General features: G+C 48.5%; 3 protein-coding genes across 13 annotated transcripts; 1 reads left to right on the plus strand and 2 right to left on the minus strand.

Annotated features, from left to right (window-relative positions):
• Positions 1-94,170: 94,170 nt before the first annotated feature.
• Positions 94,171-114,190, minus strand: SPRING1 (SREBF pathway regulator in golgi 1). 7 transcript variants are annotated; one of them, XM_047697353.1, is made up of 6 exons: positions 113,950-114,187; positions 105,576-105,732; positions 101,073-101,224; positions 100,576-100,689; positions 99,740-99,801; positions 98,159-98,721 (listed from the first exon to the last, which is right to left on the minus strand). In XM_047697353.1, the coding sequence occupies exons 1-6, from the start codon at positions 114,067-114,069 to the stop codon at positions 98,685-98,687; spliced, it is 642 nt and encodes a 213-aa protein (XP_047553309.1). In that variant the 5' UTR covers positions 114,070-114,187; the 3' UTR covers positions 98,159-98,684. The 7 variants fall into 7 exon arrangements, with proteins under 7 accessions (XP_047553313.1, XP_047553309.1, XP_047553310.1 ...); XM_047697354.1 differs by having other exon boundaries at positions 113,886-114,155; XM_047697357.1 differs by lacking the exons at positions 98,159-98,721; positions 99,740-99,801 and adding an exon at positions 94,171-98,113 and having other exon boundaries at positions 113,950-114,186.
• A 167-nt stretch (positions 114,191-114,357) lies between these two features.
• RNFT2 (ring finger protein, transmembrane 2) lies at positions 114,358-181,473 on the plus strand. 5 transcript variants are annotated; one of them, XM_047697472.1, is made up of 12 exons: positions 114,358-114,467; positions 116,101-116,270; positions 116,489-116,578; positions 116,776-116,834; positions 121,678-122,156; positions 122,544-122,620; positions 125,653-125,753; positions 129,645-129,798; positions 168,072-168,221; positions 169,394-169,459; positions 169,594-169,695; positions 179,299-181,473. In XM_047697472.1, exons 2-12 carry the CDS (start codon positions 116,247-116,249, stop codon positions 179,500-179,502), a joined length of 1,506 nt encoding a protein of 501 aa, XP_047553428.1. In that variant the 5' UTR covers positions 114,358-114,467; positions 116,101-116,246; the 3' UTR covers positions 179,503-181,473. The 5 variants fall into 5 exon arrangements, with proteins under 5 accessions (XP_047553428.1, XP_047553431.1, XP_047553429.1 ...); XM_047697475.1 differs by having other exon boundaries at positions 180,498-181,473; XM_047697473.1 differs by having other exon boundaries at positions 178,578-179,437.
• Positions 181,474-182,940: 1,467 nt separating this feature from the next.
• HRK (harakiri, BCL2 interacting protein) lies at positions 182,941-205,881 on the minus strand. The gene is made up of 2 exons (XM_047697478.1): positions 205,385-205,881; positions 182,941-187,731 (listed from the first exon to the last, which is right to left on the minus strand). The coding sequence occupies exon 1, from the start codon at positions 205,714-205,716 to the stop codon at positions 205,441-205,443; it is 276 nt and encodes a 91-aa protein (XP_047553434.1). The 5' UTR covers positions 205,717-205,881; the 3' UTR covers positions 182,941-187,731; positions 205,385-205,440.
• Between the last annotated feature and the right edge of the window lie 10,514 nt (positions 205,882-216,395).

Raw genomic sequence — 216,395 nt, forward strand, 5'->3', positions numbered from 1 at the left:
CCCCAGAATTTTTCAATTAAATTAATGTGATGGGCTTTAATGGATAGCTTAAGTAGAGAGCGTGAATAAGAAAAATATTGCATAAATTATACATACATTTATATACATGCTGCCTGTATATATAATCTCGCTGCTCTGGAGGTTTTGACCTTATGCTTAAATCTGGTAACCAGTTATAAATCTGGCAACCAGTTATAACTCTATTTCAATTAAAGTGACCCTTTTATCATCCAAAGAAGGGGAGGGCTCCTCCCTGTTCAGTTTCTGCACACCTCCTCCCTCGACAACATACCAGATGATTCGGGTCTTAAAGTAACAGAGGACTTACTGAACAGTAAGCCAAAATGACATACACGCTCACAAAAAGTCAATGATAAGAGAAGTCTAGCGATGCAAAAATCTCATCCCTTGATCCCTGCCCCCTACAGACATCTAACAGAGCAGTAAGTTACATGGACTGAGTTTCAAACGTCACTTTTTTTTTTTTTCTGAAGCAAGTATCTATCTATTCGCTTATCTCATTCAGCAATCGTTTCCTCAACACCCACTAAATGCTGGGCACTGTCTCAGGTGCTTCCAGGAACGCTGTAGCAAACAATCAGACACGATCCCTGGCTCGTGAAAAACCCAGGCATACATTCAGGTGAGTTCTTCATGCTTCCGTTTTACCACTTGTAAAATAAAGATAATGATCATGGTAGTCCCGAGTCAGTGTCCAAGATGGCCTCTGAGAGTCTCACCATCTGGCATTCACACCTTTGTGGCGGACTCTCTCTCACAGAACGGTGTCACCTGGAGAATGCTGCAGAAATGGAGAAGTATGACCTGTGAGGTCAAGGTCATAAAAGATATCGCAATCCCTCTGTGCACGCTTGCTCCCTCTCTGGGTTCATTAGCTCTAAGGAGAGTTAGCCACTGTGTTGTGAGGATCCTTGAGCAGCCCTGTGGGGAGGTCCATTTGGTGATGGACAGATGCCTCCTGCCAGTGGCCAACATCATCTTGCCAATAGCCATGTGAGTGAGTCACCTCGGAGCCGATCTTCCAGCCCCAGCCAAGCCTTCAGATAAGACTGCAGCCCAGCCAACATCTCAACTGCACCCTCCTGAGAGATCCGGTCAGAACCACCTAGTTCTGCCATGCTCAGATTCCTGACCCACAGGAACTGTGTGAGGGAATAAATGCTTATGGTCGCATTAGGTTTCTAAGTGTCAGAGTAATTTACAATGCACCAATAGATAGCAGACCCGATTTTCTCCCTTTCCAGCTGGCCTTGGGTGGAATTGTGACCGAGGCAAAGTGGGCCCAGACATGCTTCCTGGCCAACTTTGTGCAGCATGTGCCCCTTTCCTCAGTCCTCACTCTCGGCTCCTTTGCTTAAGCTTTTAGCTGATGCACAGGCTCAAAGATTATTATGGCCACTCTCAGAGGTATTGTCATTTTAATTAAAGTCTTCCGAAAATCAAAAAGGATTTCAGACCCAAAGAAATGAAAGTCTCCAGGTGAAATCTTGGGAAACAGAGGAGCTGTTAGGTGATGGGAACATTCAGGGATCCTTAAATCACATCTCCTGGGGGCCTGTGCTTTTTACTCAATTCCAGCAGCCAAAACAGAAAGGGCACACGAGTGCTAACACTGACTCATTTCCAGTTTTTAGCATCAATCTTTGTTTTCATAGGCTATTTTTCCTCCCTCATAGGCTATTACAGTTCACGAATTGCTGATAGAGAAAATAAAACGCTAAGTGAGGTCTTCCAATGATTAAACTCCAGAATGGATCAGCAGCAAACAGCAGTGAAGTCCTGGCCACGCCAGTGCACGGAGGCAGCTGTGAATTTGCAGGGAGCCCCAGGTTTGAATCTTGGCCCAGCCACATACTGGCTGCATGAGCGTGAGTGAGTCCAGCGACCTCGCCATCTGAGCCTCATTTTCTCTCCCGTGAAGTGGGGATATTAATAGCTGTCTCATAAGAGTAGGAGGGAGCCTGGCGTGTAGTGGGAGCTGAATGCACGCTCGTGGCTGTTAGTGTACGGCACCCCACGGAGAGCGTGGCAGAGGCAGTGGGAATGAGCCTTTCTGCTCAGCATCCACCCAACTATTTAAGTGAACCTGGTAAGAGTTGAAGCCTAAGGGAGATGATGAGTCTGCAGGGCATGGCATGAGTGCTCTGTCCAGCACATTGGGCCCCCAGAGGGCTCCCCGGCTATCAGTAAGCACTGTCTGCCAGCCCAGGAGGGCCCTCGGGACTATTTCCCAGGAGCTGATTCCCTCTGACACTGACTGCTGAGTTGGCCCCTTTCCCAGGAGGCATGAGGACACAACAGCAAAGGGAATAAGGAAGCCAGAGCTCCTTAGGGGTGGAACGCAATGCTCTCCCTGGTGGGATCAACTCCCATCTGAATTGGAGGCAAGCTAAGAGCTTGAGTCTCCAAGAGCAGCCCATTTAGGAAAGTCATTACGTGGCTGCCTCCAGAGCATCGTCTCCAGGTCTCTTGGGTTCTACTGGCTTGTGAAAATCAGGGTCAGAGAGCCGCCTCTATCCACAGAGCTGGAAGGATGTGACTTGAGGGTTACCCCAGCCATCTTCACCAACATGTGGATAGAGTCTGTCTGCAGGAAGAGAGAGAGGGGCACACAACTGCTGTTCTTAACCGTTTCCTTCTCTTTCTGAACAGACACCTGCCCCCTTATCCTCCGAAGCATGGTCTGTCACTGTCTCCAATGATAAACAGTAGAATCAGAATGGAAGGCACCAGGCAAGTGAGCATTAACTCCTCTGTATTGCAAAAGCAAGCAAGTAGGCTGTGTGACAGAAATCCGATAGCCAGACAATGAAAGAATCAGTGAGCTATGTTTGCCCTTGATAGAAATGGTTCTTTGCATAGGAGACCGGGACTGAGCGGGGATCAGGACAGCATCTGTCAACTCACCCCGCCATTCGTGCCTCCATCCATCAACTCATCTACCCATCCATCCATCCACCTATGCGTCCACCCATCCATCAACTCATCAATCTACCATTCCATCTGCTCCTCTATCCACCCATTCACGCACCTACCCACCCACCTTCCCACGCATCTATCCATCCATTCATGTACACGTACAAAACGCATGTGTGCGAGCGTGTGTGCACCCATCCATCCAATGACTCACTCATTCATTCAGCAAAGTTTTATGGAGCACCCACCACATCCTGGACCTTAGGAGAGATTCCCAATTCAACAGACATTTACTAAGAGCCTCCTCTTTGCCTGCTGGGCTAGATGCTGGCTTGCAAAGGCGAATAAGCCAGGGTCCCAGAGGGAGTATGCCATCTGGTCGTGGGTGGGGGTGTGAAGGAAGGACTACGGAAACCCAGAAGAAGCCCAACAGTCCATGGTTCAAAATGGCCCCCTGCAATGGGGAGGGGCTGCCCAGAGCCCCTCAGTGTCCTCGCCCCATCACCGCTGTATGTAACCGCAGAGTGGGTGGGCAGTCCGCGAAGGGGGAGCAGAGCTAGCTCACCACAGTGGACTCATGCACTGCACTGGACCAGTACCTTTTGGGGGGAGCAGTGTTCTCCCATTTTCGGATGTCATGGGCTGGTGGAGCAGACCACACCCACTGTTCCAGGCCTGCCCAAGCCCAGACCAAATTCCTCCTGGCTCGAGGCATGGGTTCTGGGATGTGGCCAGCAAGCCATCCTTGGGAGATTGGCCGGAGCCTAGGCAAAAGGGCAGGTTCTCCTTCGAACGCCGATGAGCCTGGAGTGGCCAGGCCTCATGCTTCCCACCTCGACTCGAGTGTGTTTCAGGATGATGCCAATATACAGGGAAGCAGCACAGAGAGCAGGGGGAGAAATGGAGTAGGGCATCATTTGACCTCCTGGTCCAGCTGTGTCTCCCCTGATACGCGAGCGGGCAGATCCCTCTTTTGACTTCAATCGGTCTGCCGTGGTTTCAGTCACATACAGCCTGGAGTCCCCAAGAACACACGTGGGAACATTCAGAAATAAGACCCTAAGGGCCTGTAGGAAAAGGACTGCTCTGCCGGGCAGCTGAGCCTGTGTGCTGGGAGGTAATGGGCGGGAGCAGTGGGTAGATGGATGAGCTGATGGGCGCCCTGTGGACCACTAGCCAGTCAGCCGTGGCCTCGCGTACAGCAGCTCCTATCAAGGACAGACATGACTTAGGGACTCTAAGAGTCAGCTCAGAAAGAGCTGACCTAGAGTTTGTTTTCTGCCTTGCCTCTAATCTGCTATGTGATCTTGGGCTAATGACTGTCCCTCTCTGAGCCTTCCAGATACTTCCACTGTAAAGTGAAGAAATTATATCAGATCCACATTTCTTTCTTTCTTTTTCTTTTTCTTGAAAGTTTTTATTTATTTACTTGACAGAGAGAGATAGAACACGAGTAGGAGGAGCAGCAGGCAGAGGGAGAGGGAGAAGCAGGCTCCTCACTGAGCAGGGATCATGATGTGGGGCTCCATCCCAGCACCCTGGGATCATGGAACTGATCTGAAGGCAGATGCTTAACCAACTGAGCTACCCAGGCACCCTAAGATCCACATTTCTTTCTTTTTTTTCTTTTTTAAAGAATTTATTTATTTATTTGACAGAGAAAGAGAGATCACAAGCAGGCAGAGATTCAGGCAGAGAGAGAGGGGGAAGCAGGCTCCCTGCTGAGCAGAGAGCCCGATGCGGGGCTCGATCCCAGGACCCTGAGACCATGACCTGAGCCGAAGGCAGAGGCTTAACCCACTGAGCCACCCAGGTGCCCCAAGATGCACATTTCTTGAAGCATAATCAGTAAAACAGTCATTTTTGTTTTTTTTTTTTTAACTGAAATTGAAAAAACTATTCACATATGTGTGTGTGCTTAGGAGTTGTTGTGAGTTGTATGGTGTCCTCTCCGAAAAAGATATGCTGAAGTCTTCCCCAAACCTCAGAACGTTTCCTCATTTGGAAATAGAACAATCTCGGTGCGCTCAATTAGGATGAGGTCATGCTGGAGCAGAGCACGGCTGGTGTCCTTGTGAGAAGAACGCGGCACGCAAAGACAGACAGTGACGCGGTCGCGTGGGGCTGCAGGTGGAGATGGAAGGTATGCGGCTGCCAGCCAAGGAATGCCTAAGATGGCTAGAGACTTCCAGAAGCCGGAAGAGGCAAGGAAGGATTCTTCCCTAGAGCCTTCAGAGGGAGCGAGATCCTGCCAACTGGGACGCACTGATTCTGGACCTGTAGCCTCCAGAGCTGGGCGAGAGAACAGATCTCAGTTGCTCGACACAACCTGGTTTGTGGTCCTTCGTTATGGCGGCCCTGGGAAATGAATAAAGGAGTCAAGGACATCTGCTAGCTCTGCTTACCGTATTCCCTGTGATATCTACCCGGCGCACGCTTGCATTAAAGTCTCTAGGTGGTCTTCCCACAAAGACCCGTCCGGATACCTCCCACCCAGCACCTCCAAAGCCTCTCTGACGCCTCCTAAGGCTTGAACGTCTCTAAGAGCTGTCCCAGCTGGGACTCAGGGGATGTGGTTCACCTACTCACTCCAGAGGGAGAAGACCTGGAAGGCAGGGAACGTGGGTGGGTCTGATCCAACTTTCAGACCACGTATATTATATGTATTTCAAAGAATACCCATACGTTGTCTCAAATTATTCAAACAGTACAAAAGCCGTACAGTGAAAATAAATCTGTTCCGCACCTCTCCCCTAGGCCTTCACAAGATACAGTGTCCCCACTCTCTTATTTATTCCCCGAGAGAAAATGCTGTGCACATATAAGCACAGAGACAGATACACTCCTTGCTTTGTACCAATGGCTGTCTGCTGTATTTATTGTCTTCCACAATGCTTTTTTTTTTTTTAACCTTAACGTATCTTAAAGATCTCTGTATCAGCAGATGCAGATAAGGGTTCCTCAATCTTGGCACTATTGACATTTCGGGCTGCATAATTCTTTGTTGGGAGGGGTGCTGTGCTGGGCACCAGAGGGTGCAGCAGCACCCCTGGCCATTAGCCATGAGATGATGTTAGTGCTGAGCCTCCCCACCCCCCATCCCCGCCGTCAACTATGACCCCTGAAAATGTCTCCAGACACTGCCAGATCTCCTCGGGGGCATGGAGTGGCCCTGAGTGAGGACTACGGATAGAGATCTAGTTCATTCTTCTGAAGGGTTGTCTGGTCTTCCATTGCGTAACTCACTGAACCAATCCCTTGTCGGTGGCCACTTAAGTTGTTTCCAGGCTTTGGTCAGTGTAAACAGTGTCGAAATGAAGATTCTTGTACATGTGCCTTTGGCACATAAGTCTGTTTGTAGGATAAATCTGTGGGACACTGTCTTGTTTACCACTCGGTAAACAGTCGCTCAGTAAACATACAAATAGAAGAATGTGAACTGAAAGCTTCCAATTCTTATTCTTCACCACCAAGTGGGGGAAATTCTGGCCCCATTTGGAGGCAATGAGGTCAACACAGAAAGAGAAATAGCACCAGGAGACAGAGTACTTAATTAAGCACCCTGATCCAACTGTGCCTGAAGCCAGTGACTCCTACATTTGTGCATCCCATTAGCCAATGTATTCTCTTTATGGCTTAAGCCTGTTCTAGTTGGGGTTTTGTAAGCCACAATGGAAAGAGTTCTGAGTATCACCAGAAGCAGTACTCCTCCAAGAAGCCTATCCTGACCCAAACCTCTTCTCTGGGCTCCCAAAGACTCTGTGCTCCATGTGCTCAGACAAGTGCTTCCTTCATGAGTCAGTCTCCCCTCCTTGGTCTCCTCATCCTTGTATCCTAGGCGCTTGAACCAGACTGGGTGTTCAAAGGGATCTGATGAATGCACGGGTATGAGCAGCATCCGACTCCCAGCCTCAGCGCCTCTGCTAAGTGGGGACTCAATGAATCCATGCAAGGAGCCTTCTGGCTCCTGGAGGATCCTCTTAACTTGATTCAGGAAGTTCTGCCAAAGGAGCAAAACAATACCCGCTCTGGGGCATCGGGCTGCCAGACGAGGGAGGGGTTTTTAGGAGGGGCCGCCTTCCAGGAATCTTCTGCTGATCTGAGCTGCTGGCCGGACGTCACTGGGCAAGTGGCCCAGTGGCCCCTGAGGTGTCTGTGCTTAAACTTCTCACTCTCTTCCAGACCAGATTTGGCTTCCCTGGGAACCATCTTGCTTCAGAGAATCGTGTCCCACCTGCTGCAAACAAAGTGCCCCATTTACATCACTCACGTTTATCAAATGCTCTGAGTGTCTTGGGTGAGAGCCTCCAAGTGAGTACAAAGCTTTATGGGCCAACACAAGGGATAAGAATCTCACTGAGTGGCTTCCAACCTGTAAAGTGGCCCACATCCACACACCAGCTCATACAAGAGGATCCCAAAAGACGGACGGAGGAAAGCAACAAGAAAACTTGTGCCTATCTAAGTTTGGGGCACTTCCACTTTCATTCCATACCACTCCATGAGCACCTACTACGTGCCAGGCACTGTTCTAGGCATTGGGTGTTCCACAGTGAACAAATGCTTTCGTTCTAGTAGGGGGAGGCAGGCAAAGACAGAAATGAGTCACTTCCCATGCAAATTAAGTGTTATAAAGAAAAGAGAACATGATCGTGACCTAAGGAGGGACTGGGAAGAGGTGCTATTTGAGGCTGGGAAATCACTCTGTCACCTACCCAATCCCTACCATCATGGGCTGTCATTGTCACCTCCATTCTATGGAAAAGGAGGCTGCTGGTAAGCCAGCACAGTGACCTGCTGTAGTTGCTGAGCCCGTCTCGAGGGTACCTAGATTTGTCTTAATCGGGTATGGTAAGACATTCAGATGGGGAAATGACGGTCACACAGGAAGAAGTTTATTATCCCCGTGGGGCTCTAGAAACAGGGGCAATGCCCACCATGCAGGGTCACACAAGGAAGCACTAGGGTCAGTCAGAAGGCGCAGGCAGCTGGGGAGGAAGATGGGTAAGAACCTTTATTGTGGTTTTTAACAGGAAGGGGCGAGGGAGGGTAAGCAGGCTTAGGATGGGATCATTTGAATAATTTCAGTGAGATCTTGGGTATAGGGGCTGTCCCTCCTTGTGTGCCCTGGGGTGGCTGGGACAGGTGGTGAGTGGCCTGGGGTATGAGGGCCCCACAAAGGCGATGGTTGGAGATCCGAGCTTTGGATTGGCTGGTCTGGATTTGAAAGTCACACTTCCCGGGCAAGGTGTTCACTATCTCTAGGACCTGCTAACTCTGGCCAGGGCAGTCCCTACAGAGTGGCCGGGTCTCAAGACGTCAAGGTATCAGAATACAGAAAATAAAGGCACAGTTAATATGCAGACTCAGCATGGGGGCTCAAGCTGCCCGCCTCGTCCCCCCGCTGTCCACAGTCCCCACAGGAACCAAGACCCTGGCTAGGAGGGACTCCCACCTGGGAGGAGAACACAACAGTTTGGCTTCAGCTACACATGTGGAAAGAGCTTCTTTGCTCTGCATCACTGAAAACACTGTCTTGCCACAGGCTCAACAATCCCATCAAGGCCGTGGACAGGAGGGTAAAATGAGGGACTGAAAGGCGCTTCAGTTCTTCAGTTGTAAAGCTTCATTTGTGAGGCTCATGAGAAGGAAAATGAGCATGGGCTGGAATAACCAAGAATTGTTTTATTTTCTTATAAATTCTGCCCCATTTCCACTCAGAGCTTGTCGAGGACAGGGGACAGGGGTGGCATCCTTGATTAAAACAACAAAAATACTGTTTTCAAAAATGTAGCTGGCTGGTGCCCATGTTGTTTTAATTTGCTGGGACCAGATTGTCCAGCCCTCATGGAGTTGATCCCAGACAGGCTCGTTTGACTTATTCAGAGAAAAACTGTTTTCAGCCACAAACTGTACCCCTCACCCTGGCCAAATATGTTGCAATCCTCGTTAAAGGTCCCAACAGCTGTTGTCCAGGAATCCTGAGCCCACCTTCTGGATCCATCTCCAGATGGTACTCACATGCCCTCCACAGGCCACTGGCCCCAGGAGGAGACTACAGAGCTGGTCTAGGCTTAGCCTCAGACTAAAACAAGACAAGGTACAAGCATACTGTAGGTTCTCCATAACTGTCTGCTGAATGAATGAGTGAATAATTGGATAAATGCATGGGTGGATGGATGATGGATGGATGGATGGATGTTGGATGGATGGATGGATGGACAGATGGACAGATGGGCGGATGGATGGATGGACAGATGGATGGACAGATGGAAGGATAGACGGATGGATGGATGGATGGACAGACGGATGGATGGATGGATGGGTGGGTGGATGGACGGATAGATGGATGGGGAATGGATGGACGGATGGATGGATGGATGGATGGACGGATGGATGGATGGACGGATGGATGGATGGGTGGGTGGGTGGGTGAATGGATGGTGGATGGATGGACAGATGGATGGATGGATGGATGGACGGATGGATGGATGGATGGACGGATGGATGGATGGATGGATGGGTGGTGGATGGATGGATGGGTGGGTGGATGGATGGATGGATGGTGGACGGATGGACAGATGGACGGATGGACGGATGGATGGATGGGGGATGGATGGATGGACGGATGGATGGATGGATGGGGGATGGATGGACGGATGGATGGATGCTTTTTTGTAGCCATTTATTCATCAATGCTTTGGGCTTTGTACTTGGTTCAAGTTCTATGGGCTGACAAAAAGAGTTTTGTCTCTTCCAATGACGTTTCCATCCCCATATTAACTAGAACAGTTCTCTTCTTTTTAAAGGGGACACCTCCTTCCTCAGAAAACTTAAAAATACAACCACCATACGATGTAGCAATCCCACTTCTGGGTGTATATCTAAAGGAAGTGAAATCACTATGTCGAAGCGGTACCTGCACCTCCATGATCACTGAAGCAGTATTCACAATAGCCAAGACCTGGAAACAACTTAAGTGTCCACTGACAGATGAATGGACAAAGAAGATGTGATATATACACACAATGGAATGTTATTCAACCATTAAAAAAAGAAGGAAATCCTGCCATTTGCAATAACATGAACCTGGAGACCATTATGCTAACGTGACATAAGCCAGACACAGAAACACAAATACTGCAGAGTATCACTTATATGTGGAATTTTAAAAAGTCAGTCTCGCAGAAGCAGAGGGGAGGACGGTGGTTGCCAGCAGCGGGGAGGGCCAGAGAAATGGGGATGTGTTGGTCAAAGAACACAAACTTCCAGCAAGAAGCTGAGTAAGTTCTGGGCATCTAAGGGGCAGCATGGTGACCGCAGCTAACAATATTGTATTGTATACTTGATACTAAGAGCGTAGATCTTCAGTCTTCTCACCACACACGCAGAAAATCGTAACTATGGAAAATAAAAATGATAGGTCCGCCTCTGTCTCGTTCATTTTAAAATTCTTTTCTCTCACTTCTGACTCAAAACAAGCCCGGTAGCACAGCTAGTACAGGGAGATCGCAAATATAGTCTCTTCTTTGGAAAAGACCACGATCTCGCTCCTCCTCCCACCCGGCGGAAACTGGAGCACAGCTCAAGGAGACCTGCTGTCACAGGATCCTGCTTACGGGCACAAAAGCCGCGAAATTTCAGAGCCAATCTGGGCCAGGGGAGGCCGGAGCTCGTGAGCGGGGCTGAAATGATTCTTCCAGACTGTGGAGAGAACGGCCTGCCTGCCGGCCAGCCTGCCCAGCAGCAAACAGGAAATCCCAGAATTTATAGATGACCCCGTTACAAGGCAAATGTTTTGGAACAAATTGTTCTTCTTTTAAATCCTTGTTTTCCACTAGTTTTTCTTTCTGGGTTCTCCCCTCCTTTCCACCTTCCCGCTGCCCTTGCTAAACCGGGGCCACAGCGCCACCTGCTGCCCATCGTGGGCAGCGGGACTCCGCAGGGGCCAGTCCTGGGTCCTCTCCCCACGTTCCTGAACTTACAATGGGTGGGAGAGTGGCTTTCTGGCTCCTGTCCCAAGAGTCTGTGCTTAAGATCACGTATCAAGCTGCAAGAGAACCGCTCCTGCGGTTTTCGTGTGGCCTGAAGACTCACGGCAAACTCTCTCCCCATCGCCGTCCTCTGGGACAGCCATGGCTGCCTGGCGGAAAAGGCAAGTCGTGCGACATCACCACCCGAGGCTGGGTCTCCACTCCCCAAAAACCAGCTGTGAAGCTCTAGCTGTGCCAGCCCCACAAGCCTCAATTTCTTCTGGCCCAACTACAGCTCCTTCGCCAGGTGGTATGGAAAACAAATGAAGCACCCGGCCCACAGAAGATGCTTGGGCAACATTGTCTTTCTTTCTCTCCTCATTGGAATGTCGCTCATTGGGCAGGAGCAGCGTGGCGAATCTTGGAGGCAAAGGGCGGACCTCAGAAAAATGGACCGTTTCTCTCCTTCCGAAAGTGAGAGCCCCATCAAGGTCACACCAGCACCCAGGAAAAAGCACCCAGGAGAAAACCTCAGCAAAGTCCCTGCTGATGAGCTAAGAGACCTTGAGAGGGCTGCTTCTCCCTCCTCTCTGTTACTCACCTGTCCTTGGAGACAGTAATAGTAACCATGCCCCAATGGGTTGCCCTGAGCACTAAAATGAGGGCACATACAGCATTTAGTAGAGGCATTGCAGCTAGTAAAGTCCCCCACGGTCTAGCCATAATACAATCATTATTAAGAGAGGAACACTCTGCCTAATAAGCATTTAATAAATACCTGAGGAATGAATGAATGAGACCACCAGAGAACATAGGTCAGGACACTTCGATTAGTTACTGTCTAGTCCCCGATGTGCCGTGAGACATTAAACACCACTGCGCCTGCCCTCTCCTTGTCTAGAAACCTTTTCTTTTTGTGTCTGGGGCCCTCTGCCTCAGACCTCAGTTTTTCCACCTGTCAGATGGGCATGACACCTGTCTTACCTATTGATCAGAGAGGAGGGGATCTGCCAAGTAATGTACGTCCAACAGGAAGGAAGGAGTCTTTATTTTCATTTGGGGTGGTTTCCTGTATCCAGTGGCTTTGCCGTTTTCCTCCAAAGGCTCTTGGGGCTCTCTGGGACAAGTGGGGTCCCTCCTGACACAAAGTGGTGGCCTTACGCCAAGCCCCAACTCACTAGGGGAGTCAGGTGAGCTTTATGATAAAAAGGTTGGGCTAACGAGCTCTTCTGCTACTGATACAAGTTGAATGCCCTCCAAGAAATGGGTCTCCCGCTAGGAAAGCTCCTTCTCTAGCCCAGGGAGAGAGAATAACACTCAGTAGGTCTCCAGGAAGGCAATGAGTTAATGGGACACCTGGCAGGACAGTGGAGGATCAGGTGACATCAGGAAGCCAGGTTCAAGCAAGCAAGCTTGAACACCGTAAGGAGACCTTTATTCGGTGGGCCCTGGAGAGCCACAAAGCGCTCATAAGCAAGGGAGGAACATGTCCAGAAAGAGAATTCGAGCAGCCACATGAGGTATAAATGCCATGTGGGGGGCTACACAGTTCCCCCCACGCCATGTGGCCTAGAGTTAAGTGACCAATTGCCCTGGTGTGCCCGGGACACAGGGAGTCCCTGGAACATACGATCTTCATTTTAATGCTAAGAAAGTCCCCAGATGAGGTGGTCACCCTAATTCAGAGTACACAGCACCTCCTGGAGCCGTGCAGGACAGTGGTTTTGAGTCCTGCTCTCTAAGTTGTATTTTCCCGAAGCTCCTCACCCACTCTCAAAAATAACCTCTCTCCTGCCCCATGACCTCTCGGTTCTATTCCGCTGAGCAAGGATGAGTTTGGCAAGTTTACACTCAACATGGATCGCGCGCTTACCCCTTCTCGGCCCTATCTGTGCATTGAGACAAAGCCCTCCTGGAGACAGTATTTTAATCCAATACAGTGGCTGATAGTAAACATTTTTAGCCCGAGAGAAATGGGGGCTATTTTAGGGGGTAAGCGGGGAGTTGCCACATCACCCACATCACATGCTGTCAGCAACGATCTGTTTTGCCTTGCACAGAGCCGGTTCTGTCTTCCTGGCTCTCAGCTCACCAGCCCGCCCTGCCAAGCAAGCCTGCAGGAGCCTGGGCTGCTCAAATATTCTGTAAATAATGCTGACTACAGAAGTTTATAGAGAGACTCACAGAATCATGGCAATTGAATCACAGGATGTCAGAGCAGAAACAGATGCTCGACATCACAGTGTCCAGGGTCAGAAAATACACTGCACTCCCGCTGCCACTTCCCCCTGCCATGCCCACGGCAGACATCACTAATCAATCATGACACTGTCTAGCTGGGCTTGTTTGTAGCCTGAGACTCCTTCGAGGCATGCCAGGAAGCAACTACCAATTATCTTGGATCTACTAATAATAGTAAGGTTTATTGAATACACTTAACTGTACTCCTTTCTCTGCACCCTTTTCCATTATTACCATTTTAATCACCGACTGTTTGCCTGGCCCTTTATATTCATGAGGGTTTCTCAACCTTGGTACCACTGACATTTGGGCCAGACGGTTCTTGCTGATGGAGAGCCGTCCTGAGTAGGGGAGGGTGTCGAGCAGCATCCCTGACCTTGACGCTAGCAGCAAGGAGCAAACCACCCCCTCCCCCGCCCCACCCCCTACCACCCACCCCGTGGTGTGTAGGGGTGGGGGCAGGAGTATTTGTTTACATATTCTCTCTCATCTTCGTCACACTCCACAAAAGCACTCTCTGAATTTTTCTCATGAGGGAGGAGGCTGTGGCTAAGAGAGAACCCAGGACAAGTTGGTGACAGAAGCCAGAAGCAGGATGCGGGGGTGGGGGGTGGGGGGCGCGGAGGGCAAAATCTGCCCCCCCACCCGCTCGCTCTTCCTCCGCCAGCCAGGAAATTCCGTTCGGTTCATTGTCTTGGGCTACAAAGTCCCCAGGGGGCAGGAATGGAACCTGTGAGGCTGAGAAAAACCAGATGCCTAAGGGATGGCCCCGCCGTCATGGCAAGGGTGCTCGAGGTGGAGAGGCCCTGGTGTGGCATGATGAACGTTCCAGGCTCTTTCCCGTCCCAAAAATGGCTCTGGGTGTGGAGCCGGCCCAGGGAAGAGGCTGTGCATGAAGCCTGTTAGAGCAGTGGGAGCAAGGCTGCTAATAAGACCCCCCCTTCTTGACGACATTGACAGGCCTTTCCCCACTCCATGGGAAGCGCGTGAAGTCTGGCCTTGCCCCCAGAGATTTGGGATTGAGAACCTGACAGGTTGGACATACAGCCCGTGGGCAATGTTTCCCTTCTCCGGGGCTTGTGTCTGTGCCAAGAATTCCTAACAAAGGGGGGAAAATTAATTAATTTTAAAAACCCATAAAAAATGCTCCTGAAACCGAGTGGTAAGAAACTGTCCATTTTTCTCCTTGGTAGAGATCAAAATGTCTCGAGTTTCTACACACATATTTTACAGACGTTCCATAAATCTTCTCGTTGTGCTGCCTCCCCATAAGTAGGGTCCCCTGGGAAGTCATTGAGTTTCCTCACTACATGTATTCAAGAGAAAATTGGATGTAACACTTAGAGAAGGCTGTGGCCAGGGAGGGGGGAGGCAGGCAGGAGGGAGGGCGTCCGAGGAGAAGCCAGGCTTAAAGTTCAGTGCCAAGGACAGGGAGGTCCCTTGTCTTGGAAATTCCTGAAATTTCCAAACCGTCTTTTGCTTCTAGTGCACAAATAATCTCTTTGTGCTATGTATTCCCTTTATTTCTTTCTGACCACAAAAGTAATACTTTTTTTTTTTTTTTTTTTGGCATAAAAATCTGAAAGGGTAGAGAAAAATAAGAGAAAGAAACAGGACAAAACACCACACACACACACACACACACACACACACACATAACACCTCAAAGCCCCAGGTTTCTTGTTTTGTTTTGCTTTGAGGATTTTCCTGGGCAGTTTGATGGCATCATTTCAGCAATGGGGGTCCAAATTCTGGGTGCATGACAGTCACCCAGGGAGCTTGTTAAAACTGCGGGAGCTCCGAGCCAGCACCCCTGGCGGTGGGAGTCTGTAGGTCAGGGACGGAGGGGGGGGGGGGGCGGATCTGCATTTTTAATAAAGCCCCTGGGTGACTCTGATGTGGGCGGTCACTGGACCACACTTTGAGAAATAATGAGTTTCAGGTTTTTCAAGACCCTCGGCACATGAAGAGACGTGAAAATCCAGATTTAAAACAAAGATTGGGGGGTAATGATTTGTTTTCTGGAAGGGCTCGGCTTAAATAGGCATTTCCCTTAGTGCTGCTAACATATGATTCCGTTCACACTCGGTGATTCAGGGAGGCAGCCAGGACTTCATCTGTAGTACTCTGGGCCAATACGGCATACCGCCACCTTTTTACAGAGCAGCGTTGACACCCATCTGCTCAAATAAATTAACGTTTCCATCTCAAATAACTCATTTGGCTGGATCATCAAGGTTACACGCCAACTCAAAGAGAGAGGGGAGGAGGCGATGCAGGGGATGGGGAGGGGTAGGGGAGGCGTTCTGCAATGTGTAAGTTGCAAGCCACACCGCTGCATTTTTGTCGCCAAGAGGGAGGGGTGGGGAGACGAACACAGCTCCAGTGCAATTCCCGGGCATGCCGTTCCCGTCTCCTTTCACGATTCCTGCTGACCCTCTGGGGCAGGTCACAGGCAGAGCTGGACAAGCTGATGGGTGCAGCCCTGAGGGGCGATATTCCCTGTGCGAAGGCATCGTGGGGGATTTGTGTGATTGTGCGTGTATGCGTGTGCACGTGCGTGTCTGGGGTGGGGGACACCAGTGAGAAGTGGACAACAAGATCAAAAAGTTCAGGAATAGGTACAGAGCCTAGAGCGGGAAGGGCAGACAGTTTCTTTTTTCAAAATGCTTTTCATCTTGAGATAATTTTCGCTTATGGGAAAGGAGCAAGAACAGTACAGAGATCTCCTGCGCAGCCTTCCCCCAGCTTTCTCGAACTCCAGCAGCTTACGTAACGGTTGTACGGTGATCAAAACCAGGAAGCCAACGTTGGTACGTGACTAGGAACTAAAACACAGGTCCCCTTCCGATTTCCCTAGTTTTTCCCCTGATGTCCTTTTGCTGGAGATCAAGTACTTTCCCCACCACATAGCGCTGGGGAGGGATCCTGGCTCTGCCTTGGCATCGGTCCATCCACACCGCCGTCTCTCGGAACCCTAGCTTCTCCTCTGCAAAATGGGTGGTCAGCGAACCTACCCAGTAGGGCCTTTGGGATAATAATGTGCAAGACCGTGCGCCCAGAGCCGGGTCCAGAAGCAGGTGCTGATGGAGGTTTTTACTTTCCGGCCCTCCTTCCGAGATGCTGCTCTGTCCTCAAGGACGGACCGGTATTTGCTTATGTCCCTGTTGGGCCGGCTTCACTCACTCTCCTCGGCTGGATCCAGTGGCGAGGAGATGAATTAGGAAACTCTTACAACAACCTGTGTAAGCGGAATCTGCACAGTGGCGGCGGAGAGGGAGGGAGAAGAGAGGTTCGACACACATTTCAGACACAGAATAAGAAGGAGCTGATGGATGCGGGCCGTGGAGACGGGAGGAGCCAACAGCTAGCAGATGAGACTTTTGAATGACTGGTAATCCCTGTGACCGAAAGCAGCCAGAGGGAACCAGCTAGCCCCGCGCTTCTGGTTATTAGGGAGAGAAGCCCTAATAACCCTCACAGGGCGTGTGTTGAGTGCCTGCTCCAAGCCGGCCAGGCACCGGGCTGACCGCTTTTCCCAGCACCATGCCCTGGATTCACCTAAAAATCCCAGAAAAGTGATGGAGAAATTAAGTCCCTTGGCCGTGTCCTTTTTGTGGAAGTGCTAAGGTCCAAGGTTCCTGCAGGCAGGACCGGCTACGTGATCTGCAGGGCTCCCTGTGAAATGAAAAGTGAGAGCTCCCTTGGTCAAAATTTATTAAGAATTTCACGATGGAGACAGCCAAACATGAAACTGAGCAGGGGGCCCTACTGAGGGTCCCAGGCCTGTGAAGCTGGCCCTGCTGAGGCCATTCCTATGAAGGCACAAAGGCAGACCCTGAGAAGATGTGAGAAGACCACTAAGCAGAGAGTTGGGGACACCTGCGCTGAGGGCCACAGTCCCCGCAAGCAGCGGAAGAAACTCACAAGGGCAGGGATGGGGGGTGGCCAGCAGGTAGGAGACTAGGAGGAGTCTAGAGCCACGGAGCGGGCGGAAATCACAGGAAGGGAGTGTCAGGAGCGTGGGGTCAGGAACGTGAGGATGAAGGGGTCCCCATATCCGCAGATGAGGACACTGCTGTTGGCCTTGGAGGCCAGTGTCACGGGAGCAGAGGAGGCAGAAGCCGGGCAGGGCCAGGCCGTGGACTTCGTGGAAGCGAGGAAACAGCTGAGCAGCCCGGGGCCTCTCATCTCGAAACCTTCTCCCACTGCCAAGATCAGAAGGCCCGAGCGTGTCAGTATGGAAGTGATTTCTTAAAAAGCCGAGCCGCTTCAAGACTGCTTCTCATCTGGGTCCCCCGGGCACTAAGAAAGGCCTTTCCTCCCCCACTTCACCTCACAGACGGTTGGCCGAGTGTCTCCGTAAACTGTGGCCGGGGACTGGGGCTAAAAACGCCTTTGAGGCTTCTCACACGGCAACCACAAAAACCTCTGCCTGGAGACTCGAATGTTGCCGGGGTTTCGGCATGGTCCGGGGGGTGGGGCGGTTCTGATCCGGAACGGGCCACAGTCCTTTGTTGGGACAACTGCAGCCGGGACGGACAGATCATCATGGGCTGTTTATTTATAGATACTGGCTCCTTCGGAATAAAGATACTAAAAGGAAAAGAGGCAGCTCACAGCTCGTACAGGCCCAGCTTCCCAAAAATAAACTTGCTTTTGATTTCACAGACTTCTGATTTTTGGTGCTATCCTCTGGAGGGTGTTTACTCCCCCTTTCCTTTCAAAAGCCATGGAATTCCAGAGCCCCCAGACTACTGGGAGGCCCCCAACTGGCCTTACACTCAAGTCCGTGGATACTGGCAGTGAACACCCAGACTTTCCACAATTGGTTAATTCCCGAGTATAATAATCTGTGTTGGGGTCGCCTGGGTGGCTCAGTGGGTTAAGCCTCTGTCTTCGGCTCAGGTCATGATCTCAGGGTCCTGGGATCGAGCCCCACATCGGGCTCTCTGCTCCACGGTGAGCCTGCCTCCACCTCTCTCTCTCTGCCTGCCTCTCTGCCTACTTGTGATCTCTGTCTGTCAAATAAATAAATAAAATCTTTTTAAAAATAAAAATAAAAATAAAATAATCTGTGTTTTCAGGGATTTTTATGTTTCTGAAGTCTTAGAAATGCATGGTCCATTCCACAGCAAAGGTTTAATTTAACAAAGAAAATAGACTTCTTTTTTTTTTTTTTAAGAGCAGTTTTAGGTTCACTGCAAAACTGAGTGGAAAGTACAGAGTTCCCATATGCCTCCTGCCTCCTCCCCACACAGAACCTCCTCCATGGTCAACATCACCCACTGGAGTGCAGCATTCGTTACAATCAACGAACCCGCATGTTTGACGAACCTGGCATGTCACTGTCACCCAAAGTCCGTAGCTTACATTCAGGTGAATTCTTTTTTTTTTTTTAATTTTTTAATTTTTTTATAAACATATAATGTATTATTTGCCCCAGGGGTACAGGTCTGTGAATCGCCAGGTTTACACACTTCACAGCACTCACCATAGCACATACCCTCCCCAATGTCCATAACCCAACCATCCTCTCCCTACCTCCCTCCCTGCAGCAACCCTCAGTTTGTTTTGTGAGATTAAGAGTCTCTTATGGGGGGTGCCTGGGTGGCTCAGTGGGTTAAAGCCTCTGCCTTCGGCTCAGGTCGTGATCTCAGGGTCCTAGGATTGAGCCCCGCATCGGGCTCTCTGCTCAGCGAGAAGCCTGCTTCCTCCTGTCTCGCTGCCTGCCTCTCTGCCTACTTGTGATCTCCGTCTGTCAAATAAATAAATAAAAATCTTTAAAAAAAAAAAAAAAAGAGTCTCTTATGGTTTGTCTCCCTCCGTTCAGGTGAATTCTTGATGTTGCACATTCTATGGACTGGGACAAATGTACAATGACGTGTACCTACCACGAACCACCAATATCATACAGAACAGTTCCACTGACCTAAAAATCCTCTGCTTTTCACCTGTTCATCCCTGCCCCCACCCAGCTGCTGGTCACCACTCATCTTTTTACTGCCTCTGCAGTTTTTCCTTTCCCAGGAAGTCCTACAATTGGGGTTAAACAGAATGTAGCCTCTTCAGAGAACAGTTTAATTTGTAGTAAACTTTCTATCTTAAAAAAATAGATAGGGGCACCTGGGTGGCGCAGTCAGCTGAGTGTCCCACTCCTGGTGTCGGCTCAGGTCGTGTCAGGGTCCTGGGATCAAGCCCAGCATTGGGCTCCACACTCAGTGGGACATCTGCTTGAGATTCTCTCTCCCCTCACCCCTTCCCCCGCTCTTGCATTAAAATAAATAAATAAGTAAATAAACAAAAGCACGCTTACTTTGGAGAAATCCAGCTGCTCAGAACCATACGCCGCTTCCAGGGTGAACTAGTCCGAGTAGCTACGCTCCTCTGGGGATAACAAGTAAGACCCAACATTTGAGCCTTGACAAGTTCGCCTCTCACTTACACAAAGTCTCATATAAGACAACGGCGACCCTGCCACCCCAGAGTCACTGTAGCAAGGGGAGGCAGAAGAGAAGACTCCCACCTGCTTTTAAATAACCTCTGCCCAGGGGCACCTGTGTGGCTCAGTGGGTTAAAACCTCTGCCTTCAGCTCAGGTCATGATCTCAGGGTCCTGGGATCGAGCCTCACATCGGGCTCTCTGCTCAGCAGGAAGCCTGCTTCCCTTCCTCTCTCTCTCTGCTTGCCTCTCTATTTGTGATCTCTCTCTTTCAAATAAATAGAGTCTTTTAAAAAAACAAACAAAAAAAAAAAACAAAAAACAAAAAACCTCTGCCCAGAAGGGACACAGGCATGATCATTCCAGTGGCCAGACCAGTCCTCAGCCCCAGTGTAACCCACATGGAGATGAGGAAACAGAAGCAAGCATGACTGTTTCTGCTGCACAACACAAGCTACCTCCATGCCCGATCCCACTCTGCAAAGGCACTGCACTCCTGCTAACTGCTCGGCTGGTACTGTTCCAGACGGTCCTCTAATATATGCATATTTATGTACTTTGCTCCTCACCTACTCTACTACATGCTAATACGTAATACGTAAAACTTCTTCCTTTGCAGAAATGGGGCTATGCTTTGTCTGAACACTTGCAGGGGGCCTTGGCGTTTAACAGTATGTCTTTGACATCCATTCCGGTAGGGATGAGCTAAGATGCAATTTAATAATAACATGGTGACATTAAACAGTGCTCTCTGGTGCCCTCTGCTCTGGTTGTGGGCTCCTGGGCCACAGAACAGCATCTCATCACCGGCACCATTCACCGGGACTTTGCTGGTTAGCAGGCATGGTGCCAAGTGACTTACCCCACTCCCAGCAATGCCGTGAGGTCAATTCCATTATTAGCTCTCTCCAGTATTCAGATGATATACCCGCCATTCAGGGAGGTGAAGAAACGTACGATTCAAGGTCACACAGCTGGTAAGTGTCAGGAGGTGATCTGCAGGACTCCTTGGACTTGGTACATGCTAGGTGCCGCAGTGTTTATTGGATAGAAAGCTAAGAAGTGCTCTTTGACTGAGCGGAGCCCCCAAAACCATACAGAAATGGCCGTAGGCAGCTACAGTATTCACCACCAATACCAGTCATCAAACTCTTACACGTAACTTGCCCTGTGCTCATCTTCTGATGGTACTGCAAATCCCTAAAAACTCAAACCACGTGTTTCCTACTAAGCCCTTCCGACTCCAAGCAACACGCGAGCCATGGCAGAGTTCCAGGTGTGTAGTGGGTACACTCCGTGTAGTGCACTAACTCGGGCTTCCCTTTCTGCATCTGGTCTAGACACGCCCGCAGCCTCCCCGACCCCCAGCGCCCTGCTCCCGTTGTCCCCGCACAGACCGTTCTCCACCCAGTGGCCAGAGGGGGCCATGGGAAGGGTCAGTGAGAGACCTCCCGGTCCCACCGGGAAGCCCTGGCTCCACGGCACTTACGTGGAAATCTTCCTTCTCCCTGGTGCTGTGCCCCATATACATATGCCTCTCCCACCTCTGCACCTGTCCCCTCTGCCCACAGACGTCCTTCACTCCCCGTCTCTGCTCAGATGTCCCTCTCCAGAGGGCTGCCCTGACCCCACCTTGAAGAGCACGCCTCTGCCTTCTCTGGGTCAGGGGTCCTCAGCCTCGGCACTAGTGACATTTGGGGCAGAACGACTCTTTGTGGTGCGGGGCTGTCCTGAACCGTGTAGGATGCGAGCAGCATCCCCGGGCTCTCCCACCAGATCAGAGTGGCACACGCCTTCACCCACCCAACTGTGACGACGAAAAACATCTCCAGACATCGCCAACATTCCCTGGGAGCAAAACCACCCCCACTGAGAACGCCTGCTCTAAGGTTTAGCATGTGCACAGCAAGCTCCTGAAACGGGCTGGAAGGATGAATCTATTCCCAAAGGCCACCAGAGCCTCTAAAGATGCCTTTCTCTATGCCCTTCTGGAAACAGCCCAGACCACAAACCATGGCAGCTCTAGAAGGGACTGGTGTTCTGCTAAACAGAATTACACCTTCAGACTTTCTGGGATGTACTGGGGGGAAAGCTCAGGACTTCTCTTTGCTTCCTTGCCATGGAAGGGGAAACAGTCATTTTTCATTGCGGCATCTGAGAATGCCTACCTGGAGTTCTTACTCTGAAACCAGGGACAGGCTGCTGAGAGGAGCAGCTGGCCAAGAGGCGGGAAGCTACTGGCTAGCCTAAAACTCTTTCCCGGTCTGCTCCTGAGTAAGTGCGGCTGACATGAGGTTATCTCCGTATATACAACCATCCCAAGACTGGGGTTAAGGACACAAGTCCAGAAGGAGCTTACGAATGGGAAATACAGGCTACAAATGGTGATAGTTGAGCCCGAAGCCACAAAATGCATTCATCTAGGACACCTTCCCCTCGGATTTCTGGCTTCGACTGCAGAATCCAAACCCATGCTCCAGAACTTGTCGTTCTTCCACCGCTATGACCCCAAGGCAGGACATGCTATCCTGGAGTTTCCAACCAGGAAACTCCTACATGTGCTCTCAGTTAGGGGCTGGCTGCTCGAAGAGGCACCATTAGCCCCCGACAGGAAAGTGTGGTAACTATTTTATTCTTGGGGAGGATTTTCAGATTCATTCATTCAAACATTCTCCAAAGACCATCAGGGTCCTTTCCATGTTTCTGGTGGTGTAGGGTCTAGTGGCTAAGGGTCCCAATGGCTCTGAAAACAGACAACTCACTTAAATGCCTGCTCTGCCACTCAAGCTGTGTGACCCCGGGAAAGCTGCTTGACTTCTCTGAGCCTAAGTTTACACATTTATAAAACAGGAATAAAAATACCCACCCCAAAGCAGCAATGATTAAATGAGATAATGCATGTAAAGTGCTTAGCAGAGGAGCTTCAAAGCGGGAAGAAGATACTGCTACATTATTATCATTATTACTCTGTATTCAGAAAAACTTAGCTCTGTAATCCTTGGACACAGTGCAAAGGATGATAGTCAACAACAAGCCCGGTTGGTAGGGAGAACAGTATCATTTCTGACTGAGAGACGCATGGAGAAGTGTACATTTTAGGCAGACAGGAGTATTTGTGACTACTCAGCTGCATGCACTCACTTTACAAGTAAGGAAGTAAAGATCAAGTAAACGGATGTGGGGTGAAGTGACTTATCCAAGGTCTCAGAAAAAGTTAAGGGCAGGCCTGGGCCAGAGTTCAGGCTTCCTGCCACCCAGAGGCTGCTTTTCCATGGCCTTATCTATCACTGATGAGTGGACGGAAGGGAAGTGCCTCCTCCCTCACTGTGAACAGAGTCCGTGGTCCCAGACAGATGTTCCCAAAATGTGGCTGGTAGAAAATTCAAGTTGATGTATAGTATTTTTAAGGAATGTTTCCATAGAGATGCTCACATAACTGGGAACAATCATCTCTTGTAGAGACAGAAAAGAACCATTCATCTGAGCAGGATGCGTAGGGGGAGAGGGAGTGACATGCCTGTTCTCCTGGAGTGCTGGACAGAGAGGCCAGGCTGGGATGTCGGAGATCCGGGATCGAAAGCCGGCATTTCCAGAAGTGCGGGGCTGGCGTCTTTGACGGCCCTGTGCATCGATGACACCAAACCTGCCCATCTTCATTGCACAGATGTGTACTGGGCCCTTCTGGGGGGCCAGGCTCTGGCTGGGGTTCTGACCACACGGTGACCACACGGTTTCAGCAAGTTTCTTCTTGCCCACATAACAAAGGACCACAAACCTAGTGACTTCAAACAACACAAATATATTATGTTACTGTTCTGGAGGCCAGAGGTCTACAATCACCAGGTCGGCAGGGCTGGTTCCTTCTGGAGACTTCAAGGGGTGGCACGTATCGATCTCTTTGACTTTTTCCACTTCTAGAGGCTGCCCTCATGCCTTGGCCTGCGGGCCCTCCCAGAATCACTCAGACCTCTTGTTTCTCTCATCATACCTCCTGCCACTGACAACGGCACAGGGACAGGCGCATGTGAGCTGAGGTCCTCCACCTCTCTGAGCCTGCTTCCTCATCAGAAAGACGGGGTGATGGGAGCGTATCCCGTGAGGCCTGTGTCAATGCTGGGCAGTGTGCCTGGCACATGTAAGGACCATCAAAGCAATGCTTCTCGTTCTCACCGTCACTGTCATCTGACACACTTCCATGACCGAGCTCCGGGGACACAGATGGACAGGTGTGACGTCCACATGGGGTGTCAGGAAAGGCTTTCCTGAGGATGTGACTCCTGAGCTGGCGCTGATCGGATGACTCTGAAGGAATGTGACCAAGAGACAAGGGGAGAAGAGGTGATCTGGACAGAGAAGCCCGCACAGGAGAGGGTGTCAGAAATGGGCATGGGGCATTTGTGGAAGTGGTTGGGGTCAGTGCCAGGAGGCAGATGGATGGAGAAGGGCTCAGTTAGCTCTTTGGAATCAGACAGGCCTCGGTTCAAGTCCCACAGGCTCCACTTAAGAGATCTGTGACTTGGGGCACCCTGTTTGGTCCCCTGGGTCCTCCTTCATAAAAGTGGATGGTTAACAGCACCTGCCTCCCAGGGTTCTAGCAATGAAAGGCCAGCACGATGCGGGAGAGGCTGCAGAGGTCCCCAAGAAAGCGCTTTGCAGACCTGGCTCAGGAGTTTGAATTCTGCAGCATTACTTTCTCTCTCTGCCTACCCTGCATGTGCTTAGTCTCTTTCCCTCAGCCAACAGGAAGTCTGAGCCCTGACCTTCCTACTCTGATGTTTCTTCTGTCACCGTTCTTCTAAACTTAAAAATAATAGATTTTTCACAGGTGGAAAAGATGTTACGAGACCTTTGCTTATCTATAAAATGTGGGCAATGATAGACCAACCTTATACGGTTGCTCTGAGATTCAGAGAGAAGGTGCAGACGGTGTTTGCTATTATATTGTGGGATGTTAATAGCTTAGGCTCCAGAGTCAGATGGGTTGGGCCCAAATTCTGACTGTGTCAGTCACTAGCTCTCTAGTAACTGTGGGCAAATGACTTCCCTCTCTCAGTTATGACTCCTCATCTGCAAAAAAAAAAAAAAAAAAGGATAATGCCAACCACTGAGGCCCCTTCGGGAGGTACTAAGAGAATGTCTAAGATATACTCATTAATTATTATGATACTCTTTCCATTTACATTGAGATTAAGGCTCAGAGAGGGGAAGTGCCTTGCCCAAGGTCACACAGCAAGTTGGCAATCCATCACATAGGCAGCTTCCTGTAGGATCAAAGGTAATTTCCTGGCATGAGTTCTAGGAACTGGAACCCGAGACTGCGCAAAGTGCTCCCCCTTTTTGTAGGCTGTTTTCCTGTATGAAGGGCAGCCCCCCCCTGGCAGCCCCCAAATCCGCCTTGGTGGCCGCTGCCTCCCAGGATTGCGCATCTCTGCCTGCTGAGGAATCAGATGGCACCAGCAGACGGTCTCGCCATGCTACTGGAGCCTGCATCACTGCCATCATTTATTTTGGACAGGACACAAGACGGGATATCACAGGAATCAGCTGCTGGTCAGAGGAAACAGCGAAAGGGCCAGAACTCCTCCGGGGGCTTCTAGGAGCAGAGTAAATACCCCATGCGAATCAGAAGTTGGCTCCTCCGTTTTCATCCAACTGTACGAACTGAAATTACATGAATTCAAAGATACAAGAGGCAAACTGTTTTCTTGGTATAAAGCTTTTCATTAAGATAAAGTTAGTTACATAGACATGTGTTTTGTTGGAGGTAAGGTTGACTGGAGAGTCTCTCCAGAAACAGCTAAGGCCAGTGGGTGAGACAGGACTCCTGGCTCCCCACATTCAACGAAGCCAAAGGATGACCTTAAACCCATCTACTCAGGTTCTATTTTTCCATCACACTCTGCTGAATAATTGAGCTCTTCAGACCTCTCTGGACCAGATGCTCGTGTGAATAAAGCCTTCCTTTGCTCATGGCACAACATAAACATCCCCTAAAGTCCAGTCAACGAACCCACAAGATTCCAACTATTATTCAAGCTTACAGGCACTGCCGCGATGAACAGATGATGGCCGCCAACCTGCTTTAACAACAAGAGTGCATGAGGAGGAGTTTCCGAGGAGGGGGCAGCGGGAAGGGCTGCGGACATCAGAGTCGGTGGGCTTCCGCTCTGGGTGTCAGTGACCAGGTCAGGGATGGGTTGATACTGACATTTTCCTTGGCAGATCAGGCACAGCAGAAAGAACAAAGACTTCGTGGTCAGGAGACCTGGGGTCAGATCCCAGCTGCACGTCCAAGTCTGCCCTCAGTTTCCCTGGTAGGCATTTCCAGGAGCCTACCCTCCAAGTTTTTTGTTTCTTGTTTTTAAGATTTGATTTATTTATATGAGAGAGAGAGGGAGGGAGTAAGAGAAGGAGAGGGGCTGGAGGGAGGCAGAGGGAGAGGGAGAAGCAGACTCCGTGCTGAGCAGGGCGCCCGAGGCCGGGCTCAGGACCAGGACCAGAGCCAAAGGCAGATGCCCAACCGACTGAGCCACCCAGGCGCCCCTGGACTTTAATATTTAGAGGAGACTTAGGTTCACAGCAATGTTGAGCAGAAGGTATAAGGAGTTCCCAGGTAATACTCCCTTCTCTCCTACACACACAGCCTCCCTCACCAACACCCCTCACCAGATGGTATCTTTGTTACAATCATGAGCCTCCAATGACACATCGTTATCACCCAGAGGCCATCGTTACCATTTGGGCTCATTCTTGGTTGGCGTACATCCTACGGGTCTGGACAAATCCACAATGACACGCGCCATCATAATGGTATCGTGTGGAATAGGTTCGCTGCCTTTACTCTTGGAATCCTCTGTGCTCTCCTGTTCATCCTACCCCCACCCACCCCCACCCACCCCTGATCTGCTGTTTACTCTCTGCACAGTTTTGTTTTTTCCAGAATGTCCCATAGCTGGAATCCTACAGCACAGAGCCTTTTCAGACTGGTCTCTTTCACTTAGTCATAGGCATTTGGGCTTTTTCCATGTCTGTTTCATGGCTTGATAGCTCATTCCCTTTGAGCGCTGAGTCCTATTCCATCGTATGGATGGACCGTGGTTTCTTTTTTAAGATTTTATTTATTTATTTGACAGACAGAGATCACAAGCAGGCAGAGAGACAAGCAGAGAGAGAGGGTGGGGGGGAAGCAGGCTTCCCACTGAGCAGAGAGCCCGATGCGGGGCTCAATCCCAGAACCCTGGGATCGTGACCTGAGCCGAAGGCAGAGGCTTAACCCACTGAGCCACCCAGGCACCCCTGGACCGTGGTTTCTTTACCCATCCCCCTTCTGAAGGGCATCTCGGTTGCTTCCAAGCTTTGACAGTAATGAATAAAGCTGCTATAAACATCCATGAGCAGGCTCTTGTGTGGACACAAGTTTTTAGCTCTCCAAGTTTCAAACTGAACCTGCTGTGTCTCCGTCCTACAGCATCATTCTGACAGTCCACAGTCTATAGGGAAGGCTGGAGGAATCTACTCCGGTCGTGGAGGTCACATTGGCGGCCGGAATCCCGGAGTGGAAAATACCAGGGAACGGCTGAAGTGGAGGTCAGAGGGAAAGCATTGCCTTCATGCCTAGGGGAAATAGCAACCTTTTGTTCCACGGGTTTTTCATAGCAAAATCCAAAGGTTATCAAGGAACCCCCCACCTCCAATCAATTACTATTGTCAGGTGAATAACAATAGACTTGCCCTCCACTTCAGCCTGTCTGGGATTCAAAAGTGCTTTTTTGAATGCTAATCCATTCCTCTTCCCAGTAACCCTGGAAGCGTTCCATTAGGCAAAATCTGTATTATTTTTACCAAGAGAAAATATGTAGTGCCATACCCTTGATGGAAAAAAGTAATCAAGCTATGATCTGAATAGAATCATGAAGAGAAAATGCTCGAGGTGGTGTGAGCTCACATTGGCAGTCTGACTAACTCCCACCACTAACTCCAAGTGGTGCACCCAGACCTCTCCCGTGGTGGGAAGCGTTGCTTCTGTAGGGTCACAGCCTGGGAAACACCTTCTGATGGCCAGAGTACCATGGGGCCCTGGGAAGCTCTTAGGTTCACTGATTTTGAGTCTCCTGAAATAATATTATTTTATTATTCTTGGCTATGCAGCTGGCTTACTTACTGGGTGACTTTAGGGAATCGTGTAACTTCTCCCCTTTCCTGGCTCATAAATGGGTTCATTGTGTTTGCCCATCTCATGGAGCGCCCGCCTCCTGACCAGCAATCACCCACTGGTGCCTGCCTCTGCGAATAGCAGGCTCGGGGGGACCGGTGGCAATGCAGGTCTGAAGTAAATGCATGAGCTTCTGAGTCAGAAAGACCTGAGCTCAAATCCCAGCTCTGCCACTGGATGGCTGTGTGACCTTGGGTAAGCCAACCAACGTCTCTGAGCCTCCATTTCCTGTTCCACGGATGAGAAAACCTAGTCTCTTGAGGTTGCTATAAGGACTAAATGAAGCATCTGACATTTAACAGGTGCAGCTATCATGAGGGCCCGTCATTTCCCATCAGGTCTTACAAACTTAATGCAATGTATCCAAAATTATGCAGTTACTTATACCACTTAAAGGAGAGAATTTTAGTGCGCACACAGAAAATTTTCAGTGTGTGGAATCAGGAATAAAGACAGGAGGCACATCAGACTTGCGATTTTATGACTGTGGCTGGTTTGTATGGGATGAAGTTCTTAGAGGGAGTCAATTTAAAAATTATAGTAAATAAATAATTGTATAGTGGTACACAGATAGGGTGCAAAAGAATTTAAGGTGGTGTCTGAAAGACTTAACCCACAGACGGCTGACGGCACAGGGATGAAGGTTTGCACTCATCAGTCATGTGACTGCAGCCCAGGCTCTTAAGTCTCTCTGAGCCTCTGTTTCCCCATGTGTAAAATGGGATAAGAGTACCTAGGAAGGTAAAAATGAAATAACAAACACAAAAGTTCCTACGGCGCCTGCGTGGCTCAGTGGGTTAAGCCTCTGCCTTTGGCTTGGGTCATGATCTCAGGGTCCTGGGATGGAGCCCCGCATCGGGCTCTCTGCTCAACAGGAAGCCTGCTTCCCCCGCCTCTCTGCCTGCCTCTCTGCCTACTTGTGATCTCTCTCTCTGTCAAGTAAATAAATAAAATCCTTAAAAAAAAAAAAAAGTTCCTGAAAACTGCTAAAGAACAGCCCAGTGTAAATGGTTTGCTTGTTACCCCTAGTGTGTGGTTTGGCAGAGAGGGATCTACCCCTAGCTGCCTGCTGATAAGACACAGATGAAGTTGAAAATCAGGGATGGTTTCGGTCCTGGCCCCGCTGTCCCCCTGCCCATAGCCATGAGCGAGCTATTTAAGGTCTCTGGGCTTCCGTCTCTTTGTAATTCAACCCAAAGAGCTGAAAAGGCCAACCCCTCCCCATAAAAAACATCTCCTCCCCAAAAGCAGGCAAAGTATATGACAATACAGTACAGCAAAAATGAAATACAGATGGCTCTGGAACATATAAATATATTCTCTACCTCACTCATAAGAAGCACATGAATTCAGGGGCGCCTGGGTGGCTCAGTGGGTGAAGCCCCTGCCTTTGGCTCAGGTCATGATCTCAGGATCCTGGGATCGAGCCCCGCATCGGGCTCTCTGCTCAGCAGGGAGCCTGCTTCCTCCTCTCTCTCTGCCTGCCTCTCCCCCTACTTGTGATCTCTCTCTCTCTCTGTGTCAAATAAATAAATAAAATCTTAAAAAAAAAAAAAAAAGAATCCTGACGTGAGGAAGATCTTCTAGGTTACCCAGGTGGCTCTGAGGTCATCACAGGGGTCCTTACAAGAGGTAGGCGGGAGATCAGACCCGGGGAGATGACGTGCTGACAGAGCAGACACCAGAGCGACAGCCTTTGAAAGTGGAGCAAGGGGCTCCAGGCCAAGGACTATAAGTGGCCACTGGAAGGTGACAAAAAGGCAAGGAAACAGGTTCCTCCAGAGATTGCAGAAGGAACCTGACCTGCCAACGCCTTGATTTTAACCCAGTGAAATGGATCTTGGATTTCTGCCCTCCAGAACGGTGAGAGGACATGGTTGCGTTGCCTTAAGCCTCTTAGCTAGTGGCTAAGCAGCCAGAGGAAACAAACACACCCTCTGGCCAGCAACGGCTTTCCCAGGACTTCAGGATGCAGAAACACTATCCATTGGTATCTGCAGGTGGCCGGGCCTGCCGATGGAGAGGCTCAGGCGGCCTTTCACACTGTCTGCAGGGCCCGAGTCAAACCAAGGCACACCTGTCTTTCCTGCTACACGGAGACTGGCCGGGAGCCGCCTCTCCCATGCACCTGCCCCCGGCCCACCCCACATCCAGCATTTAAATTACAGGCAGATCAGCCCCGCTGCTGCAGACTCCCCGCTGATCTCCCACCCCGGGGGGTCAAGCACAAGGGAACTCCCTAATTACGGGATCCTGGAGGGCCCATAGGGTGAGCCCAAACGGAGCTCTTCTCTCTCAACAAACGCAATACACACAGTTCTTTGTCTTCACCGCAGAGCCGGTCTTTTTCCTGACATGTGAGAAATACTCCTGCGTGATGTATTAAAATCCCTCAAAGAGGGAGTGAGAGGAAGGTAAAATAAATGTATTTCCATGACTTCAAGTACAAATCCCTGTGCAATCCTCAGAGCCGGGCTAGAGCTATTTTAAAACTAATGTTGTGCATGAGACGAACCTACTCAATTGAAAAATTTTCTGCTACCGGGTAGAGATGGGCGAGAAATCAGTGCTGCGGCTCTCAGAGTGCTTGATTGTGGTTATAAACATTACCGGCTGCATCAGCAAAGCTGCTCAGAGGCGACCGTAAACCTTTCGCCGGGGGGACTCAGGAGGCAGGGCTGACAAGGCAAGTTCAAAACCTGAGCCCGTTTTACTCCGAGTCCTTCCGGGCTGCTAAAAATACCTGGGGATCTGCCCGTGCCGAGGGCAAGCAAGGGAAACCTTTCTCCCCTCTGCATCTCTGCCCCCTGAGAGAAAAGGGGCCAGATAAGGAGGTGGGGATGATGGGGCAGGAGGCGAATTCTGCAAATGCAAGAGAGACAGCGACGCCGTGCGACATGGACTCGGAAGTGTCTCTCCTGTGTCGAAGGAGCTTCCATGAGAGGTGAGGACACAGGATGGGCCTTAGAGCCAGAGACGTCTGAGTTCGGATCCTTGCTCTGCCACTGGCACTCATCTGTATGGTTCTATGCCTAGAGCGTGCGTGGCTTTAGAAACCTCAGTTTTCCCATCTGTGAAGTGGGGCTAATGCCAAAGTGTGGAGACAAACCAAAAACCTGACTCTAAACTACAGAGAACAAACAGATGGTTACCAGGGGAGGTGGGTCGGGAGGTGGGTGACATAGGTGATGGGGATTAAAAGACACTTATCTTACTAAAATAATAATAATAATAATAACAATAATACCAACGTGTGGTCTGCAAGCATTAGAGATAATGCCTGGCAAGCCCCTGGCACAGAGCTGCCCCCTGAACATCCAGCAACTGCCATGATCATACAGCAGCAGAGCCGAGAAAGATCCTGAAAGGCAAGGGGAAGTCAAGCCAGGAGGAAAAGCACACACAAGCCCAGGGCTGGCTACGTGGGACAGCGAGCACCAGAAAAACTCTGAGGAAAGAAAGGCTCCCGCTAAGACCTCACCCAATTTCTAGCCCATAGCAGTCTCTCGTGCTTCCAAAGCCAGAGGAATGCTGGATTCCTTCAAGCTGGCCCAGATTTGCCTAGGCTCTGTCCTTGTCCTGCAGCACCACTGCAATATTCATCTGTCCAGCGTTTGTGTGACCGGACGGCGCCCTTCCCTCCGTGACACCCAGGTAACTGGAAAATGGCAGGCGGGTAATAAACGATCGGAGGGCTTGGGTGGAGAGCGAAAAGTGCCCCGGGGAGAGAAGGCGGGGGGGGGGGGGGGGTGCCAGCGGATGTGACATGAGGATCAGTCAGAGTTCCGTCTGAGAGGCTGGGCCACCATCCATCCGCTCCTGCACGGAAATCTGACCTTACTCGATTGTGGGAGCCGGTTAGCAGCCGCCGTCTCTGATGCTGGAGCCTGAAATCCTCAGGGCAGGCGTTCAGAAAGCTAAGAAGGATGTTAATCTGGTATCGACTGCTGTACTGGGACTCAGTTCTGACACCGACCACCTGGAGTTAGTGTCTGACCCCACAGGTTTAAGGGCACAGTCCCCAATAAGATTGCCCCACCCACTTCATACGTCAGCCACAAGTGGGGTCCTCGGGCCACCTGTGTGTCTGACCAAATGGTACATAACTGCTGGGGTTCCCACGACACATTTAGGTTCAGAACTTACTCAAATGACCCAGCTCAGGAAAGTGTTATATATATGATCAGAGTTTACTGCAAAGGACACAGATCGGGAACAAAGGGAAAGACCTGTACAGTCCCGACCATGGAGCTTGATGCTCTCTCCTCGTGGAATCAGGGCATCGTCAATGCGCTCTGCCTTCAGTGTGAATCCCAGCACATCAACGTGTTCTCCAGCTAGGAACGTCCACTGGACTTCGGTGCGCAGAGTTCTTACTCATTTGCAGAGAAAGAGAGAGAGAGAGAGATCACAAGTAGTCAGAGGCAGGCAGAGAGAGAGGTGGAAGCAAGCTCTCCCCTGAGCAGAGAGCCTGATGTTGGGCTCGATCCCAGGACCCTGAGATCATGACCTGAGCTGAAGGCAGAGGCTTAACCCACCGAGCCACCCAGGCACCCCCAGTGCGTGGAGTTCTAATTGGGATTTCATCGCATAAGCGTGATCACCTGAATCATCAGCCATGTAATTCAGCTCAGCCTCAGCCCCATACCCTCCCCAGAGGTCAGGCTGGCTCAGATATCCAACACCCTGTAGTTGGTCTTTCTAGTTGACCTGCCCCCCCCATCCTGGTCAGATGATCCAACCCTGAGTTATCTCATCGCTGATCATAAACTCAGGTGTGATCCAAGCAGCAGCACGTGAAATAACAGACATCTCTGTTACATGGGAAAGTCCAAGCATTTCAATCTCAGCCCTAGGAACCAAAGGTAAACACAGAGGTAGAGTGGGGGAGGTCAGGAACAGGCTGGAACAGCACGAGGATGGTCTGAGACCCAGGACCGCGCTTGTCGCCTCTAGCATTAGCAGTATGAGTATCCTGAGGGAGCAGGGCTCTTCATCACAGAACTGAAGACATACACCAGGCCCAGGAGGTGATGTCACTGGAGGGGGACCAGGAGGGGATAGGGCAGTTGCAAGCCTGGTCTTTGCCTCAAGCCAACAAGGCGAGGCAGCAGACGAGTGTGAGCCGCAAAACAGCTAACTGTACCACTTCCACGCTTCAGGCCTCCCAGGGGCCTCTCTGGTGGCCACTCTCATCAGAAACAAACAGGGGAGGGAACTCTCAGCCAAGGTGACAGGTGATGAAATCACGGTATACATGTGGGAATGGTGAGAAACCAACACCAGAGCAAGGCCAACCCCAATGGCAGTGGTGGAGGGCACTGACCTCCATGGTGTGAATTAAGGAGTTGGTAAGAAAGACGTTTCTGGTTTTGTTTTGTTTTTTTAAGATTTTATTCATTTGAGAGAGAGAGAGAGCGCGCGCGAACAGAGAGAGGGAGAAGCAGACTCTCCGCTGAGCAGGGAGCCCAATGACGGGTTCCATCCCAGGACCCCAGGATCATAACCCGAGCCGAAGACAGAGGCTCAATGGACTGAGCCAACCAGGCGCCCCAAGAAAGACGTTTCTAGAACAAATGTGGGGCCCCACTACTCTGGAAAAACACTGCCTGGTCCTTTGGTCTTTTTAAAGAATGTGGACACCCTGGGAGAAGTCATCCAGATATAAACCACAGAGAATGGGGGTTTCTGGCCCTTTCTCTGCAGCTAACTTGATTTTCCGTCCTTGCCTGACTCCAACTTCCAAGGCAGCAAAGCAGACTTTGATGGCTCATGGTCCATAGAGCCGAGTTATTTTTTGGACTATGTTTCTATATGAGCCAAAGGCAGACCCAGAAGCCCTTGGGTTGATGGTTCTGCATCCCCTTCACTAAATGTACCCACCATGCCCATGAAGAGCTCGGTGTATGGCCAGCCAGGTGCAGCGCGGGAGTCCTGCAGGCGCCCAGAAGGATGGGGCCTCTCCTGCGACCTCCCTCAGCCTCTGCCTCTCAGCCATTTCACAGCCTGTTTAGCACTTCTGTCAGAGAGGAGTGGAAACTCAAAATAGCCTGTTTAGAGGGAAGGATAGAGGGGTGATGGGAGACAGGGAAATGAAATGGCTCCCTTTCATCATGCCCTGCGTACCTGGGAATAATTAATATCTCTATGGAAAGTCGACACAGGAGTTTCTGGATAACTGATAAGCCAGGCAGCGCGTCGGTAGATCCTACATAGCCTCCGTTTCCCAGGAATTGTTTAATTTCAAAATTCCATCCTGCTGCTCGATGAAATATCTTCTTTCTTTTCTTAGGAAAAAACAGGGTCACAACACCTATAGACCAGAAGGCAATGACTCAGGAGCCATCCTGATTCTCTTCTCCTGCTCCCCCCATATCCAAGATGTTGGCAAGTCCTGGCCACAGGGTCTACCTCCAGATCACACCTCAAGCCTACCGGGGCTCCCTCAGTGTTTCCACAGCACCGCTGGTCCTAATTCCATCCGCTTTTGCCCCGGGATCAGAACGGCTTCCCTACTGGTTCCGCGTGTGGTTCCCCCTGCTATCCCAGTTCTGGAACACATTCTTGGCTGCCTTCTTGCAATAAAGAATTTCCAACATCCGAGCCTACCTCCTCAATGTTTTTAGAGGTCTGGATGCAAATTCCCAGGCTCTCTGTGGGCCCAGGACCCCATGTGTCAGCCATTCCCCACATGTGGAGTCTAGGTCTGCTGCTTCCGCTGGGGCAGGTGGCAGCAGAGCCTTCCGACTGCCCGTGGCCGCAAGAGCAGTGGCAGTGGCCCACGGACTGCCAAGCTGGTTTGGGACACGGGCGCTGGGCCAGGAGCAGTGCTGGGCAGCTGTGCTTCCAGCCTCTGTTCAGCAACCCTTGGGGTTGGGGCACCAGGCACCTTTGCAGGCACCGTTTTGGAAGTGAAATTCCAGCTCTGCTTCTCTCTAATAACTTTGCAAGTGACTTTCTATCCCTGAATAAATAAAGCCCTCGTCTGCCTAAACTAGCCAGAGCAGATTCCGTTGTTTACCCCAAGAACTGACGAATACAGCCTCTTCAATCTGTTCTCCCGTCTGCGGCCCAAAGGGTCCCTTAAAAACTGAAGTCACACGGCACCACTTGCCTCCTCTACGAGGCCCTGTGCAGTGCAGACCCTGCTCAGCTCTCCACACTCGGCTATAACACACGTCTTCCCCACCTCTGGAGGGTGTCCCGGCTGCTCCTCCCGCCCGGCACCTTTCCCTTCAGCCCTACACACGCCCGACCCCTAGATCGCAGCTTCGGTGTCACCTCGGTGGGAAGGCTTGCCTGGAGCACGCTGCAGCCCAAAGCATGGCCCCTCGTCATGCTCCATGTCACTACACCGTTCATCTCCCCCAGAGGACGTAGCCCAGCCTGTGCTCATCTCACCTGCTTACTTGGGTTTTCTTCATTGACCATCTCCTTCGCTAGATTCTAGTCTCTCTGAGGGCATAGATCACGATTCCCTGTTTCCCCAGATCTAGCACAATGCCCGACCCACTGTAATGACTCAACAGAGCGTAGCTGAATGAATGGATTATAATGAGAGTCAGTATTTACTGGGTGAGTATGTGCTGGAACTGTTTTAAGTGCTATCTCGCCCTATTCTCCCCATTTTCCAGATGAGAAAGTTGGGCACATAAAAGTGAAGTAATCTGCCCAAGGGCGCACAGCTAATCAATGAGAGAGTGGAGCTGTAGGCGGAGAGTCTAGCTTGAGGATCCATAGTTTCAAGTAGAGTTGCCTCAAAGGAAGGGGAGGGAGGGTGAAAAGAAGTGAAGGGGGTGAGGGAGGGAGGGAGGAGAGAAGGGAGGAAGGAATGGTGGGGAGGGAGGGAAGAAGGAAGGAAGCAAAGGGAGGGAGGCAGGCAGTGAGTGAAAAGTACTATGTAAGTCCAGCATTTTCCAGAAGCAGGGTGATCTCCAGAGATCCCTCTGAGTCCTAGGACTCTATTATTTAGTCAGGCAGAAGCTGGCTGGGGCTGCTGCACATGAGAATTTGCACTCACGGAGCACTTGGGTATTTTACCTATCCCCCTGGCAGGTACTGGTAAATATTAGTACATCCATGTCTTCACCAGGGAATTAGGGTTTCAAACTCTGAGTCACAGATCTTTTACTGTGTGCTGAATCACAGCACCTCCTGTGGAACTCGGAGCTCCCCAGGGGGAAGGAAGCTGGAGCTCACCAATTTAAACCCCGCAGAAGGGACTGGGCTGGTCGATAGGTCTAGACTTTGGCTACGGACAGCCCTTGGAGGCGCCTCGCGTCACACCCTGAACGAGGTCAAACATGGGCATTCGGCTAAGGAGTGTCTTAGTGCCATCTCCCACCCAGCCCCCTCACCCCGCCCAAACACTTTTTGGACTGAATGCTGAACGAGCCCAACTGCATTTTTCATTAGCAATGGTAGCAAATACCAAAACCTCATCAGATTACATTCTGAATAGTAGACTCGCCGAGTCTGGGTCTCTTCCGAGATTCTAGAACCATCATGTGGCGATACGGTGGAGACCCGTTACGCTCTCTCCAGGCCACTGACAAGGGAACGAATGAAATAGGACACAGGCCAGAAGACTTGAGGCTTCACAGTTTTGAAGATTGAGACAGCGTTATGGATGGTGGTTTCCATTAGAGCTGCGACTCAAAGCCATCTCTGCTTTGCTCTTTGTATTTATGGTCTCTCTGGATATTTATATCCCCTTTATATTCTTCTGTATTTTCTGAGTTTGTTGGTATTCTTTGTTGGGGAGCATGTTCTGGTTGCTTTTATAGTCAGAAAAAAATAATAATAAACCTGTTTTTGGGGTGTCCGGGTGGCTCAGTGGGTTAAAGCCTCTGACTTCGGCTCAAGTCATGATCTCAGGGTCCTGGGATCGAGCCCCACATCGGGCTCTCTGCTCAGCGGAGAGCCTGCTTCTCTCTCTCCCTCTGCCTACTGCTCTGCCTACTTGTGCTTTCTCTCTCTGTCAAATAAATAAATAAAATCATTTTAAAAAATAATAATAATAAACCTGTTTTTGAACAAGTAACCAAAGGAAAGGGTTTAATAACTAAACTGGGCATCCATCGATAAGGCAATCTTACCATTCAGTGAGCTCTACAGAGCCTTGAAGCTGAAAGGTGGGATGGGGACACTCAGAGCATTGCTGAACAGAGTTGTATGGCTCAGGCAGACACCTGCAAAACAAAGAACCCAGGGAAAGCTAAGAATGAACCTAGGGGGGTTCAGGGCCCAGGTGAGGCTTGAGGCCCTTCTCTCTGTAACTCTGAAAATCCCATGTCCCAGGAAACCCTTGGTCCAGGGCACGAGGGGACAGCTGGTTACTCCACCGGGGACGTAAAGAGACAGCAAACCTAAGAGACAGCCGTAGTCACCCTAGGACTTTGACCTGTCACCTTCGTGGACCTTCAGAACACTTTAGTAAAATGGCTATCCAAGGGGCCTGGTCTTTCCCAGTGCCCGAGAGGCCCCCTTCACTTCCTGAGAGAGGACTTGATTCTCCATTTGTTTTCACAGTGGGCTCTTTAAAGTCTCAGCTGTTCCAGGGAGAGCAAATAGGTCTTAAAATTATCAATTAAAGGGAGGTTCATTGGCACCAGGCTAGTCATCTATTTTGTCTGCAACTGAGGCAGCCCACCCCGCCCCTTCCCCAAACCCGAAGACCCGTGCCAGGGCCAGCGGACCCCACAGCAGAGACTGAGTGTGACCTGGGGATGAATGAAAATAAGTCTCGGTGTTTACGCAGCACCCTTCCCCTGCTGGAAGGTGAATTTAGCAGTCTCTTTTGATTTTACAGTTCATCAGTGTGTAAGCCAGACTTCTAGGTGGGCTTACCAAATTAAAAAAAAAAAAAAAGTGGCTTGCAAATGTTTTTATTGGCATAAAGATTTTTCATTAGTCCCCCTGCACTTAGGGAAATTACCATGACAGAGTACATGCGAATAGCCAGGCCCTAAAGGAACAGCACATCCCTCACCTGGCAGGTATTTTCCCCCGTAATTAACATCCCGCACACCTTCTCCCATCCTGATTTCACTGAAACTCAGTCTGATTTCTTCTTAAACTCTTGAAAGGTGATCCTGTGCCTTCCTCCCTCCTGTCGGGAGGCCCACGATCCCTTCAGGAGGGGAAAAGGCTGTGGTTTGTGTTAATGATCCTTTGCTGCATTCATCGTCTGACCTCATCATGAATGAATATTTATGGGAGCTGGTTGGGAGCATTTGTGAATTGAGCTCAGACCAGACAGGTGATCACTTGCAAGCAAGACAATGACATCATCCGGTGTTACGATGTCCACACAGAATAGATCAAATTACAAACAGGACCCACGGGGACAGGGACCCGCTCTCCCATGCATTCTGTCACCAACCCAGAATGCCTTAAAATGCAGAAAACAGGATTTGAAAAAGCCATGTGTCGTCTGGGTGTTTTGGGAATATCAACCGATGATCTGAAACACAGTGGCTTTCTCGGGAGTACGTGTTGTGCAAGAGATGCTGGTGCTGGGCAGGAGCGCACCTAGGAACTGCCCTGGAGGCGTGGCCATGCTTCCTACCTGCCCTCTTACCTCCCACCCCTCAGCCAGGCTGGGAAGGGTAGGACCTATGTCCCAGTCCAACTTCTCAAAGCACTCCAGGAAGTCTCTCCGAGCCCGTGTGTCTGGCACAGGAGTCCGGTGCTTGCCGCACTGGGCAGAGGGTGAAAGGGACTATGTGGTTTGGGAAGGGGAGCAGGCTTACTGGAGAGAGGAAATGTCAAGGTCATTGCCTGACTTCGAGGCTGAAGTTCTGCCTTCGGCTGCCTGTGGCATGCGGCTACTGTGGTCTTTTTTTTTTTTTTTTTTTTAAGATTTTATTTATTTATATGACAGGCAGAGATCACAAGTAGGCAGAGAGGCAGGCAGAGACAGAGAGAGGAGGTAGCAGGCTCCCGGCTGAGCAGAGAGCCCGATGTGGGGCTCGATCCCAGGACCCTGCAATCATGACCTGAGCTGAAGGCAGAGGCTTTAACCCACTGAGCCACCCAGGCGACCCTACTGGGGTCTTTTTCTCTCTGCCCTCACTCCTCCCTTCGCCTTTCCTCCCTCTCTTCTTCCTTGCACCCCTTAAACCAGGTTTCTCAATCACAGTACTATTGACGTTTAGGACAGGTAATTCCTTGTCATAGGAGGGCTGCCCTGTGCGGGCAGGACTTTCAGCAGTGTCCCTCACCTCTACCCACTAGATGCAAGGAGCACACCCCCCCGACTGAGCTGTGTCAAACAAACCCATTCCCAGACATTGCCACATGCCCCCTGACGGGCAAAAGCTCCACCAGCTGGGAACCCCTGTCTTAGAAGGACCAGCAACATGGAAAGCTGCTAATTCAGCATACTGGGGACACTCACACCTGACTCTGCTACTCATCCTCTGGTTCTCCTCAGACCACAAAGCTACACATTTGGATCCTAACGTCATCCTCCAAAAGTCTCTCCAGGATGTATCCACTCCTCCAGTTTCATCTTCTCCTCAGACGACACCCATTTAGAACTTTCTCCAGAAACAAGGTGCCCACATAATTTCTTGTACAAACCAAGAGTGAAAGGGTGTGGCATTAATAATTACCCTGGGATGGCAGGTGTAAACCAAGACTGTCCTGGTCAAATAGGGACATATGGTCACCATAACATTAGCCTCTTCTTATAAAGGGAAGGAACCACTTGTTTCGTGTCTACAGTCTAACGAAGACTTTCCAGCAGCACATCCAACCTTCAAGTCTCCAGCTTGGTACACCTGATTTGGGCTCATCAGATCATTCTTTGAGGAAGAGCTCACCAGGGGAGCTAAAGGAAATAGATGAGCACTAGAATTTTAATTAAAAATCCAGACTAACTCATGTTCACAGCAGCATTACTTACAATCACCAAAAGGTAGAGGCAACCCAAGTGTCCATCGACATGTGGATGGATAATAAGAGGAATTCTGACACTTGCTACAACATGGATGAACCTTGAAGACATGTTGAGTGAAACAAACCGAACACAAAAGGGCAAAGACTACAGGATTCCACTCGCAGGCAGTATGCAGAGTGGCCAAAAATCATAGAGACGGAACGTAGAATGGAGGTTAGTGACCAGGAGCAGGTGGGAGGCGTGGGGTGGGGGGGAGTTCGTAGGGGTTTCAGTTTTGCAAGATGGAAAGCATTCTGGTGGTGGTCAGTGGTGATGCTGTCATGACAACATGAACGTACTTAATGCCTCTGAACTGTGTGCTTAAATAGGTTAAAATGGTAAATTTCATGTATGCATGTATACTGTAAGTAAGAATAATATAAGCGATTCCAAAACAGTGAAACAGGAACTAGAACTGTGTTCAACAGGGAAATGCCAGGGACACGGCAGAAGATCTGGGGTTGGGTTTTTGGATTCGTGTCCAGCCTGGAGGGAGGAGGACATATGCCCACAGCTGCACCTGTCCCAGGCTCGAGAGACCCCAGTTACCCACAAAAGCCTTGGATAGCATTCTCTATTTCTCAAATCCTACCACTCTCCCCCCGACGTTCCCCCATTTTTTAAAAAATCGCTCATCGTCCTAACCCAAGCAGCTAACAGAAATAGCAATGTTCTCCTTGCGTGTTTCTGTGTAGGGTCCCTGTCGTCTCTTGTTTGCAACAACTTTCTTAAGACACTATTTTTAGGGGCGCCTGGGTGGCTCAGTCGTTAAGAGTCTGCCTTCGGCTCAGGTCATGATCCCAGGGTCCTGGCATCGAGCCCCGCATCGGGCTCCCTGCTCGGCGGGAAGCCTGCCTCTCCCTCCCCCACTTCCCCCTGTTTGTGTTGCCTCTCTTGCTGTGTCTCTCTCTCTGTCAAATAAATAAACAAAATCTTTAAAAAAAAAAATTTTTTTTTTTTTAGTTTTTTTATTCATTTGACAGAGAGAGATCACAAGTAGGCAGAGAGGCAGGCAGAGAGAGAGAGAGAGGGGACGAAGCAGGCTCCCTGCAGAGCAGAGAGCCCGATGCGGGGCTCGATCCCAGTACCCTGGAATCATGACCTGAGCCGAATGCAGAGGCCTTAACCCACTGAGCCACCCAGGTGCCCCAATAAACAAAATCTTTAAAAAAAAAAAAAAAAGACACTTTTTAAATCCCTGGTTAGCAGAAAGGGAGATTACGTATGGTCAGCAACCTCCCCTCTCCGCCCAGCCCAACCCACTGCCTCCTCCAAACATGAAAACCTGAGAACACTTCGTTCCGATCTGCCACTGTGAGTTATTAGAGGGAGGCCCGCCTGTCACCTTCTCAGTGGGCTTTATGTAAAGTGCTCCCTCTGAGCCTATGCTGTTCGGTGGCCAGACCGGCTTCGCCAGGGCTCTGGGTGGAATTTGCTGTAAATGGGGTTAAACTCTACAATCCAGAAGATGAATACCGAAGGGCTCGTAAAAGCAACAGAGTGCAAGATTGGAAAACCCTGCTGCTCCAGCATGCCCCCGCCGAAGACGGCCCTGGTCAGTGATTAGCAGACAGTCCAGAGCAAACTTGAGGGGCAGAGTGTAATGGGTCATGAAGTGTGTACACAGTGGGATCAATTAAGAGGGTGGAGAGGCAGCGAGCTTTCCAGATTGCCTCAGCCCTCTTTATTTATCCTATAGAAGGAGCTACGAGTGAACTGGACAGCTGATGGTTCTGAACGGGACACCTGTGTACATGTGCGTGTGTGTGTGTGTGTGTGTGTGTGTTCGCGCACGCGTGCGTGCGAGCGTGTGCACGTGCGTGGAAGGGTCTAGAGTCAACTTAAGATTTCAGGCAGAAGTGAGACTCCCCGCTGCTATATCTGCCAAGCCAAGAAAGTCTGTCTCAAACAGCTGAAGGTCAGAGCTGGTGAGTCTGGGTAACAAATATTGGCATAGCTTTTATTTTGAGCAAAATCCAGGCTATTTCATCTTCCACCATGCTCCTTGGGAAAATATTTTCCAGGAGCCGAACTATTTCCAGACACAAAACAAAACCTGTTCATCTCCATGGGAGTTAAATGTGGGGAGACGAGAGTTTAGCATGTTTCTGTAAATACTCATTAATTCAACAAAATGATCCTACCACGGGCGAGGCACTGTGCTGGATAGCTCTGCAGATAGCAAGATAAGAGCATTTTCTTTTTCTTTTTTTTTTTTTTAAGATTTTATTTATTTATTTGATACAGAGAGATCACAGTAAGGCAGAGAGGCAGGCAGAGAGAGAGGGGGAAGCAGGCTTCCTGCTGAGCAGAGAGCCCGATGTGGGGCTCGATCCCAGGACCTGATCATGACCTGAGCCGAAGGCAGTGGCTTAACCCACTGAGCCACCCAGGTGCCCCAAGAGCATTTTCAAATGACGTATGTTTAAGAAAGAATACCTCTTTTTTAAACATCAACAGTCTTTCCCCATTTAGGACAAGGAGTAGCTAAAGGCCCAGGGTGGCAAGCAGGGACATAACTTGCCCTGGGTGACGGGAAGAGGGTTTTTTTGTTTGTTTGTTTGATGTCATTTCTGCTAACTACGTTTCTCAGAGCGAAAGTAAACAAGACGGCCAAGCGAGTTGCACAAATATTTGTTCTTTGGTTAATATTAATGTATGTTCATGTTTACTCGAATTTTCAAGTATACTCTGAATTGGTACTGACTGGCCATAAATGAAGGAGTAGTAGTTAGACCAGTAAGTGAAGGGGAGAACAGGTGCTCCTTTCTTCAAATCTATTTTGAGAGCCCCTAAAAGGTGTCCTGGTGTTTCTTTTTCCTGTTTTTTATCTTTATCACCGATGTCAAGTTCCAATTATTAAGAAGGAAAAAAAAGTTCACAATCACTAAGCACTCCTATGTAAGTGCTTTGAATTCATGCCCAATTTCTGACCTGATTTCATCCTCAGCTACCCTATGAGAGGGAATTCTCATTCCATCTTACAGACTGAGGAAGCGGGCTCGAAATGAAGTCAGTTGCCAAAGGTCAAATGATTTCAGCCCAATTCAGTGTGGCTCTAATGCGCCCCACATCTGTTCAAATAAATGAAATGATATGTTTCTCTTTACGAAGCATAGAAAGATGGAAAATAAAATCAGAAATCAGAGTTCATTTTCCCTGGTGTGTGGTAAAAGTTTGTTTTCCAGATCATTCATCGCTTGAGAGAGAGTAGGGAAGGGACAGGGAAACCAAGAACTCGAGTATCTGAAACCACCATCGGCTGAAGATGAAGTGTGGCCGAAATCACAAAGTTGATCAGAGAGAGCACCTAGCCCAACTGCATATATCTGATCTACACCCAACTTTTTGTAAACTACTCATTTATAGCATAAATTAAAATAGATCAGCAACAAGGGCAGAGAAGCAGGGGGTGTATTGAGAAGAGGAGGGGCTTTGGAGTCAGAGGACGACAATCCTGGATCCAAATGCCCTTTGGTATCAATGAGCTGTGTGACCCTAGGCAAACTGCTTAACCTCTCTGAGTTTCAGTGTCCTCGTTTATGAACTGAAGGATAACTAAAACTTGCTTCTGCAAGGTTACAATGAAGTTTAAATAGGATAAAACACACGGGGCATCCATCCCCGTTGGGGATAATCAATAAGCATTAATTTCCTTCTCCTCTCCAGTCACTAGACATGAAATTGTTACTGAAGTGTCTGAGGATACTTCTAAGGCTAAATTGGGAATGGTATTAATAGACTATGAAGGGATTAGGAGATAATCCCACCAGGAAATTTACTGGCGGCAGAAAAATTACTATCCCCCTCTATGACCAAAATAGGTGCATCTCTGACCAACATGCACGTACTTGTGACCCAAATGGAGATGTGTCCATTTCTGGATTTGTGCAACAAATATGTCACCAAAGGGGTGCCTGGGTGGCTCAGTCGGTTAACTAAGGATTTCAGTTCAGGTCATGATCTCAGGGCCGTGAGATCAAGCCTGACTTTGGACTCCACACTCAGCGGGGAGTCTGAGGATTTCCCTCCTTCTGCTTGTGTCCCTCCCCTTGTTCACTCGCTCTCTCAGATAAATAAAGCTTAAATATATATATATATATATATATATATATATATATATATACACATACATATATATATATGCCACAAGACATATGTCTACTTTCCCAAGTCAAAGAATTTGTTCCACACAGATCTTCCCAAAGTGTGTTTTGTAAGTTCAAATCTCACAAATATTTCCTAAACCAAAAGAGCATTCAATTCAACCTGCAGGTTTGGAAATCACAATATGCTGCATTTTTTCCCAGGATATTTTCATACACTTAATGGCAAACTTATTTGATGGACCACAGAACCTATTTCTGCTTAACACTTACGGTTCCTCTCGTGAAACTAGTGTCCCAATAACACATACTGGAAATACCAGTTTTTAGATCAGTTGAAACCTGCTACATTTCAACAATATTAAAAGAAAGAGATAGAAATTTCTAGTTGCTTCTGACTTGACCTTTGTAATGGGAACTAGCTCCCACTGGCTTTCTCTTTCGAAGTCATTCCTGCTTTCACATGTCCTCACTTTAGTTTATTCTACTTAATATAACCAGGGGCAATTTATTCCTGTTTCAGAACATGAGAGCCAGACGATTGTGCGGAGGAGGAAAAGGACATTGCCAAGAATAAGGAGCATTTCCGAAACCTAATGTCCACCATAAGGAACAAACAAAAGACTGTGCTTGCGTCAATCTGGGCAGACACTCACTTTCTGTGCTTCAATTCCTTAAAAGTTCAATTGTCCATATTTGGCACATCAAAGAGGATTTTATTGGGCACATCAGAAGGGTATTCCTTTCAAAAGAGCCATAGAATCAAACGAGGACATCAAAGTACAATTTATCACTTTGTCAAGGTTCAGCAAGGTCCTGGTCCACGAGCTAAGAGCTGAAGCCAACAGGAGCCATTGATTCAATCATCAGCGACAAAAGTCAGTATGTACAGTGTCAGTGAATTTGCAGAATACTGTCATACTTTCAACAGTTGTTGGCCAACATTAGCCATAAAGCTGGAACTTTGTGCATGGCTGGTGCATTAAAACATTTTTAATCCATCTCAGCAAAAACCTTATTCTACCGTGTTAAAAGCCTTACGAGAAGCAGAATTTTAAGACGACCCCCACCCAACTGAGATTCCCAGCTTCTGCCATCCACACACCTTTCCCGGGCACACGATCAAACACTAATCAAGGTGCTCCTAAGAAAAGATTCTGCAGAAGGAATTAAGGTCCCAAATCAGTTGACCTGAAGAGACAGAGGTTATCTGGGTGGGCCTCACCTATGAGCCCTGTGAAGCTTAGGCTGCACATCAGAGACAGAAAAGTCAGCAATTCGAAGAATGAGGTTCAATATGGTATTGCTGGCTTGAAGATGGAGGGAGGCCATGGGGCCTGGAATGTGGGCAGCCTCTTGGAGCTGAGAGTGCGCCCCTTGGTTCTAATAGCCACTTGAAGACACTGAATTCTACCACCACCAAGAATTTCCCCCAGATCATCTAGAAGACACTTAAGTTTCAGCCTGCTGATACCAGAGCAGAGAACCCAGCTCCGCTGGGCAGGTCCTCCAACCTAAAGAACCGTGAACTAGTAAGTCATGCTCCTCCATGTCCAGCATCTCGGTCCATGGTTGGCCATCAGAATGAAGATGAAAAACAGAAGGGCAGAAATGTGAGTCAAAAATCACAATGAGATTTCACCTCATACCCATCAGGATGGCATTAAAGGTAAAGGACAGTAACAAGGGTTGGTGAGGATGTAGGGAAATTGGAATCCTTATACATGGCTGGTGGGAATGTAAACTGGTGCGGCCACTTTGGAAGCAATCTGTTGGGTCCTTGAAAGGTTAGACAGAGTTACCATATGACCCAGCAATCTTATTCCTACATATATATCCAAGAGGATTTAGAACATATGTCCACACGGAAGCTTGGACATGAATCTCTTAGCAGCATTGTTCTTAAGAGCCAGAAAACAGAAACGACCCAAGCATCCATCAGTGGGTAAGTGAGTAAATAAAAAGTGACAAACCCAAACAATGGAATGTTATTCAAGGTGAGAAGTCCTGACACGTGCTACAATGTGGATGAACCTTGCGTGAAAGAAGTCAGATGCCAAAAGCTATATAATTCGTTCATATAAATGAATCAATTTATATGAAATGCCCAGAACAAGCAAATCTGTGGAGGCAGAAAATGGATTAGTGGTTGCCAGGGGCTGGGAAAGGGGGAAATAGAGACTAATTGCTAATAAGAATGGGGCTACTTTTGGGGTGATGGAAGTGTTCTGGAATTAGATGGTGGTAAATGTTTGCAAAACATAGCAGAAATCCTAAAAACCAATGAAATGTACACTTTAAAAGGGTGTACTTTATGTCATGTGAGTGATGTTTCAATAAAAAGTTTTAAAAATAAAACAGGAGTGACAAAGAGCTCATAAATTTTCCCCCCCAATACATCCATTCACTGTGTTTTATTCCACTCCCCAGCATTTTTGTAAAAAAAAAGTTCAAATGCACACACATGGTTTGGTTTTTTCCCTTCACTGAATCATGTGTGTTTGTCCTGCCACACCACAAGTATAAATTGTTTGAGGGCAATAACTTCTTTTGCATTCCCCAATCAGCTAACAAGGTATACACTGGTGCAATGTCTCGCTGGTCTCCAGAGCAGTATCTTCCAACACTTTGCAAGTCACAGAACTTTCCTCTGATGGTTGTCTTATTCGAATGAACTTCAGTTACTTAGAAAACTAACATTGGTGAGGATTAAATGTGGAGTACTTGGCACACAGTCAGCGATCATAGCTGGTATTATTGGCTTGCCAATAAACCAGAAATTACTAAAATGGCAAATGATTAGTTTTGAGCTTGGTCAGAAAGTCTTCTGAAGTAAGTTAATGAAAGCAGTAAAAGTGGTGTCCTAGGCTTATCATCGAGAGCAGAGGTGATAGATAGGGTTCATGGGTGGGGAGGGGCTGCCTAGAGCTCTGGGTTGCTATGATTGATTAGCAATGTCTGCCATGGTGCTGGATGTGGTCTCTTCTGAATGGACATGATTTCCCCATGGGATCTAGAATTATGAATACAGCATGAATGCAGAGTAGAGGTCTTTCTGAAAGGTCAAAAATCAGTTTTGATAAAGACATCTACTAAAAGATGTTCTTACTAAATGTTCTTCATTGTGTCTGACTTTTTTCTTCCTGGTGTCATTTTACTGCTTACCTATGCAACCTCCCCCGCCACCAACCACCCATTCTCTTCTCCCACCATCCTTTTTCTATTACCCTGGTGACAGAGACCGCAGAAACGTAACAGACAAAAACAGCACATGGTGTGATTGCAATCAAATTCTAACATCCCAGTTATGCACACACCCAGATGCTTGGAAAGTAGGGTAAGCATCGTCAAGCTCACCTTCCTTCTAACCCCTCTCAACTTGAGATAATTCAGCCTCTCCTGCTGCCCTCCTTTGGGAAGTGGCTTCCAGGTATAATTCTTCAAACGGGGAAGATTTTTAAATGTCTCTACATCAGAACTTGATTCACTTTCTTAAGTGAAGACTCAGCACTCCAAGCCAGGGTGATGATTTCTATAAATATTTTGGCATTTCCTTCACGATGCTCAGCCAAGTCATCTCTTCTCATACATGAAGACTTTTTTATGAAGCTGCTCCAGAAAATAATCACTCTTTGCATCTATATAACATAGTATTTTTCAAAGAATGTTCACAAAAATTGTCTAATTTCTTCTGACCTAGATCAGGGAGGGTGTATTACAATTCTGTTTTGCAGATGAAAACACTGAAGTATCCAAGAAACTAACAGAGCTCCCTGTAATCATGTACGGTGGTAGAGCACGCCCCATATTTCTCCACGAACATTCTTGGGGGGATAGCAGAAAGAGCCCGTCCCACCTAGCAGCAGTGTGAGAAATACAGGCAAGGTAGTAAACTTTTCTGAGCCCCTGCTTCCTCACCTATGACAGTGCAGATGTGAGAGCTGGCTCTCAGGCTTGACCTGGGAGGGAAAGGTGGGTAGGGTGCCTACCCCCTCGTAAGAAGGCCCTCTGAAGAGACGTATCTATTTCCTCATTCCTGCAATCTCTGCCTATTACCTTACCGTTGGCAGAAGATGTGATTATGCTAAAGATCTTGAGATGGGAATATCATCCTGGATTATCCAGGCAGGCCCTGAATACAATCACGTGTATGGAGAAGAGGAAGGCAGAGGGAGATCTGATACCCAACAGAGAAAGAAGAGAAAGCAATGTGGAGGGAGAGGACCCACACATACGTGCCACGCAGGCACGCAAACATACCACAGACACACACACACACACACACACACACAGAGGGTGGTGATGGTGCCTCTTGACTCAGCCGCCAAGAGAATTACATGAGGTGATGTCTGCCCCAGGTCTGGTAGAGGTCCTGGCACACCATTACCGCTCAGTCACTGCGAGCTATTTTTACAACGGTGAAAAGCCACATCTCAGAGTAAAACTCAGACTTCAGGGAGAAATCTGGATGAGTTTTCTGGGGCTACTCTAGCTGATGACCACAAACAGGATGGCTTAAAACAACACAAGTTTATTATCTCACAGTTGTGGAGGTCAAAAGCCTACAGTGGGTGGGTCTCCTCGGGGCTGCGCTCCTTCTGGAGGCTCTAGGGGAGAATCGCTTTCTTGTCTTTTCTAGCTTCTCGAAGCAACCCCCCCGCCCCCGCCCTACCTCCCTGTGCCTTGGCTCTTGGTCTTCTATCATTCTAGCCTCACTTCTATGGTTATATCTTCTCTGATCCTCCTACCTCCCTCTTATGAAGACCTTTGTGATGACACTGAGCCTGCCTGGATAATCCTCCCGTCAGCATATTCACAGGTTCCATGGATTAGGCTGTGACATTTTGGGGCATCATTATTCTGCCTCCTGCACAAATCTCACTACTCTGCTTCATCCATCAGAGGGGAAAAAGTCCTCCAAATGGACGTATTTCCCCCCCCCCCCCTTTTTAAATTGAACATAATGGAAAAAGACAGAAATCTGCATTTAAATACAATATTTTTAACCTAGCAGTCACCTGTACACACTGAGGAGCCTGTTAAATTAAGGCACTTGGGGGGCGCCTGGGTGGCTCAGTGGGTGAAAGCCTCTGCCTTCGGCTCAGGTCATGATCCCGGGGTTCTGGGTTCGAGCCCCGCATCGGGCTCTCTGCTCAGCGGGGAGCCTGCTTCCTCCTCTCTCTCTCTGCCTCCTTCTCTGCCTACTTGTGATCTCTGTCTGTCAAATAAATAAACAAAATCTTAAAAAAAAAGAAAATTAAGGCACTTGGAATCTGACAAGCAGACCACTCGCTTCACACATACAGCAATGGGGGATGGCCGAAGGGTCGGTGTTCCTGACTTCCCTTTAAAATGTCAGGGGACGACTGGAGACCCATCACCCAGCAACATTCCTGCTGCTGCTTGTCAGCAGCTCATGTAACCAACGGGAACATTCCCCCCAACCCCACCCCACAGTGTTCCCAGCCATCTCATTTCTATGAGATCAGTGTCTCTTTTGATAGAAGAGAACTTGGCAAACTTCCCCAAAGGAATACGTTTGGGCCCACTCTTTACTTCTCTGTATCTCCTACTTTCTTTTCTTCTAAGAATCTTCTGTGCCAGGTGGTCCCAATTTCATATTTAACTGCTGTATCATCGCCCCAAAGGGTCCATCCCTCCCTCCCTCTTCCTTCCTTCCTCTGACATCCCTTCCTCTCTCTCTTGCTGTGCCTGGAAAAAACTGCTCACTAACACAGATGTTCAAACCTGACATGAGGAGGGGAGAGAGGGTGTCTAATGCTCCGAGTATTTAAGACTCAGGGTAAGAAAGCAGACTAGTAGCAGTCAAGGGCAGGACCAGGTGGGGGACAAGAACAGGAAGTGACTGTTAATTGATATTTGGCTCTTCTGGTGATGGTGGCACAACCTTGTGAGTATTCTAAAAGCCACCAATCTGCATACTTTTTATGGGTAAGTTATAACTGAATAAATATTTTTTTAAGATTTTATTTATTTATTTGACAGATGGAGATCACAAGTAGGCAGAGAGGCAGGCAGAGAGAGAGGAGGAAGCAGGCTCCCCGCCGAGCAGAGAGCCTGATGCGGGGCTCGATCCCAGGACCCTGGGATCATGACCTAAACTGAAGGCAGAGGCTTTAACCCACTGAGCCACCCAGGCACCCCTAAAGATTTTTTTTTTTAAGAGTCTAATAGACTCAGTAAATAGGACTAGGCCTGGTTTCCTTAAAAAGTGTACCTGGTCTGCAGGCATTTTCTTTTCTTGGTAATCCAGAAGGCTATATATGTATTTTCATGTTAATGAACCCTAGTGATTTAATGAGTGATATTAATAAGAACTGTGTTTCATTTCAAACCTCCTAGAAATGTAATCCAGCCTCCTTGCTCCATAGGTTTCATCTTACTGGCTGGGTGCTGGGGATACAAAGATGGTCCTCCAAGGGTCCTCCTCTCTAGGAGCTCTGTGCCAGCTGGAGGAGACGGTCGGATTAATGTACCGTGATGCCGTAATATGATAAGGGCTGTGACAGAGAGAAGCAGAAAGAGCTTCAGGAACACAACAGGAAGCCGTGGAATGCATCCTGAGCTCACCAGCACCTGGGCTCCCGGGCGCCTTCCTTATCTCTCGTTCTACCTGCGCCCCCTACCTTGCTACGCTGCCCAAGCCAACCTGGGGCTGGGTCCAAAAGTACGGTATGCCATGCTAGGGAAGTCTGCCCGGCAAAGGTGACACTTCATCCTAGTCATGAAGGACACGAAAGAGGTAGGCAGGCAAAGAAGGGAAGAAGACAGTGTTCCAAGCTGAGGTGCACCTGGGCAAAGATACCCGGGGTGGAAAGATAGGGAGTCTAATTCCAGAAGGTATAAGGCATTCTGTGTGGCCAGGCCATCAGGTGGTCATGCCCCATGGCAGGTGGGGGGGCGGACAGAAGCCCTCATGAGGAGCGTCATGCTGAGGAGTTAGGACATTATGCTGAGGACTACAGACACTGATCAACCGCCCACAAGAGACACCAACGTTCACAGCAGCTCTGGGCGTGACAGCCCAAAGGTGGAAGCAGCCCAGTGTTCGTTGACAGATAAATGCACAAATAAAACAGGATGTCTCCTGACAATGGGATAGTACCCAAACATAAAAAGGAATGAGGGACTGACACCCACTATAACCTGGATGGGTCCAAAAGATGTGCTGCTCAGGGAAAGCGGCAAGACTCAGGAAAACAGACGGTATGGCTGCACTTGCGTGAATTCCCCCATGTAGGCAAATTCATGGTCAGGGAGTATGTGAGAGGCAACCAGGGGCTAGGGTCGGGGGCTTAGGGATTGTTGCTTAGTGGGTATGGGATTTCCTTTGGGGGTGATGGAAAAGATGTGGAGGCATACTGTAGTGATGGTCGCACAACATTATGAGTGGGATTAGTGCCACTGAATTGTATGCTTTTACATGGTTAAGACGGCATATTTTTACATATGCATGTTTTACAAACTTTTTTTCAGTATGAGAAACACAAATGTTGTCAGAAGCATTCTTCATGATCGCCAAGAGGCAGGAGTAACCCAAATGCCCATCAACAGATGAGTGAGTAACAAAATGTGGTCTCTCTACAATGGACTATTATTCGGCTGTAAAAAGGAACGAGGTAGGGATATCGGCTACCAACGTGGATGAACCTCCGTAACATACACTAAGTATAAAACAGCCAGGCACAGCAAGTCATAGACAGCATCATTCCATTTATAAGAAATGGCCAAAATAAGCAAATCCACAGAGACAGAAAGGAGACTCTGGTTGCCAGGGGCTGGGGGAGGAGAGCAGGGGGAGTGACCACATAGCGGGTACAGGGTTCCTGTGGGGGTGGTGAAAATATTCTAAGATTGATTAGGTGGCATTACAGAACACCATCTAAGTATAGTAAATACAAGCGCATTATATACTCTAAAATGGTTAATTTTATGTTATGTGACCTTTACCTCATTTTCTAAAAAGGATGGGAGGAACAGCCTCCTGGTTCAGCATATTATCGGTCCTACAACTGGAAGGTTTTACATCACAGAGCAGACCCCAAAGCCCAAGGCAGGGTCTCCACTCTGATGTGATTTACTCCCAATTCCATGGGGGCAGCTGCCAGTCAATCAAAAGAGGGGACCTTTGAACTGTGCCCCCCACCCAACGCACTGCAGCTCTCAAACTGACACTCTAAGAGAAGGCTTTGTGTGGAAAGTAGGCAGACTCACCCTTGCCTTCCCCCTTCCTCCAGCCACAGGCCTGAACTCACACTGACAAGTGTCCGGGCCTGGTCTGCCAGCCCTGAGAGGGCTGCTTCCCCTCTGACCACATTTGGAAGCCATGGCAGGAAGTCGCTCCGGTCTGGAGAGCTCCTGGCCACGGCCTCAGCCCTCCCCAGCCCTCCCCAGCCCTCCCTTCCACGTACTGTTTTTAAATTTCCTCCGGATGATTTCCACCCCTGGTTTTTTGGTCTTTCTTCTAAAACCACTATCTTACTCCTTCTCATTCAATGACTCCGGGAAGAACTCAACAAGGGCTTTGGAAGATTCTGGGGCGTCGAGAATGAAGAGAACACGGCTCTGCATGCCTGAGCACTGGTTTGGTTTCTCTCTCATTGAGTCCTTGAGGCTTCATGAGAAGCAGGGGCATTCATTTTCATTTTTCCCTCTGTGTGAATGAGGCCACCCACAGGTTCCAGATGCACTGAGGCAGGAGCGAGGAAAAGCCGAGCTGTGCAATCTAGTCACGGAGCCAGTGGTCTCGGCGCACAGTGGCCTCACCAGCCAAGGAGAGTGTTAATAAGAAAGCGAACTAAAGAGACATTTGGATGATCTCTACAACTTTTACATTAAGATTTTTCAGTTGCCTTAGGAGAGTCTGTGGTGGCTCTCAACTGTGATTGTGGGGGTGACTGTCCCCCAAGGGATGCTTGGCAATGCAACATTTTTGCTTGGCACAGTTGCCACTGGCATCTATTAGCCAGAAGTCGGGACGCTGCTCGACATCCTGCAAGACACAGGACAACCCCCTACAACAAAGAATAATCTAGCCCACAATATCAAGAGTGCCAGGGCTCAGTGATACCATATTTACGTGAAAAGGCTATTTTTATCTCATATTTTGAACATAAGGTAGCCAACCAGAAAAAGTAATTTTACATAAGAAGACATTTAGATAGGACCCCCAAATGTTACCCAGCGTACTACCTCATGATAAAATTCTTAAAACAGAAAATTAAATAACACAGAATCCCCAAAAGATTCTTCATCTTTTTCATTAATCTACAAATCTACAGATTAGAAATTGTTTGAATATGTGCCTGAAACACCCATGGTGGGAATGGCTACATCATAGATGAAGTCTATATGGGATTCTGGGACTCTCAGCTCTATTCCCAGATGAATAGGTGACTTCTGCTCTCAGCTTGCACACAGTGTGACAGCCTGCCTAAAAGAAATGCAAACATGCTATCAAGACAGGAAAAGAAGAAATGCGCTTCTTCTGGGATATTCAGGAAAAATAACTGAGAAGGTGAATCTTGAACTGGGTCCTCCAGGTAACTCTTTAAGAGAAAAAAAAATGAGGAAGAATATTTAAGATAAAGAGCTAAGACATTGTTATGTTTTGAACTGTGTCCCCCCCCCCCCCCACAAAGATATGTTGAAGTCCTAATCTCCAATACTGGAGAATGTGACCTTAGTTGGAAATAGGGTCACTGCAGCTGTAGTTAGTTTAGATGAGGTCATACTGGAGTATGTGGGCCCTTAATCCAATATGACTGGCGTCTTGACAAGAAGAAAAGAAACACAGACACACACCATGTGAATGCCATGTGAGGATGGAAGGAGAAATTGAGGTATGAGGTTACAAGTCAAGAAATGCCAAGAATTGCTAAGAACCACCAGAGTAGGGTGAGCCAGGAAGGAGTCTCCCTACAGGTGGCAGAGGGAACATGGCCCCTGTTAATACCGTGATTTTAGATCGTTAGTCTCCAGAACTGTGAGGAAGTAAACTTCTGTTGTTCAGGCTACCCAGTTTGTGGTACCTTATTAGAGCAGCCCTAGGAAATGAATATAGGCATAAAAGAGTTAACGTAAAGGTAATGTAAAGTCCCTTCATTTTGAACAATCAATTGGGTAATTACTTCAATCAATGTGGTGGTAAGTACAGAAAGATTCAATGTTGAGAAGATACCAGAGAACTTGTCACATCTCTTTTGAAGGCTCTGTGGAGGGGGTGTGATTGTGGAATCTATGAAAAAAGAGGAAAGTGATAGAAAGAAGATGGTTTCACGAGGTGAGAATTATGCCCAGAGTAGCCAGAAATTCTGAAATAAGAGGCAATATGTAGGAAAACATCAATGCTAATTTTTGACCAAACCATCAACTAAGATCTTTTCAAACCCTGGATATGAGTATTGTCAAATGATAAGAAGATGTATTTAAGACTTTAATGTCAGGTTACAACCAGGAAGGAAGCGGTAACTGAAAAAGAAGGAAGAAGAAGAGCAGGAACAGGAGGAGGTAATGAGCAACTGGAAACAAATAAAAAATACAATTCCATTTACGATACCAAAAACACATGAAATTGGTTTTTCAAAGTGTGTATAAAAACTAAATAATGAGGGGCACCTGGGTGGCTCAGTGGGTTAGGCCTCTGCCTTCAGCTCAGGTCATGGTCTCAGGGTCCTGGGATGGAGCCCCGAGTCAGGCTCTCTGCTCAGCAGGGAGTCTGCTTCCCCCTCTCTCTGCCTGCCTCTCTGCCTACTTGCGATCCCTGTCTGTCAAATGAATGAATAAAATCTTAAAAAAAAAAAAAAGAAACTAAATAATGAAAACTACAAAACACTGCTGAAATAAATTTTTAAAAGACTAAAAGAAATGGGACAATGTACCATGTTCATGGATGGGAAGAATCAAATCGTTAAATTATTGATTCTCCCCAAGTAGGTCAATAGATTCAACATGATCCCAACTGAAATTCCAACAGAGTATCTACAGAGAAACAAGCTCATTCTAGAATGTACGTGGAAATGCAAATGCCCTAGAACAAACAAAGGGATTTTTTTTTAAAGAGAAGAACAGTTAGAAGACTTACCTGATCATGGGACATTGATTGAAAAGCTAGACACAAATCAATGGAACAGCACAGAGAGTTCAGAGATACACCCACAGATATATGGCTGATGGCTTTTTGATAAAGACACGAAGGTGATTTGTGGTAAGGACAAAAAAATTTTGCAACAAATGGTGATGGGACAAATTCCTACATGGCAAAAATAAACATCAAACCTTACTACACAACATACACAACATTTAACCAAAAAAGGATCATAGACATAAATGTAAAAGCTAAAAGCACAACATAGTAAGTAAAATATAGAAGAAAATCTTTATGAACTTAGAGTAGGCAAAGATTTCTAAGACACAAGAAACACAGATCATAAAAATTTGATAAATCAGAATCTATCAAAATTAAAATTTTGCTCCATGAAAGATATAGTTAAGAAAATGGGGTTGGGGAGCAACAAACTAAAAGAAAATACATATATTTGACAAAGGACTTGTAGCCTGAATCTATAAAGAACCCTTACAATTTACTCAGAAAGCAACCTGGGGCTCCTGGGTGGCTCAGTCAGTTAAGCATCCAACTTCTGATTTCGGCTCAAGTCATGATCTCAGGGTCCTGGGATCCAGCCCCACACTGGGCTCCCTGCTTAGTGGGGAGTCTGTTTGTCTCCCTCACTCTCTGCCCCTCCCCCCACTTGTGCTCTTTCTCTCTCTCTCTGTCAAATAAATAAAATTTTTAAAAAATTAGTAAGTAAATTAAAAGACTGACACCACGAAGTGCTGGCCAGAGCGTGGGGCCACTAGAACACTTACTACTGTTGGTGGGAAGGAAAACATGGTGCATCTACTTTGGGAAAAGGCCTGGCAGTTTCTTAGAAAGTAAATATATATCTATCATACAAAACAGCTGCTTTTAGGTATTTGCCCCAGAGAAATGAAACCATATGTCCGCACAAAGACTTTACACAAGTGTTTATAATAACAGCTTTATTCATAACATCCAAAACCTGGACACAGCCCAAATGTACAACAACAGGTGAACAGATAAACAAATTGTGGGGAACTGTTCACAATAAAAGGAAATAAGCTACTGATATTTACAGTGATGTGGCCGAATCTCACAAACCTGTAAAAGCAGCCAGACACAAGAGAACATACAAACCAGGAGTCCATTATATGAAATTGTAAAAATGTTAAAGCTACAGTGACGGAAAGCAGATCCGTGGTTGCCTGAGGCCAGGGGTGAAAGGGGGACGGACCTCAGAGAGGCTGGAAGGGATTCTGTAGATAGAAACAGTCTACACTCTGAGAGGATGGCTATCTGGGTGTAGACATCTGTCAAAACATCGATCAGGACACTAGAAATGGACACCGTTTCTTATGGGTAAATTATACCTCAACAAGGTTGATTAAAGGAATAAGGAAGGCAAAGGTAAAGACCTCCATGGTATTTCTCGAGCCTGAGGAGGCTGGGCTGGGCTGTGGCTTGCTCCTGCTCTGTTTCAGCAGGCGACATTATCTGGGCGTTTTGCTGACAGGCAGCCAGAGACCAGGGTTCTGAGTTTTTCTCTGCTGACTTATGTGTATGTCTTTCCAGCACTCAGTAAATGATGACAGTAAAAGGTCTGAGATCAATTCTCATCTCGTGTGCTCTGCGGCAGGAAACTCTGATTGTGATTCGCAACGTTCCTTCTGTCAGCCTCTCTTTGAAAACGCAGTGAGAGTGAAAAATTTGTCATTTACCTGAGAACGGGAGGCTGGCATTGGTAGGCATCAGCCAGAATCAAGAATGACTTGGCACAGCTTCTGACTGGGATGAGCTGAGATCAGTCTGTCTTCAAACCAGGAGCCCCGGTGAGGTCACCTAGATCAGTGTGAGGAGTGTGACCTATTGAGAGGTGACGGTCTCACTGACTGATTCCCAACCACCTGAGCTCATGTTACAGACTCACGGGGCCAGAGAGAACCATGAGAATCACTCAAAGGGTCTCCCCATTCTTGGGCCTAATGCCATCTATGCCATCCCGGGCAGGTAAGGTGACTTGCCCGCAGCCCCCCACTGCTACAGTGACAGCGAGCGGCTGTGTGACATGTTAAAGGAGCGGTGGGCAATCCGAGGGCCAGGGTCAATCCACCTGCCATGCTGGGGTCCAGGCAGCCATGGCACGAGGGCCTGGATGATCACAGAGAATCTGGTCAGTGCCCAGGACTGGTTCCCGGAGTCAGGAGCCCGTCTATCCAGGGCTACTGGCAGGGGAGCAAAAGGGCAAGGGAGGCTGAGTGGACTTCAGGCCTGGTCATCCACATGGTCTGTCTACCTCCCTGCGTGTCCCACTCCATTCGGCTGCTACCCAAGAGGCAGGGCCACGTCTCTAAAATGGCCTGCGTTGTTTCTTTTTCCAAGACCTTCAATGGCCTTCCACGCATCAGGATAAAATCCAGAAAGCCTGACTGTGGACTATGAAGCCCTGTGCATAAAATACTCCCCTAGGGGCTTGTCCATTAAGAAGAGTCCAAGCTCCTGGTCCAGAGACGTTGATTCTGAAAGTCTGAGATGGACTAAGGCTTTTGCACTGGCAACAAGTCCTTGAGAGAATCCTGCTATGGGGTGACTCACGAGTCCTGCTTCGAAATTCTGTCCTCCGGATTGGGCCTCCCCTGCCCCCTCTCATGGCATGCTGCTCGGTCTCCCCTGGCCCATGACCTCCAAGGGCACAAGGTCTCGCCTTTCCCTTTGTGGCAGGGTCCAGGAGGGCCTTGTAGAGACTTTGGCCCCGATCTCCATCAGTAACTCGCTCATGCAGTCTTTGCTTTAGAACATTCTCACTTCCTCAAAGTCCTGTAAAGTGCTATTTTAAACGAGCTTCGAGACAAGATATTGGTATGTGTCTTTTGGGGTAGAAAATTCTGGAGGCACCAGAGTTCTTTCTTGTTTTAAGATGTTCCAGTGTCTATATTTCTTGACCTAGAAAGTCAATCGCTGGCCCATTTCCCCTCCATCCCATTGTTTGAGTTAAATGTCTAGCTTCCCCATGGGCTGAAAACCCTCTGAGGGCAAGAGCCTCATCGCTTTCCTTCTTTGCTTTATCTCAAGAGCTGAGCATACTGCCTGGCACACAGTTAATACTCAGTAAGTATGTGTTCCAGACATGAAAGAGCAGATTTCTGGGGGACCTCTGAGTAAACAAAGTTTGCCTGAAATCTGGGGAGCCACCATGGCAGGAGGGCAGAGGCAAGCTAGCAGAAGGAAGGAGGTGACCAGGTCCTAGGCCCAAGGGGAGCAGGGAACCAAGGTTCCCTGCTGGGAGCAATGCAAAGTCTTCCCCCCATGCAACTGGGGTGATGGGGGGAGAGGCAAACCCCTTGTGTACCAGCAGCAAAGGGGGGCTCACTCCTAATACCAATGAACGCTTGCAAATGACTTCAGGGCTCTTCCCAACCTTTTAATCCTTTGTCATCCTTAATCAGATGTCAGAGCTCAGTTCTGGTCCGGGAACTCTGTGCGACAGTGGGACAGACCCTGGTCTGCCCCTTGCTCACCCGACTCCCCGGGGGCAGCGGCAACACACTGGGGTGACCCAGGGCCCTTCATCATCCTCACCACACCTCCCACCCGTCGGAGACCAGGTTCAACTCACTGGAAAGCGAAGTTGCCTTATGTATCTTTCTTTGTGGGCAGGAAATTCCCGAAGAAGATGGCCTAATGAACTTATTTTCCTTGGTTTAAGAGTAGAGAGGTTTTTGGTCATTTCAGGGATTACTTCTCTGTCTTACTAACTAAAAGCTTTGTTTGTTTGTTTGTTTGTTTGTTTTCCCAGCAGGTGTACTTTACTAATGAACAGAGACCCCTGGCCTCGTCCTAGGAGGTGCAGGGCTTAAGCAGGTCCTACATCCCTTGGGTAGCTTCACAGTCTCCTGGTTTAAAAGACTGGAAATTCCTGGGAGAGTCGAAGCAGTGTCTTTGTCATCCAAACGCTGTGCTCAGATGCCAGGTGGAAACCTTACAGGGTAACTGTGGGCAGACGATTTAGGTCGTGTGAAAGTCCTGCAGATCACTGTCGAGGGGTCTTACTCGACCCACTCCATGAGCACCCTCCAGGCCGCAAAGGTCTGAGTGCACCCCAGCTCTCTGAGAGCCCCAGGCAATGACCACCAGCGCCTCTTCCCATGCTCCTACCTACTTCCCCGGGTCTATGAGGGGGATTTCCACCCTACAGATGAGGAAACTGAGTCTGGGAAGAGAATTGAAAGAGGTGGAGTCTTGGAAGTACAAGGAAAAAGGGAAAAAAGAAAGAAAGAAAGAAAGAAAAAGAAAAAAAAAAAAGAAGAAGAAAAAGCAAAACCAAAACCAAAATCATGCTTCTTTGTTCGCCTTCTGGAACTGAGACTTCCAGCTCTCCGGAACGAGCATTACATCGGGTTCTGGAATGTTTTTCGAGACGAAGATAGCTTTCCCATCCTGTCGTGTTTTTCGCTCTCCTCTGATTCCCACGTGCTTGTTGCTGTCTGCTGGTGTCACACCTTCTGCACACTCGGAGCTCAGAGCAGAGCCGGGCTGGGTGAAACCAGGGCTCCATCTGCCCGCGTGCTTGCTGGGGGACGTCTGAAGGTAACTTTGTGCCGGCACCCTTTGCCAGGAGGCTGAGAAGCCGTCTGCAGTGCCACCCGGCTCCCAGAACACTCTCGGCAGAATGAGCCGGTACCAAATCCAGCCCCTGGTGCCACTCAGCCAGATGGCAGGGGAAGCAAAACAGAAGTGACCTTGTTAGCAGAGTGTGTCTTCCCTGGGAGAAGCTATTTTTGTTGTGGTTGGGAACTGAAGTGTGTCTCGGCTGAATTTCTCCTTCCCTGCGAGGGCTGTGGAATGTTAATTTGTTCCAAAGTTCAGCATTTTGATTAGAACCAGGAGTGCCAGATTTTGTCAGAAACGGTTTGGAATGGGGTAGGCTCGTGCTCACTCACTCCCGCTCTCCCTCTCTCCCTCTCTCTTGGCCGCTGTACAAAGTAAATGTTGTTGCAGCAGCCGCTCCGGGGGAACAGCCCATCACAGATCAGAGCCGAGGGGTGAACCGGCTCCTCCCTGGCTGCGGCTATGACCTCGGTGCCACACAGGCACCCAGGCTGGGGACGGCGGTGGGGACGGAGCATTAGGGCACACCCTGGGCTCGCGTGGAAAGAGCAAAGAGCCCGACACCGTGCCTGGAACATGCGAGTCCTGCATGCTGGGAAAACGGACTAAGCTCCCCAAAGGCCTGAACCAGCTGGGTTTCGGCAGCCCAGAGGTCATGTTCAAGGTGGTTCTGGCTTCTGACGACCTTCCTTCCGTCTTTATGTTTGGTTCTCCTCCCTGACTCTCTTCACTCTTGTCTCTTTAATGAGTTATGAGCCCAAGTACCGTGGAACTGTATTCTGCACTACAAAACAAACATGGACAAGAGGAAAATGCCCCCAACTTCTGGCTCAATCCTGGTCCCCCAGTGCTTCCCAGAGGTATTTAGGTGCAGCCTCATCAGGGCTCGACAGAATCAAACCCACTGTTTGTCAGTCCAGTGGATAAAAAATAGGTTTGTTTTCCTGTTTGTCTTGTAGCAAGACACAGTGGTTAAAGGAACGGACTTCGACCCAGGATGCCAGGGATCTATCTGATCGCCGGTCCTACAGCAGCAGCAGCACCAGTAACAGTAGTAGTAGTAGCGGAAGCTGTGTGGACGAGTTACTCAGCCTAGCTGAGTCTGCTTCATTGTGTGTCCAAGAGGAAGGGTTCCAGTGGTTACATCATAGGGTGGTGGGGAGGGCCGAAGGACTTACACTATAGAGTGCTCAGATCAGGGGTTGGCTTTTATTGTCACTGCTGTGATTCCCTGGTCACCCATGCCATTGGGCACATGCCCACCCACCCACCCTGCACCTTCCCTTTCAGTGTAGTGTAGACGACTCCCCACATTTCCCAGGTTCCACACAAAGGCTGGAAAAGAACTCGGGAGCAGTGAACATCAGACTTGGACTCCAGCCCCTGGGTGCCCCCTGTGGCTTCTCAACCCACCTCTTCAAGGTTCAGCCTGGTGTGGAGTGGCTTTTCTGTTTTTCCAGCTGTGACAACTAAGATCCCAAGGACGATGGGACTCCTCCAGAGACACAGAGACCACTGAGGCAGCACCAGGACTGCTACTCTACAGGGTAGCTCTCCCTGTCCCTCTCCACAGTCCACCCCAACCAGCTGGTGGTCGCCTCCCAGAGAGCCGGGTTGAGAAGGATTCTGAAGTACAGCAGAGCTCATGGGGAAAGAGGTGCTCAGCCGTGAGCACACGAGGGTGGTGGTGGTATCTGCCATCCCCGGGCTCTCCCTGACCCCGCTCGCCTCCCACCCCTCCACCCCTCACTCCACCACTGTTCTGCCTGCCAGGAGAGGAATGCCTTCGCTGATCTGTTGCACCCAGGCTGCTCTGGCCCTCTCTCTCCCTCCACCTGATCTGAAGGAGCCTTTGCTGGTGGTTCTGAAGGACTAAGCAGCCTGCGGAGCATTCTTTTCCAAGAGGAAATGCGGGATGCCCTAGGCTGCTTCCTTCTCCACTTAGTGGCCAATGTGAAAGCTTGGCAGGCACGGACTGAGTGGGTATTCAGAAACACGGCAGCATAACCCCGAGGCAACAACTGTTGAAGAGCTCTCATAAGCCTGCAGCTAGACCTGGCTCTCCAAGAGACCTATATACTCTTGCTGTTGGATCAATACTTGGGAGAGGAGGAGCAGAGGTACACACCACGTACACAGAGCCGGCCGCTGCTGTTCAAGACCGCGGCTCCAGAAGAGCCTGTCCAGCCTCCCTCTCCCTTTCCTTTCCCCCTGCTGGCCAGGGGTGCTGTGGACGACTCTGCTGCGGTCTGCTGCCTGCTGCTGCAAACATCTGTGCTTGCTGTCTTCCACGCAGAGGAGCTGTCTGTCCTTCCTTTCCCACCTCCCTCCAGCTGCACCTCCTCCCTCTCTCCTGAGATGGCCATTCAGATGGGTGTGCAGACTGCAGACAGATTTCAGGATGCTTCCCCACCTGCCCAGGTATGGGGCAGCCAACCCCTCCTCATCAGGACCTGGGAAGCCGGATCTACAAGCCTCCCACGGCTCACCGGTGTGCCCTGCTTTGAGAAAACCCAGCAAGAACAGAGTCCCATATTTGCAAAGAGGACACCCGCAGGCAAGGTGTCTCTATGTTGCAGAGTGACCATTCTAACCAATTTGATGATTTCTTTTCTCTGTTGGTTCTAGGTTTTTAACCAGAATAAGAGGAGTACGTATTGGATCAACTAGGAGTTTTTCCAACATTCACCTGGCCAGTCCCCATGTTTCCTACTCCCAGACAAACCAGATCTGAGGAGGAGAGTTAGTTGAAAGACATCGCTAGGGCCCAGATAATGCTGACAAATTCCCTCTTTCACTACTACCCCTGCTATCCTTGTGCATTTCAGCTTTGGCATAAAAAATCAGTAATTACCTATAGAATAGGGTAAGGACAGTCTCTTCAACACGTGGTGCTGGGAAAATGGGACAGCCACATGCAAAAGAATGAAGCTGAACCCTTACCTCACACCATATACAAAAATTAACTTAACATGGATTAAAGACCTCAATTCTCTAAAACTCTTCGAAGAAAACACAGGGAGAAGCTTCCAACATTGGGTTTGGCAGTGATTTCATGGATATGACACCAAAAGCACAAGCAACAAAAGCAAAAATAGGCAAATGGGACTACATCAAACTTAAAAACTCCGCGAATCAAGGGAAACAATTGAGAAAGAGAAAAGCCAACCTACAGAACAAAAGAAAATATTTGCAAATCATGTATCTGATAAGGGGTTAATACTCAGAATATATAAGGAACTCTTACAACTCAACAACAAAATAACCCAAATAACCAGATTTCAAAAAGGGCAAAAGACTTGAACAGACAATTCTCCAAAGACACACAGATGGACAACAAACATATCAAAAGATGCCCAACATCACTAATCATAAGAGAAATGCAAATCAAAACTACAATGAGGTGTCATCTCACACCCGTTACGATGGCCACTATCAGAAGAACAGAAAAGAACAGGTGTTGACAAGAACGCAGAGAAGGCAGAACCCTCGCACACTGTTGGTGGAAACATAAAATGGTGCAGCCATTATGAAAATGAAAAGCCGGTGTGGGGATTCCTCACCAAATTAAAAATAGAACTACCATACGATCCAGCAATCCTACTTCTGGGTATATATCCAAAGAAACTGAAGTTAGGACTTCAAAGAGATATCCTCTTCTGTGTGTGTCTGCCCTACTGATGCGTGTTTTTGTGGACTGATTGTTTGTTCTTAGAGATGATCTAAACAGACCGTCAGGGGCCAGGAGAATTCTACTGAGGCACCAGGCATTGTGTTATTATGTTTTATAAATAAGGATACAAGGCATACATATTAAGCCTACAAGGCCTGGAAGACTAGTTCTGGAAGATCCCCTGCGAAACAAGGGTTCCATGGCCAAATGACTTTGGGAAATTCCATATCAAAGAGAACTAAAGAGGTTTCTAAACACGGGATGTCTTTTAAATGCCAAAGTACTCTCAATGGTCACTCTCAAAACATGGAAAGAGTATGCTGCATTCCTCAGACTCATTTAATGTTACAACTCTTCTGGATCCCTCCTTTGAGGAAGATTGTGCAGTAACTGCTGGTAAATGATGAGCTAGAAAAATTCCGAATTCAGAATTCATCCTGGCGGGGATTAGGGAGAGGTGGAGACTGGCAGAGTTAGGGAGGTTCTCCCTTTTCAATTCATTTATTCATTCATTCATTCAACACACACTGTTAAATATATAGGAAGAGTCAGACTTTATTAAAGACACTGATGATATGAAGATGGGTGAGAATGGACTACACCTTCAACCTCACGTAGGCCAGGAAAATCTGAATGGTAGAAGCCCCACCAAACTGACTTGAGTCAAAAAAGTGAAAGCTATGGGCTCAATGTTTGAAAAGTCTAGGACATGGGTGGGAAGGTGAGACGAGAAATTACTACAAAGGCCCCAAGAAATAGATGATGAGGACGTGAGGCAGCAGAAAGAGGACGGGATCCAAGAAATATTTCACCTATGAAATACTGGATTTGTTCAATCAACCAATACATGACCTACAATGCTGTTTTATTCCGGGTGTTGTGAGGATACAGAGCAAATGAACACAAGACATGATCCAGAGCCTGCAGGAGTCTGTACCTAGTTGATCCACTAATTATCAACCGTCTCCCATGAGGCTAATAGATTTTGTCAGAAAATGAAAATTGGCACCCAGACCCAAGTGTATAGAGTGCAGGAAGGGGACAGCTAAGACCGGCCACCTCCTCCCTCCTATGCCCGTTGTCACAATACGCGCTACCTTGGGGACCTAACCGCTGGGTGACGGATTGAAACACTGCCACCTTTTTTTCCCACAATAAGCGGAATAATCCCGGCATGAGAGAGGAAGGAAATCGAACAAAACAGGAAGAAGGGTGGAGTGGGGTTAAACAAGCCACGCGGGACAACAAATTAGAAGATGCTGTGGCCACTGCCAAGTTCCGCTGTGCCAAAAGGAAAGAATCTGCCCCAGGAGTCAGGTGTGACTGCAGGCATTTGGAAGGATGAATGAATTCCTCAGCATGCTTTAGGAACTGAGGCTCCCTAAAAATAGTCCTCTGGCCCCCCCTCCATCACTTCCTCACCCCCCAAATTAAACAGCAGCCAACAATGATGTGAACCATGAGTGTAGCTCGGGGGTACATACACTTGTAGAGGAAAGAGGGTGGAGTCAGGGGTGAAATTCAAGGCCGATGTTTTATTAGTTTCTTCCCAGAATCTGTGGGTCTTGGGATTGCAGACGGAGGCCAAATGTTCCCTTTGAGCATTCGGGGCTGTGTGACTATTATTTGCACTCGTGTGGGGGATGGGGACAGCAGGCTGGCTGGAGAGTGTGTCCTTTGACTTGCAAGCATTGGGAGGCTTCTTCCAGGCAGCTTTGGAAACCCAGTCCTGTAGAATGCAACTCTGTTCCTACTGATATCCTCAGGAGTCATTCAACACCCCTATTTGAAACCTACCAATGATTTCCCACTGCTCTGGGGTAAACATTATGATGCTTTGTGGCCCATACGGTCCTGCTTTCTCTCTAGCTTCACTTTATCCATGCTTGTCCTTGTTCTCTGAACTACATCTCACTGATGCTCTTTAAGTATTACTTCCTTCTACCACAGGGCCTTTGCATATGCTATGTCCACTGTCTAAACTTCATTTCACACCTAGTTCACTGAACTAACTCCTGTTTATTTTTCAGATCCCAACTCAGTTGTCTCCTCCTCAGGGACGCCTTTTCCAAGGCCAATGTCTCCATTATATGCAACAGGTGCTGTGTGTTGGGGACCACAACACCTTTAGGAGCCATGAGAAAAAAAAAAAGTGTTCAATTTCTTTGAAAATCAGAAGAACAAAGTGACCAAGGCATGAATAATTGGCCCCCAGCCCTTTCAACCTCCCAGCAGCACTGGCCAGGTCTCCGCATCAAATGCTTTCCTTGTGCCCTGAACTCTTCCATCAAAGCACTTGTCACAGCTGTCATTAAGTACATGTCCTCTAAAGAACAAGCTCCATGAGAGCAAGGACCACATCAGACAGGTCTCCAGCCGGCATCATAATACAGCACCTGGCTCGTCAGGCATGCTCAGTCCCTGCAGGTAGGGCTGGGCAGAGGCAGTCTACCTGCACGGCTCAGCCACGTTCTAAGCAGGAACATTCACTCGATCTGCTGCTTTTAACCACCCAGCTGGCTTGCAGGTCTGAGGGGAGGGGACGGGATGGGAAGCAAGAAGAAAGACTCACAGTGGACATGGGGGAAGCGACAGTGCCAAACTTCTCCCCTTGGGGAGCAGCGTGGGAGGGGTGGCAGAGACAGAGCGTAAACAAACATTTCCTTGTCTGGTAGGTCATTTTGTAATTATGTGCGGGTCAAGCACTTCAGACTCCCGGAAGTCAGACAATATCTGCTTCCAGAGGCCATTAATGGTCAAGGGCCCCGGAGTGAAGTGGGACTTTCATTAGAAGGTCTTGTCCTATTCAGGCAGGAAGCATGCTAAGTGACAGTCCGGAGAGAAACAACGGAGCAGGCAGTAAGCCGTAGGAGGGGGTGCTGACCTCAGGGCTCAGAGAAGAGGAGGGGGAACAAAAACATATGAACTCGGGGAATCGGCCAAGTGTGATCTGAAGTCCTGGGCAAGGGGCTGGGGAGCGGGGAAGAGTGACAATGGTTTTGACTCTATGCTCCGGGGAGGGAAGCTGGCGGAGAGGAATGGGGAGCGGTGCCTTTCTCCATAGGACACCTTCCACGAGGGAAAACACACAGAGCCCGCAAGCGAGAGGACAACGGGAGGCCACTAAGAGGAAGCAGAGGAGGCTGTTGTCAGAAGTGGGGCTTGTCTTGCTTCCTGGCTGCCCTCCTTCACTCTTGCTCCCAGAGATGGGAGTTTATCCTCACGGCTGGGTCGCAGTGCTCTGGGAGGAATGGGATTAGAGGGTGAAGAGGGTGAAGGCAAGGCCTGGTGGAGAGCCAAAAAGAAAACCACACACACACACACACACACACACACACACACACCCCAACTGGTAGCAAACAGGATGGACCGGTGGCTGCGTGCCAAGATCCTCTGGGTTCACATGTGACTCGGGCCTGGTGGCACAGCGGCCCTGGCTTCCCCTCACAGGAACTGGGCAGATTATGGGAAGAGGCACCAGCATTCTTAAAATTCCCCTGTCCTCACAGACCTAAAATTAACCTGTTTAGAATGCTTGATATGGATTTGGAACACAATATAAGTAAATAACATAATAACGGTCCAGAGGCTCAATGTCTGAACTGCAGTTTTATTAGCCCACGGCAACCCACTCCCAATGCCTTTCATGGGTCATAATTATCAGCACTGTCCTTTGTATCCAAGGATGACAGTGACTGATACTGTCCCTGTACATGGCAAAGGTCACCAAAAGAATGGATCATATAATCTTCTTTAAACAGCGTTTCGAGCTGTCGCTCACAGGCCATACAATTCAGTGGTTTTTGGTATATTCACGGGGTTGTGCAACCATCACCACCATCTAATTTTAGAACATCTTTGTCTCCCTTAAAAGAAACCCCATACCAACAGCAGTTAAACCCAAGTTCCCTTTCCCTCCATCCCCTGGAAACCGCTAATCTCCTTTCTGTCTCTATGGCTCTGCTGCTTCTATATACTTCATGTAAACAGAACCACACAATGCGGTCTTCTGGGGCTGGCTGCTCTCACTTAGCATAATGTTTTCAAGGTCCATCCATGTCACAGCTCCGCTCAGAGCCACATCATTCTCGTTGCTGGATATGCTGTTGTAGGGACATGCCACATTCTGCTTATCCATTCATCACGCGTGGACATTTGTTTGGGCTTCTGTGAAAAGTGCTGGTGGGAACATGGGTGTGCGCTACCAGGTAACATCCAAAATTGCGACTGTACCCGTGATTTCAAACCGTGTGTATCTTTCTTTGGACGTAAGAGTATATGAAAACCTACTTTACTTTTAGTCTTATCTTTTCCGAAAAGGCAATTTTGTGTGCAGGGATCATGGTAGCCGATGGGTTGGAACAGGGGACTTCGCGAAGAGACAATATTTGAACAATTTGGGAAAATGAAACTGCTGAGTTACAGTCTTTTTCATGTGACAGCTCTGCAGTGTGTGTTAATTTGCACATATGCACTCTCATGGACAGGCCACATGCAGAGGCTGCAAACCTGGGACCTAGAGGTCAAATCCATTCCCACAGGCACGCCGTGATGGGCCAGCATATTATCTTCACAATATCTTAGACAGTATTTTTTTTTTAAATTTTATTTATTCATTTTACAGACAGAGATCACAAGTAGGCAGAGAGGCAGGCAGAGAGAGAGAGGAGGAAGCAGGCTCCTTGCTGAGCAGAGAGCCCGACGTGGGGCTCGATCCCAGGACCCTGGGACCATGACCCGAGCCAAAGGCAGCGGCTTTAACCCACTGAGCCACCCAGGCGCCCCTTAGACAGTATTTTTTAAAAAGGATAAAAATTTTAAAGTAATAATAATAACTTTTGAAAAATCAAACAAGATAAAAATCTTGATTTCTGCCTTCTCTTGAAGATGTAGGAGCTCTAGCCCCATGAGTAGCTGCCCTTTGAGATGGGGCCACCCTCCCCCAGTTGCTAAGACCCCACGACTCCCTCTCATCCCCCTTGTTCTGAGGCTCAGCGGTCAGTTATCATTCATGTCTGGTGTTTTTCCAATGATAGAGAACTAGCTCTCTGTAGCCAGGGCTCCACCAAACGTGAGAAAATCTAGCCAAGCAAGTTTCAGGACAAATGGAGAAAGCATTTCTTTGTGGAGAAGAAATTATTCCTGTATGATTTAAACATGCACAACCATACACCTATTATTCACAGACATATTGTTCATCTCTCCTAAACAATGTCTGTCTCTCCTCTCCCTACAGATGTTGGCGTTTGCAGCCCTCGGCCTACACGTGTGTTTGCAGCCTCTCTCCTCTCGGAGGGGCTCTCCATGTTCTTTGAGGACCGTCCCTGTAATGTCTTTAATAGCCACCAGCTCCTGATTCCCTTCAGCACCTACTATGGGACTACTGACCAAAGACACCTCGGTATGTGGCAGGCTGTCAATTCCAATAAAATCTTTGAAGATGATAACAGGTACTTTTATTAAGCACTTGCTGTGTACCTGGCTCTGTTCCAAGCTGCTAGGTACTCAGGTACTTAGGTCCTTGGGTTTTCAACTACCTCATGGAGTGACAAGCAAGGGATATAAGTTGCCCAAAGTCACCCAGTAAATGGTGGGGCTGGGGTTTGAAGTCAGGTGGTCAGATTCTGGAACCCATCCTCTTAATCACTAGCCTACATGTCACTCTAGATTGATTTGTCTTTGGTGTAAGGTCTCTTTTTTAACCTAGTGGGAGAAACTGAGGCAGGAAAGAAACCCAAGTCTCACCCAGGATCAAATAAAGTCTGAGTGCCCAAGACTTTATTTCAAATGAACTTGAAGCAAATTCCCCAGTCTGTTTTATGTAGGTACCTAATGCTTCCTGTCAAGAGACCTTCCCATTCCAAGCCTATCTTTATTTTTCTGTGTCCAAGATTCGGGGATAGCAGTGAACATTTGAGGGGATACAAGAACATACTCAGAAAAAAACGTTTAGGAAGCTTTCTTTTCTCATTACAAACGAATAAAGAAAAAAAAAAAAAACACCTCTGTCCCATGAGGAGATCAGCTGTAATTCTTACAATTTAAATTCGTTACAGGCTGGACAGAACTAAGACACAGCAAAGAGGGGGCTGATAGTTTCAGCTTTCCACCCGCAGAGCTCTTTGGGGTTTGTCAAGTTCAATCACATCCACTTTTTCATTTTTTCTAGAAACCTCTTGAAACAGCTCATGGAAGCAAGTATTGTGACCACAGGTGGGGATAGTGTGGCTCAGAAAGGTGAAGGAATGAGCCCAATGTACCCAAGCAGCAGCCTGGTTGGGTGGGAAATGGTTCATTCTGTACAACAGGCTGGTTAGCAAACATCCTGGGGCCCAGGAGGAGCACTGCAATATGGAGACAAGTCAGATATGCCTCTCTCCCTCTGGTGATAGGGGCTCCGTGCTTGGCTCACCCCCATGTCTCCCGGTGCCCCAGCCTGGCGCCTCTGAGTCCTGGCAGCCCCTGGTAGCCAAGGCCCTAAGCAGCTGCAGCACAGGCCCTCCCTTTGAGAGCTCTCCAAACCAGTGCCCAGGCTCCTACTAAGTGTCTGCCCCAGGCTCATGAAGCCCGAAGTCTAAACAGGTTCCCTTCAAATCCAAAAAATTAAGCTGGACCCCTCTTATCATTCCTCACACGAAAATAAATTCTAAACGGATTAACGTTCAAGTTAAAAAATTAGAGCCATAAAAAGGATGGGGAGAAAAAAAAATGGGTCATTAAAAATATATATAATCATGGAGGGGAAAAGGCAAACACAAAACCCAAAGCCATAAAGAAAAAATTAATATATCTAACTACATAGAAATTAAAATCTCCTATTATGGTGAAAAAAATTACAAATGCAAACAATAAACCTGAAAAATATTTGTAACACATTTCTTCAGTATTCAAAGAGCTCTTATATATCTCTATAAAAAAGACAAAACCAAAACACAAAATGTACAAAGACATGAAACCCAGTTCATAAAAGAAATGTAAGTGGCCGATAAGCACAGGGGGGAAAATGCGCTTATAATGCACATGAATGAAAATGAGCCAGTTTCTCAGCAGTCAGATTGGCAAAGATTAGACAGGTTGATGATGCCCAGGATGGGTGAGGACGTGGGACAGTGAGCACTTTCAAGCATTCCTGGGGAGGCCAAAGTGGTCCTCCTACAGCTATCTGGGAGGCCAGTCTGGGGCTATCTAGTTAAATGTTAAAGGATGCATGCCTGGGGACTTCTGGTCATTCACTCTACAGAGACATTTGCTCAAGCACTCCACAGTGTACACACAAGGAGTCTTCACCTGCAGGAGCATTTGTAGGAGGTAAGACACAACCAAGTATACGCTCCAGCGGCATAAGAGAAGAAAGTCTGTATGTGCTGATCTTGAAAGATCTCTGGTGAACGCAAACCGAAGAACAAACAAACAAAACCAAGCGATACCCAGAACGTTATCAGACTAGCTCTGACTACCAGTGGCATCTCCTCTCCTGCCTTATTCCAGATCCAGCCCAAGGTCAGGGATAACTCACTTACTGAATGACCTTGGGTAAGTTACTCAACCTCTTTGTGCCTCAATTTCCTCCCCAGAGAATCGAGACGGTGACAATGCTGTGTCGTAACATCTAATGGAACAATGCCCAGAAAGCACGTGGAGGAATTCGTGTTACCTGCACTATCTAAATACTGGGCTTTTAAAAAGTATAATCACGAGGGGCTCCCGGGTGGCTCAGTGGGTTAAGCCTCTGCCTTAGGCTCAGGTCGTGATCCCAGGGTCCTGGGATGGAGCCCTGCATCAGGCTCTCTGCTCATCGGGGAGCCTGCTTCCCCCTCTCTGTCTGTTGCTCTGCCTACTTGTGGTCTCTCTCTCTGTCAAATAAATAAATAAAATACTTAAAAAAAAAAAAGGTGTAATCACAAAGTAAAAGAGCTAGTGTGGAACAGAGCAGATAGCATGCTTTCATTCTTCAGGGAACAGAGAAATAACACGCCCCAGTATCCGTCTGCACGTTCATCAATGATCTCCTCCCAAACACAAGGAAATGGTGACTTTGCAACATCACAGAGAGGCTGGGGGCAGCAGTGGGAGAGAGAAAAGCCTTCTTAATGCTGAACCATTTTATATTTACATAAAACCCACAAAATTTCAGGAAAGCTGTGCAAGAAATGGTTACCGGTGGTTACACCTGGGAGTGAGGAGTTAGAAGACTTTGACTTTCATTCCTTTTCTCCTGCCACTTAATTTTTTTTACGCTCACATGCCTTTGTGAGCTTTATAGCGAAAAACAGAAAACGGCTACGTGAGCTACAAAAGGTAAGGAAAAGAAAAAGGCTTCCTTCCCACCTCCCGTGCGAGACTCGAGCAGCTGCCATACAGGAGGCGGGACCAGAAGCAGGGTGGGCAGCACCTGAATGGGATAAGCAGCCGTGGTTCTGGCTACAGTCCGGCACTGGGCATTTCTCTGATCCATCTCCCATCAGTAATGGAATCAACAGCCACTTAAAAACCTCTGCTGGTTTCCACTGCCTACAGGAAAAAAGTCCAAACTCCATAACACAGCATGCTAAGTCCTCTGCAGTCCGTCCCCTCACACCCCTGCAGCCTCAACCTCTATGTCGGGGTCACACCAAGCAGTGTGCCACTGGGGGAACATGTGGGGGATGGGGAGGAGACAGGCGGACCTGGGGGAAAATCTCATTTCACCATTCGTTAGCCTTGACCTTGGCCAAGCAATGCAGCCTCTGAGCAAGGCTCAGAGCAAGGATGATACCACTTAGTCCTTGCCGGATGTTGGAGGATTCAATAAGATGATGTATGTAAGAGAGCAGTGAGCATACTGTCCCGTATATAACACGGCACATAATTATCCAACGATGTTGTCTGATGGCTCCAGCAAGTTTTCTGTCAGGTAGACTCTTTTGGTACAGGTAGACTCTTATTTCCACTCCTTAATCTCCTTCCTCCTTTTCTGCCTGGCAAACAGCTCCTGAAGGCTTTCCTCACTCCCTCTTTGCGTTCCCAGAATCTTAATTCCCTTGCCCCTGGTGGCACACACCACTTTGTACTGTAATTAGGCTACATGAGGGCTTGGTGGTGTCTTCATTATCACTTAGTTCAGATCTGGGTAGAGTAGGTGCTCAGTAAATGGTTCTCAACAAACACACTTGCTCGCCTACCCTCACTGAACCTCTGGGCATGGACTCTTATCACGTTCGTGTAGAGAGGGGGCTTAACTGAGGAAAGGAAAATACGCTTCCAATTCAAGGAAGCAGAAGAGGGCTGCAGTGGACTCCCAGCTCCCAGGGGCTGGTCTTTTGTCTAAAAGAAAGTCACACAGACCTTTGCCATGGTTTCATAATGCTGTGCCATTCCTCACTTAGGAGACTTCCCTTTAATGGGAACCTGTTTGCATACAATGTAACCCCTGGGCACAATAATGCTGCCTTCTCTTTCAAATGAAATGTTTACGATGAAATGGAGAGGCAAAAGGAACCATTTTGCTTTCCAATTACCGATGCGTGAAGGCACCAGCACCTGAGAAATATCAACCTTGTTCTCTTCCTGTCTGCTACCCCGGAAAATGTCAGAACAGATGTTTCCAAATTGTGTATAAAAATAAACAAACCAACGATAAAGGGCCCCCTGGCTGGCCCCCACATGCCCAGCGTCGGCCTGGAGTGCGGTTTGATGGCTGTCGGGGGAAACCCTTGAAATGAGAGGGAAGAAGCACTTCAGCTTCACTGTGTCTACAACAGCCCAGTGGGTGGGAGGGAGGGGTCCCAGGGCCCTGAGCCTGGGGTCCCGGCAGCCTCCCCAGACCACTCTAGCTGCAGAGGGAAGGAGAGACGGACAGAGGATGGGAGGCAGGCATGGCTGGATCTGGGTTCCTGCTGTCAAACAGTGGAAGAATGGGAGTAGGGAGACAGGGGTTGGAAGGAGGAAAGGGAAAGCACAGGGCAAGAAGGAAGCTGAATTTACTTAGTAGTTCCCTATGTGCCTCGTGCTGTGCTGGGGGCTTTTGTATATACGCTCTTTTCAGCCTAACGTCCATGCTGCGAGATGGGTGCTCCCATTTTGCAGATGAGGAAACTGAGTCCAGAGTTGACCATATGCACAGACACACAGGCAGGGGCAGTCAGAATTCCAGCCAGTTCTGTGAGGGCCCCAAACAGAGCCCCGTCCACACTACCCCAGCAGCAGAGAGGGCAAGGCTTCAGCCTCTGCAAGAAGGAGGGGCCCTTCTCCTGCTCCCTGGCTCCTCTGCCCAGCCAGCACTAGGAGGAAAGCACCCCAGCCTCCTACAAGGCCAGAGGGAAGCTGTTCCTAGAGAAGGCGCATCCGAAGGCAGGAGGGAGAAGGTGGTGCTTCCCCCTCGTGTTGGACGGACTACGCACACACCTCCACGTGTCAGGACAGCTCTTTCCCTCTCAGGCCGCCCTAGATAAATCCACGTGAATCAGATTTCAACTTCTCAGCTTCTGAGAGGCACTCTCATTCACCCCGTCGCCCATGCAGAATTCTGGGGGTGGCCGTGGCTCAGTGGTGCACACAAAGAGGCCACACGTGGATGTGCCAGGCAAGTCCTTATGTGCCCTGGGTTCTCAGAGTTAGCAGAACTAGATCTCAGGGCTCTCTCTCCTTTAACACTATACATCTATCCACTTTGGTGCAGCAAAAGCTCTGATCCCAAACACAGCTGTGCAGCAACACAGTGTTCTGGGCAAGCACACACGGCCCCCACCTCTCTTTAAAGAGAGAATGACTCACCCACATAAGCAGGGCAGTCACTCCATGTTTGCTTGGGGCGGGGTGGAGGGAGGCTTTCTCTGGTGGGGAAAAACCAAAGTTTACATATAATCGATGCAAGATGTCATTTTTTGGATCACATAAAAGATTTTCTGGTCTTCATCCTGCTAAGGATACTTTCCATAAGTTTCTTTTTATAGAATAAGTGTTCAGTAATCAGAAAAGAGTCCGATTCCAGATAAACCCACACTTTACAACAGAATCTTGGGTACCCTCCTCTCCCCCAAACAAGGGATGGGTCTTACCTTCGGAGCACTCTGAACACCGCATCTTTCTGGAGATTTCCCTGACCCTTGTTTGCCTCACTTTTTCCTATCTGTAAAATGGAGTCATGCTAGCTACCATTCACGAGGAGCTTCCCAGGACATTTGAGGCTCTTAAAGAAGCTCTAGAGTATTCCATATCCAGGACTTGGAAGTCTCATTCCAATAGCTCGTTTCACCTTCAAAGCACGATAGCATTAACGAGATCTGCCTAATTACACTGCAGAGCAACGGCCCGCATTTATGTTGCCTGCGTGTGACAGAAATTGGGGTGGTCATTTGTCAAAAACGTTCCCGTGCCCGAGAGAGAGATACATAAACTTTCAGTCTTCTCTGATTATCGACGAAGGTTTTCCGTGTGTGGTGTGTGTTTTAAAGGTCTAAATACCAGGTGCATGACGAAAGAATGGTTCCTCTTTGAAATATGCCAGCTGTCATGGTTTTCCAGGCAAGATATTATTTCTGATAAATAGATATGGACAATAGATAATGTCTATATTAATATCGCTAAAATGCGGTCCTCTCCTGTAGCTCACCCGAGACGAGGACAGCAGTGTATAAAGAGGCAGATGCCAGACAAGAGACTTTTTTCTTGTGACAGTTTGAGCTCCCCTGCTGCAATTAACTTTTTCTCCCCCTCCTTCCCCTCCTTCATCTCATGCAATGCAGTTCAGAAAAAGGGGGCCTGTATTTTCCTCCTGCTGATGGAAGTTGATTAGCAGTCAGGTGGAGTGATGCTCAGGGGACAACACAGCAGATTAATTAAATCACTTCTACTGGCTAAGTGGTGACACTTTGATTTATAGCAGAACTCACTCAACCAGACCGCAGCTTTTCTTGCGTGCTGAAGGAAGAAGGGCCAAAGTGGCCACTGGTTGGAGGCCGAGGGCTTTGCAAACTTTAACGACAAGCATCCTAGTCATTAAGGCATAGGCCCCCGCGGGTTTCTCTCTTTGGGGCGGGGAGGCCTGCAGGCTCAGGAGAGGAACCAGAGAGAAGAGAGCTGCTGAGGCTGGCCTGCAAGCCGACAAGGAGCCAGAGGACCTGTTTCAGGACACACAGAACTCTATTACACCCTTGCAGAAAAGCAGGCTTGAAATGGCAGGATTTTCTCCGTGTCTGTTAGGTTTACGTAATCTCCATGCCCAACGTGGGGCTTGAACTCACAACCCTGAGACCAAGAGTTGCAAGCTCCACTGAGGCAGCCAGGGACCCCTCCAACTCTGTTTTTACTGGACTGCTCCACGGTATCACTCTCTGGCTCGCCCTCAAACAACAGCCCCATGATGGCCCTACTGTATGGACTCAGGGGCGTCTACACAGGGTCTTCTCAATGAGGAGACCTCAGACCAAAATGCACGCGACAGCCGTGCCTCTGGTGGCCTGTTTTCTGTTATGCAGTGGCTACATCTGTGGCTAATCCTAGTTCAGTCTTCGCTTTGGCTGCTAAGAAGCTCACAGCTGAACATGCAGCCCAAACAGCGTGCCATCACACATGTTCTGTACATGCACTCTTCATGGATACACGCTTACATCTCTCCCAACTACCCTCTCTCTGGAAAACTCCCGTTTCTCTTGAATGTTTTGGGGGGAGGCTGTCTGCAGTTCTCCCATGAACGAGGCTCAACAGGAGAGTAGACAAAACCCTAGATTTTAGGACATACTGAGCAAGCCCTATTCTCAGGTAACCTCTTCAGAGCTGGGTGCTTGTTAAGATATAAATTCCTGAATCCCACCCCAGGCCTTCTGACCCAAACAGCTCAGGACAGGAGCCAGGAATCTTCATTTTTATTTTTTAAAGATTTTTATTTATTTATTTGACAGACAGAGGTCACAAGGAGGCAGAGAGGCAGGGCGGGGGAGGGGGGAAGCAGGCTCCCTGCTGAGCAGAGAGCCCGATGCGGGGCTCGATCCCAGGACCCTGAGATCATGACCTGAGCTGAAGGCAGAGGCTTAACCACTGAGCCACCCAGGCGCCCCAGGAATCTTCATTTTTATCAGATGCCCTGAGCAATCCTGGAACTCACCAACACTCGAGAACAATCGTATTAGAGTCAGACAGCCCTAAAACCGAATCCGAGTTCCACTAATTAATAACACGTTAGGCCACGTGAGGTTCCTCATCTCGCCATGCTTCCTTTTCTCAACTATTGGACGGCACTGGTGAGAATTAAACCAGACATGTGTACATAGGTCAACACCTAACACAGTTGACAAGCAACCAGGAAGAATCAATGCACGGCAGGCGTGCACGGACAGATGCCTGGATGCACAGGGCGTGGCGTACGCGCACGAGGGAGTACTATGCAGCCTTACAAAGGAAGGACATTCTGACACAGGCTCCGTCCAGCATGGATGCATCTGGAGGACATTATGCTATGTGAAAGAAATCACACACTGTAAGGACAAATACTGTACGATTCCAATTGTATGAGGTACACGGAGTCATCAAGTCCACTGAAGCAGAAAGTGGAAGGGTGAGTGCCCGGGGCCAGGGGAGGGGGCAATGGGGAGTCAGTGTTTCATGGGGTCAGAGTGTCAGTTTGGGAAGATGGAAAGTTCTAGAGATGGATGGTGGTGACGGCTGCATGATGTCGTGAATGGGCTGAAGGCCGCTGTACATTTAAAAATGGCTAAAATGGTAAATTTTACGTTAAGTATATTTTACCACAATAAAAAATTAAAATTAAAATAAAAACACACAACCACCATCACCAGCACACCAGATTCATTCTGGATGCCCCCGCCCCTTTGCCCCTCACATCCTCTCCAGTCAGTTTAAAGCGCAGTATGTGGCTGAGGCTGGGGTGGGTAGTGAGAAAGAAGAAAGAAATGACAGGAACTGACCCTCTCCGGGCCCCTTCCTAACTCAGGAGTCCGAAAACTCCCCACGGTGCCACAGAACACTTATCCCAGCCGTGAAGGAAGCTGACGTAACATCAAATATTAAAAGGGTAGAGGAACCAGCATAGTTTTCCATATAAATGACTCTACGAACATATATGAAGATTGCTTTTAAAATTCAAATATAATTATTTTTTAAAAGGCATCCTGTGCGCGCTGTCTCTCTCGCAACGCTGACACTTCTGGGCTGTTGTCATGCTCCAGTGAGGTGCCTGCTGGCAGCCAGCCCAAAGCACTTTGTAACATGCCCTCCAGATCCTACGTGAAAACTGATCAAAGAATTGGCACCAGCAAAGACAGGACTGAAATCAGCTCTCAAAGGGGTGGGGCTGGGCTATTGTCCCTCTTTGTGGGAACAGCTGCTTAACGGGGAATTGGAGCGGCGTGATTATAATATGCACACGGACTGCTCTGTTAACAGAAGCCGGCTTAAAGTACTCCAGGGGCCTCCACCTTGCATTTTGGCAAAGGGCTCTGCGAGGATGCTGTGTCAAACCTTTTTGAAAATGTCTCCTTGACACGCAGGGTGAGTAAGGGCGCCTGTGAATCTCATTACGGCCCCACACCTCCCTCTGCTGTTCTGCTCCCGCTTCCTGGCTGCCCAGAGGTAGCTGCACGAGGGTCATCCACACACCCCCCCCCCACCCCGTTTCATCAGGACACAGGGCATGCACGGAAGGTGCGATGCTGGTTACCTGAGTGGACCTGGGAGCCAGCCCCGGAGCTGTATGGGAAGGATCGTCTGATTGTCTGCAGGTGTGCCGACTCCCCAGGGGAGCCGGTGGAGTGTTTCACCCAAGTCCTTCTGAATGACACTACACCTCTGAGCAATTAACCTTCACGGTGCCTGGCGTGGGACGACAGCACTGGCGGCTCCGAGTGGAGAAGGAAACAGGCTGTCCCGGCGCTGGGGCCAGGAGGAGCCCAAGGGACACACCTGACCTCTGGCTCCCTACCCCAGGGGAGGGGAGGGAACCGCAGAGGCACTGGAGGCGGCGCTGGGCTCTTGCCCAGTCCTTATCTGGCATAATCCTTCACCAGTGGTGGGAAGGGCTCATCAGGAAGGTTAAAGCAACTTCACCAAGGTCTCAGAGCTGGAAAGTGGGGAGGCTGGGACACACCCCCCACTCTGCCTCACTCCACAGCCTTTTGTTTTGTGGCTTGGTTTTGTTTTTAACTGCACCCACCCAAAGGAAACGGATATGTGCCTTTTCTAAGGGGGGAAAGTTGGCTACTCCCAAAGTCGGGCCCTGCCCCAGTTCAGGACGATCTCACCACCTCCTCTGTTTGTTGGCAGCTAAAAGGCCCCCTGGCCTCCACCTCGGCAGTGACTGTGAGTAGACACGCAGGGACGGGGGCGGGGGGAACAGTTTTAAAAATGAATATATGCATGTGTCTCTCCTGCTAATCACCGGAATGCATTTTCAGGAGAGGTGAGCAGAGGGCTTAGCTGCAGGACTCCCATTAATGCTAACTTTATTTCAGTAATGAGGTGCCAAGGCATGGAACAATCACGGGGGCTAATACGGTGTAATCACAGTGATGAGATGCGCATGCTGGGAAGGGAGGGAGAAGGGGTGATAGTGGGGACGCCTGACACAGCGAGGCAGCAGGAGGAAAGGGAGGAGGCAGGTGAGCCAGGCCGGGAACAGAGCCGTCCAAATGGGAACCTGGATCAGGAGGGATAATCAGGGCAACTCCTCACAAACATAGACAAAGGCCAGGCCAGGTGAGGAGCGCTGTTCACCTCACTGAATCCTCACAAGGAACCAGAGAGCTAGGTATTATCCCCATTGTACAGATCAGCAAACTGAGTTTCAGAAAAGTCACTCTGCCCAAAGTCACACCACAAGGGGAGGAACCTGTCTGAAGTTCGATTTTTCTGAATCGTGACGCTTTACGGTACTCCACCTCCGATGGGGGGAGAGAGGATGCGGATGTAACATACAAATACCAGAGGCTATGAGGGCAGCACTGGAGGGGGTGGGGGGACAGGGAGAGAAGAGGCAAGTGGGCCCAGCCCCCAGCACTGGTGCAAGACTGTGTTCCTGGGGCTCAGCACACTATGTCACAGCTGTCCCCCCAGATGTCTTAGTGATGTGGGAGAGGGGAATGAAGGGAGGAACTCATCTTCATGGACCAAGCTCTAGGGACTACCTGCAGCCACAAAGGAAATCCCCAGAGCACCCACAAATATTAACTGTAATGTTCCCTGGATCTCCAGACTACCCGGATCCTTCAGTCTGCAAACGCGTGCAGCCCAGGGGCGGTTCCCTCTTAACAGAGCCTCGTGGGGCACCTTGGTGGCTCCGTGGGGTAAGCCTCTGCCTTCAGATCAGGTCATGATCTCAGGGTCCTGGGATCGAGCCCTGCATCGGGCTCTCTGCTCAGCGGGGAGCCCACTTCCCTCTCTCTCTCTGCCTGCCTGCTTGTGATCTCTCTTTCTCTATGAAATAAATAAATAAAATCTTAAAAACAAACAAACAAAAAAAAAAAAAAAAAACAAGAGCCTTGTGTCTCCCCAAGTGTGCTCCGCAGGCTCACCTGGGCACTCTCGGGAAACAGCTTCCTGCCTTTGCCTCTCACCTGCTTGGTAAGCACTTTGGAGAAAGGCCCTGGAGCTGCCCTTTCCCAGGACTGCTGGCCAAGCTTTCCTGAAGGTTTCTCTGTGCTTTAAGGACTTTGCAGGCATCCAGGGCACAGAATTTCCATGTCTAGGACCAGTAAAATACACTCTGTAGGCCCAGTTCTGCCCCAAATCCATGGTCCTATCACCCTACTGGTTGTTTAGAAGTATGAATTTCATAATATTCGAGACATTTATTAAGCACCTACTGTGCACCAAGCTCTATTCTCTGCCCTCGAAGGACAACAGGGGACAAAATGAAGTCTCTGCTTTCTTCATAAAACTTGCCTTCCTGTGAAGACAAACAGATTGCATGTTCAATCAGAGAGTCCTGTGAAGAAAACTAAGCAGGAGGAAGAGGGCAGTGGTTCTCAGCTAGGGCAATGTCGCCCCTCAGGGGACACCGGCAATGTCTGGAGACATTTTTCGTTGTCGCAGCTTGGTGGGTGGGGAGAGCCCGGGGATGCTGCTCACATCCTACAAGGTTCAGGACAGCCCCCCACCACAAAGAGTCGTTCCGCCCCAAATGTCACTAGTGCCGAGGCTGAGGACCCCTGGCCCAGAGAAGGCAGAGGCGTGCTCTTCAAGGTAGGGTCAGGGCAGCCCTCTGGAGAGGGACATCTGAGCAGAGACTGGGGGAGTGAAGGACATCTGTGGGCAGAGGGGACAGGTGCAGAGGTGGGAGAGGCATATGTATATGGGGCACACCGCCAGGGAGGAGGAGGACTTCCACGTAAGTGTCGTGGAGCCAGGGCTTCCAGGTGGGACTGGGAGGTCTCTCACTGACCCTTCCCATGCCCCCCTCTGGCCACTGGGTGGAGAACGGTCTGTAGCAGGGGCAATGGGGAGCAGGGTGCCTTTGGGAGGCTAAACGTGTAGTGTGTCTAGACAAGATGTGGGGGCTTGAACGAGAGCAGGGGAGGCTGGACAGCAAGAAGTGGTCAGTTCATAGCATGTGGTCAAGGCAGGGCTGACTTTGGGGTTTGCTAGTGGATGAGATGAGGGTGTGAGCCCACTTTCCATCGGGTCTCTGCTCCAAGGATCTCCCTGAAAAACAGGACTCCTAGCCCTCCCCTTAACTCAATGCTTCTCCATGAGGAGCAACTGTCCCCTCCCGGGGACATCAGTTCACATCTAGAGACAGTTTTTGGTCATCACCACTGGGAATGAGGGCTGCTACTGGCATCTGGTGGGTGGAGGCCAGGGATGCTGGTCGGCACCCTACAAGGCACCAGACAGCCCCCTCTCCCGCAACACATGTTCACAGACTCATCAGGGCCCGAAAATGACCAATGCTGAGGACCCCTGCCCTAAACCCCACCCTGACCCCCTGCCGCCTCCTCTAACCCAGGCTGGCCTGACCAGTTTAGCAGGGACTTCAGAGCCCAGAGATTCCAAATCAACGCACGTCGGTGGCTAAGGTCCATATTAAGTACATCTCACTTGCTTCTGATGGTGACACAGATCAGATGCTGCTGCTGTAGCCGCTGCACGAAACAGGGATGCTGGAAAGCACATTCATTACCCAGCTGTGAAGAACGGCGGAGCACGCACACATCTCTCCTGCGCTGGGGTACCTGAAAGCCAGCCCCGCTCTATGATTGAGTGACTGCCAGCCGCCTCCTGTCTGTAACCTTGACACGCCAGGGCAGGGCCTCTGGGGCACAAGCCAAAAATCCGAAAGGCAATGTCGGCTGCAACACACAGATGGGTTAATTTGTTTCATGTCCCCATTGCCACTGAGCTCTCTTGGAAAAGACACACACACACACACACACACACCCCTCCATTGACGGGGTTTAATATCCCAGCTGCTAGGAACCAGATTAGGCAGAAGGAAGAAAATGTGACGTCGATGCAGAGATCCATTTATATTCGCCTATGTTTGCTTAAAAACCGGTTTTTGATCTGCAGGTTATTCTTGCTGGTTTGGACCTCGAGCGACAAAATATCACACTTCCAGGTGGTATCTTTAAGGAAAGCTAATTAGGATTCTTGGCACTTGTAGCACGAAACATTTTACAATTTTCTTCAAAGCAATTTGCCAACATTAGCTAATTAAAACACCCAGCCTTCCGTTGAGGGACAATGGGAAGACAGTAGAATCTTCATTTCTCAGCATCTGCTGTAGGTTTAAAAATTCCAAATTCCTGTTGCTTCCACTTGGTTGAAGTCCTTCTCTCTGAAAGTGGCCTTTCATGATTTTAACATTTCTGGGAGCGCTGAGGGAAACAGTCCAGTTTTTCTAGCACCTTATCTCTAAAATAAGGGACAGCACTGAGGAAGGAGGTGAGGCAATTAAGGTAGTCTGCTAAACCAGAGGTTGGCAACCTCTGGCCCACAGGCTGAATCCGGCCCTCAACCTGTCTCTGTAAATAAAGTTTTATTGTAACACAGCCATGTTCACTGGTGTACATACTACCTGCTGCAACAGCAGAGTTTAAGCAATTGCAATAGAGATCATACAACCCTTAAAGTTGAAAATATTTACTATCTGGCCCTTTACAGAAGAAGTTTGCTAACCACTGTACTTCACCATCTCTTCACAACTGCTGAACCATGATCTTCCAACCATGGTGGGGCATCTGTCCATCTCCAGGTCTCCATGCCACCAACAAGGTTTCCGTGACTCAGCACTCTAAGCCAAAACACAAGAGCCAACAAACACATATGGGGAAGAAAACCTCCTCCATACTTCACAGCAGACACAAGCCATGACATGTTGTCGCCAAAAGGTGGGTGAGAGCCTAAGAAAAAGTGCAAAATACCTTCATTTTAAGTCACATCAAGCCTAATGCCACTGCATCACAGTTTGAGGGACTACGTGGAAGAGGAGATGTAGAGGCTGGGTCTGAATCCCACTTCCCCATTCCCGGTTCTTAGCTTGGCAGCTGCCTCTCCCATAATGAAGGCTTTTTATTTTTTAAAAAGGGAATTTGAATTTACTCCCCATTGTAAAACTGAGAATTAGGAAATGTCAAAACCAACAGAATCTTTCTCCCTTTTTATTTCCTTTTCATAAGAAGAGCAGGATGAGTCCTCCTTTTTTTTTTTTTTTTAAAGATTTTATTTATTTATTTGACAGACAGAGATCACAAGTAGGCAGAGAGGCAGGCAGAGAGAGAAAGGAGGAAGCAGGCTCCCCCGAGCAGAGAGCCCGATGCAGGGCTCCATCCCAGGACCCTGAGATCATGACCTGAGCTGAAGGCCGAGGCTTTAACCCACTGAGCCACCCAGGCTTGAGTCCTTCTGCAATTTCTCCTAAACCTTTCTCCCTCCCCAGCCCCCACCCACAGTCTGAAAATTCCATGCTGAGAATTCATTCCCCTCTACTGGGGGAGGCCTCTTCCAAATGCAGGGAGCATAATAATCACCAACAGAATCAACTTCATCTGAGTCCTGAAGTGGCTGAGGGCAGGACCACTGTGACTTGTTTCGGGGATGGCAGAGATGTTTCTAGATGCCCTCTTATTCATATTTTTCTCCCTGCCTTGGTGGCACATTTGCCTCTATCCAACACAGTTTATGTGGAGTAGCCTGAAGGGTCCTTATTCATCCAGACAAAGTTGAGGGTGTTGAAAAAACTCTGATGCTTGCCACATTCCCAGCATCACCCCTGTTAGGAGGCCACTCTGCAAATCGATCCCTTGCAGAATGCGTTGGTGAAGGCAGGGCTGGGAAGAACCTGTAGCGAGAAGTGCCCCATCATTTCAAAATAAGATAGAGGATGGTGCACATGGCCCACAAACCCGCAGATCATCATTTGCAGGATCAAGATCTTGCAGGGTAGAATAGAACAGACTCCAGTGGACACATAATGTAGGAAGGGCCACCTAAGTGAGGTAACCACAGATTCCTGCAATGGTCCAAGCTTTCAGTTCAATCCAAACCCCTCAGTTCATATTTTGAATCCACTCGGCTACACTGTCCACTAGAAGATTCCAAAGGCAAGAGGACTTAGTAGAAAGCCCTTTCACTAGCCTGAAAACCACAGAATCATAATCATAACAGCTCAGGATTGGAAGACAAAATGAGTATTTGTTGAACATGGTGTTTACAAGAAACTTTAGATACACTGTAATCATAATCTATCCCCTCCACCCCCCAAAAAACATGAGGAAGATATTACCATGTTTCTTTTGAAAAGAAGGAAACCAAGCTTCACAGTGACTTTTAGCACAAAATAATGCTACTAGACAGGAGCAGGACTGGGGTTTGAGCCCGGGTCTACCCGGTGAGCCCAGCTCTCCATGAGGGATTCCTCTTCCTCTGTGAGGGTCCCTAGTACAAACAATCCCCGAACTTCCTCATGTACTAGCCCTGTGCACTGTACTGCGCACATTTTAAAAACAGCTTTACTGGGATATAATATGTTATAAAATGCAAACCCATTTCAAGCAGTATTCTGAGTACATTCAGGGCTGCGCAACCGTTCCCACAATCAGCTTGAGAATATTTCATCACCTCAAAGAAACCCCATAACCTTAGCAGTCACTCCTCACCTTCCCCCTTCCCTCCAGCTCCTGGTAACCACTAATCTGCCTCCTGTCTCTACATATTGGCTTCCTCCGGGCATGTCATATAAATGTGATCGTACAATATGCAGCCTTTTTGTGGCCGGCTTCTTTGTAGCATCATGTTCCCGAGGTTCACCCATGTTACAGCTTTGGTGTATATCCCTTTTGGGGGCTGAGCAGTGTTCCACTGGGGGCTAGACCGTATTCTGTGTGTCCATTCTTCTACTGATGAGTGTCCGGGTTGTTCCCATTTCCTGGCTATTGTGAATAGTGCTGATATGAACATGGGTGTGCAGGCTTCTCTGCACATTGTTTCTTTTTACAAATCACATTTTTATACTCCCCTTATTAAAGGCTGAAAGACAAATGATAAACATGTGTCCTCTCACTGAACATTATATATATTTATAGAAATTATTGCAGCATTTAGGACAGGAGAAGCAGCTAGGTGTGCTGAAAAGTAGTCAGGAGTTGGGATGAGGAAGCTTTTTTTTTTCCCCATTCATTCAATAAGTACTTATTAAAATAGAGTATACGATACTATACTAAGTACTAATGATTTCATGTCCTGGCCGTTGTACAATTCATTTTATTTATTTATTTATTTATTTATTTATTTATTTATTATTTATTTATTTGCAGGGGGTGGCAGGTAGAGGGAGAGAGAATCTTAAGCAGGTAAGAGGACTCCATGCCCAGCATCAAGCCTGATGTGGGGCTCGATCTCATGATCCTGAGATCATGACCTGAGCTGAAAATCTAGAGTCGGACACTGAACTGACTGAGCCCCCAGGAGTCCCTTTATCATTCATTTAAAAAAATCAGTTTGTGGGCGCCTGGGTGGCTCAGTGGGTTAAGCCTCTGCCTTTGGCTCGGGTCATGATCTCAGGGTCCTGGGATCGAGTCCCATATTGGGCTCTCTGCTCAGCAGGGACCCTGCTTTTCCCTCCCACACACTTCTCTCTCTCTGCCTGCCTCTCTGCCTACTTGTGATCTCTGCCTGTCAAATAAATAAATAAAATCTTTTTTTAAAAAAATCCGTTAGTTGCCCATGCAGTTCTTCATCTTTACAGGGCCCAACTGTTCTAATCTTCAAAGTCGGGGGCAACAGGCCTGGGAGAGCCTGCAGAAGAAGGTATCATGACACACTGAAGAGGATTCTGGAGCGTCAGAGACTCCACAAACACAACAATAACATTACCCGTATGGGGGGCGCCTGGGTGGCTCAGTGGGTTAAGCCGCTGCCTTCGGCTCAGGTCATGATCCCAGGGTCCTGGGATCGAGCCCCGCATCAGGCTCTCTGCTCCTCAGGGAGCCTGCTTCCTCCTCTCTGCCTGCCTCTCTGCCTACTTCTGATCTCTCTCTGTGTCAAATAAATAAAATCTTTAAAAAAAAAAAATTACCCATATGGTACTAAAATGGTTCCTATTCATCTCCCTTTCCTCACCTGAGCTACATAAAGTATTTACGGTTTTCACGCACCAGGCAACGCCCATGAAAAAAGAACTGCGCGAGCTTCCCTGCCTTGTAAAAACAGATTCCGTTTTAGCAAGGGGTTTAATATTTAAACACTAGCTCACAAGGCAGGAAGCCCTTCAAAGCAACAGGAGTAGGTAGGCCAGCGTGAAAAGAATTCACCAGTGGTCCTTGACCATCTGTGTTAAGACCCTTCTTCCCAGTCCTGGCATCGCACTTGCCCATCTCTGCCAGCAGATGGCGACGTGGTCCTGCAAGGGTGCCTTCGCGCAACCTTCAGCAATGACATGAGGATGAGACACCTGAAGCTGTGACTCTGCAGAGGTCTGAGCACAGCTGGACACATTCGTGGGGGAGAGAAACAACAAGTGAACAATGTAGTGTTTATAAAGTATACAGGATGGGACAAAATGTGGTCCGTGGTCTAACTGCACCCAACCACAGGTATGACATCTGTGGCGGGGAGGGGGCATTTAAAACACATAACTTTATACAAGTGAGAATCAAATAATTATCCCCTTATGTTACATCTATTCCAAGGAGTATGGTCATGCATTAAAAATCAAGTGGCATTTTAGATACGACACCAAAAGCACAAGCAATGAAAGTTAAATTGAACTTCATCAAACTTAAACTTTTATGCTTCAAAGAACACCATCAAGAGAGTGAAATGACAAGCCACAGAGCAGGAAAAATATTTGCAAATCTTATATCTGATAAGGGACTTAACATCAAAAATATATTTAAAAAACTCTATCAACTCAACAATAAAAAGACAACCCATTTTAGAGATGGGAGGATGAAGACTCACATCTCTCCAAAGATGATACACGGCATTAGTCATCAGGGATGTGCAAGTCAAAACCACAGTGGACACCGTTTTATAACCATTGGATGGCTATAATCAATAAGATAAATAAAACCAGGTGCTAGAGAGGATGTAGAGAAATTAAATCCCAGTACAATGCTGGTGGGAATGCAAAATGGTACAACTCCCTTGGAAAACAATCCAGTAGAGTTCCTCAAAAGGTGAAACACAGAGCTCCCAAATGACCCAGAAATTCCAGTCCTAGGGATATAGCCAAGGGAACTGAAAACATGTGTCCACATGGAACTTACACATGAATGCTCATAGCAGCCCTCGTGCCTAAGGGCCAAAAAGTGGAGACAACCCAAACATCCCTCAGCTGGAGAATGGACGGACGAATATGGTCCTTCTATACAATGGAATATTATTTAGAAATAATAATAATTTTTTAAAAAAGATTTTATTTATTTATTTGACAGACAGAGATCACAAGTGGGCAGAGAGGTGGGGGTGGGGGAGGGGGGGAAGCAGGCTCCCTGCTGAACAGAGAGCCCGATGAGGAGCTCGATCCCAGGACCCTGGGATCATGACCTGAGCCAAAGGCAGAGGCTTTGACCCACTGAGCCACCCAGGCGCCCCTAGCAATTGAATGAAGTTAACACATGCTACAACTCGGGTAAACTCTGAAAATACACTGAGCTAGTTACAAAAGACCACATACACGATTCTATTTATGTGGAACTTCTAGAAAGGGTCAATCCATAGAGACAGAAGGCAGACGAAATGCTGGCAGAGGCTGGAGGGAGAAAAAATGGGGAGTGACTACCAGTGGGTATGGGGTTTCTTTCTGGGGTGATAAAAATGTCTAGAATTAATTGTGATGGGTGCATAACCCTGTGAATATACCAAAATCATCGAATCTTACACTTTAAGGTGGTGAATTATATGGTAAGTAAATTATGTCCCAGTAAAATTGTTATAAAAAAGCAATGAAGTAGCAGACTAACAAAGAAAACCACTCCTGCTACACTGGTAAGTAGGAAAAAAGAAAAACAAACAAACAAAAAAACAAGGCTGCTGGGTTGTACAACCCAGAGGCGGGGGGCAACATTCTTTGTCACCAGGGGAATGACACACCTTGGAGTTATGAAATGAAATGTGGGGTTTCACCCATCCCCACGGAGCCTGGTTACCTAACTCCACAGCCAGCCTGGCAAGCACACCACTTTCTCTGCTTGGTCATCTCCAACTTCAAAGCCCCATTCAAGAGCCATTCATTTGGCTGCAAAATAAAAAAATGAAATAGCATCCCAATTTTCTTTTTTGTTAAATATATTAAGTGTGTGTGTAGGAAAACAGATACACACCAAAGAAAAGCGAAAGAATTGTGAAAGCTTTTATTCTCTTTTTCTACCACCCTAATTTTCTATAATGCAGTATATTACTTTGTTGTTAGAAAAAAAAAATCACATAAACTTGGGGCGCCTGGGTAATGCAGATGGTTAACCGTCTGACTCCTATTTTTGGCTCAGGTCATGATCTCAGGGTCGTGAGATTGAGCCCCTGGTAGGGCTCCATGGCTGGGCCTGGAGCCTCCTTAAGATTCTCTCTCTCCCCTTCTCCCCTAGCCCCATCCCTTCTCCCCCTTCCCTCCCCACTCATGTTCTGTCTTTCTAAAAAGAAAAAAACTACCAAATTTTTAAAAAGTACGTATTTATAAACACAGCATTCTCCTCTGTAAGGCTGCCCTTCCCACCTCACCCACAGAGCAGCACTTCCTCTATCCCCTCATTTATAATCCTGAATGGCAGATAGTGACATTAACTGCCCATCTCTCACAACAGACTGTATTATCTGAAAGCAGAGAATATTTCTAATTCATCATTCTACCCAACATCCAAAAATGCCTGGTTTGGGTATGCTTGCTACACAATGTATCTAAGTATCAGTCAGTATCCTCTGTCTCACACCCTACAAAAATCTCATTTTAGACTTTGCACTGAGGAAATGCTTTGCCTTATTTATGCCTTCAATGCTTTGCATTAAATGAGGGATTATTTCTTTTCGCCCTTGCTGTCAGGAAACTCAACTGCATCAACTGCGTTGTTCAACTGCATGTCTGCATTCTATTTTAAGATGGTCCCAATTTTACTTCTATTTTATTTATCAGTACTATATATAGACATGCATTTTCTCAAATCCTTTTAGAAAACAAACAAGCTGTACAACAAACAAGCTAGATCTGTGAATGAAATGTGAATAAATACATGGTGTCTGTGTGCTTCAAGCATCAAAGATTTTCCTTAAAAACCCAAAGTGACACTTTGTCCTAAAGGTAAACCAACCTGTAAGGATGCTCAGGTACTACAGTCTGCAAACCAGAGGCTCAGGGTCCACTCGAATTCACAAGTCCGAAGGCCATCCTGAGGTTCTGGGGTCTCCCCAGCACCCACCAGGTGCAAAGAAAATACCTGTAGGATGGATGGCTGGGGCTGGCACTCCGGCGTCAGCACCATTCAAAGGGTGACAAGTTGGACCCAGGCTTTCTCCCCATGGCACTGGTGACATCGGGGGGCCCTGTGCTGTGCATTGGAGGATGCTGGCCTCTAATGCATGCTGGGAGCACCTCCATACACACACCTGTGAGCCTCAGAAAGGTCTTCAGACATTGGCACTGACCCCCTAGGGGGGCAAAATTCCCATCTGGGTCAACTGGTTTCAGCCACCAGTCTGCAGTCCTGGAGACCACCGACTAGTACCCAGAGCACCAGGGCTAGAAGGATCCTCGTACATGAGGCCATTGTCCCCCCTCTCCAAAGGGGCATTCAGGTCCAGAAAGGTGGAGACACGAGCAGCCAGAACTCCGGTGGTGCAGCCGGGTCTTCCCCTGCCCAGAGCTGCCCTGTGGTCCTGCCTGTCAATGGAGCACTCACTTCCTTCAAGGGCTAGATCTATCCGCTTGGGCGACCAAAACAGAGCACCACAGACCGGGGGTGGCGGGGTGCGGGGGGGCTCAAACAACAGAAATGTACTTTCTCACTGCTCTGGAGGCCAGAAGTCTGGGATCAAGGTGTGGGGCCGGGGGGGGGGGTACTTGGTTCCTCCTGCAGCCTTTTTCTCCTTGGCTCGTAGATGGCCACCTTCCTGCACCACTGGTCTCTCTCTCTTTTTATAAGGACACCAGTCCTATTAGATTAGAACCCACTGTAACAGCCTCATTTTCACTTAATCACCTCTTTGAAGGCCTTCTCTCCAAATGTGGTTACACTCTGAGGGATTTCTGCGTATGAATTATTGGGGGCGGGGGATACAATTCAGCCAATACAAGGACTCTGCTCGGTGGATATTAAGACCCAGCCCTCTCACTAGTGCTGAAAGGATATGTTCTCCTTCCAATACATTCTTCAAAAACCCTTTCTGGCAGGGACCAGCAGAGGAAAGGTGAAACATTTTTGCTTAAATCGAGAATGATCCAATCCTGAGGCCAAAGTGCACATTTCAGAGCAAATGTGAAACAGTCCTCCCCAGCACCTGCTCCCCACTTCAGTGCTCAGACCCAGTGCAGCATTTACCGTATCACAGGGGCTAAAAGTCTACATTCAATTGGGATGCCTGGGTGGCTCAGTCGGTTAAGCCACTGCCTTTGGCTTGGGTCATGATCCCAGGGTCCTGGGATCGAGTCCCACAAAGGGCTCCTTGCTTGGCAGGGAGCCTGCTTTTCTCTCTGCCTCTGCCTGCTTGTGTGCTCTCTGACAAATAAATAAATAAAATCTTAAAAAAAAAAAAAAAAGTCCTCATTGAAGATCAAGAAAGATCTGGGTTCAATCACTGTCTTGGTTTAAACCACCCGGACAACGTGCCCCTATGCACAGTATTTAATCTTTGGGCTCATTTCCTTTTAAAATGGGAGTAAACCTACCTACCTACCTACCTACCTCACAGAAGTGGTTGTTAGGATTAAATAAGAGGCCGTTAGCCCCAGAAATGATTAGAAGAAGGTTGCTGTTATCACAATGTGCCAAGGTCATGTGCTGTCCACCAGGCCTGTGTGCGCCTTCCAGAGACCTGAAGTTGGCACGCAGCTCCAGCATCTCACGGTGTAGCCTCGAGCAAAACTTAACAGTGCATCAGGGACTTCCTCTGTAAAATGGAGACGAGAAAGAACACCTACCTCAGGAGATGGGGCAGATGCAAAACAGCACAGGGAGAGTGCTTCCCGAGTGCTGTCCTTGTCTATGTCAGGACGGCTAAGAGAACTATCTCCTTCTCCACTCCGTGAACGGGCTAGTGTGGGCACCAGCAGGAGACCAAAGGCTGCTTGCCCAGGGCCCTGTGCACAAAATGGACGGGACCCCGGAAAGAGCCCCGATGCACCCTGGCCGGCAGATGGTTCTCCATCAACAGAAAGAGCTTCATTGTTTTAGGGAGAGGGAGTCCATGTGGGCACAGGCCCCACCGTCGCTTGGCAAGGAGTATGCAGAGACGGAAAACCTATGGAGTTGGTGCCACCAAGTGGCACAGAGAGCAACTGTTAGTGTCTGAGCTAACAGCACCTCGTTCTCCTCTCCTCTCCATTCCTCTTCCTTCCAGCTCTCCATCCTCTCTCCCCCTCTGCCTCCTTCCCCTCTGGAAATGGCGCCCACGAGCATCGAGCATCCGTTTAACTAGGCAGCTGTCCTTGGGGGTCTGCAAAGGCTGCAGACAAGAGACAGGGCTTTGAGATCACATCTGACTCAACTCCACAGTTCCTGCCTGCGCTAAATCAGGTCAATGAGCTTATTTGTGTCAAATAAATGAGCCCAGCCGACTGCTAAGCTGCTGCAAGACTATTTATCTCGGGCCTCCACGTTGGCACCGAGCAGGCTGCAGGCAAAGCACAGGATGAGTGTGTGTGTCAGGGACTGAGCTGCTAGAGCACGCCACGAAATGCCGCCCGGGGCGGGGGGGGGGGGGGGGGGGGGGAGACCTCCCAGGAGAAACTGAGGTCAGCACAGGAGGGGGACCCCAGGCCTGAGCCTCTGGAGGAGAGGGTGCCCAGTGGGCTCCAGTGCCCACCAGCGGGCCCCACGGAGTGCATGAGAGTACTTTGAAGGTACTCTCTCATGAGAGTACTACAGAGTAATCTTTGGAAACGGAAGTCCCTCATGCCCTCAGAAACCATCACGTCGCTGGACACTTGTCAGAGCTGGCTTCGGGGGACACGCGGGCTGCCCTGAGCTCAGATCATCCTTCCTCCAAACCAGTAAGATAATCCAGGCGTCCTGCCCAAACTTTCAATGTATTTCCCCCTTCATTTCTGTATCTAGTTACACGCTACTCAGAATGGCATGCTTAGGAGATCTGGAGCAGGCTCTTCCCCATTCTTCTCTCAGCCCTCCAGAAAGTGGCAGTCTGGGGCGCCTGGGTGGCTCAGTCGGCTATGCGTCCAACTCTTGATCTCGGCTCAGGCCTTGATCTCAGGATCGTGAGTCTGAACCTTGTGTTGGGGGCTCCACGCTGGGCGTGGAACCTACTTAACAATGATAAGAAAAGGAAGTAGAAGTCGGCCCTGACAGGCTTTGTCCCCAGCATGCTTAGTGCAGGCTGAGTCTGGCCAAGGTGGACACCTAGAATTTGTGAAGAACAGAAAGACTTCTTTCCGCACCGTGTGGACATCAGATAGGGAAAGGGGATGCGGAAATGCAGAGCCCCCCTTGTGTGCCACCATGAAGGGCTTTCGCCTCTGACCTGGCTTTCAGAGGCCAGGTGATACAAGCAAATTGTGTTACTTTTCTGTTCTGTAAGTGAATTAGCTACAATTGGCTTAAATCAATCTCACAGGGATTGTTTATTTAAAAATAGTATCTACAGGATTCTACTTGATTTGCATACAAACATTAAATACACATTTATGTACAAAATATAGGCAAAATTTATATAAAAATTTATATGGTTCTCTTTGGGGCTGAGGAGTCTGACTGATTTGGCACAATTTCTTTGTAATTTCTTACATTTCAAAATGCAGTTTCCTACCTTCTAAGGTTTCTGCCATGTAATCACAAAAGAAATGAAAGGAAAACCTTTTACTGAGGAATGACTGTAGAAGCCCTTCTTAGGAATTCCGGGATGCTCGGGTGTCTCAGGTTAACCGCACCTGAATAATTTAGCACTGTATTAAGGTATGACTACATAGCACAGCCCTGCGTGTCCCTGCCAAAAGGCAGCTGTTTTTATGATGGAAAACACAACAGCTGCTTTCACAGGTGCGGAGCAGCAATCCATGATAAGTTGGTCCCCACAGAGAAGAATATAGTGTCTATTTAAAATCTGAAGAGGAAGAGGCAGAAAATGGTTAGCCCCAGTTGAAATCTTCGAGAAAGAAAGGCGAAGCCCTGGTTTGAGGGAAACGGGCTTCAGATGGCTGGTGTCTGCTGCCCCTGTGAAGATCACAGCCCGGGACCAAGCTGCTGGGAGGCACACGCGGCGGCATCTCTGGCGGGTCATGGAAATCAATTTCCAAATCTTCGAGAGACCTTAGCAAGCACCCTCCTGTGCCAAACGAGGAGACCAAAGCCAGGAGAGGGGACTTTACTCGAGGCCATGCGTGCCTGTGCTCTTGTTCATTAGAAGGCTCCTCAGCTGCCTCATGCCGCTGCTGTTAGGCTCACACGCACACCCTTAGTAATAAGGACGTGTGGCCAAGAGTCTGAAATCTAGAATTTCACTGAGCGTCAACACTACCTTCTCTCATTTAGCCAACACCACTTCTTTGTGACAACCTGGATGCAAGCTGGCCGGAGCTGGCCTACTGTACCCTGCATAAAAAAATGGATGAATGAAGGATGTGGGTGGGAGGATGGGATAACTGGGTGAGGGGCATTAAAGAGAGTATGTGATGTGATGAGCACTGGGTGTTATACATAACTGATGAATTACAGAACATGAAACTAATGATTAGTCAACTATATGTTGGCTAATTGAATTTAAATAAAAACAAAGAAGTCCAAAGACCAAGGGACTATTTACCCTATCAACAGCTTTGAAAGTGCCCGTTCATAAACAATGCATTTCTAGCAGTCCTGTGTTCTGGTCCTTCTGGGTCCAGTAAAGCAGTTCTGAAAAACAAGAAAACTGGACACCTGCTCAAGGATTTAATTCCCTGCTTTGTCTTTTGGCTGTAACCAGCCAGTTGTTTTATTATAATATTAAAGGCTGTCCTCTCATTTTTAGAACACCCAGCAGTTCAGCTCTTATCATCAGACACGAATTGAGCTGTACGTACAACGTAACTGAAGAGGTCCCACTGGGACAGGAGCTGTCCCCACTCGCAGGACACTGCCAGGGCCCCTGGTTCCTCTGTCTGTGAAAACGGACTGCAGAGGAAGCTGGCAGATGCGTGACTGACCAAGACCAGGGACAGCAGCACCCAAAGCCGTACCCACAGCCTGATAACACCCTATCCAAGACAAAACCACACAGAAGGGCCTGGAATTCAAGATAGGGACAAGGCACAGTCAGGAAAGCACTTGCGTAGGAAAGAACTCTCATAATCCACTGGCTTCTCTTTTTTAAAAAATTACTATTATATACTAGTGTGGCACCTTTTGATAGCAGTCATTTCCCATCTCTCTCTCCCCCAGACTCACTCCATGCAGGGAGCTGCTGCTGGGGCAGCAGACACCAGAAGAGCAAATCTGTCATTGTGGGGAGGGGGAGGGGGCTGTTGGTAAACTTCAGGTCATTCTGCAGCCGGGAGGGCGTCTGCTCTGGGATCACGTTAGTGTGCTAACGACAGTGTGGCAGAGTAATAATGCCATTCCTGGAGGCAGCACTGGGCTGGGAGAGACCTGCGAGGAAGTAGCAGGTCCCCAGGGACTGCAGGATAATTGAATCAGCAGCACTCCTGCGCGGCTGAAAGCAAGGGTAGGGGAAATAATAAAGTCAGCTCGCAGCTCCTGGTAGCTCCTCTGTTCAACCTACAGGGGAAACGCGACCCAAGGCTCGGGCCTCCACCTGGGCCCTGCTGACGATCTGGAGCCAGGTCATCCTGTCGTGAGGGCTGCCCTGTGCACCGAAGGATGTTTGGCAATGTCCCTGGCCTCAGCCTACAAGATGCACCACCCTCCTCCAGTTGTGACAAAAATGTCTCTAGACATTGCCGAAGGTCTCCTGGGGACAAAACTATCCCTTCCAATGCTCTAGGTCAACTGGAAAAGTCAGTTTGTTCACACATAAGCTACTTGCTTTGGAGTAACGTTTTAAAGACGCTAAGAAAGAGAGAGACAGTTTGGCCAAGAATCTGAATGATAAATGGCCAATCAGAACATGGAAGAGTTCACCTCAGCAGCAATTAAATAAACACAAATGAAAACACTGAGATCCATCGGCAGAGTTAACAAAAGATGGTGTGCAAGTTCTCAGGGGGGCATAACAAAAGACACTTCCACACTCTGGTGAAATCAGTTATCAGATAAACCTAGAACCATGCTTGGTAAAAAAAAAAAAAAAAGAAAGAAAGAAAGAAAGAAGCAAAGTGTCCTCAGCAGGGGATTAATAACAGTATTGTAATCCATGAAATCTGACATTTTAATGTGGTCATTAAAATTATCATATGCCTATATGTAGCATAGAAGGATGTCCATGACAGGATTGTTTTCAAGAGGAAAAAGTGCTCTCCTTTCTGCCTGGAAAGTCATGAGGAAAGAGAAAAATACAGGCCTGATCTTTGAGTTGTGGGGCTTTAGGTTATTATTACTTTCATCTTTACATATTCCTGAATTATCTGAAATTTTTCACCTTTAGCATGAGTTCTTTAAAAAAGTCACAAAAATACTAAGTTTTGTATTTGCCACCCTTCCAGGTGAGTGACCCACTAACCCCGGTGTTGTCACTACCTGACACTGCTCCCCAACTGGGCTGCAGACCCCAGACCTCGTGCTGAGCACGGGGCTCACACCTCACAACCCATGTGATCCCGCTTTACAAACGAAGGGCCTGGCACTCAGAGAAGACTGCCCAAAGCCACGCTGTTCGAAAGTGGTGACTCACTCTGAGTCAGAATTCTCTGCTGCCTTCGAAGGAATAACCAAGACCAAATCAGCAACATCTCTGCAGGTTTCCAATTTATCTGAAAATCTCAAAGATGGGAAAAGTTTTGCTTGGGAGTTTTGCAGACTGTGCTCCCTGTCCCCATAGCTCCTTTGCAGACACACCAACTGAGGCACTTCCCAGAGGCCCTGAGTTGGCTTTCAGGAGCACACTGACAGCTGAAAACCCTGCTCTAAAATCCTATCCCCCACTTTCCACCAGCTGCCAAGCTTGCCCTTCCACGACAGTCCCATATCACCGGGCCTAGGGCCACCCTGAGTCCCAGGCCCAGTGGAGGCATGTCCCCCCTCCCGTGTACCTGCCCATCTAATACCTCTTGCATATACTCTGCTGTTTCTTTCCGTTAGGACAGATCTTTACCACTGCAGCCACAAGCAAGGCAATTAGGATTCAGAATTGGGGGAAATGCTTTGAACTACCCTCTTACCTTTGGTCCCACTCAGTATTTAACTTTTTCCTTCGGTCTCTTCTTTGATTTTTCCCGAAAATCCCAACATTTATCACACACTCTGCTAAACTCTGGGCACGGAAAAACAACACAAGGTCCCTAATTCTAGAAACACTCAGTTGAGGAAACCAGAAACCCAGAGAGTGTAGAGCAGGGAGGGGTTCTGGGCTGGAAGGCTGGGGAGGCCGAGCGATGGTCCAGGTCTGTCAGTGGCTTTATTGTATAGTCTGCAGCATTGTGAGTTTCCAGAAACAGTGAACATGCCTCTAAACAGACTTAAGTAAAAAACAACTACAAAAACAAAACAAAAACCACAAACACAAACATATTCCAGAGCCACATGAAAATGACCTTTGAATTACAGACCCAGTTTGGCTATTGATGCCACCTCTCCTCTCTTTTGGCCTGGACACCTGAAATCCATATGGCCTCGGTATGGGGCGGGGAGAGGGGGGAGCGGTCGGACGATCGCGTTTGAGTCAGCAGTGGGCTGGTGAGAGGCAGTGGGAAAGGACAGCAGACCTGAAGCCGGAGATGAAGTTCTTGCTTTGGTTCTGTTGTTAAATCTCAGTGGGGACTCTGGGAAGTCACTTCACTTCCCACTACTTCCTCATCTACAAGGTGGGAATAAAGGTAAGCTTAACTCAACGGTAGATACTATTTGTGAAAGCACTGAAAATGCAGAACATGCTCGTCGATAATTCAAGTATGAAGTAAAGAGGCAGGAGTTAGTCTTTGATATAAAGCCATTTTCACATTAAGTCTCTTTTACACTGTTCAAAAGTTAAATGAGATCCAAGAAGAGGCTGATAACAGGGACAACCCACATGAGACAGACACACACCAGACTGAGTTACCAAAAAGAATGAGATGATAAAACATCCAGACATGCACATTTCTTTCACATACAAAGTTTGATTTAGCACCATGAATGCACCTAGAATCCAAAAAGTCCGATGCAAAATAAATAGATTTTGGGGGGAAAAACATTAAAAAACAATCACCAGACAGCTCTCCGAGAAAGCTTATTTAGAGTGACACACCACTTTGGGAAGAGATGTAGAAGAACTAACAGGAGAAAGTTAAGGGGAATTACTGCTTCATACTGCAGAAACATAATGGAAGGCAGACATGGTCCAAAGAAAAAACCCTGCTGAAAAAAACCGTCAAAAGTGGATTGGAAAACTACTGCCCTGCTCCAAGGTCAACAGCTTAAATAATCAAAAAAGGAAAAAGACCTTGCCCAATCCCGGGGGTTATCGAGAGGCTCGCTCCAGGAAAGAATTACGTGCCCAGGTCTCCTGAGAGCAAAGAGCCATACTATTTGAGGGGCAGGGTGTCTTGAGAGGGGGACCAAATACTCTGGACCTTGAGCCCGCGAGTTTCAGTGTCATACTAGAAACCCAGAGGGGCGCCTCGAGCACGCGGACCAGCAACCAGCATGCCCGGCCTTCACAGACTCGCCCCACTGAGGCACCAGTAACTCTCGCACAGCACCTTGACAGAAACCTGGGTTTTCTTCTTCTTTGCAAATCATCAGGAAACTGAAGGTCTGAACCTGTTACATGTCCCGAAGCTGAAAGCGATGAAGGATGACTGCTTACAGCCAGCTTCTAGATGTATCTTCCCCTAGGAATCCCCTTAACACCAGCTTTCCATGACAGGAGAGAAGAGAGGGCCGCTGACGGTGTTCCTGAAGCTCCCAGCGTACCACACACAGCTGAGCAGCCTACGATGATGGCAAGAGTGGCACGGGACATCAGAACAAAATCCTGCAGAACAGCGAGCTGGAATTTCTGGTTCAAACGCTGCTCACGCACAGGTATGTGAGCAGATTCAAATGCCACTACAGGAAAAGCTGAGGGCGCCTGCAGGGAAGCCGGTATGGGGAAGAGTAGCTCTGAGCTGGTGACAAATTTAGATGTCAGGATACAGTGTCCAGGGCCCACTCCTGAAGGTGCTGTTGAAACAAAACCCAAATAACTACCTTGAGAGAACACACACGTTCAAAGAGGCCAAACATTTTATCCAGGTGAAGGATGACTTAACTCATAAAACTCAAGAATGCAAGAAAACAAGAACAACAACAATTTCCTTGAATATATTCAACTATCAAGGCAAGGCATCTTCCTATATAAAACATGACCACTTTCCCGCTACTCCGAAGGAATCCAATAAATAACTTTACAGGGAAGGGTTTGATGAGTCTGCCATGGGAGAGGTGCCCCAGAGCGCCAACAGCTCCGCAAGCTCGCCTGCAGTTTGTTGTTGAACGTGACCCGTTGTTGTTTCCAAGCTGCTTTACAGAACCGTCCCATGGGGTAAAGCCCAGCGGAGAGCAAGGCCACAGAGTACAACATAAGAAGTGGTCAACGCCAAGGCTCCGGCGCGATGCCTCTCTTCTTCCAAGTGGACTAGAGAACGCTGGAGGGTGGCTTCAGGCCACAAGCTCTCCGGTGGTGCCTGGTTTGCCGTCCGTGCCCGTCACGCAGGAAAGAGCTCGGGAGGGCTCTCTCCATAGCAGTATTTGGCTATGGGGTCCCTATAGGTGTTCTCGTGCTGCACGCTCTGTTGGCAGAAGGGAAGATAAGAGCGCGGTGAGAGAGAGCAGAGTCTCACACACTTCCCTTGCGGGACAGTGGCGGCCGGAGCGGGACTGCTCTGCCAGGAGCCTGCATAAGACATTCTCTAAATTCCACCAGAAGAGTCCAGGCACTGCTATGAAACAGAGGCGCATGCTTAACACAGAATGCCAACGAGAGTGTGAAGATGGACAGAACATCACTGCGTGCCTGTTTCTTTCTACGTCTACAGTGAGTTTTGTTTGCCTGGTTTTTAAAACAACCTAGCTACACCCTGGGCAACTCAAGACAACTATTTTTTTCTCAGATGATGTTACGTTAGATTAAGATCCAGCTGATGTTTTGCTCCTGACTTCTGTGCTCTAAGGAAATTCAGTTCCTGGTACTGAACCCTGCAGACACGAAGGAGATGCCATATCCAGGCACTTTCCTGAAGTTTTATGTACCTCCAGGTCTGGCACACAAGCCAAATCCCACAATACCACACAAGCCTCAGTTGGTTAAATAAATGGAAAATGGGATTTAACACAATCATCCCTGACGGCTAATTTTTCAGCAATTTGTTTTCATAAAGGCAACTTGAGTTTTTAGCTAGTCTGGAGTTCATTAATTAGCCCAAGACCAATGCTTAACATCTAAATCATAAGCATTAATCCAATTTATAGACATGCAGCACATCTCTTTTTTGAGGATACCGTAATGAAGATAAACAGGCAAGTGGGACCTCTCTCTTTACAATAAAAAGATCAAGTGAGAAAGGTCAGCATCTTCCCTCAAGATTGGAAATTAGCGTCTGGGTTTTATCCGTTAAGGAAAAAAAATATTCCACCTTCTCTAGCATTTCTCAGAATGAGAGAGAATCTGATTCAAAATGAGTCATGTGTTCAGCCTTCCTCCACATTTCCTTTAAAGCTCATTCAAGTGGAAAGCTCTTAAAGCAAAACAAGCCCATCAGGAATTTCTTCATGTTTTCAAATGCTCCTTATAATCCCTGAAATATTTACCCAGCGATCCCAGACCAGAGATGCACAATGCGGCATAAAATCAAAAGGCAGTCTCCAGAAACCTGGCAAAGGGTACAAGAGTCACAGAGAATGACGATCTCAGACGAAGCAGTACAGTCTTGGACACTCCACAAACGGAAGCCAGAAGCAGCATGCGTGTACACCCCACACGGCTGGCAATCTCACACCGAGAGCCCCGACAACCGCCCAAACCCAGAAGCAACGAGGCAAGGGCGCAGTGATGCAAAGGCACAGACGTGCAGACACCTGCAGGGCCAGGGCCAGCGCTGAGCGCCCAAAGAACAGAGCACTTACACGGACAGCATGCTAGTGAACACTAAGAGCTTGACCACCCACAGGTTTATTCCCGCATTTTTAAATGCCCACCTGCCCCATCCCCTCGAATCCTAAAATAAACTACAACTCCAACCCAGAACAAATGACTGCTTCCTCTTAACAAGTGGTTGCTGGAAAGCCTTAGCCACATTCAGTCAGAGACGTAGGGCAGAGAACTGCTCTCAGGAACTGGACTATTAGGGCTCCACCCAGACTCAGAAATAACTACGAGCTTCCACTTGAAGTGTGGACATGCCAATCAGATAAGGGAGATGCAAGCTGATTAGACCTTGATTTCACATAAATATTTTACTTCCCTAGCATGTACAAATCCAACGCTGACATTCTAAATACCATCATCTAAATACCATCCACGAAACAAAGCTTGACATGGCTTTGCTTAAATCTCTTCTCCATTATTACCCCACCGAGAGGCCCCCACTGCCTATTTTCGACTGAATCCCACCCATCCCCCAGCGAGCAACATCACCGCTTCTGACCTGGGATGAGGTTCTACATTTGGCCAGACACAATTCAAAGTGATCTTCGACGGCCATGAAGAGGTTCTGGAATGCCACGGCTGCCCGGTTGAGGAAGCGCTCCAGGAGAAGTTGCTATGGAAACAAAAGTTAGTACCTGTAATAAATTCCAGACTCAGCAGCACAAGGTAACCTTGGATATTTCTCCTAAACTAAGAGACTGCTGATGTGGAAGGGGGAGTCGAGAGGGGGACACAGCAAGCTCAAATGAGCATGAGCCTTATCCCCTCTCCGTGAGCCCTGATGAGGGACATGGGGGCCCACGTGCAAACCAGCCACCCAAGTCAGTGGGAACCACTCCCTTCCTCAAGGGCACTACTTCACAGGAGCAGTCTCTGCCATCTACACGGTTCCCGTCTCAGCCCTACCTTCCAGAGACTCTCGTGCAGAGACTCCGACGCTCAGCATCCAGGAAGGGCATAGAGAAAGGGCATGGAGACGGCGGTAACCGTCCGTACCTTGCTGGGCTGCAGGCAGCAGGACACGCAGTACTCGTAGGCGCCGCAGCAGCCGTGGGGCAAGCAGCCATCACAGCGGTACTGCTTTGTGCCGGGGACATTGACGTTACAGCAGCCGTTCACCAGCAAATCCTTCCTTTCACAAATGTACCCTGGAAGTCAGAGACTCACCTGAGTAGAAAGCCGGCAGGCCTCCCATCCCTCTCCCGGGGTGACCACGCAGCAGCAATGAAAGTGCACACGAAAAGCACACAGAGCCAGGACGTGGTGTGTGGAGCACGCCAAGCACCAGAGGGCCAGGATTCCAACACAAGGGATCGGGGCTTGCTCTCTGCGGGTCGTCGTGGACAGGCAACACGGGCTGCTGTGCGGTGAGCAGGCTTCGTGTTCTAATCTACCTAAAATAACCTTCTGGTCTGTTGGCACATGTCTGATTTAGTCACCATGTCAAGTCATACCTAACCAATGCAAGCCACTCCTTCATCTGTAACTGTAGAAAACTGGCATTATTCTCAAAAAAAAGAAAAGAAGAAGAAGAGAAAGAGAAAGAAAATAGAAAAATATCAAGGCATTCATTCCTGAAAGTGAGATCCATCTAGATTTAAAAACCAACCAACCAACCCCCCAATCTTTACAGACATCTTTTAAATGCTTGCATTTATTTAGTGATTTGGAGGATTTTTGAAAAAGTAGTCACAATGAACCTTCGTAAGTTGATTTAGGCTGTCTGTAAGTATACAGGCCCAGATTCAACTACCCCTCAGAATCCAGGAATGCAAACTCTCTAATACCCAAGGGACAAAAACCCGAATTCCCTCTGCTCATAAATCCCGTCATCCGTAAACACACTGTCTCCAACCCAGTCAAACCCATACTCAACTTGAAGGAAAGGACTCTCTTTGTAAAAACTAACTGATTGCTCAGAGCTGCTAAATAGACATTTCTCTATAACCTTCTAGGAGTGGGACAGAAAAATGTAAAAATAAATGCATGAGGGACACCACATGGCTCTTGGGAGACTCCCAAGTGCATGCACGGGCCCACAGGTCTCTACACGGGCCCACAGGTGCAGAGCAGCTGTTGCCAGCATCATTCCATTCCAAATGCCCCAGCTTCTTAATCCTCAGAGAATGAGACCTGCTGAAGTATAAGGTTGTTTTCAGAAACTACTCTGAAAAACAAAGTCTGTGCAAAACCAGGGGGCACCACTAAAATAACAATGGAAGAGACTCAGACGGACCTCACTTAACACCTGGAAACCCAGGGCCTGGAAAGAACCAGACCCCAATTGCCTAAGAACTGGGTGCTTTGTGTTGTTTTAACTACACTTTGTCTTCTAAATTAAGGGAGGACGACCCAAATGCTGTAATATATGTTTCTGGGATTCTTTTTAACTATTCTTACTCATTTTCTTCACAGGGATTATAAATAAACCAACAAAAATCCAAAGAAGTCAGCATGTTTCTCAAAATTTGGCCAAAACTAACAACAATGAAATCTTATCTCCTGTCAGGAAAACGTAAAATAGAACATATCCTAAACTCCACTTGTTGAAATTATCTTTCTGCCCTCTTCTCTCTTCCAAACTGTAGGTATCAGCTGTACTGGCCGCCTTTTACATGCGGCCTGCCCCCCAGTCCTTCCACACCCCAGTGTTAACTGCCAGTATTCAGCCTTGAAACCACAGGGCCTTCTGATTTCTGGTGAAAGAGAGCTCAAGATTTCTCCTTCTACCTTGTAAATCTACTCATGCCAATGTCATTTCCAACAAGGAGTCCAGTAAGATCACAACCTCAGAGTATGTCTCGAATTCACTGGGAAATTAACTCCTAAACATGGAAAGTGTCATTCTAACTGTTACCCTGGCAATATTCGTGGTAGCATCTGCTTGCTAAAAAGCATAAATTCCTGCAAGTTTTCTTTATGAAATTGTTTCTTTCTTCCCACAGTCATGGAGGTACAATACAACCTATGGCTCTGGGATTTTTATTAGTCGATTTTTAGAACTTTTTGCTTAAGAAGTCTGAGTCTTGGTCTCACTTGAATTAATCAGAGGAAAATTATTCCTGTGTTAGCTACAACAAAAGAAAATGACTGTCACTTGTAACCTAATATTAACTATTAAAGTCAAGGCATAAGATATGTTTTCTCACTGGGTGTTATAGAAACACAACAGTCTCTAAGAAAAAAAGGACTGAACTCCCAAATTCAGTCTTGGCCCTAGGTCTGCCCTCTAACCAGCTGTGTCATCTTATGGAAGCAAATTTCCTTTGCCAAACTTTGTTTAAAAAACAAAACAAAACAAGAGGCTATTTGCAATATTATTTGCTTTTTCAATATGATCTTAAAGACAGAGTTTGGCACTGGCACCATTGCTGGCTTGTCACCACGCCGGTTTTTTTTTTTTTTTTTTTTAAGATTTTATTTATTTGACAGACAGAGATCGCAAGTAGGCAGAGAGGCAGGCAATGAGAGAGGAGGAAGCAGGCTCCCTGCTGAGCTGAGAAACCGATGCGGGGGCTCCATCCCAGGACCCTGAGATCATGACCTGAGCCGAAGGCAGAGGTTCAACCCACTGAGCCACCCAAGCACCCCTTGTCACCGTGCTTTTGTGCAAATTTTTCCAGTTCTTCTCCCTTAGGTGGGTGTTTTTCCTCTGATCCCTTTCCTCAATTCCAAATAATCTCATCTGGACTAATGCTTTTGCGATCTTTTTGGGAAAGCTGTTTTTCGTTTTTGTTTTTGTTTTTTGCTGGGAATGCAAAGTTTGTTTGTTTTTTTTCTTTTTTTTTTTTTCTTTTTCTTTTTTTTTTTTTTTTTAATTTGTCAGAGAGAGAGGGAGAGAGAGCGAGCACAGGCAGACAGAATGGCAGGCAGAGGCAGAGGGAGAAGCAGGCTCCCCGCCAAGCAAGGAGCCCGATGTGGGACTCGATCCCAGGACGCTGGGATCATGACCTGAGCCGAAGGCAGCTGCTTAACCAACTGAGCCACCCAGGCGCCCCTGTTTTTTAAAGAACAGTAAATGCACTCGTTTCGTTTTAAGGACAGCATGTCTGCATTTTGTTCAGTCATTGTGCATAGCTGAATATTCTAATTCGAGGCCGCCCTGTGTCGATTACAGTACCGCCACGCTCACGAGTGCAGAGACTCTTCGAAATACCGCAAAATTTACTCCAGCAAACAAGCCAACTGGATTATTTGCAAACCACCAATTGAAAAAAGAAAAAACAATCTACAAAACTATTGGGGAACTCTGAAGACTGTTCAGATAGTTGACATTAAGGGAAAGTGTTACCCTTCTGGTGTGATAATAGCAACTTGATCGTGGCTTATAAAAGAGCCCTTGCCATGGTAGGCAAGTTTCTTAGCCTCTCGGTGCCCGCCTTCACCTACAAAGTGACAGGAGCAATGTCTACGCTACAGGACTATTGCACAAATCAGACGAGATACTCAAGGAGAGGTTTTAGCCCAGTGCCCAGCACATAACTGAGAGCTCACGTGTGCATTAGTGGGAGTCCCTCTGCAGAAAGACAGGGCCAGCCTTCAAGTGGTGAGACCACAATCAGCTAATCCAACCACCTCAACAGCACAGGAATCCCCTTTCTTACAGACTAAAATGAGGCAACAAAACTCTGGGGAAGCTCCTGGAAAGAGGAGCTGCTGTTTTCACTGTAAGAGTAACACATTTTGAATGTGTTCATCATTCAGGCGCTTGAGTGGCTCAGTCAGTTAAGCATCCAACCCTTGATTTCGGCTCAGGTCATGATCTCAGGGTCATGGGATCAAGCCCCATGTTGAGCTCTATGCTCCGTGGGGAGTCTGCTTCTCACCCTCCCCCCGCCCCCAGCTCATTACATGCGCTCTCTAAAATATGTAGATAGGGTGCCTGGGTAGCTCAGCGTCTCCCTTTGGCTCAGGTCATGGTCCCAGAATCCTGGGATCGAGCCCCACATCAAGCTCTCTGCTCAGTGGGGAGTCTGCTTCTCACTCTCCCCCTCCCTCTGCCAGTGCACTCTTTCTCTCTCAAATAAATAAAATCTTTAAAAAAAATAAGTAAATAAATAGTAAAGAGAAAAATGAACGTGTTTATCATTCATGTGAAATCACCTGGTCAGTCAGTCAACAAGCACACTCCCTAAGTGCCAGAACTGTGTGGAGATTATGTAGGTCACCAAGGAGGAACACTGGTTACCCTATAGAGTTCACCACTAAGATGAGAAGACAACCTGGGCAAGATCTGAACATCCTATAGCCAGGAAGAGATGAGCAGCAAGTAGCCTAGGGGCCGGCACATGAACAAATGCTGAAACCGTGCATTACAGGTACAAGGAGCTTTGGAGACAAAATTATCAGATCAAACTTCTCTGACAGGGGAACCTGAATGACAAGTAAAGTGTGAAATACAGATGTGAGAAATGCTGGGAATGGCACTGTATAAAACCCCAGTAATGACTCACACCACAGCCCTTCAATGGCTGTAGAGAAGAGGGGAGCCAGCCCTACCTAGCTCATCTGTGATGAGGTGCTTCCCTTGAATGGAGTTCCGGCACTGGTTGCCAGGCCGACTGCTGTTCCCCAGGTGAAACTGCACTTTCCACGGAATGGGCTGGTCATGGTCTTGAACCTGGAGGAGATTCCGATCTCTCACTGCCCTTTCTTCCTACAAAGAGACCACCAAAGGAAGGTTATAGCCAAAGCTATAATATAAAACACAAAATAAACCTGCAGGAAAAGTAATAAATTAAGGCTATGCTTCAAAACTGGCGTACTCACATTAACGGCCTCTGGATTACATGCCTGTTTAAATGTGTACAAAAGTGTTAATTTCTTGCAAACTTGAGAGAGAAAAAGCTTTAAACTTTTTCTTCCTGATGGTATATCATTTAAAATATTTTTTATAATAAAACAAACACATTGCTGAACAGAATGTAAAATTTGAATATACCTTTAAAATAGAAGAGGAAACTTCAAAGGCATTTCACAACTGTCATTTTAGACAATCCCTGGACTCATTTGGGGCACAAGGTCACTTTCATTTGCCATTATGAATACTTCATTAGGGTAACACTGAACTGGGAGTTTGGTTTTAGGGGCAAGAAGAAACATGTCAACTTGCAAATTTCTCTGACGAAAAGAAAGTAATTGTGGAACTCTTACAACATACCTTTCATAAGACATCCTTCCAGCCAACCCTTTACCTACACGTGCAAAGGGCCACGCTGCTCTAGAGGCAAGCATTTATGCCTTGTCTCCTAGCCTCCAAGCTGCGGCTGAGCTTTCAATACTGCTTTTCCTATACTATTAAAGGAACGAAGGGGGAAGGTGCCTAAGTACGAAACAACCAGTCATGAGACAGCTGTCTTCTGAATCCTTCAACCTGCCGTTGGAAAACAAAACAATTATACAAGACTCCCTCCCAAAAGCTTTTTATATACTTTAAACATTCTACCTTTTTAATAGATTTTGTGGTTTTTAACATTAAGAATGACCTGTCATGTGTCACCACCAAAAAGGACTAATTTTGAAAGTCTTGATGGCAAAGGATATATACTCTAAAACAATGAAACAGATCTTCACAGTTCCTGAGGTTTCTTTAGGAAAGGAACCTGAGAAGAGCTACTAATATTTAAGATATACATATCCACATCTACTTTGATATACATACATCTATATGATATACATACATCATCTACTTTGATACAACAAACACATCTTTGAGCGTTTTCTATAGAAAGTACCAATGTGTAAGGATGCACCAGGATGTTTACTACAGTACTGTTTACATTGTAGGAAAAACCTAGAAACCCAACAGAGAAGTGACTGAATAACACCAGTATAGCCATGGCTATTACAAAAATCCCAGATGTGAATGATACGTACTTACCTTGAGCAGCTCTCAAAGCTGGCTTGCACATTAAATTACACAAGACTTTTAAAACAAATCCTGATTTCTGAGCCCAACTTCAGACTGAGTAAAAATCTCTGTGGATGCAAGCTGGGAATCGATATTGCTAAAGCACCTGAATGATTTTTTTTTTTTTTAAAGATTTTATTTATTTGACAGAGAGAGATCACAAGCAGGCAGAGAGGCAGGCAGAGAGAGAGAGAGAGAGGAGGAAGCAGGCTCCCCGCAGACGGGAAAGCCCGATGCGGGACTCGATCCCAGGACCCTGAGATCATGACCTGAGCCGAAGGCAGAGGCTCAACCACTGAGCCACCCAGGTGCCCCCACCTGAATGATTTTTAATACACAGACCACTGTGTGTAGGCCACGGGATGTCACAATAAACTACGTGAAAAAAGCAAGTTACCAAAGAAAGTGCATGTCATGTATCACACGTTATGATGACAGTAACATACACATACGGGTTTGTAAGAACGGAGATAAAAGTATGGGGAGATATGCTACAGGCTATTAACCTGGAAGGGATAGAGGGGATTATTAACATCTTCTGTCATTTTTGGAACATTTTCATTTTTAATTTAAAATAATAAAAACAGGATTATCACTAACAAGACACTGAGGGATCTACACGAACTCTGGACTACCCTTGAAACTTTTCTTTGAATCTGTAATTCTCCCAAAATATAAATTTTATTAAAAAAAAACACATGACTACCAACATTAAAAACAAAAATTGCCCACAGCCCCATTGCTTAAACAAAGCTTTATCAATTTTTATACATCACCTTCCAACCTTCGACCCGGCATTCCGACTACAAATGAGGGCGCTTAGCACTCAGCGGCTCTTGACCCTGACCGGACGGTACACCGTTAAGTACCCGCCTCATCCTCATAATAGCATTTTCAAGGCCATATAATAATCTATCATGTTGACGTGCCATAATTCAGTAAACAGAACATTTGACCCAGCCCAAGGTTTTAGGTTTTGTTATCACAGACAGCACTGCAATAAAAACGGAGGTTTGTTTATTCTCTTGAATGACTCCTAGTAATAATTACTAGAAATAGTCCCTGCTATACCGGGCCAAATAACGTCCCGGAGGTTATATACGCCATTTGTAGTATTACCAGCATTTATGTAACAATTCCACCACCACTGCACCAGTACCGGAGTATGTTCTTCAATTTACTAAGTGTGAAACGGTTACATGTGGTGACTTTAATTTCTATTCTGCTCTTCTCTTTTGTTTCACTTATAGGCAAGAACCGGCAGTGGCCGAAACAGGATGGGTTACACAAAAACAAGATCTGTACTCCTTGGCTGGTGCCAGAAGAGGGGCTACGTGCAGAAGCCTTGGGAATATGGGACAAATCACTTAGGTGCACACTGCTTAACTACCAGCAGTTCATACTCCTCTGCTCTGCTGGGACCGTATCAGTTAACTGTAGAATCAAGCTACGCACAAACGAAACTGAGCTCCAAATGCTGTCCTAGATTAATAGCTGTGAAGACTAGTTAAGCAGCTGGTCAAAGAATAATGGATCTCACAAGGTTCAAAGTACTAACACCACTCTGAAACTGTCCTGTTATTCTTCCCCAAAGAAAACAAGAGTTCACGGCCAAGTGCATCCTGGAAAGACCTCTTCCACGTAACTATGCTCCCGGTCAACAGGAAGGCAATTTTTCTGGCACTTGAACACTTTTTCAAGTTCTCAAACATGAGTATCCAAGACCCTACCAAAAGGATTGGGTAATAAGAGTTGTACAATCAAACAAGACTGTACAAGAGACAGTGTAAGACATAGTGGCAAATGTAATGAATTAGCACACATTCGTGTTTCTGAGGGTCCAGTCTCGCCAATACGGCGTAGTGAAGGGCCAGTGAGGGGATTCCTTCCATGGTTTTAAACCCTTTCCAAACTGACCTACTCTGTTAGGTTGTCTCAATTCTAGGCTTTTTATCTATATACAGATTCATGCATGTGTGTGTGAGCGTGCATGCACGTGTTTCCCCCCACAAAGGCAGGAAGTCCTTACAAAGTGGTAAGGATATACAAACGCAGTCAGGTTCTCTATTCTCAAAGTGCCCCCAGAGCAGTGGATAAAGAAGTGTGCAGAGAAATCAGTGCAATCAGCCACAACAGACGTCCACACACGGTACAAAGAATGGGAACAAAAACAAAAAAAAAATGAGACCTTTCTTCATAAATTATAAGGAGCTTCAGTAATGTTTTTATTACTAATATATGTTACTTAGCCTGATTTTAAAAGAGTATTTAAATAACTGCCCAGTCTATTTTCTAGGGGTTACCATTAAGGGTCAAATGAGATAAATGTCCCATGCTCGGTAAAATTATGGGTCACTGCTCTCCTCTGGCCTGGGGAGTAACTTGACAAACATTCTGAAAAACGTACCTTGGTGAACAGTAACAACAATAAAAAAATAGTTTAGCAACTCTCTTACGATTTGCTACACTTCAGAAGTATCTAACTTACACACTAGTCTACTTCAATTTACACACTTAGTTCCTTGAAAGCTGAAGATGTTAATAGGTTTTCAAGGAGTTATGCCAAGAGCCCAGAGACTTTCAAGAACCCCTCCACTTGAACACGAGAACATTTATTTACACGAGAGGCCCTCTGAGGACCCTCTGACTCCAAGACGGGGATTTCTTCCGTCTCAGCTCGAATGCCCCACAGGGTCAGGCCCACCCTGATGCTCTACCTCCGAAGCTTGTTTTGTTTCCTTCACAGGGTAAATCATAATCTGAAACCATTTTGGCCACCTGCCATTTCTGCCCCCTTCACTCCCTGGCACAATACAGGCTCTTGGAGCGAGACCTCATCCGTTTTGCCCCCACCCCTTGTATTCCACCACCCTAGCAGAACACACCTAGCACACAGCTGGGGCTCACTCAACATTTGTTAAATAAATGCGCCCAAGTCACTTGGTACCCAATCCTCTACACCCCAATGGCATGCCCACCATTGTCATTAGTTTCTCCTGCACTCCCATCTCTACAATTTAAACTATCCCCCAAAGCATTAATTAACGTGAAAACCAAAGAAAAGAGGAATTCAAAGCAACGGAGGGTAATCAGCTCGTCTCCAGGCAAGCAGCAGCTGCGTCTGCTCCACAAGCTCAGTTTCCCCCAAGCAGAGCATGGGGCCCAGTAGCTTTACGACTTCTCACAGCATCTTCTCCAATTCAGTCCCAACACACACACCCAGCCCCATATATTCCATAGCGTATCTCCGTCTCACAGATGAAGAAACGGAGGGTAGGCAAAGTGAAGCAAACTTGCCTCAAGTCACACAGCTCAGGAGCGGCGGGTGACCAGAACTGCAGAGCAGAACGGAGCAAGACGAGCAAACTCAAATGCACAGAGAACAGCATCAGCCAGAATGGGCTCCGAGTTGTGGGTCCCAAAGACCCTTTATCTTCCTTATATAGAGAATCTCCATATATGGGTTTATGAGGATCATACTAGAAATTTAAAAATAAATTATTAAAATACTTAAATTATCTATTCAACTAAAAATAAAAATGAACCTATTATATGTTAACAGGGCATTTTTTTTGTCTGTGAAAAAAATGTTCTTCAAAACAAAAAAATAAATTTGGTGAGAAAATGCTTTTGAATTTCTGCAAATCTTTTTAATGTCCGGCTGAATGGAAGACAGCGGGATTCTCCCATCTCCCTCTGCAGTTAATCTGTAGCAATATGTTGTCTGAGTTGAAGCATGTGAAGAAAATCTACCTCACAAAGATGTGTAGTTGGAAATGGAAGGGATATTTCAACGGCTTTTTCAAATAATTACAGATAGTCTTCTTTGGTACTACATCAAAACTTGACAAGTATAGTTCCTTAAAAGTTCACTGCACTGGTGTGGCCACTTTAGAAAACAGTCTGGCAATTCCTAAAAAGTTAAACACGGAATTACCACGTGACCCATCATTTCCACTCCTAGGACCACACCCAAGAGAAATGTAAACATATTTCCAAATAAAACCTTGAACACTAATGTTCAGAGAGGCATTATTTATAATGACCAGGAAAAAAAGCCAAACATCCACCAACAGATGAACGGAAAACAAAATGCAGCAGATGGAGACGATGGAATATTATCCGCACATAAACATGAAGTACAACGGGCCGCCTGGGTGGCTCAGTCATTAAACATCTGACTTCAGCTCAGGTCATGACCTCAGGGTCCTGGGATCAAGCCCTGCATCGGGGTCCCCGCTCAACAGGTAGCCTGCTTCTCTGTCTCTACCACCTGTGTTCTCTTACACACTCTCTCAAATAAATGAATAAAATCTTTTAAAAAAATGAAGTACTACTATGTGCTACAAAGAACTGAACTGAAAGAAGAAGAGTACATGTTGTAGGATTCCTTTATATGAAATGTCCAAATCAGCAAACCCATAGAGACAAAGTTGATGAGTGGCTGCCCGGAGTTGATGGGCAGGGATAGAAAGGTTACAGCTGAAGGGTTTCTTAGTGTTTATTAGGCTGTGGGAGGGATCTGACCCAGGGAAATTTGCCAACAGTTTGAGGCGAATCACAATCAACCCTCCCCAATCAAGGCCATGGATCACAGGTTTTTAAAAAAGACAAACTGTAATTTTAAAATAAATACACAAGGTACACGAGAGTACTTATAAGATGGTTGTAGGGAAGTTCACAGAGGAGAGAGCATCTGAGTAGTTGGAGAAGAAAGGAAAAGTCACCCCAATTAAAAAGACTCACAACTCACTCGTTTGTTCAAACCACACTTGAGGGTCCATTATGTGCCTGGCAGTATTCTAGGGGGTGAGATTCTATGAACGACACAGACAAGGTTCCTGTTCTCAAGAATATTAACGTCTAGAAGGGAAAGGGAGAGAAGACAGATAAACAAGTTTATGAACAAGAGATGTTCAGTTAATGACTCCTTCTACAAAGAAAATAAAACAGGTCTACATTCAATGAACCTTCATTTAGACTGTGTCACCCAGTGTGGCCTGAGGCAGTAATGGTTAGCTGGGCCTGAAGGGACAAAAAAGACTCACCAAGCAGTGATCCTGGAATGGAGTCTGAGTTTTATCTGAATGCAACAGAGAGCCAAAGAAGAATTATACCTAGGGAAGAACTATGATTTTTTTTTTCTCCCAGATTATCACTCCTATTACTGCTGGGTAGAGAAGAGACTGTTGGACAAGACAGGAAACAGAGACCTTGAGGCACCAGGGTGGCTCAATCGGTTGAGCATCGAACTCTGGATATCTGCTCAGGTCACGATCTCAGGGTCACGGGATCAAAGCCCCCTTGGGATCCATGCTAAGCACAGAGTCGGCTTCGGATTCTCTCCCTCCCTCTGTTCCTCCTCTTTCTCTCAAATAAAATAAATCCCAAAAAAAAAAAAAAAAGGAGGCAGAGACTAGATGGCGAGCTACTGCAGTAGTCCAGACAAGGTAGCTTGACCTACAGTGGCACCAGTGACAATCAGGGGAAAGAAATAAAATCAGGAAACACTGCGGAGGCAGGAGCAATGTTTTGGTTATGGGGAGTGAGAGAAAGAAGGAAGTATCTGTGAGTATCTGTGGGCGGACTACTGGTGAACAGTAATGCCACTTAGTGAGCCTGGGAAGACTGAAGAGGAAGTGTTGATGGTGGAGAATCAAGAGTTCTGTTTGGCCAAGAATGAGAAGCCTATGACACATTCAAAAAGATGTCAAGTAACCAACCAGATAGAAAAATTGGGAGTTTTCTGGAAAGGTCTAGGCTAAAGTTACAAACTTGGGTATCGAGAGCATACAGCTGGAATTTAAACAATGGTCCCAGAAATCACCTGGGTCAGGTAGGGGAGAATGCAGAGATCTGAGTCCTGGCTCACTCTAACACTCAGAGGTCCTCCAAACAGAGAAGGAAAAACAAGTGACCACAAGGTGTCTGTGAGGTTGCAGAAAACACAAGTCCCAGAAGCACTTAGTTCTTGAATGTCACCAACACATCCCAGTCGATAAAGAGGCTCACAACACTCGGCCCCTGTTTGCTTAAGGTAAGAGGTGGGATACAGTTCCCTATGTTCCCTTTACACAGCTCCCCCACTGACCCTGTTAAACTAGGTGATCGCATATTTTGTATTCGTTAATATATTTAAGAACTTGACCCCTGAGAGCCTCACAGCAATCAGACATCAGAGGAACAGCATAAACCAGTATGGTCCCTGACACACTCCGAGGTATGCTCTCATCCTTTCTAGAAACCTAACGCTCAAACCGAACTCATAAACGTCCAATGCTTTGGTCGCATTTCCCACCAAACCACCCTGCCTTTTCTCCCAGAAAGTCTCACACAGAAGAAAAACGAAGGGGATGGGGACGTAAGAAGCAAACTCCATCCAACGAAGCTATGCCCAGAAAGGGTACCTCATGGGTCCTGCTGAGGTTCCCGGGTGGACCACTGAGCCCCCAAAGTAAACGCAGGGCAAGTACGCCAGCGCTAGACTCGCAGCTTGGCTACCTACCACCTCCCCCCTCTCCGAGTCTCAGTTTCCCCCGATGCAATCTGGGGACACACATTCCCCCAGGACTGCCGGGAGGAAGAAGCGAGAAACGCACGCCCTCCCCCTCAAGCCCTGGGCCCGGCAGCGAGAAGGCACACAGATGGTAGTAAGGGTAAAAACCACAGTCGGGGGCCCACAGACCTGGGTTCGAGTTCCACCTGTGCCCCTGGCCTAGCAGCGCCTTCTCGCGGCCGGCACCAACGAAATGGGCAGGTCCCTTAGCCGGTCCTCGGACCCGGCGGTCCGGACCCTCGAACGCACTGACAGCGCGGCTGCACAGGGGGCTCCCCCCACCCCGGCGGGAAGCCAGGCGGCCGAGAGAGCAAAGGCGGGAGGGCGGCGGGCAGCCACTGACCTGCTTGAAGGTGCTGCTGAGGAAGTAGACGAGCGAGAGCCCGAAGACCAGGGCGAGCACCCACCTCTTCCGGAGGAGCCGGCGCCACACCATGGCCGCCAGGTTCACCATGCCGGCGCGGACGAGGGGCGCGGCGGCCGGGGCGCGGAGCAAGGAAGGCCCGGGGCCCGGGCGGCATGGCCATTACACGGGCGGCAGCTCCATTCCTCGCGGCGGGAGCCGGCCCCACGGCCTCCGGCCCAGCCAGCTCCCGGCAGCCACCCCGCGCCGCCCCAACGTGACCCGCTCCACGCCCCGCCTCCACTCAGCTCGCGTCGCCCACCGGCTTAGCTCGTCTCCTCCCCATTGGTCCCTAAGAAGCACCCGCCCCCTATTGGCTGAATCTCGAAAGAGGGGCGGGCAATCGCGTGCGCACCGCAGGAGTAGCGGCGCCGCTCTCTTAGCGCCGCGCTAAGGCCACCTGAGAGAGAACCGGGAGAGAGGCCGGAAGCACTCGGAAGTCACGTGCTCCCCGGGCCTCGCGAGTGATTGGCTTGGAAGGACGTGAATGATGCCGCTGTGATTGCTGAATTGTCTGGGCAGGTAAAAAGAGAACGCGTTTTTTTCCTTCGGGGACAGTCCGTGTAGTCTCCTGTCCTTGCAGTCCGAGGGCATATTGTGCTGAACGTTGGTTGCAGGAATGCTCGCGGCTTTGTTCCTCAAGTGTACCTGCCGGCTTCCAGTGCTTGGAACGCAGGAGATGCTCTCGCCGGCATTTCGGGGCAGCCCTGTAACGGCCTGGGGGCGCAACTTAAAACAAAGCGTGCACTGAGAAGTCTCAGGGTAATTCTTCACAGGGAGGTAGTAAGATGAATGGAGCAGAGGGGTAAGAGGCGTTTCATTTAGTCATTCGGATGCATCCCACGTGCAAAATTTTATACCAGAATTCAGTATTGGAATAATTATGTATGACCTGCTTCCAAGAGTGAATCTGAAGCCCCTCGAAGTCGAGCATCTGAAGTAGAATCTTGGGCGTGTGATTTAGGAAGGTGTGTCAAATTTGGGATTTGTGTTTTGGGGATGCTGTATTTTATTTTCCCCAAGGATTTCCAAGTGCTGGGGAATCACTGGGAGGGGCCATTAAGGTGGCATTGCTTGTTGTTGAAAAATATTTACATAAGAGCTTTCCTTCATATGTAAAGGTGGTGCTACTGACCTGTTTCTTAGCTGAGTTTCCAAAAAAAAAGAGGGTTAGCCAGTGAATTGTCTCTCATCAGTGGTCCTGCTAACACCAATGCTGTTCCCTGAAGAAGGTGGTCAGGATCAGGAAATCATTCAACAACCGATTATGATGTTCTCAACTAAAATATACCATCTTTGGTTCTGATACCAAAAAAAAAAAAAAAATTCAAGGGTAAACCTATTCGTGGAAAGTCTAGGCTTTTATTTTTCTAGGGTGAAAGGTCGGGGAGGGAGAAAGGAATATACAAAAAATTAATTGAGATCCCAAGATAAATATTGAATAAATATCCGAATATTTATTTGTTGAATGCAACTCTGTGCTAGGCAGTTCTGGATGCTGAGGTACCCGGGTGAGCCAGACATAGGATCCCTGCTTTTGTGGCATTTACATTCTTATGGGGGACAGATCATAAATAAGCAAACATTTAAGTAAATAAGTTTTATAAAGAAGATAAAACAGGGCAATATGTGGTGAGTCAGGAGGATGAGAGGAAAAGGCCTCTGGAAGGAAGTGACATTTGACCTGAGGAAGTTAGACAGAAGGAAAAGCATTGAAGGAATCGAGAAGAGCAAGTACAAAGGCCCTGAGGCAGGGACAAGCCTGCCTGTTTGAAAAACAAAAAGGCCAGTGTGCTTGGTGGGGAGAGGGTAAAGGAAGAGTAGGGGGAAATGAGATTGGAAACAGGTGAAGCTTCATCAGGCAGAACCTGTAGGCCATAAGCAAAGTTTGGATTTTATTCTGGTTGCAATGGGAATCCATTAGAGGGTCTCACACGTATTTTCTGTATTCCCCAATCAGGATTCAGAGTTTGATAACAGGACAAAATACGTTAAGACAACATCCTTAGGAGTCCTAAAGAGGGATCAGTGAGAGGCTAACCAGAGATAGGGAGCAGACAGAACCATATGCTTAGAGCTACCCATGATGCCCTAAGACATTCTCAGGTTCAAGCCATTCCACAGACTGTTCCCTTAAGTGTTCTCTTCCCTCCAGGGTTTGGAGTCTGGTAAGCTCTGGTGACCTGTGCTTCCTTCTGAAGAGGACCGAGAGGCCCGCTATCGCTGAATTCTAGGGGTCACAACCCCATCAGAGCCCTGCAGGCCCCGCTCAGACATCATCAACATGGAGTTCTGAAGTCCATGTGGCTCCTAACAGTGAACCAGGTGACATGTCTCCATAGAATTCACATCCCTATTACCATCGTATTACATGTGAGGGCTGGGAGGTAGCTTTGGGTTTCGGTCACACCACACCCCAACCCCCCAATTTAACAGATGGGGAATCTGAGGCCACAGAGAGGTTGCTGATTTGTCCAACCACAAATCACACACGTTAGGAGCAGCGTCAGTGCCGAAGCCTGTCTCGCACTTCCATCCTCCAGCACCTCCCTGCTCCACATTTCATAGCCGCCTCTCACATGAGGACGTCTTCCTCCGCCTCTGGGTATCAACATCCTTGTCTGCAAAATGGGGTGATAACACTTTCCTCCCTGGGATTGAATGTTGAATGAAGAGTTGGATGACTTAAAAGATGCAAGCTGGGTTTGCAGCATGTCAGAGTTCTGGGGATGCAAAGTAGGAGTAATAGTACTCGTTTACAGTTGCCTTAGCAATCCGACTGACAATGGGAATGTTGAGAGACTGGCTCATGCCATGTGTTGACTTTCAGGTCTTAAGGAAAATGCAGAGACGCCACAGTAGTAACACGGATAACGGTCCACCTGAAAGGTAGGTAAGACCTCTCCTGGTTTCCTTCTACCTGGAGTTTCTGGATTTCAGGTGGTCTGGGGCAACCCAAATCTGAGTGAATAGTACCCACCTTTCAGGGTTGCTTGTGAGATGAGCAAAGGAGGTCTGGTTGGAAACTGCTTTGCCCAGTGAAGGCACGTACTTCTCAATACAGCAGCTTGCTGTTTCTTTAGGGTAATTTCCAAAACCTGTGGGACAGGGGATCCTCTTGGCTCATTGCATCAGTGATCGTTCCCATAGATTTTAACTTAGGTGAATGAGTGAGGACACAGAGAGGCTAACAGTGCTGAGAGAAGATTTTTGTTATTTACCTAACATATTTACACAACATAAATGTTATTTACATTTCCCAAGAGGGCAGGGCACACCTTACCAGGAAGCACCACTGTCAGGAGGCAGGAAGAGACAAGGAGTAAGCACAGGCCACAGCCTTTATTAGCAGATGCCAATTAGACAAATAGAAAAATCTGTGAAAACACTCATGAGCTAGCATTACTGTCTAGTGAAGTCGGAGAGACTCCACACCATGGAAATGTATTCTCACGATAACACTCTCCACCTGTGCTGCACACACATCCCAGGAGGGGGAGCTGAGCTTCTCATCTTCACATCCCATGGGGGAGGGGATGCTGCAAGCCCAAGGTTGACGATGAGGTCATAGTGTGTCTACCAGTCCCATTAAAACTGAGTTTTGCATCATCAACCCTGCCTGTTCTACAAGGAAGAGCACTGGCCTTAAGTCAGAGGACCCTTAGCCAAAATCCCAGCTTAGCCATTTTCTACCTGCGGTGCCTTTGGCGAAGGACTCCACCCCTGGACCTCAGTTTCTCCCCCGATAAAATCCATAATAAAACTCAGGGCTGTTGATGAATGAGCATGAAAATGCACAAACACGGCCTCTGGCTTGTAATAAGCGTGCCTCTTGGAGCTTCTCTAGCTTCTGAAGACAGAATCTCCATCTGCTCTTGAGTGAACCCTGGGGTCTTGGTGGACAGAGACTGCAGCAGAAAAATAATGGCCACCATGTATTGCGTGCTGACCCTGCACCCCCCTCACACTAGCCTGATGAGGCTGGGGCTATTTTTACCGCTCTTTTTATGGTTGAGGAAACTGAGGCTGAGAGAGGGGAAGTAAATTGCTTGTAGTCACACAGCCAGGAAGCAACAGGCTGAGGTTCAGGCCCAGCCCATCACCACCCTCCACCCCCCCATAGTTCAAGCTTTGTGTCCCCACATTATGATTGCCTCCTATCTGGGTCGATCCTCTTCTCCTGGGCTGCCTCGAATTCTAGCCCTGAAATGGTTAAGTTGGAAGCACAGCCTTGGTCCTCCAAGGAATATGCTTTCCCATTTAGGCTGAAATCTCGGCTGGATACTGAGGAGGGGCCCAGGGAAGGGAGGCCAGCTATAAAAAGCCCTTTGGTGGGTTGAGTCTTCGCTGGTTGCTCTAGAGGCCCCCTGAGCCCAGTAAGCTCCATGCTAGTGAGCTCAGGGGGCCAGGAAGGCTTTCCAGGGCCCATTGGCGGAGAGAGGCTGGCCCCTAGGTGGGTCAGCGTGGGCACCTGCCAGGACTCCTGCTTTCTGAGCTCAGTTTCTTAAAGTGCAGAGAAAGCTCACAGCCCCTTGAGGGTCACAACCATGGTGTCTGTTGTTGTTGTTACTAATATTATTTTTATTGTTATCCCAAGCCCAAGGGAGTAGGACCATACATCTCATGGGTTTGGGGAGCCAGCAGGGGTAGGCCATGGGGAGGGAGAATGAGTAGCCATCTCTAAGCTCCTTCCTTGTACCAGGTTTATGATCATTTCTTCCCAGGTCAAGTTTACAGAGCTAGAGAAGCCAGCCCTGAGATTTCTCTAGGCCAGCATTTCCCCTGCTGGGTTTCACAAGTGTCCTCTAAGATGGTAATAGGTTTCCCACAGAATAAAAGAATCCCATGGTCAGATAAGGTTGGAAAACACTAAGTTTCAACAAAATTAATTTTTTCTTCTGTTGCAGGCCTTCTCAGTGCCTTTAGTAAGCCCATTCATTCATTCTTTCAAATAGTATTTATTGACCATGCTGTGTGTGCCTAGTGCATTGTGCTGGGCAGGAGAGAGACAGTAGGAACAAGTAATCGTGATCTTTGACCTCTTGGAGCAAGGCCCAGGCTAAAATGCTGTTCTCGGTGCTGACTGAACGTTACAATCACCTAGAGGGATCTCACAAACTGGAGATGTCAAGACCCACCCCCAAAGATTTTGATTCAGTTGGTTAACACTGGGTCTTAGGCACCTGTATTTTTCAGAAGCTCCCCTGAGTGATTATAATGTGCCTCCAAGGTTGAGAGTCACAGGTAGACAGTGAAATGACACTTGGGGTCAGTACCAGGCAGTGGGTCAGGGTAGAGTGAAAACACTATCATTGTCTGGGAGGTAGAAAGGACACCACCAAGCAGGAGAAATTTTAGCTGCAATCTGATGAATGAGCATAGGTGACCCAGGTGGGATGGGCTGGGGGTGGGAAGACATCCCAGTGTCTGTGCAAAGGCCCTGCAGTAGGAAGCCCTTGGGCAGTGAGAACAAGGCACATGATGACATTGGAGTTTGGACCCAGAGCATCCAGTGCATCTGATAGTTTTGTCTCTCTGAGCCTCAGTTTTTTAATCTGTAAAATGGGAATGATATTCATCCCAATGGATAGTGTTTATGTGAGCCTGCAGAAGGAAGTTTAGAATGGGAAGCCCTTTTAGTGGGACAGTGAAAATAATCAAATATGTGTTTTTTTATATGATCCTGGTCTCCAAGTAAAGATTATACAGTCTAGCGTGATGCACTTGGATGAAAGCTAGCACATGTTTATTGACTACCTACTGCGTGCCCCAGGTTGTGGGGACCACAGAGGATGGCTGGAACTCAGCTCTCACGTCAGTAAGGTCGTGACATATTTTAAATACCCTAGGGGTCTGGGAGGTGCCTTGGGGGCGAGTGAGAGGAGGGAGGCTCTCTGCTCCTCCCCTGATAGGCTCCTCCCCCGACAGGTGTGACAGGTGCACACCTAGCAAATCAGTTCTTGTTTCCACATAGTGCTCCCATTTGAAAAGGGGGCAAGCCCAAGAGAGATGACCTCCAGACCTCCTGGGTGTGGTGCAAAGCATACCTGGTTTGGGGCTCTCCATTCTCGTAGGGGTAATTCTGGGCTCTCTGCTCCTCCACAATATCTCTCAGAGAGCCACAGAACCCTTAGCCAGGTGCTAGTACAGGAGGCCATGCCTGGAACTAGAGAAGGCAGTTGGCCCTGGGGGTCCCTCTAGAAAGATTTGAAGTCATCGTTCCCATGAATTGAGCACCTGCTCTGGGCTGGGTACACTGAAAAGGCTGTGCTAAATTCAATTGCACAGGAATTCTGTATAGGAATGGTGCTTCTACCATCTTCAGGTGAGAAAAGTGAGTGCCAGGTTGCTAAGGCCCCTAGAAAGCGTGGGGCTGGGGTTTGAATGTGGACTCTTCTGTGGAGTCTTCTTTTTTCTTTTTTTTTTTTTTTTAAAGATTTTATTTATTTATTTGACACAGAGAGAGCGATCACAAGTAGGCCGAGAGGCAGGCAGAGAGAGATGGGGAAGCAGGCTCCCCACTGAGCAGAGAGCCTGATGCGGGGCTCAATCCCAGGACCCTGAGATCATGACCTAAGGCTGAAGGTAGAGGCTTAACCCTCTGAGCCACCCAGGCAGCCCTCTTCTTGATATTACTATGTGCTACCCTCCAAATACCAGCTGTGACCAAGGTGGGGCCCTCTTGGAAACTGGGAGTCACCGAACAATACAGGGCCAGGGTCCCTGGGTTCCTGAGGTTATTCTAGAATCATAGAATCTGTGCTGGCTTTTCAGTAGAGTAGAGTAGTAAAGAAAGCAGGCTCTGGGGGCGCCTGGGTGGCTCAGTGGGTTAAAGCCTCTGCCTTCGGCTCAGGTCATGATTCTGGGGTCCTGGGATTGAGCCCCACGTCAGGTTCTCTGCTCAGTGGGGAGCCTGCTTCCTCCTCTCTCTCTGCCTGCCTCTCTGCCTACTTATGATCTCTATCTGTCAAATAAATAAAATCTTAAAAAAAAAAAAGAAAGAAAGAAAGCAGGCTCTGGAGTTAAAGTCAAGTCTCTCCTGCTCTGTCCCTTACCACTGTGTGACTCAGGACGTGTTACTTTCTCTGTGCCTCAGTTTCTTGACCTGTAAGGTGGGGCTGTATTATTAGTACCTAACTCACAGGGTTGATGGGAGGGTGTCATGATTCAATCAACGGGAAGCCATTAGAAAAGTATCTGGCACACGGTAAATTCTCCATGAAGATTATGTCCCTGTTGTTGGTGCTCTCTGTCTCAGTTTTCCAGGCCTTCTGTGACAAGGTACCGCACACTGGATGGCTTAAAAGTTAGCGATTTATCGTGTCACTATTCTGGAGGTTGGAAGTCGAAGATAAAGATGTGGGTGGGTCGGTTTCTTCTGAAACCTTTCTCCTTGGTTTGTGGATGGCTGCCTCCTTTCCCTGCATCCTCACATGATCATCTTTTTGTGTGTGTCCATGTCCTAATCTCTTGTTGTAAAGGCACTAGACATATTAGATCAGGATCTACCCTAAAGCCCTCCTTTTAACTTAATCACCAACTGTTAGGACCTCATCTTCAAATATGGTTGCTTTTCTGAGGTCCCGGGGTTAGGGCTTCCACATAGGAATGTGGGGGGGGAGCAATCCAGCCTGCAACAATATTGGGATGTTATTTGCCCCCCCATCCTCTACTGGGGTGCCGTCTTTCTCTCCCTACTGACTTGATGGGGCTCTTTTCCCCCCTGGCCCAGAAATCGCAGCCAAGCCCTCAGCTCTGAGGCAAGCGTGGATGAAGGCGGTGTCTTTGAAAGCCTGAAGGCAGAGTCGGCCTCCCCACCCGCGCTCTTCTCTGGTCTCCCTGGCCTCCCAGCGGGCAGCCTGCCCACCACCCCATTCCCATCCAGCCTGGTGCTGGGGGCGTCGGCCGGAGGCGGAGACGTGTTCATCCAGATGCCTGCGTCCAGGGAGGAGGCCGGGGGCCGGGGCGAGGGGGGCGCCTACCACCACCGCCAGCCCCACCACCACTTCCACCACAGCGGCCACCGTGGGAGCTCGCTGCTGCAGCACGTGGGCGGGGACCACCGTGCCCACTCAGATGAGGGAAGCGACGAGCAGCCAGGGACACCTGCCCCTGCCCTGTCCGAGCTGAAGGCAGTGGTCTGCTGGCTCCAGAAGGGGCTGCCCTTCATCCTGATCCTCCTGGCCAAAGTGTGCTTCCAACACAAACTCGGTGAGTCCAGGCATGGGGGGATCGCAGGTGTGGCAGCCTGGGGCTTCACCTGTCAGGTCGGGGGCCCTTCATCCCACAGGCCAGGGCAGGGTTTCAGAGGCCTTCATGGTACCCAGTGCTTAAGAGTGTGGGATTCCAAGTCAGACCTGGATGGCAAGCCTGGTCGGGCAGCTGTGTGACCTGGGACAAGTCACTCACCTTCTCTGAGCCTGTGGCATTCTCTGTCCAGTGGGGGTTGTCGTTGGCCCTGCAGAAACTTCCTTTGCTGCTTGGTTGGCATGAAGGAATAGAGGGTGGTGACGTTGTGATGTTACACACGATGCCAAGTAAGCTAGGGCTGGGCCCGAGGAGTCTGAGAGGATGGCGCAGACCTCTTCTGTCCCGCAGGCATTGCCGTGTGCATCGGGATGGCCAGCACCTTCGCCTACGCCAACTCCACGCTTCGAGAACAGGTCTCTCTGAAGGTGAGTCACCTGGCGAACCGCTCTCCTAGGCACCTGTCACACGTGACCATAAACTCCATGGCTTAAAACAGTACAGATTTACTCCCCAATAGTTCTGTTGATCAGTGGGTCTTTCCAGGTGAAGATCTGCTGTCAACATGACTATTCTTTTGGGAGGGTCCAAAGGAGATTACCTTGCCTTGCCTTTCCCAGGTTCTAGAGGTCACCCACATTCTTTGGCTCGTGGCCCCTTGCCACCTCCTCCGAGCGCACAATGTCACACCTCTATGCCCACCTGTCTGTCCATAGTCACATCTCCTTGGGAACTCTCCCCTCTGTCTCCACTTCTGCTTTTAAGGACTCTTGAGATTACACTGGGCCCAGCTGGAAAATCCAGGAGTCTCCCCATCTCAAGGTTAGCTGATTAACCATCTAAATTCCACTAACATAGCCACAGGTGATAGGGACTAGGTGATAGGGACTGGGATGGGGCCGTCCCCAGGAGGCCACTCTTCCACCTGCCACTCCTGGGCAGATCCCCAGTTGTGCTGTCCTTCTCCCACACCCTCCCAACAGCAGTGTCTCCCCCATGTGCCCACAGCACCCTTATCTGCCTGGCCACTCCCACGGTTGAGGCCATCCTGATGCTGCGGGTCCACCAGCTTCACCATCCAGCATCACCACCATTGTCCCGAATTCTCATCTAATCTCCGTACGGCACTAACCAGGCCGAGCACACAACTGGGCGGCCGGCAGAGCTCATCTTGCAGATTTGTCTCAGCAGCCCAGGAAGGAGGCAGAATCATTCTTAGCTCATTTTCCCAATGAGGAAGCAGTGGCTCAGAGACACTAAGTGCCTTGTGTATGAGGTCACACAGTCCCGAAAGTGGTGGTGTCAGGCTGTCAACCCGGGCCTCAGGCCCACAGGCTGTGTTCACCCCCAGCTGAAATCCCAGCTCCTCTGGCCACCAGCATACAGGCCCTAGGATAGGTTACCTTGGTGATCTCAGTCTCCGGTGCCACCCTGGAAAATGAACCATTCACACCAACTTCATACATGCGTAGAGGGGGCGTCAAATGAGATAGTGTTAGGAGGTGTTTAGCACAGGGCCTGGCCTACAGGAAACTTTTAATTGAGCTACATTTAATAAGCCTGTGCCTTCTACTGTGTGTGTGATCCCCTAACAGCCACCATGCTCTCTGGTCCTTCTCTCCATCGTTCTCTGGTGCTTTCTTAAAACCATCTGGGCCTCTGTGAAACACAGAAGGCAGCTCAGTCTCCCCTTGACACTCGAGCACATTGAAGTCCAGAGCTGGGCCTGGAACCATAGGTTCTTCTTGACCCTCAGTCTCATCTTCTTTATACAGACTCCTCTCTGCTGTTATTAGAACAACAGGCTGAACAGTACCATGGTAGCACACTTTGGGGGACTCTCTCTCAAATACAGAAACATCCAAATGGTGCCTTAGCTTAAATTTTAAGGCTCAGAGGATGCCTCTATCCGTGGATAGGTGTTGTAGGTAGGAATCCTTGAACACAGCTGATGTTTTGCCTGTCTATACACGTTTTCCGTGAAAGAGATTCTGCATGACCCTTAGTAAGTTTAGAAATATCAGCTTACTGCTGGAGAACTCTCCCCTTTTGTCCTTCAGAGTCTGGCTTCTCAGGGCATTGCTAATTCTCCGTATTCCACCTCTGGTTTGGATTTACGGGGGGATTAAACTGGAATCCATTATTTATTGGAGTAAGAAGGGCTGCTGAGTAGATCATTCACATGGATAAGAGCGGTTGTTTGGTTGGAGGTGGTTTCTAGGGTCATTAACCTTGACCGCTCCTGGAATAATGGGTGGATGGAGATGCATTTATTTTGTCTACCCTATGGAAAGGTGCTCTGTAACCATGCGCGAGGCACTGAGCTGTGTCTGGAGACAGTGGAGCATTTACCAAAACCGCAGGGAAGGTTACACTGAGAAAGTTATGACCTCATCTCATTCCAGCAATGCAGCTGCCCTGATCCAGGAAAAGCTGAGCTTTGGGGAATCAGCAGCACAGGGGTCTGCGTGAGTCTCCCAGACTACACAGGCAGGAGCACACCCTGCCCGGCCCCTCCTCTATACATTCCCTGGGATGACTCTCAGTCTGAGAAGCTGCGGGGAAACAGGAGACCAAGAAGGTTTTCCAGGTTGGCTTCCTGGGGACTTATCAGAAATGAGGCTGGAGAAGGAAATAGGGTTGGTTTGGGGAAAGACTTTGTTGGCCACGTGTGTGAGCTTGAACTGAACCCTGTGACTGTGGCCCTGCGTTGAACGGTCAGGCCAGGATAATAACCCCGAGATCCAGGCTAGAAAAAGGGAGAGGAGAATTGGCCAGCCTATAGATCTGAATCGACTGCTGGGTTGTATAGTCTGAATCCTAGATCCTGCCATTTGGTGAGTCCGAAACATGAGCCCATACCAGACTGAAAGTTTGCGTTTTTGGATTTTCCTTCCTCCTTAGCAGAACTCTTGTTTTCAAGTGAGGGTACTGAGGCTTAACACATGTGCCCTTGAGCAAGACTGTTTCCCCGCTCAATGCGTCCCCAGTCCTTACAGATTTCCTTACAGGAACCGTGAACCAACACTGACTGCCTGCAGGCACCGTTCTAAGCATTTCTTGTGAAGCGGTTCTCACAACTCTAATGGAGTCCCACTATGGACCCATTTTACAGATGAGGAGAGGGAAACACAGAGAGTTTCAGTAACTTGCCCAGCCTTGCGGTTACAGATCAAGTATTTGAACCCAGGCTGTTGGGCTCCAGAATCCATGCTAACCGTAGGGCCTTCCTGCTTTTTCATGTAGCAGGTTCCGCATTTCTGTCACCTTCTCTGGGACCACCCCTTGGGCTCCGGTGGGATGGGAAGATGCCAGTGCCCTTCCCTTCACCATCAGCCCTACTTCTTCTAAACCTTTAAGAAAGGGAAAGTGGCCACTTGTCAGAGAACATTCTGGAATGTTTTGTGATGTGCACCTCTGACATTGCAGCATCCCTACAAGTCTCTTGCTTTGTCTCCAGGAGAAGAGGTCGGTGCTGGTCATCTTGTGGATCTTGGCTTTTCTGGCGGGGAACACCCTGTATGTGCTCTATACATTCAGTTCCCAACAGCTGTACAACAGGTGAGTGGGCAGGGGGGTCTGACCTGTGGTGGGAAGGTGGGGGATTCTTTGCTGGCCTTGGGGCACACAGCTCCTTTACTTGAGAACGATGCAGCAGCTCTGTATCATCTAAGTTTTCAATTCCACCCTCTCGTGTATATGTATGTATGTATGTATGTATGTGTGTGTGTGTGTATATATATATATATATATATATATATATATATATATATATATGCGTGCTGGAGCAAAGCTCTCTAGTGAAAATACACCGCAAGCCACGTGTGTGATTTACGGTTCCTAGTAACCACGCAGTGGGTAGGTGGGAGAGGGTTGACTAGGGAGGGCCTGTAGGACGAGGCTGAAACTCCAGCCAGGCTTCCAAATCACATCTGTCTCTTTTAAAAATGGACTTTGAGGGGCGCCTGGGTGGCTCGGTGGGTTGAGCCTCTGCCTTCGGTTCAGGTCATGATCTCAGGGTCCTGGGATCGAGCCCCGCATCGGGCTCTCTGCTCAGCAGGGAGCCTGCTTCTCCCCCTCTCTCTGCTGCCTGCTTCTCTGCCTGCTTGTGATCTCTCTCTCTCCGTCAAATAAATAAATAAATCTTAAAAAAAAAAAAATGGACTTTGAGGAACAGGCAGTTTCTTCGCTTTCTGGGACCCCTCCATAAAAGCAGTTTGGGGAGTCCGTTCTAAGGCATCAAGACACATCGCACGCGCTGCATTATTGTCTAGTCCAGATTATCAAGGTCCTGGTGGGTGGAGGGTGGAGGAGGTAGCGTTTCCCAAAAACGTGGATGAATTCCCAGCTCATGCCATTCTTTGGGCATGATCACATTCACAGGCTCAGACCTCTGTGCCCCCATCGAACCAGGGCTGTGTCAAACTGGCAGCCCAGAAGGAGAGAAGCGTGGGAGAAAAGTAACAGAGTTGAGCCCCTTTCCGTAATAATGTCATCAGTCTAGAGTGTGTTTGTAAGTGATACCCATAGCCATTATCTTATTTTTTTTTAATTTTATTTATTTATTTGACAGACAGAGATCACAAGTAGGCAGAGAGCAGGCAGAGAGAGAGGGGGAAGCAGGCTCCCGCTGAGCAGGGAGCCCGATGTGAGGCTTGATCCCAGGACCCTGAGATCATGACCTGAGCCAAAGGCAGAGGCTTAACCCACTGAGCCACCCAGGCGCCCTGCCATTATCTTATTTTACCCTCCCAGTGACCCAGCAGGGTATTGCTGGCCCCGTTTCACAGGTGGGGAAACTGAGGCTTCATGAAGCTTTTCCTAATGAGTCTTAGTCCTGATAGGCAGTCTTTGAAAGTGAGGTTGAATCTTCCTAGGATTTGAAATCTGATGACCAGCATCCTTCCACTTATCAGCTTTGTGCCCTTTGGCAAATAATGGAAAATCCTTATGCCAGTTTCCTCACTGTGAAACCAGGACCAGGTGATTCTTTTTTTTTTTTTTTTTTTTAAAGATTTTATTTATTTATTTGACAGAGAGAAATCACAAGTAAACAGAGAGGCAGGCAGAGAGGAGGAAGCAGGCTCCCCGCTGAGCGGAAAGCCCGATGCGAGGCTCGAACCCAGGACTCTGGGATCATGACCTGAGCCGAAGGCAGCGGCTTAACCCACTGAGCCACCCAGGCGCCCCGGACCAGGTGATTCTTGCCTTATCCACCTGACGGGCTAATTATTTGGAAGGCCGGACGTTATAACACAGAAAAAGTACTGGGTAAACTGAAACCCGGATATACCGTAATCCTCTCATAATTAATACTATTCTTTCATGATGAATTAAAGTCCATTAAAGTTAATAGTGAACGTTAAAAACGAGTAGACTTGGGCACCTTGGTGGTGCAGTTTGTTAAGCATCTGACTCTTAGTTTCTGCTCACATCGTGATCTCAGGGCCCTGGGATCAAGCCCCATGTCAGGCTCTGCCCTGGGTTGGAGTCTGCTTAAGATTCTCTTCTTCTATGCCCTTTCCCCCGCCATGCGTGTGTGTCGTAATTTATGCTCTCTCTCAAATAAATAAATGAGATCTTTTAAAAAAAAAAAAAAAAAGAAGGAAGTGGACTTAGCAGTCAATCTGCAAAAACACTTTGGCCCTCCAAAAAGCAAAAACAGGGGGAAAAAAAAACCTAAAATGGTGAACTACAACCCAGACAGGTGAGTCTAACAGCAGCTGGTGTCTGTGAGATGAAAGCGGGAGGCAGGCGTTCATGGTACTGCCATCACAGAAGTGTAATAGAGAAGCAGAGCCAACCAGCCCAGGGTCCCAGGGTAGCGAGACAAAGGGTGCTCAGAGCTGCCAGCCTCACCCTGAGTTATGACGTGGGTGACCACTCCAGCCTGGAGGCAAGGCATCCTCCAGAGACAAGACTAGAATGCGAAAGGACGTGGACGGTATTGGGAGATGTGTATAATACATATCTTATATATATTGTATTTTATATAATAAGAGGGCCCAGTTTGTGCTATTTCCTGCCAGCCCAGCAGAACAGGTCAGAAGCATTCAGAAAGCATCCTCGCTGGGCTGTGTGCACTGTTCCTTGCTCTACGGGGAATAGAGAGGACTTGGAGTGGCCTTCGCTCAGAGCCTCAAATCCAGCAGGGGGAAAAGCGAGTGGACCAGTGCAGTTTGGATGCTGCTTCCTATCCTGGCTCTCATTCCAGCCCAAGAGCCGTGGGCGGGTGACTATACCTCTTGTTGCTCTAGTTTCTCGAGCTCAGATGGAAATAATCTTAGCACCTGCCTCGTAGGGTCTTTGGGAAAATGAAATGAGTTAAGACATGTAAAGTCTGTAGGATCAGCCAGCAATGATGTAAACAGCCTAGATATCCTAGCTATTATGTTATTATGAATAATACCATCACTCTCAGAGACGGTAGAGACAGTGTGACTCGAAGTGTGGTCGAAGTTGGAGAATGGCTTGTTGTCTGTGTTTAACAAGGTAAGTGCAAAAACTGAGTGTGAGGTTAACTTACCTGGGTAAGTTGGGTAGACTGGGTTTACGTATTCTGAGTAGCGCTGCTATGGGGTTAAGATTAAAAGTGCTAACTACAGCCAGGACAACCCAGGTCCTCATCTGCCTGTGCCCCTTAGCATTTGGAGAACTTACGTATGTTACTTTGTTTTTCTGTGCCTCCGTTTCCTCATCCGCAAAATGGGGTCCTAACAGTGCCTACCTCGTAGAGCTGCTGTTCCTTTCACTGCTTTGTGGCAGGTCTGTAGTACGTCTGTTATCTCATCAAATCCCACCAATAACAGTGTGAAGGAAGGAAGGAGTCCCATTTTGCAGAGAAAAACACTGAGGCTTACAGAGATAACATTATTCACCCGGGGTCCAATAAATGGAGGAAACTGGATTCAAATTCAGGACTATCTGATATCAGTGCCCATAAGCTTATCATACCGTGTGACCTTGGGCCACTTACTTCACCTCTCCAAGCTTCAGTGCTTCAGTTTTAAAGTGGGAATAAGCGATGTTCACCAGGCAGGACGATGAGATACAGTGAGCAGAAGGCTTAGCACAGTGTCTGCACATCCGTTGCCCTCCTCCTTGCATAGTGCTGGCCAGCCTACCTGCCTCCCTCCCTTTTGCTTCCTCTATTGAAGCCTGTCGTGGACTTATAAAACTGGAGGGCACCTTAATTAATGAGGCTCCGGCCAACCTCGCTGCAGAGCCCTCAGGGGAATGGAGGCTCAGAGAGGTTAAGACACCTACCTGAGGTTCCACAGCAAGTTAGTAGCAGATTCAGGAACAGGACACAAATGTCTGATTCCCAGTTCAGGGCCCTGTCTACAGATACTTACAAGGCTCCCAGAATGGATAGAGGGAGCCGCCAAGGGCCAGGGATCCTAAGCGAGCATCTGGACTCTCTGAACCATCTCTCCCCCACCCCTCCACCAGCCTCATATTCCTGAAGCCCAACCTGGAGACGCTGGACTTCTTCGACCTGCTGTGGATCGTGGGCATTGCTGATTTTGTGCTGAAGTATGTCACCATCGCCCTCAAGTGCCTCGTCGTGGCCCTGCCCAAGATCATCCTGGCCGTCAAGTCCAAGGTAGGCACTGGCTGTGGCCACAGGTAGCCCCAGTCACGCCGATCATATGGGGGACTTGGGGCACCTTAAGAGGAGGTGTGGGCAGAGCCGATGCCACCATATGAAATAAACAGAGCCTGTCACCCACCCCTTATTGTTCCCCAAGTCCAAGCGTGTTCTTTGTTGTCACCACCATCCTCTACTCGGCAAGGGCACTTCTTTTTTTTTTTTTTGGTTAAGATTTTATTTATTATTTGTCAGAGAGAGAAAGTGCATGTGCATGCACAAGCAGGCAGAGTGACAGGCAGAGGCAGAGGGAGAAGCGGGCTCCCTGTGCGACTCAATCCCAGGACCCTGGGATCATGACCTGAGCGGAAGGCAGAGGCTTAACCGACTGAGCCACCCAGGTGTCCCTGCAAGGGCACTTCTGAGTTTCATTGTTCAAAACTGCCCTTCATGCAATTTTCATCTAAATGTCACCTGAGAAAGGAGGAAAGCATGTTGACCTGCCCTGGGTCCTGCTTCTCCCAGGGAAGGATGGCTGTCTTGGGTTTCAACTCTTTGTGACTTTAGGAGTGTTGTTTTTTAAAGGGAAGGGTACTGAGGCTCAGAAGAAACAAACTCCGTGATCGATTAGGGATGTCTGCCACACCACAGGCTGGGGTGTGGTGGCCGGGGTGCTTTGCCTGCAGGAAAGGCCTGCAGGCAGGTGCTGCGGTAGGTAACTTGCACTTGCAATTACGAGGACTGGGCAGGGTTGGGAAAAGACATCATCTTTAAGGGTTAATTAACGCCAGTGCCTCTATAAGAAGACTTGAAGCAGGGAATCTGGGCAGAGGGAGATGCACTCAAAAATTTCTGAAGACTCCTACTTTCCACTCTCTAAAAGAAGCCATCTTTTCAACTTCAGAAAGCCCAGAATTCATCACAGGCCTTGGCTGGCAGGAGAGCAGGTTGGAACTGGCTGTCCATCTTGAGAGCCCAAAGCCATTGGCCAAGTGCATCAAAAAAACACTGCCATGTCCCTTCTCTCACACACTCAATACTTCTGACACCACATGTGTGGGTTTCCTCACTTGTCAGGCAATGCTCTGATCCCAGCTTGGTGTCCTACAGTTCAACTCAGTTCTGACACTCTCTGACTGGAGATAGGATCCCATCCCACACGTGAAGGGTGTAGTCCCACAAGACTGTCCCCACCCCACTTCAGGTACAGCTGCCAGGCCAGACTGTTACCTGTGCTCTGACTAACTGGTTATCAATCAGGGTTCCCTGACCCACTCCTCGGGCTCAGTCATTTGCTAGAATAGCTCACAGAACTCAGGGAAACACTTACTTTCATTTACCTGCTTATGGTATCATAAAGGGTATGATAAAGGATACTGAGGAATAGCCAGATGAGGCGCATAAGGTGAGGTCCAGAAGGGTCCTGGGCACAGGCGTTTCTGACACCATGGAGTTGGGGTACAGCACTCCCCTAGCTTGTGGACATGTTCACCAACCCCAGAGTTCTCAGAACTCTGCACGACTGGGATGTTTATGGAGGCCATATCACGTAGGCGTGATCAATCATTACATTTCCAGCCCCTCTCCCATCTCTGCAATAAGGGAGGTAGGGCTGAAAGTCCTAAGCTTCTATCACGGTGTGGTTTTTCTGGTGACCAGCCCCACTCTAGGAGCCTACCAGGAATCACTTCATCAGAGCCAAAGATACTCCAGGAAATTCCAAGGGATTTAGGAGCTCATTGTCAGCAACCGGAGGTGGAGGCCAGTAGAGATATTTCTATTTATTTCTCACCAGGGCAGTCTGAGTCTGATTTTGCCTCCCCCCTCCCCCCCCAACGTCTCACCTTCACTACCCACTGCGTGGTTTATTCAAGTGAACCAAAATCTAGGCTAGGGTGGTTGCTTTAGATGAAGTCACAGGTCTGATGCCCAGGGGCAGGACCAGGGAGTCTAAAATGGCATAAAGACAGAAAAGAGACCTGGAGAAGAAAGAAGGGCAATAACAGACCTCAGCAAGTCCTGAGATGCCTCCCCACTTGCCCTTCCAAAACCATCATCGCCATTGCCCTCTGCCCCCTGAGCTCACGCCAAATACCAGGTCGGTAGCAGGGACTTGACGGTGGGAAGCAGCGTGGCCCGATGGTTAGACACGTGGACTTTAGCATCGGCCATGTCAACATTCAGGCCCAGCTATACCCCTTCTTAGCTATGTGACCTCGGGTGGATTACTTAGCCTCTTGTGCCTCAGTTTCCCCATCTGTAAAATGGGGATAATAATTGTGCTGGATGTCTTCCTGTGGCCCCTCCAGATACGCTGTACACACTGTCCTTTCCACCCTGCTCTCTGCCCTGGAGGCTGACCCGGGTGAACTGTACAGATGCGCTCCTACAGCCCCTGGCTTCCAGCTCGGTTCAGCCAACATGAAGCCTGAAGGGAGAGAGAGGCAGAGGTATTAATTCTTCTCACTTATGAGTCTACAACAGCTATAACAAACTGCCCCATACATTTGTTGTCTTGTGCTTCTGGAAGTCAGAATTCCAAAATGGGTTTCACTGGGCTAACATCAGGTGCTGGCAGGGCTGTGCTCTTCTTCCGTCCTCAGAACTGGTAATGGCAGGTTGAGTCCTTCTCTCTTTTTTCTCTCTGACCTCTTCTTTCCCACCTCTTTAACCTGAAACTCTTGCCTCCATCTCATGAGGACCATTTTGATGACATCGAACCCACCCAGAGAATCCAGGGTAATCTTCCCATCCCAAGATCTTTAACTGCTAAGTCCTCTTTGCTGTGGAAGGTAACATTCACAGCTTTGGGGGATCAGGATGGAGACATCTTTCTGGTCGGTGCTGTTCTAAGTGCTTTATACATATAAGCTCATTGAATCTGCACCACCCCATGGAGTAGGTACTATTATTTCTACTATCCCCTTTCACAGACGTGGGAAACAGCTCTGAACACACAGGTCCCACCGTGGGCAGCTCCCCGCAGTCAGCTTCCTGTTGGGGGCTAATAATTATGCCCTCTTCTCACCCCTTCCAACCTAGGGGGATAATAACTCCCTGCCTGTGGAAGTTTCTCTACCCCTGGGTGCCTTCCCCAAACCCTGCCCACCCCTTTTTAAAGAGTAGATGTATTAAACTCTTTTTCAATTAATAAACAGCCAAAAGAATTAAACCCCCTTCACCAAAGATCTACTAGTAGCAAATAGGTACCTGAAAAAATGCTCAGCCTCATCAGTCTTTAGGAATGAAAACCACAGTGAGGTGCCAAGCACATGGGTGATGGTGGCCAAGGTGGAAAGGCCAGACCACACCACATACCACGTGTGGGCAGAGCTGCGGGAGAACCGGAACTCATGTGCTTCTGGTGAGAGTGTAAGTGGTACCATCCGCTTTGGAAGCCAGTTTGGTGATGGAGAAACTGGAGTCTCACGCAGTCCCTGCCCCGTGCCTTTTGGTTGATTATCTCCAGACAGAAATAAGATGGGAAAACTTTTCAGTGTCCACTGAGAGCAAGAGACGTGAACCCAGCCACATGAAGAAGCTAGCTCAGCATCGACTGCCTGGAATAATAATAATATCTCACAATTATTGAGCACCAACTGTGTACCTGAAACTTCTGTGCTAAGACCCCTTCATGTATGAATTACCTTATGTGGCCCCTTGCTCTTCCTCTTAGGTGGGTTACCATTACTTGCCTTGATGGATAGGAGATGGGAGGTTGAGGGGACAGATGGCTTCTCAAGTCCCACGGCTGTTACCACTTTGTGCTGGAGCTGGGCTTCCCACCCAGGGCCTCCCAGCTTCATGGCCCATGCTATACCTCAAAGTGGATGTGGGAGAAGGATAAGGAAAACAAGTGGTTAATGGTTACTTATCACAGTACAATCTGGTTCTTGCTAGACTCTTTGCCATGTCCTGACTCCCTTCAGGCACTCCTCAGCCCTCTGAGAGGGAATTCATTACCGCCTCTTTCTAGATGGAAAGGTCAGTGTCAGTGTCCTGTGGCTGCTATAACAAATCACTGTGTGTCTGGTTCCTTAAAAGCACAGAAATTCATTTTCTCATAGTTCCAGAAGCCAGAAGTCTAAAGTTAGTGTCATCACTGGGCTGGAATCAAGGTTGTCAGTAGGGCGGCACTCCTTCCAGATGGTAGGGGAGGATCCATTCCTTGCCTTTTCCAGCTTCTGGTAGCTGCTGGTGTTTTAGGCTTGTGGCCTCATCATTCCAGTCTCTGCCTCCGTGGCCACGTGGCCTTCTCTATGTATGAAGTGTTCCTCTCCCTGTCTCTTATAAGGATACAGGTGATTACATTTAGGGTCCTGGATAGTCCAGGATGTTCTCCTTATGCCAAGAATATTAATCATTTCTTCAAAGGCCAGCCCCCCCTTCCAGATAAGGTCACATCCGCAGGTTCTAGGGAACAGGGGTCTTTCGACATTTCTTCACTGACTGTCCTGAGACTGAATGAGGTATGAGATGCCCAACTAGTCAGTTATAGAACAGAGTAAGAATCCATATCTTCTAACTCCCAAGGCTGTGGCAGGAGATCACCTGCCGGTCACTGAATGGACCGCAGGCCAGAGCTCCTGGGCCTCTCCTGACCCTACCGCATTCTAGCCATGGGGCTTTGGGTGAGTCATTTTGTGTCCCTGAACACATTGCATCCTGTGGAAAATTGAGATGTTAACAAAACCTTGCTTGAGAGACTGCAAAGACTTAATAGATATAGGATGAAACAAGGGACTGGTTGGTGATTGCCTGGAGAGGAGGCAGGTAGGGCTTTGCAGCTCTCCACCGCTGGTCCCACCTACCTGTCCACCTGTCTTCTTGTTACACTTAGTTTTCCCTTCCAACTGCATCTCATCCTGTTCTCTATGTATCATCCAGACTCTACTTCTTTCATGTCTGTAGACACACCCACTAGTACCAACATGTGGCAAATGCTCTCCTTACCCTGTTTTCTAGATAAGAAGCCCGAGGCACTGAGCCATAATATAACTTATTGGAAAGTTTCCAGAGGGGGGTAATGTGGTGCCCAGTGTCCTACCCACTGCACCTGCTGGTCCTTCTGCCTCAAAGACCAGTCCCCTGCTTCATGTTGTCATTGACTCCTGCTCCTTGGATCACAGCCTCTTAGAAACCTTCCCTGCCTTTCAGGCTAGGGATGGCACCCCTGCGGAGGACTCCCAGAGCACCCTATATTCCTCCTAGCACTCACCACCCTGACTATAATTGCTGGCTTAATTGTCCACCTTCTCTGCTTGATTGTCACCTCTGTAACAGCAGAAATGAATGCATCTAGCTTGTTTGTCATTGGGTCACCAGCATCTGATATGTGCTCAGAAGCATTTATTATATGTGTATAGGGGTAGATGTATGGGTTAATAGATATATCCATAAATGGATGAATTAGATGGCTGGATGGGTGGGTGGGAGGGTGGATGGATGGACGGATGGATATTTGGATGGATGGATGGATGGATAGACAGATGAATGGCTGGATAGACGGATGGATGGATGGATAGACGGATGGACAGGTGGGTAGATGTATGTTCAGTGAATAAGTTGATAGTCTAGCCAGCTATACTAAATCTCACCACCTCCTCTTATACCAGCAGTGAGAGCTTAAATTCCTTTCCCAGCTCAGCTCAAACCTCTTGTACTTGATAGCTATCCAAAGAACTCTAATGAAGACACAGAAATCTACAAGGCAAAGTAGTACTTCTGCATGCTGGAAAGGACCATATAGGGAGCCTCAAAGAAACCTGGAAGCCAAACTAATAATAATAAAGGTGGCCCGGCATCACTGAGCATTTGCCAGGAGCTAGGCGTTGTGTTAGGCGATGTCAGTCATTCAGGAAATACTGCCTGAATGCCAACTGTGTGTCAGGCACCGTTCTAGGCACTGGGGATAGATCAGTGCACAAAGGAGACAAAAAGCCCCATACTCATGGACTTCATAGTCTACAGAAGACGTTGTCTCACTCAGTCTTAATCCTGGGATGATAGATGTTGATCTCTTGTCACGGAGCAGAAACTGGGGGAAATCACATGCCAAAGATTGCAAACCTCACAGTTAACCCCTAGCAGTAGGACCAGCTCACGTGGAGTCAGCCCTCTGAATGGGCCAGGCATTCATGTCCTTCCAACATCTGTCTTACCAGGCAAGTGCTGCTGTTCTTGTGGTTTTTTTTACCAAAGTCCTATTTACAGACTATGAAGTTAACCGATAATCATTGTCCAGTCTACAATTCAATATATTCACAGTTATGTGCACCTGTCACCTCTGTCTAGTTCCTTCTTGTCACCCAAAATGGAGCCTTCTCCACCTCACTCACGGTCAGTCCCTCACACGCACCCCTAGCCTCTGACAGCTACTACTAATCTGCTTCCCATCTCTGTGGATTTACCTGTTCTGGACATTTCATATAAGTGGAATCATCTCTTGTCTGACCCCATGCCTGGCTTCCTTTGCTATGCATAATTTCTTTAGGGCTCATCCATTTTGTAGCAGGTGTCGGGACTTCATTCCTTCTTACGGCTGAATCATATTCTGTTGTATGGGTCATGGGATCATTCTTTGACTTTTTGAGGAACTGCCATACTGTTTTCCACAGCAGCTATACCATTTTACACTCCAACAGGTAGTTTCTATCCATGTTTTCCAGAGGAGAAAACGAGCAAAGGGAGAGGTTAAGGGGGTATAGCCCAAGGCCACACAGCTTGTAGGTGGCTGAGCAGGGCTTTAAACTCGGGGAGTTTAGCTGCAGAACCCCCTGCTCTGAGTTACTCAGCCATATTCCCTTCTATGGACGCTCCCTGGGGTGGTTTGGGCAATTGCTCAGAGCTGATTAAGGAGAGGGGTCCCCATACACCGTCTACACAACATTCCAAGTTCAGACCGTGGCTCCTTCACTTGCATCTCCTTCAGACAGGCACTTCTGTGGGTGAGGGGGTGGGGATGGGACCCGACACCCTTTTCCCGTGCCACCGAAGGGTGGGCGACAATTATTAATGCCTCCCTGGCAACTGTCCAGCTCCCTTTTTCTGATTATTATTATTTTATTCGGCGAGATTAATGTGCCAGGTCAGAGCATAATCCAGCCTGTAAAAAGTGATGTGAATAGTTTCCTCAAGATAAATTACAGGCTTGGAAAAGGTTCACAGCCTTTCCTTGCCTGTCTGAGTGCTCTTCCGAATCCTCATCAATCCTTGTCTGGGCAGAAGAAAAGGACGGGTCTTCATTTGCAGCTGGGAGGGGAGAGGGGGAAAAGAGCACATCTGTCAGGGACCCCTAATGGCTCACAGCACAGATGCTCTGTCCTGCGCCTTCATGCCATCCTCTGAGAGGGTCGGTTGGTTTTTAATATGATAATCGTGATCCTGGAAGGGCTTGTGGCATTTGGATTTGCTTGATAGCTCTGTGGTCCCTGACGTGGGAGACTGGGTGAGCCACCATTTCCCAGGTGCCTCCAGACACCTGTCGGGAATCTTCTCACACCTGGGCCTCCCAGGAGAGCTGTGTTCTTTGGCCAGCTGAGTTGGGAATGGGGTTAAGGATGGCAACCACTGGCCGGCAACCTCAACCCTAAACCATCACACGGGCTGGATGTCCAGAGCAGCCCCTTGTCATTATAAATCCAGATAACTTATATAACCCATACGTCTTAGCTTTGCCTGCTCTGACTCCTACCCAGCTGTCTGACCTCATCCTCAATGACTCTGTCCCTTGTTCACTCTGGACCAGCCACTGGTGACCTTGAGGTGTCCCTGATGCACCCAGTGCCTCCCTTCTCAGGCCCTTTGCACTTACTGTTCCCTCCCCCTGGGACAGTTTTCGCCCTGGTGTCCCCATGGATGTCTCCTTACCATGATCATTCAAGTCTTGCTCCAGTGTCACTTATTCTGAGACCATGTCACCTCCCTTTCCACCCTGTTGAAAGTGCTTGTCCTCAACCTGCGTTACCACACCCCCATTTTACTGCCTTCCTTGGGAACCTAGAGTTCCTGACCACTTCTTTCCCTCCCCAGTCCCCTTGACATTATTCAGGACCTGCTGGCTGACATGGGCAATCCTAGACCCTGAGAATATAAAAATAAGTGTGAAACCTTTTTTTTTATATTAACTTAATCCAGACCTAGTTAAAAGGGCAAAAATCTTGTTCAGAAACATGCATATCCTACACTCTGACCCCTACTATTAAGTGGAAATAACTAAAAATCTGGCTTGTACATGCTGCTGCTTCTCTATTAGAATGAAATACTCTTCACCCAGAATTCTCAAGCTGCGCTGGCCAGTACGACACCCACAAGCCACATGTGGCTATTTATTTTATTTTAATAAAGATTTTGTTTTTAAGTAATCTCTACACCCAATGTGGGGCTTGAACTTACAACCCTGAGATCAAGAGCTGCATGCCCTACAGACTTAGCCAGCCAAGCCACCACAGCATTCGGCTATTTAAATTTAAATCAGGGGATGCCTGGGTGGCTCAGTGGGTTAAAGCCTCTGGCTTTGGCTCAGGTCATGGTCCCCGGGGTCCTGGGATCAAGCCCCGCGTCGGGCTCTCTGCTCCGAAGGGAGTGATTCCCCAGTGCCCTGGCCATGTTTCTGGTGCTGCGTAGCCAGCTACCACTGGTGGCTGCCATTTTGGGCAGCGCAGACATGGAACATGTCCATCATCATAGAATGCTCATTGGACAGCACGTTCTAGAACATTCTGAGGACAGGGTTTATTCTACCTCCAGTGGTACAGGTAGCAGACAGCCGCCATTCTGCCCATTTCCCAGATGTGGGAAGACATAAAAGCCAGCATTTGCCGAAGAGCTCTCTGGCTCTAGTAAGTGGAAGCAGCTCCATGGAACAGAAAACACTGGCCTTGAGCAAAACCACGTTCAAACCCTGCTCCTTGATGTATTCCCTATGCGACCTTGAGCAAGTGACTTAAGTCTTTGGAACCCTCTGCATCCTCATCCCTAAAGTGGTCATCTTGAGGTTCTCAGAAGGTAGAAGGCCATGTACTTAGCTTGTGAAATAGTTAACGTCAGCCACATCCGAAAACAAGGAAAGGCTTCACTCAACTGTTTTCTCCAAAGAACCCAGAACCCAGCATTTGACTAACTTTCTGTCTTTTCCATAAGAATAGGAAAGAGGAGGGGCACCTCGGTGGCTCAGTGGGTTAAAGCCTCTGCCTTCTGCTTGGGTCAGGATCCCAGGGTCCTGGGATGGAGCCCCACATCAGGCTCTCTGGTCGGCGGGAAGCCTGCTTCCCCTTCTCTCTCTCTGCCTGCCTCTGCCTACTTGTGATCTCTGTCTGTCAAATAAATAAATAAAATCTTTAAAAAAAAAAAAAAAAAGAATAGGAAAGAGGAGGCCCTTCCCAAGTCCAAAATCATCTTAACCTGAACTTCCCATTGGATGAGACTCCATGAGATGTCAGCATCACTGGCTCGCCTCCAAGTACAGGGGAGGAGAGGGAGGGTGGACAAAAACTAAGAAAGGTGGTTTTCTCCGACGTGAGAGCCTTGGGGATTTATGAGGCTTTTTGTGCTATTAAAATCCCTCCATTCTCTGGGCCCTGAACCCAGCCCTTTTGCTCTCAGAGTGGTTTCCCCACCGAGTGAGTCTCCCTCCCTCCCTTCCAGAGGTCAAGCACTCCCCTCTCCACCCTGCCCTGCCCTCCCGAGCAGACATCCGTCTAGGCCGAGGCAGGCCTCTGTGGCCTAGGCTTAGGCTCTGGTTCTTAAAGCACATCATTCTTAAATAAAAGTGCAGAATTTCTCCCAGGGTCAGATGCATTTGCCCCAGATTCCTGCACAGGGGGTGCTAGAAGGGGTTAAACCAGTGGTTCCTGACTGTAGGGGGGACCTCTGGCAATTTCTGGAGACACGGCTGGTCGTCACAGCAGGGTTGGGGGGATTGCTACTGGGTTTTAGTGGGTAGAGACCAGGAATGCTGCTAACACCCTGCAGTGGCCAGGACAGCCCCCCACCACCAGGAATGATCCAGCCCAAAGTGTCTGCAGTGCCAGGCTTGAGAAACCCTACATTAAATGCTTGTTTTATGGCCCCGAGTCAGCTCCCCTACTGTAATAGACTGAACTGTGTGTGAGTGTTGTCCCCCCGACTCTGCCACCCCTGACAAATTCATACGTTGAAGGCTGAACCCTAATACTTCAGAAGGTGACTGTGCTTAGAGAAGGATCCTTGAAACAGGCAGTTATGTTGAAAGAAGTCATGAGATGGAACCCTGATCTAACTGGTGTCCTTATAAAAGGGGAAATTTGTTCACACACACACACACACACACACACACACACACACACACAGGAGACCACATGAGAACACGGGGAGAAGACAGGCATCCGTGAGCCAAGGAGAGGGGCCTCAGAAGAAACCAGCCCTGCTGACACCTCCGTCTCAGACTTCCGGCCTACAGAATCGGAAGAAAACAGACGTGTGCCGTTCGAAACTCCCCAGGCCATGGCACTTGGCGATGGCAGCCCTAGGAAACCAGCACATCCATGCACGAGTTTCCCTATACTTCCGCCATCTCTTGAGAGAGTGCTTTTGCTTCCATGCTGATGTGTCCCAACTTTCTCCCTCAAGTTACTGAGGATTCTTAATTTTTTTTAAAGAGGTTACAGAATCACAGGATTCAGAAGTTTAAAATGCCAAAAACAGCATTTGGTGAAAAATCCCCTTCTGTCCCTTGCCCCCTGTTGGCCCTCCAAGGAGGTAATCATCATCCCTGGATCTTTCCATAGCTATCGGATACACAGTCAAGCACATGCGTATGTATCTTCATCCTCCTCATCTTTATATAATCAAATAGTAATGTCCTACACGCAGCTTCCAACTTGCTCGTTAGAGATCATTCCAGGCAAATACATAGAACACAGCCTGATGGTTAAAAGCCAGACTGCCTGCGTTCAAATCCTGTTTGGGAAACCCTCTGTCACTTACCAGCTGTGTGACCCTGCACCTTCACCTCTGCCTACCCTCCTTTCCTCATCTACAAGATGAAATGATAATAGGACCGACTGCTATTAGTTTTCAGTTCGTGCCTAGCAAATGACCACCAACTTCGCAGCTTAAAAAAATACCCATTTATTAGTTCCCCGTTTTGTAGGTCAGAAGCTGGGCGGACTTGACCGCGTTCTCTGGATAGGGTCTCACAAGGTCAGAATCAAAGTGTTGGTCAGGCTGGGCTCTTACCTGGAGGTTCTGGAAGAGAATCTATTTCCAGGCTTATTCTGGTTGTTGGCAAAATTCATTTCTGTATGGTTGTAGGACTGAAGACCCCGTTTTGCTGGGTGTCAGCCAGGGGTCACTCTGAGCTTCCAGAGGCCGCTCTCTGTCCTTTCCTGTGGCTTCCTCCCTCTTCTAGCTAGAAAGGGCATGTGGAATCTTCCTGTTTCATATCTTCCTGACTTCTTCCCCTTTAAAGGGCTCATGTGATTGGATTAGACCCACCTAGATAGTCTCCCTTAGGATAAACTTAAGAGTCAATTGGTTGGTAACCTTAGTGACATCTGCAAATTCCCTTTTCTCCTGTAAATAAGACCCCAGGGAAGAAAGCTCTCCCAGTACAGTCCCAGGGGACAAGGTTGGAAATTTGGGGGAATGCACAACATGCTACCCCAAAGGGTGTTGTAAGGCTCCGGTTGCATATCTCATGGCATGCGATATATAAAAGTTAGCTTTTTGGGGGGTAAGGGCCCCCTGGATTTTTGTATTGTGGAAACGTTTAGATTAAGGCTTTTCAAAGAGCTTCCTCTAAGGCCGCCTTGAACAGTTGTGAATTGCTTAGCCCTCTTTGACCCCTTGATTCTGTGGTTCTCCAGGACTCAACCTAACTATCACTTCCTCCCCACCCCCACACCCCCCACCCGGTCCCCTTAAGACAATGATAGTTTCCCTCATTCATTTTCCCCATCCCAGCACATGCGGTACTGCTTGGTAATTATCCAGGCCATTGTCTCCTCCTCCAAACCATAAATTCTGAGGGCCAGATACCTGTCTGTCCCATTCACTGTTACAGCCCCCATCTTCAAACAAATCCTTATAGACTGTATCCCTGGGAGGGGGATGGTCCGGTTTGCCTAAACCTGTTTTACAGATAAAACTGAGGTTAGGGGGATGCCTGGGTGGCTCAGTCAATGAAGCAGCCAACTCTTGATTTCAGCTCAGGTCATGATCTCAGGGTGATTAGATCGAGCCCTGGGCTCCAGTCTCAGCAGGGTATCTGCTTGGGATTCTCTCCCTCTTCCCCCTCCCCTTGCTTGTGTGCTCCATCTCTCTCTCTCTCTAAAAGAAATCTTTAAAAATAAATAAAAATTTAAAAAAAGAACTGAGGTCTAGGGAAGCTAAGCAGTTTGTCATGGGTCAGTGTACTCACAGGTAGCAAAGCTAAGCCCCAAACCCAGCTCTTTTGACTTGAGATATAACAAGAACATTTCTCAGCATTTCTTCCTCTTTATGTATCCACTGTACAAAGTGCTTTATTTGTGTCATTTCATTTGGACCTAGAAACAATACTATGAAAAGGGCACTGTTCTTAATTCCCATCTTACAGATGAGAAAACAAAGGATCAGAGTCGCCCAAGAAAGCCACCTGGCTGGTGAATAAGGTCAGGCTGTGAGCCCAGCAGGTGCTCTGTCTGCCTGCAGCTATTAATTGAAAACACTGACCCATCTCTCTTCATTAGGCTTCACCGAAACAGAACAGAAAGTCACAACCAAGATACTAATTTTTAGCAATATTAGAATTACCTAATGTTTACTGCGATTCTATGCTTTAAAAAACCTCCATCTCTGGCATTGCCAAGAAGATTCTAGAGCAAGACAGACAAGCAAGAAATTATCTTTTCCTAGAGACACTGGAATCATGAAAAGAGCAGAGACTCTGAAATTCAACTTAGGTTCAGATATCCCCTCCACCCCCTTCTGCCTCTGAAACCTTGGTTCACTTCACTGAGCCTCGGTGTCCCCCATCTTTAAAATGGGAATATTAGGTTACCTCATAACCCTGTTGTAAGAATTAATGAAAATAACACAGGTCAAGTGCTGGCTGGTTAGTTAATTTTTGTTTGTTTGGGTTTTTTTTTTTTTAATTTGTTTGTTTATTTTAGAGAGAAAGTTAGTGCACACGAGTGGGAAAAGGGGCAAAGGGAGAGGGCCTCAAGCAGACTCCGCAGTGAGCATGGAGGGCACTGCAGGGCTTGATCTCACGACCCACGAGATCATGAGCTGAGCCAAAACCAAGAGACAGACCCTTACGCAACTGAGCCACCCAGGCACCCCAATGTTTGTTATTTTGAAAGAGGTAGAGAATATTAGCAATTATCGGGTCGCAGCTTAAAGTGAGCAAGAAAGTCAGAATCTGGCCAAACTCAAATGGAACAAAACACCATTTACTAAACTATGATTCTGGGACCTTAGAGAGATGTTAGTGGCCATTTTATAAAAAGATGTTCTGTGGTCAGATAACTTCAAGAAATGCTCTGAGTGTTATCCACCCTCCCCAGCCCCTGCCCTGCTTGCACATTAACACAGTAAAGGCTCTGAGAAGTCCTGCAGTCAGATTCATTTCACTTCTACATTTCCCCAACTTGTTAACCATGGAACACTTTTGTTGAGGAGCACAATATGCTACAAGATCTAGTTCAGGGTTTGGCAAACCCCAGCCTGTGGACTCCGTGCTTATTTCGGTAAAGTTTTACTAGAACACGGCCATGCTTATGCATTGAAGTGTTGTCTGTGGCTCCCTTCATGCTGCAAAGGCAGAGCTGAATAGTGGAAACAGAGTCTACATGACCCGCAAAACCTAAAATATGTAATATCTGGCCCTTTATGAAAAAGTTAGCCAACCCTGATCAGGAGTTTGTATCTATTTATATTCCTAATTCCTTACAGTTTGGACTTCATAAGAAAGCTATGTCTGAGGGGGAACTCTGTAGTCTACAGCACACACTTTGGGAAATAGAAGACCCCAAGGGGTGAAATAGGGCCAGAGGCTCTGCTGGAAACCAACAGAAGTGAATCTGGATAAATGTCATTATTAAGGATTTGACTATTTGAAATATCCAGGCTAATTTTTAATTTTACCCTAAGGCAACCAGTGGCTTACAAGGCTTCTTAGGATCACACTCATCCCTAGGATTTGTTCTTTCTTTGCTCTGCTTGAAGTTTGTAGCTCAGGTACCCACTGACCCCTGAATTGCTATAGCCTGAGATAGCAAACAGACTGAAAGTTCCCATGTACCAGCCTGTGTCAGACATCACTAATCTATCATGGCCCTGCTTCACCCAGGTTCATCTCAATGCAGCAACCCAGACAGTCACAACCAATCAATGTCAGAATGTGAGATGAAGCCTCTGCTTTAACTTCAGTTCTTCCTTGTAAAGAAAATGGAACATTCTGGCAGCTGCAGAGCTCTGTGGCCTCTCAGCTGATTGGTTGGGGCCCGCCCAGATGATGGAGGCATAATCTCCTTTACTTAAAGTCAGTTGATTGTAGATGCTAATCACATTGACACAGTACCTCCAACAGCAGCCCTAGATTTAGTGTCTGATTGCATAATTGGATGCTAGGGCCTAAATCAAAGCATGAAGCTGACTATCACAGTCCACTAAACAAGATACCAGTTTGGGGGCCAAACCAATGTTTAATCCCATCAAGGAAGTAATCCATCTAGTCCAATTTATTGGAATTTTTTTTTTAAAGATTTCATTTATTTATTTGACAGAGATCACAGGTAGGCAGAGAGGCAGAGAGAGAGAGAGGAAGGGAAGCAGGCTCCCTGTTGAGCAGAGAGCCCGATGTGGGGCTCGATCCTAGAACCCCGGGATCATGACCCGAGCTGAAGGCAGAGGCTTTAACCCACTGAGCCACCCAGGCGCCCCCAATTTATTGGAATTTTTAAAATAAAAGCTGGTCATTGAACTTGATCAAAAATCACTTGGCCAGGCCTCCTCCTGGGGAAATTTCCCAACTTGATTTTCCGCTTTAGAGCTGTGATAGGGAAGAAATGCTTTACCAGGTTTCCTCCTAAGCATGGCACTATTGGAATGAGCCCCATCTGTTCCCAACATAGTCTTCTCTGTTAATGCTCCTGGATTCTGTGCTCTACTATTTTACTTAGGATTTTCTTATCAGCAGTCATTTGTGTCCCTGTCCCTTTGTGGGTGACTTCCCAGAAATCGCTCATACCACTTTCACTGACATCTCAGTCCCAGTCCCTGCCTGGGAGCTGGGAGCATCTTCTTCTTAGCAGGATGCTAAGGGACCAAAACAGAAAATTGGGCTTCTTATTTTGAAGGAAGAGGAGGAGAATGGACATGGGGAGGCACCAGCAGTCTGTGTCCCAGCATGAGAACCCCTGATTTGAAGATGAAGTTCAGCAAAGTATGTTCACTTACCCAGGGTCACACAGCAAGTTTGTGGCAGAGCTACGACTTGAGGCATGGTCTTCCAGATGCCAAGGGAGGTGCCCCAAGGACCAACAATCAGAATATAACAAATATCATAATGTATATAATATATTAAGGAACTCATTTAGCCAGTACTGTTTTAAGAGCTCCATAAACATGAACTGATCTTCACAACAACCCTCTGAGGATATCAACCTCTAATCCCCCATTTGCAGATGAGGAGCCTGAGGCACAGAGAGGGTAAGTGACTTGCCAAGGGTCACACAGCTGGTACATGGCAGGCTGGGATCTGAACTGGGCAGTCTCATTCCAGAACCCCCACTCTTAAGCATCACACAGTCCTCTTTGCTCATCCCTCACTAACCCCTACCCTCCTGACTCAGTTCCCCCAACGCAGATGGTACAGCAAATATTCTATGAGCCTGAGGACTGGTGGGAATCGCTCCCCAGTAATCCAGAAACCACACCCCCCCATCTCCAGGCCTCTGGTCCATAACCTCCTCCCTCTGCCACCCCGCCCCACTTGGTCTCAAGGGCCTGCACCTCATTTTCTGTTGTTCTTGTTTTGCTTTGTTTTTTTCCTTCACTCTATTCCCTGGGAGACTCTCAAAGGCTACATTCTGCCACCAGGGAACACAGGAGGGACAGGGTGGGCACCTGAGATTTCCCAAACCCCTCACGCCGGAAGGCAGCGGTGGTGGTGGTTGGTGGTGGTGGTGGGGGAATATTTATTTATTTATCTCGGCCCGCTGTGCTCCACACCCCCCAAGCTGTTGTTCCTCACCGGGGAAGATGAAAAACGGCTTCAGACAATGGAGGACAAGGCTTGCCACATGGCCCCCGCAGTTTAATTTCCTTTAATTCATTTTATATTGAACCAAATGATACTGTTTGTTTTTAATGGCAAACACTCAGCGCGGAGGAGGGGCGGCCAGGCCTCCTCCTGGGGAAATTAGGAACACAGCTGTTATTTAAACTCTCCTGCCACTCCGCTCCCTACCACCCCCAACCCTGCACTGGGCCTCTGGAAATCACTTTCCAGGTTGAAAGATGATACCTTTCACCAGCTCAGATGGTCACTGTGCAGAGAGCTGGCCCGGCTCTGCCCCAGCTGCAGTCAGCCCCCCTCAGTGTGGCTGCCTCATCCCAAGGCCCACCCTGCTCCGGGAAAAAGTGGATACACGGGAATGGGGACCAGGGAGGTGGCTGTTTGGTGCCCCTGTCCCCCCGCCCATTACTGAAAATCCTCCATGAGCACCCGCTCCAAGCAGGGCTCATCTGGTGCCATGTTCCAGAAACTGATATAGAAGTTGGGTGACTTCAAGCAACACCTGGGACAGTCTATGTCCTTACTAGAGCCCCAGTGTTTCGTGTGTATGTGAAAGTTGGCAGTCAAGAGGAGGGGTCCTTCCACGTGGGCTGGGAGGTGCCCAGAATCCCTCCAAAGTCCCTTTTTGCTGAGATGGGCCAGAGTCTGCTTCAGCTCCTTGCAGGTACAGAGAACTTGAATGGATACACCAGCCCCTTTGGAGGACACCGGAGGGATTCCCAAGGCTTTTGCCTGCTTGTGACTTTAGTCGGGGTCCATTATGATGATTAATGTCCAATCTGGACATTGCAGAGACCCCTCCAGTCCCTCAGAGGTTGGGTTACACCCCTGCCCTGTTGTTCACAGACTAGAAACCAGAAAGAGCTGCTTGTCATACAGACCTGGAAACCAAGGCCCACAAGTTACTGGTTCTAGGTCACATGACTGATCATCTCCTATATTCATTCTACAAATACGTATGGGACAGCGACCAAGTGCTAGACGTGGGGGCTATCACAGGCCCAAGACTTTTAAGCTCAGAACTCCCAGTCTGATGGGTCCCCACTGCATCCGGGGAAGCAATGACTATAGGGCCCTCTTGGAAAACAGAGAAGGAGCACCCAAACCGCCTCTGGCAAAATCTTCCTAGAGAGGGGGACCTCAGCACTGAGTTTTTAAGAGGGGTGAGAGTTAACCAGGCAAAGCCAAGCCAAAAGGACATGCCAGGGAGAGGCGACAGCCAGAGCCATGGCAGGGAAGTAGGACATGGTTTGGCCTGTGCATTTTTCCAGGTAACTGTTGAATCTCTCCTCCACACTAGACGGTAAGCGCCAGGAAGACAGGGAGGATGTCTGCCGTTCTCCTGCTTAGACCCCGTGACACATGGGAGGTGTGCCGCGACTCAGATGAACAGATGGGGGTGTGCAAATGGTTGGTGTATGTGCCTGGGGCCAGGCCCAGGTCCCTGCCCTGCCTTTCCGAGCAATGTTATGGGTATGCAACCCCTATTTTAGGCTGCTGCAGGGATTAGTTAACGGGCTAAGTGGTGATTATTTTGCTCTTCTCCAGCTAAATGATTAAGGAGGCAATCAGGCTCCCTGAGGTGGCCTCCGAGGCGTCCACTTCACGTCCTTCCTCCAGGTGGGGACCTGGCATTGTGCTGTGGGCTACAGGCTGTGGGTGGGGCTGTCCTGCTCTCACTCCCCTTCCCTGGGGAGAAAGAAGCGGCTTGGAACTGAGATTTGGCCCAAGGGAGCCCACCGTTTGCTGACATTTCCCAACCCTTAGCTTGTCCGAAAAGGCCCCAGAGTCCGTTGGGAAGCGCTTGAGCTCTGGAGGCGGGCGGATCTGAATTTGAACCAATCTGCCATTCCCATTGGTAGTGCCTCTGGCCGGTCACCTGCCTGTTGTGTGCCTCAGTTTCCTCATCCATGAAAAAGGAGATAATGCCGCTCACCTCTTAGGGGTTTAGGGGAGATTTGAGGTGAGCTAGAAAATAAATTTAATTTTTTTAAATATTTTATTTATTTACTAATATTTATTAGATAAATAAATATTTATTTATTTACTAATATTTATTAGATAAATAAATATTTATTTATTTATTTGACAGAGCACAAACGGGGAGCGGAAAGGGAGACCAGGCTTCCCGCTGAGCAGGGAGCCCTATGTGGGGCTCAATCTCAGGACCCCAGGATCACGACCTGAGCCAAAGGCAGATGCTTAACCACTAAGCCACCCAAGCGCCTCTAGAAAATAAATTTTAAAGAAAGCACAGGTGGAATGTGCCTTCAGCAATTTCTGACATGTAGTAGATGCTCCATGTGTATATATGTATTTTCTTCTTGTATGTTCTTCCTCATGACCCTCCCGGGTCAGGACTCTGCCGAAGATTGGAGATTGGAGGTGCAAACCAGGCCTGTTACTCAGAGGTTGAGAAACCACTAAAACTTGGCAGACCTGGCTCTTCTCCTCTGGGCCCAGAAGTGCCAGGGAAGAATGGCCCAAAGAAGGAAGGACAGGTTATACTTCCTAGTTACCTATTTGCGCCCAGCCCTGGATCTTAGGGATCTTGGGGCTGTCTGGGCTTGAATGTGGCTTTGCCACTAGGTTTGACTTTGATCTTGCTCTTTGGTGAGCAAGGTCACAGCTTCAAGGTTCCAGAACCACATCTGCGTATAGAATTAGTAGATAATATTACCTGCCCCAGGGATGGGCCCAGTGGAAAGCACACAAGGTCATGTATTAGGAAGGCTCAGCAGAGAGTTTTCAGCACCTGCTAAATCTTGGCTGTGAGGATAAGACCTTTCCTGCCCTTAAGGGGCTGACAGAGAGGTAGGGGGAGAGACATACACCAAAGCACAAGGACAGGACACAGAGAGAGGACCCCTGAAGCCCAGAGACTTTGTCCCAGCTGTGTGCACATTCAGGGTCACCAGCACGTCACAGCCCTCCATAAATACCCGAGTGGTGGCAGCAGAGGTGGGCAGGGGCAGCATGGAGCCGCGGGAGAGGAGAGTGTGCTCTCCGTTCCCTCGTGGGCTTGGCCTTGACTGGCTTGCTGCAGGCCTCTGGGGCGTGGCATTCCTGAGAACACCCTGCACTGGGTGAGGCAGGGGTTCCCTGCAGCCAGAATTCCGTGTCTGGGGCTGTTCCTATTTTAAGAAGAGGAAACCATCATCCTCAGGCCTCAGCGCTTTGTCCGAAGTCTTCCAGCTGCTCAGAGGCGAGGGAGTCTTTTGGATCACCTGCCTGGCCCTCATCTCTTTCCGGCCTGACATCCCATCTGTCACTTGCCAGTTTTGATACCCTCGTGGTCCCTCCTCCCTCAGTCCCATTCTTGTTCTGCCACCTCCAGGCCCTTGCAGGGCCTGTCCCCTCTGCTGGGAGCACCGTCCTCCTGACCCCAGCCCCATCTGGCTGACCTCTAATTGCTCGCCGGCGTGTGTTTACATCTCACTTCCCGTGGGAAGCCTGGACCTCACCTGGCCCCAGGTGGGCTTGGGGACTCACCCATGTTCCTCCGTAGTCCCTGGGTTATTTCTGTTCTGCATGCATCATATGATGCTCTGATTGCTGGCTTGTCTTCCCAGTATCCACCCCCCCCCCAAAAAAAAACCCTCCAAGCCTGGTGAGAGGTCTCATGTATGTTTCATTTTATCCCTAGCCTGGTGCATGGTTCATGGTAGGCACTCAAAATAGAGGTTGTACTAGGTAATTAATTGGGAGTACGGCAAAAGCACATTTTCTCTGAAGCAGGCTGCCTGCCCTGCCCTCAGTGGAGAAGGTCTACTAGGAGTCAGTCAAACAGCGTTCATCTCCATAAGCTCCACTTATGAGCCGTGGGGCTTTGGGTGAGGCTCTAAGCCTCAGTTTTGTCATCTGTAAAATAGGGATAGTAATCATAACGATATGAAGACAATACAAGATCATGCCTGCGAATGAAGGGTTCCAATCACTGTGGCTCAGTAAGTGGTGGCCACAGTCTGTTATTTAGTGAAGATACAAAGTAGACAGAGGAAAGGGGGCCTTGGAAGGCTGACTCCACCCCCGCCGTCATTCCCTGGGAGGAAATGATGATGATATAGTCATTGCAATATTGCAGAAGCCAATCACAGTGTACTTACTCCATGGCAAGCACTGTCCTCTCTTTCCACTCATCCATTCATTCATTCAAATGGTTGTTGTTGGTTTTTTTTTTTTTTTTGACTACCTATTCTGTGCCAGGAGTTGTACTAGGTTCTAGGGACTCAGCAGTGAAGGAGACACAATATCTGTTCTCAAAGTCTTTATGTAAATAAGATGCTGAGCTAAATAAGCAGTATGTGAGGTGGAGAAAAATAAAACGGAATGTGGTGGCAGGTGCTCCTCTTTTAAATAGGGTGGCTGGGAAAGGCCTCACAGAGAAGTCGACATTCATGCAAAGGCTTGAAAGAAGCAAGGGGATGTGCCATGCATATATCAGGAGAAGAGTATTCCAGGCAAGGGAATAGCATGTGCAAAGGCCCTGGGGTTGAAGCATGCTTGGCAAGCTCAAGGAACAGCAAGTGAGTGTGGCCGGAGCAGTTGGGGGAAGGGTGGGGGTGCAGAGGGAGAGAGAGAAGCAGAATCCATGCTGAGCACAGAGCCTGGTGGGGGGGCTCGATCCCAGGACCCAGAGATCATGACCTGAGCTAAAGGGAGATGCTTAACTGACCGAGTCACTCAGGTGGTCACTCCAACAAATTTATTATCTTATAGTTCTGGAGGTTACAAATGCAAAAGCAGTCTCCTGGGACTAAAGTCCTAGGGTTGGCAGGGCGGTTCCTTTTGGAGACTCTAGGGAAGAATCGGTTTCCTTGCCTTTTCCAGCTTGTAGAGGCTGCCTGCATTCCTTGGCTTTGACCCCCTTACTCTACCTTCATAGCACATCTGTCTGACCTCTGGTCCCTTTTCTCTGACACTCCTGCCTTCCTCTGACAAGGACCTTTGTGATTACATTGTCTCCCCCTCCCCAGTAATTCAGAATGATCTCCCCATCTTAAAATCCTTAACTTAATCACATCTGCACAGACAGAAAATTCCTTTTGCCTTGCAAGATACCATCACAGGTTCCAGGGATTAGCATGTGGACATCTTTGGGGGGGCACTATTAAGCCTATCACCCCTCCCAACACACACACTTTGCAAATAAGGAAACTGAGGCCCAGAGAGGTGATGTCACCTTTGGGCAAAGTCATCTCCCAGCATAAGGACAGGCCTGCAGCTGGAGCCCACGTCCATCTAGTTCCAAGTCATGGGCTCTAGACCACTAGGAAGGAGGCACATTCTGCCTATCTCTGACCGTCTCCCTTCCACCTAACCCCAAGGCTTGGGCAGTTGAGGCCCAGAGCATTTGTGCCTAAGACCATGGCTGACATGGGGACAGAGAAGCACATCTACCCACCTGGGACGAGGACAGTGGGAAGAGACTGCCTTTCTACAGCTAACAGGGTCCCAGGCCACTTCAGGCTTAATCATCAACACCTTATAATTGGGCCTCTCTTGGGTCCCAGGGAGCAGGGCCCTGTTTGTAAGAAGGCTCCTGATGTGCATGTTGCTGTGACACGTGGTCTGAGCCCTTCCTGTTCATGGGGCCGAAGCTCTTAGATCTGGGGAACCACAGCCAATGAAACTGGGTACATGCCTGCTGCTGTTGAGGGCAGAATTCTCCTGCCAGTCTGGTGACTCCTGTGGGGCCTGAATAGCAGGCCTCAAAGACTCGATCAGCTGGCCCCTGGGGCCACAGCACCAAAAACCCATCCCAGCCTTTGGCATGCTTTCTGGCCTCCTCCTTATCCTGGGCCCTGAAGCCAGAAGAGCAGAGAGAGGACCTTAGGAAATCAGGGGTGTGAGCTGTTTTGACTAGCTCTGGTCAGTTATCCGGAGGCAGGATGTGGTGATGGTCGATAAGGGCATCCATGCTGACATCAGACACACCTGGATTCAAATCCCACATGTGCCACTTAGTGGCTCTGTCCTCTTAGCCAAAATGATGAACTCTGAAGTTGAGCCTCAGTTTCACCATCTACAAATGGAGCGCACTAATTTGCCCCCCTGGCTCATGAGATTGTTATAGGTGGTGTAAAAAGTGGGCAAATTTTCTGCTTGTGACTTTTTTTTTTTTTTTTTTTTAGATTTTATTTGTTTATTTGACAGAGATCACAAGTAGGCAGAGAGGCAGGCAGAGAGGAGGAAGCAGGCTCCCTGCTGAGCAGAGAGCCCGATGCGGGGTTCGATCCCAGGACCCTGGGATTATGACCTGAGCTGAAGGCAGAGGCTTAACCCACTGAGCCACCCAGGAGCCCCGTGCTTGTGACTTTTTAAAAAATAACACAAGGTACAAAAAATAATAACAATCATGTTTAAAAATTAGAAAATAACACCTCAGACACTCCCTATGCATACATCCTGGGTTCCATCCATCTCCCTCCCTCCTTTTGCTCATAAGAAACGACAGAGTTTTGCAGTTACACTTTCCTCAGTGTCCTTATGTCGGCTTTTTTGTCTCCTTTCTGGCTGAGCTGTTATGTATAACCCTACTGCCTTCCATACTTAATTTCCTACGAATTGTTCCTCTATTCTCTCCTCTTACCAAGCAAGGATGCTGCTGGTTGGGAGACCCAAACATCAAATTTGTCAATACTAATAAACTTAGAATTAATAGGCTCTGTGTGAGCACCAGAGAACCTTCCCAATGAGTAAAGTACTTGTACTAAGAACGTTGGACTTCTAGAAAGAACACAACAAGCCCAGGCTTTATCCTCAAAAAACCTGGGCTTGAAAATCAGCACTGCCTACCAGCTTGATCCACCAAGTCTTTGAGTTCAATCCAGTAATATTAAGCATCTACTGTATGACAGGCTCTGTGTAGATACAGGCATGCCATGAATGAGACAGAGTCCCTGCTTTTGTTTGGTTGGGGAGATCACCATTAAACAAATAAGCATGCAAACGTGAAACTTCAAATTGTGATAAGCACCAGGCAGAAAATAAAACAATTCATGGGAGTCCCATTTAGGGAAATGGTAAGGGCTTTCTTGGCGCAAATGGTATTGCACTGAAACCTGTACTTCCTCGCCATCCGACTTTGGTTAAATAATTTGTTTTGTCATCTGCAAAATGGAGCTGGAAATTACTCCCTCAACAGTTCTGCCCTTGGTAATAGGCTGTGACTCAATGTGTGTTCCAACAAAGGAGCTCTGGTCATTTGCTTTCCTTTCTGTCCGCCGCGGCAATGTGTGTTGCTGAGGTCTGTTGAGGAGCAGTTAGTGAGCAGAAAGTGATGGAGAACCAGCTGCTGGCAGGTGAGCTGTCAAGCTTTCTAAGGGTCTTGTTGGCTCCTCTGCATTTGATGGCTGACTCTGGGGGTGGGAGAGAGGAGAGAAGGTATTTTGTCCACTGGCAGCAGGAAGTCTTCCTTTTTCTGGAGAAAGTGGTGAAGAGTAATACAAAGGCTGTGCTACTGAATCACATCCCAGCCCTGTGGCAGGTCCTTTCACCTCTGTGAACCTCCTCTTCCCATCTGCAAACTAGTCCTTATAATTCTTCTAGGGTGGGTTTGTCGTGTAGAATAGTGGCCTTTAATATAAAGTGTCCAGGTAGGTCTTGGGCACCCAGCAAGCGTGACCATTACCACCATTCCCCGCCCAGAGCCGGAAGTGGGACAAAGATGCAGGGAAGGGGAGAGCCAAAGGGCTAATTCACACCATCTCAGCTCAAGTCGTCATCTGCGCGTTCCTAGCTGGGGAAACTCGGGCAGGTCCCTTATCCCTCTGAGCCTCAGTTCCCTCATTAAGACAGAGCAAAGAGGAGAACTTCTTTCACTGGGCGGCTGTGAAATCATGCAGGGAAGTGGCCTGGCACCGCTCGCGACCCAAGTCCAGGGGAGCTGATGCGATCACTCCCTGCTGGTATGTGACCTCAGGGGTGGCGAAGACGCGTGAAAGAATGGAAAAGGCAGTTTTGCCTTTCGCAAACAGCGACCTCCTTTGTCCGCAGAGGTCAAAGAGCGGTCGGCTCGGGAGTCGGTACCGGCGCGGGGCGCACGGAGCGCCCGGCCCGGAGCCGGCGGCGCGCAGAGCGGGGCGGCCAGGGGCGCGGGACTGTGACCTCATCGGCCGGCGCCGTCCCGCGGGGCCATGAGATCATGAGATGCCGGCGCTCGCCGAGGAGTCGATTTGTTGGGAGCGCGGGGACAGCCGGCCGCCCGCCGCGGTGATCTCATCCGGGCCCGGGGGAGGAGGAGGCAGGCGGCCCGGCCTGCCCGCGCCGCTGGGAGGGGGATTAATGGTTGCCGCGGGTCGGTGACGTCACCGGCAGCGCCCGTTGCCGGGTAACGAGCGGCCTCTGGCCCCGCCCCCGACGGCCCCGCCCCCCACCTGCCGCACTCTGCCACAATCCATTCTGGCTTGCCCGGTCTCTTTGCTTTTTTCTTTCTTTCTTTCTTTCTTTTTTTTTTTTACATACTGTAAAATGATCTAATTATAAGTGTACAGGCTCGATGAATTTTTGCATATTTATATATCTATATGTAAAATATGTATATGTATGTCCATATGTTTCAAGATCTCAGCGCTCTTCAATAAGAATGTGATGCAAGCCACATAGATAACTTCACATTTCCTAGTAGTCACGTTAAACAAGTAAGAAGGAGCAGGTGACATTCATTCTAATGATATATTTTACTTATTCTAGTATGTTCAAAGCATTATTATTTCAACAGGTAATCAGTACAGAAATTTTAATGAGCTCTTTTATGTAAGACTTGGACAATCTCTATGTATTTTATTCTTTCAGTACATCTCAATTCGGATTTAGCCACATTTAAAATGCTCAGTAGCCACATGTGACAAGTGGCTATTGTATTGGGCAGCACAGCATCTATAAAACATTTCCAGCACCCAGAAGCTTCCTTCTTTCTCCTTCTGGTCATCACCCCTGCCAAGGGCATCCATTATTGTGACGTTCATCATCCCTCTTCAGTTCTACTCCCCCCTTACCCCCCCCCCAATCACACACACATCTTGTATCTTTTGTTTCTCTCTCCCCACATCTCACTTTAACCCCACGGGTCTGCATCACGGTGGCTCAGAGCACCAGAGGGGAAGTCAGACTGGATTTGAACCCTGGCTCTACCCCATCTTGCACTTGGACAGTCTCCTTTGCATCTTTGAGCCCATGTTTCCTCACCTGTTAACTGTGACTCATGATAACAGGGTCCATCTCCTTGAGTTCTCAGAGTAGAGACCCTTGGCGGCAGCATGCTAAGTGTTTCAAAGAGAAATTTTATTACTCAACTGTGAGCCAGCTCTGGACCTCTTTCTGCTGGTTTCTTCCCTCTTCCCTCTTGTAATTCTTCTACTAACTTAGGCTCCCACAATCTATTCCTCCCCCCCCCCCATGCCTCTGTTGAGCTTTCTCATCAGAGAAATGGGAATGGATCATAACTAGCCACCAGGGGAGCAGTGGATGTGCAATTCCTGGCCCATGGTGAGTGCTTGGTAATAAAGAAATCACTTTCTTCTTTCCCTCCGTCATGACCTCCTCCCTTCCTCTAGGCTTCCTTCAGTCCCCAGTCCCCTCAGCACTTCCTCCCACCACTCCTCGCCATGCTGTTCCAAAGTGTTTCCAAGCTCTCCCCACCCTCAGCCTTCTCAGGTTGAAGACCTAGATTGGGAGGGCCTGCCCCTCCTCTGATGGCACAGAGGTCGCTGTTCCTCTGTTTTGTTCTGAAAGGCTTTGTGGTTCCCCATCCAGCCCACAGGCCACCTTCCCAAGGAAACAAGTCTTTCTTTTCAACCCCTTACGCCTGCCCACCCTGCCCATGTCAGAGCAGGAAGTATGACCTTCACAAGGAAGTAGGTCCCAGTCGCAATCAGAAACTAAGGAGCAGTTCAGAGCGAGCAAAGCAAATATGGGAAAACCCACAGGGGAGTTGAGGGATCCTTTTCTCTTCCTTCAGGGCCCCTGAAGCCCGGGAGGCTGAACCCAAGTCCTTCTTATTTCCCCTCAAGGGAAAGGAGGAGCTTTGCAGGGAAGATTGTGTGTGGCCCTTTGCTACCTTTAGTTTGAGGAAGCTTTCCAGCCTCCTTTTCCTAACACCCCCTTTCTATTGGGGGAGCCGCCTGGCCCTTTCGCTGTGGTTCTGATGAGGCTGTCAGTCACAGCGCTCCGCCCATCCTAGCCATGTGATCAGGACCGACCAATCATAGAAGCCGATCACCTCATTTGGCCTCTGAGCTTGGTTCTGAGGATGGAGGCTTGCCATCCATTTGGTGAATGGGTCCAGAGAGAAACAGGTCTCTCTTCAAGTGGGGTTGAAGCTTTAAGACTCTTGGCTTGTGGCTGGCAGTGGTCATTTTTCCCACCATATATAGGTGAATCCGGCACTTTCTACATGCATCACCTGGGGCTGGTTATCTATGCTCTCTGTGCCTCAGTTTCCTCATGTGTAAAGTGGGAGCATTAATATCTCCTCCCTCAAAGTGGTCTGTGTGGCGGGGTGCCTAGCACTTAGTAAGAACTAAGAAATAGTAATAATTCTAATCATCATCATCAACATCATGATTCCCACCTAGAGAGGGCCTGGCCTTGACAGGAGTGAATGAAACTTACACGCAGAGCAGCAGAGACAGCCTGAACCAAGTGATGGGAAAGAGGAGAGATAGAAAGAACTATAGAAATAGAGATTTTTGGCCACATTGTTTGCACTCTTGGACCCAGCTGTATGGAACCAGAGCCACCCTGCCTTCAGTAGTTTCGTGACCCAGTACAGCACAATCTTTCTAGAACCTACTTCAAGTAGACTTTCTGTCATTTACAGCCAAAAGTGACGCTACAATGCAGACTTATATATCAGCAGTTCTCGTAACAGTGCTTAGAAGACCAGAATGTCCAAGCTGGGTCACCCACCACCATCACACAAAACAACGGCGAGGCCCAGAGAGGAAGAACAACGTGCCCAAAGCCACACAGCTACAAAGGATGCACCCCAGCTATCTGACTTCAAACTTGGCACTCTTAACGCCTTTTCATATTATACATGGTTAACTTATGAAAATCAGTTCTTTTCTGTCCTGCCTTCCTCATCCACCGCCATCCTGTTTAATGAGGCTTAATTCATTTTGTCTGGAAGATGTTTTATCCTTGCCAGGCTGCTAGCAGAGGCCGGAGTACTCCCATGTGCCAGGCACTGCATTCAGCGCTTCCCTTGCACTAGCTCATTTATCCTCCCAACCACTCTAGGAGGTAGGTTTTACTCTCGCCTCATTTTACCAATGAGAAAACTGAAGCGGAGAGAGATGAAGTGACTTACCTTAGGTCAGTCGGCCAGAGACAGTCGGAATTCAAATCCTGGTTATCCGACTCCAGCATCCATGCCCTCACTGTACCTGCTCTGGCTCCAGGGCCTTAACAGCTTGGAAGAGGCAGAGCTGGGACCAGCACCCAATGTCACAGTCCTTTCCTTACTTCTGCACTGTGGGTCTTTCCCACACGTGCTCCAATGAGCAGTCACTAGACAATGCCTTCTTCCCCCTCCTTACACGTAGACCCTCAGTTCCTAGCACCTTCAGCATGAGGACTCTCCATGTGAAGAACCTAGCTGTTTGAACCATGATCATTTAGCTCACCTATTCACTCATTCACTGGTTGATTCACTCACTGAACAAACATTTGCTGATCACTAATGGATGCCAAACCCTCAATCTTAAGCAAATAACAGCAAAGAACCCAAAACAATAGTGGCTTAAATGTAGAAAGAGTGTATTTTCTTTATCATGCAAAACCCGAAGGTAAGCAACCCAAACCTAGTAATGTGACACCTTCCAGCTCACTGTTTCACCAGTCCTAGGTTGTGGGACTTCTCTTCATGGTCCAAAATGGCAACTGAAACACGAGCCATCACATCCAAGCTCCAGACAGCAGGATGGAGGAAAAGGGAAGAATACGATGAAAGGGTCTCTGAACTTGTCACATGACATTATCTCATATCTTAGTGACCCAAGTGGCATCTCAATGCAAAGGAAGCTGGAAGATAAAGTCTTTGTTCAAGATAGTTGTGCATCTGGTTACAAAACTGAGAACTCTAGGACTATGGAAGCAGGTGAGAAAGGGGAGGGTGACGGCTAGCAACTGGGGACTGATTAGGCATGTGGGGAAAGATGGTAGAACAAGATATGATTCCCTGCACTTTTGGAGCTCACAGCCTGGTCCAAGAGACACCTAAGTGTTACTGAGCACACTCTGTGCCAGGGGCTTCTCGAAGGTTCTCACGTGTTTTAGAGTTGGGTCCTCTTCACACTTTTCAAAAGTATTGAGGGTCCAAGGAGCTTCTGTTTACATGAGTTACAGCTATCCACATTCACTGTCATAGAAATTAAAACTGTGACCTTTTGGGGGCACCTGGCTGACTCAGGCAGAGGAGCTTGATCTTGGGGTCATGAGTTCAAGCCCTATGTCGGGTGTAGAAATTACTTAAATAAATAAAACTTTTTAAAAAACTGTGACCTCAGGGCACCTGGGTGGCTCAGTGGGTTAAAGCCTCTGCTGCCTTCGACTCAGGTCATGATCCCAGGATCCTGGGATCGAGCCCCGCATCGGGCTCTCTGCTCAGCAGGGAACCTGCTTCCTTTCCTCTCTCTCTGCCTGCCTCTCTGCCTGCTTGTGACCTGTCTGTCAAATAAATAAATAAAATCTTTAAAAAACAAAACAAAACAAAAAACTGTGACCCGTCTATAATACTAGTTAATTAAAAATAATAATCAGCCAATTATACAATAACATTAATAACATATCTTAATGAAACAATTTATTTTTTAATTACTGAGAATGGAGGCATTTTCTTTTTTTTTTAATAGATTTCTTTAACACCCGGCTCAAGATCTGATCCCCGCATTTTCTCACTTGTTGCAAATCACATGTCATGAGCCTTAGGAAAAACTCTGTTGTACACGTGGTAGAGAGCAAAGGTGTCAAATAATGTATTAGTATTATTATAAAAAAGTTTCAATTTCACAGGACCCCCCCCCCCACCCAGGGTTCCAGACCACCCTCTGAGACTGATTTACTTGGATCTTCATGGGAATCCTGGACAGTAGGCACAATCAGTCACAAGCTCCCCCTCAAAGCAGAATAGATTGCGGGGGGTGAGGGGGGAGGAATCCGTGGAAGCTTAGGGAAGGAGCGGCAAGGTAAGAAGGGGAAGGAAAAGCCCAGCTTGTGCCGAAGTGAGCAGGAGCCTCTTGCCCATGCGAGGTGGCCATATGGCTCCAGTGTAGATGGGGCCACATGGAGAAGGCTGGGTAAGCTATTTAGGCTTTGTCCTCAGGACTGGGGAGCCATGGAGGGTTATAAGCGGGGGTCCTCAATAATCAGATTTATGTTCTCCAAGGAACATCCTTGGAGGAGGCACAGCTGTCTTTCTCCTCATCACAGTGTATCTGGCTTTTTGACACAGTTCTGGAGTGTTAACCAGCCCTTAGCCGGCCTTAAGTGCTGGCAAACATTGCCCGCCTGCCACACACCAGACTTACCGGGGAAGCTTGGCATGTGGGACAGCCAGCAGCCCACCCCCAGAGTGGCTGTAACGTCTCTCTTTAGCACTTTACTCCAATATGAGCTTCCTTTAGCTGACAAGCAGTCACAAGAATAATAATAATAGCCAACATTTTTATATGGTGACCCGTCACACCTTGTTTTAAGCTCTTTCAGCATGTGACTTAATTTTCTGACCAGGAAGGATTTATAAACTGGCCTCTGGAGCCAACCTGTCTGGGTTCAGATTTTCTCTCTGCTCCCTCCCAGCTGTGTGACCTTGAGCAAGTGACCTAACCTCTCTGTGCCCCAGATTACTGTTCTATAAAATAGGGTTAATGATAGCTCCTGTCTCCTAGGTTGTCATGAGGACTAAATGAATTAACGCAAAGTGCTTAGAACAGCGCCTGGCAAGTAAAAAGTTCTCAACGTATGTATTTGTTATTATTAACATCACAGCCCTTGGAGGGATGTTATTATTACCTCCAGTTTATAGTGGAAGACACCGTTCTTCCACTATAAACTCACCGTTCTGTGAGCAAAAACAGTAGTACCAGAAAGACACAGAGCCTGTATTTCAGGGGCTTACATTCTCATAACAAAAAAATATAGACTCTGTCAGAGGGCGAGTGCAATAAAGAAAATGAAAGCAGAATACAGGGGCAGCTGGGTGCCTCAGTCAGTGAAGCAACTGCCTGTGGCTCCGGTCATGATCCTGGAGTCCCAGGATCAAGTCCTGCATCAGGATCCCAGCTCAGCAGGGAGTCTGTTGCTCCCTCTGTCCCTCCTGCCTCTGGTTCATTCTCATTCTCTCTCTCTCTCTCTCTCTCTCTCACTCTCTCAAATAAATAAATAAAAATAATTTTAAAAAGAAAGAAAGGAAAGCAGACTACAGAGGGTGGAGAGTGGCCGGGGTAGGGAGGGAGCACGGGGGTGTTGCTTTATGTACATGGTTCTGTGATCCTTCTCGATGAGGTGACATTTGTGCCAAGATGCAAGGGAAGTGAGGGAGCCAACTTGGCAGATCTCAGGACGGAGGGGGCTCCGGGGAGAGGCAAGAGCCAGTGCAAAGGCCCTAAGGTAGGACTGCGCTTGGCTTGGTTTTGGCTTTGTTTTTTGAGGAAACAGGCCCCATCACACGTGTGGGCAGGGGGCAGATCTTACAGGAACTGGAAGACATGGCAAGGGTTTCAAATGTCATTCCGAGCAAGACAGATTTTCACAGGTACAAGCTCAGGGTTGATTTGATCTGCCTTGTATTTTAAAAAGCTCATTTTAGATACCGTGTGAAGAAGAAAACCATAGAAGGGCAAGGACAGAAGGACAAGCAGAAGCAAAGAGCGGTTTCCAATAGGATTTGTAGATGGATTGGATATTAGCTATCAGAGAGAGGATAATCAAGATGATCTCAGGGGTCTGAGCACACGGAGAGGAAGTACCTTGCCAAAGGCATACAGCTAGAAAGTGGCAGAGCTGGGATTCGAACCCAGTCCGTAGAAGACCTGCCTCCAAATTACAGGCCGCCTACTTGACCGCTGTGACCGTGTGCTCAGCCTGCTCTAAGAAAATACCAGGACGTTTCTTTCCGATGGCTCTAGAGGCTGGAAGTCCCAAAATCAAGGCTGATTTGGTTCCTGGTGGGAACCCTCCTCCTGGCTTGCTGATGGCTGTCTTCTGGGCATGTCCCCACATGGTGGAGCAGGGGGAGGTGGTGGAGAGAAAGAGAGGACAGGAGCACACAAGCTCTTTGTCTTTTCTCACAAGGGCACCGATGCCATTCCTGAGGCCTCCAGCCTCATAACCTAATCACCTCCCAAGAGCCCCATCTCCTCGTACCATCCCAAGGGGGTTAGGTTTCTACATAGGAATTTTGTGGGAGAATTGATTCAAGCCACAGCACCCACTAAGTAGCCGTAGATGAATGCTTTCGGGTTTTTTGGTTGTGTTTTGTATTGTTTGGCTCAAAGCAACTACCGTGATATTATTGCTTAGGATTCCGTGGGTCAGGAGTTCTGTCAAAGCCAGAGCAGGGACAGCTGGTCTCCATGCGGTGTCTGCTGGGCTGGAGCCTCGACGAGGGCCTGTTCCCTCACAGGTGTGATGCATCAGCGGCCGGGGCTGCAGTGATTTTCCCAGGCTCTGTATCCTAGACCCCCAGATCTGAATTTTCATTGTCAACTGGGTTCCTTGCTTCCTTCTCGTCCTTATAGTCTCAGAGCCTCTCCTTGGAAATATTTTATCTGTTTATTTCAGAGAGAGAGAAGAGACAGAGAGCACATAAGCATGAGCAGAGGAGTGGGGGGGACAGAAGGAGAAGCAGGGAGCCCGACACAGGGATCGATCCCAGGACACCAGGATCATGACCTGAGCCAAAGGCAGACGCCTCACTGACTGAGCCCCCCAGGTGCCCCAGAGCCTCTCTTTCTTTCTAGGCTGGGACGTTCCTGATGACCCTTCAGTCTCATTCTGATGTCCCTTAGTTCTTTTGAACCTGACATTTCTCATCTCCAAAAGAAGCTGGCATTAATAATGCTCATCTTCTCAGATGTTCGTGAGATTCCTAACTAGCTCCTGTCACATACGGAGGCCTGCCTGGGTACCTGGGTCTTAGGTTCATTTGCTCATTTGATCCTCAAACAATCCCCACCCCCACCCCCCCCTCCGTATGTTGGAGGCAGGTTGCCCTGGCTTGTGAGAGCCGATGGTTAAGTTTTCAAGAAACGTGCAAGCAGGTGTGAAACCCTTGGCAGCTTGAAATGGGCCTCGTGGGAGTATTTACGCCATAGAAATTGACAAACACACAAAGCAGGGCCTTCGTTGGTTGTTTTCCAGGGACCTGGTTTGCCAGCACAACACTGCGTGTATGTATGTGTGTGTGTATATGTATGTGTGAGTTTGTATATATATATATTCAACCCCATTTACAGATTAAGAAACTGAGGGTCAAAGCCATTAAATTATTGTCTAAAATTAATTAGTAGGTACAGATCTGACCTTGGAGCCCCAAATCCCATACCCTTACCTGCTGTGCTGTCTTCCTTCTCTAGATGAGAAAGTGTGCCCCAAAGAGATTCATAAACAGGCAGAACTGTATAATATTACGAATTGCAATGCAGAAAAATATCTTTCATCTCTGTCTACCCATTCTTTATACATGACCCTGCTAACAACCATCCGACGGTGTGTCCCCTCCCTCCTCACCCCAGAGTTCAAGTCCTCTTCCCCAACTCATTCTCCTGCTTCTCAGCAGTCCGCTCTCCTGCATTTGCCTCCTCTCCCAGAGTCAGCCCTCTGTTGTTTCCTTGTTTCCCATGTCACTCTGTGTGTCCCCGCGCCCCCACCCCCCGTCCTAGCAGTATGGAAGTCAGCACAGACTCCTCCGCCTTCCCGTCTCTGCCGCTCCCGCCCCCTGGATCAGAATCCCAGCGGAGAACCCTGCGTGCCTCAGTCCTGTGTTAGTTGTTCCCGTTCCCCTTCACGGGTGGCAGGGCGGGCGGGCGGGAGGGAGAGGGTGGCGGGGAGCAGACGGCTCACAATCTGATCGCTTCTCCTTGCTCCCTGACACCCCAGAGAAAAACCACACATTCCATTTGGTGGTCGTCAGAAATAACATGCTTAAGAAACCTGGAATTACAAAGCTGCTTAATTAGAGAGCGATGGTTTCACTGGGATATGCCCAGTTTTCCCTAGGGGTTGTATCTCCTTCTCCAAGTGGCCCGCCCCCCGCACCAGCAGCTAATTGCTACCTTTGCATGGTGCCACGAAGACACTCACTCCCTTTATTTCATCGTCTGTGACATCGGTGCTCACTTCTAAAGAGACATTCTCTCTTCCACCTCTCCTTCTCCATCAGCGAACTTGAGAAGCTGACATGAGGAAGGAGGGTGGACTCCCTAGCCTCAGAAAGGTCCCCCGGCCACGGGATGAGCATCTCCTCCCTGTCAGGTGCTGGCAACACGACCGACTGTGCTGGGGCCAGTGGACCAGGGACCACACTTTGAGTAGCAAGTCTTTTTCTAGGTCAGCTGAGATGATACTTTCTCTTAGGTCTTGGAAGACTTACCTAATCACTTCTCCACTCCCACCCCATCCTTCAACTCTGGCCCCCTCGTGCTCAGCTTGAGCTGAGTTGTACCACACTGTGTTAAAATAATTTGTCTAGCATCTCTCTTACTCACTGGGTAGTGAGCTCCCTGAGGACAGGGATGAGGTCTTGGTCATCTTAGTATCATCAGAGCCTAGCGCTGTGTCTGGTACATAATGGCTGTCTAGTAATGGAAGGTGGAGGGAGGGACATCAATGGTTGGGAGAGAAAGTAGGAGGGAGGGAAGAAGAAAGGAAAGAGGGAGGGATACATTGATGGATGCATGGATGGGAGAGAAGGAGGAGAGGAAGAAAAGAAAGGAGCGTTCTCTGGAGGGTCACTGAATTCAAGAAGGAGCAACAAAAGCAAGTTAGGTTGGACATTGGGAGAGACTGAGCTTTTGGCCCAGAATGAGCTGGAACATGCAGTCGTTGAGTGAGCCTAGATGAGGGCAGTTGAGAGCATGGGGCAGCTGAGGCTGAGGTGGTGCAGGAAAACGAAGCTCACAACATCAGTATTCAGCAGAGCCCGGGGCCTGCTGTCAGGACACGGACAGAGTTTGAGCAACCCTAGCCATCCGCTGAGCTGCTGTACCATTGCTTCCACTCCCACCACAGCACTGGCTTGTAAAACCAACATGGTGCCCATCCCCTGCATCTCTGCTTTCCCAGTCACCTCCACCTTCCCTCAGGCTGCAGAGGAAACCAGCATACCCCTCTGAGGGGTATGTCCAGGGATCAGGGACCGGTGGGAGTCTGGAGGGGGTAGAGGGCCCTCACAACAAGGGCACAGCCAGTCACAAAGGTCAGGCATTGGGATGAGGGGACAACTCGATGCCCTTTCTTGGTCCTTAGCTTCAAGGGGTCCCCTTCCTAGGCCCATCAAGATGGAATATAATGGGTCATCCCAGACGTCATCCATCTGATGGATAGGCAACATGTTTTTATAATCTTCCCCCCCCAATGTAAACATATCATATGCTCAGTACAAAAAAAGAAAAAATTGGAAAAGGCAGAAAAACACAAAGATTATGGGGACATTTCCACTCAGAACTATTATGTCAATATTTCCTCGCGTCAATAGGTACCCTTCGCCAGGATGATTTTTTACCTTTCCCTTTTGAAATTTTAGACTTAACGAAGCATTGCAGAAAGGGTACAGAGTCGTCACATACCCTTCCCCCAGCTCCCCCTAATGTTAACATCTAGTCTGACCACAGTGCAGTTAGCAAAGCCGGGAGATGAACATCACTGCTGTTTCTATTAACAAAATGACAGACTTTACCAGATTTTGCCAGTTGTCCCACTAACGTCTCTTTCATACTCCAGGGATTATTGAATCCAAGACCCCTCCCTCATTGTGTTCATCTGGCATATCATATCTCATTATTCCTCTCCGACCTGAGAGTTCCTTGATCTTGTCTTTGTCTTTTGTGACCTTGACACTTTTGAAGAGTCCTGGACATTTCTTTTGCAGAATGAGCCTCCTTATGGGTGTATCTCTTTTTTTTTTTTTTAAGATTTTATTTATTTATTTGACAGACGGAGACCACAAGTAGGCAAAGAGGCAGGCAGAGAGAGAAGAGGAGGCAGGCTCCCCGCTGAGCAGAGAGCCTGATGCAGGGCTCGATCCCAGGACCCTGAGATCATGACCCAAGCCGAAGGCAGAGGCTTTAACCCATTGAGCTACGCAGGCACCCCTTGTATGTGTCTCTTATTCATGACTCAATTCACGTTTTGTAAATTGTTGACCAGAATAACCACGGAAGTGATACTAGGTTCTTCTCAGAGCATCATACCAGGGTGTCCAGGCTGTTGACAGAACTTACTGCTGGGGGTGTAAATCTTGATCATTTGGATCACGTGATATGTGCTGGGTTTCTCCACAGTTGAGTTGCTGTTTTTCAGGATAATGTTCAAATGGCTGTATGGCTTTCCATTATAGCTCTCCACCATAACAAACCCTCTTGTTGTACATTTATTTACTTGTGTCTATTGGTACTGTTACAAAGAATGCTGCCGTCTCCTTCACACACATCCCAGTGCACATCCTGGATAATTTTGTTAGGATGAATTCCTAAAGATAGAATCGCTGGAGCAAATGCTATTCACATTTTTAAGGCTCTGTGTGCCTGAGGCAGGGATGGTTGCTTCTTTCTATGTTTGTTTGTTTGAATCAGCTTTATTAAGGTGTAATTTAAATACAAAAAAAAAAAGGCAGTTTTGAAGCATATATTTCAATGAGTTTTTTTTTAAATTAACATATAATGTGTTATTTGCCCCAGGGGTACATGTCTGTGAATCATCAGGCTTACACATTTCACAGCACTCACCATAGCACATACCCTCCCCAATGTCCATCACCCAGCCACCCTATCCCTACCCTCCTCCGCCAGCAACCCTCAGTTTGTTTTGTGAGATTGAGAGTCTCTTATGGCAGGGTGTCTGGGTGGCTCAGTCATTAAGCGTCTGCCTTCAGCTCAGGTCATGATCCCAGAGTCCTGGGTTCGAGCCGAGGATCAGGCTCTCTGCTCAGCAGGAAGCCTGCTTCTCCCTCTCCACTTCCCCTGCTTATGTTCCCTCTCTCGCTATGTCTCTCTCTCTGTCAAATAAATAAAAATTTAAAAGTCTTTAAAAGGGGCGCCTGGGTGGCTCAGTGGGTTAAGCCTCTGCTTTCAGCTCAGGTCATGATCTCAGGGTCCTGGGATCGAGCCCCGCATCGGGCTCTCTGCTCAGCGGGGAGTCTGCTTCCACCCCCACTGCCTGCCTCTCTGCCTACTTGTGATCTCTCTCTCTCTGTGTGTCAAATAAATAAATGAAATCTTTAAAAAAAAATTTTTTTAATAAAAATCTTAAAAAAAAAAAGAAAGTCTTTCATGGTTTGTCTCCCTCCTGATCCCATCTTGTTTCAATGAGGCTGGTTTTTTTTTTTTTAAGATTTTATTTATTTGTTAGAGAGAGAGAGAGCACACAAGCAGGGGGAGCCGCAGGCAGAGGGAGAAGCAGGCTCCCTGCTGAGCAAGGAGCCCGATGCGGGACTCGATCGATCCCGGGACCCGGGATCATGACCCGAGCCGGAGGCAGATGCTGAACTGAACCACCCAGGCCTTTCCCATTTCAATGAGTTTTGGCAAAAGTATACACTTGTGTAACCACCATACCAATCACATTATAAAATATCACTCCCCAAAATTCCTTGATGCACCTAATAGTAGATCCTCCTCCTCACCCCAGGCAACCACTGATCTGATTTCTCTTGGGACAGATTAGTGTTAATCTATTCAAGGATTTCATATAATTGAGAATTGTGCAATATGTATTCTCTTATAACTGTCTCCTTCCATTGGACACATGCATGTGAGACTCAGCCATGTTTTTGTGTAAATCAGTCATCTCTTCATTTTTATTCCTGAGTAGTATTCTGTTGTAGAAATACACCACAATTTGTTTATCCATTCCTCCACTGATGGACATTTGGGCTGTTCCCACCTTGGAGGTATTATGAATAGAATTGCTATATGATCATTTGCCTATAAGCAGACATATATTTTCATTTCTCTGGGGTCCATACCTAGAAGTGGAAATGCTAGGTCATAAATAGATGTATGTTTAAATTTATTAGACATAACAGGATGGGGTTATTTTCATCTCATTTGATAGCTCAGGCCACAGAAAGCTGGAGGGACTTGTCCAAGAGCAAAGGGAGGAAGGGAAATAGGATTGGTTGAGTACTGCTCCATGCCAGGCACGTGCTAGATGCTCTCCGTGAATCTGCAGAGCGTCTGTAAGATAGGAGTCGTGGTTCCCGCTCTGTGGATGAGGAAGCCGGGGCTTGTGAACTTGCAGCAATGCAAACTTCAAACCCAGCCCCATCTGAATCCCAAATGCATCTCTTCGCCCCATGTGCCCCTGTGCTCTTGCAGACAATAGCTGGGAAGGAGAACGCATATCCCCCTCCACCTCTAGGCCTACCCTTACTTGCCTCCTATTGTCCATCCAGCCCCTGCCCCGGAGGCTGAGCCCCCCATGATGCCTGGGTCAGCCCTTGAGACAAGGGTAATCTGTGCGTGGGGCCAGGGATGGTGGCCCCAAAGCCAAAGCAGGCACCGGGGAGTGACCCACACTCCAGCCCTCTGACAGAAGTGTCCAGTTTCTCCCTCCCTGAAATGCTATCCTCCGAGCTTTGCTCCTCGAGGCTGGTGGGCAGTGGGTGAGGGCGACGGGCAGGGGCCACGTCTCCCCAGCCATATCGCAAACCCATTAGGAGCAGGTCTGAGTGCTTTCCAAAGCTGATTAATGGCCTGCCTGTGACCTGGGACATCATTACTGCCCAGGCTGGGGGACCCCCGGCTGGGTCCTTTGGGTCTTTTACAGCTAATAATAATTGATGCTTTCTGTGTGGTTGCAGGGCAAGTTCTATCTGGTCATCGAGGAGTTGAGCCAGCTGTTCCGATCACTTGTCCCCATCCAGCTGTGGTATAAATACATCATGGGGGACGACTCCTCCAACAGCTACTTCTTAGGAGGGGTCCTGATTGTTCTCTACAGCCTCTGCAAGGTGAGGTGGTCCGGAGACTTAAGGGCTGGCATGAGGAAAGTCCACACATTTGCCAGGTCTTGAGGGCAAGCAGGGAGCTTGGAATCTTTTTTTTTTAAATGGGGGGTGGCAACTCCTTGGCACTGAGCACGTACGCAGGGCTGTACCACCCCCACATCTAGTTCCAAGACATTTTCATCACGCCAAAAAGAAACCCTGTACCCATTAAGCCATCCCTCCCCTTTTTGCTCACTACCATCCCCCGGCCACTGGCAACCACCAGTCTGCTCTCTGTCTCAATGGACTTCCTTGTTGTGGACATTTCGCATAAATGGAGTCCTCCACCGTGTGGTCTTCTGTGGCCGGCTTCTTTCACTTAGCATCATGTTTCCAAAGTTCATCCACATGGTGGCATATATCAATACTTCATTCCTTTTTGCGGTTAAATCCACCGTAATTTCTTGCCCATAAAGCTCACCAGATGCTCTCCCTTCACATATTTCCATCATCACTCCTGTATTTATGGGCGAGGAGATGGGGGCTCAGAGAGAAGCAGCTCGCCCAGCATCACTCTGCTAATGATAACAGAGTGGGTTTCAAACCTGGGCAGCCTGCTTCCAAAGCCTGGAGCTCTTACCTGTAGATGATACCCCCCTCCAAACTTGTTTCCATTCCTAGGTACAAATCGGGTTTTTCCCCCCACCCATAAACACATCATCCTCTTTCTTTTCCCTTCTCTATTTCTGGCTCTAGAGAATCCTGGGGGAATATATTCTTCCCTTCTCTTCCTCCCAGCAGGACTAGCTGGGCAATCCATGCCCTATCAGCCACTGGGGCTTCTCTTGCCTGCTGATTCTGATCGACTGGCAATGTCTGACTGGCGAGCTGGCTGGGTTTAGAATCAGGGTGCTGTGATCAATTAGCAATGCCTGTGCTGGGCGTGGCAGTGGGGAGAGGTAGAATGTGTGTCCTGTATTTGCTTTCCTGCCGGGTAGCAAGGGAGACTATTGACAGAAGGCAGCAAGTCAAGTGCCAAGCAAAAGCGATAGGAATGAGGAGCTCCAGATGGGATAGAGTGTCCTGAAAATGTTCATCATCAAAGACAAGGGGTCAGTGGAGGTGGTTTGGGAGTGGTAAGAAAGATCCTAAACAACGCTTGGAGACTTTCAGCCATCACTCCCCTCTCTTTTCAGTCATTCGACATCTGTGGTCGTGTGGGCGGAGTTAGGAAAGCCCTGAAGCTTCTCTGCTCCTCTCAGGTGAGCTGACTTCAAATGGCCCCCACTGAAGTCAAAAGAACCAGGAGCCAGAGACAGCTCTCGCAGCGCTCCTGAGGACATTGCTCCGGGGAGGGTCCCCAGCTGGCCGTATGTCTCTCTCCTCCCTCATACAGAATTACGGCGTCCGGGCCACTGGGCAGCAGTGTACGGAAGCCGGTGATATCTGTGCCATCTGCCAGGCCGAGTTCCGGGACCCTCTGATCCTCATGTGCCAGGTGAGCGGGATTGGGTGGGGGCCAGCAGGGGACAGAGGCTTGGGGGGCCTCTAGGGCCATGTTCCATGCAGAAGTCCCATGTGCCTCTCCAGTGACCAAACCTCAGGGTTCTGCGGTGGGTCTTTAGGGACAGGATGGTTAAGACTGGAGTCGGATCAGACAGGCTCTGCCTCTTCCTCGGTGGCTGGCCCTGGGCAGGTTCCTTCACCTCTGTGAGCCCTGGATTTATCAGTCCAGCATCAAAAATGACAAATTCAGTATGCCGTAGTCAGATTCATCGGCGTAGGAATCCAGACAGCACTCTGAACCCTTCAGAAGTGGATCATTCCATCTTCCTGAGCCTTGGCTTTTCTCGTTTATAAAATGGGCATCGTAATACCGACTTCATAGAGCTATGATTATGATTAAATGAGATCATCAGTGAAAGAGCAAAATTTGAATTAGTCACCTGTAAAAATGGCTCTTGTTAAAATTCTTATTATCACTGTAATTACTATTACTGTTTGTTTTCGTTATTAGTTGTGGGCCACCAAACCATGGCAGTGAGTACTGGTTACTCCCTTTTAACTCCCTAAATGTACCCCTCCTCCTCCTGACATCAGGGGCTAGGATGTCAGTTCAACAGATGTATACAAGCCAAAGCGTCCTATCAGATACTGGGGAGGGGAGGCAGAGGGCACACAGACCCTGTTCCCTGCTCTGGCAGCTCCCGGTCTCCTTGGGGAGACAGACACATACATAAATAACTATGAAACAAGGCAGGCAGTGATAAGTGCTGTGTAAGAGAGATTCATGCAGCATCCCGGGGGACCGGGACAGAAAGCCATGAGTTCCAGGCTGGGAAGGCTTTTTGCAGCACGCACACTGGTAGAAACAGGAGCACGGCTGCTCCCCTGTTTGGCGACCACCACCAACCCCCATGCTGCCCCCCGCCCAGGGGTCAGAGGACAGGGAGGTGAGGTCCTTTTCTGGCATCAGCAACATTTCTTTTTCTTTTTTCTTTATTTTTTTTTTTTATGTTTGGGGGATGTTAGGAGGTTTCTTTTTTGCATTTTATTTATTTTTAAATTGAGAATATATTTGCATGACTCAGAATTCAAACTGAGGAACTCATGAGTTGGCAGTCACAGGGGCTACATGCAGCATGGGACCAAGGTTGGATCCTGGAACAGAGAAAGGATGGGAGTTGGAAAACCAATTTGAGGTAATCCAGATAGAGTTTGGAGTTCAGCGGTTGGTCACGTATCAATGGGGGTTTCTTGACTTTGATGTAAAAGTAAAACGAGCTGATGATATTGGGGAATTTAAACTTAGTGAGGGGGCTAAATAAGGATTCTCTGCACTACCTTTACAACTCTTATATAAGTCTAAAATTATTCCAAAATTAAAAGTTTATTTTTTAAAGCATTTTAAATATACCACAAGGAAAACAGTGACCGGCCTCCTACCCTCCCCCTAGCTTCCTAGTTTCCTTGATTAAATCTTCATAGAGATGCTTTATGGAATTAAAACACTGTATGTTCAAACACACACACACACACACACACACACACACACACACACACACACACACGTCGTTTTCAGAAAGACCTATGTTGTCTCATATTCTCCCCCAAACTGTGTTCTGCATCCTTCCTCGTTGACTGGAAACAGTGTCCTAAGAGAGCCCTCCTTCTTTGCCTATCATCCCCCTTCATGAATGGACCACTGTTGGTTTTACCATTCCACTAGGGATGGGCACTTGGTAGTTTATAATCTTCCGTAATTACAATGGTGGCTGTCAGGAGAGGTCAGAAATGGGGAGACCTACAGCAGCTACCCGGGCCCGTCGTGTGGACTGAGTGGGTTGAACCAGTCAAGCATTTAGAGCTACGCCTGGTCAGGGTTCAGTCCATATTGGCTCTTCCTGGCACGCGTTCCATTTCACACATGTGCAGGCTCTCGGTAGGATAAATTCCTAGTAGTGGAATTACGAGGTCAGAGGGTATCCAGTTTTGACAGATATTTCTAAATTGCCCTTCATAAAGACTGTATCTATTTATGCTCCCGGTGCGGAGCACGACACGACCTCTTGCTCCCCTCACTTACCAACACACTGCACGTGCCAGCCTTTCCTGAGCCTGGCCAATCTGACAGGTGACGAGCGCAATCTCTGTGCGGTTTTTAATTTGCATTTCCCTAATTACGAGTGCACTTGAGCATCTTTTCATATGGTTCAGAGCCATCTGTATAGCCTTCTCCGTGGCAGCGATGATTTGAACATGATGTCAAGGTGAAAGTCTTGCTTCTTCCTTTCTGGCAAGCTCTCCCAGCCTTCATGTGTTTGCTTCTCTCCCATTCCTCTCCTGGTGCCATGACACCTTCCCACACACGGCGGTGGTCGGAGCCCACAGCCTTGGCCAAACTAGTCTCACTCTGCTGCTGGGAGCTGGGCCTGGGCTGGCGGAGATGACTTCCACAGGCAAAAGGGCCTCATTAATTCCTGAGCACTTGGAAAGAATGAATGAATGAGTCAAGTGTTTCTTCCCCAGTCAGAGTCTTCCCTGACTCTGCTTCCCCAGACTAGCCGGTTCTCCCAGCAGTATGGCCTCAGAGATCCTTGTGTTTTTCCTTCATAGTGATTATCCCGGTTGTCAGCTAGTTAACTGGGCAACTGGTTGCGTAAGGTCTGTCTCCTCTTGGCCAAAGCATAGGCAAACTTGAGAGGGGTGACCATGTCTGTTTTGTTAGCAGGAGAATCATAGCACTGACTCAGTAAATATTGGACAGACAGATGGATGGATGGATGGAAGGAATGGGATGGACAGAAGGGGACAGAGGGCATGAGATAGATGGGCTGGAATGTATAGATGGATGGTTGGTTGGGATGGAGATGGATGGTAGCCAGGTCGAGGGGTGGATGGATGAGTACAGAGGTGTATGGACAGAGGTATATGTGTGAGGGTGACTGAGTAGACGGACAAATGATGGACCCACCTGCAGGTGCATAGGTGGGTAGATGTGGGATTGGGTAGGTAGACAAATGAATGGGTAGATGGATGGATGAATGGATAGATGAACAGGAGAGATGAGTGAGTGGGTAGAGGAAGAGCCCACCAGGCTAAAGGAACATCTATCTCTCCTTCAAAGGGACATCAAAGTAGGCACAGTGTGTCACTCACACACAGGCCCCACCTCCCTCCCCGCCCCCCATCAGAGCCTGGGAAGCAGATTGTCAATGGAAGCGGGGGTCAGGCAGACACTGGGCATGCCCAGAGGTTAGACCTGTCCACTCAGTCAGAAGCACCTGCCCAGTTAGTCACTCCCCAAGTATCTGTGCCATGCCTCCTGCCAGGCAACGGGACATCAAGGAAAGGGCACTTTGAACACACAGTCAGAAACTTGGCTTATTTAAAAGATTTCTTTCCAAAGAGAAAAGTCAGAGTGTAATTAGCCCTTGGTCACTACGGGTTTGTTTCGTTTTTATTTTGTTTTGTTTTGGTTTGTTTGAGTATTGATGATGTAAAGGAAGGAGGGCAAGAGAATGGTAATTTCTATTGATTTTGTCTTTGCGGGTGCCTCACACTTAATGCTTTATATCAGGCCTTACTCATTTCCATCCTTCCAGACACCGTGTTGGGGGGAACAGTGACCCTCTTCTACAGAGGCAGAGGTAGGCTCAGCAAGGAGAAAGGACAGACTTTCCTCAAGGCTCCCCTGCTCTTTGGCAGCAGAACCAGATTCCAACCCAGAGCCCTGGATTTCAGAGGCCAGGACCTTTCCCCTTCTTGCTTTGAGATGTCCTCAAGGCTGCATTACTAGATTAGAGACCTTTTCCTGGAAATTCCTAGGAGCGTGCTATGCCCCGAGCAGCGAAGCCTATGCGCATCACCTCCAAGGAATGAACAGCTGAGGTGCGATCTCTCAGCACCTGTCCTGACTCCTCCATCCGGGCATTTCTGCATCAGGTGCTTCCCGAGCACCCACAGCGTCCCAGCCACTAACTTTGCAGCCCCGAGCAACACATTTCATTGCGGCACTGACCCTCCATGTCCTCTGTCTCCCAGGAATGAAAACATTTGCCAGGTTCGTGTGATTCAAGAGGATCTGTGGTTAAGGCTGGGTGTGTATGTGTGTGTGTCCCTTGTCTGACAGTAGCCCCACTTTCAGTAATGTCATTTTCAAAACCAAGGGCTGCAAACATCCCTGTCCACATTGTCCATGTGTGACCAGTATAAATAGAACGTAACGGGGAGAGTGTTCACTAGGGAGGCAGACACCTCTTGTATCGGTTTCCCGTTGCTGCCTAACAAATGGCCCAGCGCTCTGCGGCAGAGAGCAGCTAGCTTTCATCGTCTCCTGGTTTGCGTGAATCAGCAATCCAGGCACACGCAGCTGGGTCCCCTGCTTCAGGCTGCAGTCAGGACACCAGCCAGGGTCCCATGGGGGAAGGCTCCGCTTCCAAGCGTGGTCACGTGCCGGTGGCGGGATTCAGTTCCTCATGGGCTGTCGGACCAAGGGCCTCTGTTCCTCGTGGCCAGAACCTACCCCAGCTTCCTTGTCACACCGACTTCATCAGAGTGAATATGTGGGAAGAAAGTGTGAGAGCAAGACGGAAGGCCCCATCCACTGTAACCTAATCTCAGAAGTGACGTCCCATCCTCGTTACTGTATTCTGTGGGCTTGAGCAAGTCAGTAAGTACAGCCGCATTCAAGGGGAGGGACAGGCCACGCAGGATGTGAATCCCAGGAGGAGGAGGTCACGGGGAGTCGTAATAGAAGTCAGCCTGCCACATCCCTGAAGCTGAATTTCAGCCTCACTACTTAGCAGCTGTGTGCCCTTGGGCTGGTGGCTCTCCCTCTCTGAGTCTCGGGGGTCTGTGAGGTGTCATTAGACTGTACTTAGACGATGCCAGCAGTGCCTGGCACAGCATCTCTGCTCAGTGAGGGAGAGGGCCCAGGGTCATTACCTGTACTCCTCACCTGAATGATCCACCCAGACCTGGCCTGGCTGTTTCCTTGTTTCTCAGCTCATGCCAAACACCAAGTGCCAGGCTAGGAGATGCCCCTCTCCCATCCAGAGCCTCCTCTCTCTCATGGGGGTTAGCTGCTGTGCTTGTGGGGGCTCTTGTCCCCAGCCCTCACTTTATCCGCCTGCTCCAAATCTTTGAGCAAAACTTGAGGAGTCTGGATGGAATTCAGGGGGCAGGGAGGGTGGCCCATGCGACCCCAGGGGTTCACCCACCTCCATGCTCTAGGAGGCACAGCCAGGGAACCGTGACTGACCTTCCCCACTGACCATAAACCCACCCAATCCTACACTTCACAGCCCAGAAGGGCCCCTCCTTTCCCTCCCTCTGTAGGGGCTCATCCTTCTCTCCAGATGCTATAAGTAGGCCCAGGGATGATGACCTCCTCCCTCCTCCCGCTGGGCCCCTGGGTCAACATGTGGTCTTCAAACCTCTTTATTAGGCACTAGGTTCCATCCTGCCTTATTCTCTGAGGAGGGGATCATGAGCTCCCGGAGGGCAGTAGCTGGGTCTTAACCATGCCAGTGTCTCCAGAATCTGCCCCCTGACCTATGTGGGAGGACATTCCTTCATCAGCTGCTTTTACAGTCCCTACTCTGTGCAGGCTCAGGGCTGGGCACTGGGAACACAACAGAGGTTGCTGCCCTCTCAGAAGTTTACCGCCCAGAGGGTAGGCAGGGCAAATGGTAAATGAGCAGTTAGAAGAGTGGTTCTCAAAGTGTAGCCCAGGTACCCCCCTGGTGTTCCCTTTCACTTTCATGTGCTTGTGTAGTCTTGTGTTTTCAATAGATCTTGGTTTCCATTTCTAATATGGTAAATATAGCCAGATTTGACCCACATATACAAAAGCCCTTTGAGATCATCTGTGATTTTTTAAGACTGTAAAGGGGTCTTAGGACCAGAACATTTGAGAAATACTGACTGAGACGTGAGAGAGCCTCAGTGGACGGTTTTTTGAATGAAGGAATGAAAAACTTCTCATTTCCCGCTCACCTGACTCAAGCATTGAGCTTCATGTGAACACGGCTTGTGTTGCTTTCTTCTACATAAGTATCGCCTTTTCCCAGGGAACAAGGTTAAGTCTCATTTGTTCATTGAGCGAGCATTTCCTGAGCATCTGCCATGTGCTCAGAACCTTGTTGGGAGCGTGGTCCCTGCCCTCCAGAAGCCCTTAATGCAGCGAACAAGACAGATGAGTTTGCGGATCATTCCAGAGGCGTGCGCGTGATGCTGTGAGAGAGACCCTCCCCAGGAGGTATCTGGAAGGGGAAGGCACAGTCAGTGCTAAGATTTTCAGGAGACAGGAAGGCATGGAACGCAGGGGACATCGTGGAGAAGGGGAGGTGTGATGGCTTGAGCTAAGTCTTCTGCAAGAAGTAGGTGCCCACCAGCTGATAAGGACGGAGGAGGGGCATAAGAGCGTCCCCAACACATATTACAGCTTGCCCTGAGGCTTAGCAGTATGACTGAGCTTTGCACTGCAAGTCATCCCATGTGTCCATGACATTGGCTGTCCTGGAGGGAGTGATGAGGAGGAAGAGGGGAGGGTGCCATTGTGGAGGGCCTTGAGTGCCCTGGTGAGTCCGAGAGAAGCTGCTGGGCCTGCTGACCCCTGGGTCCTGCCCTTCAGACCATAGCAAGAGCCCAGGCACATCCTTCGAGGCTCTATGTGGCCTGCTCACCTCCCGCCGCCCACTTCTTACACTCTCCTGTTGTAGCCATGTTGACCATCCTTGAGTGCCTCAATGCCTTCACATCTGAGGAGCTTGGCCCAGGTCCTCCCTTAAGCCTGGTGTGCTCTATCCCTACCCCCTCTCTTCACCCATTCAACTCCTAAACATCCTTCAGGCCTTAACACAAGTGCCCCTCCCCCCCAGGAAGCCTTCCTGGATTACTTCCTGGATCAGACTGGTCCCCTGTTGCATAGGTCATCATGGAGCTCTCCTTTAACACTGTTTACAGTTAGGCAGCTAGTACACATCCTGCTAGGAATGGGTTTGGAAGAAGCTTACAGTCTGGCATGAATAATCTCTCCTGTATAATAGCCAACAATGATAGCACATTTACTATTGACCAGGCATTGTTCCAAGTGCCTTTTTAATTTCATTTTTTTGAACTTTTTAGGAAACAGTATTCGGATTTTCATATTATCGTTTTAAATTATCACTTTTATTTTGAAAAATGTCAAAACTATAGAGCCAAAGGACAGTAGAATGAACACCCTTTTATCTTTCTTCTAGATTCCAAGAACATTTTGCATGTGCCTTTTCTTGATGTAAATGTTTCTCCCCCTTGCCTATTGACAATAAGTTGGTGACATTTTGATTCCTCATCCGAAAATATTTCAGTGTTTACCTTTGAAGAACAAGGACATTCTCTCTCATAACTGCAATTCCACCATCACACACAGGCAATTTAAAATTGATGTAAAATATTATCTAATGTATATATCCAGATTTCTCCACCCATCTTCAAAATATCCTGCATAGCTAGGATTCCGCCGCCCCCCATCCAGGTTCCAAATGCAAATCGTGTACTGCCTTTGATTATTATGTTTTTTGGGGGGGCGGGGTTTAGATTTTTTTTTTTTTCAGACAGAGATCACAAGTAAGCAGAGAGGCAGGCAGAGAGAGAGGAGGAAGCAGGCTTCCTGCTGAGCAGAGAGCCTGATGTGGGGCTCGATCCCAGGACCCTGGGATCATGACCTGAGCCGAAGGCAGAGGCTTAACCCACTGAGCCACTCAGGCATCCCTGATTATTATGTTTTTAATGTGAAGCAATCTTCCTATGAGAGGAGTACTCTTAACAGCATTTTGGGGACCCCTGGCTGACTCAGTCAGTAGAGCATGTGAGTCTTGATCTTGAGGTTCTGAGTTTAAGCTCCACATTGGGCATTGGGCTTACTTAGAAAAAGGGGGGATTCCCTCCACTTCCTCCTGACCTCTCATTTTATAGATAAGGAAACTGAGGCATTGGGAGGTTGAATTATTTGTCCAAGTGATATGGCCAGAAAGTGGGAGAACTCATTGATATTTCCAGCTTCCCTGCCTTTCCTTAACCCCTGAGCTCTGTTCTCAACCCAGTGACTAAAGGCATCTTTTAAAGATGAATAGGCAGGGCACCTGGGTGGCTCAGTGGGTTGGGCCTCTGCCTTTGGCTCAGCTCGTGGTCTCGGGGTCCTTTGACCGAGCCCTGCCTCGGGCTCTCCGCTCGGCAGGGAGTCTGCTTCTCCCTCTCTCTCGGCCTGCCTCTCTGCCTACTTGTGATCTCTCTCTCTCTCTCTGTCAAATAAATAAATAAAATCTTAAAAAAAAAAAAAATGAACAGGCAAATCCTGTTCGGGTCACTCCTCTGCTCAGAGCCCTACCGTGGCTCCCTACTTCTTTCCAAATAAAAGTCAAAGGCCTCATGATGCCCAGAGAGCCCCATGTAATCTGTATCCTTCCATAGCTTCTCTCACCTCATTCCCCATCTTCCTCCCTCCAGTCCCAGGCTCAGCAGCACAGCAGACATACTCCTGCCTCAGGACCTTTGCATAAGCTGTTCCCTCTGCCTGTGGCACTCTTTTCTCAGAGATCCTCAGGGCACAGTCTTCACCCAAATGTCAGTATTCAGTGAAAGTCCTCCTGGCCCCCCTGCTGAACATAGCAGCCCTCCCAAGTACTCCCTAGCCCCTTCCTCCAGGCTTTTCTTCTCAGCACTTACCACTGATATACTCTACGTTTTGGAGATTCATGGGACCAGTCATCTCCCCAAGTAGAGCGCAAGCTCCATGAGGGCTAGAGTCGTCTGTTTGGTTCACTGCTATGTCCCCAGCTCCTAGGACCAAGGTTGGCATATAGGGGACACTCGTCCTGCTTGCTGTCCCCACAGCACGTGTTCTGTGAGGAGTGCCTCTGCCTCTGGCTGGACCGGGAGCGCACCTGCCCGCTCTGCCGCTCGGTTGCCGTGGATACTCTGCGCTGCTGGAAGGACGGGGCCACTTCGGCACACTTCCAGGTGTATTAGGGCTAAAGGACAAGGAACTCAAGCTCCAAGGCACGCTCTGGAAGCCGAGGGATGGCCTGCGTGATTAGGTTCAGCTCCAGGGACTTCCTGGAACACAGGCCTCAAGCGTTTACTATCCTGCCTCCTGCCTTTCTCCACCTCCTTCTCTAAAGCCAGGCCCCTGTGCTCCTGACCTTCACCTTTCTCTCCTGTCCTGTGGCATAGTGTGTGCATCCTTGGTGCAGCCATTCTTCCCCTGCAAGCCTCCTGTATCAGATCTGGCCTCCTCCAGGAGGCAGGGTCTCCTGCCCCCTCCAAGGGAAGGGACTGGTGATGGGTCCTTCCTGTCGTTATTTTAACTCATAGTGACCTGATGCTGCATCCAGGGAAGGGCCTGGAGATCGCTGCCTCTCCCCAGATGGCACAGGTCTGCAGATTGGAATTCACTGTGGAGCACTTCCCAAATACAAATGCAGGGCCCCACGTTGTCCCTGCAATAACAGCATACCAAGCGCGTCGTGCCGGCTGAGCGTCTGGCTTGGGTGACCTCTTGTAATCCTTGCAAAAGCCCTGGGGTGGAGGTCCTGTTGTTTCCTCTGTTTTACAGATGAGGAAACTGAGGCACAGAGCTCCATGTGGTCACTTTCCCAGGGTCACCCAGCTAACAGGGGTGGACTCTCTGTCTGGCTTCAGACTCTCAGCCACCATGCTCACCTGCCGCTCAGACACTGTAGGCATGGGGCCCAGCAGATGTGGCTTTTTAGAAGCACGAGAGGTGATTTTGGTGCCCATGCATGGCCCAGGTGCATAGCACATTTGGTTTGGGCCCCACTGAGGATGCCAACAGTGAGCACTGGCTCTGGAAATCTAGCTGTGGCTGGATTCATGGAAAGAGTTGGTCTTTAAAATTGCCATTTTGCTGGGCTCTGGCTGGGATGCTCCATCGCATTTGGGTATCAAGAATGACCAGCTTTGGTCCCGATGCAGATATCACTGGATCTCCACACCTGTCCCCATTTCTCTCCTCCTCCTTCTGTTCTCATCCTGCCCCTCACTTAAGTCTCAGCCTGTCAACAGTGCCTGTAGCCATCACCATCTCCCCTGGTGGCCTTGCAAGCAAAATGAACAATTCACGTTATGGATTTTTCCACAAGCCTGGGTGGTGGCGTAGAGCGCAGTCGCGGTCAGAGTTTCTGTAATCTTTATAACAGAGAGGTTGATCTCTGTAACAGAACAGCTTCTCCACCTGTGCGATCCTCCCTGCTTTGAATGTGGGAGAAGATGGCACAGGTAGTCACTTAGAAGCTTCTGGAATCTTGCCTGCCCTAACCCTCTCCCCACTCTCTTCACTCACCATCAACCTCAGCACAATGGCTGGTGCCAGCGGCGTTACAGAGAAATCAGTCTTGTGGCTCAGGAGCAGATTAGCAACAAAGCCCCAGCAGAAATGGTGGGAGACTTGCTGCCGTCTCGCTCTCAGCCAGTAATAACAAGCCCACCCCATCCCTGATAGTTTCAGGACATTTGCCCCCGTGTGCTGTCAAGCCAGGACCTTTTCCTGTGCCTGACATCCCTGGCTCTTTCCTGGTACCCAGCAAGACAACCCTCCCAGGGCAGCATGGCATCTTTCAAGCTCTGTTACTATGGCAATGGCTGCGATGTTACAATCCCACTTGCCTGGATAATCAAGTCGGAAGGGGAAGCGGAGGGAAAGGGGGCCGGGTGGATGCGGCTACTCTGGTCCCCCTGCCTTGAGGAAGAACCAAAGGGAAGCAACGGGAGCTTCTGTGGCTGGTTTTTTATCAGAAAGATCACTGCCTGCAGATGCCATCAAAGAGACACAAGAAATTGAAGCTGGAGAAGATTTATTAACGTGCTAGCTTGCGACAGAGTGGATAAGGCAGAATTCTGATTCCAAACTCTGCATGACTTTGGGAAGCCACTTCACGTCCCCATGGCCATCTCCAGGATGATGAAACCTTGTGTGTTAATCTGCTGGAGCCAGAAAAGCTAACAATTGTGGAAGAGTGGGGAAGGCACCCGTGGTTTTGCCAGTTTCACTGGTGCCACCAAAAAAATAGAGAAGAGAAACCCAGACGTCTCTAACAATCTTCAAATAATGAGCCATGCCTTTGACGTTATGAACAATGTCACACATGGAGGACACGTGGGGGCAGCTGGGATGATTTAGTTTAGAATTTTACTTATTCATTCCCTAGCCTCTGGGGGGGGAAGTTCCGTCTGGAGGTTTTCTTTTGGATGGGAGGAACTTCCACCCTAAGGAGGGACAACAGCCAGTGAAGTGTCCCAACCATCGGGCTGCATAGGTTCCCCACCATGAGGGTAAAAGCAGCCAAGGGTTGTCATTGGAAAGAAGAACATTCTCCATTGCCCATCCTGGCTCTGCTACTCCTTTGTTATAAGCAGGATTAATCACATATTGGATCGGAGTATCGTGCTCTTAATATTTTATGATTCACTGACTCAAGTTCCTGAAACTCTTGGAGATGGCTCTCTAAATGTAAAAGATCTTGGGCATCATAAATGTGAGAATAGAAAGGCAAGCTTTGGACCTGGATAGAACAGGCTCATTACCTTCATAAGAGGAGAAAGTGAGAGACGCTTGGAGGCACCAGGCGCCTAAGACTTTGGGTTGGGAAAAGGACATGTAAAGTGAGTCCTGGGATCTCTCAGTAATTTTGCTCTGGGCTGAACAGAGCTGCCTTTGGCGTTTTTAATTTTCCCTTAAGTTCCTTTCTGCCAATAAATATCATCTGTCGATGAAACTTGGGTTCATGGTCTTGAGTCTCCATGAGCCTCTTGAAGCCAGGTGGGACTGTTGGAGGAGAAAAGCTGAGAAGCGGTCATGCAGTGGGTGGCTGGCTGCTCCCAGTTTTGCCCCCAAGCAGATCCATTCAGAAGCACGTGCTTTATTAAGCTTGCTCCCCGGAGAAACCAGCAAAGGAGGGGGAAGAAGCCAAAAGGAGGGTGACTTTCAGAGAAGTCCCAGCTCCACGTGGCCCCTCCGAGCTCTACAACCTCAGCTGCATTTCAGAGTTTGCCCCACCCTGAGGTTTTTTTACTCAAACACCATCAGTCCTTGGATGTGGGTTGCTCGTGGAGGAGGCCACGGGTCTCTGAAGGTGCCAGATGCCACAAAGCATCGAAGGCACAGGATGGGGAAGCTGAACTGGTAGAAAGGGTCAGAAGGGATCCGGGCAGGGGACCCGCGGGGCCCACCTCTGGTTAACCAGAGGGTAACCCTATAATTCAGCATGGGTTTGCTTGGGTGCCGGATTATGATGGGTATTTTAAAATGTAAATTAATAGCATTAGGTGACATTCGTTATGAAAACAGTCACAAAAAACATCGTCGGGCAGAATTTGGCTGCAATTATTTGCAAACCAACTCGACATGGCTTAAGTAAGAGGCAGACTTTATTTGGCTCAGGTAACAGTATGGGCCTGGAGTATCGCTGGATTCAGGGGCCCCAGTGATACTAAAATCATGACATTGCATCCCTCTACTCACTTTTGCTCTGAGACGGTTTGATTTCCAGGCAGTCCCATCCCATGTGGCGGTAAGAAGCCCTCCAAAAGCTCTGTGCTTATGTTCCACCAGCTTAGCAACCCAGGAGTCCTGAGGTTGCCTCGTTAGTTTGTCCCCAAACCAATCCCTTTAGCCTTTGGGACTTGGAGCCCTGCTGGCCAAGTCTGCATCAGGTGATGAGCCCTGGCTGTGGGGACAGAGGTGGGGAGGAGGATAGGGTCAATACTTCTAAGTCACACGGACTGAGAGTGGGGAGGGGGTGGGTCCCCAAGGGAAAAGAAAGCATCTATTATCTAGAAAAACACCCTGTCCTCAGCCCACCATTCTTAGGAAAAGACTACAGCTTGATCGCTCAAGCATCTTAGACCAGGTGAATGTAAGGGAAAGAGAGACCCATGTGCCCATAGTTGGAGACATGAGTCTGCACAGCCATTCGCTTATCTGCATGGCACCATGCATAAGTGATGGTTCTGGGCACTGACCTTGAACTGTCAGGCAGGTTCCCTCAACCTCTTGGCCAACCCCAAGGGCACTGTTCGGGCCAGTCCTCCCCTTAGGGAGTTCTCAGAAATAAGACAGAGAAGGGAAGTGAGGGTGTGGCCTTCCGTCCCAGGGTAGATTGGGGTGCACAGCCAGATCCTCCCATGATCTTTGGGGACCAACCTTTCAAAAGGAAATGAAAACGCAAAGGCCTCTGGCTGGAAGCACACAACCAGTTTTTTAATAAAGTCATTACAAATATGTACAAAGCGTCTCCAAGGTACGAAATTCCTCTTACAAAAGAGCACAACAAACCAGCAAGGTTAGAACCCAGAACGGAATGTTCCCAAGCTTGTTGCCTCTCTGGCTGAGCCAGAGGCCTCGGTGAGGTTCCAAACACCCCCACAACCATGTCTGCCACATACACACATAGGCTCTTGGGCACTTATAGTGCAAAAGACTTAAGGGTTCAGGTCAGGGAGGGGACAGGAAAGAGGTAAGAAAAGCTTCCCATGTCCTAGGAAGTAAGTTGAACAGGCCCTGTTTGCAAACTAGATGCTCCTTCCAGGGACCTTATAGAAATTAAGGACACAAATGGCAGGGAACAAATACATAAAATCCCCATCTAAACCATCCAGCCTGTCCTGGAGTGTCTCCAAATCCAACACTCCTTACAGTGGATCTAAGTCAGGCTCCCTTGCTCCCCTGCTGGGTCCCAGGCTGTGCTTGCCCTTGAACTAGCAGTGCCCTGGAGCAGCTCAGGAGGGAATCCAGTGTAGCAGGGTCGTTAGCTCATGGGTTTGGGTGGTGGTCACACGGACCTGAGTTCAAATCTTGGCCTGGCCACTTCATTCTGTATGTGCGGCCTTAGGCAAAGTTACAAAATGTCTGAGTCTCAGCTTCCTCAACTGTAAAATGGGAATAACTACTTTCTTCCAAAATGGGTATGAGGGATAACTGAGGGGACACATGTTAAGCACTCAGCACAGGGCTCCGGGCTGGTGAGCATGCGCTGTCGATGGTGGCTTTCATTACCATGTGAAGCAGCAAGAACCAGTCTCTTCATGCTGGGGGTGAGTTGAGATCACAGGCTTTTAAATTGCCTTCACGATAGTGCGGTGCTTGGTAGATAGCAATACTACAGAACAATCTGTCAGCGAGGCTTGGGGTCATAGGGATGACCTGATGAATCTGTTAAAGACTGTGAACCAGACCAGAAAGGGACAATTAGCATCATCTGGTTCCAAGCAGGACTGCCCCTCCTTGCTCCATACCTAAGTTTCTTCCCAGATGGGATTCTACAACCTGGCACATTGTAGGTGCTCAGTAAATAGGTATGGAATGAACAATTAATATTAAAAAAAAAAAAAACTTTTGGTTTTAAGCTTTAAAATGACACTTTTGACATCAATATCCTCCATCACTGTGGGAGTAGGCCAGGGTGTCTAGCCTGTCCCTCTTTGTCCCCCAAGCAACTCCCGACTCTGCTTGGCTCAGGCTGACTTAAGGAAAGAGTCAGAAAAGGAATTGGTATCCACATAGAAGAACAAAACCTGTGTTCTGATCACTGCAGCTTCTGATACCAGGTGGCCACTCACAGTGGCAAACCAGTGTCCCCAAAGGAAATTTGTGCAGGACCAACTGGATTCCCCCAATTTCCCAACGAAGGGAAGTGATATTTTATCATCGTCAGAAACATAAATTGTGAAACCAAAGTCACGTTGTCCTGTGACAATGTTATTTAAATCACCACTTTTTTCCCATCAAAATCAAAAAGAATTTCTTAATTCTTTTCTTAAATGAGACCACTGGAAGAAGTGGAAAAGAAGTCTCCAGTAGCCCAAAGAGAGAGAGGAAAACAAAATGGGAACTGGGTTCTAGGAGATGCTCATGGCCTAGGACCATGGACAGCAGCCAGAGAGGGGAAAGGCGCTCCCCCCCACCCCCCAGAAATCTGTTATTCCAGCTACATCTGTACCGGGATCGTGAAATGGAACGCCAACTTTGAAATGGGGTAAAGAGATCTTACTTGCTTTTGGGGGATGGGGAGAGAAGCTTCCAGAAGGGAATGGATCTAATTTGGAATGGGAACATTGAGGTCCCAGGAGGCTCCCATCCCTGTGGCTCCCGGACCCCCACCCTCTGAGAGCAACCAGCACCATGAGGAAGGAGGCCCTTCTGTTTCCTCCTCACCTCATTATGCAGCAAGCTACCTAAACAATGATCTCAGAGGCCTCCCTCTGCTTTGCACGGACATGCACACGCGAGAGCGCATGCACACACACACACACACACACTCTGCTGTCTGCTGAAACCCGATATGAGGTCTTTTTTAAAATTTATTTCAAAGCCTCCCTCCCTCTCCCTCTCTTCACAGACGCTCTGCAGTGAAGCTAATCAAAATCAATGACTCCTTGGCAGCCAGAGAAAAGCGGGGGAGAGAGGGAGGGATGGTGCCAGCACTTTGCACACTGTGGAAATATTTAAAAAAAAAAGAGAGAGAGAGAAGAAGAAGAAACACCACCCCACTATCTCATGCAATCCAAGTAATGCAGCCTCCGAGATGGGGGGACAATATATACATATATATCATGCTTCAATTTCCTAATACAAATGTCCATCAAGAAGTCAAATCTCATATAAAAACAAGCATTAAAAACAACCCCTTGTCAAAAATCGGGGCAGTCGAGAAGTGCACTCAAATTAATGATGTGCAAGAAAAAGCCAGGATTAGATAAATACACACTTTCTATTAATACAAGAGAATATGTACAAGGGACTTGGCTGTAAAGCTCCATCAGGAGGTCAAGGGTGCCCAGTTCTCAGCGGTGTGGCTTCATTGAAATCAAAATTGCCCCAAATGCCAACCTGGGCATTTGGATTTGGATCCTCCCTCGGAAATGTCAGAAGCTGGTAGGCAAGTCAGGGCTGAGAAAGGGATTCTCTGACCTTTCCCCCTCTCCCCTGTGTCTAGATGGTCAGTAGGGCCCCACTGCCGTGTTGAAGGTGCAGCCTCAACGCAGCAGAGAGCTGTGATCACATACCATTATAGTAATGAAAACCCCCTCCCCAGAAAATAGGCCGAGCTGGAAAGACTCTAGTGTCTGGCTCAGAAAGGGACAATACAGAGACAGGGACTGTGTTTCCTATCATTCTAATTCATTTGCCTTCTCTAAGTTCGTGGCTTGCTGGGGATGTCGCCTGCTGCTCTCTGCAGACCCTGCCTACACAGCCATCCCCTGCAAACATAACTGTGGGGGAGGGCTCCCCCGGAATGAAAGGAAGCAAGTTCTCCATCAACAAGCTGGCTGGGGGTGGGGGTGGGGGCTGCCCTCACCTTCAGCAGCTTTGGGTCACATTTGTCTTTAAAGGTCTATTTAGGAAAACATAAGGCCTGGATAAAAGGAAGAAAGAAAGACAGCTCCCAGCTTGCAACAGCACTAAAAGGTCCTGCATTCTAAAGGACCTGGTAATTTTCACCAAAGCCTATGGGGAATAATTCAGCCCCATGTCAACCTCAACAACGGCTGATCCCTCTGCTGGCTTCTTAGAACAGCAAGGGTGTCTGCCAATCAGCCCAGTGGACCCTCCTGTCCATAGGGACTGGGTGGTGGCCTGCAGAATGACAGTCTGACCCTGAAGCCTGGTGCCCCACCATCTCAGCTTTGCACACGGCACTGTGTAAGACCCAGCACAGAGGAGTAATACCTGGGGTCTTTTTTCTTTTACATTTTTTAAAAAATAAAAGCAAAATATAATCATTGCTCCCTGAAGAGTCTTTGCAGCCAAGTCTCAGTCCAGCACACATCTTTTATTTATTTTTTTTAGCCCTTCTAGAAACTTCTGAAAATAGTAGCTCATCCTGGGGAAATCAAACAAAAAAACATCAGACCCTCTGTCAGTCAGTGAGATGCTGGTGCATTTCATTTAAATGACCCCCTCCCTCCCCCAGTGCCTCTTGCTTATAAATCACCCTTGACCAGAACGTAGCCATTTCTTGGCTCTTTAATCCATAAAATCTAAGCCCTGAAATCCCCTTGGGGAGTAGGGGAGGCCATGGGCTGTACTCCCAGGGTACTTTCTCGGGGGCAGAGGATATAGCAAACAAGTCACATATGAGGTCACCTTTCCACCTCAGTAACCAGCAAGCACTCGATACCTCCCCCTCCCTTCCTCCCTCCCAGACCCCAGGGTTTGCTCCAAAACATCCCCACAGAGAAAGAGCAGAGACTCTCAAGTGGCACTTTTGCGACTTGTCCCTTTAAAAAAAGAATTTGAAACAGCAAAATAGAACTCTCTCGTCCCCTGGCCTTGCAGTCTGGCAACAGAACGCCATGGCAGCACCGGCAAGAACACAGCACCAGCAACATTTAGGTGAAGCACCAGAGACACCAGACTGGAAGGAAAAAAAAAAAAATCCCTTTTGTCTTGTTCTGACAGTGGGACTGGCTATCGACCTACACAGGTACAGAGAGACTAGGACTTGTCAAGACTTTTGGAAATGAAGGAATCCCAGACTGCCCCTCGTCCTCCTCGCTTTCTTTCTTTTTTCCTTCTATTTTGCCTTTTGTAATTTTACTCTTTCCTCCACCAGCATCCCTCCCCAGGTGGTTGGTCAACTCTGGAGCTAATTCCCACCAGTCTTTGCAAATTTTCTAGGTACACAGTAGTCATCTCTCTTCCAGTGCCCCAGACATGGAAGTATCAAAGTCCACATGGGAAGGTGCAGAAAAGGGAGGGGACTTGCGTCCTCGACAAGACATGCACTGAGTAGTAATATTCAATATTTTCTTTTTTATATATAGAGCTGTATGTAAATAGCATGGGGGTGTCTGTTTCTGCAGCTGGATATGCAAAGGGCTTCCCCAGTCCCTTTCGGCGTTGCTACTATTGGCTCTAGGCTCCTCTCCACTTCCTTCTCGAAGTGCCAACCGCGGCCTTTCAAGCTCCGGGCTCCCCCTCAGGAAAATGGGAACCAGCTTTCTCCAAGGACACAGGGTTTTCACCAACCTGCAGAAATAAAGAGTGGTATTTCAGTCAGTAGGCACGTGCAGACAGCTGCTAGGGATGACGTCAGTGCCTTGAGCCTGTGCACAGCCAGCCCCGAATGTCGAATGTTGGGAGGTGGAGGGGGATGGGAGAGAGCTGCTAGATACAGAGCTCTGATTTGGAGGAAGGGGTCCCCAGAAGCTAGATTTAGTGCCCACCCCGACCTCCACCCCAGCCAAAGCCTTGTCCACATAGCAGCCTTCCGTAAATGAACATTTGTACGCACACGCCCCCATTTCTGTTTTCAGACGTAAGCATCTTCTGTGACTAAAAGAGAGAATGTCGAACCACCCTGCCTTTTTGCTCTCCAAAGCAGGAACAGGACACTCATCTGTTCATTTCACAGATCCATAGTCAAGGCAGGCTTATAGGACAGTCTCTGCTCCCATCCATTCATTCATTCATTCACTGCCGAACATAACAAGAACCAGGCTAGTAGGTGTTACAGATCCAATGACATAGTTCCTGCCTGTGAGGGGCTCAGAAGTCAAGAGAAAGAGATGAGAAGAACTTGGTATCAATGACATTGTCTTGTGAAGAGCAGTCCGGATAAATGTGAACTATGGGGCCCCATAAGGGAAAGGGGGAGTCAGAGCTCTTGAGAGAAAGAGGCGGACTCCTCTGGAGGACTGAGGGATGCTAGGGAATCAGCCAGGATAAGATGAGGCATCCAGGAAGGGCAGAAAAAATAGCACATACCCCCGAGAATCGAAAAACGTATTTTCATACAGGGGCGCCTAGATGAGTCAGGTCAGTTGGGCGACTGCCTTTGGCTCAGGTCATGGTCTCGGGGTCCTGGGATTGAGCCCTGTGTCTGGCTCCCTGCTCAGCAGAGAGTCTGCTTCTCCTTCTCCGTCTTCCCTCTCCCTACTTGTGATCTCTCTCTCTCTCTCTTAAATAAAATCTTTCAAAAAATGATTTTAAAAATATATATTCAGGGGTGCCTGGGTGACTCAGTTGGTTGATCTTCTGCCTTCAGCTTGGGTCATGATCCTGGAGTTCCAGGACTGAGCCCCACATCAGGCTCCCTGCTCAGCGGGGAGTCTGCTTTTCCCTCTGCCCATCACTTGCTCATGCTCTCACTCTCTCTCATATAAATAAAATCTTTCAAAAAATTATTTAAAAAAACATACATTCAGGGACACCTGGATAGCTCAGTCGGTTAAGCATCTGCCTTCAGCTCAGGTTATGATCTTAGGATCCTGGGATCAAGTCCCATGTCAGGCTCCCTGCTCAGTGGGGAGCCTGCTTCTCCCTCTCCCCCCTGCTTGTGTTCTCTCTCTTTCTCTCTCAAATAAGTAAATAGATAAAATCTTTATAAAAACATATATTCACACAAAAACTTGTACGTCAGTGTTCATAGCAGCATTATCCGTAATAGCCAAACAGCGGGAACAACCCCATGGGAACGACCCCGTGTCCAACGACTGATAAATAAAACAGAGTATTTCCAAGCAATAGAGTACTATTCAGCCATGAAAAGGAGACTGACACACTGCAATCTGGAGGAGCCCTGAGGTCATTATGCTAAATGAAAGAAGCCAGACACCAAAGATCACGTACTGTATGATTCCAAGTATGGGACACACTCACAAGAGACAAGTCTTTAGAGACAGAAGTGGATTAGTGGTTGTCCACTGCTGTGGGGTGGGGGAAGGACTTGCGGAGTCACCACTAATGGGTAAACAGGGTTTCTGTGGGGGAAATGAAAATGCTCTAAAATCGATTATGGGGATGGCTAGCACAACTCTGGAAATATAATTTTAAAAAATCGTTGATTTTCGAAAGGATGTACACTTCGAAAGGATGGGTTTTCTGGCAGGTGAATTATGTCAGAAGGATGAGGAAGAGGGAGCAGCGGAAGGGGATGGGGGAGTGGCAGGGAGGAAGGGAAGAAGCAGGACAAGGGCAAGAACAGAGCGATGGAATATCCCAGTGAGTTCAAGGCGCGTGAGGAGGCTCCAGCAAAGCCCAGGCCATGGGGCTGGGGATGGGTGAGGCCAGAGAGTTAGCAGGGACTAGAAGTTCGCAGAGGGACAGCATGTTAGTCCAAAGCAGGCGGCGGGCGACTTGCCATGTGAGCCATACAAATCAAGCGGAGTCTCGCGCAAAGTGGGAGAGAGATCACTTTCTGAGTTGGAAAGAATCCGGGATATTGACCTGTATGAACCGCGCCAATCGGTTTTCCTGCTGGGTCTAGTCAACAGAAGCCGCTGATGGGGTACGAGACCAGGGTATCTACTTCCCCGGCTCCCACCCTACCCGGCCACAGACCTCCGCCACCACCGAAGCCCTGATTCCCCGTCTGTCCCGTGAGAGCGTCTGCGTCACTGCATGGTTGCTCTTGGTTTTCATGGGAATCAGCCATCCACCAACACAGTTGATCGACACACTCCATTTAGTTCTCGAAAATCTGCTTTCATAACCCCTAAAAACTCACTTTGTTGGCGCCTAGTCACACTGATCTGCGAAAAGTCAGTGGAACCCGCAGCAGTAGCCTGAGATGATTGCGCACAAAAAAGGAAGGATGGAGAGAGAGAAAGAAGCCACCTCTAGGTGCTATGGAGCCTGCTGACTCTGTGCTCAGCACTTTTCTGTGCGCTAGATGAGGCCTCAGTGCCTGCCCTCAATGTGCCTCCAGCCTTCCTTGGGGAGACGTGCCGTGCCAGAGGCCAGAACTGCAGAAGACCATTGTCCACAGGCGTATGGACAGCCCAGAAGTCAGGATGTGGCCGTGCTCACTAGGCAAGCTTCAGAGAGGAGCCAAGATTCGAACTTGGCCTTTAAGGGATGTGTTCATATTTTTTTTTCAATAACTGGAAGAAGCAAGGATCATTTAAGTGGGGAAAGGAACAGAGCAAAGCACAGGGGCAGTGACACATACAGCTCAGTCAGGGGACCATGGCGAGCAGGGACCTGCATCCCAAAGTTATGCAGAGTGAGGCCTCCTAGATACACCGCAGTTGATTGCTGGTGATGAAGGAAGACGAGGATGGTATCAGGAGAGGGAAGAGAACTCTCTTTTAATGGCATGGATCAGCTCCATCCACAGGAGGAATAAATTGTTCTTGCAAAACTAGGTAGGACCAGCAAAGGATTTTCACTTTTCCTACCTGCAAATCATTAAGCCCAGAATGAGTGTTTCTAAGGGCTTCCCAGTGCAGCTCCCTGGACAAGGGCCCCTGCCTGGTTGCGTGGTTGGTGTCCCTAGAGACAGATGGACATCAGAGGCATGTCTCTGTTCGGCCAATGGAGGCCACATCACCACAGCCTGGAGTCAGAGAGGGCGCTTGCGCATACAATTCTGGGGATCTTAAATGGGACCTGCTTAGCTAGTCAGCTTGCCCATGGACATGGTCACCTAAATGTGCTCAAGGGTGTTGCCCCTGAGCTTTATCTGTAAGAGCAGCAGCTTGGAAACATCCCATATTTCCACCTGTAGGAGACCGGAGTAATAAATTGAGGTACCTGCGTATTAGAAAGAGGTAGATCTAAGTGTGCTATGATTCTTTTTTTTTTTTTTAAGATTTTATTTATTTATTTGACAGAGAGAGATCACAAGCAGGCAGAGAGGCAGGCAGAGAGAGGAGGAAGCAGGCTCCCTGCTGAGCAGAGAGCCCGATGCGGGGCTCAATCCCAGGACCCTGAGATCATGACCTGAGCCGAAGGCAGCGGCTTAACCCACTGAGCCACCCAGGCGCCCCTCTTTTTTTTTTTTTTTTAAGATTTTATCTATCTATCTGTTGGAAAGAGAGAGAGTGAAAGAGCAAGAGAGGGAGAGAGAATCTGAAGAAGACCCCATGCTGAGTGCAGAGCCTGACGTGGGTTCAATCCCATAACCCCGAGTTTGTGACCTGAGCCAAAATCGAGAGTCGGACGCTTGACCGACTGAGCCACCCAGGTGCCCCTAAGTGTGCTACAACTCTTAACTAAAAAGAGCAAATGGCCAAACAGCATGATTCCAAGTCCTTTCTCCTTTAATGAATATATGTATATGGTTGCATGTCTATACACACATACAGATATTTATATATTTCTATATGTCCATATAAAGGGGTGTACAGACATGCAAAATAGTGTAATGGTTAAGAGCACAGAGGCACCAGGGTGGCTCAATCGGTTAAGCCTCCGACTCTTGGTTTCAGCTCAGGTTGTGATGAGCAGTGCCGTGAGATTCAGCAGCCCCATGAGATTCAGCAGCATGCCGGGCTTCGTGCTAAGTGTGGAGCCTGCTTAAAATTCTCGATCTCCCTCTGCTTACCCCCTGCTCCCTCGTGCTCTCTCCCAAAAAATTTAAAATAAACAAATAAATAAATACAACTAACTACAGTTAACTCTTGCACAACATAGAGGTTAGAAGCGCTGACACCCTGTGCAATGGAAAACCCATGCCCCGCCCCGTGTAACTTTTGACTCTCCCAAAACTTAACTTCTAATAGCTGACAGGAAGCCTTGCTCATAACATAAACAGTCAAATTAACATATATTTTTGCACGTTATATGTATTATATACTGTATTCTTACAATAAAATAAGCTAGAGAAATATAATTTAATTAAGAAAAGTGTATGGGGCGCCTGGGTGGCTCAGTCATTAAGCGTCTGATTTCGGCTCAGGTCATGATATCAGGGTCCTGAGATCAAGCCCCGCATCAGGCTCCCTGCTCCACGGGGGGCCTGTTCTCCCTCTCCCACTCCTTCCACTTATGTTTCCTCTCACATTGTGTCTCTGTCAAAAAATAAGTAAATAAACTCTTTATTTAAAAAATCGTATTGAAAAAACATTGACAGTACTGTACTGTATTTTTTTTAATCTGCATATAAGTGGACCCATGCAGTTCAAACCTATGTTGTTCAAGGGTCAGCTGCATTTTTTTAAGTTAACATATAATATATTATTTGTTTCAGGGGTACAGGTCTGTGAATCATCAGTCTTACACAATTCACAGCACTCACCATAGCAGATATCCTCCCCCAAGTCCATCACCCAGCCACTCTATCCCTCTCCCCCAACCCCCCAGCACCCCCCAGTTTGTTTCCTGAGATTAAGAGTCTCTTATGGTTTGTCTCCCTCTCTGGTTTCATCTTCGTTTTTCCCTCCCTTCCCCTATGATTCTCTGTCTTATTTCTCAAATTCCACATATCAATGAGAACATATGACATGAGATCATATGACAATGACAATTATCTTTCTCTGATTGACTTATTTCACTTAGCATCATACCCTCTAGTTCCATCCATGTCATTGCAAATGGCAAGATTTCATTTTTGAGGGCTGCATAGTATTCCATTGTATGTATGTGTGTATGTATATATATATATACCACATCTTCTTTACCCATTCTTCTGTTGATGGACATCTAGGCTCTTTCCATAGTTTGGCTATTGTGGACATTGCTACTATAAACACTGAGGTGCACATTCCCCAATCAGCTGTATTTTTAAAAAACAAAGTCCACCATCCACTCTGAGCCACTATCCTGCCCCTGAAATGTTTTTCCTCAAACTTGGCTCATAAAAAACTTTCTCAAATGCTGACTCACAACCAAAGCTCACAGCTGAGGAGATTCATGAAAGTTTGCCTTTAAAAAAAAGTCCCTATTTCCACCCTGCACCCACAGTGTGGTGGGGGCAGAGCGGAGAACATGGAACCTCAGGGTCCTGCCTCCCTGGGCCACCATGCTGTCCCCCTGCTGTGCGTGCAAAGGTAGGAAGCTGTGAATGGTGAGCCCCACTAGAGCCGTGGATCAAGCCCCGGGCTCACTAGCTTCTTCCTATATCTGAGATGAGGACTCTTGGGTCCCCTCCTAAGAGGTCTCAATATTTAATTTAAGAAAATACCACTTTTTTGGCTCTTGCTATTTGCACAAGTGTTGAGTTACAAATTCAGATGGCAGAGAAGGATATAGAAATAAAAGGAAAGCCCCCTCACTCCAGCCCTAAGCCTCCCAGAATATTTTCTGTGCATTTGCAGACACCATGTCTCTCCCCCTTATCCTTATGTCCCCCGAGCCCATCACCATGCCCTGCACAGAGTAGGTGCTCATTTCAACCTGCTGGGTGACAGTGAATCTGTGAGGAAGCGAATAATGGTGGCAACTTCCCCACTTTCCATCTTTGGTTTCAGGGTGCTGATTTTGACCGTGGAGTTCAGGTGGGACCAATAGTCAGTCCTAGCCCCTAAGAATCCTGGGGACAAAGGTGTCTGTGCCAAATCCTCCTAGAAGGAACACTGCTCTGGTCTGTGTCTTCAATCTTCATCTCTGTAGTTCATGCTGCCCACTTAGGAAGGTGGGTGCTGAGGAGAAGGTAGGGCAAGGGGATCAAAAAAACAGAAGCCTGGGGCACCTGGATGGGTCAGTTCATTGGGCATCTGCCTGTCCGGTTTCAGCTCAGGTCGTGAGCTCAGGGTCCTGGCATTGAGCCCTATGTCGGGCTCTGCACTCAGCTAGGATTCTGCTTGAGAGTCTCTCTCTCCCTCTCCCTCTATCCCTCCCCCACTCACTCTCGTGCTCTCTCTCTCTCTCAAATAAATAAATCTTTTAAAAGATTTTTTCAAAATTTTTTCATTTGAGAGAGATAGTGAACGAGAGCACAAGCAGGGAAGAGGGACCGAGGGAGAGGGAGAAGCAGGCTCCCTACTGAGCAGGGAGCCCGTGGGGCTTGATCCCAGGACTCTGGGATCATGACCTGAGCTAAAGGCAGATGCTTAACTGACTGAGCCACCCAGGTGCCCCAATAAATAAATCTTTTTAAAAAAAGAAAAGGGGGTGCCTGGGTGGCTCAGTGGGTTAAGCCTCTGCCTTCAGCTCAGGTCATGATCTCAGGGTCCTGGGATCGAGCCCCGAATCGGGCTCTCTGCTCAGCGGGGAGCCTGCTTCCTCCTCTCTCTCTGCCTGCCTCTCTGCCTACTTGTGATCTCTCTCTCTCTCTGTCAAATAAATAAATGAAATCTTTAAAAAAAAAAAAAAAAAGAAAGAAAGAGAAAGAAAGAAAAAGCAGAAGGCTGGACCTGAGACACATGAGAGAGGAAGAGACCATTTGGCAGCCGCTGGAAGGGATGGCGACTCCCTGTGCCCCATGCCTGGCTATTAGTGAACAGTTATCCGTGCCTCTGTGAGTGGTTACCAAGGCTATCAGTGAGTGGTCATCAGTGTTTCACTGAGTGGTTATCAGTGCCTCAGTGAGCAGTGGTCAGTGCCTCAGTGGGCAGTGATCAGCAGTTCAGTGAGTGGTTATCCTTGCTTCAGTGAGCGGTCATCAGTGCCTCCAAGAGTATCAGTACCTAAGCCTAAGTCATCAGTACCTCAGTGAGTGGTTGGTCATCAGTACCTCAGTGAGTGGTCATCGGTACCTCAGTGAGTGGTTGGTCATTAGTACCTCAGTGAGTGGTTGGTTATCAGTACCTCAGTGAGTGGTTGGTTATCAGTACCTCAGTGAGCAGTCATCAGTACCTCAGTGAGTGGTTGGTCATCAGTGCTTCAGTGAGTGGTCATCAGTGCCTCCATGAGTGGTTGGTTGTCAGTGCCTAACTGAGTGGTGATCAGCAGTGGTTATCCTTGCTTCAGTGAGTATTTGGTTATCAGTTTTTCAATGAGTGGCCATCAGTGCCTCAGTGGGTGGTCATCAATGCCTCCATGAGTGGCTGGTTATCAGTGCTTCAGTGACTGGCCATCCATGCCTCAGTGAAGGGTCATCAGTGCCTCAGTGAGTGGTTACCAAGTCTATCAGTGAGTGGTGATTAGTGCTACGGTGAGTGGTTACTGATTATGTAAAGTCTGTGAGGAGAGAGCAGAGAACTGAGAGCTTCTGGCCACTATGAAATTATAGCAGGTGGACCTTAAGTGCACACTAACTGGACTTCCAGAAGGGTTGCACTGAGGGTTGGGAGGCAGCAAGGCAGCAGAGAACTGACCCCAAATCAAATGGGCAGACCATTTCTACAGTAGTCTTGCCGGCTGTACCCCCATGTTATAACATGCATTTTTGACCCAATAATTTCACTGCTAGGAACTTCACTTGTTTTTTCTTTGCAAAATTGCTCAAACAAGAATATACCTCGTTCATACTATCACCAATTGAGAAACAGCATAAATGTCCCTGGAGAGGGGAACAGATAAGTGAATCATGGTTCATCCAACAGTGGAACACCATGCAGCCATTAAAAGGATGATGAAACCTTTCTTTGTTGACATGGGAAGAGATCAGCAATCTATTTTTAGTGGAGAAAAAGCATATTACAGAACAACATGGACAGATGATCTCACTTATTTAAAATAGGGTATGTGTGTGGGTGTGCGCTTGCGTCAAGGGATGTCTGACAAAGTGGGGTCCCCTAAAGCAGGGGTTGCAAATTCACATGTACGCATGGATCCGGTGGTGTGTGCCCAGAAGAGGTCAGGGTGAGCAAGAGTCTGTGTCCCATCTAAAGGGGCTTCTGATACTCATCCATGGGAATACAGACTCCATCTTGTCAGATCTTTCATTTGTTTGAGAAAAACTGGAAATTCAGGCTTCTATAAGAAGTACATGGGACGCCTGGGTGGCTCCGTTGGTTAAGCGGCTGCCTTCGGCTCAGGTCATGATCCCAGCGTCCTGGGATCGAGTCCCACATCGGGCTCCTTGCTTGGCGGGGAGCCTGCTTCTCCCTCTGCCTCTGCCTGCCATTCTGTCTGCCTGTGCTCGCTCGCTCTCCCTCTCTCTCTGACAAATAAATAAAATCTTTAAAAAAAAAAAAAAAGAAGTACATGAGGGGCACCTGGGTGGCTCAGTGGGTTAAGGCCTCTGCCTTTGGCTCAGGTCGTGATCCCAGGGTCCTGGGATTGAGCCCCGCATTGGGCTCTCTGCTCAGCGGGGAGCCTGCTTCTTCTTCTCTCTCTGCCTGCCTCTCTGTCTACTTGTAATCTCTGTCTGTGAAATAAATAAATAAATAAATAAATAAATCTTTAAAAAAAAAAAGTATATGATTTTTCAGTGCAGTGGGGAGAGACTTAGGAGCTGAACAAAACCCAGCTGCAGGCCAGATTTAGCCAGGAGACCACCAGGTTGGAACCCTTGCCCAGACACTGGGATACCCTTAGACAGAGTCACTGGCATTGAAAGCCACCTCGTCTTAACCCTCAATATCTATCTCTGTGCCTCAGTTTCACTGTCTGGAAACCAAGGGAGTTGGGTTAGGTGGTCTCTAAAGACCTCTCTAGCCCTGGCTATACGTCTAGAATGGTGACCTTTTGGGTCATAAATTTTTTTGAGGAATGGATCAAAACCTTAGTTTTTCTCTCAAGTAGGGAGAAATACACGGGAGTATGACATCAACCAACTTTATGTGTAATTTGGGGGGGGTGTCCAAATTTCTTGAGGCCTCCCTCAAATTCATTCATTTATCCATTCATTCATTCATTCATTCATTCATAGTTACTGGATGCCTGCCTGCTCTATGCTAGTCATTCAGGCTGGGATATAGTGATGGGCAAAGTAGACATGATTGGCACCCTCATGGGACCCAGAAGCCAGTGTCACCCAGGTTGGGAAGTCCCGTCCTGGAGGTCAGTGGCTTAAGCAGGCTACTGGTGAGCCACGAAGTAGGGGACACAACACTGGTAACTGCTTTAAACAAAAGGCTCTAAAAAGTCCCCTATGAGTTCCCACCGTACTATGAGTACAGACCCACAGACTGAATTTTATCTCAAATAAAAACACATATCCCGGACTCCCATTTATCATTTTCTGCCATTTTCTGAACATCAGTGACATGCCCCACGTTGTTCAGAAGGTAAAGGGACAGGGCACCTGGGTGGCTCAGTTGGTTAAGCAACTGCCTTCAGCTCAGGTCATGATCCTGGAGTCCCGGGATCAAGTCCCACATCGGGCTCCCAGCTCCAAGGGGAGTCTGCTTTGCTCTCTGATCTTCTCCCCTCTCATGCTTTCTCTCACTGTCTCTCTCTCAAATAAATAAATAAAATCTTAAAAAAAAAAAAAAAAAGAGAAGGCAAAGGGATAGTTGATAGGTGGCAGAATATCTGGACCTGATCGAAAAGTCAGCCTGACTCCAGAGTTCATGTGACTTTCCACCAAGCTGTCCTGCCTCCACATAAAATCCGGGTGAATACAACAGTTACCAATGGTTAAATTTTCAGAATCAAGACTTAGGCCCCATGATGTGCCAGCTAAAACATTTTAAATCTGGTCTGTCTTTGAAAGCGGTACCTCTTCTTAAATCCATCCCGTTGCCCCTGACACATTCCCACACTTTGAAGACATTCCCCCCCCACCCCAAAGCTAAGTTTCCCTGTCTTCAGTAGGTTAGCATCCTTCAGGATTTATTAAGTACCATGTGCTAGGTTGAAGAATGTCAGATGTACATGGTGCCTGGCTGTACCATGGTGATAGGCAGAGGCCGGCAGTCAGGGAAGATTCTCCAAGCCCTTAGTAATATTGCTCTGACTTGGAGTTCCTCCCCGACATCGGGATGGGTGTGCAAGGAGTCCTCTGCATTCCCAGGCACTCCAGGAATAGCCAGAGGTATGTTCCACAAAGAACATTCCACATGAGAAACCACAGATTTAGCTGAGGATGAGAACATCCGACTCTAGAAGTCAGTGACATGACTGAGACATGGGAATGAAGGGCAGCGTTTATCTAGAAAGCCCTTCTGGACCTTTACTACATTTTATGCCCTTTAGACAACCATTACAATGAAAGAATGTTCACATATGCTTTGATAGCAAAGTTCCACTTGGAGGCATTTTTAAGAAAATCATCCAGGGGGGCACCTGGGTGGCTCAGTGGGTTAAGCCTCTGCCTTCGGCTCAGGTCAGGATCCCAGGGTCCTGGGATGGAGCTCTGTATTGGGTTCCCTGCTCACTGGGAAACCTGCTTTGCCGTCTGCACTCCGACTCATGTCCCCGCTCAAATAAATAAATAAAATCTAAACACACACACACACACACACACACCAGAAAATCATCCATGATGGTCCCAAAGAGTTATACACAAGGATGTTCATCATCATGTTGGAAATGATCTAAATGTCCAACAGTAGTGGATTGGGAAGGTAAATGTTGGAACAGCCAAATAATGAAATAGCGAGCAACCTCTAAGTGTGTCGTAGAAAATATCAGAATGAGTGGAGAAATGTCCATGCTAAAAAGGAGAAGTCAGGTCATAGAGAATAAATATCTAGAGCAAGTCATTCCATTTGTTAAATCTCCCATCAGTCCATTTTTGAAAATGGAAAGAAGCCTCTCAAAATGTTCCTAGTGAGTAGTAAGATAAAAAACAATTCACAAAATTGTCTTTTATTCAGCATTTTCCAAATATTTAATAAGGAACTTGTAATATTGTTTGCAATCAAGAAAAAGCTATTTAAAAAGGGAGGGGGGGTGTTCCATAAATTTTCCCAATGCAATTTAATTCCATCTTGCCCAAGTCTGTGGTCTGCAGAACAAAGGTCCAGGATGGCAACACTCTGTGGGGGCAGCCAATTTTCTCCCCACGGGAAAAGTAAAGGAGATTTCTCCTTCCCTGGGCATTTAGCAGTAATAAAAGAATGCATCTCACTGACTGAGTTAAAACAGAGACACCCCCCCACCCACCCAATAGCAGGGCACCAGTTTAGGGCAGGAAAGAGACAGGGAGATGAGGCTAAGTTGAATGGTGACATTTCTTACGTGATAGAAATCCAGCCAGTATCCACAACCTTCTGAGGCTCCTAAGGGCTGGGCATCTGTGAACTGGTGCAGGAATCAGGACCTTTCAGACCCTGACAGGAGGCGAACTTGTTCATTTGCACAGAGAGGCCGCGGTGAGAGTCAGAGCCAGGGTCTCCAGCTCCAGAAGTCTAGAAGCCTCTGAGCCGGGAGCGGGGACTAGTTCATCCCTACATCCCTGCATCCCAGCACCTGGCTCGTAGCTGGTGCTCAGTGCATTGTGCAAGTACATGACAAGGAGCAGAGTCCTCCCTACTGTGTCACATCTAATTCTCCCCCTCCCCCCTGCAAAGCACCTGCTCATTCACTATCCGCACTTGTGAATCCCGTTACTGATGAAAGCCTCTCTGAGCTTGTTTTCTCACCCGCTACTTCCTATTGAACTTGGAACCAACTTGGGCTCCGTGCCACGGCCTCATGTGGCCACTCCCTGCCTCTCAGACTTCTTCTTCCCCAAGTTCATGTGGCTTTAGCCACACTCCTCGGCTTTCTTTCTTACTCAGACACACGGAGCAAAGTCTCACCTCCCAGATCACTGGTCTTCCTATCGTGTCCCCCAGCACGCCCTTCTTGCAAGCCTCCTTGTCATTCAAGTCATGGTCCCCTGGCTCCTCCTGAAAGTACCCATCCCTAACCACTCATGTAGGTGAGGAGTCCCCTGGGCTCTCTATTACACTGCCTTCCCGGAATACCTTCAGAGTCCTTGGCACTTCCTGAAATTATCTTTGTGTCAGATTGTGTGATCCAAAAATGGCCACATTATCTCCTATCCCACGTGCTATGCCAGAACCTTGCCACTGGCTCCCAGGGAGATGTCTTAATTCCATTCCCCTGGAACATGCGCCGGCTGGTGACTTCCTTCTAACTTAATCAAATTCTGAAGCCGGGTCAGAAGAGGCCAAGTGGCTTCCACCTTTGTCCCCCGGAAGCTTGGTCTTGGGGCTCTTTGTCACCAGGTCAGAATCTAACCACCGTGAGGCCGCCATGTTGTGGAAAAGCCTGGGCCGCAGAGGAGATGAATGCAAATTCCCCACGACCTCCTCCCCATGCCCAGCATGATTCCAGGCCCCACCTAGCCTGGAGCAGAGAGAGGTCACCCCTATGCCATGTCGGAATCACTAATGCACAGAATGTGTAAGCATTATCAGACAATTGTTTGAGGCCATGAGGATTTGGAGTAACTAGTTATAGAGCAATAGTAACCAGAACAATCTGTATTAACTTATCATCGGTCTTTCCCCACTAAAATGTACACGAGGGCAGGGCCTTCTATGTCATGGTCCTTCCTGTGACCACCACAATGCCCTTCACCTAGTAGGTCCTCCATAATGATTAGTGAATAAGGGAAAGAAGCTGAATTTGGGATTACCTAGCTTGCATAGTTTCTGACTGATACATCTATCCATTACATAATCATTGCACACCTACTATGCCACAAGCAAGTCACACGCGGTGGGGCATTCCATTGTTCCCATGAAATCCTATCGCACTTAACACTGGTGATGACCAGAGGGAAAACAGAAGCTCCCACATCCCCCCCTCCATAGGTCTGAAAAGCTGCCTGTCAAAAACCAGAGGTTGCCAAATCCACGCAGCCCACATCTGGGGGTGTATTTAATTATCCCCGGGTGCAGCTGTTTTTACACTGACAGCTCAGTCACTTGTGCCCTGGCCTCTCGCTAGGCAACGGGTGACTCCAGACAGGGACCATGTGGTGGGCAGACTGCCAAGGTCCTGCACATCTGGCCCCTTCCCGGGGGGTACCTCCCCAACAGCTGTCTCCTTCCTTTTGGATTGCTCCCTCCCCTGGTCTAGGCTTTCGGGCTCTAGAAGTAATCCTGGCAGGGATGCAGTAGGCTGGGTGGGAGGCTGGAGGGATGAGCCTCCGGGTTTAACTACTTAGTCCCCTAAGTACCTGCCAAGAACCAGTTAGCATGTCTGGCTGGCAGGCCAGGCCTTCATTAATTCATTAAAGCAGGCTGCTGCTGGCCCGTTGTCTTCCTTGTTGCTGACCATGTCGCCTTCTGGGCCTGCAGAGTCCTCTTCCTCCCCTTCTTCTTAGTCCCAAGGCAAGATTCTGTCCACCAGTGCCCCCTTCTCCCAGCCAGATTCCCTGGCTGTATTCTCTTTCCCTCCCTGCCCCCTCCCAAGGCACAGTTCTCCCTCTCCCCGCCCCCGCCAGCCAGTGCTCACCAGAAAGCATCTTTTGTTCCCTCTCCTGCATCTTTGCTGCTCAGTGACGGGTTAAATCACACCCATCTTCCTCTTGGCCTCCTCTGCCTCCAAGGAGCCTCCCCTGAGGCTCTCGCAGAAAGGGAATCTCACTAGTGCAAGAATTCACAGCTCATCACCCCCCTCTGCTTGCTGTCCCGAGTCCTCTCCTCCCCTGCACCCCCCAAATTATCTGGGGGGGCCTGTATGCCCCAATTTCTGATGTTGCCACCAGTCCTTTGGGACACAAGTGAACCCTGTCTGCCTCAGTTTCCTCTTTGAAATAATAAGAATGGCATTATCCATTTCGTAACAGCCTCTGATGAGTGAGCTAAGTGCCAGGCACTGCACTGGGCACTTTTTTTTTTTTTAAAGATTTTATTTATTTGACAGAGAGAGATCACAAGTAGAGAGAGAGAGAGAGAGAGAGAGAGGAAGAGGAAGCAGGCTCACTGCCTAGCAGAGAGCCCGATGTGGGACTCAATCCCAGGACCCTGAGATCATGACCTGAGCTGAAGGCAGAGACTTAACCCACTGAGCCACCCAGGCAGCCCCTGCACTGGGCACTTTAAATGGATGCTCTCCGATCAGCCTTCCAACAATCCTAGAAGAGGTACAGCTCCAATTTAGGCTCAGAAAGGTTATGGTTCTTACCCAAGGTCACACTGCCCGCAAGTTTCTGGGCTGGGACTTAAATCCAGTCCCGTCTGATCCCTAAAGTCATGCTTTCCCACTGTGCCATCCTGGCCGGGCTGGCCCTGATTCCCCAAGAGGGCATGTAGGGATGGTGGGGAATTGCCCCCCTAACAGTGCTCTGGGAAAGGAAACTATTAAATGCACAATCATAAGCATGATAGCTCACATTTGTATCTGCTTCTTATGCATCTGGCACTGTTCTAGAACTCTCTGGATGTGAATTCATTTCACCCTCGTGACAACACCTTTGCCATAAAGTACTATTATTGTCCCCACTTAAAATATGGGGAACACTTAGTAACAGGTGTGTGTGTGTGTGTGTTTATTTAATGATGACTTCTGAAAGATGCATTGCTGGCTCACAGATGAGGCTCAGGACAAGTTTGTTGACACTGTTGTCCACATGGCCAAGCTCATCCTTAACGCCTAAGAGAAGAATTGCCTGCCCTATAGGGCTGACTCAGCGCCCCCGACCCCGGAAATACTGAAGGTTTCCTACAAGCATTCTCACTTCTCTAGGATAGGAAGGGTGGAGAGGACCACACATGGAACTCAACAAACTGTCTTTCTCCAGTGGATTTTCTTTCACTTCTTCCTAAGTTACGGGAGAGCCTAGGGGAAACATGGGTTTCCCCCCAATTAAGTCAAACGCACTCGCAAGGCCGGAGCTGTAGGCAGTAGGCGGCGGGAAAAGAACTCGAGTTTCTGGCATAGGGACCGAGGTTGGGAGCCCAAGGCCGGCGAACCCCGGATGGGAGCTCAGGAATCGGGTGGTCCACAATTCCATCGGTGTCCCCAGGGAGTGAAGCGCGGCGCTGCAGGAAAGCTGAGCCGGGCTTCCTGGGGTTAGGGCACCCGAGGAGGGAGAACTCTGGAGGGTGTGGTCGCAGGGGACGCCCGGCGGGAGGAAGAGGAACCCAGGGGTGGCCTGGAGTCGAGAAGCAGCCCGTAACTCTGGGGCAGAAGCGAAGTGAGGAGAGGGTCATAAACCCTACGCCGACAATGACCAATTACCTGCCGACACCGCCCAGCAAAACTGCCATCGGACCCCTCCCCTGCTCGCGTAGAATCCCTGCCTACCCGCTCCTCCCCTGGCCCCGGGCGCGGAGAGGCACCCTGGGTCCTCCCCGCGAGCCCTACCCAAGGTCTCCCGCCCCCTCCCGGCCGGCAGCCTCCTCCCGCGGCGCTGGAGGACCCCCAGCCCTGACGAGCACTCGGCCTGTGCGCCCCCGCGGCGGGCGCCCAGCATCCCGCACCGTCCGCTCCCGGGAAGGGAGCGCTCTCCCAGCCTGCCTGGACCCAAGACCGCAGGAAGCCCTGGCCTGGCCCTCCTACTGGTTCCCCTCGCGTGCATCCTGCTTCTAATTCACACTCCCACTATCTTTTGCAACTTGTTCTCCAGGCAGTTTCTCTTACTCTCCAGCTCCCCCCATCTTCCCTTTCCTGGTCTCGCCGCCCGCTTTTTCTTTCCCTCTCCTTCCACTTTCTTTCCGCCTTTCTCCAAATTCCAGGCTTTGGGCTTTGCGTCTCTCTCTGGACTCCCTTTTCCTATCCCCCTCTCCGCCCCGTCCAAAATGTAGTTCCTACCCCGGGGATTTGGCAGCCCCAGCCTTCCGACCCGAGGGCAGCCCCTCTCGCCCGAGGGGGAGTGGCGGATGGGACCTCCGGGAGCCGGGCAGAGAGCGCCCCGAAGCACGTACCTCTCTTCGCCAGGGCCCGGGCTGCGCCGGCCCACGCGACATCTGTCGCCCGCGCTCCCGGCTCACACCCTGCGCACCCCCGCAGCTCCCCGGGCGCTGCCACCCCCCACGCTCCGGCTGCCGCCTCTCCCCGCGGGCGCCGTGCCAGCTTCTCAGGGTGTCGGCGCACGGCAGGGCTCCGCCAGGGCAGAGCGCTGGGCATCTGTGGGTCGTGGCACCCCCCCAGCCGCTGGCTTTCTCACCTTCGACCTTCACCTTCCAGCCCTAGATCCACCTGTGGTGGGGCTCAGGCTGATTTTCTCTCTTTCCCCATTCTCTGCAGTTCTACTCTGTTCCAGAATCTGAGAAGACAATCCCTTACACGTTTGGTCCCCTAGGCGCACAGCTAGTGCTCAAAAATTCCCCAGCCCCAAGGGCCTAGTGCACAGAAGATGCTTAGTACCTTTCTCCCACTGGTACCAAACAGTGGGCGCTCAACACTCACTCCCCACGCCCACCAGCACGCAGTGCCTAGCATGCTGCAAGCTTTCAAACATTCCCTCCCTAAACATTTACGGCCTAGTGCCCAGAAGGAGTTCAATAAATGTTCTTTTATTAAGACTTCCCTTTGGAGTTTCCCTAACAGCCTCCGATCCCAGCTTACTTTGGGGGCATCCTTCTCCATCTCAGCTTCAGCCTTCTGGTGAAGAGGAGGCCAAGCTCCTTAAACGGGACACCTCGTTGCAGAAAGAGCGAAGAAGTTGGCAAAGCGGAGAAAAACTGCAAAGTGCGCGGGGCTGTAGGGGAAAGAGAGCTCCACCGGAAACCTGGAGGGGGAGGCAGTCCAGAGAAGCGCTCGGGGAGGAACAAGGGAGTGCCACTTAGGGAGAAGAGGGTTCGGAGACTGGCGACTTAGGACAGCAGACGGCTTGGAAGAGGACGCGGGACTTGCCTTGAACCCGCGACAGATTGTAATTCTTTGGCGTGGCGGGTAAGTATGTCCTCATTGCAAACACACTTTTTACTTGCACTGTGTGTTTACTTGAGGCACTGGTGGGCATTATGGAGGCTAAAGTCCCCGCCGCCAAGCCATCCCACTAGGAGAGTGGCGAGATGCGCTCAAGGAGTCGAGAAAGGAAGATAGAACAGACCTGACCCGTAGAAGGAGAGAGAGGAACTGGAGGGGAGGAGGCTGGCGAGAGAAGAGAGCAGGGGGAAAAAGAGATGGGAAGAGGAGAAAGCAAACTTGGTCGCTCTGGCGCTCCCAGCCTGCCGGGTATGACCAGTCCCCAGCCGCCGCGCCCCGGCGCGCGCTCGCGTACCTGTTGCTCTCTCGGGCTGGGTCTCGGCTCCGGCCCCACCAAGAAGCCCCGCGTTCCTACAAGTTCCGCCTGCCGAGCAGCCAGGCCGCCAGCGCCGCCACCTGCGCGGCCGCGCACAGCCAGGGCCAGTAGGTGGGGAGCGCGCCGGGCGCCGGCGCCCTCCGGCTCCGCGCGCGGCGCCGCCACATGGTGCGCTGGTGCAGCTCGTCGCCGAGCGCCTTGAGCCGAGCGGCGGTGAGCTGCGCGGCGGACGAGCGCAGACCCAGGCGGCCCGCGCTGCAGGCGCACACCGCCGGGGGCCCGCGGCCGCGGTGCAGGGGGCACGGACACATGACCGCTCGCCTCGCTCCCTCCCCGCGCTCGGGCCGCCCCTCGCCTCCGCTCCCTCCGGCCTCTGCGCCTGCCTCCGCCGCGCTCCAGCCGCCGGGGGCCTCCCCTGGACACCAAGTTTCTCCTTGTGTTGTGCGTTTGTTGTGCTGACGGCGCTATTATTAATTAAAGTGTCACATGGTGGAGGGGGGCGGGGAGGGCGCGGGGAGGGGGGTTACATCATCCGGCCCCCGGGGGGGGGGGCTGCAGGCAGAAGAAACCGAGAGGTAACTTTTAACCCTAGCGGCGCCGGCAGCGAGAGGGCGCGCGTCGGAGAGAGGAGGAGCACGGCGCGCTGGGACGCGACCAGGCCCCGGCCGCCAAGGTCCCGGGCTTGGGGGTCGCGTGGGACCCCCGCGGAGGCGGAGATCGCGAGGGCAGGCCTTCTCGTTCTCTTTTTCCTGAATTCCGCTCCGCTTCCGATTTGGCGAGGGAAGCAGGCTTGTTTGCGTTTGGGATGAAGCTCATATCGAATTCGGCTGCATTATTCAAAAATATTCCGAGGCTATTGTTTTGTTTGGGGGAGGGGGGTTGACTGAAAATCTCATGAGAGAGCCAGATTCAACCCAACTTGCCCACTTTCAGGTCTGACTCGGCACCTCTAGGCTTCGGATTTGAACGACACACGCCCCCACCCCGCTCGCGGCTACCCCGCCAGACCCTAACGCACCCCCAGAGCCTCTAGAACGCTTGATGGAGGCGGGGCGGGGGGTTAAAAGGGTCGGTCCCTAGCCGCAGAGGCGCGCATCCGAAAGGCTCTCGCAAGGGGCTTTTTGGAAGGTAACTTATTTTTGTCTGCTTCCTTGTGAATATTGTTCTCCTGCCGGGTTACAGTTTCTAGCGGCGATCCCGATTTATTGCGCAGTGGAGACCCTGAGGGGCCGACGAGGAGGTGGGGCTCAGGGGACTTTAGACTGGAAAGGCTGGAGTTGTCCCTGCTTAGTGAAGCTACAGATGGGCAAGGGACACTCAGGGTTTGGGGGGAGATAATGATCCCTTCTCTGATCTTAAATTTAATGGCATTCAGATAACTTCGGGATTCAGAAAACTAGAGGAGCCAAAAGTGGCTCCAAGCCACCAGTCTGGGACCTGATGTGGAAACTTTGATTGTCCCCTTCCCCGGGGCTGCCAAGGCCTGAATCCTCTGGTCTCTTGGAAAATATTCTCAAGACTACGAACGTCGAAAATTGTTAGGATTTGCATTTGTCATGAGGACAGATTTCCCCTTAGCCTTCCCCCCACAGTCAGGTGTCTGACCCCAGCTCCACAGTGTGATGGTGGTGGGCCCTCACCTCCTAGCCTCCCCAATGGGCATCACTTACCTTCTGATTGCCTTCTATGCACCTTACTGGGCTCTGGTCCCTGCCTGGCTGCCTTAAGGAAATCCCCAAACACTTGGGGGCACAGGCTATTATTATCTTGTTTTAAGATGAAGAAACTGAGACACAGGGAGGTAAGGCCTCTTGCCCAAGTTCACAGAGTTAGTGAAGAGGGAACTTGGATCTAAACTAGGTCAGCACACTGTAGACTGTGAACGCTTAACCACGGTTTTATACTGCCCCCTGTAATCTGGGAATAATAATACCTCCCTCCCAGGATTGGGGCAGAGATTAAATGAGAGAAATGTATGCCAAGCACCTGGCATGCAGGGGGCCCTGGATAAACCTTGGTTCCCTTTGCTTCTGGCCAGAACCACTTCCTCACTCTCCTGGGACTCACCTCCTTAATCCCCCCTAGTCTTTGCAGAGGGGACCTGATCCATTGCCTGGTGTAGCGATCCAAGAACGAAGATACAGTGTCTATTTGAAAAGCCCTTTGGATTTAAATGGAACAATTCCCTCCCCCACCTTTTTAATCTGCACGCTTTTAATGGCTCACTTCATGGACATTAATTTTAATGGGACGATTATTACCCTGTTTGGAAGCCTGCCCCTCGAATTGCTAGGCTCACAAGGTGGCGCTGGGTTGGGTCCCAGCCGCTTGGATGTTTTCTGTAGCAAAAAGAGTGCAGCCTTGGATGTGGGGATGTGTCACTCAGCAGAGGAAAAAGAGATGGGTGATGGGAAGTGGAGAAAAGAGAAGACATTCCCCCCCACTCCCCCCCACCCCCGCCAATACTCTGCCTCTGATGGTCCTTAATCTGCTCAGACTGGAGTTTTTGGCCCTCTCCCCTCCATTCAGTAACTGGGGAACTTGGCCTTGAGATGAGACTTTTTGGACCCTCCACTTCCTCATCTGTAAAGTGAAAATATACCTACCTTATGAGAATTAAATGAGATCATACTGGTAAAGCTCTCAGCACAGTGTCTGGTCCATCGTTAGCATTTAATAAATGTTGGCTACTATTAATACTTTAAAGTAGATCATGTAGTCACTAAACAGTCTGCTTTGGAGAATGTTAGAGGACCTGCACCCTCAATAATATATGATTGCCCTATTGCGAATTGGCCGTTCCATCACTGACATTAGTGTTGTCCAGAAAAAGCGAATTCTTCGGGAGAGTAACACAACAGCCTCCTCACACTCCAGGAAAATGAGTTTTTACTTTTAATGTTCAACTTAATAAACACTTATGTTGAGTCTACTTTGTACCAGACACTGTTCTAAGTCCTTGGCGATATTAACTCAGTTAACCCTCCTAACAACCGTATATAATAGGACGGGTACTATTATTAGTCCAGTACTACAGATGAACAAATGGAGGCAGATTCAAAGAACTTCTCCAAGGTCACATAGCTGTCTGGCCCCATGGTTTGTTCTCTTTAGCATTATGTGACCACTGGACACTGGGGAAGAGGGAGAGAGGCTATTACGGGATGAACTGTGTCTCCCCATGATTCCTATGTGGAAGCCCTAAGCCCCAGGACCTCGGAATGACTATTTTAGGAGACAGGGCTTTTAAAGAGGTAATTAAGGTTACCTTAATTAATTAAGGGTGGGGTGTAATCCAATATGACTGGTGTCCTTATGAAAAGAGGGAGAGACACCAGGGGTGCAAGGAGGTGGCCTTTTGCATCCAAGAGGAGACGCTTTAAGAGAAACCAACCCTGCCAATTCCTTGAGAGTTTTGTTATTATCTAAGAAAATAAATTTCTGTTATTTAAGCCCACCCAGTGTTGTGGCCTGTTATGGCTGCCCTAGCCAATGAATACAGAGACAATGAGGGGGACAGAATGTCCCAAAGGGAAGTTAGAGGCAGATACTTACCAGACCTGGCCACTTTGACTGCTAGGTATATGCTTTGTACCTTTTTCTGAAATTTTTTTTAAAAGACTTTATTTATTTATTTGAGAGAGAGACAGAGCACAAGCAGGGAGGAGAAGGAGAAGCAGGTTCCCCACTGATCAGGGAGCCTGAATCCCAGGCTGGATCCCAGGACCCTGAGATCATGACCTGAGCTGGAGGTAGAAGCTTAAGGTGACTGAGCCACCCAGGTGCCCCTTTTTCTGGGTTCTTGAGAAGGACTAAGTTCTAGGATCGTTGACTTGTTCCCTCCTTCCTCTTCCATGTGCTGCTGGAAACCTTTAAGGGAGGACGGGTTTTAGGGGATGATTTGAGAAATAGCTCATGAAATCCAGCTGGTACCTTTATTCAGCTAAAACTTTCCCTACCAGATGCAAGGATCTGCAGCTTTTCTCTCACAAAGAAATAAGACAGCTTTTTCTCGTTCATGAGATTTTCCTGGGGGTGTCCCAGTGCTGAACACTGGGCTTAGCACATAGCAGGCGTTCAGCAAATAGTCGTTGAAAGAGAAACTTTAAAAATGAGTGAATGAATAAATCCTGATTTGTCTCTTTCAGACCTCCACAATATAGAATTATCATCAAGAATATACACAAATTTCCTGCCCCAAACCATTCCCTTACCTCCTACAGAAATCAATACTCAAGTGTTTTGAGCGCGGGGGTGGGGGGGTATTTTTCTCTTTAATTAAAACAATAATTACCTATCCTGGTATTTGAGACCGAGTGAACCTTTCCTTATGGTGTTTTAATTCATGTGGCTTGGTGAAGTGGTAAATGAATGAACAGCTGTTGCCTCCTCCAAACAGCTGTGTTTCCTGAAGCCATGTGTTCATGCCAGGGCTGGATTTGATGCCAGGAGTCGGTTTGGTGAACAACAGAGTTCTTGAATCGAAGTCAGAGTTACAGCAGAGTGGTTTGACGCTCTGAGCCAGAGTGATCGGAGTTTGAGCCCTAGCCCTACCATGCAATAGCTGGGTGCTTTAGGCATATTTTTCAGCTCTCTGAGCCTCCACTTTCCCATCTGTAAAATAGGAATAATTATCATGATGTCTACCTCATGGGGTTGCTGTGAGGATTAAAAGAGAATTATCAAGTGTTTAGCACTCAATAAGTATTAGTTATGGTCCTTGTTATTCTATCGGGATTATTAAGCATCCACTTAAGAAACAGAGCTGGGACCCTGACCCAAGCCCACTGGGAAAACAAGAAGTTTCAGATTTCAGTCGAGTCCAATATTCAATTACATCACAGTTATTCCCAGGAAAGTTCCCTCCATCCAGTAGACCCAGAGCAGGACAGCTCTCGTCTCTCACATTTATCCTTTTTTTTCACCCTCTGATACCTGAAAAGATGGGATAACCTCTTCTCCAGGGATCTCCTAATTATTCATTTGATACCTCTCCCTTATGGATCTTTTTGTTGTAAGTAAAGAGGGAACAGCAGTTGAATGTCCACAGCAGGGGAGAAAAAAATTAACCAGTCCATAATTATAGTCTCATCAATACTTTAAGTGTAAAGGGTAAACCTCACTTAAATAAAACCTAATGCCTTGATTACTGGAGTCACAAGAGATAGGGTTGTTTAAAGCCGCTCTCCTGCTGTGAAAATTCAGACATATTGTCCTTTGCTCAGGCAATCATCACTTTATTGAAGGCAACTGAGCTTAGTTTAAACAAGTGAATCGCTAGACTTGAAATTATAGTATTGAGAGGGTAAATGAGGGTAAATGCTGGAGAACAATTTGGCAAACATGGAAACACTGAACATGAACACACCCGGTGACCAGGTGATTCCATTTCCAACTATTTCTAGATGAGTGCTTCTCAACCAGGAACAATTTTGCTCCCCAGGAGACATTTGGCACTGCCTGGAGACATTTTTTGATGATCAAAACTGAAGGGTGCTATGATCTAATGGGTAGAGGCTAGGGATCCTGCTTACCATCCCACAATGCTCAGACCACAAATAATTTTCTGTCCCCAAAAGTCAATAGTGCCGAGTGTGAGAAACCTTGCCCTAGATATATTAGTTAGTATACATTTGGTACAAATAACAGAAAATCCAACTGGTAGAGTCTTAAATCACAAGGATTTGTATTATTTGCTTGACAACAAGTCCAGAACAGGGTTTGGCAAACTATGGTATGTGCAACAGTCGGCCCACTGCCTGTTTCTGTAATAATATTATTGAAACACAGTCATGCTCATTCATTTATGCATTACTTCTGGCTGCTTTTGTGCTACAACGGCAGAGTTAAATAGTTGCAACAGAAATTGTATGGCCTGCAAAGTCTAAAGTATTACCATCTGGCCCTGTGTGGAAAAAAGTGTGTCAGCCTCTGATCCAGAGAAAGGCAAGCTCAGGGTTGGGTTTGTAGTGCAGATTTTCATTAAGAATCAGGCTCTGCCTATGCTCCTGCTCTTCTGTTCTCAGTATGTTGATTTTAGTCCTCGGGCTTATTTGTCTCCTGGAAGCAAGATGGCTGCCACAGCTCCAGATATCACATGCGTACCGGACTGAATAGTGTCTTCACAAGTTCTCACAAGTTCATCTCTACCTGAAAGCTATGAATTCAACCTGAATGGAAGATAGGGACTTTGGAAGCGTAAACAAGTTAAGATAAGGTCATACAGAATTGGGGTTGGGGGGGGGACCTAATCCAATGACTGCTTTCCTTATAAGATGGAAATTTGTACAGACATGGAGGGAAAATGGCTACATAAAGATGGAGGCAGAAGCTGGAGTTATGCTAGCGCAAACCAAGGAACACCAAGGAATGCTGGAAACCACCAAAAGCTACGAGAGAAGCAAGGAAAGATTCCCTAGAGCCATTGGAGGCATAGCACACTGTTTCATGATCCAGCATGGCCACCACACTTCTACATTCCCAGAATTACCATTTAACACCTTCATGTACATTTTGCTGGCCAGAATAACTTAGTCACATGGCCACATCTAGCTACATGGGATGCTGGGAAATGTAGTCTTTTAGTTAGGCAGCAATATACCTAGCTAATATGTAGGAGAGTTCTATTACTAAGAAGAAAGGAAAGAACAGATGGTAGCTGAATGTCTCTGTCTCATCACTATTGCCTTGGACCAGGGAATTGGTGAACTATGGCCTACAGGTCAAATTCAGCTTTCCGTCTGTTTTCTTTCTTGGTTTTTTTTTTTTTTTTTTAGTAATTTTTTAAAATAATATTTTATTTATTTATTTGACAGAGATCACAAGTAGGCAGAGAGACAGAGAGAGGAGGAAGCAGGCTCCCCACGGAGCAGAGAGCCTGATGTGGAGCTCGATCCCAGGACCCTGAGATCATGACCTGAGCTGAAGGCAGAGGCTTTAACCCACTGAGCCACCCAGGTGCCCCTTTTTTAGTAATTTTTTTAAAAGATTTATTTATTTATTTTAGAGAGAGAGTGCACACAAGCGGGGTGGGGTAGACAGAGAGAGAGAATCCTGAGGCAAAATCCCCGCTAAGCAAGGAGCCAGACTCGGGGCTCGATCCCAAGACCCTGAGATCATGAACTCAAGAGTCAGTTGCTTAACCAAGTAAGCCACCCAGATGCCCCACCTTTTTTTTTTTAATGAAATGTGTATTGAATAATTATAATAATTATTCACATACAGTTATAGAAATGATATGGAAAGATCCCTTCCATACTTTGCCCAGCATCCCCCAATGGTAATATATGGCAAAACTCAAGCTTAATAACATAGCAAAGATATTGACATTGATATAATCCACCAAGTTTATTTCAGATTTCCAGTTTTACTTGTGTTTGTATGTTTATACATGTGGGCATGTGTTAAGTTCTATACAATTTAATCACCTGCGTAGGTTCATGTATCTATCACCACTATAAAGATACTGATTGTCTGGTATGGTTGGACCATAATTTATTAAATCAGTCATCAAGGAACATCTGGGTTGTTTCCACTTTGGGGTAGGGGAAGTAAAACTGCTATGAACATTAATGTACAGGTCTTTGTGTGAACATTAAGTTTTCATTTTTCTGGGATAAATGCCCAGGAATGCTATTATTGGGTCATATGATAGATGTATGTCTAGTTTCCTAAGAAACTACCAACCTTTCCACAGTGGCTGTACCATTTTACATTCCCACCAGCACTGGTTAAGTGATCTCAGTTTCTCTGCATCCTTTCAGCATTTGGTGTTGTCAGTATTTTTTATTTTAGACATTCTGATAGGTTTGCAGTGATACCTCACTGTGGTTTTAATTTGCTTTTGCCTAATGGCATATGATGTTGCCCATTTTTACATATTCTTCTTTGCTATTTGTATGTCCTCATTGGTGAATCCATTTTTTGTAAATAAAGTTTTATTGGAAAATACTCATCCATTTATATATCATCTGTGTCTGGTTTTACATTCTAACAGCATAATTGAGCCCATGTGACAGAAACTGTAGGACTTGTGAACTTAGAATATTTATTATTTTGCCTTTACAGAAAAATTTTGCCAACCTCTGCCTTCAACAAATTATGATCGATTCCTTGTGGCTGGGCACAAAATATTCAAGCATAATCAGGACTTTATTAGCAAGGAAGGAGGAGGAAATGACAGTATCTGCTGCACTAAAGAAAGTCTCCCAGTGGTGCTTAAAGATGCTCACTGCCCCATTGTTTGAAATAAGCAAAGTTTGGAAGCAACAAAAATATCCCCCAAAAGGAGAGTGGGTAAATGAAATGTGATATATTCTTACTATGGAATACTCAATACACATGTATTTCAAAAACATAAGATTGAGTATCACTCTCAACCCTTAGGAAATTCCAAGGGCTGGGGAACTGTGAACCAGGAACCGTGAAGGAAGACCAAATATATATTAGAAATATATTTTGATCAAATATATATTTTTCTTATAAATCACAACATCACATCATGGTGTTATAGTTCTTTTTACACATTGTTGGATTTGATTTGCTAACATTTTGTTGAGGACTTTTTTCTCTATGTACATGAGAGGCATTAATCTGTGGTTTTCTTTTCTGGTGATGACTTTGGTTTTGGTATTAGGGTAATTCTGCTCTCACAGAAAAAGTAAAAAAAAAAAAAAATTCCCTCTACTTATATCCTCTGAAATAGATTGGAGAGAATTGGTATAATTTATTCCTCAACGCTATGGTAGAATTCACTAGTGAACCCATTTGGGTCCAGTGCTTTCTGTTCCGGAAGGTTAATTATTTATTCAATTTCTTTAATAGACACAGGCCTATTCAGATAATCTGTTTCTTCTAGAGTGAGTTTTGGCAGATGGTACCTTTCAAGGAATTGGTCCATCTCATCTATTATCAAATTTGTGGGCATAGAGTTGTTCATAGTATTCCTTTAAATGTCCATGAGATCTGGGCACCTGGGTGGCTCAGTCAGTTAAGCATCTGCCTTGGCTCAGGTCATGATCCCAGGGTTCTGGGATCAAGCCCCACATCAGGCTCCCTGCTCAGTAAAGAGCCTGCTTCTCCCTCTCCCTGCTTCTGGTGCCTCTCTCTCCCTCTCTCTTTTTTTTAAGATTTTGTTTATTTATTTGACAGACAGAGATCACAAGTAGGCAGAGAGGCAGGCAGAGAGAGTGGGGGAAGCAGGCTCCCTGCTGAGCAGAGAGCCTGATGCAGGGCTCAATCCCAGGACCCTGAGATCATGACCTGAGTCGAAGGCAGAGGCTTTAACCCACTGGGCCACCCGGGCGCCCCAAGGATTTTTTTTTTCTTTTTTCTTTTCTGTAGTTTGAAAGTCATACTTGAGGGATAGATTTGGGGGCATTTTTTTGCCTGCTTCAAGTTCTCTGAGCTTCCAGGGTCTGTGGTCTGGTCTCTGACATTAATCTGAGGGACCATTGTCGGTGATTATTGTTCCAGATATTTCTTCTGTCCCTTACTCTTTGATTCCTCCCGGTGTTCCCGTTATACGCATGTTCCACCTTTTTTTAGTTTTCCTGCAGTCTTTGGATATTCTCTTCTGTGTGTTTCTGGTCCTTGTTTTCTTACCTTTTCCATTTTGGGGGTTTCTATTGAGATATCCCCAATCTCAGAGGTTCTTTCCTCAGCTGTGCCCAGTCTACTAATAAGCCCATCCAAGACATCCTTTGCTTCTGTTATAGTTTTTGAGCTCTAACATTTCTTTGTGGTTCTTTCTCAGGAGTTCCATCTCTCTGCTTACATCGCCCATCTGTTCTTACATGCTGTCCACTTTATACAGGAGAACTTTTAGCATATTCATCACTTTTGTTTTAAATGCCTGGCAGATGTTTCCAACATCTCTGCTGCTTCTGGTTCTGATGCTTGCGCCATCTCTCAAATTGTGTGTGTGTGTGTGTGTGTCCCCTATTTAGGATGCTTTACAATTTCTTCTTTTTTTAAAAAAAGATTTATTTATTTATTTACTTGACAGACAGAGATCACAAGTGGGCAGAGAGGCAGGCAGAGAGAGAGGAGGAAGCAGGCTCCCCGCTGAGCAGACGGCCTGATGCAGGGCTCCATCTCAGGACCTTGAGACCATGACCTGAGCCAAAGGCAGAGGCTTAACCCACTGAGCCACCCAGGTGTCCCTTTACAATTTATTCTTGATGGCTTGACATACTCTATCAGGTTAAAGGAACTGTTGTAAATAGATCTTCAGTAATATGGTGAGAGGTGTGAGGAGGCAGAAGCATTCCATAGCCCTCTGTTAAGTCTGTCTCTAAGTGAGCCTATATCTCTTTAATATGAATTTCGTGTGTTTCTCAGTTTTTCGTTGTTTTTTTTTTTTTTCTCTCCCCTTAGGTGGGGCAGGTTGGCTGGGATGGACTAGAATTCCTTCTCTCCTGTGGAAGGCTGGAGCAAACTGGATTTGAGTATTTCCCTTCCCCCCAGATCCGTTAGGCTCGGGTAATACTCCAGCAGGCGAGGTTCTGGTTAACTAGTTTGTCCTGAGGGCAGGTCTTGTTATGAAGAACAGAGTGTTCTGGTGTATTTAAAAATGGTTCTTTTCTCCTCTCCCTGCTGAAAACAAGGGAAGACCCCCCCCCTCTTCCACCTGGCCCTGCCACCATATTTATTGGGAGAACTCCTGGAGGAAAAACTCCAAAAAGGGTGGGCCCCCTCTGTGAGTAGGTCCCTCTGGAGCTTTTGACTCTCAGACTTATCCACCCCAAACCTCCAGCAATTTGTCAAATACGGTTCAAGATTTCCTACCCTGGCATTGGTTTCCACTTGTGTGTTTGCTCTGGTAAGCTGAGACTCCCTGTATGTACTTGTTCTCACTCTTGGGGACCGTGGTTTTCTGTGTCCTCGCCTCTGTTACAGATTCAAGAAGAGTTGATGATTCTTCATTCTGTTCCGTTTTTGACTTGTTGTTAGGACAGAGTGGAGCCTGCCAAGCTCCTTACAGGCAGAA

The sequence above is a fragment of the Lutra lutra genome, chromosome 12 (genome assembly GCF_902655055.1).
Source record: "Lutra lutra chromosome 12, mLutLut1.2, whole genome shotgun sequence".
NCBI lineage: Eukaryota > Metazoa > Chordata > Mammalia > Carnivora > Mustelidae > Lutra > Lutra lutra.

Coding starts and splice junctions, on each gene's coding strand:
- RNFT2 (XM_047697472.1), top strand. CDS start 116,247: ATGTGGCTCCTAACAGTGAACCAG. Junction 116,579..116,775: donor ATCCTTGTCTGCAAAATGGG/GTGATAACACTT, acceptor GTTGACTTTCAG/GTCTTAAGGAAAATGCAGAG. Junction 168,222..169,393: donor TTCTCTACAGCCTCTGCAAG/GTGAGGTGGTCC, acceptor CTCTCTTTTCAG/TCATTCGACATCTGTGGTCG.
- HRK (XM_047697478.1), bottom strand. CDS start 205,716: ATGTGTCCGTGCCCCCTGCACCGCGGCCGCGGGCCCCCGGCGGTGTGC.
- SPRING1 (XM_047697353.1), bottom strand. CDS start 114,069: ATGGCCATGCCGCCCGGGCCCCGGGCCTTCCTTGCTCCGCGCCCCGGC. Junction 101,225..105,575: donor CCTCATCACAGATGAGCTAG/GTAGGGCTGGCT, acceptor TCTGACTTCCAG/GGTACATTTGTGAAAGGAAG. Junction 98,722..99,739: donor CTCTGGTCTGGGATCGCTGG/GTAAATATTTCA, acceptor TTCTGCCAACAG/AGCGTGCAGCACGAGAACAC.